The sequence below is a fragment of the Cuculus canorus genome, chromosome 1 (genome assembly GCF_017976375.1).
Source record: "Cuculus canorus isolate bCucCan1 chromosome 1, bCucCan1.pri, whole genome shotgun sequence".
In the NCBI taxonomy this organism is placed as follows: Eukaryota; Metazoa; Chordata; class Aves; order Cuculiformes; family Cuculidae; genus Cuculus; species Cuculus canorus.
The window spans coordinates 166,874,135-167,162,492 of record NC_071401.1 but is presented as its reverse complement, the minus strand read 5'-3'; the positions used below and the strand labels follow the sequence as shown (position 1 = coordinate 167,162,492).

General features: G+C 38.8%; 3 protein-coding genes and 4 long non-coding RNA genes across 25 annotated transcripts; 5 read left to right on the top strand and 2 right to left on the bottom strand.

Annotated features, from left to right (window-relative positions):
• Positions 1-9,809: 9,809 nt before the first annotated feature.
• On the bottom strand, positions 9,810-46,623 carry LOC128852024 (uncharacterized). Of its 2 annotated transcripts, XR_008449641.1 has the most exons (5): positions 46,403-46,623; positions 42,236-42,406; positions 26,174-26,233; positions 25,351-25,489; positions 9,810-11,401 (listed from the first exon to the last, which is right to left on the bottom strand). It is a non-coding gene; the product is annotated as an uncharacterized LOC128852024 (long non-coding RNA). The 2 variants fall into 2 exon arrangements; XR_008449642.1 differs by lacking the exons at positions 9,810-11,401; positions 25,351-25,489; positions 26,174-26,233 and adding an exon at positions 38,763-40,836.
• Positions 33,918-62,890, top strand: LOC128852025 (uncharacterized). The gene is made up of 3 exons (XR_008449643.1): positions 33,918-34,052; positions 50,454-50,516; positions 62,787-62,890. It is a non-coding gene; the product is annotated as an uncharacterized LOC128852025 (long non-coding RNA).
• Positions 62,891-70,160: 7,270 nt separating this feature from the next.
• On the top strand, positions 70,161-82,524 carry LOC128852023 (uncharacterized). Its single transcript, XR_008449640.1, has 3 exons — positions 70,161-70,252; positions 72,095-72,290; positions 72,416-82,524. It is a non-coding gene; the product is annotated as an uncharacterized LOC128852023 (long non-coding RNA).
• A 64,387-nt stretch (positions 82,525-146,911) lies between these two features.
• ATP2B1 (ATPase plasma membrane Ca2+ transporting 1) lies at positions 146,912-211,565 on the top strand. Of its 9 annotated transcripts, none has more exons than XM_054065243.1 (23): positions 147,146-147,256; positions 153,090-153,173; positions 173,996-174,406; positions 179,675-179,872; positions 180,712-180,966; positions 181,047-181,172; positions 181,533-181,676; positions 184,562-184,600; positions 185,663-185,824; positions 187,450-187,664; positions 188,762-189,004; positions 191,805-192,046; positions 194,728-194,965; positions 195,824-196,003; positions 196,085-196,172; positions 196,449-196,555; positions 198,642-198,833; positions 199,035-199,248; positions 199,365-199,576; positions 201,373-201,480; positions 204,055-204,237; positions 204,547-204,698; positions 208,776-208,932. In XM_054065243.1, the coding sequence occupies exons 3-23, from the start codon at positions 174,202-174,204 to the stop codon at positions 208,786-208,788; spliced, it is 3,516 nt and encodes a 1,171-aa protein (XP_053921218.1). In that variant the 5' UTR covers positions 147,146-147,256; positions 153,090-153,173; positions 173,996-174,201; the 3' UTR covers positions 208,789-208,932. The 9 variants fall into 9 exon arrangements, with proteins under 9 accessions (XP_053921203.1, XP_053921177.1, XP_053921218.1 ...); XM_054065178.1 differs by having other exon boundaries at positions 147,147-147,256; positions 204,547-204,633; positions 208,776-211,565; XM_054065192.1 differs by lacking the exon at positions 147,146-147,256 and adding an exon at positions 147,403-147,438 and having other exon boundaries at positions 204,547-204,633; positions 208,776-211,565.
• LOC128852021 (uncharacterized) lies at positions 192,070-222,623 on the bottom strand. Of its 6 annotated transcripts, none has more exons than XR_008449637.1 (7): positions 222,497-222,623; positions 220,297-220,393; positions 216,384-216,480; positions 216,044-216,145; positions 215,451-215,508; positions 212,524-212,610; positions 196,564-197,622 (listed from the first exon to the last, which is right to left on the bottom strand). It is a non-coding gene; the product is annotated as an uncharacterized LOC128852021 (long non-coding RNA). The 6 variants fall into 6 exon arrangements; XR_008449636.1 differs by lacking the exon at positions 196,564-197,622 and adding an exon at positions 211,864-212,061; XR_008449638.1 differs by lacking the exon at positions 196,564-197,622 and adding an exon at positions 192,070-193,180 and having other exon boundaries at positions 212,524-216,145.
• A 52-nt stretch (positions 222,624-222,675) lies between these two features.
• Positions 222,676-276,844, top strand: POC1B (POC1 centriolar protein B). Of its 5 annotated transcripts, none has more exons than XM_054065285.1 (13): positions 222,676-222,784; positions 222,861-222,945; positions 231,362-231,442; positions 231,537-231,708; positions 232,460-232,639; positions 233,909-234,016; positions 234,841-234,956; positions 235,294-235,427; positions 236,166-236,234; positions 240,396-240,548; positions 247,345-247,431; positions 273,494-273,676; positions 275,134-276,844. In XM_054065285.1, exons 1-13 carry the CDS (start codon positions 222,689-222,691, stop codon positions 275,140-275,142), a joined length of 1,473 nt encoding a protein of 490 aa, XP_053921260.1. In that variant the 5' UTR covers positions 222,676-222,688; the 3' UTR covers positions 275,143-276,844. The 5 variants fall into 5 exon arrangements, with proteins under 5 accessions (XP_053921260.1, XP_053921240.1, XP_053921263.1 ...); XM_054065265.1 differs by having other exon boundaries at positions 222,677-222,784; positions 274,751-276,840; XM_054065288.1 differs by lacking the exon at positions 240,396-240,548 and having other exon boundaries at positions 222,677-222,784; positions 274,751-276,843.
• On the top strand, positions 223,261-226,927 carry GALNT4 (polypeptide N-acetylgalactosaminyltransferase 4). Its single transcript, XM_009559941.2, has one exon. It carries the CDS (start codon positions 223,382-223,384, stop codon positions 225,131-225,133), a length of 1,752 nt encoding a protein of 583 aa, XP_009558236.1. The 5' UTR covers positions 223,261-223,381; the 3' UTR covers positions 225,134-226,927.
• Positions 276,845-288,358: the final 11,514 nt, after the last annotated feature.

Sequence of the window (288,358 nt, the reverse complement as noted above, 5' to 3'; positions counted from 1 at the left end):
CTAGGGAACTGGCTGATGTAGTTGCCAAGCCGCTCTCCATGATATTTGAAAACTCATGGCAGTCAGGTGAGTGAGGTGAAGTCCTCTCATGACTAGAAAAATGGAAATATGTGCGCCTGTGCAAACCTCATGAAGTTCCACAAGGTCAAGTGCAAGATCCTGCATGTGGGGCAACAACCCCAGTATCGATACAGGCTGAGGGATGAAAGGATTGAAAATAACCCTGCTGAGAAGGCCTCAGGGGTGCTAGTGGATAAAAAGCTGGACATGAGCGGCAATATGTTCTCACAGCCCAGAAGGTCAATTGTATTTTGAGCTGCATCAAAAGAAGCATGGTCAAGGGAGGTGATTCTGCCCTTCTACTCTGCCCTGGTGAGACACCCACCTGGACTACTGCATCCAGCTCAGGAGCTGTCAGCACAAGAAAGATGTGGACCTGTTGGAGCAGGCCCAGAGGAGGGCCACAAAAGTGAGCAGAAAGATGGAACACCTCTCCTATGAAGAAAGTCTGAGAGAGTTGAAGTTGTTCAGCTTGTAGCAGAGCAGGCTCCAGGAAGACCTTATTGTGGCCTTTCAGTAATTAAACGGGGACCTATGAGAATGATTGAGACAAACTTTATAGCAGAGCTTGTTGCAACAGGACAAGGGGTAATGGTTTTAAAGTAAAACAGGATAAATTTAGACGAGACATAAGAACACATTATTTACGATAAGGGTGGTAAAATATTGGGACAGGTTGCCCAGAGAGGTGATAGAATCCCCATTCCTGGAAACATTCAGAGTCAGGCTGGACAGGGCTAGGAGCAACCTGATCTAGTTGAAGTTTTCCTTACTCATCACAGGGGGGGTTGGACCAGCTGACATTTAAAGGTCCCTTCCAACCCAAACCATTCTATGATTCTATAATTCTATGATCTTGGAAGGAACATCAAGTTTCTATTTATTTCCCCTTTTTAGCCCTACTTAAAAGCTGATCTGATCTAGTCTGACACTTTCCTTCACCTGTAGGCTTTTAATCTCCTACATTAAACAACTTACTTATTCACTCCTGTTTTCCTGCAGTAGTCACCTCTCCTAAATTTGTTCTAGATTCAGCACAACAGGGCCTGTTAAAATTGAGGTATATGTAGGGTCATGTCCAGACAGCTGTCAAGCAAGACCCCCAGGTCCTTCTCCCCATGCACCTTTCCAGCCACTCTTTCCCTTCTTCAGTAGCACTGCACAGGGTTGTTGTGCCCCAAGTGCAGGACCCAGGATTTGGCCTTGTTAAACCTCATGCCATTGGTCTCAGCCCAGCAGTCCAGCCTGTTCAGATCCCTTTGCAGAGCCTCCCTACCCTCCAGCAGATCGACAATTCCACTCAGCTTAGTGTCATCTGCAAACCTACTAAGGATGCATTCGATTCCTTCATCCAGGTCACTGATAAAGACATTGAACCGGGCTGGACCCAGCACTGAGCTGTGGGGGACACCACTTGTAACTGGCCTCAAGCTGGAGTTAAATCCATTGACCACCACTCTCTGGGCCCGGCCATCCAACCAGTTTTCAACCCCGGAGAGTGTGCGCCTGTCCAGGCCAGAGGCTGACAGTTTCTGAAGCCGAATGCTGTGAGAAACTGTCAAAGGCTTTACTGAAGTCCAGGAAGACTACATTCACAGCCTTTCCCTCATCCAGTAGTCAAGTCACTTTGTCATAGAAGGCAATCAGGTTAGTTTGGAAGGACCTGCCTTTCCTGAACCTGTGTTGGCTGGGCCTGATCACCCAGTTATTTTGCATGTGCTGTATGATAGCACTCAAGATCACCTCTTCCACGACTCCCCAGCACTGAGGTCAGACTGACAGGCCTGTAGTTTCCTGGGTCAGCTGCCCAGGGAGGTGGGTGAGTCACCATCCCTGGAGATATTTAAAGGACAGATGGATGAGATGCTCAGGGGCATGGTTTAGTGATTGATAGGAATGGTTGGACTTGATGAGCTAGGAGGTCTCATCCAACCACGTGGTTCTGTGATTCTGTCTACGAATAAACAGCCTTATCAAAAGTAATCTTGCTGCATATAGAGATCTATACAGTAATACTACTTTGTACTAATGTTTTGCAATAGGATTTATGGTCCCAGTGAGAAAGGCATTCATGCTCTGGAAGACATAATTTTAAATGCTTCTTATTAGAGCTAACATTCTAAGGAGAGAATAGCACAAACAGTTTAATGACCCTTTAGATGGTGGGGACCTCAGATGATGCAGCATGGAACAGGTTCCTATCCATGTACAGCAATGCTGGGCAGACTCCACCCATAGGAGGGATTCCACCATTTCAGTTGTTTGAGCTATTACAGCATTTTCCTACAAGAAAAGAGCTCTACTCATTATTTTTGCAGTCAAAGAGAAATGATGCTCCCATGAAAACTTCTCATGGCACTGTTAGATAAAGGGGAGGCTACACAGGAAGCATAATCACTGGTACTGAGGGGGAGCTGAGTGCAATCTCCTTTGTTGCAGTGAGCTTGTGGAGTCTGTCCTGCAACTAAAGAGTTTGTGCACCATGACACAGGCACCTTAGTGCAGCACAGCACATATCAGAGCCTACTTAGGATAACTTACATTGAGCACTCACTCCTAGATATACAATGGTCTCCTAGTCAAGATCATTACACATACCTTTTGTCTCACCTTTTACCTGGGGATTTCAAAAGAGCAAGTTCATTTTCACAGTAAGCCATATATCTAGTTATATAACTATACAACACAGACAAATGGCATTCCAGAAATACACTGATAAAAAGCCACCTAAAAAAGACTGTGATGCTGCTAATTCCTTCCCATGTGCTCATTTACAAATATTTGGAGTATCGATAAGTCCTGGTTTCCACTGTTTGACCACTTAATCACCATTCAGGGGAAAAAAAAGTGATTTCACATTATTAAACTGTGCAATACCGGCTAACAAAAAAAAAAAAAAAAAAGAACAAAACAACAACTTATTAAGATTCTGAGAATAACTTCCTAAGTCAGAAAGAACTTAACTTTCTTCTTCCTGCACCAAAGGCAATAAAGTAAGGTAGGACTTAACAATTAGATAAGTACACAGTCTGTAATATCACATTTCACAAAGGAGTCACTTCTTCATAGGCTCCAAATTAATTACAATGCATAAACAGTTTGCTAGGGAACTAGAGAAAAAATCTACTTTTATAAGCAGAAGCAAAGCCATGCTCCTGGCGCTGACTCCAAACATGAGGCTGTAAAGGTCAGCTGAAAGTTTTGTATAACATTTGAACTAGACTAAATTGGTAGAGATGTTGAGATTAGTCAGAAAAGTAAGCACAGAAAGTACATAGCTGGTGTTGATGACACAAAGTTGACAGGGAAAAAAGAAGCCCACATCCTGGAAACAAATTGTGCCATTTGAGCAATGACACGATACTCATACACAGTGGGAAACCCATATACACAAGTGAGAAAATGTTCAGAAAGGATTTAATCTGAGCCATTAGAACCATAAGCAAACTTGAGTCAGCAGCAGGATTGCCCTGGGTAGTGCAGAAGTGAAATCATTCACACTGTCAAACAGTTCCTGCAATGTTTTGTTAAGAACAAAGACACCAAACGGAAAAGGCACACACACAGTACTTTCACAAAGTACTCACAAGGCCTGTCCATACTTGTGCAGCATCATGGACTGTTATCTGCCCCTTTTGAGGTTAAAAAAATGCATTTGAATTACAAGTAGCACTACATGAAACAGGCAGCAGTTAAAGAAAAACCCATTCTCTGTTCCCTGATGGATGAGTCAGTGCAGGTGATGCTGACAACCTAAAGAAAATACATGACTACATGACACCCTTGTGGTCCTTGGAGAAGCACTGCAAGGGTTTCAGTCAAGGAGTGCAAGAAGCATTTGCTACAAGCTGACAGAAAGATATTCAAGGGAACAAAATAAGAAATGATGCCAAGGGCCTTCCCAGAGGCAATGCAACTGCCAAAAAATGCTAAGAATAAGAACAACTAAAACATATTAATGCCTTTTTGATCAGAGATATGAATAATTCTCCCTTCTGTCCTCCCTTAGTATCTTTTTTGCAGAATGTCCCCAAGCTACAGCACATCATGCTTTCCTTCTTCACTCACACTCCTTGTTTTTTTTCATATTGACCTCACTTCTTTCATTTTGTCAGGTAGAGGTATTTTTTTGTCCTGAGCTGAGTTAATATACACAAGCCCTGATGTAAATAGGTTGGAGGCTGCCACAATGGAAGGCTTGCTGATGCCTGTCCATAGTCATGCTCTTACAGAAAGCAGGTAGATGTAGTCTGACTCAAACCCTTTTTCCAGCAACCCATGAACAAAGCACAGAACTGAATCATTCTTTGACTTTAAAGCAATTTTATTTTCCCATCCTCCCCAAACTCAAATTAAATAATAATAATTAAAAGAATAAAAACAAAAAAAAGTCTTGTTCAAAATTTTACAATTTTTGAACAATTACACTTGGATGGAAACCACATCTGGAACAGAGAAAAGTTTCTAAATGTTATCAGCCACTAAAAGCAACATATTAGAACATAAACATGATGTAACCTCAACACTGACCATAATAAGTTACTCTGGCACCTCGAAGAAGACGGCATCAAACTTTCACATTTTTAACTGCCTGTGCAGATATATATAAATTTCTGTCTCTTGTCCCACTCTCCCCAGAGTCTTGATTGCTCCGTAAGAATCTACTAGTTGCTGTGTATTAATATATAGATAGGCAAGTACTACAGCAATTCGTCCATCAGACACACACAGTGTGACGTATCTTGTGTAATTGTATTAGTCCGCAACCAACAGTCTCCCCTGAGACAGTGTGGGCACAGTGAGATTGTGGTACTGTGATGGCCAAAGCTGTGGCAGCATCTGGCAGAACCCTCTGCCCCATCGTTTTGGCAGTAGCTTCTTCTTCCTTCCCTCATCCCCTTGCTTTCTGCAGTCCTAGGAATAAAGAATATCTTCTTGGTCTATGAGGACAGCTGGCAAGGCAAAACCAACTGCAGGGAAGAAGAGAGAGACTGGCGGTACAAATCCATGTGTGTGCATCTGCACTGCTTGGAGCCACAGTTGAAAGGCAGCAGATCACAGGGAGCAGAGGGCACTGCAAGATTTATCCTGCCTTTTCGCTATTTTGTGCTACCCTTTCCCCTTTTGTCCCTGCAAAGCATGAATTCTTCAGCCAAAACTGAATCACAGCCTCCTCTGTGGTGAAATATGGACTCCGGGTAAATGTGTACAGCCGATACAAAATTGAAAAGGAATGTGAAGAACACATGACAGACTCAACAAGAGTTCTGGTAAACTGAGAGTATTTTCTCATGCCTATATGTTTTTCATTAACAATGATATCATTAGATTTATATCCATTTTTTGGACTTGTGAGATGAGAGAACTCAAAGGAACTTTTCCAATTCATATTCTGTCTTCTCAAGAGGAATGAGACTTTCACATGGTTGCTACCTTCTTTTTCTTCCAATACAGAATGAATCAGTAACAGCACTAAATTCAGTAAAAACACCTTTCAGAGGGCTGTTGAAGAGCACATTCAGCACTTGTGTGCTTTGGCTCCCAGGATAGTTTTGCCCTGACTCACTCATGTTCTGAGAACAAACCGGGGAGTTAAATTTATTATGCAATTCCTTTCTTCTTATAAAAGTAATTCTTAAAGGCTTTAATAACAAGCAGTTATGGATCATTTCCTCCTGAATAACTTGTTTTCTTTATCCTTGATAAACCTATTCTTTTTTTCACTGCACCAGCTGATTGTGCCTCCTGTTGTAATGAGTCACAGTAAAACCTTGTTAACCCAGCTACAGCCTGGCGCACTGTGTGATGTCGTGCAGAAGAGCTGAAGAAGCCCAGTTAATGTGCGGCAGTCTAATACGTCTGCACAGAAAATGTGTCAACCTGTTGTTTCCAGTGCCTTGAGGGAGGTGGCCTGTGTAGAGTTAGGAGGGTAGAGTAGACAGGGAAATCAAAAAAGTCCTTTTGGAAACTAAAAGTTAGACTTATTTCTAATATTCTTACACTTAAAGGAATTTTTAAATGTCCCTATCACCAAAATACAACTAAAATACCAGACATTTCAGACTTTCACTGTCAATGATAGGCACAGAAGCCAATCTTTTAAGCAGGCCTTCCATTCCTTTTTTCTGCATATACAGCTTCATCTCACATAGTATGTGAAGCAGAAATTTAAATCAAGTAAATTCTATTAAAGAAAGACCCCATTTGTTCAAAAGCTATAATTACCCTAATGTCAACTGGCTTTTTTGTCACTCAATACTCTAAATTTCAGTCTATTCAGTGTGTGTCTTGTACAGATTAAAGTGCTGTAACAAAGTTTGCTTACTGCAGATCTCAATCAGTAGAGAAAAGAGTGGCTTATTTACAAATAATTTGAGTTTTGAAGAAAGGAGATGTTACAAAGCCATGCATTTAACCTGCATCATTGATCAGGCTAGGATGCACATGCTCATAGTGTATTTTTTCAGCGATTCTTTTATTTTTTGTCATTTTATTGTTGATGTCAGTAAAGTATTAGAAGTAGGAATGCTGTTAGAAAACATTATAGAAGAACTTTCTGCTACTTCTCTGAAGAAGAAGGCTGCATTTTAGATACAGCTCAAAGTATAGGAAAAGGCAATATCAAGAATTTGTGCACTTTATTTGACTGTTCTCCACAGATAAGGAGACTTGTAACACTTTATAGGCCCAAGTGGAGCAGTTGATGGAACTTAGAGTGCAGCAAATAAAGTGAGTATTGCTAGCAGATGAAGCAAGGAGTCAAGGTGAAACTGAGTCCCCTTCTCTTTGCCATCCCAGGCATTTGTGATCCTGCTGGCTGCAGGTCTTGGTATGAAATGCTGGAAAGCACCTTGTCTGTCTTTCCTCCCCTCATTCCCTTTTAATAAAAGTCTTGCTGAAAGCTGCAAGAAACAAAGAGAGGCTCAGTTTCAGGGATGGGAGTTTTTTTGCATGTGAGCATGACAGATGGAAAATGTTTCCAAGTCTGCACAAGCGGTGGCCAAGAACCCTATATGTAAATGCACTTCGCCAGCTCAAGAGAAAAAAACACCTTAGCCTCCTGCTTAAGAACTGCCTTATTCCGTACCTTTCCAAGCACATGACATGTCTCTATTTTAACAATGTCTCAGGGCAAGCCCAGGTCTCACAATTCAATCAACACAGGTACACCTGAACCCCAGGAGTAGCTCACTGCAGGCTATGCCAGACTGCCATATCTGATTCCACACTTCCACCAGCCCAGGAGACACATTATAATATAATAAAGTCATAATTTCTTATTTCAATGTTCAGTACTTGCAACTTGGTAGCAGGATCAGGACCTGGATATACATACTCTTTTCCAAAGAGTCTGAAGCATTAGTTCCAGCGCCTCAGGTTTTATTATTAATCAAAAATGTAACCAAAGACACAGCTATCTTGATGATTTCTTGATAAGTTCAAAATTGCATTCACCACAAATCAGTCAAACCTCAGCCAGGATAAATAACTATTGCTTTGTTTAAAGCCACCTCATTATGCAGTGTCACAAAGAAAATGCACCGTGTTATCATAGTCTCATATGAGATTTTGATGTCTGAATTACTAAAGTGTGAGGTTATTCTTTCTCCAAGATATCTATCACAGAGTAATTAGTGGTTTTCTACTCATCTCCTAGTTGTCATCACAATAGCTAAGTGATCTTCTTCACTCTTCATTTGCTGTCTTCCCTCTCCACGCTCTTGGTTGGTGAAAGGGACCCTCTCTTCTCCTTTCATGTCCCAGATACAAAGATATAAAAGTATTGGACCGATTTCATCTCCAGCATCCCATTTTTTTTGCCTGGATTCAGAGTGAAGGTTTCGTGTCTTCTATCCCTTTTTCCTCCAGTTTTACCAGAAGGGAAAAAAAAATCATCTTAAATACACACTTTGACAAACAGTCCAGGCGTAGTCCATGGGCAGTCAAGGGCAAAGCCAAAATCAGCCCTTACTGGTTATGGGCACTAAATAATCAAACAAAAAGTTCTAGAAAAGTCCGAGATGCCTGGCTGGTCATTGTATGCTAAGGTAATTCTTTCATCTGACTCTGAAAAGGTCAGAAATCCAGTTTAAATTAGACGAATTTACTTCTCTTCACAAAACTATCCTTTAAGCGTTGTCTCTGGGATAGATGCATGGAAGCTGTATTAGCTATGTCTCATCTACATTGTTCTCTTGTGGCTCTTCTTCTCCAAATAATTGTATTGGCGCCCAGCAAATCCAAGAGAGCATGCACTGGAGGAGTTGGATGGAGCATGGGAAATTGTTATCCTACATCCAAATTCCCACCATAGCTCCAAGGGCAGACCAAGGAATAATATCAAAAAAACTACCATAGCTTACAGAAAGTGCAAGACATCCTGATAAGAGATGTCCATTTTGGTAATCAAATGGATCAGAAATCTACAGAGAAAAAGCTTCCCATGTGGCATATCTTCCAGAAAAAAAAACGCCTTTCAAATTTTTTTTGAAAATCAGGTTTTTTTCCTTGGTTTAGTAAGAAATCCTAATGGTGGAACATTTATTTTCAGCTGTTACATTACAGTATGTAGAAACCTAAGCATTGCCATTCCAGATGAAATCAAAGATATGTACAGCCTCAGATATTGTTCTGACAGTGGTCAACAGAAGGTATCGAGGGAAAAGTTTAAGAACAGATGGAACTTTCAGGGCTATATCTTAGCAATACTCTCCCAATTTTTAAGTTTGTAACTAGGGGCAATTTCCTGAACTGAACTTATGTCTTTGTATTTAATAGTCCTTCAAGTATTTTTACCACATGAAAGTATCTAGTTGCTTTTGAATTTTTTTAGCAGTTGATTGTTGAACCCAAAATTATATCAAAGCTGACCCAGGGTAAGTATTAAAACCCTGTTCATACACATGCAATTAAAAAAATATCAAAGAAAGCAATACATAACAGATTCTCCTATGAAATATGTACGTACAATGCAACTAAAATGCAAAAATAAGTATCAGAGATGCTATATCTTTCTTTGAGCTAAACCAGAACCAGTTCTCTACCTTTTCAGTTAAACGTTTACTAAGTGAACGCATTTTCTGAAGAACATGTTTTTCAGACAGTGTCTGCTCCTAGAAGTTATAGCATTTGATATTTATAATTGTTGGTAGGTAGTAGGAAGAATGGTATGCAGAGAGATCTTTCTTTATATTTATTTGTATAGAAAGCAACACCACTACTAAAGTTATTGAAATGCCATAAGTCAAAGGGTGAAAAGTGTTATACATGCAGGGAGAGGCAGACAGGACAGGTGATCAAAAAGTCACCAACAAAGTATTCCATTCCATATATGTCATACTCAGTGAAAAGCTAAGAGATCCTGCGGTTCCAGCTCTCTTCTTCTCTGTCCTAGGTGGACTCCATCTGTGATCCCACCTTCAATCTCAATTAATGCATTCCTGAATCCAGCTTCCACCTGCTGCTGAGTCCAGTCCAGGACTCTCCCAGTGACTGACCTGCGTTGTCACATTATCATCATCCAGGAAGTTCAATTTTTTTATTTTGTATGTATTTGAATATATTTTATCATTTTCTGTATAATTTTACTATCTTTTCTTTTTATTGTTATAGTTTCATAAAAGCTGGTTTTAGGGTTTTTTCCAGCCCATAATTCTCTCTCCCTCATTTTTTTCCCTTCTCCCTGGGAGGTGAACTAACACTAGAGTGTTCAGGGTTTAGCTGCTGGCCAGTGTCTAAATCTGGACATGCTGGAAGAGAAAATTATACAGGATAGCCAATTATAATTATCAGTATAATAGTTCCTTATGAAACCTTGGATACTACTGGCAGACCACATTCTTCAAAAGAGAGAATCAGTTGTAATATGCATTCGGACAAGAGATGTGTTTTTAATTACCAGGAGACAAAAGGACCTCGGTTTTAAATCTTGCCTGAAAAACAGCACACATAATTATGCTGAGATAATTATTCATTATGGACTCAGCAATTTGAAACCTACTGATTCACCCACATCATTTCATTGTAGTGCCCACATTTTCCTTTGAGATGCCAATCTACAGGCTTGATTTCAACTTCATTAAGGCAATGGGAATGTTTAAGGTAAGTTTTAAGGGGGATACAGCAAGTCTTTTATTTAATTCAGCTCAGGGTTTAGTCAGAAATATCTCAAAATAAGTAAGGATGAGAATTAAGCACGATTTCACTGGAAATACCCATATCCTTGTTCCATGGTACATGGTAAAAATGAGGTTCTAAGGTGCAAGAAGATCCACAGGGTATTTTTGATACTTCGGAAGATTTACTTGGTTCTGTGCAACTGATTTGCTTGTCCACATTCTCCGTCCTGTTTATTTTGAAAGATGTGTCAAGACCAAAGCCCCAGGGAACATGGCTGCAGATTTGGCAGTGATCCCCGGAATGGCCACTGTTGCACAAGGAAAGGAAAACAGCGACTGGCCAGGAAATTAGGATTGCTTTTATTAGCACTTTATTCTTCCCCAACCCACGTTGCAGGCCTTCTCATGAGCATTTAATTATGAATTCAAAAGCAGCTGGGGGAAGTGTTCGATTTTTTTTCTTTAACTCATATATAGGAAACAACCAGACACCTCAGGAAAGGTATTTATTATTGATATGAAACATTAGCAGAGTTTCACTCACATCAACAAAACACCAGATGTGTTATTTTTAGGTGAACAGTCTATAAGAACATTAGTACATAAGGTTACAATTCCCTTCCTGCAAGCATGTTTGGAATTTACCCTCAGCAAATGAAGTATCCATGGAAAACTTATCCTGAAAATTAGTAAGCAAACAGATTGCCAGACCCATTTTAAATTGGAATTGGTGCTACCAAGTTTAATTTTTTTGTACAATTGAGCAAGAAGTTCTCCAGGTTTCCTCTCAGCAGAACGAACAGGGAATGGCAAAACATAGTGGTTTTATTCATGCCTGAATGAAGATGTACACCAAAAGACATAAGGCCTAGATAACTATACACATTATCTCTACTCATGATCAATGTATAAATTAAAGTAATCTTCCTATAAGAGCCTGTATGAAATATTTATTTCTGTTTTATATGCACTCCTGTACATCTAAAAATGTTATTATTAACCCAGATTGTGTTTTAAATGCCAATGTTAAAAAAAAATCACAGTTTTCATTAGTTCACGCAGCTTTCATTAGTTCACGCAGATTTCATTAGGCATATTTTGCAAATGCAGTAGTAGACAAATATTTTTAAAGGCCAGGAATTATTTTCCTTCCCAGCTCACTGAAAGAAAACAGTGTTTTACTGACCTTGGAGAATATAACATTCAAGGAAATCTTGATGTCTCTGTTGAAGAAGAAACAAAAAACAAGATAATCCAGGAATTTAACTATATTACTAGATAAAGGAAGCAATGACTCACAGACAAATACTAGAAAAGCACAAACATCCCTATATAAATGCAAGTGAGCACTAAACTTAATTTATTGTATCTTAGCCACTTCATTCCCAAATTACATTTCCTTTTCTCTGAGATAAGATGAACTTTTTCTCTTATTCTCTAATGGTGACATTTGTCAATACACTTTGCCCTTGTGATTATTCACTTAAGAAGACAAAAACATTGGCATGTGACGGATCCAAAAAAATATAGCTTAGTGCAACAATTTAGAGACTAATATATTAAAAAATATAGACACTCTGCAAAGCATAATGCCCATTTATTTCTGTCATTATGATGGCAAATTAATTTTTACAGTATAATTTAATTGCCAGTTATTCACACACGCAACATATTTAGGCATAAGCTAAGGCACAGGTTGCAGTAGCCCCCAGGTGTCACTATCAGATTTAGCAAGCCTACCATCCCACATCCCTGCAGCATGGCTACACAGCTACGCAGCCCTTTGCAGTGTCAGGTGCTTCGACAGCCTTCGATTTGCACAAATGTGAAACGATGTCATACAAAATAGATTTCGTGTTTAGCAGGTGAATTTTGACAACTGAAAGTAGTAACTCTGGTAGATTTTTAGGATAAGATGGAGCTGGGGGTAAGGATGGCCTAGATAAACACCTCTATCTAGTTAGGTTCATTCTTCTAAATTGGTCTATGAAACACTGAAAGAATATTGTATGTCTGCACAGAAGAAAACAAGACATAAATTTAAAACTGATTAATCCTAATTATCAGCAAGTTCTCTAACACAGTTACATCCTTAGCAATTTTACTCTTGAAAGCACTTCTTGTCTTGATAGAAACAAGTACAATTGACAGGGATTTTTTTTCTTTCCTTTTTCTTTTATATATACTTTGCCTGAATTCCAAAGTCATTTAATTTATGAATGCTTAGGAAACATATATCCATTGGTTAAAACTTTATGAACTTATTTTATGTCTAAACTGTTTTACTAATACATTATGAACAGAGTCAAAGTATTATTAAATAGTAACTTTTTAAAAAGCAATTAACTTTGGCAATGCTTTGTTAGGAGTTTTGAAATTAAAACTTCCCCATCATCTAGTACAAACAGCTAGTTAAGTATTTTAAGTAACAAATCAATAATTTTTAAGGTAGTTGTCTTTATTAGTCCATAAATAGGAATCAGGCACAGGATTCATTTTGCTGACTTTACAGATCTTTCATGTCTCAACAAGTGTCCCTGGGCGCCTCTCTAAAGACAAAGGCACTTTTAGAATGATCCAGGCCCCATTGCCTGAAACAAGTCTTAAGAATTGTGTTCTAGAAATGCCTGATTCTCCCAATGAATATACAGAAAGCTGAGAGGAACCAGCACACCTGTAAGCATTGCTCTGTAGACACCTGAGCGAAGTGACCTCAGCATGAATCTCTTTCTACAGGCAGCATTGATCCAGAGAAAGCTGTGTACCCCCTGCATGACCATGTGTTTCTTATTCAAATTGAGACACTATGTCCCTGAGACAACAGAAATGCTACTGTTCTGCATGTTTCTACTCTCTCTTGTAGATAGCAGTGAGGAATTTCACCGAGGAATTTCACTTGGTATAGCATCAGAGAGATAGAGATCCACATTTCTGGCTTAATCTTGTTCTCAGTGAGATACTTCTGAATTGCAAATGGTGTAAAAATATCATGTAGCTTTCTCTCAGGAGAATCCCTAAAAAGGACCTTTATGGATGCAACTCCATGAGTGTGAGAGAGAACTATACTGGATGGCGGAAAAGTCGTAAACTCCAGTAATCCCCATATACTGAGAGAACGTAGAACTCTGTTCACATTTGCATTGAGATGGGAGCAGGGGGGCAAGAAAAAGAGGGTCATGGCAGTCTCCTGTTTAGTAAACTGTGAAGAAACACATGGCAGCAAAGAATCCAGCCCATTATTCATCCCTATAGACAAAGGATGTGTTCATACTTAATGCTGGTGAAAATAGGAAAGTGGTTTTCACATTGTCATTGCACATGAGAAAATTTACAAGGCTCTGAGATAAATGTGGAGACCTTTCTTGCCTACCATAGTAGCTAAAAATTCATAATTACACTTTAACCAAATATTTGGTCTTTCAATGTCTTGTTAATGTAAATGGACTACTTCATCTTCTTTGTTAGCCTTATCCCAGTTATTAGGGTTGCCTGCATTGTAGACTGCCAGCTTTTATTCAAGGATTTGCCAAAACTGATGGTTTTAACAGCACTCAACTACTTAACATACCAGCAAGAGATACACCAAAAACTTCAAACCACATTGGAAAGTATTTATTCTGACTTTAGATCCAATCTTTGCTAAACAACCTAAGTCTTCAAATAACTAGAGAGAAGGATATAATATTAAATTATATGGGAAAAATATCTGAAGCTATTAATTTACCCCTTTTCTGGACATATTCCAGCTGAATACAGAAAACCAAACTTCCCCAGTGGTTCAGGAAGAGGAAAAAAAAAAAAACCAAGCCCATAAGCAAACAAATCAATACATACAGCCTATTTTCCTTGCATAGTGCGTTGCACTTTGTAACAAGAGAGAGATATGTTTAGTACCCAGTAGGCATGTCAAATAGTTATCATAACCAGTTCATAAAGCCTTTGAGATTCAGAGTGCCTAGCTGTGCCCAGCTTGTTTTAAATTAGATTAGTCCAGCCTAATTTTCTATTCATGTTATGTACAGTTATTTGAGGTGGAAGACTATCAACCGAGGGCAGACAAACAAGACACAGAGCTTCGGTCCTCTTGAAGGGCGTATGTTATGTCCTTTCTCTACTGTGTGTCATTCCTACACCCAGCATATAAATATCGCTCCAAGTGACATTAGTGAATGTGTAAATGTGCAGTAAGTTTGGGGATATTAAAGCAGTCCCAACCTACCATCCTAGGGAAATCTGTACGTCTGTGACTAAGTGGATATTTATCATTTCCTGATCTTCATGCTGGCAGCCAGCCAGCAGAGTGTGTACACCGAAATTAGAATAGATTGGGAGGCAGGACTTTGTTCCAAATTGATCTGAATGACGATAGCAATTCTGAAAGCAGCTCCACTTTTTAAAGGTTCATTGTGTGTTTCTAAAAAGGAGGGGAGATAAACATTCAGGAAAATAACAGGAAGGAAATCTAAGGCCAGGATATATACTTTTTTATTATTGTTATTTGATTCTCTTAAAGTGCTGTTTTGTTATCATCAACATAAAAGCTAGAGCTTGTTAATGTCACATGTAAAAGTGCGTGGAGCAAGAATGAAGAATTTATACTCATCTATTTATTATTTAGTATTTTTTCCTACTGCAAGTGCAGTAAAAGACCAAAAGAAAAGATTTTATCAGTTGTATAAATTCCAGCAAGCAAAAAAAAAATATATTAATAAGATTAACCCATTTCTGTCAGCTCTTTACCTGTCAGTTTACTGCTGTATTTGTTCAGGTGAATATTTCCAGCAAGGATATTTTAGTAAATGTATGTGCTATTTCTTGTTGTTTGCAATTTTCCATAAAATTATTTGCGAAGTGATAAGTCAAAAACAATTAAGATGTCAAGCATCAGCACTAATTTCATTAGCTTACCAGAAGCACTAATAATTTCTTACGCTTTGAACTCTTGCCAGAAAGACAGAGCAAGCACACAGTTCACCAGGCATCACAGTATTCGGGGTGTAGCTGCTTAAAAACAAGACCTGATACAACGGAAAAAATACAACTCCTGAGATTACATGCTTTTAAATAATTACAGCAGGAACTGACCTTGTGGCACTTTTTTTTCATTCCTTATGACTCAGTGTAGAAAATGAGATAAAACTAACTGGAGTAATTCTGTTTTCACCAAGCATGAGAACTCTGGTGTATACAGTCCTCAATGTTATTTCCAAACTGTTGCTTTACGTTGCCTGGGTAATCACCAGCCCAGCTCCATGTTGTAAGAGATAGGATGGTAAGATGATGGCCCCTACTCTGCATACTGAATACACGGATTTACAGCTCAGATTTTACCACCAACAAAAATATAGTTAATTATATCTGAGCCATTTCCCAAGGAGATCTTGAGAACTAGATTGCCACCAATGACTAGCTGATTTGAACACATGCTTGGCAAAAGCAATATACTCAGTTCACGTAGTGACATCTTCGGCCATTCTTTGATATGATGCATGTTAAGTTATATCTTTCTTCAAACATAAGCAGTTCCTGTAGGTCTGGGTTCTTGTTTTAAAGTACATGTTAAACATTTTTAATGTATAACCTTCAGCCATGCAATTTCTATGCTGTCAGTGAAAAAGAAAAATTGGGTAAAGCTCTATTCTCTTTACATCAATAAAATTCCCGTTTGGTGCCAGAATAAGCAGCTATTTTCATGGCCCTTCGCCATCATCAGTGAGCACTGAATAATTTCTCAGTCAAAGGAATTGGGTGCATTCTTCCTTCTCCTTCAGAGCACCACAGAGCAAGGCTTCATGTTTAAAGCCACACAAGGCATCGTCTAAACATTTGGAACAATAACATCAGGACCTAAGCAATTCAAAGGAAATAGTTTCCTCAAAATTGGAATCCTCTTTAGCATGGACAGCTGTGTCTCAGTGGAGCACAGCTTCCCATCCCTCCTTGCAATGAACGCAAGTGTTCATTGCCTCTGATCTGGCTCCCCTTGCAGCTGCTCCACAGCAGATCTAGGAGCTCCAGAAGGATGTGATACAGCTCTGAGCTGTATTAGTGCCTGGCCTGACTTGTCCTGGTTTCCGGAAATGATCTGGCCAGTCTGAAAGAAACAGTGCAGCAGAGCAAAATATCCCCTTTCTCTGTTTTTTGCATGTCCATGCTAAGCTATAAATCTCAATGGAACTCTGACTTAGCTGAGATCCTCACAAGAGGAATTTCTTACAGTCCAGAAAAGAAGGTAAAATGATGCTAGGTAGACATCAGAGCCTCTTCTGAGAGCAGGTGGGGTTGTATACCATAAAAAAAAAATACCTCAAGAGAGCAGTGTACGAAACAGATGCTTCACACAGATTACTGTGGAGTCAAAGAAGGCAGAATCAAACTGCCTGGCATCTGACATAAGTCTAAAGCTTTACAGTGTTATAGTTAGGATGTTTTAAAATAGAGATTTGCAAACAGGGAAATAACTACACATCACTGAGTGCCAGCTAGGTTGTTACAACACTCGCTTCTTACAGATACAGTTTGCTGCATACTGCAAACGGAGTTCCTTTTCTTCTGTTCTATGACCTCGGACCATATTGACTTATTGTGTAACAACATGGAAAGAGAAACAGAGAAGAAAATAAGGATTTGGATAGCAAAATCTTCTCTCATGAGCCATTGAGCTCTCTTTCCAGCCAGATAGCTGAAAAGCATACATACGTTTTCAGCAATCCATCTCATTTGTTAAGAAATTCTTTGTAGGAATCTGATCAACATGAATAGTGCCAAAACATTCATTGCACTCAGGAAGGACTTAGTGGGCACAACATCACATTCCAAATGATGAATAACGAGTTATCGATAATGATGGGTGTATACCTCTCTCCCTTGTTTGTTAGCAAGACAATAGCATTAATCTTAGTATCTGCAAGTTTAAATTTCCCATTTACTCCGGATGAAGTTAATACGCAGAAGACAATGTACAACAGATAAGCCATGTACTACTGTTAAGTTGGAGCTGAACAACCATACCGCCACTACCTTCAGCCTAGCAGCCTTCTTGTATGGTCTGGTCTGGCTTCTTTCTGTTGTGTCTCAGGAAAAGAGCATCAAACATATATTTGGCTTTCTTGAAAGCAGCATTTGCTGGATTTCTCAGCCAATTTTTTAGAACTGGTATCTGAAGTTTTAGAAACTATGATTTTGTTGCAGATACCAGGAAGAAACCTTGGAGTGGAATACTTCGAAAGCACATTTTGTTTGTTGTCTGTTGCTTTCTGGGTGCTGAAAGAAGCAAGGATCATGTGGTGCCAATGTCTATCTAGTTCCTTTAATAACTTAAGAATCCACTGCTGATTTTCTACCATCTTTGGTGGATGGCAAAATATCCCCAATTTATTAAATTCCCAGAAAGTAAGTGAAGGCTGAGAAACTCAATGACAACCTCACTAAAGAAAAGGTTAAAATGAGAGCTCATATTTCATTTATCATCACAGAAACTAGCTATGAAATCAATTTTAACACGTAAATCCACAAGAAACCATGTTTGAGTAGTACTGGTTCTCACCAACTTAAGAGAATTATGTATTTTGAGGTACAAAAGAACATGTGTAGAAAAGGGAGGATTGTCTCACACAGATCCCCATAAGCTTTTCTGTTTGTTTGAATTAGTTGAACAGCAGAACAGAAACTGTGGTGTGTTATGTAGCTTCTGCATATATATCTTAAGTTGCTGCTCCAGATTGTCAGCAACAAAATATATAGCCAGCAGAAAAGCTGGTATAAAATGCAAAATAAAACATGGCAACCAATAAAACTTGGCAAACAATCCCTAGCAAATGTTCTAATGATCTCTTAAATAAATATTACCCCTTTTTTCAGAACTCAAACTGCCCATGGGCACACTGAAGTTTTCATTCAGCACTCAAAATTATACTAATTATCTTTTTTGAATTATCTGTGGCATGCAGTGGTTTCTTGTGAGTATTGAATATTCAAAGCTTAAACAGAACTCGTAGTTCTATTGCAGAGATGTGCAGACCCTTGGGTACCCTGTTCTTCTCCCTTGAGAATGATCTTACTGTAATCATCATCACAGTACCTATTGAGTGGATATATGTATTTCTTAAGAAATTTTAAGATTCTGAGGATTTTTTCTAGATGAAATATCTTTTTAATTTAAAAGTTGGTGATGAAAAGTCTCTCTCAACACTTGCTTGAAAGGAGCTGAATCTAAGAACTTTCATGAATATTGGTGGGAAGAAAATCCCACACAATGTGCAAGCACAATAAAACAGTAGAAACTGTCACTTTGATAATATATGAATATTTATGGACTTTTTTAAAGTAACTACATCACATGACATGTCTAAACAGCTCTTAAAGTGTTCTTTATCTATAAAGGTTTAATATAGGGAAACACAATTTATTCAGTCCGCTTATTTTATTCAATTCTAGATTCTTTTGATCGCTCTCTTATTCTCATTCCTTCTATAGCTTATGCTGCTCTCCTTGGCAGTGGATTCCCTCAAGTAATAACCCAGTATCCTTTGATGGAAAGGTACACAATGGCAGGAGACATAAAATCTGAACTGTTATGTGAAGATGTGTATTAGTGTTTCAATATAAAGTTTCCTTCTTTTGAAGTTCTAAGGAAACCACAATTTCCTTTCTCCTCTTGTAAGATCTATATTCACTTACAGTTAAATACATTTCCCATAACAATTATTTCCCAGGCCTCAAAAATAGTTAGGTGCAGTTCAAACAGCACCTTTGATCTACACAGATTTCCTCAAAAAATCTTTATCTTTCCACTCAGGTGATGAGGAATCCTACCAAGAAATCAGTTCAGACATCTAACTAAATGAGACCACTTAACACTCCCAGCAATACCATGTCAACATGCAAACGAAAAGTCCACATCGGCAATTTATTTGCACAGCACAGAACGCTATGCTTGGTTAGACCAGTAGAGAAGGTTGTTTTAAAATCATTAATTCACTTACAATACTGTGTATCAAATAAACCCTTGTTTACCATTCTGCATCAGATTGTACTCCAGAACAGTAGTGACTGCTCTTGGGAGCTAGCCATTTATCATGTTAAAAACAAGGACTTTTGAGGCCAACAGGCTGCAGTTGCTCTATATAAAAAGTAGCTGTATTTTTATGCCTTTGCTAAGTTTTGTGTCTAAGTGGCTCACCTCGTAAGCACTATGCTATGTAAACCGTACACAGAGTGAGTATTTATGCAAAACATCCCACTGACTTCAGTAACACTATTTGTGTATGCTCTCAAAAACGCAGTTGTAGTTCATACAGTGTAGCCCTCGGCATGTGTCTGAGACTGCACGGAGCAGAAAAAGTGATGGCCCTGCAATCTGCTGGCTGGAGCTTGTGGGAGAGACAAGCAGAGAGCAGTAAATTAGAACTGCAACTCAGACCTGCGCCATCATCACTTACAAGTACTTATAAATTGTTTATCCTCCCCCTTCATGCTGTAGCTATAGGCTTTCATGTTCCTACATCTGCTAAATATGACTGCTCTGCTTACTTACCTATCTCCCAGAAAGGTAGCAAGGCTCACTTACAGCTTACATCACATGCTAGAGCAGTAAAGCACCAGCTTTGTGCTGAGCGTTGTCATCTGTCTTAATTTTTATTTATTTCCTTTTGGCAGTATTTGATCAGGTTACAGGTATACGTGGGTTAAGAGTAACAGCTTATGTGACATGGCTGAGTTTTTCCTTCTCTGTGCATGTTAGTCTAACAAAAAAGATAGTGCAGGAGAGGTATAAGCCAGTATTAAATGGCTTGGTTTTCATTCACACGCCCCCTTTGGCTCCTCATCACAGCGTTCTCCTTTTGCTTGTCACAAGCCATCCCTTTCCAGAGGCAGCTATGCAGAACAAGGGCAAGTGAGAGCAGGGCCTTATCATTCACCAATAAACTGGTCAGCTGAAAAGACATGTACAGTTTTGTACACAAATGTAATGCTCCTCCAGTTTCAGACTCAGTCACTGCCACTGCAGTAAGTGGCAGTTACTGCTACCCAGGGTCATTGTGGTGTCCTCACCTCCAAGTGGAGGTATGTACTCAGATCAATCATGCATCAGCATAATTGCACCACCTGGTTAACAAGAACAAATGAAGGAAAAAGTAAATAAAAACTTGTACTTACAGATTCCTTTTCACCTAATGAGTAAACCATGCTTTGCTGTGGGTGTTATTCTTAATATCCCCATAGCAATCTGATTATCTGAGATGTAGGAGGGATTGGCTTGGTCAGTGCAGCTATAGGGTTCATGGCAGAACTGAGATTTACATATCTTTACCTCCAGCCCTCTGTTTTAACTGCTAGATGTTGTTGATGACTCAGTTCTTCGAGGTTATATGAAAACTTGTTCAGACACATCCATTTCCAAGCAATATCATGGAGATACCTGTTTTCTTTAAAATTGACTGAAATTGAAATTATGATAAACCATGATAAATTGCATTTAATATATTGCCAAGCTGATATATAGCTTCAAATTCAGTCTGCAAAGTCTCATCTTTTTAAGAACAGAAACTCCAGTCACTGAGAAAGAACTGAAAAGCTCCCACAGTCTCATAGGGAGTATTCACCTCTGGTGGGGATCTGTCTTAATGCACCAGAGAACAAGGGTCAACGTAGTCTGACAAGAAGCATGAGGGATTAGCAGAAGGAAAAAGCCTTCTAATAGCCTAGCGTATAAACATGATTATAAGGGAAATTCATAATTTTGCCTAGCAAATTTCAAGTAAACCAAGCAAGCTGCATTATTATTTTAATGACATTTTCTTTTACTACCAAGGACGCTGCGCCAGAAGCTCTCAGGCCTGCCTGCAGTCACATTACTATACTTGCAAAGCATACTGACCCTAAAGACAGTGCAATCTATTTCTGTCACAGATTAAGTGACCTCTGTGCTTTTTGTGTCTAGCTGTGGAGAAAGCTGCAGGTGGAGGAATGTTCATCCTTCGGTTAAGCTAAACCTTTGTTTACTGTGTTTGCATGAATAACTTATAGAGCCTTGGCATCATGAACAGCAGCGCTGACACAGTTGACATGACAGCACTATAGCTTGAATCCCGATCTGCCCTCCAAGGAGAAGATGGGATGTTTGCTCGTTTCACATTTCACCAAGTCGGGCTGTTCAACTATTTATAAGTTGAATAGAAATTTCCACTACTTCAGCTGACACACCTGCCTTTACCTAGCAACTGCTCTGAGGGAGCCAGCTGAGACAGAGGAGGCTTTGAGAAGTGCAGCCCGGCAGGGAGGCTGCTGCCATCAGCCCTGCCAGCCCTCTCTGTGTCGGCTCTGTCTTCTTGGCCAGACAGCCGCTCCTTCATCTCCCTTCAGCAAGAGCTATTTATACTCAGAATGCCCCAGGAGGGGAAGGGCCTGTCTGCGTAACCTTCCCTGGTTGCCAAGTGGTGCGAGAGCAACGTGGAGCTCTGAAGACACCTTGAGTTGCATGGGGCATGGTGTGAAGAGACTGTCCCACCGGTCGTGGAGTGACTACCATGGTGGCATGACATGACATTCCCGGTAGCATGATATTACCACCCAACTTTCTCCATCATGTCCTCACAGGCTGCCCATGCCATGTGGCCCCTGTAGGGTACCTAGTGGTCCCTGACAGTGAGGGGAGCCCATTCAGCGCCAGACATAGACCATTTTCACCCAGGTCCAGGCCCATGGGAATGCACCCACTACCACCTGGTCTTTCGCTGTTATTGAGGCTAACAAGAGAATATGGGGAACACCACTCAACCCAAGGCACTTGACCAGAACTTGGTTTCCTGTCAAATTGTGGCCACAGTCACTGAGATTTCACTTTATCTCACATATCTGTATGGTGTGTCTGGTAGCCTGTTGCCATCAGGCTACAAGTGACAGAAAGGATGGCATCCCATGGCATAGCCACATTTCTGTGCAGCATATCCAGGGGCCCCAACCATTACAGGCTGATCTTCCAAAGTCTTCTGGGAGGGGGAAATCACTTTAATAATTATTAAAATATAGATGATCTAACACAATCAGGGAATAACACATGAAAAATGACACTTTTCCTACTTTCATGCCATAATTGTAGAGAGGGTCTGACAGAAGTCTGCAGTAATGGACCTAGAGCCAGGAGACTTGCTTTTACTTTAAAACTGAATCTCATTCTAGTCAGGAATAAAATCCCATAGTCCTGACGGCTTCACACACACAAAAACCAAGGAATGGAAAGTCCTTACATGGGATGCTGCAGCACAATTTAAGGAAGGAGTTTACAAGGACATTGAACAGACAAAGAGGGGGTGGCAGTAAATAGAACATGTGCTAGCACAGATTCATCATGCATGCCGTTGCCAGGCTAAGCAAAAATAATAATAATAATTTAAAGAAAAGATATCCCAAATCAAATCTGTCTGCAATTACAAAATGTCCCTTCTGTGCCTGTTCTCAGCAGGAGACATGGAGTCACCATTCCCAGCAGTGCCCTAAGTCATTAAGGAGCGGAGGCTAGGGCATATGGGGGGTCAAGGCTCCCTCTCAGCATGGAAGAGGTCTCTTGAAAGGGGCTGTTTTCTTTATTCTGATGCCCTAAATGTTTGCCCATCAGTATCTGATGTTTTTGGAGAGGTAGGACTGTTACTAAATTGTTGTTTGCAATATCATATCCATGTGGCAGATTTAGAAAAAGGATACTTGGTACATAGTTTCAATGCTGAAGATGAAAAGACCATAATTGCAGTAGTATTGTGTATTGTGTTTATGAAGGAATGAGTTTACCAAACAGCATCCAGGGAAGAAGATAAAGCAGGGTAGGTTTTATGGTTAAAATTAGATTGACCTGAGTTCAAAATATGAATGTTAGGAAAAAAGTAAGTGTGGTTCGGAAAGGGAAGGGAAAGAGCATTTCCAAAAGACATGCTTCGGTTTCAAAATATCTTGTACTTTTCACAAAGAAACAGTCTGTGCCCAAAATATTCAGCATCTTTTTTCCCTTGTGCTTGCCACATGCTCTTAAGTGCAGAGCTGAGATCAGATGTGAGGGAGGCAGGGAAGAAGGTTCCCAGCAGCAGGTGAAGCTGAATCAACAGAGTCATCCTTTTGTATTTTACTAAGCTCGGCTGGGGACTGATGGTAATCTGCAGGCTATTTCTTCCATCCCTCTTCTCTCCCTTCCTTTCCATTCCTCATCCCTCCTCCCCAGCCCGAGCACTGCTGTTCAGCTTGGTAGCAAGCTGTTTGAGCTCTTAAAGCTGTTTGCTGGAGCGCTGGGTGCTCTCTTTAAAACTGAAAATCATTCTGCCATCATCCACTTTGCTTTAACACCCACCCACTTAGGAAATATGAAAGCTGTGTATCTCCTCAGAGGCTGCTAATGCTATTAATTCTCCTACCTTAACAGTCTATCCAACATGTGAGAGCAGGTTTTCTGCAGATTCCTGGGCTATAGCACATTCTGCTGCACTTCCCATGCACATTTCACTGTCTGTTTCTCATGGTTAAAAATAAAAAAGCCTAATTCAACACTGTCTGATTTCATTTTACATGACTGAAACACCTTTGTTTTTCACCTGCATAGCACAAGCCTCAATTCTATATCCTTATTGTGATTTTTACCCTTTTTCTTGGTGGGATAAACTACCCTCTCTAACCACAATCAGACCATTTCCCAAACTCAAGCAAGCTCATTGAAAGATATCCTGGCTCTCTCTAGCTTCCAATATAGACATGTCTGTGTGAGGGGCACAGCTACTGTTAACGGTACCCTCCAGCTGCCATGGGTCTCAAACAACTGCCTACCTAAGCACTGTTAATGTTTTACTTATCAAATGAAGATAATTGTTAGATGATCAGATGCTTTAATTTTCCACTAGCTTTTAACTCCTTACTACACTAGGAAATTAGTCTTAAGGTGCCCAATTTAGCTACTACCTAATATCATCAGCTGGAAATAAAGCAACACCTACCCTCCTTTTAGAATGTTTTCTCTCATAGCTTGATTTTTCCTTTTACAAGGCCCTGTTATCCCAAAGGGATGCAAAAAAGTATGTATTGAAGCTAATTTACAATCCAACAAGGATTTTGCACTGTTGAACCGTGGCTTCAAAAGAGGTCTTTTGAGAGAGCAAAAAATGAAACATCCAGTTTTTATTAAAGCAGTTTCAGCCATCCTAGCATCTATACAAGAGCTTTAGATAAGTTTAATCCCCTATACAGAGTAATACGAAAGGTCCAAAGGGGAGCTGGAAAGAGGATGCAAGCAAGGAACAGGAAGAGTCTGCTCTGTTGGTGGCATCCTGCTACTTAGGTGTGATGGGACCAGTGAAATCATGCTGTGCTTCAGCACAGGAAATCTCAGGCTGCTGGAGGTGTAAATGAGGTAGGTAGGCCTTTGCACTGCTTCAAAAAGGCCTCTAAATGGTTATATATAAACCCTGTTTAACCCTGTTTAACCTATACCTCTTCCCTCCCCATTCTCGATTTGCAGAAAAGAATATTTCCTGATAACCAGAGTATGGGGTCAATACTCTAATAATGCAGATACAAGGCAGTCAAGGGCTCCACCACATTTACTGTATAGAAAGAGATTAAAACATTGCAAGGATTTGATTGAGATATCTTTAACAGCTCTTACATTATAAATAACCTCAGTCCTAGAAAAATGGCACATCTGACAATAAGGCAGAAGAGACTACGTTGGGAGCCACATGTGTGCAGCTCATGACATAGCTAATGACTGCACTGAGGTGAGAAAGCTGAGCCGAATTTGGTTAGATGAACTGTCTTCATGATTAGTCTGATCTAGGGAGAGACCTGACAATATTGGTCAAAGTCGGTAAAACATAAAAATAGTAACTCAAACAATAAAATGACCAGACGAAACACAATAGCATGGGAATGGCTTAATCTTTCCAAAAGGTTTCGTTAATTCAAAAGGTAACTAAGACTCGAGGGTCCCTTGAGAGCCAACACTGTAATACTCCATTTCATTCCACACACTATGACTGAGACAAGATCTAAGGAGGTCATGAACAGCATAATAGCAAAGATCTTATTTTAAACCTCAGCCACTGGTGGAAATAAAACTCATTCTTCTTTTGATGAATGTTAAAAAGTAGGTTAGAGGTTTGTTTACAACGGGAGCTGGGTTTTTTGTTTGTTTTACCTGATTTCCAGTAGTACTGCCTTGCTCTGTGTTGCCATAGCACAGACAGTGTTTTTCTTCTGTGGTGACTTCCTTTTAGCAGCATTATTCAGTTCCAAGTAGCTTTATGAATAGGTTTGATGTGGTGGGTCTTCTTCTTCTACACATTAAAAAGGAAGAAGGTACTGAGTGTACAGGCATGGAAATTGTACCAGGCTGGGGAGGACCAGCATTACTCCATGAAGGTGCAGGGAACCAAAAGGAACATGGGTGGCTAACAAAGCAGCAAAAACCATTTCATTGTTTCTAACATGCCTAACATGCTGCAGCCTAACACCAAACAGTTTCATGGGAGGCCCATCACAAAAAAAAAAAAAGGGGTCTTAGAAGTAGGTATAAATGGTAAAGTAAATGAGAGTTAGGGCCTGTATTTTCTGACAGTCAGATCAGAGTCTTTTTTCTGTTTGTACAGCTAGCTGTGAGGTGTTCTTTTAAAGTTAATTAAGTAAGCGATGTGAAAATTAGGCTCAAAAAACAGTTTTTTGTAGCTACAGGTTTCAAAACCATCCAGAAAAATCACTGTGAGCTGAACTGCAGCATTTGGAATATCAGCTGAAGACAAACATGACTGCGAAAAGTGGATTGAGTTGCTTGCTCCATAGACTGAGACACATAGGCATGAAATTTGAGAAGCTAATGGCATGTCTATGCTAGCAGTAGGGTGATAGCCAAGCTGGATCTGAGGCAGCCATAGTGGCACCCAGCCCTGAAGCCATGGGGACTCCACAGCCACAAAAAATGTGGCAGCAACGTATCTTACAACAGAGCAGGAGAGCAACATTACCTGGAGGGGAATACTCACTACTCCTACTTCCCACCTTCTTGTGGTCTGTGCTTGAATCACCTGGAAGAAAGAGGGGCAGATTTAGACTAGATATAAGGAAGAATGTCTTCACCATGACAGTGGTGATGCACTGGAACAGGTTGCCCAATGAAGTTGCGGATGCCCCATCCCTGGAGGTGTTCAAGGCCAGGTTGCACAGCCTGATCTATTGGGATGTATCCTTGTCCATGGCAGCAGGGTTGGAATTAGATGATCTTTAACGTCTCTTCTAACCCAAACTATTCTATTATTCCATGATTCTATGATTCTATGAAGATGGTCTCGGAAGGATATTACCTGCCTTCAGGCCTAAGTTAGCTGCTACTAATTGTACCTTACAATGTGCACACTACCTCCAGTCTGCCCTACCTCATAGATCTCCTTGATCTATTAGAAGGTGTAGATAATTATCCCCTAGCTTGCACCATCCCTTTAATACCATTGGAGCTAGACTCACCTAGAATCACTAAATTAGAAAGGACCCACTGGATCATCGAGTCCAACCATTCCTAACAGTCCCTAAACCATGCCCCTCAGCACCTCATCCACCCGTCCCTTAAACACTTCCAGGGAAGGTGACTCAACCACCTCCCTGGGCAGCCTCTGCCACCCTTTCCATGAAAGATTTTTTCCTGATATCCAGCCTGAACCTCCCCCGGCACAGCTTGAGGCCATTCCCCCTTGTCCTGTCCCCTGTCACTTGGGAGAAGAGGCCAGCTCCTTCCTCTCCACAACCTCCTTTCAGGCAGTTGTACAGAGCAATGCGGTCTCCCCTCAGCCTCCTCTTCTCCAGGCCAAACAACCCCTGTTCCTTCAGCTGCTCCTCATAAGACTTGTTCTTCAGCCCCCTCACCAGCTTCGTTGCTCTTCTCTGGACACACTCCAGAGCCTCAACATCCTTCTTGTGTTGAGGGCCCCAGAACTGAACACAGTACTCAAGGTTTGGTCTCACCAGTGCTGAGTACAGAGGGAGAATAACCTCCCTGGACCTGCTGGTCACACTGTTTCTGATACAAGCCAAGATGCCATTGGCCTTCGTGGCCACCTGGGCACACTGCTGGCTCACGTTCAGTCGGCTGTCAACCAACACCCCTGGGTCCTTCTCTCCTGTGGACCTTTCCAGCCACTCTTCCCCTAGTCAGTAGCGCTGCACAGGGTTGTTGTGCCCCAAGTGCAGAACCCGGCATTTGGCCTTGTTAAACCTCATGTCATTGGCCTTAGCCCAGTGGTCCAGCCTGTTCAGATCCCTTTGCAGAGCCTCCCTACCCTCCAGCAGATCCACACTTCCTCCCAGCTTAGTGTCATCTGCAAACTTACTTAGGGTGCATTTGATCCCCTCATCCAGGTCACTGATAAAGACATTGAACAGGGCTGGACCCAGTACCGAGCCCTGAGGAACCCCACTTGTAACTGGCCTCCAGCTGGAGTTAACTCCATTTACCACCACTCTCTGGGCCCGGCCATCCAACCAGTTTTCAACCCTGGAGAGTGTTCGCCTGTCCAAGCCAGAGGCTGACAGTTTCTGAAGCAGAATGCTGTGAGAAACTGTGTCAAAGGCTTTACTGAAGTCCAAGAAGACTATACCCACAGCCTTTTGCTCATCTGGTAGTTGAGTCACTTTGTCATAGAAGGCAATCAGGTTAGTTTGGCAAGACCTGCCTTTCATGAACCTGTGTTGCCCAGGCCTGATCACCCAGTTCTCTTGCATGTGCTGTGAGATGGCACTCAAGATCACCTATTCCATGACTTTCCTCAGCACTGAGGTCAGATTGACAGGCCTGTCACAAATTCATTAAGGGCTGAACACAATGACCATGAAAGAATAAATAATCCCAAACATGCAGTTAGGTCTAAACGCACTTAAATGACTTTCCTGTCCAAGATGAAGTTTCTGCTTTGCTCTCAGGTCTGCATACTCACTGACGAGCATTGAGGAACCAAGACTAGGGCTGAGAAAAGACACTTTCAAATGTCATTATATGTCCTGAAACTTTGACAAATCAGAAATCCACGCAATTACAAGTTAAATATTTGATCACTGGCAGAAGAAAACCGACATCCTGGTAAACATCAATCTGTTGTAAAAACAATCCTTTCAGGTAAGCCTTCTTCGTGCTCCGAGCGCTTACTTAGTTTACTTAATAAGTGTTTTGGAGTGCCATGGACTCTCCTTGCACTGAGCTGGAGCCAGGCTGCCAAGACACAATGTTCAAAGTACTCATTTTTCTAAATTAAAAGACCTCTAATCATCATCATTGTTATCATTGTACTTAGTCTCTGCCTGCTCCACAAGGAGATCATTCCTATTTCCCTGTGGGATAGAGACTGGTTTTCTCTTCTTTCCTCCGGGGGTTGGACAAACAAACCCACCCAAATGATAGACTATTAAGTCCCCCAAGAAAGTCTATCACAATTTTATTATTTCTCTCCTGGAGAACATCCAGTGGTACTCCAGGTTATCCTCTCCTCACTCTGCCCTCTGTTACAAATATTTCAACAATTGTTTTGCCTCCGTGAATTTACCTGTAAATCTGTCCAAGGACAAAAGAATGGCAGCTATTTGAGCATAAAGGTAGTTTAGCTCTACACGGAAGGGCAAAAATGGAGATAGAAATGAGACCAGTGAAAGCACAGCAACTCTGTTTCCCTAATGAAGCAGAACTCTCACACTGAGCTGGGCTTACACACTGTAATCAAGTACACTTCTTGCAATGCTGAGGTTATGGAGAGACTTGCACAAAGCAAGGTAATTATCAACTGCCACAGCTCAGAAGGGCTCCATTCTCCACTTTGTTTTGCTCAGTTGTCAGTTTATAGTCAGGAAGAAAATGAAAAAAAAAAAAATCTGCCTTTTTTGAAGTGCTAGTCACAGGAAAAGCAGGAAAAAGAATTGCTCAGTTCATACCTAACCCCATCCCAAAAGAGTGGGTGAGAGGAGAGTTTGTTACAGTATTTGTCACCTTTGTGAAACAGGTTTTTGCAAGGATGAGCTAAGCCTAGCCCTCAATTCCATTTCTAAAGCATTTCTGAAGGCATTGTGGAAATGACTTCATAAGTGATCAATAGCACTTCAATAGTAACTTCAAGTGTTTTGAGAAGGATTTTCTCAGCACTGAAAGGCAGTGGAAGGTGGACAGTCTAAAGGAGAATTAAAAAGATGGGGAGATAAAGTGAAACAAAGTTAGGTAAAACCATGGACTCTCAGGAAGCTTTGGAAATTTCGAGGTTCATTTCACCATGATTTTATCTTGTTCTTTAGGAAATCTGTGTTTCCACTGAATTTAAGATTCCTTCCTTCCTTCCTTCCTTCCTTCCTTCCTTCCTTCCTTCCTTCCTTCCTTCCTTCCTTCCTTCCTTCCTTCCTTCCTTCCTTCCTTCCTTCTTTCCTTCCTTCCTTCCTTCTTTCCTTCCTTCCTTCCTTCCTTCCTTCCTTCCTTCCTTCCTTCCTTCCTTCCTTCCTTCCTTCCTTCCTTCCTTCCTTCCTCCCTCCCTCCCTCCCTCCCTCCCTCCCTCCCTCCCTCTTCAGAGAAGGAGCTGATATTCCTATCCACATAAAAGCCCTAACTTCCTTATAAGAAATCAACACTGGTACAGATTCAGGGGTGTAGTTCTGACAGCATTTAGGCAGTACTGATAATACAGAGTTGTTTTCTTCTATCCAAATGTGCAGAAAGTGCTCTGCGAATAGTTTGGAAAATACTGTAGGGCTGCAAGACCTGAGACAAAGTAGTGTAAACAACTTTGCAAGCACTGCATGCCATAAAATCTAGCCAGACAACACATAAAAGCAAAAAGAAATGTCATTGCGAAGCAACTCAGAAAACTGCACTAGGCAAGCTGGTCTAGAATGATGAGATATATTTGATTAAAAAAAAGCACCAGAAAGCTTGACCGAAAAGAATTTAACTTTTATTTAGGAGCATAATCAGATATGGAAGAAAGAAAATCACAAGGCAAATTATTCTCAAGATGTGACAGGTGGCAAAACAAAACGTTTGTTCCAAATCACACCAGCATACGATGTACACAAAAAAGCTTTTGAGCTGAACTGTTTCAAAAAATCAGATTGTGAAATCAAGCAAAAAGAGAAAAATGGTAGGATCTTGTAGGAGTATGAGGGAGAATTTTGGAGCCATGAAGTGACTGAGATTGGCAGAAAGGTCTGGGACTATCTGCTTCAACCCCTCTGCTCAAAGCGAGGTCAGGTGCAGCAGGTTGCTCAGGCCTGTGTCCAGTTACATTTTGAAAACCTTCAAGGCAGGAGACTCTACAACCCATCTGGGCAGATTGGTGCGGTGTTCAGTGACCCTTACAGTCAAAAGGTGGTTTTTTATGTTTAAAGTATCTGTGCCCATTACCTCTGTTCAGTTCATTAAAAGTTACTGAGAAGAGTCTCACTCTTCTTTATTCCCCTCTATCAGTTATTTATACACATTGATAAGATCCTCCTGAGCTTTGTCTGCTCCAAGAAGAAAATTCTCAGCTATCCCAGCTTTTCCTCATATGAAAGATGCTCCAATCCCCTAAACATTTATGGCCTTTCACTGCACTCAGTCCAGTATGTTCATGTATCCTTTGTACTAAAGAGCCCATAAACGGACCCGGCACTCAACTGTGTCTCACCAGGGTTGACTGGGGCAGAGCAGAGTCAATGTAGTGATTCAAAGGGAAGAAATCAATGGCAAAACATACTATATTTTGATATTGAGGGTAAACTAAAAATTATCTGACAGCAGAGTGCTACAAAAGCCAAATTTCCCCAAAGCTGCTGAACTTCGGTCATGCCTAAAGGATTCTAATGATACATCAATGAGACCAAGAGAAGAACAATTCAAGATCTTTGTGCTTGTACTTCAGGAACTTGACAAAAAATGAATACCTTCTGAAGTTTGTGAATGTGTTTGGCTCAAAAAACTGGTAAAAGAGCATGAAGTTATTACAAGGTACAAATTTCTTTCCTTCTATTCTGTTAAAAATTGTCCTTGAGCAGCTCTTTTAGGGCAAATTGCAAGCCAGAAGGTACATGTATATGCACGCATAGGAAAATATGTGAAAGCACACAAAAATGAAATTACATAAATCTGCATGAGTTTCTCAGTGACCTGCAAAGAATGCATAATTTCCCATGGTGAAAGCAATGCTGTCAATGCTTACTTCATCTTTGACAAGTCAGGGTGGGCAAGTAAGGCTTTCATTTGACCTAACCATGATATACTTAATGGTCAGGGAACTACTCTGGCAAACACCCTAGTGCATCTCTTCAAATTCATTCCCATCAGAAGATACATACAAGTTTTGACCCTAGAGTGTTGTGAGAAGTTAATAAAATATGTAATTGGCTCCATGTAGAAATTCAAATACCTCCATTTAAAAAGCAGTTGTTAGTCATGGTTCAAATGCTAAAGCATAAATTTTCACATCTGAAAACTGAGCAAAACTGAAAAGATTAGAGGAGAACTGAGGTCATTTACCTCAGGCCTTTTCTTTTAAGGTTCTGTATGGAGTTCTGCGATTACACTGAATTTTTATATTACACTCATTTCCCTATAATACATATAGTCACAGTCCCAGCCTTTGCCATATGTTCTTAGGACATCTGTGTGCTCCTGATCCACATCTCTCATGTGCTTTCACAGTAGCCTGATTCTACAGCTATTTCTTAGAAACTTCTTTTCCCCGGCAATTAATGTATCTCAGGTTTTGCCTTGAAAAAGAATGTTTCAATGTTTGGTTTTTTTAAAATGAGAAATCTAAATCACTTGTCAGGAATAGGAATTTAGTGATGAGTGGAGGAAACGAGCAGAGGTCCATGCACATAGGACACTTGAGGCTGGAGGAAGGAATCCTGCAGGGAAGAGTCTCACCCTGCTTTGGTTTACAAGTCAAATACAGTGCCAGATCTGAATCATAGACTTCTGTTGAAAATTTAACTTGTTTTCTGAATTGGGCAATGAATGTAACCAAATACATGCAACAATGCCTCAACACATTCCTGACCAAAAGCAGTACCAAGTCGCCAGCAATATTGATGACCCAACAGTTTAAGTGGCCTAAAAAAAAAATATCCTCAGATTGTGACCTATCCCAGCTGGGCAGGAAGCAGCAAGGCCATATCACCCTACATTTTCTTTGATCGTCTTGGAGGAATTTATTCTCTACATGTATGTATTCCTCAGGAAATATATTGGTATTTTATTTTTTATAGAAAACAATTTATGGCAGAAGTCCAACAATAGGAATTTAAATCTGAGTATCTGCCAAAGATTAGTTTGATAAACATTCAATCAATGGTTCCCACTAATGAGATCTGGTAATAAGAAAAATCAGACTTAGCATTGAGTGGGAAGAAGCCCAAACTAAAAAACTTTGCTTGAGGATCTGTGTCGGTGGAAGTGGGCTGAGAAGCAGCTAGCAGCAGCCCAAGAGAATGGCATAAAACAGCAAGAAAGTGGGAGACAAGGAGGCATGGGCACATTTCTTGGGAGCAGCAAGATACCCAAGAACTAGAAGAAAAAGGATAGAAAAACAGAAAGCATAGGAAGGAGAATAGAGGGAAAGGGTGAGGAGACAGAAGATTAAAGGAATTGGGGGCAGAGGGTACACAAAGGAAGAGGAAAAGCAGTGGCAATGAAACAGTGACACATTTTAGAGAGAAAAACACAGTAAATTTTAGCTAAAATATAACTCTCTTAAACTTCTCCTAAATCCCTAAATTGGGTGAAACGTGAAAGGTGAGCACACTGTTACTGTAATGAAGAATTGCAATAGTAGTGGTATTGAAGGTGAATACCAAGTCCGGCAAAAGTTAACAAGTGGTTATGAACGCTAGCTGAGGAATGTTTCCGAAACTGAAGGTAAATGCACTTAACATTTCTTCCTGATGAACCATTAATTCTATCCAATCAAGACCTCAAATAACTTGTTTCTTTCTTTTTATTATTGTATTTACTCATGGCAATGCATTATTTCCATCAATGTGTAGGTTATGATGTTGCAGCGTATGGAATTACAGCTTTGTGGGTTGGGAGAAGCAGTATTTTGCTATGATAATAATGCCTTTTCTGCATAACTAGCCACTGACCTTTGTTCTTCTCATCAGCAAATAGACCATCTTTGTAACAAAAGTAAAGCTGAGGGATTTGAAAATGTCAAAATAGCAGAGGAACAAAAAGCCCTTGGCCCATATAAATATTTACATTTGAAATATCCATTTGCTGAGCTGAATATTTCAGCTGTCCAGGGCAGCCTGAATCTCATTATGTAAGCTCCGCAGGTCTATTGGTGCTCTTGCTTTGAACACAGACAAGTGCATCACTTTTATTGTGTAATATGCACATTCCAAGTACCCAGCACACTCACAAAATAGGTTGTATTCCAGCAATGTCATGTCTTTACTATTGAATTTTTATGATAGTATACAGACTCCACAGCTGTGTAGCTTTCTAATGTTGAATACAGATCCCTCACAAGACAGCTGTCTTGGATTTTTATTTTCTTTTAACTGGGGGGGGGAAAGCCCTTCTAAAACCAGCCTCAGCAGCACGTTGCCTAGTGGAAAATCCATTTTAATTCACTAATTATTCTGATCTGGAGCTGCAGTGAGTAAAATACTGTCCAATCCTTTCAATTCAGGAAGATTAACGCATGCAGCCCTTCGTCTAGATCCAGCCAGCTCAGCCCCCCTTGAGCCAGTCTTCATCATGATCGACACATAAAGAAGAGTCTCTGTGTACAGACTTGGTCTTCTGTCCTGCCAGAGATCCTTCTGCCCCTGTGCCCTTGTGAGGCATCAGGTCTTTGGGATAAGACTAGAGAAGAAGAAAGAAGAAGGAATATGAAGGTATGTCTTCTCCCTTTTGACCTTGCCTTGCAAAGGAAATCCATGTAAAAGACAGTTTTTCTCACTTCCTTTCTGGGAATGTCAATGTAAGTGGACTGCAGGGACATCTGCCAGGTCAAAAGTCCTTGCAACCACAAGTCTATTTGATGTCTGCCTTCCAGGAGAAAGTCTGGGGGCAACAGGCTACAGGTGTGATGATGGGAGGAAAGGGTCTCCAGTGGAATAATCCTGGCCCACTACACAAGCATTGTCAACCTGCCCTTCCACTGGAGGCAGCCTGCCCCAGGAAGTAAACAGGAGAAACCCAGGAGAGGAATGCAGATACTTCTTTCTCCTTTACAGGTGTTTACTTAGAGATATAAACTGGTATTTTTCATGTAATACAGTGTGGCTTCTCTATAGTTCTTCCAACTTCAGTGTGTCTTTTGAGTTGAATACTCCTAACTGTATGCATATGTACTGTTCCAGCTTGTTGAAAGTGTTTTGTACAGGCTGACCTGTTACTTCTGTAGATCTCAATGTGCCAAATAAATAGCTGAGATGCTGCTGTGGGCCCTCTTTTTAGTACTTGCCTGTCTGTTTCCATACGCATATTAAATATCTTCACTGTTCTGCCTTCATGTCAGGAAAGGCCTTAAATGAGGCATTCCTGGCTTGAGTAACTCAGTTCTTCAAAAGTCCTGCACTTTCACTTATTTCTAACAGATTTTACTCAATTCTTCCTGAATATCCTGGTAAAAGTTGGAGTTAGAGAAGTTTCCCAGTCTTCAGATTTATTTTCCAGTTTGGTTTTATTTCATCTTATTTTCCATCATTTCTATGACAAATAAATTCTATTGCTCCTGTTAACAATTTATAAACCAACAAACAGCTGTAAAACCAAATCAAACCAAATTTTACTGAGTCTATAAATGATTAATTGGCAATTTATGTAAAAGTTGGCCAAAGAGTGATATTTCCGTCTTTTTCTAAAGTTCTTTCTAAACAATATTATCACTGAACATAACTTAAGGGAACTCTGCGATAACTGTCCTCAGAAAATCATGGCTACACCAATGTGCCAGAACATGGAGTACGTTTACAATGAAAGCACCATTCTGGTTGGGCACATGTAACTATTAATGCTTTGCAAATGTGCTTTGCCTGGGAGGTAATGGACTACAAATAACTGCCTGTAGTGCACTTTGTCCAGGTTCGGTGAAAACGCTCTCTTCCTTTAACTGGGCTGATTTTTTCACATTGCCACAGATTTTTTTGTCTCACCACAACCTAACTGAAAGGAAACACACTCTCAGATGGAAAAACACAGTGGCTATGATCAGAACTAAAAAGCAATCTACAACTTACCCTAGTTACCAATAGATGATATCCGTAGTAAGGTTTACCACTGTTTCTAAGTACTTTTCTATTAAGCCATTGCTTTATTATCAGTATTTAAAAGTATATAGTTATATAATGGAAAATCTTTCAAAACCAAAGTTCAAGCATACAAAGATGCCTTTATTGGGGCAATTAAGTTAGTTTTATTACCCGTACCAAATGTGTGGGGTGTGTGAGAGCTAAAGAAGACCTGGTAATAATAAAATTGTACAGGGGTATGTCGGCAAGTGTTATAGATCATTTTTTGCCAAATAAAGGGGGAAGTACCTAAGCACACATACACAACCATACACCAGTACACACAGAGCTACTTACACGCAATTTAACACAAAAGACAATTTTGCAATTAGAAGACTAATATTTACGCGTCTACAAGCAACTATTTCAAAGCTGTGTGTCATCTCTGTAAAACTTAACAGCTGCTTGCAGTTCACACCTTTGCAAAGCTGGAGCACAGAGTTGTGCACACCAGTTTACATGCAGTTCTACAGTCCCATGTGTGGAGGCTCATCACAGACCAAAGTGGAATTGCAGGTTCTTATGTGCATCATAGTCACAAGCATAGTTTCACAATGCAGAATCCACAGCTTTAACAGCTCATTGGCATTAACAGCCTGAATTATGTTGTTCTTGACCCCTCTCTCTGAGGGAGTGTTCAGGACACAGAATCACAGAATGTCCTGAGTTGAAAGGGACCCACAAGGATCATCAAGTCCAACTGTTATCCATGCATAAGGCCACTCCAACATTCACATCCTGTGTCTAAGGGCATTGTCCAAATCCTTCCTTGAATGTTGTCAGGCTTGGTGCCATGACTGCTTCCCTGGGAGCTGTTCCAGGGCTCCACCACCCACTAGGTGAAGAGTCTTTTCCCAATATCCAACTTAAACCTCTCCGGCTTATCTTCTTGCCATTCCACCAGGTCCTGTCATTCGTCACCAGAGAGATCAGCACAACGAACATTTTGTCTTATCCCCTCAGATGCTTTCTATAGGCACACTGCGACTTTCTCACATTGGTAGATCAGAGACTTGACACCTCCCAGCTTCCAGGTTGGGAAGCACAATGACTGTTGTGTCTTCCAGCCTTCCTGTTGGCCCACAGAAGGCTACAACAGCAGCATCTCAAAGTACGTGCTTCCTTACAAAGGAGGTAGTCATGGAAGAAAGCGGCCTTTTGAGATACCATCTGAGGGCTGTTACCTGCACAGTGTCCCTAGCAGGAAGCTAGATTCAAGACATCACTTACTTTGTTCCTTGCCCCCTGTCAAGGCACTGAAAGACATGTTCAAGCCAGCTACAAAAGGATATCCCCATGTATTGTACGAAAGCTTCTCCTCACAAGGACTGACCCAGCCACACTCTGATTAGCCTGAGAGATCTGGTGTCCCATGTGTACATGAAAAGCATCTAGGCACTTATTAAATATGCATTCCCCTTCCTACTAACATCGTTCCATCAATATTTTAATGCCATGTTGCCTTTTAGATTGTGTTCCTACTGTAACATGAGGTCTCTGCTGGGGCAGATGGACACCACAGAAATTGATGTGTTTATGGATGATGTTTGTTCCAGTATGAAGAGTTGTCATCAGTGGTGATTTTCTTCAGCAGATGTTTACAGTTATATCATCAGGAAATACCATCTCTATTCCCTTCTATCAATAAAGCCAATGAGGCAGCATGGAGGTGTACAAAGGAGGGCTGAACCTATTAAAGCAGTGAAAGATAATTATTTATGGCCAAAGAGTACTGACTTATGATCAAACTCATTAGATTAAAATTAACACAGTGCACATGCGCTGATTTTATTGGCACATACGAGGAGTAAATGCGATCATCAACTACTGTCAATTTCTGAAATTCAGGTCTGCATGATGTTTGTCTACAAAGTTCATTTCCTGTCTTTTACAGTCCCTTCCTCATTTTGTTTCATGTTTATCCTCTCCTCTGGTTATAGACTAATCATCACCAAGTCTCAGTCATTTTCTTGAAAAACAATAGCTGGCAGTTATTGCGCTAAATAGACCATTTTGCTATCGTTGCCACAATCCACAATGTTCTCAGTTACTGCACTTGATAGGCATCATTAAGATTTCCATGTTGTTAGTCACTTTCCTGATTTTCCATGTTTCTTCTGCTCAGGAAGCAGCTTTTCTTGGAAACACTCAAGCAGAATAAAACATGATTACAGCCAGCATTTTGGTGTGGCACCAAAGATCTGAATAGCACCAAAGATCTGAATAGCACCAAAGATCCAAATCCCACTTTTTATGTTTTTTAAGGTGATGACTCCAATCATAGAAGTGAAAGGGCATATTACGTCACTTGTGTTCACACTAAATCATTCCACAGAAGTCTACAGAACTAGTTGTGAGAGAAACATTGTTCAGCGTGAGTAATTTTCAGATAGTGCAGTCTAATAGTTTGTAGCACACTGTATTATCATGAGCTGGGAAGTATTAATAGGACATTAACCTTACATAGTACTGCCTATCTTAAATATTACGAGGTTAGTCTATGCGACTCACAAAAAAGATCAGCAAAGGTGTTGTGGCTGTCTGAAGTTTCTCAGACAATTTTAAACCTATGTTTGAGGGATGGATGTGTAGCCACCACACAGGAAAAGAGACCTTCCCATTTGCAGGGTGAAAGCTCTCTCCTTCCTGTTGCTGTCAAGAAAGCCTCTGGCATCCCTTGTGCAGAGCAAGAGAAAGCAGTATGCAAGGGCTGCAGGAAGTGAACATGTTTGCAGTGGCATCAACATTCAAGCAGAACCAACCACAGTCTGAGCACATGCTGGAAGCCCCATGCCCATTGCTTCATCCTGGCATCCATCTTCCAGCCTTGAAACAGAAGATTTGTCTAATCAACTGCAATCTAAACTACTTCAAGTACGCCAATCAGGCTGCCTTCCCTTTGGTACAGAGCACTAAGTAAAAGGAGTGTCGGTTCTCCCAGATAAAAATTTGGGGTCATAGGAAAGAAGATTCAAGTTCATATCACTTCATCAAACACCTCCTCTTCAAAAAATTCTACAGGTTTTTGAACGTCAGATCAGGAAAGGCAGATCTTGGATTAATTTATACTGTTTCGTCTCAAAGCTTTGCACACTGTAAACTGGACCTAGCATAGCAAATGCTAAGAGTTCAAATTAAAGTTAATTTGCAATCCTAACATGAGTAATCTTTTCCCCAGCCGTAAATTATCAACACTTTAGTTTGAGTCTTTTGGGGGATGCAGGCAGAATATTACAATTTGAAAAAAGAAATACCAGACAACTGAGGTTAATTCTTACCTCATATATTTTTAATATGAATTTACAGGTCTCAAGAGTGTCTTACAGAAATTGCAATTATATGGACAAAATTTTCATCTTTGCTGCAAGGGGTATGCCAAATGTTGCATTAGCATGCACCATAAAAAAAGTATATGCTTCCTATCCTCTTTTACCATTAATATTCAAAAGCTTATCATGTTGCTGTAATTTTTTTGTGCCCAGCTTTCTTAGGAGATGACATCTGAAGAAGAGTGAGGGAAAGTCCATGCCATAATTTTTTAATTGGGCAAGATTGTCAAAGAAAAAAAATTACTAAGATTCTCCAGAATGAGAGAGTAACACCATATCTTTCCCCTTTGAGGCACAGATTCCTCAGAAAGTGACATAGCTGTGAAACTGAAAGATCAGCATGGAAACGGTTCCTGGACACCTCCTGCGTATGCACATATATAGCACATGTTGGGCACATACTTAAGCATAGCAATATAAGCAGCAGAGTCACCATCAGCTGAACCAGTAATTTCAGAGAAGGTGAAATGCTTCTGCAGAGGGGCATTTTAAAGGAAATGTGCAGATTTTCTGTCGGCTTCTTCACTGAAAGAAGGGGCTCAACAGAACAGAGATATGTTTTGCATTTCATCAGAAAGAGAGGGGTGAGTGGTGTGGCCATGGAAAAATCATAATCCTACAGGCTGAGAAATATTCCCCCAGCTCATCACTGGTTAAGTTACTTTTTGATATAAATGTAAATCATCATCTTTTTGTTGAGGGGGAGGAAAGGGAGAACTTGCATTCAGATTCCTTCTTGAGAATCTGCCAGTGCATTTGCTGTTAGGAAATGACTAAAATAAACCTCTGCACATATGTCCTTAAAAACACTTTGACTGCATTCCCCTGTAATTATTAAGCTTCTTCAGAGTCTGTAAGCCAGTGAGAAAGGGATTAGAGGGGTTACTTTGTGCCTCTGTGCCCATAAAAATCCCTTGGCTACTGCAGCACACTGCTCGGAGAGTCCTGAAAGCTTTCATATAATCCCTGCCTCCCAGCCACTGCCGCTACTGCATTCCCTTTATTTAGACACATTCAAATTTCATGCTGTAATCCAAAAGCACTCCAACACAGAAATAAGATCCACATTATAAATCACATTTAAAAACTAACCTGTCAGTTATAGTGGAGCAGCAAGGCAACTACATGATAAAGCTTCCCTCAATTTTTTGCTGGAAGGAAAACCAGGAGATGTAAATTGGCAGTTAGCACCTGCTGACATTTCCTATTCTCCTGATAGTTCAGTACAGGGATCATTTTCTATACCTGTCCTTGGAGAAGAGGTCAAAATAGGACAGTGATCCTGAGCTGGTGTTGCATGTGAGTCTAAATACAGGATAGAAATAGTCAAAGAGAGATCTGCTCCCTGTCACTGTTCAGGGGACTTTCATGACAGAAGAGAACTTGTTATACTTAGTGGTGTTGTGCTGAAAATAAGTTATTGTATCATATGCAGCAGTAACACAGGACTGCAAGCTATCTTCTGGGTCACAGAGTCTGTGACCCAGACTAGTGCCAACACAATGTTGTATAACTCCTTTCACTAACTCATCTTTAAGAACCCTTATTTTCTTTAAGGCAGTATTTCCCCACAATAAATTCAGGGAGGAATTCTGGACTGTAGAAAGGCTTGAAAGAAGCACTGCTGCTAAACCAAACAACAGCTGTAAACATCCAAAGTGAGCAGTTTCCAGATCATGATGTTAAAGCAAAGAAATAACTGTCATATGCATTAAAGCAACACATGCAAGACAGAATTGAAAAATCTCTATTGTGGAGCCAACCAGCAACAAGTATTTCCTGGGTAAACAGGAACCTGGCACTATCTGGCAGAGATAAACTGTGAGGGCAAAACTGGGACTGAAGAAGCTTGAGAGGAAGTTGCTTGTCATGTGCTCCCATCTGTGAGTGGAGGGAAACCCAGCAGCTGTTAGGTTTGAAGCAGGCATAATGAGGAAGAGTGGTCATGGTCAGGGCAGCTTGGTAATCCAGCTTCAGCACGTGGCTTGCTCCCTCCCTGCCCCCTCATGTTTGCATGTATCCCTTGGCACGTCATATCGGTGGATCTTGGTCGCCATCTGTGAAGTGAAGATAATAACACCTCTTGTCTGCATGTCTATTTAGGGTGTAAATGCCTTCCAACAAAGACCATCTCTTATTTTGTTTACCAACAGCATGTAGTGCATGGGCTCAGTCTTGTATGCAGATCCTGGTCACTAATAATCATTATTTTAATAGCAATGATAAACATAGTAATTATCCAATATGAATCTAACAACAACAGTGAAGCTACTTTGGTTCTGTTTTTTTCAGGATTGTTATCCTAAGTGCATGAGGCTGCAGGAGTCAGAAACACACAACAGTTTTGCCTGTTGTAGAGGGAATGCTGGTGATCTCTGGCTGCACACAGGATGCACCTGAGAACACAGTGCCATTACCTACACGAGCAACAAATACATGAGCATTCAGACACTGACCACACCTGACTACTCAAAAGTATCATCTTCTATGCACTGTCTGCTTGCAGAGTGACCAGGAAATTTATTCCATGTGAAGATCTGCAAAACAGGAACTGAAATACTATTTTATGACAACCTCACAAGACAAATAAACAATGAACACACAGTACAAACAGAACAGACCACATGTTTTCCTGACTAATTCACTCACCTCTTTCACTTTAACAATAGTAAATGACCAGGAATATCAATTCTTCAACAGTCCAAATACAGGATTTAATAGATCCATGATGCACAGCAGAAGTTGAAACATTAGTTAAGAACTGCAGCCTGATACTGAAGTCCTCTGGGGTTTGAACAAACTCTGCTGACAGTGCTTGGCTAATTTTAAAAATTGCTTCAATTAATTTTTTAAGTAAGTGAGCTCCCAAAATGACATATTTCAAACATAAAATCTTAATATTCCTTTCTAGTGAAGTGTGTGCCATTGTTCATGGGGAAAGAGGAGGAAGCTCTGAGCTAATTTTTAAACCCTGGGGAATATCAACAGCCAGCCAGCTGCTAAGGCTTTTTGCTTGATCCCTTGCAAATTCTCTTCAGCTATTCATGGCCAAAATGTGTCATGTGTCAGTCTGAAATCATGTTGGAGGAAATGGTGGCAAGGGTCTCCTTTTCATGCTCCTGGCAGGCTTGTGTCAGAAGGGTATGAGGGATAACCATTGCTATTTATAGGTAATCCTGCTTTTGAAAGGTCACCCTTCATTGTATGTTTGTTTTGACCTGTGTCTATCAAAAAAAGTTCTTTTACAGCTCACCCTTAATGAATATTTTTCAAGCAAATAAAAATGAAATAAGTCATACAGTAAAGCAGAAGATAGCTTCTGTTTTACAGTTGACAGCCCAAGGAAGGCATAGCACTCACATTATCTCCTGTGATTTTAATTACAACATAAGCAAGTTTAATTTGTTCAGGCTTTTTCAACAACTTCACTATCTTTGTCCAGGAGCAGGCACTTACTTTACATGTTGTAGATGCTTGATAGTAGGTCATTTGGGCTCTGAATCAGTTCTCTTATCACGAGCTACTCACGTACAAGTATAGAGCCACTCATCAGCCCAAAAAACTGTAGCTTGCGGGGAGCCAGATAGCAGAACGTCACCTGCTTTGCATTTCTCAGCATTTCTGATTCTGAGAAAAAGAATAAAACAGCTCTGACATTATGAAACTAAGCTTTAACTCTTTCCATCTATTTGAGCAGTCATCCTGAGTTGAAAGCTGACTGCCTTCCCCACTTTCTACTGGGTTGCAAGCAAGAAAAGTAATGATAGCAGTAAGTACTAAAATGACAGAAGCACTGAATAAAAGAAAAAGAAAAGTGTATTTTTATGGAAAGTGGTGCACAGCACTACACCATCACAGTGACGCTTTCTGTATTTTAACACCATCAAAATTCAATTAATGGAGCCACAAGGACTGTCACTGTGGCAAGAGGTCAGTGCAGAGAAGAGAAAATATGGGAAGGGAGACAGACTCCTTCTGTGAAAGGAGTCCAGTGTCACCTGAAAAGAAATGGGCAGCCGATTTAAGAAGATATGACTTAGAAGCACAGGGATAATGTATAATATTTCTTTCCAAAAGCCTCTCTTATTCTGCTATCCTTCTTAAAAGACAGAGGTAAAAGTAATGAGTGAAGCCTCATCACACTTCTAAGAGTGGGTAGAAAAGGATGTGGGTTGGCTTTCCTCAGGATCGACAGTGCTGCCTTTTGCTGAGCTCTGTCATCATGTCAAGCAAAATGGAGCACACTACTGCAGCGAAGGCAAAATAGCTTCAGGTTATGTAGGGCTGTGCCAGAAGTTGTTCTCAGTGCCATTACTGTGTCTTTTCTCCCAATTAAATTTTGAATATAAATGGCAGGGTTTGTTCCATGGAAAATGGATAGACTGCAGAGGTGGGCAAGGGAATTGATGATCTCACCATGATGAAGGTAATTCTGTAACATGTACTGCAGTTCCTTTGTTCTTAGTTTTCATTAAATAGGGCCTGGCTTAGAGGCAATCTCTACATTTTCAAACTGTTTAAACAATTAAATCATTAATCAAAGCAACAACTGCATTGAAGAAAACAGAAAGTACTGAAGTTGTTCCTAAAAAAAATTGAAAGGATTACAGAGATCATGTTTGAACAGGAAAAACAGGACTACAGTTTTTGGACTATTTATGTAAATCTGTAGGTGAAAAAAAAACAGCCTGTAGGTGCCAGATTACTGGATGATGGGTTTTGCCGACCTCCACTAGATAAATTGGATTTTTCCAAAATTTCATTATGGATCCCCACATCCAAATCCCATTTTATTTCAGTAGGCCTGTGGATTTAGCTCAGTCACATTTGTGGTTTAAAGTGCTCTTCTAAATACTCTGTGGCTGGAATTTAAGTTTAGATAGGGTTCACCTCATCTAACTGCAGCCTTGCAAAATTCAAGCATCTAGACTGAGATTGTCATCTAGGTTACTTGAACAGACAGTGCAGAGAAAATTGTTCCTCTAGAAGCTTCATTTCATCTATTCTATACGCTTAATTTTTGATGATATGAATCATCCTTTGGAAATGCCTCTAACTCTCAACTAACTACAGAGGGTACATAGAGGGTCCTTTGAGAAGTCATTTGTTTGGCTGAAGTCTCATCTCCTGTAGCCGCTATTAAACCAATACACTCACATTAGGGTTGCCTTCATTTTGGATCCAAGAAGAGTGGGGAGGAAAGTGCTGTATGCCCAGTGTCTCCCATGGGTGAACTGACAAGTAGGTATGTGAAGGAAGGTGAGAAATGCTCCCACCTGCAAACTGTCTGTAGGAGTCCGGTCAGCAAGATGTGCTCTGCTGTACTTGCACCTTAACTTACCTCCCTGCAGGTGGGAGGCAGGAGGGAACAAGCTAGAACAAAGCTTCTGAACAAGATCTGAACAAAACATCTATCTAGTTTCCATTTTGTCTGAATTAGTCTTTATTTTAGATAGCTCATTATTGTGACAACCATTCATCAATGTTAAGGGAAGTGTACGGTTGGAGAGTGTGTCACAAAATGTACTATTACCTAATAAGAGCCCATGTGACTAACAAGGCCTTGCTCTTCCATGTACCAGAATAAGGTTGTTTAGGATCTTTTAAGATAATTTAAATGGGCAAATAAAGTCACTCAGTGGCACCTGATCAAGTTAACATAGACATAGTGAAACTTCTTCTCTCACTGATATCACCATCTGACTTATTCTGGAAGGCTTTTTTCCCGAGGTGTCAGGCATGACTTCAGGGATTAAGTCTTCATCTTTCCTTTCCCTATCACAGAATCACTTGGTTCGAAAAGACCTCTGAGATCGAGTCGAACCATACCTGTCCAGCACGAAACCATATCCCTGAGCACTTCATCTACCCATCTTTTAAATACCTCCAGGGATGGTGCCCCAACCACCTCCCCTGGCACCGTTCCAGTAGTTGATAACCCTCTCAGTGAAGAAATTTTTCCTGATGTCTAATCTGAACCTCCCCTGGTGCAGCTTGAGGCCATTTCCTCTTGTTCTCTCACCAGTCACTTGGGAGAAAAGATCAACACCCACCTCACTACAACCTCATTTCAGGTAGTTGTAGACAGTGATAAGTACTCCCCTCAACCTCCTTTTTCCAGGCTAAACAGGAGCAACTTGTAGACAAGGGAACCTTTCTGGGAATAACCTTCATCTTGTCCCCCAGGATGAGATTGTGTGACTAGCCAGAAAACTACCCTACATGTTTTGCCTGCATTTAATGGATCAATTGACGTCTTCTTCCATGGGAGTAATGGAATAGAATTAAAAAGGTGACATTTCAGACTCTTAGACAGTCCTTAGCAAATACTAAACTATTTTTGTATCTTTTTCCATTCAACCTTTTAATACCAATGAGATAGGAGACCCTTTCTGTTAATACTGCTTCCAATTTGTTAGCAGCAGCATCGCTTAGAATGAGGTTAGATGATTTAGGATTCTTGTCTGTCTTCATTTGATGGAAGAAATCTGCCTCAAAGACCTGTAAATGGTCATAGACTTTGAGCAGTTAAACTGCCCAACAGGGAGCCCTTCTCATCAAGAACACAGTTTTGGTTTCCTGGTGTGGTACAGCAAAGCCTGCTTTCACTTCAAAATGAAGTAAGTTTTTCCACTTTATCTAGCAAATGGAGAGGAGTATTTAACTGAGGAACAGCATAGTTTCTGGATAACACATAAATATTTCAAATGGTCCAGAAATTTCCATATGATTGTTCTTCTCAGCGGGCAGACAAAGCATCTGTTGCTCTTCTATTTCTGTCGTTTTAATCCAGAATCACCAATGCATTGTAGGTCTTGGCTTAAGTATCAAGCAAATACACTGATGGCTACCTAATTGCCAATGTACCTGTAAAAGCTCTCTGCTTGTTTTGTTAGTATTTTGCAGAAGATTTCTTGGCTTTTTTAATTCTATATTTATTTTAAGTCCTGAGATTCATCTGTTTTAAGACATTGCGCAACCTTCTGGTCAGAGGTATCATGAGCTGTCTCCCCTTCCCTTTATCCAGTGAATCAAATACAGTCTCAAACACCGAGTTTAGTTTCCAAATACATTCTTTGTAGCCAAGATGTGATTTGGTGTTTCCTGTTGAACAAAACGTCAACATTTCCCCACAACTTTGGCCTTTTCAGGCCCTGCCCCTGTGTAGGTGCCTAACATACCCGCTGTCATCACATGAGGGGATACACATGACATGATTTTAAACTCACTAAATTTGCCATATGTGTTATAACTGTGCCATGATACAGGGCTGGCTTTGCCTATCAATATTACCAACGGGTGGATAAATGCTGTTGGAAGACTACTTTTATAGAAACTGCAAGTCATTCTCATTCTGTCATAAAAAAGATTTCTGCTTAAGGAAAGGATTACACTACATTAAACCCCAGATCACTTTAATGTCATAAAACGAGCCTTAATCATTCACTCTGCTGTCCAGTCCGAAAACAAGCAAACAAAAAAGTCATCTCTGACTTCTCTGTAATCCCAACCATCTACTATTGATCTTTTAACAAGTGGCAGGACTGGTATGAGGGGGTGCAATGGATCTTTAGTAAAAACAAACAAACAAACAAACAAGCCCCCAAAATCTCTAATGTTTACCTGCTCTGTAAATGAAGGAGATTTATTTCATCTCACTTGATCTTCATCAGTGCTTCTCAGCATCCTCTCCCATGGAAATTTATACCTTTTGTTGGTTTTATATTATGTCTCAGAATGCCTTTAGAGTGCTGGAAATGTACTGGCAATTTTTTAAAGTCTCTACAGATCTTCTTGGAGTGTTTTTAGAAAATATGTTGGAGCTTGGGGGATGATTCACAGATTTCTAAGTGTTTTCTTTAATATGTAGCCTCATGCCTGTACAAGGCTGAACACTGCCCTTGATTCCTCCAATCTCTGCAGCCATACACAGCACAGAACAGAATTTTTATATCCTGCCTCTCTATAAACTATACTCTCCCCTTTTCTGTAGACCACTATGAAATGGAGGAAAGAGTAGAAAGTCCTTATATTTTGCACTGGCAAAAGGTACGAACATGCAGAAGCTAACTTATATCTGGGCCTTAAGATTTTGTGCAACAGCTATAATTAGAGCTCCCCAGAAGGCTTGATTTTAACACACATTGTAATTTTTTCTTAATTCCCCCACCAGGTTCCCTGCATAAAGCAGCTCTGTAATACTGTTGCACTGCTACAAAGCAGTAGCTACACTCTTCCTCTGCATGCTGTTGTTGCCAGCCACCAGCTAAATGTGAACCTCTTGTGTCATTCTTTGCTCTGTATGTTTGGAAGAGAGACAGAGTTCAAGTTTAAACTGACATTATTAAGAATGACAGATCTCGTTTTTAAACATCCATTTAATTGAGGATGCTATTTTTGTCCACCGCCCTACAGAACCAAGATTCCTCACTGCACCAAAGTGCAGTACTGCTAAAATTCAGCTCTCCTCATGGCATTGTGGCATGGCAAACCCAGTGTAATAAGTGGACTGTTCATAATACCCGTGTACATACATGCAGGTCACACCACCCTGCCACTCCACTTCTATCTCTTGTTCTATTGTACAGGTAAGGTGGTGAGGACTCTTCTCCACTGTCACTCTTGGAAGCACAGCTTATAAAGCATGCTTCAATGTCTGCTTAGTTAGGAAAGGACAGGCAGAACAGAGGGGTGATGTGACAAGCCCATGTACATTCACAAACAAAAAAATGCAGCTGATGGATCTAATTTAAGGCTTGCCAGAAATCTTTCTTTATTATTTTATTATTATTTATCTTTATTATTTATTATTTCTTTATAAGACCAACAAAAAGAGGTTCAGCTCACTAGTAAGTGGAATATTAATTGTATCAGGAATACAACCATTTTTAAAAGGCATGGCTGTTCAGAAGTTGCTATTTAAAGTCTGATCTGATGAACCACCTATAAGAAACTGGGAGACTGAACAAGTATCTAGCCAGATCAGACACAGTCATCCTGATCCTCCATTGTCTTACAGTTGTATTAACAATTGTTGTCCCCATTGGAAACATTTTAAAACCAGTGACTTAACAAAAAATTTTGGTACAGAGATTAAGCCTCAATGAACAGGAGTCATGACATCAAAGGTTACACATGCACACATTAGCTGAGGAAGGTAGACATTTATATTTGCTTGTCAATAGGGAGCCAAAGGTAGATTCATTCATCAAGCCTATTTCAGATTTTGGCTCTGGGAGGAGGTGAAGTGAACTCTAAAATTGCTTATGGCTTTCTACTGACTATAAAGAGAATCTAGTTACTGCCTGGCATGTAGCCTCAGCATTTGAGAAATGGGGAAATTCCATTGTGTGCTTCAAGGGGCAAATCTCCAAACGGTAATGTTTTTGATCAAAATGTATATTGGTTCACAAAGTTCTACAGAGTTAGGTAATACAGGGCATCAGAAAAAAAAAATAGATATATGTGCAGGCAGAATATGCAGAAAAAAAAAGAAATGTGAATAAACAGGAACATAATTATACCCGTGGAAAATATTTACTGTACACCACTGTATAATTGCCATTGACTTTGGGCATATAGTGTTGGGATGGTATAAAAGACACTATTAAGCTTCTATTGAAGTCCTTGCCAGCTCTTTCCCATAAAAAGATGAAAGAGTAAAAGCATCTATATTCTACAGAAATATAAATCCTTACTGGAAACAGAAATTAGTATCCCATTGATTTTTAATTATACTTAGTCATGCAAGTGCTTGACACCATGTCCGTATTGTCGAGGGAACTCAGCTGGGAGAACCCTGGAGAGGTTCCATATAAGTTGCTACATCTTCACAGAATGGCACATTGCTGCATGAGGTTACTGGTCAGGTTCCAAAACCCAGACTTGGGGTGTCCCTACACAGATTGCCACAGCAAGGAGTACACACGCCCCAACTTCCTTTAAAAACAAATTTTATGATTGCCAAGTCCCTGAGGCATTCTTTAAAACAATGACACTTGTCTTCACACAGCAAATCACATGGAAACAAAAATGAAATTTCACTCCTCAGCATGGATGCCTAAATGGTTTCAAGACTTTTTTTCCAAGTATGCTATGAAAGTCACATTGAATGAAAGAATTAGAAGCTGTCTTAACCTATGTGGTCTATTGTTGCCATCAAAGTAGAAATAGACTCACTCATTTCCTAACACAAACAGTGATAAAACAAGTTAAGTAGTTAATTGTTACTGTAGATAGATCTAATCACCAGAAGAAAGCTGAGTAAACTGCACATATTTATCAACATCTAAACAGTACAAATTTTGCCAGCAGAAAAGAATAAGTATTTGATAACTTGCCAGTAGATGTTACTTTTTGCTTAGGAAAGATAGTGTTGCTTTGGATGCTACAGTTAACTCATCTTATCTTTAAAATAATAAATTGCATGTGTAAATACAGATGTAATAATTCTGAAGCTTTATCAGTGAAGAACTTTAACTGAAAATGTTGGTTTGTTAAATTTATCATTGGCTAGTCTATGTTTCTGAACAATGCAAAATGGTCTGCGTGATATTACAGAAATATAGTTCCCAGTCTCTGGAGATCTGGTTGAAATTTTGCATGTAGTTTCAATCACAGCAATGACAAGAGACAAGCTAGAACAATATTCACTTGGTGCTGATAAAAAACTTATCGCGCAGAAGAACGATTCTGCAAAATATACGCAGGAAAAGTGGAATTCGCATGATCACTTGGCCTTCACCCCAGCAATACAACCTTTGTAACACAGCAGCAGCTGTGTCAAAGCCATTGCTGTGGTACAGTAGATCTATTGCTTTTGACTCCAACAGTATTCAGGATTGCAAAATACCAGTTTGCAGCAACATGCTTCTACTCAGGTATCTGTGTCTTGCCAGCTCTGTAAAAACAATATACACTAATCTACAGCAGGAAAGAAAAAAAATATTGCCAACATGACATGAAAGAGTATGAAACATTCATGAGACTTTTTTTTTCTTTCTAACCTGTTGCCTAATTTTACTAATGTTTACAAGCTTTGAACCTGACTTGTCATATAAGAGAAACATCATAGACTTAGTCCTTAGGTTGGGAAGCTTTTCTGCAATATTAGTTTGTTATCAGTTCAGTAGTTCATAGTAGTTAACTTTTGACTGAACTTCTTATAGCAAAGAATTAATTTAAAGAAATATTTCAGTAAGGACTAAAATACCACATCTTCTTTTTCTTTATTGTTACAATTACAAACACTGGCAGACATACCAGAATGCATCTGAAGGAAGGAAAATATTGTGTGTGTACAAAACTTCTTCGTTCTGTTTAGTCTTCAAAACTAAAGAAGGAAAATCAAAGGCAATGGAAGTGAGTGCAGCTGTTGTATTTATTTAGTCTCATGGGCAGTGCCATAATGACAGACACTCTTGTAGTGCAGTTTTTGCACAACATTTCATGTATCTCACTGAGTCTATCTTTTCCCTACAGTCTTTCTGGCACTCAGCAATTTTCAGAATCAGATCGTTACCCATTTTCACATTACGCATTCTAATATATCCTCTGTTATAATGCTCTGTTAACTCACTAGTAAATAAATTGAAGCATGGTCTGCTTCCTCTGTGGAGTAGATGATGTGTTAAGTGCCCTGTTCACATGAATGTATTCCTCTGTCTTTATGCAGGTGGATGAATTCATGAACTTTGATCCTTACACAGATGTCATTTGAAGCCTCCTACAGAAAATAGTAAGTTACAGAACTGTAGACTTAAAATCTTATATGTGGCCTAGGAAAATTCATAGGAGGTTTTCTTAAGATTTGTGAACTTAGGCTCTAGGTATGAAGACATCTGCAGCGGATCTGAATTTAACCAAGTTCACTCCTTACCTCCTTCAGCAATGAATTTCTTGATGACCTTACAAAATACTGAAAAAAATACTGAAAACGTAGATGGCTTAGCACTCTCAAACACCGGAATATCCTGTTTGATCTTAGTGATGATTATGCATAACACACTGGAGCAGACATTCAATGCCCTATACTAACATCCTACTGAAGTCACTACACAGTGCATGTAATTTACCTACATAAAGCTTACTTTTCTGACTGGGTACTACTGGACTAGAGTCTGGAACTATATTCACAGGTCTAGGGAGTTTTCTCTGTGAACTCTTGGGCAGCACTGTTGTTTTAGGAACTTCAAGCCTCCTTGTGTGGGGCTGGCAGCTGGTGCCTTCCTGGGAGCCCATCTGGACCTGTGAGGTCCACAGACTCTGTGATTCCATCCACTAGGGCACGCAGCAGTTCCCTCCCTATCATGAACTATTGATGGAGCAATCCAGAAGGAATGACCTCATCAAGAGGCTCCTCTCCTGTTTATTATGCACTTTCCTGCTGAATTTGCAGGTGGGACAGATAGTGGTTGCACAGGTGACAGATTCTACTCCACACTTGTGGTGGCACTGGTGCCAAATTCAACACCTCCAGTGGAAAGAAATTTTAAAAAGATGCCTGTGCTATCCACAGTACTGGGGGACATGTCTCAAATTACCACTTCTTACTGGTTTTTAGGAGTGATAACTTGGCTGTAAAAAGAGGCAAATAAAATAGAAATGCCTCTGCTGAAAACAGTGTGTTGATACCATCAATCTGGTAATTGGGAAATCTTGGGTTAGAATAAAGGGAAACTATGGAGTCCAAATCTATGCTTCTGAAGGTGTAATCTCAGAACAACGATTTCTATTTCTAGGAAACAAACAATAAATGACCTCATGTCAGCTTCTTTATGAAGTTAGGCACAAGCTTGGATGCAAAGAGTGCTCTGACTATGCTCTGAAAAAGTTTTTTTCTGCTATTTATAAGCAATAGTCCTACACTGAATATAAATGCATAGATAACTTCAAGGTCATCAATATTGTCTAAAATACAGTTTCTAGCTGAGTAGAGAATACTCTCTATCAGAGAGTGACAGAGATGGGAATCAAGTAGAGCTGAATTTCACCACAGAATCCCTCCTCCTTAGCTTGGCCCCTTTTTACGCCGTGGTGTTAACTTTAGACAGCAGACATGGGAGAAGAATATAATGTAGCTTGTCTTGTTTTTAATAGAGGGAATGATGAGGTTTATGTCACTGAGGAGGGTTTTTTTGAATTTTCCCATATTTTTTAATTTACAGGCTGTTGGACAGCAGGAATTCTGAGATTCTCTTGAATGAGATATACAGCAAGTATAATGATCTTCAAGAATTATGATTTTAGATGAGTTCTGAATAGTTTCACATTTTGAATGTTCTCAAGCTTGAGTAGAAGTAGTTTACTTTTCTTCTTCTTGCCTTCCATCCACATACTCTACAATTCTCTACACTCCCTCCCAAGATTCAAAAGTCTCCTCTAAACTCCCATTAGACTTGTTGAAAAATGCTTCTTCAATGTAATTAACTTAATTTAGAACTAAAGACAAGAGCTTACATCTTTGGAGAACTGATAATGCTGTTTGACTCACTACCATCAAACGTTGTTTTTTCCTATTAGACAATAATGGTCTCTCTAAGTGGAAGGAAAAATAAGTGTTATAAAGGGAGTTTGGAAAAGCAACTCTACAGGACAAAGAAAGGCTCCCCTTCCTCATGATACCAATGAGCAAAGCAGCTGCCACAATAGTTTTGCACCCAACAGGCTTGAACTACATAGGAAACCTCAGCACTTGTGGAATGTGATGTACCATACAACCCTTCGAATCTCTGACCAGTGTCAGCTTCTTGAGCTTAAAACTAAAGGCAGGTGTCAAACGGTCATAAGCATTCAGCCTACGTCAACAGAACTCTATAAATTTTACTTATCTGCCAAATACTTACTGTATAAATCGATGAGTTCTGTAGGTTTCTAAACAGCTTTCAACTTGCTTGCCCTCACACTAAACACAAGATAATGTATCTGACTGCGTAAAGGCTTTATTACCCAGACATAAAACTTTTTCCAAATTATTGTCTTTTATTTTCCAGGTTATAAAGTGTTCAAATGAGCAAATCTGATCTGATTTTACCTTATTCTATTGCTCCATGACTAATTTATTTTTATTGCTTTGTAAATGAACTCCATGGATATTTCACTCATAGTTCTGAGTGCATTTTTTATGAAAGTACTCTATAAAGTTTTGTTTGTGGAGCAATAATATTGAACATGTTAGGATAAGCTACAAAGCCCTAAATAGTCTTGGACCTTTTTTTTCTTTCCTTTATCTTTTAAGCCACTGAGTTCACCTGGAGCACTTCTGTTGTCAGTTCTAGTTTCAGTAATGGGTGGTAAAATATTTGCTGTGAAGAACATTTAGCTCCAGAACTTGTTTCACAGCTGGGGTCCTAGTCCTGCTAGCCCTTAGGGTACGAAGCAAAGCTTATCTGTTTACCTGTGCTTCTTCCTAAGAAAATCCATGGGACTTGTTATCTTAGCAGACTTAGTGAGGAAATTGGTTAGAATTGACGTTTCTAGAGGGCTTTTGTGCTCTCAGATCCTAATTAGCTTCAGGATTCTCTTTTCTCTAGCAGTTGTTGGTAATATGCTGTGAATTATTTATTAGGCTTTTTGTGAATGTAAATCCATCCAGATGCTTGGGCAGTGGGCACATGTTTTATAGATATGAATGTCAATCAATAAATAAATAGCTGTGAGTGTTTCTCCATAGAGGAGATTCAGAAAATGATCAGAAGAACAGAGGTGAAAAACAAAAAAGAGTTTTTTGACACTGGGAGCTTTTTTCAGCTGGTGTCAAAGCTTTTTTTTTCTTTCAATATCCTGACGGTATTTCCTAGTAAACTATTTTAGTGCTGTAAGAGGCAGGTGCCACAGTGCCGTTTGCAGAAGAACTTTAAAATGGATTGCATTTTGCAAAGTTATAGGGACGTATTGGTTACAAGGATACACTCAAAAGAAGTCCTCTTCATTCAAAATATTTTATCCTCAACATCCACGTACAAGGCCTGGAGCTTTATACAAAATATGTTATACTACAGACATAGCCTTCTTTTCTCTGTGCAAATGACCCATGAGCAGATATGGATACTTTTAGTTATCATTTACAGTTGTCCAACAAATATTCCCTGTGAATGCATTTCAGACTACAGGTGGTTGATGAACTATTCAACTATTTTTGACTCTATGCCTCTCTCAAGGCTCTGACTTGCATTCACTAAGCAAACAGCTGTGGTGGCTAAGACCTTAGTGCCTCTTCCCCATCCCAGCTGTTTGTTACTGCTCTTTGCCAGAAATTCTTGCTCCTGTTCCAGATACAGCAAAACTTGCTGCACCTCAGCTGTTCCGATTCATAATCTGACATCTTACTGCAAAACAACTTCTATTGCTATGTTAAGCTCATGTACAGGACTGCAAGCTGGAACAGCTGAAGTGCTGTAAAATGTTCTATTCTGCCAGCTCTGTAACTGGGAGCATCTCTTCCTGAAAGAAGTGCTTGTTTATCTAACAAGACCTTCCAGAGATTCCCCTGACCATGTATTGGCCACTGCCTTGCTTTTAGATGTCTAAAAACATTATAAACGAAGTTAAGAACTTCTGATGCATGTTGTAACAGCGACTATAGTGTCATCACTACAGCATTTGACAACTTTTGCCACCTACATCAGTGTTACATATTTGCTTAAAGAGTAGGAATTCTCCATTCTTCAAAGAAACAAAGAGTCAAAATTTATTGAGAGGCAAATATGTATGAACTCATGAAAATAAGATGAGGAAGAATAATCAGAGTGTGTAAAGCTGTTCTCGAACGGTTACCCATATCTATCTCAGGCTAAGTCAAAACATAAACTGCTTAAAACTGGCGGAAAACTGGAAAATTAAAAGAATACTGTGGAAATAGAAAGGATATAAATCCTAGCCAAGGTAAAGTGAAACAATGAATTTATTCATATCAAGTTTCTGAATATAAAATAATAAAGCAGACAGGAAAAAAAGAATCTTGGCACTTTTTATCCTTTCAGAGTGAGTGAAACATGTAAAAGGTGTTTGTGCAAAAATAACTACTCTGACTTCAGTGACTATTAGTCAGTAAATATTTCCAGGGATGTTCCCTTCAGGTTTGCTCTGTAACTACGTGTGTACAAGGGAAGGTCATACACAATACGTATCACTCTGTTCCCTTAACTAGATTGCACAAGAATACAGCAGCAAAGAATTTGATCGGATATGTATGTTTCCTTGGGAAGAAAACATCTTCTACTTCAGCTGAAGTCAATCTCTTATTATACTTTAAAAGGCGGAGAACACACAGACAGAAAATTCCCAGGATAGTGATCAGTTGTTCTTTATACATATGACAGCAAAATGCAGCAGTATGTTGAATTAACACTCGACAGACAAACAGGACAACCACTGAAACACAGACCAATTTGCACTGTTTTACAAACATAATGTGCTGTGAAGCAGACTAAAGCAGCTGTTACTTAGAATCAGACTGAAGAGAAATTCAAACGTTTTTATACTGTTAGACTTTTCTTCATTAATAGCTGCTTCAGACCTTTCGCCCTGAGGGAAAATACAGATGGATTTTGCAATACAAAATGCACAATATATTGGACTTCAATTATTGGAAATAACAAAGTTTTTAACGGGGAAACATTAATACCGATGATGCAGCTTAATAAGATTTTCATGAAAACAAATTACATTTTCTAGCAGGCTCACAGCTTGGGATATAGGCATATTGGGTATATAATTAGTCTAATTACAGGGAAAATTGAAAGAATTTGACTATAATTGCCCATTAGCTGGTTGTCCTGAACATGACAGCCACCATACCTATTTTTGCAACAGCAGGTTTTCAAAGGGCAGTACAATACTGGTGACTCTCCATTCTGCTCTATGGTTATTGATTATGCTTCCAGCTTCCAAGAATTAGTGCTTTCTTAATGTAGTCCTATCCTCTAGCACTCACTTCTTTTGATGTTCTGCCTTTTACTTTGACTAGAAGATCCAGAAAGAAACGGAAAGGGGTACCCAAACTCATTATTTGCCTTCAAGAGTTTTCCTATGTTGTGTTATTGCTGCACTTTATATTTACAACAACTTTCCATGCAAAAAGTCTGCAAAGCAAACGCTTTTATTTGTTCCTGGAGCAAGTTGGAGACTTTAAAGCAAGTTCTACAAAAGGGCATATTTTATCTTTTCTTAAACTTTCCTTTGGACCCTGAAATTACAAAATCACAGTGTGGTTGAGGTTGGCAGGGACCTCTGGAGAATATTCAGTCCAATGCCACAGCTAAAGCCGTTTTCTTAGGGCCACGACCAGTCAAGTTCTGAATATGACTAAGAATGGAGAATACACAATTTCTGTGGACAATCTCTTCTACTTTTTATTCAACCAACTCCACAGGAAAAATGTTGGGTTGTTTGTTTTTAATGCATATAACTACTCACAGTAAACACAGATTCATGAAAGCATATAGGATCTTATTATGCTTTTGTTTAATTTAGTAATCTTTCTATTGAGTTTCTGTTTTGTTTCTACGTATTTTATGGATTTAACCATTAGTCTTCTATTGTTACCCTCATCTACACCCCTCAGTGGATTCAATTTTATCAGGGAGTGTAGTAATAGGACAAGGGATAACAGTTTTAAACTGAAAGAAGAGACATTTAGATTAGATATTAGGAAGAAATTTCTTACTGTGAGGGTGGTGAGGCACTGGAACCTCACTGCCCAGAGAAGTTGTGGAAGCCCCATCCTGTAGGTGTAGAGGACAAGACTGGATGAGGCTATGAGCAACCCGATTTAGTGGAAAGTGTCCCTGCCCATGGCAGGGGAGTTGGAACTAGATGATCTTTAAGTTACCTTCCAACTTAAACCATGCATTATTTGATCGTATGATATGATTTCAGACATTCTTGCATTTTTTTCAGTAGGAGTGGGATTTTGTACTGGGGAAATAAAAGCTAAAGGAACTATTCTGTTTCTAAACTATCTACAAACAGAATTTGCCCACTCCTATCTAACAAAAAAAAGCCAAAATTTCTATCAAATTCTTAGTTTCAAAATATGATATTATTAATGGAAATACTAGCAAATACACCTGGCTACATTACATTAGGTATCTTCATGAGGTAGGTTGGGGAAAAATGTATATAATTAATGTGTTTCTGTAAGGAACTATATGATTTCCTGGTTAAGTTTTCCAGTCACTAGGACAATCCCATAAGGAAATTCTGGCCATAGCAACAACTTTGCTTAATGTGTAGCCCTTCAATCATGAAGCAATATCAGACAGTAAAATAAAATCTAATCAGTAGAAATGACAAAAATCCCATCTCAGTTATGCTAGACTTCCCTTGGAATAAAAGAATTTGGACTCTCAAACTCATTTTCTACCATGTAGCACATATCATTCAAAACAGCAGGAGGACAACAGGTTAGGACAGGCCACTGAAATCTTTTTATGAGTTCAGAAGTTGTGTCATCACTGCTGCTCTGTGTTTTGGAAGGAGGAGCTGGAGGTATGAATACTCTTGTACTTTCCTAGAGTCAAGATCCACCCTTGCCAATTCCATGTTGCTCAGAAGGGCTCTGAAGCTTAACGTCAATAAAAGGCTGAATCACCCTGATTACAATAATTTATTTATTTATTTATTTATTAAAAATCTGGAATAAGATTCAGCTCCCATCGAAGATTATAAGCATATCTTCATGGCCTTTTATGGAAGTACAAGATCTTAAATAAACTCTTGATGCAGTGAGCAGCTGTCTACAAAAATCATGGAACACATGGTATTATTAGACAGCTATATCTTGATGTTTCAGAATGTGTAGCATTCCCAGTGATCAGAGAGACAACTAAACTGACTCAAGAGATTCACTTTTATTTCCAAGACAGGGCTGTTGTAATGCAGTGGCGTGGATTTGTGTGCATATGTATGCCAAACCGGTGTTGGGTAAGTTTAGAGTCAACACATCTTAGGGCATGCAGAAGGTGACAAGACAAGGTAACACTTAATGTGTGCTGGGTAGCAGTCATCCAGAGACCCAAGAACTTTCCAAAAGAAAAACAAACATATGGAAAGTGTACATATTTATTCATCAAGCGCAGCCAGGGAAGCCAACTGGCAGCTCTACCTGCGTGTCTGCTCCCTGAGAGAATAACCACTTAGGCGTCTGCAGGAGCCTGGCAGACTTAAACACACCCTCTCTATAAACACTATTCACACAAGAAAGGAAAGGAAAGAGAGGAAAATTGAATGCAGCTTTCTCCACAGAGCTGTCCCTTTAACAGAGGGATGATACCTTTCTGCCTTCTCCCAAACTACTTCTCCCTGGAGCAGCTTTCCCAAATCAGTAACAGATTATGCCATCTGTCCTGGCTGGGAGGAACAAGATGAAAATCCCAGGGGAGCAAACATAGCCTGGAAGAAAGCAAAAGGGCTATATAAAAGCAGAAGAGATTGTGGTGAGCTCTGGTTTGAGGCATAAGCAAAAGGACAAGGCCACAAATGTTATTAAGGTGGGTACACACCCAAGGGAAAGAAGTCAAAATGCCCTCTTTGGTATCACTGCACAGTCATACAGCTGACTAGTACCCACAGGCCAGCTCCACTGGCGCTAATGCCTTTATCCTTCACAAAGCCTGCAAAATGCCTCCCCTGAGCATTTTCTTCTAAGTACCCTGGAGGCATTCAAAACAGTGTTGCTCAGAGACATTTTTGTGCTTTCTTCCTTTCACCTTCCACCTCCTAACCCCATCTTGGACCTTAAGAGCTGTACTACAGATATTCATTTAGTGGTTTGGTTTAGCAGTTCCAAACAGACAAGACATTTATACCTGAGCTTTTAGCCGCGGGACTCACTTGAAACTTGTTTACGCGTCCAGCACAATAGCTGAAGTCTGAATCCATTCTGCATGTGCTGTAAGAGGGTTCACAGCTACTGTGCTGTAGAAGGATGGTAGGAGAAAAGGTAATTACAGCCCGCACATACAGGTATGCTCAGGCCTTGCCAGGCTTCTGAAGGAGCCTTTTTCTTGGATATCTGTGCTCCTGCAGACGGGAATGGCTGAGGATTTATAGCAGTCCTTGCGAGAGGCAGGGGCTTGAGGAATTGGAGACAAAAGGGCAAATTCTTCTTTTGAACCCACTTGGTGGACTGAAGAGGAGAAATTAGCCATATGAAATAAAGCCAGGTACTGTGAGTCTTTCTCATAGGTAAATATTTCTTTAATCTTTTTTTTTTCTGAGGGTTTTTTTTTGGTATATCCAGCTGTGGCTTGTAGCAGAAAGGAATATCTCATAATGAGCTCTGTTATAAATGGCTCTGAAACACGGAGTGTGGAATGCCACTAAAAATATTTTGTCTGTGGCTTTTGCTAACGCTCAGCTCCTCAGGAAATACTTTCATTGTTTAATGCTGTCATTTTGTACATATCCAATATTTTCTTAATCTGTCACTGGGAATAGTTTATTTATAACAAGCTCATTTTCCAATTGCATGTTGTAAATATGTCTTAGCAGTCTTGCCAAAAATACTAACTATTCACTATAACTACTCAGTTATAGAGATTTAACTAGTTTATTAGCTTTTAAAAATACAAGAAGCATGTGTTAAATCCTCTCTTACTCCCCTTTTTTTCCACTGAAATAGTGGACACACAAGTTTGGGTCAGGAGTCACTTTGTTGATTAAACATGGTTCTAAAAATGAAGAACTGATTGTGTCACTAGATTTAGCACTGAGTTGGTCATTCACTTCTCTCCAGAAGTAACTCCAAGATGCAGTGAAACTTAAAGATACCTACTCCTTGTTTCCTCCTTACTCCTTAATAATTTGCCGCTAGCTTACAATAAAAGCAGCTTACGGCCACTATAACACAAGAAGTCCAGCTCTTTTTGCTGAGGAATTTTTGAGGAGAATCCAGTGCAGTCACTAGGGTGTCTCTTTTCCTCCCACAGAAGATACGAAGGGAGAGAAAAAGGCCCTCTGTTTCTTATGTCTCAGAGTTATTACGTAGATTGCCTAATGAATTTTATAGCTGGCAACTAGGTAAGGCTTATAAAATGTGTTTCATAAGCAGCACATCCCATAGCATGTATTCTGCAATGGGATCCTGTTTGTTCAGGGGAGCTTACTGAGCAAAATTAGCTCTCTTGAGAGTCTTGTACTCTTTAAATATTAAGTCTATATAAGCGTGTGCATACATGTGTGTGTCTCAGTAGAGAATAAAAACGAGGCTATGTGGAGTACAGAGAACTTGTTGAAACATTCATATGTCTGCCAGCAAGTTTGCTGACAGTTTGGGGTTTTTTTTTTAATATATTTACACAGCTGTAATACATATACTTTTATGGGAAACATTTTCCATCATTAGCTTTCCAACAGGTTAAGAAGGTTATTCATAGATATATCTACACACAATAAGCCAAATTCTGTTCTTAGCTGTGACGGTGTATATCCAAAGTCACTCCATTAAAATCAATTGCTTTTTCTTTTTTATTTTTTTTCTTTTAATTTGTACCTGGTAACAGAGAGGAATTTGTACTCTCTGTATTCCGAGATCCCAGCAAGACTGCTGACCTTCTGTACTCAAGTAGATAATCTGATGGTCATTTCTGTGTCATAGCTGTGGAAATGGCCTGCCAGCTTGTAGTGCATTCTGCAGTCATATGCTTCGTCTGATAAGATGATAGGAATCATTCTTTCTGAAAGCAATGTCCAAAGGCTGTCTCTAGGACTTTTTTCAATTCACCAGTGCTGCCTCTATCTCATCAGTGTCTACATTTATTCCTCCCAACTAAAACCCATATACACACTTTAGCTACACTTAGGGAAAATTGTCATTAAAAAGGCATTAAAATGTGGCTTGTGCTATAGGTCCAGAAATGATCTTGCCTCTGCCAGTGGAAATCTTTTGTAACTGCACTTTAGTCATTAGAAATTCCATATTTCTGCTGCCTTCATAGAGACTGGAATTTGTTCTTCTTCATCGGGTCACACTTTTTAACTAATATGGTTAGACAAGTTTTTAGAGCAAACATTTTTTTTTCAGCTATGTCAGGAGACTTTTAAGAGCTACCCTGTCACTTGTCTTAATGTGGCAGCTTTATGGCTGTAGGGATGCTGCCTCTCAGCAGCTCCTGCACTGTCATTTTAAACGGCAAGAATGTTGATGGATAAAAAGGAACTGGGAAGGACTAAGTCATGCTGAAGCTACAGGGCTTTCCACAGAGAGTAAATGGCACTGTTTTCAATTGCATTAAATTAATTATATGAGAGGGAGTAGTTAAAAGTCATCTGAGAAACTTGGGACACTCTCCTGTGGTGTATGACAAAATTAAGCAGGATATAAGGCCTCAGTTAAACTTGGATGCTGCTTAAACTGAATGCTATCTCTATCAAAGCAATTTTTTTTTTTTTTTTTTTGCAAAAGCTAGTTACAAAACAGTAAGTTCCCACACAATATGGCATTCCGTCTCATTGCAGGACAAGCTGCAAGACAAACACAGAAATCACTGAAGTGAAGTAGACTGGAAACTATCTTCTACAGGGGCCAAAACTTCATACATATTTCTAGTCTACCAGACAGAGCTAAGCCCTGACTTTCACATTTTAAGTCTCATAGCAACGCTGGAGTAAGCCCCAAATATGTTGCTAGATTTCCAATTTAATATGAGACTTCCTTTCAATAAACAGACATCAGCTGAAATACAGGGACATTTCCTATTTCTGCATTTTCTATATATTTTAGTAGGAGCCACTGGACTTGAAACTGAAATACAGGCTGTTCTTCAGCCTCCTGCACCCTCATCTTCCCAGTCCACCCCTTGCAGCTTTCAGCCACCCCCACCTGACATCAACAAGGGAACACAAGCAAGAGGACGAGTTCTGGGAACCAGAAAACTGTTGCTAGGTGCTCAGAGCAGTAATTGGGTGGCAGAAGCCAAGCAATGAATAGGAAAGAGGAGAGGGTCCAGGTGAAAACTGAGTCTTAGCGGTCTCATTGTCACTCATCCAGTGAGCTCTGGGTACTAGATTGCTCCCCACACTGTGCTGCATCTGCTGCCCAGAGGTCAGGCTACCTGCAAATCCCATCTGCCTTTGACGTCTGTTATAGCTTGTCTGCGCAAAACACCCTGCGCAGTGGTATTCCTGTGGCCTGGTTACACACTGATTTCTGTCATATACAAAGGAAGGGGGAGGATCTCTCAAGTAAAGGTTATTAGAGTCTGTGATTAGGTGCTAAGAAACCCAAACATAAACTCCCTCAAAAATAATAGTAACTGTGTGAGAAATTCTTCATTTCAAATGTTTGTATAGTGTAACCTTATATAATGTTACAGACTGCAGTCCTGAGTGTTGCAATCTTAGCCATACACCAGCATGTGTTTTTAAATGTAATGCATTTTGATGTCCTGTTTTCATTGGACTCACTACTGTAGGTCTCTGCAGGACATTCTGTTTACAAAAGAGATTACCAAAAATAAAAATTGCAAACCAAAGTGGTGTAAGTTACAGAAATGAGAGTAGGAATGCCTCACTCCGGAAGTTTTTGCCACAAGTCCAGATATAAACTAGGCCAAAGGGACTCAGTATAAATTAAGATATTTTTCCTATTACCTCAGTAAGACAGAGGCTCAACAGCTATCCTGACCTTATTTTACAAGCTATAAGCTGGAACTAGTTTAAATCTACTTTCATTGAATACGTAGTTCATGAAACAGCCGTATGGAGATGGAAGATTTTTGTCTTGAGTTCTTTACATTCTAGATGTCAAAAAAACCCCTCTTATAAAAGGCAGCTTTTGGAAACACAGCCCTTTTCCATGCCAACAAATGTGGACTGACCTTTGGCTTTTGCACTGACTTACAGTTAAATTAAATTATCAGTTGGGAGAACATTAATTTTGTCTCTCCCCCTCACTCTGTCTCATTCTTCCCTCCTCAACCCTCAAATTTCAAATTTATTATGCTACAAGTTTACAGTTACACATGTGCTGCTCTTCCATTTCTGTTTTCCTTTTTTCTCTGTTGAGTTACTTCTCCAAGCTTAAACCCTGCAGGGCCATGAAAGTGTTACATTTGGTCTCCAGGGCACTGCTGAACAATTACTGCTGCTCAACTTATTTCTCATCTGTGCTGTGAGTAACTTGGGCACCACTTGATAATGTCCTTAGTTTATATCATAGTAGTATATAGTAGTCCCGGGCAACATCAAGGTCCGTTTCGCCTAAATCATGGTATCATAGTATCATAGTATCATAGTATAGTTTGAGTTGGAAGGATCATCCAATTCCAACCCCCCTGCCACGGGCAGGGACATCCCACTGGATCAGGCTGCCCAAGGCCCCACCCAACCTGGCCTTGAACACCTCCAGGGATGGGGCAGCCACAGCTTTCCTGGGCAACCTGTGCCAGTGTCTCACCACTCTCATGGTGAAGAAATTCTTCCTAACATCCAGTCTAAATCTGCCCCTCTCCAGTTTATACCCGTTCCCCCTCATCCTATTCCCACAAGCCTTTATGAATACCCCCTTCCCAGCTTTCCTGTAGCCCCCTTCAGGTACTGGAAGGTCGCTATAAGATCTCCTCTGAGCCTTCTCTTCTCCAGGCTGAACAAGCCCAACTGTCTCAGCCTGTCCTTGTAGGGAAGGTGCTCCAGCCCTCTGATCATCTTTGTAGCCCTCCTCTGGACCTATTCCAACAGATCCAAATCCCATTAAACAAAACAGGTTGTAGCTATATCGCACAGCAGAGTGCAAGGAACGTAAAGACAATATAGCTTTGCCAATGTGCTATTTACCTGAATTAATTAGCTTTCTCAACAATTTTAGTGGTCAAACACTGTGTTGGTGTTACTGATTCTAGTTTTGGAGCATGTGTAGAGGTGATGAGGACTTCAAACTAGCATGCCACGGCACTCTGCATGTCAATAAAAACGCCCCCTGCCCCAGAACTACTTACAGCCTGAATAGGTAAGACAGACAGACGGTACATGGAGCACAGAAAGGAGAATATTTATGGCCACAGCCACAAGCCTGTTCCTAAGACCAAGATTATGCACTCAGCTTGACTACCCACCCATGCTGCCCAAGTAGCAGAGGCAGTCTTATGCACACAGTTGACTTGTGACAAGCTCACACCCTTAATTACTTTATGCAAATACTCATTACTGAAGTATTGTTCACATGAGCGCTCTTAGGAAACAAATATAAGGCTTTCCTTTTTCCAACGGCTCCTGACTAAAAGCATAATTTCAGGTGGCTTTTTGCATTAACAGGTCTAGGTTCCCTATGAGATCCACTAGAGTGCTGTGTTGCTGTAGAGCCTGAAGAAAAAATCTACTAGAGCAAGGGTTTACCACCCCAGACAGCTGATACGCTCTGTTTTATAGGTATAAATTCCTGCAGATAGGAGAATTATTTTGTCCTTGAGCCATAATGTATGCTGATGTGTTCTAGCTGGGGTCTACTATGCTCCTTGCTGATAGCTGCAAGACGACATGGTAAATGGATCCTGTTCTGGCTGAGAGTAGTGCAGCAGCAGGTGAGCATTATGATAATCTCAAAGTATTGAATAATCACCACTCTGTTATATTGTCTCACTGCTGAAAAATTAAACCTCCTCTTCAGATTAAGGAGCAAATTTTACTGCAGTCAAATCCTTTTGGTTTTGTGCTGCTCCAGGCAGGATTCTGTCCTGAACCCAGACCTACAGATATTTTCTTTAAAGACTGGGAATAATATAAACGTGTGAAGGCTGTACTTATTTTGGAAAAATTTGCTATTGAATGTAGATGTTCAGTTCATATTCAAGGAATGTGAACCACAGATAACTGAACCTAATGGCTGTCATCTATTATCCTGTTACAATTAGTACCACGTAACATGACCAACTACATCACTGGGATTTTTCACAATGACTGAAAAATCTTTTTGTAAGGGCTTAGCTAACAGTTATCCGTAAATATACACATATTAATTTAATGAAAAAGTAAAGATAATTTGAGAAAGCAAAATACTAATTTTCAGTGAAGAAAAGTGCTCAGCTTAGGTTATATGCAAGAGTATAAGAAGAAATAAGAGATGTTTACTGCAGTACACAGGTCACGAAAGCTGCTGGTACCCAGTTGAGCATCTGGAAGAATGGCCCACTGGGTGCAGTTAAAATGCAAAGAAGAAAATGAAAAAAAAGTGCAATCCTGCGTGGGCGAATAAGCAGTTTCTTTGAAGCTTGAATCTGAGACATATTTCAGAGCTCAACAGAAGCAAAAAATCAATTCTCAGATTACTCTTCTTTCTTGCTTTGGATGAACTTGAAAGGAGAGCTGACATCAGCATGTACAGACAGATCCACAACTGCTTCTGGGTCTTTTGCTTTTCCAGGGACAGGCAAAAACAACCAACACAGAGGAATAACTTGGCAAATGCAGCCAGGATACTACCTCCATTTTCTTACTCCTCTTACCTACATCAAGGGACTGACCCCTGCAAGACTATTACTGCTTTATAAAGATCCCAACTGATTAATTGTTCCCTGGCGAACATTAATTACAGATTCTAACAAGAACAGAGACAATGTGGCTCTGTTTCTGCCAGCAGCTCCAGGATCAGAGAAACACAGAGATAAGTTTCTCCACCCAAAAGACCTTCTCTCTTCACTTGACAAGTGGAGGAAGAAGGAGGAGGTAGAGCGGGTGCAAAAGGAAGAGCATTTCATTGTTTACTCCAGTAGAGCAAGGCCACTGGCTCACCATTCAAGCAAAACCTGGGTCTGATATCTCACAGTGTTAAACCGTGTGACCAGCTCTGCAGGTGAAGTCTGAGGTTCTCCTAAGGCTCTGTGGACCTCTGCATGCTGAGGACCTAGTCCAGCATGTTGCTTCACAAAGAGAAGTGGAAACCACTGGCGAAGGCATGGCACCATCTGCCCTTGGCCATGTGACACTAAGGGCAGGCTCCAGTTACAACACGTCCTATGGGACATATCTTCAGGAGCCACATCTACCCTTAGCACCAAAGTCCTTACACAAAATGTTTACGTACCTGAAGATCTTTGAAGATCACGGGGCAGCAATCTTGAATATGAAAAAAACATTCCCTGTAGAGGAAAGTTTTTTGTGGAAAGTTTATTTACAATTATTCTTGTTTAACTAAAAAGAATTGTATAGTATCATGTTTGATTTCCTAAGTGCTGCAGCCACATTAAGAAAAGAGATTTGCCCAGCGGCAGGGGATTCACAGGTTCTTTCCACTGCTTTGCTTTCTGCTTTGACCAACATCCAGACTAAATTCAACACTTGCAACCCTCTTCCTAGAGTAGTTATGAGGTAATGATCCAAATCTTTACTGCCCAGCAGCATTTTTTATACTTTTCTCTGACTACACTAGTCACATAAGATTGAAGGACACGATAATTTAGTAAATCTTTTAGAGTTTAAGTTTATAAAGGGTGGAATTTGATCTACTTTATTAATGCTCTGCAATCTGAATTAGATTTGAATTTTGTAAGTAGGGCTCACTAACAATAGAAATAAAATGCACCATGAGCGATATTTAGTTTATTAGTGTCTATTAGTTTCCACTTACAGAGGTAGATGAACTGTACAAAATAAGTGAAGAAAATGTCTGTTTATTTCTTTCACTCTCTATCCTTGTTCACATAAGTCATATTTAGGTACACATTGTCACAAAAAAAAAAAAAGAAAAAAGAGATTATTATCTTTATTCAAGCAAAGCTACAATAAATGGAAAGAAATTTAGTTTTTCTGAGTTAAATCAAATATCATTGATTTACATAGATCTATCATGTTTCAGGTAGCATCAGCTATGCAATTTATTAGTTTTTTAGGCATGGACTATGAACTCTATCTTTACTGCATAGGGAATAACAAGGACTCAATTGCAGCTGAAGTGTCCATTTTGTGTCTGAATGAAAATGTGTATTGATGTTTATGAACATGCAAGTGTTCCTGTGTATAACATATCCTGCTAGAAACTTCTCTGAGGCCTAGGCAGCTGCCCAACGTCCACAAACCTGTCATCATTTGCCCAGCCTTTCTCACTATGATCCAAAGGGAAATTTTCTTCCCAGGAAATAGAGCACTAATTACTTGCCCAGAAAGGAAATTAATGACTCAACAATTGTGACCAACAGGCTGCATTTTGAAGACAGCCAATCCTGAGAAATGTCATCTTTGTCAGGCTATAATTTTCATTCTCTCGTTGAAGGATTTTTGAGTTTAGGTTGAGGGGGGAATGTTAGTGGTGGAAACACGTGTAAAATGCTATGTGGCTGTAAAGCTGTATTACAGGGCAGCTCATTACCCTTTCTGGTGGTGTGAGTGTACTGCAACTGCTCATGCTGGGAGAGGCATGCATGTCCCAGGGGCATTACTCTGGCAACTGCAGTCCTAGCCCTGCCTCTGCCCCTTGTCAAAACCACGTCGGTACTAATTAGAAACCAGAGGTACAATTTCTATGCCATGGTATGTCAAAGCTTCCCTTTGAGAAATGTCCCTGCCAAGCAATACTGCAATGCTCTGATAATCCATTATTACGCGTAGTTTCTGGGCAGCATCAAGCAAGGAGCTACCTTTGGGTTTTGCTGTGTGTTACAATAGTGAAAATGTGAAGAGGAGAAAAGCTTAATTTCTAACAACCCCTCTGAAAGTAGAGAAAGCCAAAATGGCCGTTGCTCTCCATGTGTGACAGGTGAGTCATCAAAAATGAAGATATGTTTATTGCAGAGTTTTTACATCATACCAGATCAAATGGCCCATTGTTAAGGTTTTAGACACGGTCACAAGTCAGAGTATTCTTCTTCCACTTCTCATAAAAGTGAGGTAATTGTCCTGTCACAAATTTATTCCATACAGGCAAATTTCTGCCAAAGATATTTTGGTATTTGAACAGTACAGAAACCATTTTACTTCTAGTGTCAAATGAACCTGTGACCAGAGTCGCAATGGAGAGGAAGGTGTTTCCTTTTGTATGGCCTTTTCAGTCAAGAACAATTCACTACTGCATCTCTTTTTCTCAAGATCACCAACTGCCAAAAGCTGAAGGGAGAAAAACCACAATTCTCTAAGTTTGAGCAGTCTAGAAGGAAGATAATATAAAATCTAGCTGTGATAGATTGAGTTAAATCAATCCAAAGATAGGAGAAATTGCAAGGTTTTTTAGAGTAATGATAAATAGGCTCTAAGCATTTCTCTGCAATTATTTCGGTGAAGCCAGAATGGTGACCCAACCAAAGACTTTTATGACCACATCCAGCTTACTTGTGCATGGCAAAATTTCTCTAGCTCTGGTTACTATTGAGTGTATTATAGAAGAACCAGTAAATTAACTCAGTAGGGGGACTACAGAGAAGAGAGCAAGGAAGAATCAGAAACTGAACCAGAGACAATTACTGGTAGTTGTTCTTCAGAAATGCCTTAGAAGGCTTCTATAGAGTGAATGGTCACAGAGGAGGGCTTAGAAGCATCAACAAAAAAGTGCTTCCTAATAAGTTTCTGCTGTGTGAGAGGAAACAGAACTTTGCACATTCCTTTTAATTAAACAGGATGGCAACAAAGATAGGTCCACGGTGAGCTAGACTTTATTTTCCTGTTCGATATTATCCAGAAGACATTTCATGCCATGGAAAGATTGCCACTGATTTCAGTTCCAGTGGATGTTGTCCTTGGGACCCAACCAGAGGCTTCCCATTGCATCCCTCTTAATTTGCAGAGGAAGGCATAGCCTGACCTTTGCCTCCTCCACTACAGGTTTGACTTGCACTTAACAGCAGTGGCTCCCGGAGGTATAGCAGGGAAACAATATCATTTCTTAACCTCTGCTCATAGACATTAATATACTCCAATAATTATTTTCTGTGCAGGCTGAAAAGTATTCTAAGATAGAGATTTTGAAATCAGTATATCTTTCTGTATCTGTAACCATAATTTCCTATTTACAGCTCTGCCCAGAGATGTCAGAAAGTGAAGTACTTATATATTTAAGCTGAATGGTAATTCTGTTGAATTAAACATATATGTGAGTTCTTTAACTGGCTTACATTTATTTATGCACTAGACAGAGTACATAAACAAATAATACATATAAAGTATATCAAGAAATAACGGCAATAACTGAAATAATTTACTGTCAGGCTCAGAACTGTGCAAACTTAGAAATGCATGAGGAAAATAATTCCTGAGTTTGACCCATCTTTTACTGGGATTAAAATCCTAGTAAAACCCAGTCAGTGTTATAAAGCAAGAAACTTGGTGTCTAATTTAGGAAAAGATATCAGATGTGATGAAAACAGTTGGAGGGTAATGGTGTTTGGAAAGAAAGGGTAATTTGACATATGATTTAGAATTTTTTGTGCATGTTTATTTAATTTTTACATTTAAAGCTCACTCAAATAAGTAAGAGTGAACTCTATTAACTCTCTGCCCAACAATGCACTGAGGAGCTGCAGGGGCAGAGCAGTGCACACAAAGATCTGCATACATCATGAGAGGAGAACCTGTAGCGTGTACAGTGGGCACATCAGCATCAGAGGTTATTACAGAGCCAAAGGAGCAGCTACGTGCCTCACAACTGTGAGCTACAATGCATTCATATGGTGGGTCCTCACAGCTCCAAAGGGTATCCCATGTAAAACCCCGTTATTTAAATTCTCCAATAAATAGGGTTACTGAAGGATCTGTGAGCTGTTAAAAGGAAAGGACTGGGAATTCCTTATCACTTTGGAGGAAGGGGCTCTTTGTCCCCATACAGCTTTTTTCAAAGTATGAAGGCAGCCATACAAACCTCAGGTTTGATTTATACTTTGATGCCCAGGGATCGCAAGAGCTCCAGCTCAGTGTGAGGCTTTGTGTGTTATATTACTTACTGCATTACTTATTTGCGTGTCACAGTACTTATTAGCAGCATGCAAATTCTGCCTGCCTGCAACACTACTGCTTTATCCAGTGTGCATCCAGGATGAATCTGGCCTGAGGCAGAAGTGAATGCCAGAATCCTGCACTTCATTTTGCAGGTTTGCCCTCTCATTACCCCTTGTCATGTTGGAAGTGGTCTGCGCAGACTGATTTAAACCTTCTTTTATCATGTGACAAGAGACACGAAATCATAGAGATCAAAGAAACCATAAATCAAGTGCTTACTAAGATGCCTGCTGCATACGACCTACATTTCACCCATCTGTTACAAACCTGATTTATGGAAACACTGAAATTATAATACTTACTAGAAACCTAAACACTCCTAACCTGGTCTTATTTTGTCCAGTCACATCCTTTTTTTGATACCTATCTGTCTTCTTACTAACCCAAGGTACTTACACATAAGACGTAGAATGATAATGTTCCTAAGCTACAGCTGATTATCTTCTCTGATGTAAGAGATGAGAGACATAAAACAGCTTAGGATAAGGCAATGGTGGAGCAGCACGAAACGGGAGAAACTACAGGCTTCTCTGTGTGATTGCCAGCTAGGAGCCTTAGCAGGTCAGTAATCCAAATGATTATTTATGCAGAGCAGATTTGCATGGAACCACGCGTGTCTTTATGCTGATTTCAGTGTCAGATTCGTATGATGCCATCACATTAGTAAAAGGAGGGGAAGGAGCAAAAGTGCTACAGAAAAGGGCCTGGGAAATGCAGCTTTAATAAAATTCTGCTGCAGTATGCCATCTGTTCCAATGGGAAATCTATGTTGTCATAAATTTGAGTGTTGTGGCTAGAAAGACTAAGGGCACACAACCCAAACTTGTAGATACGATGTTGTGAAAACTACTGAATACAGCTGAGGCATTAATGTGACGAAGTTGGCTTTTCTCCTGCTTAGGAATACTTCTTCAGAATGCATTCCTCTCCTTTAATTAATTCATTACATAAACACTGTATGTGACAAGGTTTGTTACAAACAGCTACCACAAATATTGACAAAAATTGACCCACATTCCTTCTCTGTGAGTAATTACTGAGTACAATGATGCATTCTTTACTCCTTCTGCTGGGCAGAATTTTTGCAAAGGGAGGGATTTGAAGAAATCACCAAACCTTGTACTGTCTCTTGGGGGAAAGTCAAGAGGGAAGATGACAATAAACAGGACTAAAGTACCTGGGGAAAATCTGAATCTTTCCTGTCTGTATCTTTCAAGTCCTACTTGACTGAACAAGTGTTAACAAGATGAAATTATTTTTAATTATTTTTAAATTAAAATTCCTATTATCCACAAACCACATTCATGAGCAAAGACTCCTTAAAGGTAGTAAAAAGAAAACAAAAATTAGTTTCTTTCTTCTATGGAATGTCTAATATAATCTCTTTATTTCTATTTTTTATTATTCTCATGTGCACAAAGTACCTGCTAAATGTTGCTTAGAACCGAGTTAATCACATCAAAGACAGGTAAACATGCATGCTCTGTGACAGAGCTCTTTTGAAAGGGGTTTCTGTTTTTCTTCTGTCTCTAGCAATGCCTTGTCCAAAGTAACACAAACCAATTATAACACATATACCAATGGACTGTCAACTTAATATTTGCTTTCTGTAAATACTATTGATACACAATTCAGTCAAAGAAGTGCTGCGGAAAATTCTGATATCCTTGCAGGATCTTAGAAAAAGTAACCTATTTTTGCAGAACATCTACTGTTCAGAAAATGTTGTAGCCCACCTAGAAATGGAACAAGACCTAGTGCATACAGAGCAGCTACTTTTGACTGTGTTATGTATGCAGCGTCTCTCAAACTCCCTTTAAAAAAGGCCTTCCTTTCCATATGGCATCAGTTTTCGCAGTCTGCAGATCCACAGGTTGAAAAATCTTTTATTCAGCTATGTAGAGACCTTTTTTTTGCTTTGTATGCATTCACATATGTTTAATGGAGCAGTAAACAGTACAGATAAGCCTAGTAAAATTCAAGCTACATTGCTAAGCAGCAAGACGAATAAAAAATGTGCAGACCAATGGTAAGATCACAGCTTGATCATAGCTATGAAGATAAATTAGTGCATTATATGCAACTTTTAAACTACAGAAAACAGTATGCAAATGTGTATAAAAATCCACTAGTTCATTCATGTAGGACAGTTTCAGAATAAGGAATGTTGAATGGACCGCAAGTGCAAGCCAGTTTTTCTCATACTGGTGGTGGCACATTATTCACATTCCTTATGAAATAAATATCCTTTCTAGACAATCCTTATGACTAATACACAAGATAGCAGAGTACGGGGTTACTGATCAGAAGTGGTTGACTCTCGCACAGAGTGGTTCTATTGGATCAAATCTCTGGATGGCTTTGCTACTCAGTACCCACCACTTTTGCATTTATTTTTCCCAGGAATCCATTATCATCAGTTTTTACTTACAAGAATGCTTCTGGGACAAAGATGACCTCTCCATTAAGAAGTTCCAGGAACCAGTTACTTACAGAAATGTGGAAGCTGAAGACTGCATGTCCAGCTGGGCTGGAGCTTCTATGTACTGTGGAACTGGTATTTACCTGTGCCTCTGAATACTGAAACCTCCTTGTCAAGGTATGATGACTAAAAAAAGAAATGTCACTGTTGATGTCTATGAGAAGTAGATAAAGTATACATTGTTCAAACCACATATGTGATAAACTTTCTCTCCTTACACTCCCCACACCTTTTGCCATCAGGTAGAAGAATGAGAAGGACTCTGCGAGATGTGGCAGAATGGAGCACAAGGAAGCTCCAGTAGTATTCAGAGGAAGGAAGGTTGCTGCAGCAAGGAAATGCTGTGGAAAACTTTTTGTGCTGCTCCACCGCAATCACGATCTGAATTTACTGTCTCCTTTGAAATGCATTTGCAAACTGAACAACCTGCAACAGCCCCATGAAGTAGTTAAGACAGAGCAGATTGGAAATAGCCGCTGATTTTCTGCTGGAATCATGCTAGGATGATCTCACAATGAGCCGAAGGCTTTAGCAAGCACACGGTGAGCTACGACAGAGATGGTTCAAGCTTTTGCTTCACTCTACAGAACTCACGACCTCAAAGAAAAGGCTTGCCTTGCTGAAGCAAAGGGAAAGAACAGATCGACTTATCCAGATTCTCAGTACATATCAATTGTTGTAAAGAACACAGTGGAACCACAAATATATAGAATACCTGACAACACTGACCCAGATATTTCACTTAAATAGCTGAGGAAAATTTAAGAGATGCATAAAAATATCTTCTAGAAAGTTTACGATAGGTTTTCACTGTTAAAAGTAGACTTTTGCTATGAGTTAAGTAATCACAGTCATGCTATCCTGAAGTCTGAACACGGAGAGGATGATAGACACTGAGGAAACTGTGGTTTTATTTATCATTTGTATTGTGTGGGAGAGACAGAAACAACAAAAATAAAGAACTCTGACCTATTCCTTCAAAGAAATATAGGCACTTACCTCTCTGAGGCAGACTTTAGGCATTTGTTGAATGAACGGAGCCTTTTACCTGTCACCTTGACTTAGGTGTCAAAGACACGAAGTGTACTCAGGTGTCTAAACCTTTGTCCCTAATAGAAAAGCTGTCTGATATCTCATTTATTACAAGTCACTACATGGGAAGGCTAATTACTACCAGACACAAAGCTCTGCTTACTGTCTTATTAGTATTATATCACAGAGACTCTGAGAAAAAGGGATGAACATCAAGTTTGTTGAAAGTCATTGTGCCAGGCTGACATCATCCATTGAGGTGTCTTTTTGGTCTATACAGAAATTATCAAATACATGGTGCTTCAAAGTGATAATCGCTGCCTGAGAGTTAGTAGCTGTACTGTATTGCTAAGAGAAGAGTCCTTATTCCCAAAGAGCATCCCACTGCTGTGGGACTTTTTCATATTCTTATGCTGATGCTGGACTCTTTTCCTCTTACTTCAATTGAATCCATGGTCAGAGTTGAAAGTTTGTGCGTATTCCTTCTTAGTATCTTGTGCAGAATTTCGTCTACAATACCTACAGAGAAGGTCAAATGGAGATTCTTACATCTGACTCAGGGAGGACAGACTGACTCAGCTATGCAAACAAAAAAAAACCCACCTCTATTACGGGGTGAAGAGATTGACCTTTAGACATAGCAGCGATAGCAGAATGGAACAGTCATAAAGCTATTAACCAAAGGAGTTTGACAATCTCAAGTCACAATGAAAGAATTTATTTTAATCTTTCATTTTTGAAATTCATTGTTGCTGAAATAAAATTGGCTTATGTGGACAAGTTTTAGTTAGGGGTCTACACAAAATGAAAAATCCTACATTAGTCACAGAATAAGTCCAGAGCTGATCTGGGGTTGGTTTTCTCCCGGACTTTATTCTCTGACTATAAATATTAACAGTAAGTCTCGTAATTAAAGTTTTATAATCCTGGGCAGGGTGATAAGTTATTACAGGCTTGAAAACATGAATTTTCAGCTAAAATGGAAAAAAAAAACTCTACGCACAGCAACAAAAATGCCTCAGCAACTGCATAGCTGGACATTTAGAGTTAAATTTATAATTTTTTAGTTTTTTTCAGAGTATCAGTGCTACATGGTCTGGAGTTTGTTTGCAGTGCAGACACCTGAGTTGGTTCCACAACACTAAATGCACTGTGCAGTTTTGTCTGGAACCTGCTCCATAGAATTTGCTTAAGACCTAAAAACAGTATGAAAATGAACAACAAGCAAAGTCTGAAATTTTTAGTCATTGCACAGACCTTTACTAGGAAAGTCTTTTGCTGTGAGGAGTCTGCAATGCAAATAAACAAGATAGGAAATGACAGGCGGAGATAGCATTGAGGAAGTGATTTGACTAAAGTAACAATGGATGACTGCAGTATAGCATCTGGCTCCCCTTGCTTCATAAGTTCAAGTTGCAAGTGTTTTGCCCATTTTACAGACACATTATTTGTCCAAACTCAATTCTGGTATCTATTTTAAAAGTCATATCAAAACATGATGTTGTTATCATCCCAATGATCTTAAAACATCTTTAAATGGTTTACTTTTCAAGTCTTTTCACTTGCCCAGGGAGTAAACCCCGCTGTTTACAGACTCTTGTGTTCCAGACACCATTGGACTGTCTTTATTCACTCCACTGGTGAATGATTAGATGATCATTTGAAAGAGGCATGTATCCTGTCTCCTAGGAAAGCTGTGTTCTCAAAAGTTTGCCACTTGTTCATTTGAACATTATTTTATTTGCCAGAGTACCAGGGGGCATGGAAACACTGGAGCTTCCCACTGTAAAACGAGAAACTGTGGAGCTGGCATGTTGAGCTAAGAAAGCTTGTGTCTTCTTTCTACCAAGGAGCAGTGCAGGGTGCTTTCAGGAAATGTCCCAACACTCTCATCATGGACAGTTATTTTAGACTATTCCATTGTCTACCAGTCCTGAATCTCACTGTAATGGCAACTTGAAAGATCTGTGGTCTGCTACTTAATAGGACATTATCCGAGATGTTGATTTCTCTTTTTGCATTCTTAATACAAAATTGGTTTTCAGGAATAACAGATGCAGCAAACTTTTTACCTCCTGGGAGCCTGAAACATAAACTGCCGTTTTGCTGGCTGGCTTCTTGACAAAGATGAGACGCTGACTGCAAAGGACACGAGTGATATCTCAGCATCGTGAATTCTGATCACTGTCACCTCCCTCGTGCATGGTTACAATGCATCCTGGAAAGCCTCTGTCAATGAACAATCCAATAGGTCCAATGCAATGAGACTACTTCTGAATAACTGGCTCAAATCCAGGACAGAAATTTTTCATCCTGAACCTATATCCCCTTCTTAGCCTCTTGCCCCTTCTATGCCTTTAAGCTGCAAAATCCTTCTGAGGAACTTTTCCTAGAAAAAGAGTGTGCATTGCCCAACACATTCAGGCCTTGCTCCTGCTTAAGTCCTCAACAGAGCTCAACAGAGTATCCAGTACTATGAATATCATCCTAATTCAAGGAGAAGCATTAAATACTTGTTGGTTTGCTTTTCTGAGTATTCACAATCCTTAGGGAAAAATCTTAGAAAATATTGGTTTAAGAATATTTTTCCTAATGCTCAAGCTGGTTAAAGGTGCTGAAGAATATTATGGGCATGTCTAGATGAATGACAGCAGCACTACAGAATGAAGTACATTGTCAAAATCAGTGGAGACCACCAACGAAACACTTGAGGCTCTTAACTGTGAGGAATAAAAAGCTGGAGGCATGATATTGGAGGCAAGAAGGCTACTAAAGGCATCCTTGGGGATGATCTTTTGTATTCTCCTAGCAAATAAAAGAATTCCAGTGAGAGGAAACAAAAGACCTGAACAGCAGGAATATTTTGGGACTGGAGCCAGGGAAAAGAGTCAGTAACAAAGACTGGTAATTTTGCATGAATTGCTGTTTTGTGTTGTTGAGCACCAAGACACAGCTGGTGTACTGGTGAACCTGAGAATTTGTATTAACTGTATTGAAATGATAATGAAGTTTTTATTTTATGATTGCAGATGTTGGTGGATTATTGTTATTAAGCCTATTAGTGTAATAGTAAGAATATGAGTTCCTCTTTACTTACAGTCTTATTTGTTGTAGGTTTGTGAAATTAAATTTAGATAGTTATTAAATAATTTAAAATAACATAGAAGGTCAATTGAGGAAATAAAAGCCCAGAGACAAAGGTAAAGTAGTTTGACAGATTCAGACTCTTGAGAATTTGGAGTGAACTCAAAGCATTCTTCTGTTACACTCTGGACACGCTCTTAGTGGTTCTATATGGTGATACAAGTACAGCAGAAGAAATAGAGAGATCTGGGGTTGGTTTATGAACCATTGAAAGAACAATAGTCCATTTTACAAATTGGTTTCTCCCTTTGCCTCATCTGAAAAAAAAAAAAAAACCCAAACCATCAAATATCTAGTGACTTGGGATGTCTAGATTTCTGGCTGCCTAACGTGAAGCAACTCCAAGTTGCTCTGTTTTCAGAGAGGAGGCTCTGTGTTCAAGATTTCAGTGAACTAGTCTTTGAGTATCTCAGCTGAACATCCAACATAGTAACCTTAGCTGTAAATATTATCTTGCTATATGAGAGATGCATTTTTCAGTATAGTGACCAAGTTGTTTCTTTCTTTTAATAAGAAACTCATAAAATGCATGTGCTAGGTCACTTGACTTGTATATGATTTAAGTGTATATTAAATACATTAAGACAGTTCACTACTTTTACAAACTTGCAATCTTTGTGTTAGACAACAGTTAGGGATTTCCCCACAACAACCCTGTTGTTGCCCCTTCCCAAACTATCTTTTTTTTGAGGCAGTACTTACTGTGAAGTTGTGCTCACAAATGCGAAGCTCTAGTTTTTTAATATACCTCTCCAGGCTGTGGTATGCAGCCTTTGGCAGCTAACCAGCCAGCCAGTGACATGTGGTTGCTTTCCAGAAGAAAGGCATGCTGCAAATAGAAAGAGCGCTGCGCTCCCACACGGAAATCTTGCATGGGAGACCTCAAAGGTATTGAAAACAAGGAAAATCACAAAAGGATCACTCTGGCCCACTTGCTTGGCTGCAGGTATCTGGATATGGACTGTGGCTGATTCAGTGCCTGCTGATGCCCCTGAAGCATTAGCTAGGGCAAAACTTTTGGACAATGTGTAAGTGTTATGATGAGCCTTTCTCTCTGCTCATGTGTGTGATCAGCCAGCTCAGAGACAAAATCACAATTTTTCGTAGAGAGTACTAAGTTTTACACCTTTTCTCTGAGCTATGAGTTAAGCCTCTGCTTTCAAAAGGAGGAATGAACTGCTGGGTTTGAATAGCTTGGGAAAGAACTTTTAACTCTTGTCTATGTGTATACTTTGAGACATATAAACAAAACATCCACTGAAAGCCTAGTCCTTGGAAATCATAAAATAAATATTTTCCACTTCCTCTTAACTATAGCAATTCCACAGATGTTCTTTGCACACCACTCTCATGCAGAAAATTCATAACAATAAAACTCTAGAAAAACATCTGCTTAGAAACAAGATTGGCAATTTTTAATGTTCTCACTATGTTGTTAGCCATTCCTTCTTACTTTCATTCACTTTGCAACAAAAAAAGGTCATCCTAGAAAAAGCGAAAAAGGTCTTTGAGGGGTGATAGCTGTAAGGTACAGAAAAAGGCTGGTGAAATTATGGAACTTTTATGTGAATCTCTGTAGTAGCACAGCCATTTACATTATGAGAGACTGTATATGTGTGTGCACAGGTGTGTGCATTTATATGGAGATGCACACACAAACTTACAGCCATTCCTTAAGAAGTAACATCACAATTTTCCTTTTCAATGCAGTCAAAATAAAATAAACATCAATCTTCCAGTGCAGCCTAGGCAGTGACAGGGTAAGCTCCCACGTTATGCTGCCAACAAGCTTCCTGGGCTGAGAAGTCCGTTCCTTTCTTGCCCTCTTGGCTGAGCCTACCTGTAGACACGCCAACAAGCATTAAGAGTTATAGTGCTTTCTGTTATGACATCTAGCTCATCAGACTACTAAACCACCTGCTTGATTTTGAGCACGGGGAATATTTCCTTATTCAGGTACATTCACAATTCCTGTAGCTGAACAGGCATCAGATTAGTCAGAAAATTTAACAGGCAGCATTTACAATCTCATTTCACACAGACTACGAAATGATGACAGCAAGGAGTCACTGCTTTCCTGGCCTCTGTCTGAACTGCTGCTTTGGAGCCAAGAGGCAAAGTAACATTTTCTGTAAGTCCTGTGTTCTCTGATTTTTTTTTAATGAGTCCATTTTAATACCAAAAAATAATTGTCTTCAAAAAATGTGCACAACCTCCATTCTCCTGAAGTATATGACTGTCAAGAGGCAAGTCCGAAAAAGATTGTATCAATTCATTTTGTTCATATGACTCAGAACTGAGAGGCAGTGCAATGCTCAAAATTGTTTCACAGCCAACACGGTAGCTTAGAGTTCCCAGACTCGGCAGAAGGTAGAACTGACAAAAAATTGTGAGATGAACCGTAAGTGAAAATGAAGTGATTCTGTTCACTGCTTAAGGTGATTCTGTATTTGTATCAACAAAAGTCCTGTTGATTTAGCATGATTATGCTAATGCATAATTTAATTAATGGTAGCTTGGAGACAGTTTTGTGATTTCAGTGCATATCAGAGAATTGAAGTTAGGCCAACAGAATATTCAGATACCAAACAGTTCTGAAACATCCATCTATATTTGTTCATTTTGGATGTCCAGATAGACATTTTGGGAAGATATGATGAATACTTTCAGAAGCTGACCTTATGTGACTAGAAACATCATGTGTTTACCTTAATTTCAAGTCCTTGCAAAGGTTGTCTGTCGCCCTTTAAAATTATACTAATAAGCTTAAAAATTAAAATCCTATAAACAAATCAAAATAAAAGTATAAGACATAAGTATACCCCTATTTCACTATTCAGCAGTTTTGTTTATAGATGCTAGGACAAGAATGTGAATTTTGAGTAGCTAGAAATACACAGATATCTTCACAGATATATATTCACAGAGATATTTCTGCAAGGAGCTCAACCTGCCCGAATTTTGACTTGGGCACATGTCCAATAATAATTGAACAAAAGAAGGAACTGCACAAGAAACCACCTCTGAAAGCAGAACTTCCACAATTTCACACTGAGGCACATAAATCCAGAGACCACCCCTTAGTTATACCTGTACTGATAGTTCTGCTCTACCTTTATTGTTAGCAATTACTTCTCTTCTACCAAGGGCTTCTGTAAGGTTTTCTGAATGGTTGCTTCTGGCAGGGCTCAGTGCGTAATTAGCAGTATTATCTTCCATAACAAGGATGGTGTATATCAGACTGTGCATTATTAACTACTCTGCTCTAAGAAGACCTGCTGAAACTTTTCAGTTTGATATTAGAGCATTGTCTGATTTCTACTAATTACAATGGAATAATTTGTTTGACTAACACTGTAAGATGTAATTCTAGAAGTAGTAATTTTAGCAAACTGTATTTTCTGAACAAAGTACTTTGGGGATCATAAAGTATTAAGATATTTTACTATTTTTAATATGTAAATAAAATGAGTTAAGGGTATCATCCTGAATAGAAGTCAAAATGAAGCTTATTTTTGAAGGGATAAATACTGTATATTCAAACACATGCGTAAGAATGTTCTATATCTGATATCACTAACAAATATACAGAAGGAATATATATGTTAATTATTTTTTAAGATCCTTGACTCATAATCTTAAGCAAATACCTACCAGAAAATTAGTGAGCAACAATGTCAATAATTCCACAAGAATTGCGAAAGAAAGAGATTTTCAGGATAGTTTTATCCTAAGTTCGAATGAAAGAAATAAAACGTTGTTTTAAGAAATGAACCAGGCAAAACACATTTTACTATGGTTTTAAAGATATAGGGTTCCTCAGAACAGTGGCCAGCCAGACAAGATGTTCCAGCACCCTGAGATGCCAAGAAGGTCTGTATTGACCCTTCATCACTTTCTGAAAAGAAATTTCACACTGGTTATGAGTTACCCTCTTAGCAAAGGTTTTTCTCAAAAGAAATACATTTTATTGAAATTTTTCTATACTGATAAATTAGTATTTTCCAATATAAAAGCATTCCACTTACCTCTGAGCAGTTCAGCAATGTTTCTTACAAGCCATTCCACTACAGAGGCATAAAACCAGCCAAACAGGTGGCCACCACGTCAACATGGCACCAGACCGACATTCCTCAGGCTGAGCTTCAGCCAACAGCTTAGCTGAAGTCACTCTGATGTCTAATCTGAAAATCACATTTAGTTGGAAAAGTACAGAAAGTAATTTTATACCCAAATCTCAAGAACCTGACAATGCTCTTCAATTCATAATTCCCAAGTTTTTGTATAAACTTCTTCATATCATCTGTGCTTTGGGAAATTTTAATTTCATTACGGCTCTCCTATATGTTTTCTTATACAATTTGTATTTCCTCCAGAGATGACACCAACATAGAGCTACTGGATGTATGTGAATTTGTCTTGTTTTCTTTAAGCAGTTTCTGAAGGTTGAGTCTATTTTGTTGATAGCAGATTGAGCATGTGCAGATGTTCCCGTCTTACATGAGTAGCATTTTTGGAGTGTTAAGTCTAAATCCAGTTGTGTGAACGATGCAGAGAACTTGAAAGAAGTTGCAATTTTTAATTCACTGGTGGAGAATCGCTACTGACCTTGAGAGAACTGTAAGGAAAGTGAGTCCATGGGAAGTCATTTTTACTTATGCACCATGCGTGCTTCTGCTTACACTACTGCAGAATCCTGTGAGGAAGTCAACACGCACCAACATTTAATACACAATCTGTAAACTATTAACATTTAATTTAGGATTATTCAGTATAAATTCATTTTATATCAACAGTAATGAGTGCTTTTTTACAGATTGTGACAGTATTTGTTCTTAACATTACACTGACTGTAGGCTGATTGACAATTTCGAACTATATTCCAGTAGCCCAAAATAATGTACTCCCACTCTCAGCTTGTGCTTGAATATTCAAATCTGCAGCTGTAGGAGTAAAATAGAAGACAGAGAAGTGGGAAAAAAATTAAATCTCACTGAGATTCCAGGTGTCGGATGTTTGATATTGGCTCACCTCAATGAACACTCTTTCCTTAGATATTTGGACCCTATTATAGTCCCCACAGAAAAGTTTCAAATTTAACATGCTAGTCTTGCAAATTCTTGTTTAATAGCAATGCAAATAAAGTGGGCCAATGAACTACTAATGTTTCTTACCCATTTCAGCACTGTTGGATTAAATCCTGAACATGAATTTCAAAATTATTCTTATAAACACAAAAATTTTGATTCTTAAAATCAGACAACTCTTTGAGGTTGGTTTCTTCAGTATGAACCTTTAGACCAGAACTGTATCAGCAAGCTACTTTCTGGATATGCCTCTGTACATCCGAATGGCTGCAATCACAATGTTTAGGCCATGCTAGCTTGTTAATATTCGAAAGCTCTGTATGTATGCGCAAGATGAGTTTAAGGGTCTATTATCTCACTTGCATAAACAAACAACTGCTTGTGAAACAATTTAGCATCTGGCTTTACAGCAAGAATTAATTATTGATGTTTGTTATTATATTACTGCTATGGATAAAAAAGGAAAGCCCACTTCAAAATGAAGAGAGTTCATCGTAGCATCTTAACAGTCTTATACTGTTTTCTTAGCACAGAAGAATCTGTGATACTTAACCACTTCTGTTGTTTAAAATGAAGGCTATTCAGAATGAGAAAAGAAATGTTCTCCCATCCTCTATATCCAATCAAGGCTGATATCTGGATAAAGGGCTTAAAAGACTTAAATTTAGTAAGTCATGCATTCAGGGCACCAGTCAAAAGCTACAGCCTCTCGCACTGAAAATTAAGTAACAGACCTTTTTCACATATTCAGTCTGTTAGGCTTTGCAGAAGACTGCAGAAATAGTATCAATTGCCTTTAGAGATTCTGCAGTCTCCATTGTCTTGCAGCAAGTGTGGAACATTTGGGTCTTTCCAGTCCTTAGTTAATCTCCTCTCCAGGCAATAAATGCCACTCTGTAAAGAAAGGATAGGATTCAGGAAGTATAGTGAGGTTGCTATGGTTTGCTTTTCTGCATTGTTTTAATCATGTTACGGAGACTAGAAAGGCAATGTGAGCCCCATAAAAAATAATTTCCATCAATATATTTTTTCATTATCATAACGTATTGCACCTTTATGATTAATCCCTTCATTGCAAAGAAAAAATATTAAAGTGCTGACCTGAAACATACTCTTAAGATTTACTGCTTTCTTTGACATATCAGTATGTGAGTAGAATAAGAATTGTTCTGCATAATAAGAAAAATGATATTTTTATACTCACTTTCATCTTTCATTCTAGGTATAGGATGAGTGAATATCCAGTACATAGAGGACAAAAAAATTACAGGTTATATTGGTACATGAAGGCTGGCACAGACCACCACAATCAAGAGTTACTCCAGTTTACACTAACTAAAAATCAGTCCTACAACTGTGACTATCTGAATTACTGATATCTCTGGGCCAGTGGCAGAGCAGGAAACAAATAACACATGTAAAATGGACTGTTTCTTTTACTTTTTCTGACATATAGAAATCTAGTGAGTTAAAAAAAATATTTCAGAATACGGATTTTTTTAGTTATATTTCAGCGCATCTTTAATTAATTAAATGAAATTTGCAAACCAGGCTAGAATTACAACAGAATAAAACGGAAACTCAAAGGAACAGGGAGGTGGAAGAATGGTTGATGTGTTAACTGCTCCTCTGCAGCCATGATGACAGCCTAAAAACCAATTGAGTAGGAAGTGGCCACTGTTCAATGCCCTAGATAGGCCGATGTAGAATTTATGTAAATCAAAGACCTCTTTGCTTTATAATAAACAGTACTTTCTTGCTTCGCAGGTGTACTGTGATTTGGGTGACAGAATTATCAGTAGACTGGGTAGAAAAATGGGAGGACAGTCAGGTTGATTTTTGTCTGGAAGGAGCTGTGGAACCCAAGAGCCAATAAATGATGTTGCCACAGAAAATGCCAAACTGACAGAAAGTTAAGCATGAGTCACAACATGGCACGGAGTGTTTCATGTTTATAATCAAAAGGATGCATTCCAACCCCTGCAGACACACCAAGTGTAATTTTAAACCTTATTTCAAGCCCTGATCTCAGTGGCAGAAGAGGCAGCCACAAGCTCAATGAGGGCTTCAAAATCTGCCCCAGAAGAAGATAAATATGAAGGCAGCTAGCTTGAGCTGCCGTGATAATGATGTTGGCAGGTCACAAATTAGTCAGCATATAGCAAGGTCAGTTCTTTGACAAAAATGTTAAGATATCCACAGCATCTGAATAGGCCAATGTAGCTGTAAGGCAAATGCCTTTAGGCTACAAAACAGTCTGTCTCTCCTATAATAGTTCTGTATTTTACTTGGCTGAAGATTTTTCATAATGGTATGTAGAAGGAAGCTTCCAAAAGGTTAAAAAAAAGGTCAGCTTGGAGAACTAACCAATTAGGAAGGATTAAAGACTCACAACTGCAAATTCTTCCCAGTGTATACAAGGCAAAATTCAATAAGTTTACATCTTTGGGTCTTTATGAGTAACAGTTCCTAGGCATACGGGTTCTCACCTGTCTTTGCATTGTGCTGCCCTGTATATCAGTGTCCTCGGGATAAATGGTAGAACAATTACAAGACAAATGATCTACAAGTAGTCCATGGGTTGTACCAGGTACAAGAATCCAACGGAGAATTTGGATGCAGTAGGGTATTGCAATGCCTGGACTTCTGGATCTTCCAAACTCCACACCAGGTTTGGGCCAGTATGATTTGCAAAGAAAAACTGCTGAGGAATGTATGTTCTCCTAGACTGTTCAGATTATTCTGAAAAACCTCCATTCTTGTCTTCCCAAGGAAACCTCTGGAGTGATGAGCTATAGGAAGAGAGGATACATGCCTTGGGAATGATCACTTTACAAACAGGAAGATTGAAGAACCACAGAGGCTTACATATGTAACTTCAACAAACAGACTCCTAATCAATCCTCAAAGATAATCTAGACTTGTCAGTTTACTTTAATTCCTTGGTAGGAGTGTGTATCAGCTTTCTTGGAACTCGACGTGCCTTAGTTGGTCTGAAAATTAACTCTAAAGCACTCAGCTAACTTTTTTCCTGTTCTTAAAAAAATTTCAGTCATATATCTCCGGGAAATATGACCAGATGTCTTAAAATAAACACAATTCACCATTACTACACTGACAGGTTGAATTTTAACGAATTTGTTAATTCATTTCCATGAGTCTGGTGTGCTCAGAGAGAGTAAATCTCATCTCCATTTCGTAGAACAGGGGTCATCATCCAACCTGTGCTATGTCCCACATATAGTTAAATAAGATCACCACAGATCTTTCTTCTATAATTATAATGCAAGGTAACTATGGTAACGATAGTTGGCAAATCTTGTCTTTTAAATGGCTTCTGTTGCATAGGTTTTTATAACTTCTTCCCCCTCCCCCTTCCCACACACATGTTCTTCTTATTATAACAAGAAGATACAAAGAATTATTACAAGATATATGGATTCCTGACCTCAGCACTACAGAAGATCATTTCTTCATGGAGACTGGCAATTGCATTCAATGCAAAGTCAGTTTAGAATAGCTTCATACTTTATGTTCTCAAGACTCATATAATCAAAGATTCCTGCTCCCTTATACCTTTACTGTATCAATTCAGATTCTAGTTTTCTGCCAAATTCTAACACTTTTCTGAAGTATTACTGAGCTGAATCTGCTCCAAACAAGGTAAAAATCATTATATTTCATGCATGTTTGACACCTCCACCTTAGAATTAAAATGCATAGAAATTTCCTTGTTCATACTGTTTATAGTTATTGATACACTCTTTCTGAGCTAAGAATAATCTAAAGGAAGGCTACAGAATTTCTGTATATAATGTTATAGGTTACTCGTATTTTGACCTAAAACGAAGACTGGTAGAAAGCTTCTTAACTCAAAGGTTTATATCACCTGTGAGCTGCCTGGCAGCATCTCTTCTCTTGATGTCTTTTTTCCATTGGCTCACCTTTGATTTTTGGCAGATTCTGAACAACTTCTTCATTATAACACTGGTGATGTGATCATAGCATGTCTGGCACTGTTTGTTTTATTGAACAAAACAGTACTTTGTTTCTCCGACCAATTTGAGATGCATTGCAGTTTTCCATCCACCAAATCACTTCATTTTAATCGTGAATCAGATGTCAAACTATTTTTAAAAACTTGGTCTGCATGTTACTTGCAGCCAAAAGTACAAAAATTCAAGGGCAGATTTAAAGGGTTTTCTTTAGAAAAAGAAACATTGATCTTCTAATCATAATATATGTTATCTTATCAGTTATCAGTGCAATGTTATCAGTTCCTTGACTATTGAAGAGTAGGCTTTAAAAACAGATAAAAACAGAGCTAGTGTTTCAGTATGCAAAGAAAAAAAAATCAGGTTTGTGACTTGATCTGCTAAATTATCTCTATATTTATGGTTTTAAAATGGCCTAAATCAGAGTGATAAATTCCAGTTGGTTAAAAAAATGAAATCTATGGGCTAAATTCAGCTGATATATATCTATAGTAATTCAACTGTAAGCAGTGGTGTCCTTCCAGATTTACACCAGCTTAACTGAGATCACAATCAGCATCATTTATTAAACTGTAGAGGCTGTGTTCATCTCTCCCTATGTTTACTTAAGTCTCATTAGCTACTGAGTGGGAACTGCATGCCTAAAGGCCCACAATGCATAGCAGGCATAGGAGCAGGGAAGGCAAATGGATTTTCAAGGCTCAAGAACTGCAGTTTATTCCCCAGGAGAGACTGTTGTCCCTCTCTTATTCAATTATCTTATTTACAGAGCCATAGAAAAATATCAGTGACCATATACAGGGGGATTATGAAGCTACGATGATTATATCTGCATATTCATTCCATCCATCACATTAAAGTGTAGATAAAACTTTCTAGCTTACTTTGATAGGACACTGCTAGCAAATGGTTTAGCCTTTTGAGAGGAGGCAGGTCTCTTCTTCTACCTACACCTGTTTTATCTGGGCCTGCAGATATCTGTGTTCAGGTGTGTAAGAACAATGTCTTTTGTAAATGGGACAAGAAATATAATTTAGCAGCTGCTTGACAAGCTCCGTACTCTTGGGTCATGCTGCTATAATCACAGCTCTTAATAAAACAAATAGAAACCATTTGATATCTATACTAGATACAAATACAGCTACAGTAAAATGTAGCCTTCCTTCTATTCGGAGAGACACCAGGGAAATGTAAAATTAATGAGCCTACGTAGCTAAAGAAAGACTCCAATTTGTCATGAAAAATAGTGCGTAGCAAGTCAAGAGCTTCTTGCTTTACATTACACATACACAGAGACCTGAATTCCTATCTTTGTGATAGAGGTCTTTGAAACCGGAAAAAGATTCTCTCTGTACTTGATATATATGCACACATTTTATAATACACCTTAGCACTATATAATGGAGATATGGAAGCCTTATATACCAATTTTCTTCTTGATTCTGAGTTGTCAGTCTAAGATGAGTTAACAAATGATCCTCAGATGCTGTTACAGACGATAACTCAGCCTTGCTTTTCTTATTACACCAAAAAAAAGACCACCCTGTGCTGAAGATCTGGAAATATTGGGGATTAGATTTTTGTTTATCGGAAATTCATGCTTCACTGTAACAAAAATAACAACTTCATTCTTTATTTATTTATCACAAGCAATAGAAGAGTCTAGGGAACACACCTTTTCTTCCTTGTCTTAGATTACTTTCTCCTTCTTAGTACCGGCCACTCGAGCTGAGAAGACCTCTAGTCTATTTTATTCCAAGTAATAACTTGCATGACTACACTGAGGATTTAATATACATTCCTTATGCAGGAAAATTTCAGGCAGTCACAGAAGCCAAAATGAAGTCTTGCAGTTGTAAGGGCCTTAAGGTGTGTGTTTTAGTTTGCTTTTTCTACAAGCACCACAAAGCAAAGCCCCAACTTGCCCTTAAACCACTCATATTGATAAAAAATCTCAAAACAAAGAAATCTGTATATTCATAAAGATATTTTAACTCTTCTTGTCCTTCCTACTCCCATTACAAATGATGTTTGTGATGAGTTAAGGCCTCATGACAAGAAGTAGTAGAAGAGCCACTTTTTAAATTGTCTTCTAGTAAGACCCAGTGAGCAGAGGAGTCCTAGACAGATCAGATTAATTGGGCCAGCTCAAGATAGTATTAGGTCCATTCTAAGCCTTGAGCTAGCTGGAAAAAATGGATAGCTTTTTTTCTTCATATTTCAAATTGTGCAACAAGTATCATTCAGCTAATACGAGAGGCTGGCCTAACAAGAAAAGTAAAGGCTGTTTAAAATACGATGCCTGTGCTAAATGGTTTGTCAGAGAACAATCCTTTAGTAAAAGACATTCTTAGATTAAAAACCAGCATCGTGCTTAATCCAAAGTTCTTTTTAGACTTTTAAAAGCTGATATGATATGTAATAATAAGAAAGACTATGGCTCTCAGTGTGACATATAAAAATGTCAAAGCTGATATTTTAGTTTTGAAATAACAGCATGGTATCTTAGCATAAAGCTGGTGACTCATCCACATGCTAAATATTTGGAAAGTCCAGATGCTCTTGGGAAGTTTGTTTTTAATAATAAGAAAGATCTGTTTTTCTTTAAATTTTTTAGAAGTGGCAATAGGAATAATTCCCTTTCCTCCAGGTTCTGAATCTGTCTGAACCTGTCTCACCGAGTTGCTGAATATTTCCTGAGATATCCCAAGAACCTTCCACCATCACTTGAGCAGGAGCTGAAGACATGCTGAAATCTACTCCCATCTGGATTTTCTTTCATATTCACTTTGACTAGAATGACATGAGCAGCTGGATTGAAAGAAAACAACATAATTTTTTTGCCATCCTTCAGACAGTATGGCTGCTTAATATAAGGAGTCATAAAGTTAACATCATTCCCAAGGAATGGATCTTCTGGCGTTACCTGCAATACTCTCACTTCATTAATCAAATTGATGATTTACCACACATCTTTCATATTGCCAAAAATATAACTGGAATATTGCAGGACTCACCTGTTTTATGTTATACTTACACAAATCCTTGATTTGGTGGTTTGGTGGTCAATTAATATCAGAGAAGTACAGATGATGGATGGCAAGTAATAAGATAACCTTGTTCATCTCACTACTTACACTGCACTTCTTTTACATTATTTCAGCCTTATTAACTATAATGGCGATAGGAACATAACATAAAGTATTTTGGGTGCACAGACTCTATACAAGCAGGTAGGCACAGACTACTGGGCTGAGCTCCCGGCATTACACAACAGTTTGTGGCTTCCCTGAGTAATTCCTGTTCTGCTGCTGCTCTGTATACCATTATGTTATGTGGCTGGTGTGTGCCTGGCACTGCCAGGAAGTCAAATAAATTTGAAACTGAAACGTTTTCCTGTTGCGTTTATCACGAAAATTTTATTGCCTCTGTGGTAAACTATTTCTTAGATTACAAGAAACAGAAAATAATCCAGGAGGAGATATATTTTCAATAGAATAGAAGCAGGACACAAACTATCTAGATTAAGAAGATATACTGAGCAGTTATTCATGTGCATTTTTCTCTCACTCATAACTAAGCCTTGATTAACATTAACTTTTAAAATGGATGCTTTGTAACCATATTTCCAAGAAACATTTCAAATAGTATATCAAGATTTTACAGATATTTTATACTATTTTATTCTATACTTGGAGAAATAATGTACAGTACATGAAGAGTTTATACCAATCTGTATTGAAAAAAATGATACCCAAGTCTTTCAAACAACCTTTAGAATTTCTCAGATTACTAACAACTATTTTGATTAACATTTCAGGACTTAATTCAGCCACCTATTTATTAAGAAGTCAAGACAATATTTTTTAAACTTATAGTAGACAAATAAACCACGTTCAGAAGCTCACTACCACTCACCTTGTGTATTAATGAATTAGTCTTGGAAATTAATACAGACGAGATCACTGTTTTTATATAGTGCCATTTAACATCTTTGAATGCCAAAGAAGAAAATGAAACCTTATCTGCCAGAATACATTGTAAGTGATATCAGTATCTTTCCAGTACCCTTAGGATACAGTTAGAGGGAATTGTTTTCCCTGTTAAGTGTGAAACACAGTAAAGGTTAAATTGGTTAGTGGCTTGAGGTGACACATTTTTTAGACATTCTGGATGAGATCACCCCTGAAATTCTATTCTAGAGGTCAAAGTTCTTCGTTTTTCCTTACTGTAAACAGGCAGTGACCAACTGAAGCACAAGGAGAACAGGTTTATTAGACGTTTCACAACTATTTGGAAAATATTTATGGTTACACCTTAAGTGAGTGTGAATGTGGCTGAAGCCAGTGATCAAAAAGAGGTTTTGATAACGCAGAGTACGTTGTGAATGAATGCTCTGAAGGAAGTATGGCACTGACTGGAACATAAGTGATGGTTTGTGATTCCAGCAGAGGAACTGCAGTCATCATTTAGTCAATGACGTTTATTATTAACTGTGAAGAATGAGCTTTAGGCAGCAGAGTGGGAAATTACTGTGGGTGCAGTGGAAGTAAATGAAGATTTTTGTTCACTTAAGATAGGTTCCTACTCGTTTGAGATAGATATCGATTTTTATACTGAATAGAATAAATTACATTAAATCCACTCTGGTTTCCTATAAATAACGTAGCTGTTGTGCAGCCCTACTCCTTTCTTCTATCAACCATTTATTGCTCACAAACTACTATGCAAAATAAGATTGATACAAGAAGCACAGCAATTATTTAAGAGTGAAAAAAAAGGAAAAAAATCCTAACTGTTACTCTTAGCATAAGAAAACACAAAATGGTCTCTGCTTTGGTGACACTCTCAGCAATTTACCACAAAAGAAATTAGTTTTGGGAAGGTATTTTTGGTTTTTTGTACTTTTCCCATGCCATATGCTATTTACATCTAATCCACTCAAGTGCAATCCATGAGTCTTGAAGGGACTCTCCAGACTACTCTGAAGAGCAAAAGCAAATCAGCAAAGATGAAGTTACACACTTCCCTTGAGCTCTGTCCTTAGGAAGCATGAAAGTCAACTTGTGCCTGTGCCTTGTTCAGAATAATTTTCCTTTTATGCTCCATTGTACTCGGAACAATTTCAGTTATATTATGATGCATTTGCTCAAAGTCAAGGTGACATAAAACAGGAAGCTTGCTTCAAACAGATAAATCCTGTCCACTACAATGTCATATTAAAATTTTGGTCCTATTTAATTTGAAATGAACCATCTAAGAAGATATTAATCATTGGAGAACTGGTATCAGTGTCTAATATAATTCCAATGATTTTATGTTATAGCAGCTTTATTACAGAAAGCATTTTATCTGTAAAGTTGACACTCTCAGCTAAGCCTTGTATAAAAGTTTTTCTGTGTATGTTTTGAACAAGAAGTGTAAATTTATTTTGCAACAAAGGTGATGATAGCATTACAGATTCACAATGACTAAGCTGCCATGGTGGAAGATATCCTAGATTCATGCAAAAGCCACAGAAATGCAAAAATTACAAGGATAAGCTTTAATATTTTTCATTTATTCATCAGAAATTCAAAATGACCTTCCACTTTAGGTTTGTGCAAACAAGTACTGCACTGACAGGAGGCGTAGGTTTTGCCACAGAGTGCTATAAGTGTACACTCAAGCAGATGGTTTCTGTAAGCTGCACTCAAAATCATATAAGCTCTCCCACTGGCACATGATTCTCACAAAAGAACAAAGATGGATATTTACGCAAAACTTGGGAATTTCTTACGGCCTACAGTCTCAGAATTTCCAAGCCTTATCAAGTCTCAATCTATATACCAAACACATGATCAGAATAAAAATATATCAGATGTTTCTTAAGCACGTGGTTGACAGGCACCATATGGGAAATGGGCTCACCCATGTTCTCATTAGCTTCAATGGGCATTTTGTCCCTTGATTTCAAGTGCAACAGAAGGAGACTCTGCCTTGGCACGCATGAGGAGCACGGGCACAGCACATGTCCTTGGGACGCTTATTGATACCGCCTGGTGCTAGGAAACAGTGATCTGAAAGTGGTGTCAAAAGCAGGAGCCTGAGGTTTCTTAGTCACTGCAGCTGCTAGTGAAGAACCACGGAGCAGACACTGTCAGTAAGCCGTGTTAGCATTTGGCAGACCCATCACGTCTCGCACACCGTTCAAAATTCACAGCTGACTCCTGCCTAGCAACATGATCTGCTCTGCCCCATTTACTCAGCACAAAGCCAAGGTCTCCATCCCACTATGACACTCTGTCCTGCTACTGCTCAGCCTGATCTGTGGCTTGCTGGTGTCACAGAGCAGAAGGCTACAGCACTGTGCAACAGCCCAAAGATGTATTAACCAGAAAGGTACTCATACACAGGGTATAGACGCCAGAGTCACATCCCATGCCACGTAGCGTAGAGGCCAGGCGCACTACAAGTCACACAGCCCAGTCCCATGTTACCTCATGATTTATTTGATAAGAAATTTGAAAAGCCCAGCTCTCTCCTGAAACAGAAGTATGAAGGCTTGAAAAATTAGTGTCCACCTGTCTTTCGCCTACACGATATGTGAACAGGGACTTCAGTGAGAGAAAGGACAGAGAGTAAGAGGATCCCATCTTAACTCTAAACCACAGAAAGTCAAAACCTAAATAAAGACACCAGAAATACGTCCAAAAGTCTTTTAGGAAGTATTTTTTCATCTTTAGAATAACAGATCTGCTTCTCAGCCTAGCAAGCATGGCCTCCCTCATGCAAAGACATATAAAAGGGACACACTGCCCAGTTTGGCACACACCTGGACACCTGGACAGAGTGTCTGGCAAGTAGCTGTGTGGATGCCACCTTATCTGCAGCCAACCACAAAATACAGTCAAGGCTTTCCGTATTATTGAGGCAGAACCATTTTTTTCTCAGGATGCACCGGTGTGCCAGCAACCCTGGATGACAACACTTGAAATGTGCCTTGAAATGCCAGCTTTCGTTCCATCCATCAAAACAGTACGTACAAACAACTTCATGTTTGTTCAAGATGTTTAGCTGCAGTAAGCAGAACTTGCTCGGTTTGCCAGAAACTGCTCAAAGCAATGAAAGCAAATGTGACAAAATATGTTTGGCATGAAGAGCAAAGACAAGACTAGAGACTCTAACAGACCTACCTCTTTTTCTCAAAGTCATAGTAGAACATTTTGCCTTGTTTATGAATTCATTCAAGTATCAGAAATGTTCTTCCCTTCCAGGAATAACGCTGCTGAATGTATAGGTGTTGAGCACGTTCTTGCCTTCAGTTTGATTTCTCAGAGTTATTGCTCCAAATATGTGGGCTAGAAAAGAAAAATGGCCATTTGTATAAACACCTATTGCTTCCCTCCAGCTTTTAAAGAATAGACTGCTGAAAATACATTTGGCTTCCCTTTGCCTTGCACCTTGGATCCTTAATCATAAAGGAGACTTAGTATTTATGGGTTAGCTTCATGCAGGAAATATGTCTGTGCAACAGAGGTGGAATGGGATAGTGGAAAAGGAAACAATTTTATAGCATTTTAAGAGAACAGCATCAGCCATAGTGGTTCCCAGATACTTCCACTGGCAGGTTCATTTCCAGCTTCACCAGCCCAAGTTGTTAAAAGTCCCGTTTCTGCAGCTAAACTCCCCTCAGTTTTCTGACCTGCCCTTCTACTTTCCCTGTTTCTTGGTCTCATGCGATTGAGATACCCGGTGAGGGGACCTCTGGCCTACAGGCTGTTAAAGTTCTCCCGTATCTAAATGAGGTTAGCCAAGGCACATGGGCCAGGCAGGAACCACACCACTCTTCAACATTTTAAAAGATACTGAAGTATCCTACTGAGACCAAGACACAGCATACACAGCTTTTGCACACCTGCAGTCGTCTGTATGTTGTATGGCTTCAATCAGCAGAAAAGAGGCTTAAAGAAACCTCCTTGGTTTTGGGTCCCTTCTTAAGAATGTTGCTGTAGGTGCCACTGCATTCCACAGGAGGTGACCTCTACAACACAAGGAGATTCCTCAGGAGACTGACTGCAGTTAGTCTTGCCAGCACGTCCATTTTTCATTTACTTATACACTATCATTTTACCACATAGAAGCATATCTCATATATCACTGGCTTAAATAATTTTTTTTTTTTTTTTTTTACTATTCAGCATTAATGTAGAATGTACACCCTCCAAAGTCCCCATGGGTCTGGAAGAAAATCTTTTGCCGGATGGCAAACTCCACGGGTAGCAGACAAGCAGTTACAGTGCAAAGAAGGTTTTTGTAAGGCTGCCAGAAAAATAGCACTGAGGCTTCTTCCTGTGCATGTGCTTAGATTTGCTTCCCACAAGGCAGTACAAGTAGTGGTGGAGTGGGCTGGATTAAGAATGAGCAACAGTGAGTCACTAATCATTGTCAATTCACTGATAATCACCAGAGCACCACTCCACAGTGACAACCTGGCACTGCCATTGATGTCTTGCTGTTGATGAGGGGATCCTTCACAGGATTGCAGGCAGCTTTACTGCAAAATCAGGTAGCTGCATAGTAAGATTTGAAATAAAAAGAAAAAAGAAGAAAAAAAAGAAGACTGGTGTTTTTTCTAGCCAAATACAATTCGATCATAATGAGTTTACTTTGTGTGCCATTGCTAAGGGAAGGAACAGTCTGTAATGTGACACATGCTGTATCCACTACTTAACAGATCGAGATTTCTGATTAGACAGTCTTCACTTCTGATATTTTTTAGGGGGGGGAGTAGGGGGCGGAGGGAAGAGGTGTTCACTTTGGCTATAAAGAGCATGATAAACGTACCCCAATTAAGCACTTCTTAACTGCCCCACAAAAAATTAACCTCTCTCTTCAAACCAGTTTCCTGGGATACTAACCTTTATCCATTATGAATTTATCATAAACTCTAGTCTCTCTGATGTCATCTTCTAAATAGTGTCAGGCTGGGTCAATGCTTTAGTGAGAAACTTCCAAGAAAAATCTAAGAGCTGCAGTGACTCATTCTCTTCCCTCTGACTCAGTACTAAATTGCTCTCCCAAGATGCTCTCCTGGAGGTGTTATCTTTTGGATGAGACATAAAACTCAGATCTTGACAAAGTACAGGACTTTTTTTTTCAGCAAGGGGAGATGTATGTTGTTTTTTGCTGTACACCCCAGACCCCAAACAGATATTCACTCAGAAAGTGGCTGGAGTGGATAGAACACCATCACTCCCACTCCACTGTTGGAGGGTTTGTGGACAGAGGGATAGTGCAAAGGGTCCTTAACCTGCTTCAGCCAGATCCGGTTTTTAAAAAAATAGGAGTAAATGGATATTAGCTATCCCAGCTGACTTTGGCTGAGACAGATAAGGGTTGCATTCACAATTCCTCCCACCACGGTTGTTGAGGGCAGGATGACCCCCAACACTCTCGAGCACTGATAACAGTGCCAAACACAGACACAAGAGGGATGTGGAGAAGAATGCCTTTCTGCAATCTCCTGGCTGCATCGCAGAGAGGAGTTTCTAGTACTTTTTATTTCTCTGTGATAATATGTCACACCATTTATGTCATTTCTTTCCACAGGCAGACTGTGTGTGAGGATCAGCTAAACCATAGTAACTGAATAGATCTCACTTTTGCCTTCTCAGCCCATCTGCCTCTCTTCCTTAACATTTCTAATTTGCTCTTCACCTTTTCATCTACTAAACCCTCATAAAGTGTTTAGCTATAAGCTTAAGGCTTCCAGCCCAGATCACAGAACGTCAGTGAGCTGGAGTGCAGGAAAGCTTCCGTTTCATGTTCCCAGAACTTTTCCTTAAAAGAAAAACAAGCAACCTTTTCTCTTCCACCATCTCAGAGAAATTCAATAAACCTCCGAGTCTAAGAGTTATGGGGGGGAAAAAAACCCTCATAGTCATTTTAGAAGTCAACAGATATATTTAATTGTTGCTAATAGGCTGAAAAAAACTACCCTGAAAACAGAATGAGCTACCCAAGATGTGACAACAGCGGGTAATGATGACTTTTCAACTTCGGTTTTGCCAGATTAACCTTGCCGTTTGCCTCTCACTCAGTTCAAGCTCAGTACCTATGGGTGCTGCATTTCTGCAGCAAGTGATGAAGGCTGTGTATTGCAGGCGATGATTCATTCCCTAAATCTGCCCGCAGCTTTGAAATCTTTCATTAACTATGTGATATGCATTCAACAGATTAGCTAAATTATCTACATATTATGCAATTAATCAGCAGAGTGCAGGATACCCCATCTGACATTTAGTTAGGAGCACTTAGATACCTGCATTTCATGGTCTTTCACAGGCAACCCAAAATAAATATTAACTACTCCAATAAAATAACTTGCCTAATTAAAACAGCTCTGATAAAACTCTTAGAGCATCACATTACATCATTTTGATGTCAAACACAAGGCTAATGTGATGTAATGGAACACCACAGAACACTGTAGGTAGAAAATAATTAATTGTATCCATTGCAAAGCAATAAGAATATCTTCAGATAAATACAGCTATACTGTGTGGGTAGGCAAAGCCCTTTTCCAGCTCTGCGTTAAAGCAAGCTGCTAGCAGCTTCACTGGTCTCCAAGGAGCCTGGGGAAAAACTGTTTCTCTCATCTGTCTCCAGTTTTTCTAAGTACAATTTTTATGAATAATGGCCTTTTCGGTATGGGAAAAAAGGTTGGTTCAGAGTTAGTTCAGACTACTTCATTTTTGTTTAGTGAATCTCTTTTCTTTGAAAAAAATCTTTAAAATAAATTAATTGCAAAACAAAATTGCAAAAATCTTCAAACTAGAAAGGTAGTATATATAATTCTTTAAATATCGAAACAAATATTTTGGGCCTTTCTATCTCCCCTGAGACTATTCTGTGAATTCAACCCATCATTTAATTCCCACCAAAATTACTGTTCTGGGGTTTTTTTTATGTCACAGACACACACATAAACAGTAAGAATTCCTCTCCTGTGTTGGTTTTGTGTGGCCTATCTCGTCCTAAAAAAAAGAAAAAGAGATATAATCCTTAATGTTCATTATTATATTAGGTTCAGGCATCTTTGAGAGAGAGCGAGAACCATGGAGGATTTACTCTTCACAAGGAGCAAGAGGTAGTTAGGAATTAACTGTTCTCATAATCCTCAAATCATGTCCCACCTCCTGCGATTAGCTATCTAAATGACAGGAAGGCTTGTAAAGAGAATTAAGTTTGTGAAGGGAAGCAAATTCCTTCATAATATTTCATTCTCTTCATTAGTAAGGGAGGCAGACGCCTGCCTGTACTGGCTTGTACCAATTACCACTTATCACAGTCTTTCCAATAAGAGGCAAATAAAAACTGCAGCTGGACAGATGAATAAGCAGAGGATTTATCCCTGAGAACACCTTGTCTGGAAGCATATCTCTCTTTCTCCTCAGGCCAAAGCTAGCTTGTGTCCGAGACACCTGCAGAAATCAGCAGAGGAAGCAGAAAGGCCATGGGCTCGGATCATCACTTTCCCGTGTTGAAGGGTTAGAAAACAGCCTGCTTGCTGCAGCCAAGAGAGCGTGTGGTGCAGCAATGACAGCTGAAAGGAGTGAGAGAAGGACTTGGGGATCCTGGAGGATGAAAAGCTAGGCATGACCTGGTGACATGCACTCGCAGCCCAGAAGACAAATTGTATGCTGGGCTGTATCAAAAGAAGCATGGCCAGCAGGTCAAGGGAGATGATTCTCCAGCTCTAGTCTGCTCTGGATTGACTAGAGTCACTCTAAACTATTTGGAGTACTGTGTCCAGCTCTTGATCTCTTGGTGCAGGAAAGACATGGACCTATTGAAGCAGATCCAGTAGAAGGCCATGAAGACGATCAGGAGGCTGGAACTCCTCTCTTATGAAGAAGCACTGCAAGAGCCTAGAGAAGAGAAGGATCCAGGAAGACCTTATAGCAACCTTCCAGTACCTAAACATGGCCTACAAGAAACCTGGAGAGGGATTTTTGATAAGGGCATGTAGTGACAGGACAAAGGGTAAGGGCTTTAAACTAAAAGAAGGTAGATTTAGATTAGATGCAAGCAAAAAATATGAGGATGGCGAGGCACTGGCACAGGTTGCCCAGGGAAGTCATGGATGCCCTGTCTCTGGAAGTGTTCAAGGTCAGGTTGAATGTGGTTTTGTGCAACGTGGTCTAGTGGATGATGTTCCTGCACATGGCAAGGCAGTTGGAATTGGACAGTCTTTGAGGCCCCTTCCAATCCAAACCATTCTATGATTCTAGGAGATGGTGAGACCATTAAGCTCAGTCTTCTAGGTTTTCCATCTTTGCTTTGTTCCTTCATGTGCTGCAGACCCTGGTCTGACTGTCCTTCCTATTCACAGCAATTTTCAATTATGCCTCAAACTCAGAAGCCCGGACTCAGGTCTGATGCAAACCTGGGATGCACGGAAGGAGGAAAGGGTGCATGTTGCGTGAAGACTTTCAGAAGACACATTTTCTTCACTCCTTACAGACCCAACACTAAGAAAAGGACTCAGCTCACCAAATGCAAATATTTAAACGGTAAACATCCTGATCTGATCCTTTAGTCTAGATGACCTTTAGAGTCAAGAGAGAGAAACATGCACTTCCAGAGTGTAATTGATCTCATCTGAAAAGAAGTGGATAAAATAGGGCAGTTCTTTCCCTTGACTATAAAAGGAGTAGTGTGACATGCTCAAAGGAGATATCTACAGTGTGGGTGTTTACAGTTAAGTGAGATGTCTCATATCTCCATCTAATAAAGGAAGATAGCAGAATTACACTGATTTCAGTTGTAAAAATCATCCATACTTATATTCTCTTTCTATGTAAGTAACTACACTAGCATTTCTAAATCTTTCTATTATTATTATATTGCTCAGACTAAAGCTTTCCACGAACAGTTTGCAATGGGGAAAACCGCAGCGCAGTTGCTGGCATAAACAAGAAACTTTGCCATCAAACAACAAAAATCTTCTCTGGTGCCTCAACACCCATATAAAATCTGAACAAAATGTCTATATATGGAAATAGTGTCCCGTATAAAGACAGAAAAATGCATGCTAACAAGAAGGAAACAAAACAAAACACAAGAGAAAAATTAACTGCTTTGTCACCAGAAAGTTACTTTGCAAGTCTGCAGGATTATGGGGTTTAGGTGCTCCTTAATGTGATATGTTATTTTAAACATAGTTACTTTTAATTGCTTGGTATGTGTTTCTTTTATCATGTGTGTTATCAGTCCTGTAAAGGCACAACATGCTACATTAGAATAACTTTTTGTTCAGTTCATGATAATATTTTAGCTGTTAAACTGGTACATCTGGTAAGGAAAAGAAGTGGCTTGTAGACTGCAGAAGGCAATGAAATAGCAAGATTGTGCTGAAGCACTATTCACAGTGAGTATTCTGGTCTCTCCTAGCTTTGTTTGTACTGGTAGGAGCTAGGAAAGACAATCTCATTAAGAACAGGCACATCTTTACAATACTGCACTGAATTGAAATGCCTTTCTTATTATGGTAATGCATGAAGACAAACCAAGATTGGATTCCCATTATTTGCACAGTGCTTAGCTAAAAACAGTGTTCAGAATTTACAGTCCAAGTAGACAATACAAAGGAGAGGAAAAGTGTGCAGTATGTAAGCAGAGTTAGCAGCAGTGGCAAACATCAGGTGGATTTTCTTCTTTCTTTCTTTTTCTTTCTTTCTTTCTTTCTTTCTTTCTTTCTTTCTTTCTTTCTTTCTTTCTTCCTTCCTTCCTTCCTTCCTTCCTTCCTTCCTTCCTTCCTTCCTTTCTTTCTTTCTTTCTTTCTTTCTTTCTTCCTTCCTTCCTTCCTTTCTTTCTTTCTTTCTTTCTTTCTTTCTTTCTTTCTTTCTTCCTTCCTTCCTTCCTTCCTTCCTTCCTTCCTTCCTTCCTTCCTTCCTTCCTTCCTTCCTTAACAAAAAGAAAATATGTTCAACAACTGAAGAAAAGAAACCAAGGAGATCTGGCAGGTCAAGAAGGGAAAAGTGAGGTAAAGACTGTGAAGGTAATTGCAGGCATTCAGCACAGAGCACAGCAGGACAAGGTCTCAGCAGGTCTTCACTGTCCTTCAATTGCTCCTCTTCAATTGTTGATATCTATAGTTCTCTGCCTTCATATTTCCAACAGAGGCTTTAGTGGGAGGGGAAGGTTGGGAAGGCACCCCCTGGGACCCTGATGCCCCTGATGTTGATGTGAGGGTTGAACTTGAACTGGGTGACACTTTAACCCTTCCACATCTAATGTAGTAGCTGCTGCCTTAATTGCTTCTGAGCAGCTTCAGTAGGTTAAACATACGTTTAACCAGTTCAAGAGTACTTTAGCAAGCATAAATTAGCATAGCCTTACTGACATTAACAAGATGGGACTGATTTACAGTTACTGAGGAGCCTCAGCTTTGCATCCCAGTAGACAGTAGCAATCCTGAACCTTTCCATAGAAAAAGAAAGCTTCTCTGCGGTAACTCCTTTGGACAGCATTTGACAGGAAAGAATTGTTTTGAATGTTAACAGGTCTGATTTGCATTCAGAGCTGCAGGAAAGAGTGATTAAGCAAGCAGATATACTCATAAAGTATATTTTTGATCCTTTATGTTTTATTGGCCCACTTAGTATGAAAGATGTAGGTGATGGGGTTATAATGTCCTCGTTGTCATCCTGGTTCGAACTAACTAGAGTCCAACTTTTATCCAAGCACATATATCTCCTTTTTTTTTTCTAGTTTTTGCAAACACTTTAAGAATAATAGCAATTTCTTTCCCTCCAGTTACCCTCTCACCCTACTTTTAGTGTAGAGTTGCGGCATCTCCTCACCTGTATGTTTATTCCAACAGATAAGTTGTAATAACAGGACTATTACAAGGCAAAATTACTATTGCTACAATAAATGCAATGCTTCCAGACACATTTGATGGTGAGCCTCAAAGAGCAGCTCACCACCCATAAGTACAATATGAGTGGAGGTTGTACAAGCATTCCCATGCTAACATTCAACAACTGGCCAGCATGGACCATGCAGCAATGTCTCGGGAAGGAGGTGAATTCTATCAGACAAGGATTCCATTCTTGGCTTTTGCACAGGTATGAAGGTGTCTTAACTTGACATTACGATAAAAACAAAGGAAGGGTCTCTGGATTTAGGGGTAATACCACTAATTTATGGATTCCGCTAATGTTGGTCAAACAACATGTGACAGCAAATACTGTTCTTTGTTCCTTCACAGCAGAAAAAAAGCAAATATTCAGAGCAGTCTCATACAGATACTATATTGCATAAACAAGCATGGTAATTTGCTAAAAAAAGACACTTCATCCATTACTGTTGGTACCACACACAAAAACGTAACGCGTGGAGACACTAAGGATTAAAAACTCAAATATTCGAAGTGTCAGAAGGCAGAATAATGATCCCTGATAGCAAATAAAAGAGGAGAGAGAGGCTAGGGGAACACACAGCATGTCTTCTCCTGCACACACTGGGAGTCTGCCACTCAGGAGTGTGCAAGTCCCAGAGATAAGCTAAGATCTGCCAGCATTAGTATCTGTGTCATTGCTATTTATTTGACAGTGACAGCAGTTTCCTATCTCTCTGTAAATTAGCGGTTAGCATCTGAAAAACTATCGACCACTGAGCCTGAGTGTCTATACATATCTGTATGATACAGAAACAGGATTGTCATTGACAGACTGTGATTCATCTTTATTTATTCATGGGAGTCGCTGGGTTTCTATGCTTATGGAACACAGAGGTTAGGATTAAGGTTATGGTGACCACTATGTATGTCAGAGACCACCTCGCACCTCTGCACTGCCAGTTATCAGCTGTACCCTTAGTCATTTGGCACTTTTATCACAGCAGACATGAATTCCTCTCACTTTGTAGTCTGTTCAAGTTATCTAAGCGTGCTCAGTGCTACAGATGTACATGTGCCTCTCTGTCTCACATTGCTCCAGCCTTATCTCTGGTACTTGCAGACACATTCCATATGTGAGCACAGAACAGGTCAGAGCAGCCCCGCCAAGGAAGCACCAAATTCAGCGTTTCACACATACCTCAAGCACATCACTGCTTAGAGGTCTTGGCAGCCAGCTACTTCCATGTCAGTCACACATCACATATCTGCCGACGCTGCTGACACCTGCCATTCAGAAGTCCTCTTATCTCACTTGTGTGAGCTTGGCCAGTTGCTGCAGAGTCTTGGCCAAGGGTACTGCTTGAGAAAAGGCATTTTTGTTAATAGAAAATTCATGCAGGAAGAAACAAAATTCCTCTAGCAGGTCTTCATCACTAAATAGATTCTACACAAACACAACATTTCACAGCCTGGAACAAAAGAGATGCATAAGCATTTTGAGTTCTGGTCAGTGGCCTACAGCAATGTTGGAAATCTCAAACAGTTCACTGGAAGGCTTTGCAAAACACTCCCTTATTGATTTATCCTCAAAAAAGAATTTCCTTTCAATATATCCCATTATCCTTGCCACTTTTTCAGCCATGCTGGTCATTTTTTTATATATTTGTCTATACATATATTATACTTCTTGCTTCTTACTTCTAGAATAAATCATTCACGTATGCTTGCATTTCCTAAAGGACGTTTTTGCATATTTTAGGACACCTCTGCAACTAAGACTGCTGAACCATATAGAATTTATTGCCAGGGAGCTGCAATTGGTTGGTCTGTATTCACTCAACTGCATCTAGTATGCAATGTGTGTTTTCTTGCTTCAGTCATTGCATTATTTGAAATTTTTACAGCCCACATTAGTCAAATAAAACTACGCACCCATGGGGTTTGAAATTAGAGGGCGGACTTTTATTTAAGACTGCCATTACTTTTATCTAATTGGGATAAACAATGGAAACTTCTTATCTCTATATATCAGTGCTCTCAAAGCACAGTAGACTGATAACATTATACAGCCACAGAAAACTAGCAAGTAGCAGTAGGGGATGAGACTGACAGTTGATATAAGCCCACAACATTTTGCTTCTTTAGAGGAACCTTGACCACACAGTCCTGAGTGATGCACACTGAAGAATTGCTTTGCCCATCTGCTCATCACTTTTGGTTTTAGTGTTCATTAAGGTGAAAGTAGCTTTCAGTGACCCGAAACATTATAAGGAGAGTTCTCAGCTATCACTTTGCTAAGAACAAAGGGAACATACTTATCTTCTAGGCTATCACAGTTCAGTGTGATTACAGTCCAGACCATTCCATGACATTATCAACAATCATGCCTCTTAATCTAGTAGGCCTAAGTATTTTCCTTGTGAAATTATCTGCCCCAGTGAAGTGTCAATCTGTGGTTTTCCCTACTTGCCGCGTCTACCTTGCCTGACAGAGTAGCAGGTTTCCCTGTATTCCAGATAAGAAAGTAGGAAGCAGTTTCCCATGACCATCTTTACTATAGAAGAATTCTAGCACCACATGGTTAGACCTTGACAATTTTCTAGTACAAGTGCTTGATGCCTGTGCATGAAGTCCAGTGTATGAGCCAGGCTAAAATTTCAGAAAGGTGCCTAGACTACAATAAAATGTCTAAAACCTGCCTCAGTGCCAACTTTCGCTGTCGCAGGGAGCACTGTGTAGGATTGTCCTTTGGTCCCAGTAAGGACTAGGAAATAGCTTGCAGCCAAAGTCAAGTTTGATTTGTGTATCCATTTTAGAGCAGTACCAGTCAGTTTTGGGAACAAGCTGCATAGGACTGCAAATCTACAAAACTAGCAAATGTCACACAGCTCATGTAGGAAGAAAAGCATGGTTTAGAAAGGAACTTAGTCTGGATAAAGGCCAGCTGAGTTTGTAACCCTGCATATCCACCATCTTATCTTCTGACTTGATTACAAATGGATCAGTTATCTACAGTTTGTAGCTCCCCAACTGACTAACAGGGACTACAGTTTTGGTTTACAGACACTGAGGAAAAAGATAGATTAATCATCTTAGCTTTCAAAGCGTGTGTTTTATCAGAACTGTGGTTTGATTGACTGATTTCAACATTTTCATCACATGCACCTCATGAAAATAAGATTTCCAACATTTCCCTTCATGTCCTTAGATTTCTTCAGTAGGCTGCAGTTTCCTTTCATTCCATTAAAATTGTAGAAGATGCATAGGGGCTCTATAGGAAAGGGAAAGGGGCTTTTTATTATTGAGTGTAGTGATAGGACAAGGGATAACAGTTTTAAGATGAAAGAGAGGAGATTTAAATTAGATATTATGAAGAGAGTCTTTACTGTGAGGGTAGTGAGAGACTGGAATGGGTTGCTCAGAGAAGTCATGGATGCTCCGTCCCTGGAGGTGTTCAAGACCGGGTTGGATGAGGCTTTGAGCAACCTAGCCTAGTAGAAGATGTCCCTGTCTATGGCATGGAGGTTGGAACTGGATAATAATCTTTAAGGTCTCTTTCAACACAAAACATCCTATGATTTTACGAATCCATGATCCTATGTGTTTCTAAATCCAGTAGATGGCCTTGAAAATTTCAGACATCCACCATCGGCTATAAAGCTATGGGCAGCATAGAAGTACTGAGAGCATTGGTACGGCATTGGTCTCACCTTGAGGGGAGAAGTGAAGAGGACAAGTCAGTTTGTAGACCTTCAAGGGCAGCCTTCAGACTATGTCTTGCAAAAGCATACCAAATAATGTTACTTCATCTTCAGGTAACACAAGAAAATCCTGCTAAACTCTCAGTGAAGGTTAAATGACTCGGTTTTAGATATATTTTAGGTTTATATATGATGCAAGACCTTGGCAGGTAATGAATCCCTACTCATTTTGAATCAGCACAGGTGTTGAAATCCTGGAATGTCATCCCATAATTCTAATATTAAAGATATTGCATTCCATATCTATAGAAAAGGACAATCACACAGATCTCTTCTGTAAAATGCTTTGAGGACAACTTTACATAAGCATTCAGCATGTTTTTATTAACAGACAACTTGTATAACAGGTTATTGTGTTAAACAAAAGAAACAAGATATTCTTTTCATTCAACCACTGAAAAGCTTGACAAACCATATTTTATTAGTATGACTATGACAAATCCATGATTGCTTTAGTGATATCAGCCTTCTCAAAAAATACAAGATGACTTAAATCATCTTATCATTTTGTCATACTTTTCCAACTAAAGCATTACTGGCTTGATCAAGGGTTCTAACGCAGCTGAGACCTTCAGCCTTGATTTAATCTGTCTCCTTGCTGTCATTGAATGCAAACACGTAAATCTTATTAGGCTTACAGTGATTTCCTTCAATCCTGAATATAATAAAGCAGGTTGGTTTCTTCCAGTGTGCCAAAAACTGTAAAGTTCCAAAAGCTAAATAGCTTTCTATTAAGTAAAGAGAAAATCAGTATGAAGGAGTATTAAAGTACATTTTACAGCTTCAAAACTGGAACTTGAGGGATTATTTGTGAAACCCTGAACCCATTATGAAGTTCACAATTCGTTTAAGATTAGCTTGTAGTCCAAGCTGTACAATTGTTGTCCCATTCGGAGAACAGACAGATGTTATGTAGCCATTTGTGGTGCAGGAAATAGAAGACATTATGCATTCATAGATCCTGATTCAGTCCAGTCCAATGTGGAGAGGGTTTTCCTTTAGCTCTTGGCCCGTACTATCCATGTCCACATAAATTAGGAGGACTTGTAGAGATGCAAGAGTATGCTGGCTCTGCTGGGGCTGAAAATTTCTGTGGAAAATCAAAGCAAACATTCCTCCAAGCACAGCAGTGAGGAGATAGGGAAATTACCTTACTGTTTCCCACTGTAATCTCGGCATGTACCTGTGACCACTATGCCAGGTGACAAAAGAGACTGATGCCTTTCTACTGCTTGATTTACTACTGTCAAAGATTCTGACTTTCAACTGGAATTAACTAGAATTACAGGTAAATTTACCTAATCTAGCTTCCTGAACAAACAACAGATTATACAACAACACAGGTTAAAGTCAACCTAAAAATCCTTACAATTAAATATTATTTAATCATTCAATCCTCAGGCACAACTTCATAAGCCCAACTGAAATCAGATGAAGTTACATGTGTGCCCAGAGGAGGGTGGGATCCTTAGCTAAACACTGTTTTATCTTCCAGAAGAGCAGGCATACTGACAGCCACAAGGAACAAATCCTTCAAAGTTCATGACCTTAGGAAAAATGCCCTAATCTTATAGCTTTACAATTAAAAATTCTGACCAATTTGAATGGACGCTTTAGTTGAAGTTTTATCGAACCTGACATACTATATCCTATGCAGTTTTCTTTATCATGAGCTAGTGAAGCCACAGTGGATCTAAGCGAATGAATCCTATGACGTTTAGTCATATTGGAAGAACCCTGTTGGACTTGCAATCAATTAGCTGCTTGTACTGCCACAAGCCATACACTACATTCTTCAGACATTCACATGTAAATCTCTGATAAGCTACCTGTCTATCCTTTTGCAAGAAGAGCTACAGAAGACACAGGACAAATATAGGAGATGGGGTACAGTTTGCAAAGACAGACCAGAACCTGTCCAACATTAAAGCTAACTGAGAAACAAATAAGTCTGCATTCTCACAGATGGAAACCCAGCTAGTAGAAAATAAGAAGTCAAGAGAAATGAATGTAGAGGGGCAGATCGAGCCTCAACTTTTGAATTCTTCCTATCAAATTTATCTCAGAAGGCATTTTCATTAGCAAACATAAGTGAAAATAGTCCTGCTTTTAACAAAGCACTGCATAAAAATCCCTATAGTCCTAAGTAAGAAGGCAGATTTGGAAGTGATAGAAGCTTGAATTCAATGAAGACTGCATAAGGCAGATTTAAAATGTCTGCATATATTACATTGGAACACGATTTATGGAACATGGTAGACACTTAAATATGTATAAAAGTATGGTTCTATCGTTAAACTGGGGGTATCTTCTGATGATTGCTGAAGTTACAGTTATTTTTAATTTCATTTTCAGTGATGGGAAGGAGCACGCGCACCAGAAACTATATACAAGTGTTGGTAGGATCTGTTGAAAAATGTTTATCTGAAAAAATCAAGGGAATTTTTTAAATGTCAAAATATTTTTACAATTTTCATTTTGAAAAGGCTAAAATCTTTGCTTTCTGTGCTCTAAAAATAAATAAAAAAATAATGATCGATTAAAATAAGAAAGGAAGCGTTAAAATTCTTAAATAGCCCACAATCAAATTATATTTTTATATATTATATTTTTATTCCAGATTAAGCATTTTTTTTACTAACATGAAAATAAAGCAGCAAGAGATTTCCTTTTTGATTTCTTCAGAAATCTTCTCTTTAATGCAAAATTTGGTTTTATTTGAACAGGGCTATTTTTTTCAACGTTGGAGGTTCAACAACTATGCTTATTCATGACAGTAAGTCATATCATAACATAGGAATTACAAGACAACAACAATTAGTAGTAAAGTCAATATCTTTGAGAGTCTAAAGATTTAAGGAACTATATATTCTGCTCTCTCTTTTCAACTCAGTGTTTTCAATGGACTATGCAGATTTGTTTATTGTTTTGTTTACAGTTTTGTAACATAAATGGGAATTAAGTAGCTTAGGTAGTTCTTCAGACTCTTATCCTTTTTAAAATATATATGTATTAGTTTTCATGATGTGCTAAGCCCACTACAATCATCCAGAAATAGTAGAATGCTATTCCAAGATGCTAATAATCTAACAGACAAGAAGACACTGAGAAGGAAGGCAGAAAACCACATCTTTAAAAGGAAATTTAGTGGACATATTAAAAGTGAAAATACATGTAAGTTGCACTGAGTGAAGTCTTTTTCACTTTACACATGCATGTCTCAACAACCAGCATCTGTAAACAGGTATCACTGAATACACGGGAGACATCAAAGAACTCATGATGATACACAGGCAAAACTGTCCTCAAGTTAAAGCAAAGAAAATGAGAAACATCTCACTTATTTTTCTGCTGTGAAGGTTATGTGAGTTCCTAAGTTAGACAGTCACAGTCTCAGGTCCACACCTGCTCTGACACAGTACAGTTTGACAGACTGAGGGAAAACGGAGTAGCCAATGACTTAAATGGGAGATGTGATTTGGAACATAAGCAGATACGATGCCTCAGTGATTCACAGTTTATACTATACGCACATACACACACTCCCCATGCAAGTCTAAGGCCAGACCCAATGGCAGCAGCCATGTACACACCATCAGTCACTGCACCATTTATCCCCAAAGCATTTGACAAACTGTGTCCATCAGATCTGTGTGGGTAGTCCATGTGGAGGAGGTTCTTTTTCTTCCTAGTTACTGATATGGCAACAGTTAGTTACATTTTTGTTGCGTTCAGAAAATGATAGAAATTCTTTGGCTAGCTCACAAACAGGCAAAAAAAAAAAATGTGACAAATGTGAAAAGTGTTTTTTATCAGATCATTTTTAATTGGATAATAGCCTACTGCATTATGGCAGGGAACTACGTTTTTCTTCCCAAATGAGTTTAACTACTTCTTGAACAGCGTCGACCCTGCAGTAGAAAAAGAACAGTCAATAGTGCGCTGTCTTTAGAGCTCCCATTTGATAGAGGAGGTTTACTTCATATAGTTTCATTCTAAGATTTATGAAAAAAAGAAAATTAGATAACTGTTCCCCACTGAACTTCGTCACTTCTTGGAAACGATGGAAAATATCCAAGCAAAGTCAAAACTGAGCTTCAGTTTCCTCCCCTCTTAAAGCAGTGGTGATGAACTGGGGCAGATCCAGGAGTTCTAATGCTTGGAAAGGCTGAGCATGTTTTGTAGGCCAGCAGTAACATAAAAATCTTCACAAAAATCATAGAATATATATAGCTTAGTCATAAGGTCTCAGAAAGTTGTTGTGTATCTTGTTTTCTGCAGATTCCATGTTTCTTACAGATCTTTCCTCAAGCAGTCTTTCAACCATCCCAGTCTGTGACAATGAATTGGAACATATGACTGTCATTAACTGTGATGGAACTGAAGCAAAGCATCCACAGACTCCATGGAGCATTGGGTTCAGGTATGAATGCTACCACTGAGAATCAGCTACACTGATAACTGCCCAGTCATGCACTGATATCCACAGTGCTGTAAACTGTGAAACTTATGTGAGGCTTCCTTCCCTTGCCCAAGAGTGAGCTGGGTTTATCTACTTCCATCTTACAACACTTTGGGAAAGCTGACTGTTTTCCAGTGATTACATCCCGAATCTTGAGACATATCTAAGATGCATGAGCATGTATGTGTGTGGAAGACATTTAGTCTTAGTCTCACAAGCTGTTCTCGAAGTCCTTTCTTAAGAGCATGTTCTATCTCCAAGGAACTATCTTGCTCTCTGATTCATTCTGCTAAACACATGTTGGCTAATCAAACTGTTAACTTTTACAACATGATTAAGGAAGCAGTTCCTTGTTATTTACACCTAATAGCAATCTTTTTAGACCACACCGTAAAGTCTACCCTCAGAATGAATCAGGAAAGAACAAGGAAAATACCACTTACCTTCTGCAATGAAAAATCTTGTTCTAAAACAAGCTGTTTATAGTGTAATACTTCTTTTTAATTATATGGTTTCCAGAAACAAAGACAGATTTATTTTCTTCTTCAATAACATACAGCACTCCACCTCACTGGGTATATTCCAGGCTTACTGATACTGTTCCTAGTATCACTTTTGTGCTGAGAAAGATATTTTTTATATGTTATTTCCAAGACACAATGGTGCTAATCTGCTACCATCACACTGAGAATCATAAACAATAACATAATTACTGGAATTCCCATTTTTTTCTGGCTAATCTTCCTAAAATATGTGAGATGGATGTATTATTTTTAGACCTACATTCTTCAGCATAACTAGTTTCTCAAAACGTCGGAGACTAAAACTCAAGTGAAAAATAATCCCAAATATCTAGGAATCAGGCAGTGAAGTCTAGATAGGAGCAGCCACAGGAAGAGCAGAATTAAAAGCTATGTTTAGATAAGCCTTTGTTTCTTAGAGAACACTTGATCATCTCTATTTATAATAATAATGTAACTGGCCATCTGCAACGTTCTTCAGGCATGGCTTACATAGAATTTATTGAGTGGATTGTTGTTAACAGAAGATGGCAGAGAAGGTGGTTGTGAAGATCTTGTAGTGAAATAACGATGCTATTCAGTGAGTGGAGAGGAAATCAAAGAGAGATGATCCCTCAGGTATGAATTTTCAGATTGTTAGAAACTTGACTACACATGCTGATGTGCATATAATTTAATGGAATAGGAAAAAGCAATTAGACACAAGGGCACTAATCATGCAGAAGGATGTCCTTTTGGGAACATAAAGTGTTGGTGAGGTCTTTACATCCTTTTCACCTAGAAAAACTGTCTCCAGTGCTCACGGACTTTAGTTACAGACATGAGTGATTCAAAAACAATGTTTTCTGAAGTGTAACTCAGTCAAAGGAAAATCTAAACCAGCTTTACATGTGTTACATTGCTTAAAAAGGTACTCTGAGGAGCTCTACACCTGATAAAGGCATAGATGTTTGAAAACAGATTAAAAGACAAGACAGATAACTGTAACTGATACATGTGAATTCATAAAATAATATTTCCTTATTCCAATTGAAACTCTTCACTGATTGTTCTTTTCTAGATCTGATTGGGAAATCATTTTTTTCCATGGGAAATTAGTTCCTACTTCAAAGCAGAATAAAAAATTGGAGTATCAAATAAGTAGAACAAAAAAACTAAAAGAAGTTTCAAAATAAAATTGCCAAAGTGAAAAAATACCACACCTGTTATTGGAGCAAAAGTTTCTCGGTAACTTGATCCATTTCTTTCTTTTTTATTTTTTGTAATTCATATCAGTATTTGGAACTGAAAACTATCTTGATTTCAAACTGTCACCTTGAAATGTGGGGAGCTTTGTTTTAACTACCTCAATTGTAAAATAAAAAATATGCATTGAAATTGACATTTATCCACAAAAAGTTCTTATTTCAACAAAACCACATTTTCCAAGAGGAAAATTTTTCATGTAAAAATATTTCAACCTGCTTTAGTTACTTGCCAGGAAATACGAAGCTGTCTATAACTAGCATCTTACTAAAATTTTTTCCAACATGAAAGTTGTTATAATTTCACAGTTGAAACTTTTAAAATGTTCTGTTGATGAAGAAAATTTGGCCATGAAACAGAACAGTGCTGTTCATAGCACTAAGGCACAGAATTCAGTTAGCACACTTCATGGCTATCACATGTTCAATTACAGTGGCAAATTCTAAGCATGGGTCAAGCACAAATAAACCCAAGAGTTTAAATTTCTGCTTATTTAAACATTCTAGATGTAGAAGTTTTCCATTTACTTCACCTCAGCCAACTAAGTTCAGTAGGGTGGAATAATTAATCCCCTCAAGTGTTCTGCAAATATTGCAGTCTAGATATAGCTTTACCTCTTTGTGAATGTTGATATAGTTTCTAACAAAGATATAAGAACAAAATTATTTAAATCAACTTGACAGATTAGATTCAACACTAAGTTTTACCAAATATCACATTAAAAGATTGTAAAAAAAAAAGCAGAAACAAAATAGCACACTTTAGAAATACTTGTTACTACAACATACAATGCTGCATGAACAAGATTGCTAGACAGTCCTACTTGCAATCATTTTCTGAGCACTTATTCTAATCAAGAAGAAACTGGTACTTTGAGGTAGCTCAGTGTTCTGATATCCACACTGAGAGAAGTTTTACAGATTTTAGTTTGCCGTGAAGTGATAAAGGTCAACTCTCAAAAAAAAAAAGCTCTGTCTAAGGATCTGAAATGAATCACCTCAAAACTATAAAAGGTATCATTCTTCCATTTTTTAAGTCTTGTTGCTTTAATACTTGAGCTCCATATAGTTGACTGACCAATAATGGTACAAAAGACTTAATTTTTAAAAATAAGTTAATACTGTAAATTGTAATTTCTGAATTAAACATCCCAGTAATTACTTAGGTACACCGAAATGCATTAGCCTCTTTTGTATCAAGGTTTATAATTCCACCACTACACAGAAGCATATGAATATCTTCATTCACACATACACACATTTATAAACAATACTGCTAGTATGAATTCCAAATCCAGAACATGTGACACTAGTACAGGAAATAAATACGTATTTCAAAACTGAGCTCTGACATTTCTGGATAAAAGCTTAAGTGTCTTTACATTAAAACAAGATTTGCCTTTATGCCATATTTTATGTTAACATACAGAGTTAAACAAGGGGATTTCTCATAGTCCTGTAACGTTTCTTGCAGTCAGAGCATAATTATATGGGTAAGCCAATCATATCCTCAGAACAATATGTCTGATGAAGTGAGGGCCTGTCTTTTGAGACTCATTAAAAGAAGAATCCTATGCAGGATAAGATATGAGGAATACTTTTTGTCTCTAACATACTGATTTCTCACTTCGAACCAATTCTTCCCACGCAGAATTCTCTCTCTCCTGTGAAGTCATTAGACTAAGCTTTACAATACGAACAGAGGAAGGGGTGATTTTTGTTTGACAGCAATAATAAGCACAGACCTATAGTTTAAATTATGTGCAGAAAACCATAGAAATGGAGACATGACACAACATTAGTCTAGGTGATTTCAAGGTCAGTTAGTACCAAAAGCATTTGATTTCTGCTTTCATAAAGTTAAGAACCTCACCAGGAAAAGGCTGGAGTAAGGCATACTAGGGGAACGTGGATTGCTTTCTCAAATGGTCTAGAAATACTTAGAGATTTAGAAGAGTCCAGACTGGATATTCATTGGCACTAGAGTTGGGGCAAGTTATAGATACAGGTAAAAGGGTAAGTTGTTCACAGTTATAGAGTCAGGGACAGCAAATGGTTATCCAAGTCCAAGAAAGCCAGGTCTGCAACTGCTGCTGAAAGGAAAGAGTCAGAGTACACCAGTCAGTTGTGGCTGCAGCCATGAATGGGTGGGAGAATCAGCAGTTAGGAGGAGGCTTAGGGGCATAAATTCCAGGCAGAACCACACTTTTTAACACTCCTTGCTTAAAAAAGGTACATTGACTTCTGCATCTTGCCTTCACATGGAAGAGCTGTCCAGGTTTATGTCTTCCCAGGAGACACAACTTGGGGTTTTGCGCATTTCTGAAGAACTTTGAGCTATCTGTGATCATGGTTTGCACAAGTATGGACATTTAAATCTCTTTTTTTTGTCTTTCGCAATCTGGGACCACCATTGGATTAACACTTGTAGAATAATTCGGGTTGCCCAAGGTTCCATAGGCTTTTGTCTACAGCAGACCCAGCAAGATCACTCTGCCAGTCCAGAATCAGATGAGCCCAATAGGCTGTGTCTCAGCTTTCCTTGTGACCCAAATCTCAAATTAAAATAGTTCTCTTAAGCATAATCATGGGAACAAGTGCTGTAAAAGCTGTCTGCTCCTCATTTAACATTGTGTGGCTGTAAGGGAAAGGAACTAGGAGTCTCCAATAACAGGGTTTTAGTTGTACTAAGAGCAGATTCCTCATTGCCTTGCACAGCTTAAAAACCTTAGCGGGGCAGGACATGAGGCCAGCGACTTGACCCTTGAGCAAGCTGGAATATCATATAATTACTGTTCTGTCTAAGTCCGCTGTTTCTTTCCTCCCAGCTGTTTCACAATTTTGGCTGACTAAGGATCTACTTCAAGATTTAACTTATTTAAAAAATATTGTGCTATACCTTACACAGAAGTTGATCAACTCACTTTGACTAACTCACGTTTATATTGTCAACTTGCAGGTCCCGAGCTACCACCTATCTGCCAACCAGTCTTTTTTTTAGGGGATATAAATTAGTTTTCAATTATTAAATAATGACTTTTTATAACAAAAATATTTAATAATGGTATTAATAATGGTAAAAAATAAATCTTTAAATTGCTCAAACTTTGTCAGCTCTGAGAAGCTAACTGAATAGGCAAAGATAGAGTTTACCCACAACAGACAAGAATCCAAATGAATGTCTATTCCAAAAATGCAAATAAATCCAAAACATTTAGAAAAACACTTGGAAATTAACAACTCAGAAAACTAAAACTGAATTAAATCTGTATCCTGTCCTAAAAAAATTATTTCAAGCATCTTTTTAAGTTTTTAAATGTTCTATCTAATAAAAATAGATAATAAAGAGAAATAAAAAAAAAGAATAACATCACTTAAGATTATTACTGAGCCATACAGCATCCAAACTCAGTGCATTGTAACCTTGATGAATTAAGATAAAAAGTATATTCTCTAACAACAATAGCAAAGAATCTAATAACATACATGTAGTTCAGGTTTCATCACTAGTTCATCTTGATGATTAATTAAGCACGCATAGATCCTAGGTTTCGAATTCATCTGAGGAGCACAGAATTACCAAATATCTTTAGGAAGCCATTGCATCCATTCATGAACTCAGGTTGAGGCATAAGAAGACAGACAATTAATATTTTGGACCCAGTCAGGTTTAATGAACACTGGATGCAAGTCTTTTTGCAAGCCCTAGGTAAAACCATCAGTAACAAGAAGGGCAGGATCTTATGGAAGTTAGCACACAGCGCTTGAAGGAATCTGCTTCTGCTATCATCTATAACTTGCCTCCTGCTGTTATTGGCTACTTGTAGCCTCAAAATACTTTAGAACCTCTTATCTTTTTCAGTAGCTGGCAATTGAATGCCTTTCACAAGCGTTAAAAAGAGAACAGTAGGATTGAACACTACTTCCTTAAGCCACAGCAATGTGATCTAATCTGATCTGAACTGGGTGGCATCTGCTCTTATCCATGTTCTCCAAAGGTGAAATATAGGATATTGTGCCTAGAGTACCCAGATCAGCGATTACTCAATTGTGTTAGTGACAGTACTGCCAACCATGAACATGAAAAGTTTATGCATTGCTTCTCTCTCCAAAAATCGTGGGTTTTCATTTTTTAATTATATATTTGAAGGCTTTTATCTCTCAATTTCTGAGTCTTCAGGGTGAAACTGTGCCTTGTTTTCAAGTTCCTCTTTGAAAAGTGAAGGTTAGAAAGATGTTTCCTTTCTGTTTTAAGAAAAGTTGAAAGCCATTGGCTTTCAAGAATTACACTTCTAAGAAAAAACAGCCCATTTCACTCAGATCCATGATGAAATATTTACACTCACCATTGCCTTTATAGTAATTAGTGTCTGATGTCTCTTCTCTCTTATTCTTTAGTTTCACCACCCCATGAGGTGAGATATAGCTAGGAATAAGATTAACATCGCTCTCTGCCCCCACATTTCTCCAGAGTATAATTAGAAGGTATGGAGACTAGCAACAGCACCTCAGTCAGTTAGATGTATAATGACTGATATTTCTGATCTCCACTAGGCTACAGAACTTTTTCCAAACTGTTCCTCTTTGAACTATGGCACGTGTTCCACAACAGTAAAAAGAAAAAACAAACCCAAACATCACCACCACGCCTAACTGCATTATATTTAAGTGCTTCTCATGAAGAATCCACCTTGGTAAATGATTCTGATATCTAGCTATAGTTTCTGAAAAAAAAAACCCTAAACAAACACGATACTTAATTCAAGATTGAACACATTTTACTTCAAATGCAAACAATGTGTCTGCTGAAGATGTGTCCTTTCATCCATTCTCAGTTTTCAGTACTTTTCTCAAGTTCTGGACACATGAAACAGACACTATTCCAGCAGAAGTTGCTTTCACAAGCACAAAAGTAATAGAGACTACATGCTCATAGGTTTCATTTCTACAGTCAAGAGCTACACCAGTGCTTTTAGCTACACTGTCACATTGGGGGTTATCTTCAATGTATATAATCCCATGTAAACAAAGAATCCTCCTCCAGGATATCAAAGTAATCTCCAGGATAATTCTAATAATTTGTCCCACTTCCATGGTCTTTAAACGCAATATGATTCTGTTACACGTTATCTTTAACTGGAATTTCTAGGTAATTTGTCAGTAACAAACACAATAGTAGTCCTCCTGTTGTGAAAAAGTGTATATACACAAAAAAAAAGCTTCTAAATTGCAAGATTTACTTTGTCCTGACAGTTGTTTGCATGACTGGTTAATCTAATCAAGCAGTAAGCACGTGAAATGGTAACTTTGAACTTATTTTGCACTGAAAGCATGTTCAAAAGGACATGGTGAATTTCTTTTGCATAACTCTCCATAATGACTTTATTCAGTTTTGAGACAGAAGCCATGAGGTGTTGTAACAAATGCAGTTGTATTACAATTCTCTTCAATTTGGGCAGCAGCCATTCTTCAAACTGGAAAAGAAAAGAAATATCACATCTGGTATTTTGTATGTTGAATGACATGACAAATACTAGTAGAGCACCTCTACTACAGTGTAAAAACTTATGTTTAAACCAGCATTAACCTACTACCTAGTTTAGATGCCAGTAGTCACCTCAAGTGAGGGACATGGAGGTTAATATGGGCCTCTTGATAGGTTAATCTGACTGTTTCGAGCTCTGTGCTTCCATGACAGATTTCAAAAGAACAGGAACAAATACCTGATGAGGCAAATTGAAGAAAAGCTATTCTGTATATAGGACAACATAATAGAAGGTGTTAAGGATCAGTTGTAATGAGAAAAAGAAGAAACTCAGCTACAAACTAGGGTTTACTTAATCTCAGCAGGCCAGCCATTTGGGAGGAGGATTATCTCCAGATTCAAAACAGAATAGAAGTGGTCAACATGTTATCAAGAGTCAGTATGCTATAAACATCTGTTATCTCCCTGATGAAAGTGAAATGGACAGGAATAGTTGCCAGGTAATCAGCCCCTGACACAAGGACAGATGAAAGAGAAAATTACTAATCCAATACTACAACAGGTAAATTACAAGACTAAGTAGGACTAAGGAAAGGTAAGCCAGTCAGAGGGACCTTGACAGGCTTGAGAGGTGGGCCTCTGAGAACCTCATGAAGTTCAACAAGGCCAAGTGTGAGGTCCTGCAGTTATGCCAGGGTAATCCCAAGCACAAATACAGAACGGGCAGAAAATGGATTGAGAGTAACCCTGAAGAGAAGGGCTTGGGTGCACTGGTGGATAAGAAGCTCAACATGAGCTGGCAATGTGTGCTTGCAGCCCAGAAAACCAACCGTATCCTGGGCTGCACCAAAATAAGTGTGACCAGCAGGTTGAGAGAGGTGATTCTCCCCCTCTACTCCACTCCCATAAGACCTCATTTGGAGTACTGCCTTCAGTTCTGGAGTCCTCAGCACAGGAAGGACATGGATCTGTTAGTGTGAGTCCAGAAGAGAGCCATGAAGATGATTAGAGGTTAGGATTACCTTCCACACAAGGACACACTGAGAGAGTTTTGTTTAGCCTAGAGAGAACGCGGCTCCGGTGAGACCTTATAGCAGCCTTCTAGTACTTAAAGGGGGCCTACAGGAAAGATGGGGAGGGGCTCTGTATCAGAGAGTGCAGGGATAGGACAAGGGATAACAGTTTTAAGCTCAAAGAGGGGAGATTTAGATTAGACATTAGGAAGATTTTTTTTTTTACTGTGAGGGTGATGAGGCACTGACATAGGTTGCCCAGAGAAGTCGTGGATGCTCCGTCTCTGGAGGTGTTCAATACCAGGTTGGATGAGTCTTTTAGCAACCTGACCTAGTGCAAGGTGTACCTGCCCATGGCAGGGGGTTTAGAACTAGATAATCTTTAAGGTTTCTTCCAATCCAAACCAGTATATGACTCTATGACATTAACCAGTTAATTCAAAGCTCCAGAGAACACTTGGAGTATTGCTGGAGCTCCAGTGAAGAGACAGGTCTTTCATATCATGGGAGATGACTCACTTAAACAAAACTGCACTTCTGTTTTGTTGCATTCTTTTACATAGAGCTTTCAGAGGGTGTGAGGTGAAGAAACAATTTTTTTCAGTGAGTTTTGAAACTGAACAGAGGTTAGTATGTATGAACCCAAAGTCCTCTATGTACACCCACATCTAAGGAATATCAGCTAATTAATTTAAAGCCCTATCTTCATTGAAATATAGATCCCATGTGTCTCTAATAACCAGACATCTACTTAACAACAAAAACTCTACACAGGTAGAACAATCTTATCTATGAGTTTGTACATACATAGAATGAGAAACCAATTGTGTTTGGAGTGCATTACTATTGTAATATTAGTCATAAATAAATGCTGTTCTCAACCAGAGCTAGGATAAATTGCAAACAACGTTTTGATGATAGGGCTATCACAAATAAGAGTACATGAATGATTATCACAACAAGCCTGTCCTTCTCTAAAACAGAACATGGTTTGATTAGAAGGGAAATTTCTATTGCAGCATCAGTCTATGTATTATTTTAAAAAGGAATTAAAGCTTTTTCTATTAAAACAACAGATTTAGTTAAAGGTATATTTTTCAGTGGGTATTTTGAGCACAAGTGTTCGTATTATAGAATAAGAGAATTCACAACTTATGAGTCTTCACAGCTAAACTTAAAATAGACTGGGGCCCAAGAGATCTGAGCTAACTCCTTCTGCCACAGATTCATCGTGCAACATTGAGCACTTAACGTCACTCTTACCTGTTTAGTGATTTAAGTAGCATATAAATATAGATGTTTGATCAGAGAGAAATTTTCTCCAAGAAAAAATCTGTAAGTACAAGTTGGTAGGCCTGGATTTTTTTTCTGAGAAAAAGGTTGCATCCATAACATCTGTACACCTTATGCAGTCTGTTGCCAGAGTGACCTGTGATTGAAGTTATCACATACAATGGTCAGGATGGTTTTCAGATATCTCTGGAAGCTGAGAGTCATGTGGGACATGTACAAACTGTATTTACAATCCTCATTTCATGTCCATGCCCTGCGCAGTCCAGATGGACCTAGGAATCGCAGGCACATCAGGATTCAAGAAAGTAAAAAAGTGCTTATTAACCTGTGTTAGAAAACATTTCAGACTCTGTAACCAGGCTAAACACTTCCAGGGATGTGTTTTGATGAGAAGCCTGTTCTGCTGCCTTCACTTCAATAACTACTATGAATTATAGCACCATTAAACACACTACTGATCTGAAACCACTAGCTAAATTATGGGTAGTACTAAAGCTTGTGTTTGTCCTTGGGAAACACTAGACTCCATCACTCCATCATTTCAGAGTGCAAAATGTTGCCTGGGTGGAATCAGTTTTTTTCTTATCTGATCCAGCTCTTTCACTGCTGTTCAGAACAAACAGTTGTTATATTTTCTCTTGTTTGGAAGGATCTGATATAGATGGTATTTGAATCAGTTTCTGCCGTTGCCATAAAAGAAGGATTTTACTTCAAGCAAATGAAAACAAAGCAAAATTGAACATCTTCCATGCATTCTTTGATTCCAGAATAGCACTTTTCACCGCGTGTTTCTTTATTCAAAAATTACTGTACAAATTAGTCTAATTCTGTTGTTATGAACAGCAACTCCAGACAAATAAAGAAAAAAACAACCTCAAATGCTCATGTTTGGTAAAAAGAACAGTAACTTTGATGCTTTCTCTCTTACCTTATCCTTATTTATATTGTCCTATTGTTTTTGACACAGTTATATTTTAAAATATAAGAAACATTAAATGCTTACGAAGAGATCTCAAACACCATTTAATGTACCTGGCATCAGGCAAAACATGGAAACGTGGCATGTGACTATTGTTCCCTTCCTCAAGGAGGAAAACTAGACAAGGCAAAGCCATTCTACAGGGTACCAGCTTTTGGCCTTCTATTTTTACCTGTTTCCCAAACCAAAACAAAATTCAGGAACTTCAACACATACATATAGTATGTAAGCTCTCAGCGCGTGCTTATGTAAGAAGTCTGATAAAAAAATCTTCTCTGTACACGCAGTAAGTCTACCATATCATCCTTCCTGTACCCTCCAGAAATTCCCGAGAGATTGAGATCTAGTTTGGAAGGAAGAGGTTTTCCAAACTTAAATTTAATAGAAAAACAAAGGTTTTTTTCATTTCATGTCTTGACGTTTTAGGTTCACAATCACAGCCTTAGCACAAATACTAGTGGAAGAGTCTTCCATTTTTCTTTTATCTAAACAGAGCTGAATTTAAAATTCAAGATAGTAAATATGTTCATCCATGTAGAATCATAGAAACACAAAATCCCTTTTAATTCTATTTAAAAGGGATCTCAGGAAGTCTATAGTCCAAACTCTCACTCAAAAGAGATCAAACCAAGTTACTCAAAGCCTCTAAGGATGAAGACTGTACAACCTCTGGGCAACCATTGCTTAACTTTCTTAAAGGTGAAAAACTATTTAGAGCATCCACTGCGTGACTGTCCTCATGGTAAAAAAAAAATATTTATCGGGTAGGAAACACTCCTGTTTAAATTTATCCCCAGTGTTTCTTGTCTGCTCACCTTGCACTACTATGAAGAACCTGGCTCTATCTTCTTGATGTTTTGTAGGTACTGGGGGGCATGGTGAGGGTGGAGGGCAACTATTAGGTTTCCCTTAAACCCTTCTCTTCTCCAGGCTGAACCAGCCTTAGTCCATCCTCACACAAGAGGTTCTCAAGCCCCAACCAGTTTGGTGGCTCTGTGCTGCACTTGCTGGATTCACTGATGTCTTTCCTGTATTGGAAAGCAATATCTAGATAAGATTTCATGAGTAAAGACACACAATCAGTTCCATTAATCTACTGCCTGTAGTCCTGTTAATACAACTCAGGATGCTGCTGGCCTTCCTTGCAGCCAGAGCACTGCTGGTTTACGCTCAACCCTTGATAGTTTGAAGTTGCTACATACTTTTTCATCTGTCAGCCTGATACATCTTCTCACATATGCCAGAATGTATGCATATGAAAACAAATACGTATGTATAAGTTTAAAGGCACAGGTTTCCATCTTTCTGGTACTTCCAATATTGTCTCTTTCATTGCCTCAGCATTAATAGTGCCGGTTGAGGTCCATGGGATTACACAAAGACAACAGGAAACAGTTTCTGCTTGCATACCTTAACTAGCTGATATAAACCAGGGTGGAGCTAGTAAATATAATCAGCTGTTCTTAGACATGGAAGAGAATGATAACTGAAACAGCAACATAATTTCACTGTTCCATTGGCAGGAATTATCAGCCAAGTTAGAAGGAAGTAAAACAAACATGATTTGATCAAACCAAACCTCCCACTATGGTTACAGTTTCAGTTGGAGAATGTTTTTTTTTAGCTTTCACTGTTCATCATTTAATGTCTATTCACTCACTGTCAACCCAGTCCACTGATAACCCACCACAATATTTCTTTGTTCCTTGAGACTCATTCTTGACACGTGAGTGATCAGATTCCCTTTTAGCATAATTCCAAAGAAATCAGCTACTAATTGGGCTTGAGAAGTTTATGTTCATATGTTTAAGGGCTGTAGACACATCTGAATAGTTCAAGATGCTGACCGCAGGAAGAAAAAACTCAAAAACCAAAAAAACAGTAATGGGAATTACATCTTTGTCTGAAACTCTAGTGCTCAAGCCTGTCTAGTCTACAGACAATACTGTTGATGTTAACAGCAAAAATAAACAAGGAAGTAAAGACAAGAATAAGAGGAAGAGAATGTTGGGTAAGAATGAGACAAGTATTGAACTATTGTGTTTATACATAGGTCTTGTGGTGTGGACATAAACAGTGTGAGCTTACTTTACCAGCATTATGTAGTCTGCAGTCTCCCTTCCAGATATCTCCTGTCTACCAAACGTTTTTCCTGTATTTAATAGTGCAGATTCTATGGACATTATACCTGCACACTTAGATATAGCCAAGTGAGATTCAGTTTACAAGGTTTCCTAAGCTATGTCCATTTGCTGATAAAAGTATAAGTAATAGCTGGATTGTCTTTGAAAATACTATTTTTAAAAACCGAAGAAGTCTTATGCCATTTATTTGTTAGAAAGAAAATATATACTTTTAATGAAATTTAATGTGTAATGTCTATTAAAGGCATAGATTTTTCAGGAAAAAAAATGCATTTACAATATAACCACTGCTGGACCCGATGCTTGCCGTGGACTACAACCACAGGACATGTGAAGATTTTTGTGTAGTATTATTATACCTATGGGTTTGAAAGTCCATACTCAGCTATTTGGCAGCCTATCTTCAATCTCTAGACTTTTGTTGCTAATCTGCTTTAATGGCTTCAGAAGACCTAAGAACCGCAGGACAATACTTTCAGGAGCAAATTACGTGTCATCTCAGTCACAGTGGTGCTAAATGTACAGATGATGATGAAATATCAAGTATCCTTAATGTAGCAAGCACCCGATTTTAATTCCATCATCTAATACATCATTTTGTCATTAGTCCATCTTTTACAAGTCATTTTTGCAGTATACATGTTGATAATTTGTAGAATTAATGTAATAATCTGAAAATGTTGTAGGATTTGGGATTTTTTTTCCATCAGCCTGCTTGTATTTTTTTTCAAGAGTTTTAGGAGCAGTACAGACTCCTGCAAGAAGATACTCCTTTTCAAATGACACTTTCTATATAAATCGTTCTATTTCTATTTCAGTCAATGAGTTTTGTACCAGTTTGCATGATATAACACCCTGCTGCAAGGAATGCCCTTTTTGAATGGCCTGAGAGAGGTCTTACTCTTCACTGTGCTCGTCCCTAGTAAGAGTGAGAGGATAGCAGAGTGCCATGTTATCACTGTTTCTTTACAGACAGGTCGGACAGATGCCTTCATCCCAAGTCTGGTAGTTGTATGACTGAAGATGTCACGACAACTGGGTGACAAGTCAGCGTTTTCCCTGTTAGCAAGCAAATTTTGAGGACCTAGTGAGGCTTTGCGCAGCCTAAACCCCCACAAATCAAAGCCAGTGTGGAAGTAAAGTTCTGCTAGATAGGCTTAGTACTTACACACTCAGATCACTTTTACTCAGCCTTCTGAGAACAACTAACAAAGTTATCGGTGACTGCAATGGGGCTTAAGAAAAATCTGTGAATGCTATTAGGATTTCCATAACAGTGTCTGTGACATTTTGTCCTGTTGCCTCACTTGCATTTCAGCTCCTACCGCATCTGTTTCTAAATCAACGTGACATTGTTTGAAGGATTACTATATCATCTGTTTCCAGGAAACTTTCTGAATTTTACATTACTTTTTACTCTTGCAATATACCAAGAAGGGAGCTGAAGCTGAGTAGCCTCTTCCCCTCACAGGATATTATCTTAACCACCAAACTGCCTGATAGGGACTTTTTCCATAAAACTTAGGTTCTTTAATAATTTGAGGACCATGTTCAGGTCATTTGGGTCTAGATCTATTTTACTTTTTTTAATTTTTTCCTGTTTTAAAGATTGCGTGCTTTAGAGACCTAAGCCTACACTGCATTTCAAGAGTCAAGCTTCCACTTCTGGTTATTACTCTCTGTGCTCATTTTGTTGAAGGTACTTACTTTATTTTCAGGTTGTAAAATTCTTGTAAGTGGAAGCAGCGGTATCACGCATACTGCAATGCTCCGCACATACAAACCAGGTTAGCCTAAAATGCATGTACAGTATAAAGACATGGTAACTTTTCCTTGTGATTAAGCTCCAAGATGCAATATTTAGGGACAGTTCTCCAGTTTATGTTCTGCAACTGGTATTGTAAGACATCTGCCATCCTCTTTCCCCCCTCAGAATTGCAGAACCGGATCCTATTAATCCTTCAATGAAATTACAGTGACATGCAAATATTTTCCTCATCATTAGCAGATAGAACTTTACTTGTTACTAGATACTTTTCCTTTTCTTTTTAGATCAAATTCAGCAATCAAAACACTGATTGTTGTTTAAGTCTTTGTAGATCTACACAACAGCTTATGGGACTGCACCTAGAAACAACTTCACAAAATATTTGGAGATGACAATATTGTAAATCTATTCACCTTATCAGATATATGCTTGCAGCCTGTAAACAGGCAATCAAATGTTGTCGGTTTCTAACCACAAGTCCTCCTTCATGTTTTTAGCTTTTTTTAGAAGACAGGAAAGGTGTGGTCAAAAAAGCATTTTGCAGAAAAGAGTTCACGCATCTGCAAAACTAATTCTCAGTCAATGCATGTTTTCTCTATTTTCTCTAGCACCAGTGCTCAAGGCTAAAGAAACCATTAAAGCCCTTGGATTATTAGTAACTTGATTTATTTTTGCGTACAAGCACACAGTGTGATCTTATTTTCATCGTGTTCGTTATATAGATGTACTCCGCTCCCGCTCCCCTCCACCGTTCTGTCCTGGAGAGGCTACGACCCGTGGACTTTATGTCTGATGGCAGACATCACAGATCTCATTACAGTCAAGAAATTATACTAGCTTAAGTATGACTTATTGTATACTGCTGTAGACAAAGCCATATTGAACATCAAGAGGCCACTCAAACCCACAATTCTGTATTAGATCAAGTCTCATTTATATCTTCATAGCTTTTATGACACGTAAATCATGCCAGAAAAGAGGAATGTTCCTCCCAAGTATAGATCAGACAAAGCTTATGCCAGTCAAATGTACTGGCTATAAATATATTTTTCATAATCTCTTGATTCTGACACTTCTTTCTGACCTCTCTTTTTTTGGTTTAAACCAAATTATATAATCCCTTCAACAATGCACACAGAAATAAAAATTCCTGTTGCCATCACAATACATGGCTTAGGATCCATTTCTGAGAGAGGGGAAATATGCAAATAATTGTTAAGATTACACAGGAAAATGTGTCCTTTCTACAACGATTGAATGGTTCTCTGCTGCATTTGTTTTTACAAAACCTATCTTTATTTTATTTGGCAATATGAAGCAGTGTATTGTCCAGCTTAATCACACAGTTTTGTATTGTTGAAGCATAGTGGTCTAGCTGCTTTCTGTATTGATTTCCATATCTTGCTGCTGTCACAGTGGCACAATACACATACAGAAAAGTGCATATTTTAAACACTACACATGACCCCCCAAAAAATAGTCAGCTTTTTCCACTCAGCTGAAAAGAAACTAGAACCACATCAATAGTGAAACTCTCTTTTCAGGCTGATTCTTGTCATTGCATAGATATAAATGCTGCTGTCTGACATTTCAGGAAAGCATGAGAAGAAGAAAAGCTGAGCTGCTGAGTCTGCATGTTACATGCAGTCAGAGAGGATTAGCTCACCATGAGACATTCAACTTAAGAAACAGATGCAAGACATCTCCTAGAAGTGTTATACAAAATGCAAAAAGGAAAAAAAAAAAAAAAGGGAAAACCAAGACCTAATTAATGAACCAGAGCCAAAGGCTACTACGCAAACAAACCAAGCACAAATAGATGACAGACAAGCTAGATCTGTCAGTTCGGTGCATGATACCCGAGCTCTCGCCCTGCCTTTCCCAGTCCCCATCTCAGACACACACCACTGGTGGTCTTCAGGATGTTAGCTGTATTAGTTATTTAGTCCGGTGGAAACACTGACTTGACAATAAACTCTCTCTTTGTTTGGATGACCAGGTTTCTATGCCTCTTGTGAAGGTTAATTCATTTATTGCCCATTTTTCCTGGCACTGAAGATCTACTTTTCGCTCAGTCTATCCTCTTCCTTTCACTCTTTTTCTCAAACCTGCTGACCAATACTATCAGTATTCAAAGTTCGGGCTCCTGTTAGCAGCAATTAACAGATGTGGTGCTGGTGATGAGTCCTAAGGCACAATCTGGACATCAGGGCAGGAGGAACTCCCTGACAACAGGGCATTGTGGCACACCTCCTAGCATAGCAGCTGGCACAGTTCAGCCCTAACAGTGGCAAGTACAGTCATTTACCTCTGACCTGAACTTGCAGCAGTGTGCAATTTCAGAAACCATTTTACAACTCCTCATTACATCTTCAGTTGTTACGTGTGGGCATAAAAGATACAATGGAAAATCTTACTCATGGAAAATTATGAAATAATTACCTCCTTCCATACCCAGTCATTACTATGATAAAAAATGAGCTAGTGATAGTAACTCACCTTTACACTTTGTTTAAGACATTAATATATCATATACCTTCTTTCCTTTTAAAACAGTGTTTATGACTTTCTTGTGATTCACTGTGAACCTATGGCAGTTTACATTAGAATAGCTCTACTGACTTCAGGGATGTTTTTCTAGTATGCATCATTGCTTAGATTTATTTTCTTTAAATTATGTTGATGCCTACCTGTTTTTTGCAGCTAGACATAAGCAGATTATTGCGTGGACTCTGCTTGCAAAACAAATATATTTACAGTGATAATCTAGGCCATCAGTTTTAATCCAACTAATTTCTGCATGAAGTCCATAACTTCTGATTGAACTAAAGTATGTCTATGAAAGAGAAAATCAGTCTGTAAGAGTTGAACAGAGAATCTGCTGTCTCCTTCGAAAATTATTCTAACAGTCTATCAGGCTTGCTTAATGTGCTCTCTATCTTGGATACGCTATTTTCTGCCCTGTTCGGTTAGTTTATTTTACATTTGTTCTGAGGGTCATCAACACCAGCATGAGGAGGAATACCAGTGGACTCAGTCCAGCAAAGTGTGGAAGGCTGACGATAGCCTCAGCAACCAGAATGCCATCTGAAAGGAGGATGGCAGGGAGGCTGTGGCTCTATAATATGGATGTTTCTCGCTCGCTCTATACTGCATCAGATTCAACAAGTTTCCTTTTAGCAAGTGGATAATATCTGCCAGGATGTGTCACAGATAAGAGGTGGTTATATATGATACAACAGTAACATAGAACAGGCATCTCTGATGCTGCAGGTGACACTAGGGAAGCCAAAATTACTGTACGCAATGAATGGAAGCAAGAAGAGCTCTGAGCAGGTGACTGCGAGAAGATGCAAGACAGTTACCCTGTGCCTATGCTTTATAACAGGCTTTTTGGTGTCATCTTACATTAACTTTGTGGTAGGTATTTGTGATACAGCTCCATGCTTTCACTCACTCTGTGTGCAAACAGGAACAGTTAAATCTAGGCTTAGATGTAGCACCATGCAAACTTTATCACCATGCCACATCCACAACCTCCTGAACTGCTGATTTTGCAGATATTCTGAACTTTCCATTCCTATGAACTCACAGAGTACTGATATTACGAACAAGTGAAAAAAATGCTGATTTAATTCTCTATCTTGTGATTTTTATTAGAAGAGATATGGGGAAGTAAGATGGAGGCAGCCCTTCCCCTTTCCACTGTGGCCCAAGTGAAATCTGCTTCCAGTCATGTTACAAGGGACTTGTCACTTGTGTGGTTGTGCAATCCCTGCACATCCATCCACAAGGCAGCAACAGTCTACAGCAGTCTTATGTTACTTGACCTCTTGTAATGACCTCAAGGAAGGATCTGACCTTGATTTGGGAACCTAAACACACAAGCAGAGCCTTGCTTATCTTCACAACATCTTAAAATTTTCCTCCTAAACAGCTCTAACTTATTTCTTCTCAGACTTCCGTCTGCTTCTCCCTAAACACTGAGACAAATACAAAAGAAAAGAATAATCTAGTGAAAACAGGAAAATCAAACTAAATGACTATACACATGAGCAATTTTTTTCATTTAAATCACCAGAATATGTTTCAGTAGAAAGCAAATACAATAAAAACAATTAGGACGAGATGGCAGATTAAATATATTTCAAATGTTGATGTCCTTAAAATTTACAGTTCATACCTTAGTGCATTGACCAAACCTAACGACATTTATGCAGAATATTTATGACTGGTTTAATTGAAAGCATTATCTAAGATGACTGGAGTAAAAAACGTGGTATCACAAAACCCCATGGCTTTTAAGCATCATTCACAATATCTGATTTTATCCATACTGGTGAATACGCACTGATAAATTCTTATCACACATCAATAAGTAAAGTTGTTACGAACTCCCGACTTCAACACTATCGGCAAAAATCCCACCTTGTTTAAAACCTAGAGGAAGCAACATGCAGTGTAAACAAAGATGATGTCTGAGTATCAATATTTAATGAAAATGTAAAACCTGCCAAGTCAAGTCTCAGATCAATGCATTTTTTTCCAGCTAAAAAGGAGTTGCTTCAGGTGCTGAGTACCAAGTTTCAGATCTCAGTCTTGTCCATTTTGGTTTCATGAACAGATGGGAAAAGATGTTTTTAACTTCTCTTCCACTATCAGAATAAGGAAAAGAGGGAGCAGAATTGATACTGCCCACTGACTTTAAACACAAATCTGTTAAAGTTAGTATTTAGTACCCAACTTATTCGAAAAGGAAAGAAAAGAAGAGAAGCCACTAAAAAGTCAGATAACTGAAGAGATGGAGATTCTCAGGGGGAGGGGAATAAATAAAAAGTCTACTAGAACTGGAAAACTTCAAGTGCCCTTTTGTGTCCCTACACTCAGCTTTGGTTTCTTTCTTCATTTCTTTTATCTTTCTGCCTCTTTCAACTTTTACATTCTTTAATGGTGCTTTCTATGTTTAGAATCTTCCCACTCATTGTCAGCCAAGCATCTTTTTATGCTTTCAAGTCCTATTTAAAACCCACTACCTCACTCCACCTTTACTAAGCTACCCAGTTTTTGTTCATTGTCTTCCTCTTCCTGAAGTTTTTTCATGTTCTGTATTGTCTGAAGCTGACCTTTGGAAGATCTTTATGCTTGGACCCATGTTTAATTTCCTTTTTTTAAATTTTTTTTTCACAAAGCATAGAATAACACAACAGTTATTCCGGCTTCAGCTTTCTCGGTTACTTGGGAATTTCTTCTGCTTCTCTCATCACCGTCCTGAGATATGCTGCTATGTCAATAAGGGAGGAAGGGAAGTCAGCTGGTGCACATTTTTGACAGGTACAATATTTGATCATCCAGACCAGATAGGGACCTTTTTTCCTCACTTCTTCGCCATTGTTTTCAAACAAGTCTGGTGTGGCATGGGCATATTGACAGCAGCTACCCTGCAGTCTTACCGAAGCCTTTATGCAGGCTGTAAAAGAGATGCTCTTCACTCCTTCCACACCCTTGTCTGTCTTCTACAACCATGTAAGTGAGAGCAATATTTGCTTCTTTTCCATCTTCCTTCCTCCTACACAGATTAAGTATTTTTACAACACAGCTGAGATAATACCTACAATATGTAGCCAGAAATAAAATACTGCTTTTCTATCCCACAAAGCATGCTTAGAACTTGTCTGTTTTCAATCATACCACTAAATCTAGTCAGAACATATAAAAAAAACATAGAATAAGTGAAACACTGACACCATATATGGTGGTGGGAATTTAGCAACAAATAAAACAAAAAAAAAAAGAGAAAATAAAAGACAACTCCACAGTACTTGAACTTGACAGTGACAAATAATTTCTGTGTAGACTAAATTACCATTTTTAGTAATGTTATCCTAAAACTTGAAAGAATAATGCTAGATGAAACTAACAGAAGGTCTCCCCAAGAATCTCACTTAACAAGCAAAGATGAAGTTAAATCAAGCCTTTAAAGTTTACACTCTGATAAGTCTGCGGCAAAATACAGTTGGAAATACATAAAAATAACTTAAAGAAAACTAAAGATTAAAATAACATTGATAAATAAATGAACATTAAAAATATGAAATACTCAGTAAAGGCAAGACAAAACCAAAGCAAACATATCAAAGCAGATAGTTGAGGTGTCACCAAAACAGCCATGGGCCTCTATCAAGTTTTCTGTCCTTATTACCCTAAGTTCAGATACATTTTTATATCATGTTAGGCACATTAAAAGGCATTGTGAAGTTTCCCAGCTGTGCTTTATATCAACCTTTTTCCACTTTCTGACTCTCAAAAAGATGTTTTCTATCTGGCAGTACAATGCATATTGAAAAGCATATGTGATTTATGATGCAAGGCACCGCGTGTGAGCATTCACAAGATCAGAATATGATTTATGTCACAGAAGTTAAGAATTTGACCCAATGAACAAAGATAAAAGTTTTAACAGAGTCATCCACAGTTTAACATTGTGAAAATATGTTCTGACCCAACTGAAATCAAAAGGACAATATTAATGTGGTCTGGTTCATTATCTAGCTTAAGGTTAGGAAGAAAAGTTCATTGGCTGGCTTTTAACTGAAAAAAATAAAGTTATATCTATTCAGTTTTTGTTCTGACATAATGGAAAATCTGTGTTACGTTATTGATGACGATGGTAGTATTTCTCAAAGAACAGCATCCTTCCTCAACCAAAGTTACGAGGAGGTTTTCCCCAAGGCCCACCACATGAAAACTTCTGTGTTCCTCCAGAACATCCTGTACTTATTACTACCATCCCAGCTCTTAGGGAATAGCTAAATGGTGTTATTACACCTCCAGACTGCAAAATCCACTTGCAGACCATGTTCAACCAGGTGTAGCAGAGTGAGTGTTCTGCACTCTGAAAGCAGACTTTGATAAAAAACGAGTTATAACGCTCTAAACAATGGCAATACCTAAAATCTTGGCTAATTTCTCCCCTACTATCAGTAAAGTTGGAAGCCATAACATAAACAGAACACAGCCAGCCTCTATCATTTTAAATAGTGTTGACTAGGCCTACTCTAAATAGATAACCATGTTGAAAATGCTGGCAGTTTTGTTTACCCCAAGGCTCTAAATGCTGCCAGCACCTGAGGAGCAAAACAACTGTTAGCAGTACTGGGACAGGTTTGTAGCATTTTCCTGTGACAATGAGAATTAGATCTCTAGAAACGTTTGACCCATTCCCTCAAGCAACATCTGCTCCCAAGTTGAAGAAGAGTTAATACAGCCTTCAGTCCTTTCGTTTAGATTAGACAGCATCTTCTCTCAGCTTTGTTTTGGTTTTGAATGAAACAACTGACAACCTGTTTATATCAGCAGCATGGAAACAACCAAACTATCCCAAATAGTAGCTATACACTACAATACTTAAAAAAATAAAAAAACCCCAAACCCACAAACAAAAAAAATTTTAAAAAACCCAAAACAAACAAAAAAAAACCCAAAAAAACAAACCAAACAAAAATATTTTCCTCCCCTCATTATAAGAACAGAAGAAAGTCAGTTCCACTTCTGGGAAACATAGGATGAGAAAAGCCTCACACCATTTCTGAGAATAACGAATGAGTTGAAGAATTGAAGCAGGCCCAGTGCACGAAGGTCTCCTTATCAGCCTGGGGGGAGTCTCACAACAGATGTTCAAGAACCCATCAGAGCTGCTGGCAACCCTGGATGTTGCCTCCTTCGCCTAGGTGAAAACTTTGTTTCCACACAATTACATTTCTTTCTCATCTTTTGCCAGAAAAAAATGGAAGAGCCCAACCAGTTGATTCGCAGACTTCCACCAGTAAGTGGCAGGTTGAAGCAGGAGACCAGACACATGTGCCCCATCTACCAGGCCAGAGACTTAGCCATCAGGTTAGCAGTTAAAGGAGGTTCTTTTAGCATGACAGTCAGGGTTTGGGTCAGGTTTTCTCTAGCTAGTGGTCTCTGAATATACGCAGTGGGTTAGCTGAATATCCATACTTTGGAAGCTAATGCCCGATTTGTGCATTTCAATGATTCTCAGCCCTGTAAGTTTGTCAGAGCTTCTGAGCACCCTCAGGTCAGACCTAGATCCATTTGGGAAACTCTCCTGGTGGAAACAGACTCATCTCAACGTAGATATGAGGTGATGCCAAATTTGAAGTTCCATATTTTGGAATTAATTACCTACATTTGCAGCCTATAAATAGTACTTCTGCATACATTCACTTTCTAAACTCCACAGGAACAGGGCTAGACTCTGGAGATGATGTGTCTATCTTCCAGGATCAAGCTAAATTCTGCTAGAGTAAACCTAAGGGGATAAGCAATGTAAATGGCTACTAGGTTTTGGCTGGAGGTTCATATCAAGGTCAAATGAACTATCAGTGAAGCGACACACATATACAGATACATGTTTTTCTGGATGCAATCTCAGGTAATGCAAAGAAAGTGATCTACTTAAAATAATGATTGCATAAGATGCTCATTACTAGAAGATCATTTCACCTCTGTCACAGTACGTGTATGTCTTATAAGGTAATGTAACAGTTCTAAAATAGAAACTTTCCAAGTTATAGTCTACATATTCTGCATAAGCTGTTACCAGTATATTCAACAGATAGCAAAGAAAAATGCTTATTAACAGTCATCTTAAATCAACAGTGTAAGACACCCACTGCCAGTGGAGCCAAGAGCACAAATAAATAGAGGTTGAAAACCTTTCACACAGGTGACTGCTCTGGATCACAGGCAGGAGGGTATGTTCAATCTGACATTCCAAAATCCACTTAAAAGGAATTCCGACTGCAGTTGCTGAAGCTCAGGGTATTTATTAAATCCACTGTGCAGAGAGGACTGTCTACTCAAAGCAAATATTTTTAAGCATGATCTCTAATGAGATTGCCACAAAATACCTAAGGACAAAGAAATTAAACAGCCACTCAATCAATACAGAGGTGCCTAATAAAAATATGTTCACAAAATAAAATCTGCATATTAAAACAAGTTTTAGAAGCAATGTGCTCTTCCAGCAAAGGCCGCTAGTAGACTAAAGACACTTTCAACAGTCAAGGTGGATGGGCGGTGATCGTATCCATTTTGTCAGTCACAAAGCCCTGTGCAGAATAACCAAAAACGCTTCAAGCTGTCCTTACCTAACCTAGAAATTCCATTTAAGCCAGGTTTCATTTTCTTTGCACTTCTGTACTAGCCCTATACAGTGATCTCAGCTGTTGTGTTCTTTCTGACTCAAAGTTGTAAACAAGAAGTATGCTATCCGGTTCAAATCTGTTCTTTCAGTCAAACCTGCACTTCGCAGTTCTGTCTCAACTTTCTTCTTCAGAATCCAAATTGTAGGCTTTTGCTTTCCCACTAGTACATAAATATGTCACATATATCTAACTCTAAGTTGCAGTGATCTAAAAGTAAAAAAGTCCTACTACATAGATGGATAAAACATTGAAGAAAAATACTGACCATTAATATTCATTTTATCAATGTGACAAAGCTATCACTATTTTTCATTGTATGTCCATTTTACAATTCACGCTATTTTATTAAAATTAGATTTGCTTTACCATCACATGACTGGAGGATACTATATGTAGTCTTGGTGTGTTGGCTCTCACCACCTAGAAGCTTTGCTCACATTTAAATGTTTACATATTTAAATTAAGATAGTTTTCCTAACTTTCTGTAAGTGATTTCTTAGGGCATTTAAGCTGCCAACATAATTCTTGGGAGTAGTTCAGAAACAGATATAGAAGAGCAAGTCCTTGGCAGAAAAGATACCCCAAGTACATAACATTTACTGTTTATCATCATAACACCTAATAAAGCACCCAGTTATGAACAATCTCATAAAACTGTAAGGACATTCAGTTACTGACTCACATGTGGAGAACTTCACCATTTGGAGGGAATCCAAGTGCTAGTCTTCAGTTCGAGAATATAGACCAACTATCTAATATTTCTTCTAAGAGCCAAACCCACAACCTAGCTCTGTCTACACAGGATCTAATCCCAACTACCACCATAAGATAGACACACATTTTCTCAGAAAAGAAATACATGACAATTATGAGCAACTACACTTCTGCATGACCTTTTCAAGCATACAGTTCTGCTTACTCAAAGGTGAAAACAAAGATAATTAGAGGCTGCTTTATAAGTAGCAGATCTAAATACAGGACTTCTAAGCCCATTCCTCTTCAAAGCCCTAAGGGCCCAGCAGTCAGTAAGAAGACAGGAATATTTCCTCTTCGTTCAAACTGCTCTTGCAGACAACTTCTCTTTAGGTAGGCTGTCAAAAATGAAAAAATGTATGTATTTACTTTAGTTCCTTCTGTTCTAAACCTTCTAGTCTGTCTGGCTGTCAGACAAGACCCAAGAGGTGACCTAAAAGCCCTGCTGAACAAATCTGTTGACCAAGTGATCCGTACAGTTTTACCTCATTTCATAGAAACTAACTCCTTCCTAAGATGTTTCAGTTAGCTAAACAAACAGTCCTATGCAGATAATTCCACTGAAATTTAGTTCACCAGAAGAGTTAAACACCATGGCGAAAAAAAAGTATGACCATTCAACCATTGCAGACAAAAGAGAGTGCAGTCTGCAGCCGGCTGGTATATAACTTATAACATCAACCTCTACAAGTCAACTATATATAGCTGAATACACAAATCATCATGTGCTTATGTATTTGTACTTGAAAACTAAATGCAGAAAAAAACCCTAAGAAGGACATACATGACTGTTGGGGATACTAACATAAAACTGAGATCCCAAAGGGAATTTCATAAGCCTGATGACAGAGTAAGCAGCAGCATATATGGTACAGTAACAGCTCTCACAAAAGAGCACTGCTTCTCCAATTTCATCGCTCTATTGTACCTTGTAGAGGAACTGCCAATCAACCTTTCTTTCTTTAAAAACTGTAGGAAAGGTAAAAGAAGACACAGCTTCCTTGCAGTACCAAAGAATGTGCAGATCCAAGCTGCTTGCTCTTTTCCCAGAGAATTGATCTTAGTATTGCCATGAACAAGCAACAAGGCAGAAGAATTCGTAAAGTGACAAGCAACTGAGCACACAACGTAGCCCACTTTATTTTGTAATCCCTATATCTAGATGAATAGTAATTCATAGTTTCAGAATAGGCTATAAAAAACAGATTGGCAAAAGCAGAGGTATCCTATTCAAGAATTTGGGATTCAGAACTTGGAGGACGCCATACCATCCTCCAGAAAAAAACGCAATAGTTTGCCTGCCATGCTATCAATTAAAAAAAGTCTACTTTGTATAAGGATATTTGTGAAGTTATTCTTAGCATATTGTGGTGAGAAATATTTTTCATTGTCACTGAATTGTTGTTTCCATGGAAATTTTCTCACTAAACTCCTGTTTTATTTGCCCTTACACAGAAGAACAATTCTTTTAATGTCTAGTTATACAGTCACTATCAATTCAGAAATCTCACTGAATAATGGTTCTATGGACAGGAAAGGAGAGAAGGAAGAAAAGAAGGTAAGAGGGGAGGAAGGATGGGAGGGAAGGGAGAAGAGCAGGAAAAGAAAAAGAAAGGGAAGGAGGGAGGCCTTCTGCTTCTAAATACAAATTATTAAGCTATAACACCCTTCTCTTCAAGTTGAAACAAAATAAAACACCACAGATGTGACTATAACTAAGCAGTCGTTTTTGTTCTAAAGCCATAGAATAATTCCAACTGGAGAATAATCCAGTTGGAATTTTAAAAAGTGAGTAAGAAAGCAGTGACTGGAAGAGAACACTGAACTAAGTATGCAATGAGACACTGAGATTCAAAAAAATGCATAAGTTAATAATGAAGCCTTGAAGACAGAAAGATCACAGAACTTGTATAAGGTGTATCAAGTAGACCTTTACATAAAGGCTTGAACCCTTTCTTCAATCTAGTTTTGTCTACTGAGGCTATAAAATCCTACAGGTTGACAGGTTCCTAAGACTATGGGTTTCGAGTACCTGCTACACCTTGAAGTGCTGTAAAGGACGATGGTACTAGCGTGGTTCAATAGCTTCCGCAGAGGGTTAGGATTCATTTGTCATACTCCTTCCAAAACCTGGGAGAAAAAACCTCCTTATGACAGCCAGAATTATGCAGTAAGCATCCTAAACGCTGATGTGCACTGGCCTAAAGGATGGAATGAGTATGTCTCTTTCTGGCTTTGCAGATCTGCATGGAAGTTTCATGCCTATAGGATAAAGTCTGTTCCGTCATATGTACTGGTCAGGTAGACTGTGTCTTGTGAAACTGAAATGCTGTGGCAAAGGTGAAAACTTTTGACCGCTAATATTTTTAAGGCCTTAAAGTGCAGGAATGTCACCCAGAGAAAACAACTACATCAGGCCAGGGACACACAAGCTGCTAGAACATATATTTCTACATTTCACTAGCTGCGAATTCTTAACTTTCTGTGCTAAAGTGCTTCTCTAATTCAGATGTGCTCTCCATATTTCTTCTTTTCACCTTAGACCACTCATCATCACACAAGACTCTTAATTTAAAAAGTGACCTAAAAGGGTTTCCAACAAGACCTATTAGAACTTTGGCTATTCAGAAAAATGTCTGAGGACATATGGAATTTTTTTTCACGTTAGTAAGGAAATAAAACAAGAAATTAAATGAGCTGAAGACAATATATCATAAAACAAGTAACTTGAGAAGTGCTATTTAAATCAGAAGTAGTATTTCACAGGCAAATAGTAACTGTCAGACTGCAAGTAACAAAAGTACTGAAGTCTCATGAGTGAGACTTCTCCTCTATTTTCTTCCCTGTTTTACATACATGATGAAAAGTGACAGGGACATTTTTTTGTATGGAAATTATAAAGTGTGCTGATTACTTAAGCATGTAATAATGAGGTTATGAATTCCCAACATATTGACAGAAATTTAGGTGTCTAAAAAAACATTGCAGATTAATTTTCCCTTCAGCTTCTTCTTTCATTTATTTTTTTCGTATGATAAGTGAACATATGGAGATTAATTTAAGTGTGGGAGTGACAGTGTGGATGTCTAATTAATTGCCCTAGAAAATAAAAAATGTTTCTGCCTTACTCATAGAGGCCATTTGGCTGAAGTGCTGCCTTTCGTTCTCAAAATCTGGATATAATATGGAGTATTTGATGTAAAAACTGAACAAAAGGCAGAAAAACTTAGTTAAGAATCTGATGCAGCCATTAGCTAGGATTTCAGGCTGGTAAGGATTTTCAGAGCAGGTAAGCTGCGCTGTCACGTTTGTGTGTTGCTTACTGCCTGTCAGTCACTGAAGAACTACAAATAAGAATAGGTACTAGTAAAAGAGTCACAAATCTATAAATAACAAAATAGTATGGTCAAATAGACATACAGATGAGTTTTTCTTCTCTTTCAGCAGCAGACATTTCCAGAACAGATAAGGCTGAAGCAAAATGTGGTTTGTTTCTCTCATACGTCTCAGATAGATGCTGTATTTACATTTCTAAGACTTTAGTCTCCATCTATTAATTCTGGCCTTATTTTTCCCTACCAAGAATTTCCCAATAGCATAAGCAATCTGGTGGATAATTTTTAGAAAAGCACTTGCTGAAAGCACGTCAGTGCTACTTTTCCTATACTGTGGGATTTTGTCTGAAGCTGTGCTAATGGACGCTCTCATCACTCCATGTGTGAGTCTCCTCTTCCAAGGAGAATCCATTCAAACGGCTTAGGTGAGAGAAAGGTGTTTCAGGGATAAAGCAGCAGGAGAGTGCCTTTGAAAAATACACCCAATATATGTGGTGGTCTCTGTCACATGTAAAAATTCAGTTGTTCCACAGCACTTCAGACCACTATACAAATGTCGCTTGATAACAGATTCCATGAACAGACACAGCGCTATAGACAGAACTCGTGCATGACTACATAACTTGGCAGTGAGAAACTAAGGAACTTAGTAGTAAAAGAACACATATCTTATAAGATAAGTCAGGTATGATCCATCAAAAACAGAAACTTGAGTTCTTCTCTCTTAAAGTCTTTCATTGCAATCCTGCAGAGATATAGCCTTCACAGGTTTATACTGGCTGTAAAAGGCAATTTATATCTGGTTCAAGTCTTCAGAGGCAATACTATTTTTTTCTTCTGTGTTTTCTGTTTCCAAAGGACACCATACAATGAATCAAAATAGAACTTTCCAAGCCCTACATCAAACATCCAGAGTTCAGGAGTACACTGAAGTGTGTCTTAAAAGGGAAATTAAATAACAGGATAAAAGCGTGTGATGAAAAGGCAAACAGTTTAACCTAAGAATTGGCATAAAATCAGTGGAAAGAAAAAGAAATAGTGGATATATCATGGAAATCTTTTGTATGGGTAAAGCAAATTGTTTAATTGTAAGGTAATACTATCATTAAATAGGGAGTAGTAATTATATCAAACTCTATTCATAAAAATACACCCCTGTTATTATCTTGTAAAATGAAATTTAATGACTGAACAATATATGAAACTTAAAGTGTACAAAAGGATAACAAATATCTCTTTGTAGATTAGATTTTATCTTTAAAAATAATTATTGTAAACTTTGTTAAGGAAGTCAGAATCTTAAAACTAAGAGAATTTAGAGAAAAAAATATTTAATACACTGTTGATAAACATTTTCCTTCACTACATCATCTGTTTCTCAAAGCAATATTAAACCCATTGCTGTGATGCATATTAACTATGGAGGAAAACAAATATCAAAGAAGTCAAGAACAAAACGTGGATACCTTTCCCCAGGCTGTTCTTTAGACTGTTAGCTTGACGCTGTCATGCTCTTTCTGGGTTAAAAACTACTTTATTTGTTTACTTACTATACTAGCACTTTAGTTTACTCACTATCTAGCATTTAGTGAATCAGGTTTTTTAAAAGCTGTTTCACTGATAGTCCATTAGAAGGCTGTTCCCTTTTTAATGACAATTAAAAGTCAGCATATTGTCTTATCAATTTACATGAACATTATTTTAGCTTATCTGAACCTCATCAACCCTTGATATATCTTCCACAGTTTACAAAAATATCACCTTTTCCTCCTTCTTGCATTTGATTTTGGTAATAAGAAACTTTTCTTTCTTCAGGGAAACATGACCATATTTTAAACATATTTTTTGACTTCGCAATCAGATAAATCATAATTGATGCATGGAATATATCATAGTATAGGAACATTATAGAAGAAAAATATGAAAACACCAAATACCAAAAATTATTTCTCCAAAGATATTTAATGTATAGCAAAATATAGTGACTATTCTGTAATTGTTTGTATTAATTAAACAGATCCTCCAATTCTCAGCTAAATGTACAGAATTTAGACATAACAATAGGGAAAAGAAAAACAACATAAAACCAATAAAATAGGAATACATTCCAATGTGTGGAACACTTCAAAGGAGAAAACAGTAATGTTATAGTAAGCTATTAAAAAAATCTACCCCTCAAGCTCAAACCAAACATTTTTTGAGGGAAGGCAAAAGATTGTCTGTGTTCTTACCTGTCTCACTATTATGACAACAATCAGAAACCCCACACACCAAAAATACTGCAGGTAGTACATGTTGTAGCTTCATCTCTGAATTTCCTGGCATTATGTGTTTAAGAGAGGTATTTTATCTTAGATTTACTTGTCTGCCAATTTAATGTTTCAATTAGTTTAATGTTAGTTTTTATCTAACTTAAAAAAGAGGAAAAGATCAGGGGACAAACACCTCGTTTGTACAACATACTGTACTTCCTGGCTTTGGAGGTTTTAATTATCTCTTTCTGGTTTCACTTCTTATGGCTAACATCCATTGTTTGCCACAAGAGTTCTGGTTCCTTTTAAAAAAAAATAACAAAATTTTTTACGGTTCCCATATAAAACCAACAGTTCTCCTAACATTTTTCTAAAATGCATATTTTTGCATGTCTTCTGAGGAAAACAAAAACGGATGTGGATATACATGAGGAAAAGGTCACTAATAAAGAAAAGAACAATTTCTCTTAGTTAACAAACTGCCAACAGAATTTATGCACATTTTACTTTTAGTTTATAATTTAAAAAAGTTCATTATTTTTGCTAAACGTAATACTGGTTTAGAATTTTAGCTGACATATTTAGATCATAGTTTCCTTCTAAATCAAGTGATTTTTATGTATATTTTACATTTATTTTTTTAATTTATAAACACCAACACTATGTATTTAAGGAAAATTTTTGACACTTTTTTGAGGGCTAACATTTCCCTGTACTTCAGCAGAGCACCACGGACTTCCACAGAACCACACAAAGGTGGGAGGCAAACAAACATACAGCGATTATTAAGATCAAAGCTTAAGTCTCAGTGTCACTCAAGTCTTAGCGACATTTTCAAAATAAGCTGTGATAGCGCTGACAATCTGACACTGTATCTCAAATTTTATTCTTAAGAAACCCCAGTATGGGACTCACAATCACTTTCATAGCATGGCTGGTTGGTCTAGCAAGAAAGTATAGTCTCAGGGGATTTTACTCTGAACTGAGTCCATCAATCAGAACCGCAAACCATAAACTCAGTGGAATTCAATCCAAGAGCCATGTTTTGCAAGCCTTCTGTGTGCCCATATCCCTTTCCTCATACATAGCTCCACTGGACTTAGATGTACCTCACTCATGTCGTTACTTAAGATCATTTAATTTACTTCATTGAGATTATTCACCTCGATTCAAGTTTCCGCACTTTAATTACTAAATGTTGTGAGCAAAAGTTGCATGAATTAAACAAATTGTGATCATTAAAAATCACTGGCAATGTATAGTTTTGAAACTTGATTCTCCTAGTGTATTTTTCTACTTTTGGCTTCTTGGTATGTATTTTTCAGTTCAGTGGCAACTTAATAGTAATGGCTCTTAGATTAAGAAAGTCCAGAAAATCATGCAGTCTGAAAGAAAAGTTCACATACGTACCCACTGTTAGCCTTCTAAGAGTTAAACATTTAAATTTAAACTACTCACCCTTGTTTGCCTCCAGAACTGAAGGAGATATACAGACAACTGCAGAATTACCCCAAATATTTAACTTACAATGACATATATTGCCTTCTGGAGACTGCAGTTTCTCAGTATTGACTATAAAAGGAGACTAGGGTCACTAGTATAGCTCTAGATGTGTCCCTTTTAGATGCCTATGAGGACAAATGAGTCCCATCAGGAGGAGGAACACCACACACCAATAGCACAAACTGCAAATTCATCATCTGATGCATTAATTCCACTCCATGCTCTTGGTTTTGTTTTGGCGTGACTTGTTTGTCAGGAAGTGTGGGAAAGGTGTTACTTGGGGAAAAGCATTAAACTGGATTACAATTGAAAGAGAGAATACATAAAGGGAAAGAGGCAAAAGGAGTCATACACAGGAACAAAAGGAGAAGAGTGTGGTTCAGTACAATGCAGAGCTGTGCAACTCTGAAAGAAAGATCTCTACGAGACCCCAAATGCCTACCTTAACTGCTTCTGAAACCGCACTATGATGTGACTGAATCCTTGTTTGCTCCACCTCTGCATTTTCCCTATGTATAGTAGAAAAGTATGAAGACGTGGGTCATCTTCACTACAAAATATAAGTCTCCCCGCTTTGTATTTTTAGTCCAGAACAGATGATAGGGAGAGGGGATTCTGGAAGAGCTTGATTGGAACTTCCCACACTTTGGTGCCTTTACAAGTGCTTCTCCAGTGACGTACTCCTGCAGAGACTGATTTGTTAACAGTAAGCAAATATACCTTACAATTTCAAAACCTGCACAAATGTGCAAAGACGGTGCTTCTCAGATAATTTGGACCTGTGGACTGTCATCAGTCCTTAACGTTTTTAAAGGCTGTTAAATACACTGTCAAGAACATCTCATAAACTTCCTCCTAACCATGGACCAGCAGTGGGCCCTTTCTGATATGCTGGTGGACTATTCTGGGTGAAAGGCTGGCCGTTTGTAAGCCATTGATGAGGCTTGGGGGCTTGAATGTGAAAGGCACTGAGAACTGGCTGAAACAGTATAAAAGACCTAATTGTTTTTAACATCAAGCAGAGTGAAATGCAGAAGATAATAAAATTTAATTTTTATTTTAAATCGAATATGAAATAAACCTAAAGCCTTTTATGGGGATTCATTTTAAAATCCCTTTTAGTAATTCAAGATATTTTTATTAACATAGGTGTCAGTTTTAGTAATCCTTAGGCGTGTGGAGCTCTCACTGAATCCAGTCAGAACTGAAGATAACAAAACTGTCAGTGTTTGGATTGCTGTCATGAACAAAATATTTTTATATCTTTTAATCCTCTTCTGTCCTAAACCAAACTGCCTTTACTGCTGCTGCATAACATGTAGCCTGAAAATAACCTACAGCAGTCCTATTACTAAATGTGCCCAGAACTTGATATAATTAAACTGGTGGTTCAATGCAAGGCTGCCATGTCATCCAATTGACAAAAGGGAACTTAGGCAGAGGAAAATCCTATTGATCTTTTCATAATAGGAACAGAGTTGATGTCACAAGGACTTAGTTAATTTTCCTCATTTTTATGAGCTAGTAAGCAACATTCTAAATTATTTTTAAAAGTTTGTTCCTGCTCACCTTAATATTTATAGTTGTAGCATTACTTGATAAGAGAGACAGTGCCCTAGTCAACACTTTCTTCTTTTCACTGCCCAGAATCTACAGCTAAGTAGTGTAAACATACTTGATTTTACATATACGCAAGTATAAACATTTTATATAATACCGTTATTATAATTTATACTACTGTGAAGAGTGATTTATTTTAAGGCTTTGAAATTTTATAACCGCACATTTTCATAGATATCCAAATTTTGATCTTGATAGTCTTCAAATCTGGTATTCATAATCTGGAAACGATTATTCGTGCATAAGGCTTGCAAGGCTGAGCCCAGAGTTTTAAGTTATGTATCTGAAATAGGTCATTATTAGTATTTTTTAAATGCAGTTTTAAGCAGGTGGGATATTTTTCTTAGTATCTGAAAAACAGATTATTTAGATTGTTTAGAGCTGTATCTGATCAACAAAGAAGAATAATTTATTCAAGTGTATTTTGGTCATTGTTTACAATTTGAATGCTTAATTCTTGATTAAAGCAGTGGGAATAAGATAGTGAATTTTTTCTGATACTCCTCCTTGAATGAAATGCAGAATGGGAGCTATTAGCTCTAATGACTCTTAAATGTTTCAAAACCGTCTTGAACAATCGCCAAGAGGCAGAAATGTTAATGTTTGCTGAAGGAACCTAAGACTTAACTGAATTATCTATTTTCTTATCCAAAGGACTTTGAAGTAGCATTGCTGAGAGACAATTCATCGTTCTCTTCAAGACAATTACCCAGCACTGAGGAGAGGAGGGGCTACATTTACTTTATGTAAAACTAATTTTTGTGAGTCAGGAGTGTGACTCAGGCTGGTCAGTGATGTTGCTGTTAGCCTCAGACAGAGATAGATTGGTTATCTGTGTTGCTTCTTATCTTGGGGAGGGGAGGAAAAATAAACAAAACCCTTGTCACTTGATCACAGAAGAACGGATCACAACATTACAATTTATGAACCAGATATTCAGTCAGCATGAATTGGAACGGGCCCATAAAAACAGTGAAATCAATGAAGCTTCACAAACTAACATCAGCCGATGAAAGGCTTTCAAAGACCACAACTTCACCAGACAAGTCCGGCACAGAAGCCTTAAAGTGCAACACATCTAAAATTACCCATGATAGCATAAGTCAGATGAACTAATACTTTCTACTTCAATGCAGAATTGTACATATCATGAATTCCCCCCAAAGCACATTTGTACACGGGTAATTGTAATGGATACTCCCACATTTTGAGCCTTGCATCATAATAAAACTGCCCGACCAATACATATCCGTATCAACAACAGGCAGGGAGAGATGAAGGCTAATAGCAGCTTCAGGGAGATGGGCAACAGCAGTGTTACTTGTAATGAACCCTTCTTGCAAACTGGAAAAAAATGCTTTTAGGACTGCTTTACTTGAGACTTTGGCCATCGTTTAGGAATTCAACAATGAAGCGGCAGGGATCTAGCCAGGAGGGAGAATTGGGGAAGCGTTATGTAGGAAAAGCCACTGCAGTGGATGTAGCTGCATGCTTGCTCTATGCATGTTTGATCTCTACCGGTTTGCTATTTGCAGAGTAAGAGCACACAGTCATTCATCATTCATTTCTCTCTTTCAAAGAGACAGCCATGGTTATACTGTCTCATCACATCCATACTTGTTTTTATTCATTTAAGTTTAATGATTAAAAGCTTTCCAAGCATATTTTTTCCTGCTCTTTACAGCAGTGTAAAGTATGGTTACCCTACTCTGCTCTCTTTTTTTTTTTTTTTTTCTGATGTCTCATGCCTGATCAAAGTCCTTTAATCGGTCAGGTTCTCCAACAATTTCGGGATTTTATGCTTTTTTTTTTTTTTTTCCTTTGTATGCACACATCATGCCTTTTTTTCCTTAAATACCTTTTTACTCTTTCATCTGGTCTGGGTTTGTAATGCTGATGTTTTATTACAGCACCTGAAAAGAACATGTAACGAAGAAACAGTTAACATACAAAGTCCAGCGTAATTTTTTCTGATATATTTTAAACATAATATAAATCAAAAGGTGATTTGTGCAAGAACTGTTGCTTCTCACATTCCTTTGTTCATGTCTTTTTTACCTTCCACCCTTCTGATCTTGCAGTACAGCAGGAGAAGAATAAAAAAATAGAAGAAAATAAATGTTGTGAGGGAAATGGAATAGAGAAAAAAAAATCAAGTGTTTTAAATTATCGTATGCATTAGCAACAGTAAACACATTATGCACAAATCCTGAGCTCCTGAACAGTCAAGAGAAAGAATTTTGAGCTGATAAAAATGCAAATGTTTACAGATAGGCCTCTTTCCTCAGGGAAGGGTGGACGATTTCAGGATGAATTGAGTGATCTTGTTTTGTTTCACAAGGTCATTGCTAGGGTGGTGGGTGGATGATTTTCTCATTGTTACACCTACGAGATAAACAAGAGGTCAATTGTTTGCTTATCTAGATGGCTGTCTGGTCTTTTAGGCAACAGATTGACCTGTTAACATGCAGGACATTGGAACCATCACAAGAACCAGACTCCATGGCCCAGCAGGAAACAGGGCAGGGCATGAGGAACAGGAATCTTCTCCAGGGTGGTCTCAGCAGTATGGTCAAACAGCAGTCGTGGGCTGAGAAAGCCGAATGGGAGATGCAGCTGCTATGGAAAACGTTTGGCTCTGCAAGCCCGGTGGAAGCCTTAGGAAGGGGTGTACCCACACACAAATACTCTCCCAACCTCTCATGTTTGGTAATTTTTTATTTTTTTTTTAAGAGGATCAGCACTAGCAGGACAATCAGGCAATCAGTTTCAAAACGAAATGAAGTTTAGATTATGCGCAAACTAGGAAAAGTCTGCTTTCTACTTTCTTTACTCACATCAAGCCCATCACATGATTTTTACAAAAGGCCCTTATTTCATTCGGGGTGGGGAGCTTTTTGCTCAGACCTCGGCAGCCTTAATCGTTTTGTACCAAATATTGTCATGATCGAAATTCTCCAATTCACATGCTTTATGCTAAAAGTCTCATAGTATGTGGATGGGATTCAGGCAACCCACTTACATTCTCTGTGACACATTTTCTGCCTCCGTTAAAATGTATGTATGATATTTCTGTTGTTAGACTGTTGGTCATGGAATGACTTGAGCTATTGTCACTGATTTGTCAAGTCTGGCCTTCCCAGATTGTCTGCAAACCATGCTGAATTTTCCTGAAATGGTAATGTTTCTTCAAGAGTAAAATGAAAGATCTTCAGAAATATTTCTTTGTGCATCTTGGTTTTGCTTGCTTTATAAGGACTGGTGACCTACACCACATGGAATGTTTTCTGTTAGTTAGTTACGTGTCCTAACCTTTAGGAACAGAAGGAGTGCCTGTTGTCTCACAAAAACCATGAAGAGTGTTGTAGCTCAAGGATGAATTTGGAAAACATTTTGAAATCCTTAGGTAGGAGATTCTGTAGAGCTGGTTGCTATTTCTTCTTACTTTCAGTCAATGTGTTGCATGTTTTAATGTTATCCGCGTGTATCAGTGCAAGAGGAACATTAAATAATAACTGGTTTTGTGCCTGGAAAAATGTATCCATGTAAAATGTATTGGAGAATTCTACCATAGCAGTACCTCAAAAAATCAGCGTTGATATGACTCCCTCCCACCTTTCCTTCCTTCCTGCCAAGAAAATAGGATATTATTCCCATTTAATAAACAAAGAGCTGAAGCACAACCTACCTACCTTCCCTCACGACAATAGGAAGCAGGTACAGACATGTACCCAGACTGCAGTGCGTTAAACACATCATCTCCTTCTTAGCTGTACCAAAGCTAATTTTGTCTGCCTGAGAGCTAGGAGGTACGACAGAACTGTGCAGAAAGCATCTGCCAGTCTTACAAAGCTGTATCGAGAAATACAATTTCCAAGCGCCTGGGGAAGCCTCACTGAGCTACAGGAATCAGTGCAGAGGAGGGTGCTGAACTGCAGGCAGATTATGAGAGAATTTGTTTTATACGTGCTTAGATAGTTTTATATCGTCCTTCTTGGAAGAAATGCAAAACCAAAAAAAAATCTCAATAGAACAGTCTGCAGCATCGCTCCGTATTTTGATTTTTCAATTGACCTCTAGATGTGGAGAGGCAAGGTAGTATTTTTAGCAACATCCAAAATGGGCAGGAGCCAATTACTGCTCACAGTCTCTTTTGATTGCCTCTCTCCAACAAGGAGAAAAATGTAACAGGCATTCAGGTAAGAAAGAATGAGACAATGAACCTTAGGCGAGCCATGATAATAACGTAGTTAAGATGATTTATTTATTTGCCAGTCCTTTTGGGCTGTTTTCTGCTGACTTCATCCTGTTGCTTTAACCCTCTAGGCTCTGCATCACCTCGGCTCCGCAACAGTAGTGACACACGAGCTTCTTCATGTCTTTTGCGGCAGTGGCTCTGGCAGCAGAGGGATTTGAAGGATAACAAAGGAGAAGCAGGGGATTTATTGCAGGCTGAAGGAACCCGGCAGCCTGTGGCACAGCTGGCCAGTCCTTGCAGAGAGATGCCCAGCAAAGGGGCGGGTAGGATGTCAAAAGGAGGTTTGAGAAAATAGAACATGGTTATATGGTTATGTATGTTTTATGGATGGTGATTTTTCATTTCGGGTGTGGGGTGATCTGCGTTGGCAGAGAACTGCAATCAGGGTCTTTTATTTCCGGTTTCATTCCCAGCCCTATTATTTACTTTCCCGCACAACTCATTCGGGGTTCATAACCCCGCTTATTTTTCTTTCTCCAACCGAACACTGGAGACAGAGACGCTGAACACCTATGCCCCACCACCCCCGGGCTCCTCTTCCCCAGCCACACGCTTGCCCCTGACCCCCGCGATAGGGGACCGGGCTGAGCCTGGGATTCGAACCCGCGGCCCTAGAGCAGCCAGGGCGGGACCGCGCCTCGCGCGCGCCCGCGGACCGTTAGGGCGGCCCCTCCCCCCGGTGAAAGGGGTGGGGGGGCAACGGGCGCGCGCCCCCGGCCCGGCGGAAGGGACACACACACATACGCGCCAGTGGCAAAGTCACCGAGCCCCCCCTCCCCCGCCCGCCCCCAAGAGCCCGCCGGGCTCCATCAAACGCCGCGGCCCCGCCCGCCGACGTCATGGAAACAAGCGCGTCAGCCTCACCTTCCTCCCGCCAGTGGCCGACGCGCGCGGCCCCGCCCCCTGGCGGGCGCCCTGCCTATGGCAGCCCCGCCTCCCGCTCCCCCCATTGAAGGCGCCACACGTCGCCGCCCCCCCCTTTCCCCTGCCGTGCGAGGGGCCCCGTCACGTGACCGGCGCTCCGGGGGCGGCGAGGGGAGCGGCGGCGGCTGCGGCACCGGGAGGGGAGGGGGCGGTGAGAGAAAGCGAGAGAGTGACTGACTGAGTGAGTGACCGCCGAGGAGGGGGGGAAAGGAGGAGGAGGAGGGAGGGCGGATCGCTGCGCCCCGCCCCGCCCTGCCCGGCGGCGCGCGGCTCCTGTAGCGGTTGCTTTGCGGCGCCGGGGCTCGGTGCGTGCGGGGGGAAAAAGGAGGCGGGACGGCCCCACCGGGGGGAGAGCCGCGGCGGCAGCAGCAGCGCCCGCCGGGACGGCGAATAGTGGGTTCCTAACCGGTGAGGCGACGGGGGCGGGGCGGGCACCCCCGCTCTCCTCCTCCTTCCTCCGGTGCCCCCTCCCTCCCTGATTCGATCGCCGCTCCCCCCACCCCCCCTCAACCTCTTTCCGCCGCGGGAGCAGGGCGGGGGCGGCCGCGGGCAGGCGGCTTCACGGGCGCCTCGTCCCGGCCCCCAGCGAGGTAAGCGCGGCGGATCGCCTGCCCTGCCGGTGGGGCAGCGGCGGCAGGTGCAAAGCGTCTCTCCGCTCCCGGGTGCCGCGGATCCCCGGTTTTATCCCCGGTTCTCGCCCGGTTTCCCCCGCAGGTACCGCAGCGAGCACCTGGGCGCCGCCGTGCGAGCCGGGACGCGGCGTGACCTTGAGGGCAGCGGCTGCGGGGCTGGAGCCTCGGCGACACCGGGCAGGGCCGGCACGCCGCACACGCCGCGGATTAAGGTGTTGCTCGGCCCCCGCCGGGTTAAGTAGCCAGGATTAGCCCGGTAAGGCTGCACGACACCCACAGCCCCGCCGCCTCTCGCAGCCTCCTTCCTCCCCCGGGGCGGTGTTCGTGGCCGCAGCCGGGTCGCACGCCGCTGCTGGTTTGATTTATCGATGCCTGGCCGCGCTGCTGATCGACCGGCGAGGGTGGGGAAGGGATGCGGCGGCCGCTCGGGAGCCGGGAGCAGCGGCGCGGGTGAGCGTGGAGCCCGCCCGGCGGTGGGAAGCGCCTCTAACAGCGGCGGCGTCATCCTCGCCCCGGCGGTGCGGGTAACCTTTGGATGCGGCACCACGTGAGTTTAGGAGCGCCCGGGGATGGCTGGCTGGCCGCTGCCCGGCGCGGGAGAGAGCCCGCGGTGGGGCTCGGGCTCTCCGCCCAGTCCCTCGGGCTGTCGGAAAAGACCGAGGTCGGAAGGGTTTAGGATTTCGGGAGGACGGTCTCATGGGAAGCTGATGGATAAGACGTGCTCGGGTGGTCTTCAGGAGTGTTTCTTTTAGCGCGACGTGCGGCGGTGCGAGTGGTGGTTGCCGGAGGGGTGGGGGTATCAGCCTGGCCGGGAGAAGCGGATGGAGATCGGGAGCTGTGGGTGAGTCAGTCCCAGGTTTTCAACCTGAGGGACAACAGCGTTGCACAGCGTTAATAGAGGTTTACGCAGTCCTATGCGTGTTCCGCACTTAACAGAAAACGTCTAAGTGGGGTTTTTTTCCCGTTTCACTTTTTAAAATGTGTGAGAAAGAAAAAGGGAAAGAAAGATACACAGTAACATCTCGGGGGATTTTTTTCCTTCTCATTTTAGGATCCGTATTACAGAAATCCTTAGATATCTCTTACAGCATTCTTAAATTTGTAACTTGGAGTGCTGAGGTTGTCTTCTCAAGGTCTGTTTAAAAGGAGCTGGCGTTAATACCTTATTCCTTATCTTAAACTGTCATTTTGAGCATGTGTTTGCACTGGTGTCTGGCTTCGCAGCGTTTGAGGGGTGACTAGCTACAGGTTAATATTCAGATTCTGTCCCTTAACGTGTACCTTCTTGGAAGTGAAGTCCCAAGCCAGCTGTACCTGTGAAACGTATCTTGCATCATTAGCGACTGGCAGTCTTTGCTTGCTGAGGGTGAGAAGCAGAGCTTGTCTTTGGAAAACGCCTGCCTGTTCAAAAGATTTTACATCTTTAAAACACACATAAGTCCTAATGAACTTAAGTTTAAATAGTGTTTTTAGATGCTTGAGAAGATGTTGGCTAGATAACTTGCCCACTTTTTGGTTCATCATACAGTGTATTCAGAAGGTGATAACTGTAACTCTAGCCTGTGCCTTTTCTTTTTTTTTTTTTTTCTTCATGTTTGTTCGAGCTTTTCAAGGATTTGCTCCAAACACCACAGGTTGTGAATTCCAATAGAAGTAAACTTGTGTATCTTTAAACCATTGGCTCTTTTGGCAGGAATAGCCTCCAATGTACTCGGACTTTAATACTTATGGCATAATGAATGGAAACTCTCGGTGTCAGTGGAAAAAGTGGTCACTGAATTCAGTGAGGGGAAAAAAAACTCGTACACTTCAACGTGAAATTTTCAGTCTAGAACAGCATTGTTGGGTCGTTTGGTGTATTGCTGCTTTTTCTGTTCGTTATGGTAACCCACCCAGGTTGGGTTTTCTGAAGAAAAAGGAGATGCTGTGCTGTGTACAGACACTTGCAGGATTTCCTGTCGATGTTATTATCTTGGTGGTAAATTGCAACATAACTACAGTTCATTCCAAGTAAAATGCTACTTATGATGTAGATAACTAAAATGATACAAGTCAAAACTAATTTTAAAGGGAATTGTGGCTGTACTCTGTATGCACACATACAGTGACTCACTATTGCATATTAAGCAGATGTGCTTGGGAACTTAAGGCAGAAAACAGACTAGTGTCACATTAACATTGGGTAAATTGTGTTGGCTTCTTACAAAGTTGCTTTACGTACAGGTAATGGTATAAGAAAAGGATTCCCATTTGTGTAATATATAATCGGCTAATAATCTGCAAGTGATCCTGCCAATTAAAATGCTCTGCAATCTAACGATAGAATCTCATTTGGAAGGTGACTCTTTCATGGATTGCAATATGGAGAACTTCTTTCGGCTTTTAAAATTGAGAACCTCTAAACCTGTTGTGGAAGCTTAACAGGAAGCTGAGAGGCATATAAATGTCATGCAGCTCACAGTCGAAAAGGTCTAATAATTACTTTTTTTTTTTTACTGTTTTGAGTTTATTCAGAAAAAAGTAGTATAATAAACTGGAGACAGTCATAAGATGAAGATATTAAGAAGGAAGAAACGTAGGTTGGATCTGCTTAACTGCCCTCAAAAACAGATAGTGGAAGAATTATCTTTGCAAGCATTTAAGATTTTAGAGCTGGGACCTCAGTATTAACCGACAAATTCAAAATGGGCTTGGCAAAGAAATCAATAACATGCCATAGGAAGCAAGTCTCCCTTAACATAAGGGTGGACAAGATAACCTGAAGTATCTTCTAACTCAAATTTCTTCCATTAAGGTAGACTAAATATTAATGGCACTGAGCATTCTTTACCACTGAAATGTGACCTCAGTGATGTCTTTCAGTGTTTAAAGTGTTCATTTTAATACATATTCTCTTCTAGTTTTAAGGGAAAATAGTGCAATAAGAATGTACATTTTGCTCAGAGTTGAAATCGGGTTTCAGTTAGCAGAATTTAATCTAATGCAGAGTAATGAACAGCTATGATTAGCGCAGGGCATTTAAATGTAAATATTTTTTCAGAAATAAGGAAGATGTCTTGAATCTACAGCGGATTTGGTTGTAGAAAAGTATGCTTAGTTTCCTCCAAAATCAATAAAATTGCAATAATATTCTTAAATTTGTACTCTTTGGTATTCTCAACTTGTCTTGAAATGAACAATAATAATAATAAAACTTGTTAAAAGCTGCTGCTCGTGAGATAATGATCTTTGTAGAGTATTTTAATTAAAAATTAGATAAAATCTAGGAGTTGCAGTATTGTGTCTTAAAAGCTAAGATTAGCTCTGCCTGATGGTTTGCTATAATGTGTGCAACAGTCTCAGGTAGGCTTTTTTTTATTCAAACCTGTTGAATTTTCATTTGAAAGTAACTTTTTTTTGCTCTTCACCAAGTTAACTGATTGAAGGACAAAGGAGGCCAGAGGACAGGAGGTGATGCTGTTGCCTGTTTGAAAAAGAAAGCTGAACCTTTGACTTATGTAGAAGATAGGAATTTCTCACAAGCATTAAGAATTACTAATCTAACTCAAAATGGCTTGTCTTTATATTTGGATTTCTTCACTTCTAAATAACTGTCACTAATGTTATTTTCCCCCTGGATTTGGCTTCAAATTATTAAAAAGACCAAGCTCAACTAGTAAAAAAAAATTATGGAGGGATTTCTTTAGTGAAGGTCCCCAAATGGTTATGTCCGCATATGAAAACTAAAAATGTCTTCAGCATCTCTGTAACGGGGCAGTTGCATACAGAAGGTGGAAGCAATGATAATAAGCACTATAGAAGGACGGTTTCTGGGAGGTGATGTGCAGTGAAATCGACAGATAAAATGTTCCACTAGCTCATCTAGGGACAGTTGCAACTTTTCACACCAAATGCAGTTTTAACAAAAGTACATGGCATTGTCCAGTTAGTCTTTTCTTTCTAAATTATCAGGCTTTCAAATATGGTTTATAAAAATAAGTTTCTAGTTTTTATGACAGGTTTCAATTGATATGAACAGTAAATTTGAGGGATTTGCCTCTTCAGGCAATTCATATTCCAGTAAACATTATGAAAGTGATTTCTGCTGCCACTTAAATCTTATTCTAACTGACAGATGACAGCAGGAGGTATTATTAGTTTAATTTTGGTGAATTGCAAAGTAGGCATCATAGAAGGCATGAGGCTTTCTCAGTTGGTATTTCAAAGGTCTGGTGGGAGAAGAAATGTAAAGAAAATGTAGGAGGCGTTTTTAAAAAAGAGGGAAAGAAAAAAAAAAAGGCAGAAGTAGCTCTGAAAAGAAACCCAAATTCTTTTTGTCCAGAAAGAGATAAGATGTAACATGCTGTTATAAGACAGACAAATAACATCTGCCTTGCCATTGGAACGGAATGGACTGAGGAAGAGGGTATACCCTTCCCTTTACTGATTTTTTGTTACTGTATTATGCAGTTAAGGAGTGCATGGACACATTTCGAGGTTGACAGTTGATAAGCTTTGATGCTGCCTGCTAAACCTGTCTGGTTTTGCCCCTTAAAATGTGACTGGTCTCAGCCCTAGGGGTAGTGTTGGCTTATTGCTGGCAGTTTTCTGATAGTGCTTTGGAGGAGAGAGCTGGGGAAGTCTCTGCAATGGCCTCCTGCTTCTGGTGAACTTTAGTGGTCTGACTGTTTCTGGTTTTAATATTGCTTACGAGCTGGGTGTCACCTTAATTCTCAGTGAGCCCAGGAAACACTGTGTTCTTAAAACACATTTCTGCAGAGGCTATCACTTGTAATCTGCTACCCTTACTTGTGCCCTTATATTCACAGAAAGATAAGGTGGCAGCAGGGAATACAACACTGTTGGGTTCTGACCACTTGGTATACAGTGTCTGGTCTACAAAGAGGAGGCCTGGTATGTACCATACTCTGCATAGTCAACAGGGACAAATCCATCTCGAGGCATAACAGATGATTCAGCCACTCTTGCCTTACGCAGCTATCTAACTTCCTGGGACTCAACCCAAGGTTCACAGTGATGTGCTCTTTTTCTTGCCTTACGTCTTCATTGAAGCTCAAACTTTGGTATTCATTTTAGGATTTTAAATCTGAGATCATCCTAATCACCTTTATAATAGATGCACCAGTGGAAGAAAAGTCAAGTGCTCTTTTCATGGAAGTGTTACAGATCTGCCCTTACACAGAGATCACATTTTACATTTGTTACTTGACAAGTGACTGGTGGCTTGTCCACGTGGTTCTTCAGGATTGCTTCTGTGTCTATGCAAATACAGGGATGTGTTGCTTGTGTGTACATTGCTTTCCTGAACTACTGCATTGCTAATGAAGTCAATACACCTTTGGTCTTACGTGATAAGGTTTCTGAAAAAAGCATATATAGTGCTGTATGATGGAATAAACTTCATCTGCAAATCTGTTGAAAATGTCTTTGAATTTAAAACAAATCAAAACCAACCAATAACTCTTTATGGGGAAAGGAAGAAGAGACATTAGCTGTGTATGATGGAGTTTTTCCACTGTAGAGAGAAATGGCCGAAGTGCTGTGCTCTTTGTTGACAGAAGGAGCGTAGCCATTAGCAGTAAAGAAGTCTTGTGTCTTTTTTTTTTTAGGACTACTTCTCAGCATATTATATAAAGCTAAGAGGATGGCCGCCATCACTTTCTAAAAGTTTGGAAAACATTTCATCTTCTGTGGTAGGTGTTTCACGAGATGGGAGTCTTTTAAGTGCTGATCAAAAGTCTTGCTAGTCACTTGTGTTAATAGAAGATGTTTGATTGCTTCTGTTTTTAATATTCTGAAGTTATGGCACACTTTTATCATGTCCTTCTGAAGCTGCTGTGTTGATCAGCGTCATCCAAGAGACTCTGAAGATGGCGAGACAGGCTTCATTTATACTTGCTTCTTTGGCTTGTCATCAGGAGTGGAAATTTCATGGGATGGTTAAAGAGGCCTGATAGCTACTTTCATGTCCACCTTTTCCTGTGCTGCTCAACAACTCTCCCCTCCTTTGACTTGCTGCATCAGTAGATGATGTGTTACACAATCCTCCTGCAGACTGGGCTCTCCAAGGCAAGAGGCAAGGCTTGCATGAGGGAAGCAGCAAGTGTCGTCTCATCAGTGGTGTGGGAATGTTCCTTCTTGCAGGGTTGCCACGTGAAACCATTGCCTAGAGTGTATTATCATTTTCTTGTAGAAGAGCTTGAAGTTATTGTTCTGACAGTAGATTGGAGAATAGTTTGAATGCCAGCACTCACCTAATGGCTTTCCAGAAAAGATTATTTGGATCAATACATAAAGAACTTTGTGCTAAGTGAAATATTAAAGAAAATTTTAGCATGTTAGCTGTGTGTCAGGGTGGTTTCTGATACCACAGTGGAAGAAATGAAAACTGGTTTTTGTATTGTGCATCCAGAGTTGCTTTCCAAAGTTTTTACTGAGGTGAAACTGAGATAGTAAGAAATGAATGGGTAGAAGGGACGGGTATGTTTAGCCCTTACTGAGAAAGGGTGCTATTTTTTAACCTCTCCTGGATATTTAGATATAGTACAGACTAAAGGAGGGGTTTATGCATATTGGACAGAAGTTTTTTCACTTCCATATAGGTGCTACTGCTTTCACTGTTAATTATTGCACTTTAAATTGCTGCACATCCCTTGGGTCTGCCAATTTTTCTTCACTCTGGAATGAAGCTAGTGCAAAGCTTCATGAAGCCTGTGAAATACAGTGCAAATCAATACTTAAATTGGAGCAGTGTCTACCAGCCTTACTCCAGTGAAGTTGTGTGAAACATAGATAGATTTAAACTGGCTGACAGGATCTGTGCCAGACAGCATTCAAATGTACATAGTTGAGAAGCTGCAGAATGACAGCTGGGGAGGGTCAGGCAGGTGCACTAGCACAACTGATTTACTTCTGCTTTACTAACAACTAAAATCACTTTGGCTTGTGTTCTGATCAATGCAGTTAATAGTGACAGTGATTTTCACATTCTACAATGAACTTTATTTGTGTGGTGAAATGTCAACATCTTCACTAAGTCTCATTTCATGTTTTGGTAATAGGTGGATCTGGCTGTGGTGATGGCAGATGTAGAGATTTTTTTTTCTATACATCTGGAGATGTATTTCTAAAGTGAGTTGAAAAAGATTTTGTAATAAAGCACTAAATTATTCAGGACTTTAGAAAAGCATGGTCTCTTGCCTTTTTCATTTTTGTTTTTTCGTGTTAGTTGGTTTCTATTAGTGGAGGAATTCATAGTGGAATTATCCTTCAGATGGAGATGGCTGCTCCTAGTGCATACTAGGTTACAGGAAACTTTTTAAAGAGCTTTAGTACAAACACACACTCCTAAAAAGTGAAAGACCAGTGTATAAAACAGTAATACATATTAAGGATGTCATCTGCTTGTGACTGAACAATTCACATGTGGCTTTCTTTTTTCCTTGTTGAGCCTGACAGTGCTGGACACTGCAGCAGCGTCTCACACTGCCTTATCTAAAACCACTCTGAAGAGGTTTTCTTGATTATGCAAACTCTGACACTCTAAAGCGGTGGTATGAACTTAAGCTGCCTCAAAGAATAAGAAATCAGTTTAGCAGATGGAGGAATGCAGAAGGTGAATGCTTGAGGGGAGGTGAATGCTTGCTTGGTATTTTCTGGGAAGATACTGTAATAACATTTTGAACTACTCGCTCAAAAACGGAAATGCTGAATTTGCATAGGTTCGAAGCTTTGTTTCCATCCTATTGTCAAATCCAAAGCTAGAGAGATGAATATGGTGAATAAAGCTGTATATGTAGCCAGAGGCAAAATGCTTTGAACTGGACAAAGTAAATACATGCTACTTTGAGGGAGTGATCTTAAAACAGACCTGTTTCAAGCTCCTCATGGGAGTTGCCAAAGGCCCCTCTTGAGTATCAGTGAGCTGGCGAAATAAAAGTGCTGCTGCAAAGCTTTCTTCTTCTTTGCAACAGTTGATGGTAGTTTCCAGTGCTGGGTTGTGGTGTTAGAGCTGTTAGCTCATCTATATTCCTGGGGATGAGGGTGAACAGGAAAGCTGGGACTGCCTTGGCTGCCTGGCACCCTATAGTGGGGCTGGAGGAGGAGGTCTGTAGGAAAGGTCTTGGCCACCCTGCCCGACAGGGGAGCCTCAGTCAGCAACAAGGTCCTTCCTGTGCTGGGAAGGGCTGCATCAGCAAGAGCATGGGCAGTGGGTTATTGCTCTCCATTGTGCTTGCGAATCCACAATCTAAAATGGTGTTCTGCACCTTTCCTGGCAGAGGAGCTGGTAAAGAGTAACTCAGCTGATTTCAGATAGTCCTGTGATGTGTGGGGAGAGGTTGAGTGAGGTGGCTTTGCTTGACCTGGAAGAGGGATAAAGGGGGAGCCTGCTGATGGGTTTTAGTGGGACCTCACAGGGAAGGTTCAACCTGGCTCTGGCTCTTTTTCCTAGGAATAATGTGGAGGTGAGGAGAGCTTCCATAATTTACTTCATGTGGTGTGGACTGTGCTGTGCTGGAAGGCGGCAATACCTGTCACCCCTCTGACCACCAGTATTACCTCTGTCTTCCTTGTCACCCGTTCTCATCTAGGGCTGTCCCCTGATGTTAAAGTCAAGTGAGCATTGGTGCTGGCACCGTCCAGGGAGCGGGACTCTACCTTATGGCAGTAGCGTAGGCTTGGATATTCCTAAACTAACTGTGAAACCACATCCTTCCTGTTGCATGTGCCTGTTCTGACATGGTAGTGCGGCTGCTTGATGTGAGAATTCAGCCCAGCCAACTGTACTTTAACAGAACAATCCTAGCGACTTCCATATGTGTCTTAAAAAAATGAAAGGAGTTACACTGGGCCTCTTCTGTTGAAGAGACACAAGCACGTCTAAGATGAGATTCATGTGATTATTTTAGATCATGTTCTAGCTGGCTAAATTTAGTCTTTCAGCAGAGAAGTTGTGATTTTTTCCTTTGCCTATTTAAAGGAAAAAAAAACCAACCAAGCCTGTAGTGCCTACCTTAGATACAGGTGTTACCATTTGGTCAGGTGAATCTCGAATGCTATGGGAGGAATGTAAACTTTTAACCTGTGGAATGCGAACAGGCTTAAGAACTTCAGATCAAACCTCCAGGTGGTGAGATGAGAAGGGGATGGTGAAGAGTGCAACTTCAGTACTGCTTTCAAAAACTCTTGCCATCTGCTGCATGCTGTCTGTTAGTAATTATTGAAGTACTGAATCTTGGGGAGTGATTAATACTGGAATCTGTAGTTGCTCAGCTGTGTACTAAATGTCTTCAGCATTTCAGGTGAAAAACTGAGATAACGGCAAACCTCTGCAGATCCCTTAAAGGCAGCTGTAGTAAAATCGTAAAATTCTGTTGAATTTGCTGTAAAAAATTATTTGAGAGCAAAAGTTCTCCAAACATACTCATGTTTGAGGTTTTTTTCGATGCTTCCCCTCATCCTGCTACTCCATGTAAATGGATCACATTTTAAACTGCTGGTTAGAAGCCTAATGTCAGTCTCTTAAATGTAAAGGATATTGTAAACATAATTATTGGGACCTTAGAAAGGGTCCAGTTGCAAGATGAGTTAGAATCGTGGTGTTGTAGTCTACTAATAAATTGCTATGTGAACTTTTGGTATCCACCTTGCTTATACCACCTGTTTATGGTATATGGCTTTGTAGTCATAAATAGAGTCATGTCTTTTGAGAAATGCATCTTTCCTGTAAGTATGGCTTCACGTTTGCTTGGTTCAAGCAGATAGTTGAAGGCAGGTTCAGTGTAGTTCTATGATCTCTTTTGAGTTGGCATTGGTACTGGGTTATCTGTGACGAGTCTAGTTAGATGAAGTCTTCGCGAAAAACGTAATTTTTCCTTTCTGGGTCAGCTTCTCATGTGTTTGCTGAAACTTCGCTATTGTCACAAAGAGATAGCAATAACTTGGGGAAGGGCAGGGTGATCAGAGTGGTTGGGATGCCTTCTGATACTTGGGCATCACTGTGTTTGTGATGGAAGAGGTAGGGCTTTTCCTGCTGTGTTTGCCCTATATAAAGCATACTGAGCAGCCTGGCCAGAGTCTTGGGAACTAACCAGGCACAGCAGGCAAGCAGGGAACGCTGTGCGGGAGCCCTGGATTTCAACAGCGAAATTGAAATGGTCTTGTCCCATGCAAGGGGAGAAATTTTAGTCAGCTGTACAATATAGAACCATAGTTCTGCAAGATGGGAATCAGTTTGGCCCACTTTGAGTTGGTCATATAGTGAATCTACGATGTGAAAATGAAGCTGAGAAGTGAGGGCTGCTTGCCTGTAGGAAGTAGGGAGCAGAAGTAACCATCTAACTTGCTGAAGGGTGGTTCTTATGTTTTCAAAACTTGAAACAAGTGAGGGCTAAATACCATAGCTACAGGCTTGGGTAGGTATTAACCACAGTCTAGTGATTCAAGCTGTCAGAGCTTTTTAAAGCTCATGTGAAGTTTAAGATGATGGAAATTTATCACTTGTTTGGGAGGAGGAAAGTGCTCTGCTATTCTATTAGAGGAAATTTTGAGACTAAGGAGCTCATTGCATTTGTGTGAGCTTTTCATCTATGAACTTTTAAATAGTGAAACTTAGAAGTAGCCACCTAGTAAAATAATTTGATAAATGCTTAAGGTTGGCAAGAATTTTGTATTAGCTTAGACTCTTACGGACAAATTGGGAAATACTGACTATTTAAAAGTAAAAGAACCTTGTAAAAATTTTGCAGTCTAAACAGGTAAGGAGTGTCTGTTTGTGGAGTTTTTGGCAGAAAGGTATGTTGTCTCGTGGTGGCCTGGAGCCTAGTGTGCACCTCCAGGAGATGTCAAAAAGCTATCAATCTGTCTGCTTAAAGCCTGGTTTTTTTCAGACTGTTTCCACAGCCGCCACTGTGTCAACACTATTCAGTCATAATTGTCAACTCCCAAGCAGACTGATCAATGGAAATGCTAAATAAAGCAGCAGAGCTCTTGCCTCAGAGGATGTGTGAAACCAGATTTGCCAGTAGGTGCATGCCTCTGTGAACGCCAGCAGAAAGGTTAGCTGTTTACTACCTTCCAGTCCAACACTGTGCTGTACCCTTCTGGTCCCTTTGCTGGTCTTGAAGTCTTTTGAGTTTCTCAGCTTTTCTTCCAGGTGAAGCTGCTTTTTAAGACATTAACAACCAAAAGTATTTAGGTTTTCTGAAACTGAGAGACAGCAGAATCCATAAGAATAAAAACTGTTGACTAGTTCCAACTGTAGCTATAATGTTTTTTTGGGGGGCATGTAAAGCATCAGGCTTATGGTACTTGTTAGTACTGTTAAAGTTGATCCTGTCAATGTTGTCAGGTATGAGACTTTGCGCTGTGACTGCTGGTTGGGGATCAGAAACAAAATACTGACTCTGCTGGCCATTGACATACATGTCTCTGAAAACCTGAGGAAGTTCTTGGCATGCTTTAAACACACCGCATTAGGTTTGCAGGCAAGCTCTTTTAGTGCTTTCTTACAAGGTGAGTATCTTTTCCACAGCTGATAAGTAAAATGATGTCTGTACTCCCTCTGCTGGCTCTACAAAAATTGCTTTCACGAGCTTAAATAGTTGAGTAGCACCTTCTACAAATATGCCTGTGTGAAATTCTGAGTTAAGAACAGTTTAATAAATGGAAGAGGGATTTTCCTGATAAATGGGTCAACAAATAGTTACTGAAAGCTAATCAGGTGTCTCAGATGCTATCTCCTGCTATAGAGGTAAACACTGGTGTTACATATACATTTGTAACTGTAGTCTGGTCTGTTTTGGTGTATCAACGATTGGAGGGGGCTATCCAAATTAAGATACCAAATACTTGTGCATCTAGTCATTCATTTGAGCTGTATTTTAATAGGTATTGTGTGCTATATGTATACAAAGAAAGATAATGTCTGGAGGCCTCCCATAAGGGAAGAGAACTTGTAGCCTTCCATAAATTATAGTGCTCTGTACATTTATTTGCTCATTCTGAGCCTAGTGGTCTCTTCCTATGAGAAGAGATCTTGGATATAAAAAAAATCGGGCATCTTTACAAGCCACTGCAGTTCATTCTGATACTGTTACTCTGTTATACTACCATGCTAGTTATTTTTGCTTTTGGGAATTTAGGGATGGTTTAACAGTTTTTGAGGACTTGGAGAATAACCTACCCTGCTCTACTGGTCAGTAACTGATCTGAAGCTGGGTAAGTGAAATAGCAAGCCAAATGGTCCTTTTAGCATTTTCTAGTTCAGGATGTCTCTCAACAAGAACCTCTGAGCCTTGTGGTCTGGAGAGCCTGGTTTCTGGTTGCTAAATCTGAGGACATTTTCAAGCTTTTCATGCCTGCGAGGTGCATTTCCTGGAAAGTACAGTCTTTTGTCTAGACATTTGTTTGTATAATTCATGGCTGTCTAGTACTTCAGGATGGTAAGACTATTGTGCAAGCCCAATTTAAGAATTCAGTGCAGCCAAACAGTCTGATTCCTCCTCTTAGATTTCTCCTCGGCTGTCTGCCGATGTCTTTAGGCATTGCTATACTGAGAAGGGACTGCTTGGCTGTATAAAACCAGGCAGTTGCCCAGGTGTTAACGCAAAGGTTAGACTAAGTCTTCCTCAAACAGTGAGTGTGTTCCTCCTACCAAATATCCTACGCTTCCAGTTTTCCCCTTTGGTCTTGCTGTTGTAAATTAAGTCATAATATTTATCCAATGTTGTATTTTAATAATAGTTGACAACTAACCCAAACTTGTGGACTTGCATGTGCAACACAAGCCATAAAATACAGCTTAGCAATGCCTGCCTTGAACTTTAATCTTGCCAAGCAAGAACAGCTGTAGCTTCTCAGGGAACAGGGAAATATTTCAATTTTCTAGCACAGCCTAGCATATTTTAGAAACATCGACGTTAAGGAGTCAGAGATTCCTAATCTTAAAGTAGCTTAAAATAGCTTGGTTTAGGTTTTCTTTGAGCAATTTTCCTGTGAGGTGGTAGTTTAAATGCTTGAAAATATTTGCTCAGTGAAGAATACTTTTTGACAGCTAATGGCTTATTTTAATAATTACTCAGTAACAAGGTAATGTTTTAGTAAGTGCCTAGTTTTTAAGTTTTAAGGAAGAAAGCTGTCTCAAAAGTTGTTGAGTCTTAATTATGTGCATACAGCATTATGCCTCAAACTAGATTGTGGTTTTGACAGACAGCTGTGTAACTGCCTAAAATTGTTTGTTCCTTCATGCTTAGATTCTAGATTCTGACAGTATACTGTTTGATCATGTTGCAGAGTTCTTTTAATTAGATAACTGTTCTAAACTGTATTCAAATACCAACAAATTAAAATATTCCACTACCTCTCTTAGGGAAAAAAAAAATCAAACACCACCTCCCAAGTTATATACTGTTTTGGTTAGAGGGAAAGATTTCAATAGTAGTGGATGCATGTGCAAAAATGTGACTCCTGTAGCAGGACTGTAGTACACCAAGAATAAACTTGCTATTAATCCTCTAGAGAAAGCTACTAGCTTCTGGTATCAAGTCTACAAGTGCAAAATACAGAACTACACATAAATGCTCAGTGTAAATGCATGCTTGTTCTGAAAGTGAACTGGAAGCACTGTTTATAAACTGTGCTGCTATACCTGTGAATGTTAAAAGTAAGAAGGATATTCGGGATTCTTTTAGTATAAATTTGTGTCTACTATAAAGCACCTCTTTCCTCCAGAACAGAAGGAAACAGAAAACAATGTCATAAAATATTGGAAGTAGAATGAAACTAAGAATTTAACTAAACATAGTTTAGAGACTAACTGGTGTAACTTGGCTGTCCGCCTGCTTGACACAATGTACAGACTTTAATATGCACATACATTATTAATTTGGCACATTAAAGTTAACTTTGAAATACGGTGTATGATTGTTTTTCAGTGTGAGGACTCTTCGATAAGAAGTTTCACTTCTTCCTAATCAATGTTTTGTAGCTTGCTTAGAGAGAACTTAGGGAGTCTGAAAGTGTGAAAAACAAGTCTGCTACATGTTAATAGCAGCCTTCATACTTGCACCAATTTTTTTCTAAGTCTTTTCTATCTCAGGTAGGCTTTCTGTAAACACTACAGAGGTAATCCTTAATTATAAATGTTTTCAGGTGACGTCTTCCTGTACTGTCCTTAAACTAGTTGAAATAAGTCATTCTTAATAGGACTGAAATTATAAGCAGGTTTTTGGAGAACAGTCCTAGCACAGCTTCTTCCTAGTATTTTCCATTCTCTTCTCCATTAGGAAAGGAGACAGACTGCTACATGTCCTTCAAGCTAAGGAGCCTATTAAAGGTGCTGAGAAACTAGGTGATGGTATCCTGGGAGGAGGACGGGGATACAGAACCTGCTTAGGAAACTTGGTGGAGCACTAGCAGGCAGAAGGGGAAAGTTCTATGCATCTTCCGAAATTACCTCAAGAAAGATGGAATCCCTAACCATGGGAGTTCTAGTAACTTTTTTTGTTTTGTGGTGTTGTGTTACTCTTATTTCATTGTATTCTGATGTTCTTCTCAGTCACTTCCATCCAATGAGGAAACAGTCACATTTCCCCACGTATTGGTAATCTTAGGCTGGCTAGAGGAAACACTCAGCTTCACCTTTCTCGTACAGGAGGGGAAACTTGTGAGTTGCAAGGGCTGGATTGAAAATGTAATTGGCTTCTGATGTATCAGGGCTGATCTGTGAGCTCCTGCTTGGCTTCATGGGGAAAGAAACTCGCACTGAGTGGAGGTGAGCTATAGTCAAAAGTGTAATTGCAATGGCCCTTTGAAGAAGCTCATTGAAAAACATTAGCTGGACATACAAGTCTTGGTTCTTTAAAGAGATTGCCTTCAGCAGTGGCCAGTTGGAATTAGTCTAACATACACAAATTCAAGTTTAGTATGCTGCTTGATGTTTGCTTGAGTGGAGGAGCTAATGTTGTCCTTGCCAATTCCCTTTCTTCAGAGATACTGTATGCTATTGCTAAAAACAACCTGATTGCAGAAGTTGCAGAATGTTATTACACACCGCTGTAAAATAAACACTTTTGGGAAGTAGCTTTATGTAGAAGGAACAAAACAAGTCTGACTTAGCTGGATCAGAATCACATGGGTAGACTCTTGGCCCTGAGGGTCAGCTCCAGCTGAACTACAGTCAGTAGGCTCCCGATTCAGTTGCTGTCTTTTGGAAGAGGTAATATTACACTTACTGAACTAGCTACTAGGAATTACTGCTGAGGATTCAGAGCTGCCTTAGCAGGAGACTGACACCTCAGTATGTATGTCAAGGGTAGTTATGTTCTAGGCTCCTGAGTGCCTGCTGGTTTACCCTGTTATTTCTGATTGTCTTGTGCTTCAATTGGGCAGGAGAGAGAGGGAGACAAATAAGCTATCCTCAGCACTGAATTGCTCCAGCTGGTTGCTATGAAGCTTTTCAAGGCATGGCTTTTCCCTGCCTAGAGGAGTAAGCATTGTGTCGAAGCTAAGTAGACACCTAGTTCACTTCCTAATTTGAATGCTTATTGTTTAGACTGGAAGCACAACAATCTATGAATTGCACTAGCATCCACTGATACTAGTGAAGAGTTAAGACCTTTGGTTTACAGGATTTCCTTTACTTGGTGGAATAAAACTTATAAATATAATCATGGAGCATGGCTCCATTTGCATTCTTCAGTCACTTTTTTTCTAATGAATTAATCATGCAGCTGTTGTCTTTGTGTTCTCGGAAACCTAGAGTGTTATGCGCAGTACAGATCTTCAAAGCTGAAGAGTTTAGAAGTGATTTTGGAGTTCTTAATTGCACATAGCCAGCTATTCTGGCATCTTGTGGAAAAACAGTGGTAGCTTGTTTAAACAGTAGAAACCCTGATATTTAAATATTTGTGCTTTATTTTGCAGCTGTGGCAAAAAGAAATGCTTTTAGGGTGGCTGCTTTCTGCACCAGGCTGCTGTGAGTAGCCCACTCTTAAGACTGCAGAGAAGTGAAATGCAGAGCTACCTTCACAGCTAGTGGGAGGGTGGAGGGCTTTGGGAACAGGCATGGTGCTTTCTGTCTCCTTGGAATCTGGAGTAGTACGTCACATTGCTGTCAGAAAAATTGTTCTTAAAGATTATGGAAGTGTGGGGAAGAAAGCAATAGCAGTGGAAAAAGAATTAGTAAAGGAAGGGTGCTAAAATGGGTTGGGGATGCCTTGTGTCCCATGAGAGAGAGATGGACTTAGAGCAGGACCCAAAATGAAATGCTGTCTGTTAGTGGGTGAAGTGCTGTGAAAGAAGTGTAAAAAAGCACACAAAAAGTTACTGTTCTTAGCCCTGGGTTGCCTGTTTGGGTGTTGTAACAGCAGGCTTTCACATAGGCTATTACTTCATTAACTCAGTTGCCAGTTAACGTCGGTGGCTTTTCCCAATGCAAAAGGACGAGGGTGGCAAGAGTAAGTTGCGGTCTTGTTGGTGTCATTAAATGAGAGCCACTTCAGGACTTCTGCAGGTGGAAGTCCTATGCATCTTGACACTGTACCACAACCATTCGGTTGCCTGAGGCTGCAACTTGCTGCTTGGATTGTTAGACTTACGACGTGCTATGATAGGAACCTTGGCTTTATGCATCTTGTCTACTAACAGTGCTCACACGCTTCCTGTCTGTTAAACAAAATTGCAAGAGAAGAACTTATGACCTTGTATTGAATGGCAGATCAGGGATTGCCTTCTAAATTGTACTGATTGCACAGCTATTCAGCATCATTCTATGGGCATGTACCAGTAGCTATATGTATTTCAGTAATACTTGAATGTGTGCAGAAAGGCCCAAACCAGCAATCAACCCTGCATAAATGAAGAAGTTATTCAAAAGGAGTAGCTAAAAGAGCAGGGCAGTGCGGGAAGAATGAGAACGTAGCCTTTAAGTGAGTGACCGGCTTCGGAAACATCAAAAAATATAATCATGAGGAAGGCCCAGTTTTGAAACTGGAGATGTGCCTGAAGGATAAAGAAGTATGTACCTTCAATAAAGAGTAAAACATATCAGATAATACCTTGAGGCTCAACTTAATGAGGATTCTTGTAGTGTACCAGAAAGAAGAGGCCCACTAGAATGTATTAGTGAGCTAAGCTCTCCAAATAAAAATTTTGATAAAGAGCTAAAGAGACAATCGGTATAATCACAATGGAGAAGTTTTCAAGAGAAACCTGTGTTTCTTGCAAAACCATACAATGGATTCTTAAATTCACATACTGAGATTAAAAAAACAAACAAAATCAAGACTCCCTGAACCTCCTCTTGTTGCTACCAGCATGAGTAGCAAACTTATAGAATCATAGTCACTAGGTTGGAAAAGACCTCTTGGATCACAGAGTCCAACCATTCCTGTCAACCACTAAAATATGTCCCTGAGCACCTCATGTTACAGGTCTTTTAAATACCTCCAGGGACGGTGATTCAACCACCTCCCTGGGCAGCCTCTGCCAGTGCCCAGTAACCCTTTCTGTGAAAATTTTTTTTCTGATGTCCAACCTGAACCTCCCCTGGTGGAGCTTGAGGCCATTCCCCCTTGTTCTGTCCTGCAATAGTTCTGAAAGCTGCTTGAGAATAGAGTAGTTATGATATCTGAATTAAAAGAAACTTTGTCTCCCTAGGAATGGAAAATGGCAAGTATAATTTCAGATTTTGAAAGAGGTTTTCTTAGAACAACTCTTCAGCCACTTTACCTGATGTATTTCTGGTAGGCAGGGACAGATACGACATGCAAGGGAAACTAGCTCTCAAATTTTTTCAAGGTATAAGCCTTTAGGGTTCGAGGATAAGAATAAATTGTGGTTTTATTTCCAGAAGGCTTTTGAAACCTGTGACAATGAAGGCTTTTAAACTGATCTGTTACAGGACAAGTGGAAAGCTTCTTGAAAGTTGGCTGTGAGAAGGCATAACAAATCTAGAACATAGCATCACAGTATGTGGCATTGAGATGGGCGAGCAGGTGGGGGTTTGTTTAATTTTTTTATGTTCAAACCATTGCTTGACAGGAATAATGATTTTGGGGATCATATATGGATGATTTACCACATTAATATTACTATTTATGTATTCAGTGGGCTTATAGAATATTTCATAGTACAGTTTCTAAAGTCTCTTAACTTGCCCTACTAAGTTAATTTTACTGCTGTAATAGAAAGGAGTCAGTCGTATGCAGAGTGACTTTATGGAAGTAATTATTCTTTATGTCATAATGCATAAATATTTCCTAGACGAATTTTAAATTTCTCCTAAGGTTTCCTGAGTACAAAAAGAATTGGCTAGGAATGGACTTTTGCCCTTTGGCTGAAGGGTCATAGCTCTAAAGAGCTTTTTGAACCACTTTGATACCACGAAGCATGGTTGCAGTTAAAAGCATACTGCTCTGCTATATTAATATGAAAGAATACTTTCTGGAAGAAAAAGGGAGGACTTTTTCAAAACAGGATGGGATGGTAAATGTCTGGTTCTAGCTGAAGTGCTATATGCAATTTAACTTGAGCATATTCTAATTTCAGTGGGTGTAACATGTTTTGAAACAAAGTTTCTGATGTTAAGAACTGAAATAGGCTTGGCACTTCAGAACATAAAATTCACTTAATGCTGCTTTCTACTGATGTGGGAAGGAAAGAAAATCGTTGCTCAAACTGGCTAAAGCAATTTCAGTGGTATGCATGTATGGCATTGTGGGAATTGAAAGGTGGAAGTAAAAGCAGAAGGTAACGGTTGAAATATGTGTTTATCTGGAAAGGTGTTTGTCACAGTTTAGCCCCCACCCAGCCAAACTCGCCAGCTAAAGCTGTGCATTTGAGCCTCTAAAATCCCATGTACACTGCACCCATAGGGAAAGGGGAGAGGAAAATGAGAGGAAAAAGACTTAGGGGGTGGAAACTAGGACTGCAGCTTTAATGAGATGTTAATGACAACAATGAAAATAATTAAAAAGTAATAAAATATATATAAATACGTGAAATTGCGTCCTAACTCCTTGATGACTATAAGTCATCACAAATGCTGCAGAGCAGACACAAGGCAATGGGTCCACAGCTAGGAGGGAGCTGCACTTAGGAACTGGGTACAGGAATGCACAGATCTGGGATCAGGAGCAACCAGAGGAGGACCTCACTGGACATTTGCCATTGCAGAAGAGAGCAAGACCCTCTGATCTCTCAATTTATACCAAGTGTGATGTGTATGGGACGGAATACTGGTCAATTAGTCATCTGCCCTATTTGCCTTGCCTCGCCTCTCCTCACTGGTGTGGCCCTTTTCTGCCAGCTTGAGGATGGCCTTGGTTAAGTATAAGCATTGGCCTTTTTGCATACCAGTGCCCTGTGTTATCGCATTAGAGAAGAACACTGTCTCAAAAACATGCAGTTTTCAGAAAATGGAGTTACTTCCAGCAAGTGAATTAGTCATAAAACCAACTCTAATTTATCTCAAATTACAGCAGTATTGGAAGCAGGCTTAAGGAAAAGCAGCAAAAAATTTAGACTGTGATAAAAATGTTAAAAGATTTCTCAGGATAAGTTATATATCTATCGGAATAACTGTTATGAGGGAATCTGCTGTTGTTTTGTTCCGAGTTGTAACTGTTGTCGGAACTGGCCAGCTGGATGAATTGCTTAAAGGCAGGCACTAAGCTTTGAATGCAACAGGTGACTGAAATTGAGGACTTCAATTCCAGCTCTGCTGGATGGAATTTGGTACCATCTCACTTTCACTTTACTTGAAACTTAGCTTTATATGATGATATCATATGCCTTATTTAAAACATGCTGTCAGTTTTTGTGACTAGAATGCATCTTGTAATTTGAGAATGCAAGTAAACTCTGTTGTAGTTTTATAATGCATAATAATAAGTAGAATGCCATGCTGCCGTCTCTTTTTTTTTTTTTGAAGAAGTTCAGCTTTTTGAATTGTATGTATTTGTGCCAAAATGTTTTTGATGAATATTGATGAGAAAAGTGTGGCAAGTTGTTCCTTATTTATGTGAATATTTGTCAATGGATAACTTTACTGCGCAAAAAATATATATAACTACTTTTGTGGTTAAAGTTAATATGACAAACATGTTTAAGGTGTAATAATACTAAATAAACATTTTTAACCTGAGGTGTGCAGAATTAACAGACTCAGTTATTTAGTACTCAGTGACACTGAAATAAAGGAAAATATTGATGGGTATTGGGGAACCAATTTTTTTCTTGCATTTTAAACTCCAGTAGGTTGAGCTTTGTGATATCCTGAGTTTCCCTTCAGCCATCAGCTGCCTTAGTCCAAAGTTTTGGCAGCTCCACTCATATCAAATTATCTGACACACACAGTAAATGCGTCTTAGGTACTTGAACACGTTGGAAACAATGCCAAATGGGACAGTGACATATCGAGACATGAAAACTCTTTTCCCTGGGATTATAGTCTTAACTTGGAATTATCTGGTATTATAAGCAGTGTGGTCAAGTTTAGCCTTTTTGTTTTAGTTTCTGATACTGTTGCAGAACAAAGAGTAGATAGGCTTAGTAAAGGGAAGTATGAGAAGGAAGCCTCCGGGCCTGCAAGTGAAGGGGAAAGCTGATTGTTGATCAGAGCCGTGGACTATAGGAGACACTTCAAGACATTGCTCTTCTAGTGCATACCTGGAATGAGTAACTCCTGCTTCCAGAAGTATGTTTTAAGTAGTCAGAAACTCAACTCTTTCACATTGTTTTGTCTTGAAGTGTTTGACTTCTTGTGGACAACTTAGCGTTGTAATGTGAAATAGAAGAATATGAAAGTCTTAGTATTTTAAATACATGGAACACTTGATGCTTACTGTAATGATGATCACATTGGTTTTTATTCTCTAGGGCTTTCTGATATGTCTCAAAGTCTGATGTTCCTTTTGAAAGTGTTCTTAGGTTTTTCTGAAGCCCTGCTTGTTCGATCAGTTTCTTGTATCTTATTTAGTTCTATCATATTCAGGTTAAAATACCTTAAATTCAAGAAGCTGATGATTAGTTTAGGCTTTTGATAAAATCATTTTTCTACACAGACTGTTCTATACAGCACGTTCCAATCTTGTTTCTTAATCCAGCTGTCACTTCAGTCAGAGTTGAGTTTCTTTGTATTGTGGAAAGACCATGGCTTGGAAAAGGCAGGGTAGTACAGGCCTGCAGGATTAGTTGATGGCAATTGAAGACAATGTCTGCTTGCTTGTGTTCTTCTTGCTGTCTTGACTCACCTTCAAGACTGTTAAAATTTTCCTTTGCACTCTCAGAATAAGAGGGAAATGGTGCAGGAATCCTTTGCCTGAACATTGCTACTTTGTACTAATGAATTGATTTCAGACTATGGAATTTGTTAGCCATCATTTCGATAAGAAATAACTGCAAGTCTTAAAGAAACCACCATTGGATGAAACCACTGTTACAGAAGTGTCAATCACAGTTTAATTTGTTTGTAACACAGGAGTTGTGATAAGGGGAGCTTGTCTTTACGACACTGTTGGGCACATTTAAAGCTGCAGGTGATGTGTTAAAAACCTTCTGTGGTGCGAGTGTCCTCCTTGATTGTGCCCTCTGCCTCTTGGGCGTTCATTCTACTTGTAATTGTCTCTTCATAAGCCAGACTCTCAGAGATGCTTGCACTAAAACTGCAGCATGCCACTGAAATGACTTAACTCCTAGTTGTTCAGATAGGCCCATCTTAACATATGAGTTAGTGACCTGCAAATGCATGCTGTTCTGTGTGAACTTTTTGTTTTACTAGCATTCATTCATATTTGTTGTGAAACAGCTGGTAGCCTTTCAAGTAGGTACGAGGATGTGGCTGTTAAAGTAAGAAAATTGACCTTCCAGAGCAGAAGACCTTAGACTTTTTTCTGTGTGATTTCCAGGTTGCTTTCTCAGGTACAGTTACTTTCCATTTTAATAATGTTACAGGCAATCATCATATACACACCCCCACCCGAAAAATATAATGTGATGACTTGAAGCTGTGGAACATACTGTGGTTTCAAATTAAAGTATGCAAAAGCATATTATATTTTTTTCAGTCTATTAGGTTGTTTGTTTGAAACAGATTAAAATGGCATCACAACTGGAGACATATGGGGACAGTTTTTATCACTGCAGCCTCTTGGTACGTAGATCTGTCCAGTCTTCATTGAACTAATTAGATTAAACAAAGGCTTTCCTGAGATAATCACTTTGCAAGCCTTTTCCTATATTACAGCAACTAGCTTTAGTGTGTTGAAGGTCAAATGCTAGTACCAGCTAATGCTTAATATCTGAATGCATAGTGTTCAAGCAGATGTGTAAATTAAGTTGAGTGACATAGAATATATAATTGTTGGAATTTTGACTCTTGAGCTATGAGTTTGCTTAAGTGTTTCAAGATTTAATATTCTTAATTTTAAAATGCATTTCCTGTAGGTTGGTGAAGCAAGTATTAAGTGTGAATTCAATAATAGTAAAGGCTTGGATAGAGGTCTAAGGTATGCTAGGTCCTGTGCATTTGGGCATTAGTAATTATGCTGCTCTTGAACTCTGCTGTTCACATTTGATTGTCAATGTGTGACCACTGCAAACTATCACGTCAAGGTAGCCTTAATTTTAATGAATGCAGAACACAGATTATACTTTCTTCTAAACAACGGGAATTACTAATTACTGATTTTCACCTTTGAAGGACTATTTTTTGAGTCCTTTTTGAAGCATACTTAAAAGTTCTGGGCTGCCTCAATAGTAGATGCTTTTTAGGACAAGGAATTAATATAGGCTTGTATTTCAAGTCTTGTAACAAGAACACTTCAAGAAACCTGTAACAGCTTCTTCTAGCCTGGTCAACACAGTGTGTTCTGGTGATGCTAAATAGAGTTGTAATATGTAGTCTGTTCATGCTTTAGTAAACATCTATCTCTATGTGTGGACTTTCATTTTGAGCTTGTCCTTTTCCTAGCCAACTATAGAGGCTCATGAGATTGTTGAATATCTACACTGGTGAAATAATCTAATCTTTGTTTTGTGAGTTATAGGCTTGAACTATTGTCTTTCATTACAAAGCACACCCACTTAGCAATTAATTTTAATTTGATTTGGGTAAATTTTTTAAGGTATAGCACTCCTCATAGGTAGCCACAATAACATGGTGTGTCAGTGAAATTATGAGGGTCATAGAGCAGCAGGGTCCTTTCAGAGAGATTTGCACAAGTACCTGAATCCTGCCTGTTGAGAGTATGTGCTGCTACCATGAGGTGCCTCTGCAGTACTGGGTTTTTAGTAACTTGAGTGTGGCAGATAGGTTTAGATTTGCTCCTAGTGTGCCTAATGAAAGAAAGACTTCTCTTTACCTTGTGTGAGCCTTATTTAAGCTGGGCACTAGCATAACTTCAACTGCATTAAAATTTCAACAGGCTGGAACTTCAGCAATGGTATATGGGTGACTTCATTTGAAAGGTGTTTCTCAAATCTAAAATTTCAGATATTAGCAGATTGGAATTTGAAGTGATTTCCTTTTAGCTTTAGTGCTTCAGAGCTCATACTACTCATTGTATCTCAAATGACTGCTGCAGGAATTGTGTTGAGAACTGAAACATTGGTCAAAGCAAAGTACTCCATTAGTTGAATAAATAAAGATCTATGTAGTTCAAAAATATACTCTCTTTTATGATACTTGGGATTTCACTGGTTGTAGTTGCATTATACATCACCGCTTTGTTACAAAAGTAGACAAAAGTTGGAACTTCCTGTGACAGGAAATGATTCAGTGTTGCAAGGTTTGACATTAGAACTGCATTAAGGATGTTTCTTAAAGAAATTTGTAGTAAGACTTTTCTGTAGGAATCAGCGAAGAAATGATGTTATGGTAAGTCCATTCCGTACCTGTGCAGTAAAAAAAAAAAAAAAAATAAGCTGAGAGGGTTTTGTACTGTCCACTGCTGAAATGCCTGGTAAAAATGGACTCCTGAAGCAGATTCTTTTTCAAATTGGTGTAATTGGTAATATTTAACCAAGTTTTTATGGTGTAGAGCAAAACTGCTCTTGATTAATATTCAGAATTTGAAGAGTCTCCACACTGTTCCTCTCAATTTTCCGCAGCTATTTCTGCCAAATAGTTTGTAACACTACTAGAGCTGATCTGTAAAGTCACGCTACTTATTGAACTTGTCTGTGAGCACTGAGTCTCTTGGTGTGTTTGGATACCATTGAGATACTTCAGAACATCTGAGAACCCTTTTCAGTTTAGAGTGTTAATAATATTTAATCACTGGACTGTTTTATGTCTTAACAAAGATGGGTCTAGATGCATAGAGATGATGGATCTAGATGCATAGAGATAATAGAACCAGAGTATAATGCACAGTGTGAACAATGATTAAGCAATTGCTATTGCTTTCAAGATTGCTTGCATGTGAAAGCAACTCTTGCCCTGGCCTGATATTGTCTCAAAGCTTTTCAATGCCAAGTGAGCAGTGACGAGAACGGTAAGTTTTCCTGACCTTGTGGTTGTACTTGAATTTGGGTGTATTTGGGCCTCAAGGGCAGGGCTCCTGCTAGAGGCTTGAACAGAGCTTTTCTTAATTAAAATTGAATCAAGTTTGATGTAATTAGTTGTAGGGCATTCTGCTTAGTCTATTTTTGTCAAATTAGCTGCAGCATCTTCTCCATAGCTATACAAACTCATTTGCCTGATCTGCTTCTTGTTATACTATCATAGCTGATGATGCTTATGGTCAGATGCCAATTGCTCAATCCTCCTAGGGTACTAGTTGGCCGACAGCGCCCAGCTTTGGGTCTTAGGTAAAGATGTGGTGTGGCTTGAAAGAGCACTCTTTTGTAGATTATTTGTATGAGATTCTTCACTTAGAGGATACTCTATTATACACAAAACTGCATCCTAGCATGCAGATTAATGCCATCATCCTGGACTCTTCAACTGTTGTAACAGGAAACAGTGAAGATTTAATGAATATTTAAATTAGGTACATGATCTGATTGATGTTATATAGGATGTTGAAGGTTTTTAAATATGAATATTGATTACTTTGTGCTTTTTGTCAGTCTCCAGAAAACAGCTGTAGACAGTGCTTTTGTTAGAATCTCCTAGTAATAGTAAGAGAAGAGTTGTATATCTGCTAGAGATGGAACTGTCACCTCTGGTATGGTGACATCACTCCAAAGTCTTTCACCATCAGAGGTCGTCTTTAGTGTAAATGCAGTACTGCGACATGATGCATAAAATGGTAGATTGATTCATTATAGCTGAAGCTGATTGTTCCCAGAGCAGAGAACTGAGATGTTCCTGGAACCTTACATTTCTGGTGCTTATACATGGGCTTCAGCAGAGACATGGTGGTTCAGCCCAACAGTCCTCTAACCTGGCAGGCCAATAGCCAGAAATCTTTTATTTACTCTTTGACTCTGCCTTCATAAAGCAATGCAGTCAGGTGCAACTGTATGCCTTTGCTAGGCATATGACATCTGAGGGTCTTGTTGACCTGGAAGCATCCAAGAGCCTGGTGGTCATAATGGGGGGATATATTGTTGGTTGGGCTCACCGTGCCCTGTTAAGTTGATGAAGCTGGCTTACACAATCAGACTTCTGTATACTTCACGCAGCAGATCTTTATATAGTTGTGAAGTGTTTGTGTGTTCACTATACTGTTGTATAGATACATGTGTGCATCCAAGATGTGTCAGCCAAGTGGGAATTAAATATAGAGGTGCGGGTTAAAAATCCTGTGGGTGGATGTTAATTTCTTAGCTACAATGCTCTGATAATGAGACAGAAAAGCTGTTCTTAGTTTTCTTATCCCTTCTGCAGGAAGGTGTTATTGCGCAGTTTTCCCCTCTATTCGAAGAATTAATTGCAGATACTGTGGGGGGCTTGACCTAGGATAAAATGGGCTGGAGAGGGGCTAAAACTATTTGGACAGGATAATGTATTAAGATGTAACTCAGCATGAAGATATATTCACATTACAAAAGTTCTTTGTGTGTGGTCTAACAGTGTTGAAACCACTTTCCTTGAGGTTTTCACAAATGAGTTCATGGGAACACACGAAAACTTGCTTATCCCAAACTCTGAGGTGAAAGCTTCAGTGAAAAGTTGGGATTTTTAACTTGAGCACATTCTTACCCCATGTGACATCAATCCAAACTCCATTTCCTTGGAAACTTATTTACTTACGTGAGTTTTTAAAGGTTTCTTCTTGATGGTGAACCATATAATATATCAAGTAAAATACAAGACTTAAAACAGCTGTTGTCTTTGAATGATTTAAGAAAGTATAGTAATGCAAGGTTATTTTGGGATGGGGACCGTTCATTTTATGCCTTGACACTCTTGCCAGCTGAATACTAACTTAAAATATTATAGGAAATATGAAGAAATTGTTCTTTAACAGAAATTTGTTCTGTAACCTCAATATGAAGAGTAGGATAGTCTTACAGTGTAAGTATAGCTGTTATGTAACTGAATGTATATTTATTCTTTTCCTAGACTGTACATGCCATTTGGCTTGAATAGAACACGCCATGGGACAACCTCAAAGATATCTCTCCAGACGGGGTCTCTTACTTGGGTGATGTGTCTACTCTCCTGACTGTCTTCATACCCAAAGGATTTATTTTTCTTCTGGAAATATTTTAAGTTGAAATCTTGAAGTTCCTTGCTGGAAACTGTCTACGCTAAAGACTGCACGCATCATGGGTGATATGGCAAACAACTCGGTTGCATATAGTGGTGTAAAAAATGCTGTAAAAGAAGCTAATCATGGAGATTTTGGAGTTACTCTTGCAGAGCTCCGTTCTCTTATGGAACTTAGAGCTACAGATGCACTGCATAAAATACAGGAATGCTATGGAGATGTACATGGCATCTGTACAAAATTGAAAACTTCACCAAATGAAGGTAAGTCAATTTTAACACTATTATTGAGGAAACTCCGCTTATGAAAAACCTTAGTCAAGCAAACTTCCTTTTTCTTAATTTAACTAAGTCTATAAAAGTATTTCCATTACCATAATAAAATATTGCTTCTTCTTTAAGGTAGAGGTGTTCAATGGTAATAAATAAGTAAGCAAGAGATTTTTTCAATTAGTCTAACTGCATGTGAGCTGTTCAATTGTTGGTGAAGTTGCACTTTAGAATAGAGTTTGTAGATGTAGGCATCCACGTATGAAACAGCAACACAACATAGCAAATTTACTATGGAAGTGTAAGTTTTGTGGAAAGCTCACATGACCTGTAATTCACAATGCAGATCAGGCTGTCATAGAACACAAGGTTTTAATAGTCTTAACACAGGGATTATTAGTGCTTCTGTGTTGCTACCTATTTCTTGTTTTCCCTAATGCAACAATTTTTTGAAACTGATGATGTGTTTTCTATTCATAGTACATTGGATTCTTAATTTTTTAATTAAATTGAATTCTTAGTTTTAATATATAGCATATTTCCTTAGATTTCGTTTGATGTGTACAAAAGAAACATACCACTTCAGTCACTAAGAGGTACTGTCACTACTAGTAGAAGGTTTTCAAAGTGATCACACAATCTCGTTCTTTAGAAATAAGCATCTTTAAAGTAGTCTTTGCTATGTTGGACTTGTGGCTATCTGATGCTTTTGCTCTTAATTATGACTCCAAGGTAAACAGTACAAATGCAAAGAAGGAAATAAATACATCAGCTCTCCTTTCTGAGAGCTTTCTAGGAGTTTTCCTTAAGATCTGGTCATTCTTGCTACTTTGTTCCAATGCAAATAAAAGCTGTAAGCTTTAATTTGTGCAAGAAAAATGTAAGTCATATTGTGTATGACATCTAAACTGTTGTATCCTGTACAAATGTTTTTATTATTTTTATCTAATATAAACTAAATGTGAAGTCCTGCTGTTGGTATTGGCTGAGAAGTATCAAATTCAAGATTTTGGCAAATTGTCATGTCTCAGCGTTTAAGCATTTGCATAGCTTTTAACCAATATGGTATCATGTTGGTGGCAGTGAAGTACCTGCTGTCTTTATCCTGGAGAGCTTTTGCTTTTTGTTCTTCAGAAATGCTATGGAAAAGTTTGTCTCCTTGGATCAAGAAAAGCTGCCTAATCATAGAATCACAGAATGGTTTGGGTTGGAAGGGACCTTAAAGGTCATCTAGTTCCAACTCCTGCTGTTGCCAGAGACACCTCCCACTAGATCAAGCTGCCCAAGGCCCCGTCCAACCTGGCCTTGAACACTTTCAGAGATGGGGCATCCACAACTTCTCTGGGCAACCTGTGCCAGTGTTTCACTCATAGTGAAGAATTTGTTCCTAATGTCTAGTCTAAATCTTCCCCTCTCCAATTTATAGCCATTCCCCCTCATTCTGTCACTATACGCCCTTGTAAAAAGTCCCTGCCCAGCTTTCCTGTAGGCCCCCTTCAGGTACTAGAAGGCCACTATAAGGTCTTCTTGGAGCCTTCTCTTCTTCCGGTTGAACACCCTCAACTCTTTCAACCTGTCCCCATAGCAGAGGTGCTCCAGACCTCTGATCATCTTTGTAGCCCTTCTCTGGACCTGTTCCAACAGTTCCATATCCTTCTTATGTTGACAATTGCAAAACTGGACACAGTACTCCAGTTAAGGGGGATTTATATGTCATATACTCCAGGTGAGGAGATGTAATGTCATAAGATATCTCTGGGTACACCTGCATTTAGCATGTGATCGCTTTTGAAGGGAGACTCTTCAGACTCCTGTAATTATTTCAGTACATGAACTGGGTTCTTACCAAACTGGAAGTAGCCAGCTCTCATGCCTGACCTGCCAGTGAGTGGGATTAGACTTGTTTTAGGTTGAAGAAGGAATATGTAAAGTGTACAAACTTCTGTTCCTCAGCATCAAAGCGGTTGTAAAGTTTAGCGCATGTGAGTACAAGCAGTGTATCACATCTTAGGAGGAACAGTCTCTTGTTGACCTGTTGCATAGTATTGCAAGGCAGTTTCCTTACTCAGTGAAAACGGCTGTAGTTTCCTACAATCCAGAACTGAACTGAGAGTTGAATCCTGTTTTACAGTAATCTGCAAAATTTAAGGCCTATTATTACTGCAAGCTAGATGGGGGTACAATTGTAGATGGCCATGATGTGCTAAGCATCAAATAGCTCGTATACTGCAGGATTCACTTTATGTCCCCTAATGCAACAACCAAGTTAACACATGGAAATGAATAGTCAATGTAGTAAAACTAAAAAGGGTTAGATGCCCTTTCCTGCAGATCAGTTCTGCTGTGCTATGGACTCTGTGATCAAAGCCTTTCCCTTTCAAAAGGATTTGACATCTAGATGTACTCTCCTGCAATCTGTTAAATACAATCGCTAGCTTCATTAAAGGGTGCCATTTTCATTTGAAGTGTGAGAGCAGCTCATAAACAGAACGAGACCTCAACAGTTGAACGTGATAATTAGCTTGGAAAAGGTTAAATAAGATGAGTTAGAGTAGTGTCCTCTGCAAAGGTGTTGTTTTGGCTTCAAATCTCTCTTATGAACCTTTCAAGAACCAGCTTTCTGTCAGGTAAGCTGCTATAAATTTTTCAAGAGGTGGTACTGGAGAGCTCTTGTAGAAGTCGGACTAGGTCTCTTTTGTCAAATACAAATTCTGAGTATAGAAATGGGGACATTTCTAGTGTAGAAAACCTAGCCAAGATCAGTGCATGAAACTGCTATGTGTTACACTAGTTATAGCTACGTAAAGTCTCAAATGTACAGCTGCACACCCCTATGACACTTGTTCCCATTCAGATGCTTTCATTATGATGTGAAATGCTGATTTTTGTCATGACCAGTGGCTTCACAGGTAGTTCCAAAATGCTGCACAGTGGTTGAGTTCAACTTGTATAATTTCATGCTTTGAAGTTCTTGACAATGTAAGGCAATGTCTTGTTTTCAGATGAAATGTGGATCAGACCAACCTGATTTGAAATGAGAAACGGGAACTGTCCTTTATCAATATTACTAAAAAATGACACTGAGCAGGCTTTAGTGCTTAGTATTTAATGGTTTTTGTGTACTTTACATGTGTACAAATGTATAAAAACATGAATAAATGAATGGTTGATGTTATCTGCAGTTGCAGAAGTCCTTCCTATATTCTGGAGTGATGGATCACCATCTATCTCCACAGATAATAATTTTGATTGTCTATAACTTCTAACAAATTGTATTAGAAATCTAGATATGAAGCTTTAACTAGTTCCTTCTCTAATACTTTTCAAACTTGACCCCCAGTAACATAAATTACCCTAGTTAAGATACATAATGAACAATATAATGGAAGTAGTTTTGACCTCAGGGCTGTAAATCGTGAACTATAAAATTGCCAGCCTTGTGGTAAATGTAGCAAGTTCATTAATGGTGCAAGGTGTATTATGGGGAACACTAAAAATAAAGATGCTTTTTGTCTTTGCTAGGCTTATTTACTAATCTTCACTAAGTGGTTCTAATAGCAGCTTGACTTTATGTAGACTTGTTTGAAAGGTTTTTTATTCTTCAAAGACCATTGCTGTATACTTCTGATGTTCTGCATTTTGGTACCCCGGGGAGGAGAAGAATGACATGATGTAAATAATTTTCCAAACTCTGTCATGCTAAAAGGAAGAAACAAATTATGTCTGTTACAAAATAGTAATGTGGTACAGCCTTTTGGAATGGTAAGGCTGTCCTGAGTTGCTTTAGATGCTCTCTTATGGCTTTGTTTTCAAAATGGTCTTGCAGTGCTATTTGAGTTGAGAGTGAAAGCAAGCGTTTCAAAGTTTAAGCTTCAACAAATGTAGTGTTTTGCTAACCAGTAAAATTGCTCCTTTTTATTAAACCTCCAAAGCCATAAACTCAAGATGAATCTAAAAGTCTTAGAATAAATCTATGTTTAATTTGCTTCACTTTTGAACAGACCTCCATGTAATATTTTGCTTTTCGTTTTAAGTGATTCCGTAGCAGTTGTTAGCATTTAAAACTGAGCTTTGTGGTTCAGTAGTCTTAAAGTCCTTTGAAATGTCACGTCTGGATTCTAGGAAATGTTTTTTAGAGGTGTGAGATATCTGTTTTATTATGAAAGCCAGCTGCTGTACTAGCTATCGATTACCTGGAGTGTTTGCAATCCCTTTATCATTAAGGAGTTGGTGTAACTACTAAAAAGCACTGCTACCAAGACGACTGTTGTTGTTAAGCAGGTGCTAGTCACAGCCTTGGGGCAGTATGGTTTAAGTATTTGCTCTGTTTGTCACTGGACATTTTGCCCTTTTGCCTTGAAAAACAAGCTGGCAGCTTAAATTCGGAACGGTGGGTTAGGCAGCTGGAGACTGTTGAAGGAGTAAAGCAGTGTCGTCTATTGAACACCACTCACTTTTATCTGTCTAAGGGTGTCCCTTAGGTGTGGTACAAGAGCTCAGACAGAGAAGAGGACTCTTAAAAGAAATCTGCCACATAAGAAAAGACAGATGAAAAGCTGAGGTGACAGACCCTGCACAGTGCTAAATATGGGCTCTTTCTGTGTTAGACGAGGTAGAAAGTGAAGCCTCAGAAGAGCAAACAGCTGCTGTCTAGGCAGAAGCAGCGTCTTTAAGTGTCTCGCTCTCGCCACATGATGCCTGGAGAGCTTTACCAGCTTTTTATAGTCTTGTATATAATAATAAATGATACACAAATATAATATTTATAGTGTTTTATATTGATAATTATATTAAATATTTCATTATAAATGTTACGTTAATTGTAGGATCCTAGGATATACAGAATCCCTACAGTGGGAACCAGAGCTGGCTTCACAGGCTGTGGTCTTGCTAAAGCTGCATGGTGCTACTCAGTCTCAATAGTAGTAACTCTACTAATGATCTTGTCTTGCAAACGTGTTTACTTTGTACGAAGGTATGTCTGTTACTATTACTTTGTTGCTATGTCATATTAAGTGCAAGTAGGTAGACCATCAGCTTATTTTATATTGGCAAAGTGTCAATAATAAAACATAGTTGTTTTTCAGTAGTGACTCTGATTTAAGGATAATACTCACGTATTTGTATTGGAGATATGGCTTTTCAGTATTGTTGCAAAAATGTGGAGTGGGACTTGACTCCATGGATTGGAAACCTCAATCGCATCTAATGTAAGGGTGAAATGCAAATAAATGTCACTAACTTTGTCTTATTATTAAATAGGTTTAAGTGGAAATCCAGCAGATATAGAAAGGAGAGAAGCAGTTTTTGGGAAGAACTTTATACCTCCTAAAAAGCCAAAAACATTTCTTCAGTTAGTATGGGAAGCACTACAGGACGTTACACTAATTATATTAGAAATTGCAGCCGTAGTATCCTTGGGCCTTTCTTTTTACCAGCCTCCAGGAGGAAATGAATCACGTAAGTAAACTTCTAAAAATGTAGGTATCTACCTGTAGTACACTGCTGACTTTCCTGGTCTAGCATGTTTATGCTGTAAATCTGATAGGAGACAGTAAGTCAGTGGAAAAGTAGCTTATTGTTATTGAAAGAACACTACTAAAACTCTAGAAAACCTTAGAAAGCCAGTGTGAGATTTCTTGAGTCATGATTCTGACCAAAATAATGTCTGACGTAAAGCTCAAGCAGCAGAAAAAAGGACTTGCCTTAGATCCATTCATGATTTTGTGGATAGGGGGATGTTCAAATATTTAAGCAATTCTTAATTTGTGGCCATGTGCATTCTTTGGGGAATTAGCAAGTCTTAAATTTTCCTTGATTTGCAATATGACACTGGCAAGTTCTTCCAATATAAGAAATAAATCTACATTTATGCTTCTAAATGAAAGATGAAGAGATCTGGCCTTCATTGAACTGAATTTTTTTGCAATGATATCTAGCTTGTTAAGATAAAGGTAAAGTGGGAAATGTTGAGAAAGCAGAAGATGGCTAACAAATTGTCTAGTCTGGCATTCTTACGCCATCATTTAACAAGATAATAAGCACAGGTAACTTTTCTCTATCAACTGCTCTTATGTTCAGAAAAGCAGGGATGTACTTTCTAGGTGGTTTAACTTCCTTCAGCTGCTCTAGCTTTCAGGTTTATTAGCTTCTTTATGTGTTGCTGAAAATAAATTGCCAAGAGGAAAGTATGTAAAATATTTAGCAACTATTAGTAGTTTCTTCTGCTTGGCAAAACTTTTATTGTAGGAATAATTATCTATGTGAACTTTCTTAAATCTAAAACCTGTTTTCTACAGTATGTGGATCAGTAAATGTTGGTGAAGAAGAGGAGGAATCTGAAGCAGGTTGGATTGAAGGAGCTGCAATCCTCCTATCTGTAGTTTGTGTGGTATTAGTAACAGCTTTCAATGACTGGAGTAAGGAGAAACAATTTCGGGGATTGCAGAGCCGTATTGAACAAGAACAGAAATTCACAGTCATCAGAGGTGGCCAAGTCATCCAGATACCAGTAGCTGACATAATTGTTGGAGATATTGCACAAGTGAAATATGGTAAACATATTCTTAAAATTTGAACTTTCTTTTATTTTAAAAAAGGAACTGCAGTCAACATACCCAGTGATCTCTCCTAGGTGATCTTTTGCCAGCTGATGGTGTACTCATTCAAGGAAATGACCTCAAAATTGATGAAAGCTCACTGACTGGAGAATCTGATCATGTTAAGAAATCTCTGGACAGAGATCCTATGCTGCTGTCAGGTGTGTAACATTTCACAATTCTTGAAGTACATTTCTAGTGGTTAACTGGGTATTTTTGAGGTTAAAATCTGGCAAACTAGATTATATCTAGACTGACTCCAAAAGTGTCCAAAACCAGTTCAACTAGTACAAAACTGTCAAAGTGAGCAGACTCTTAGTTTTAAGAGTATAAGTATCAACATTTTGTGTAGTTGTTTATGGCTTTATTTTCTAGATAGTTTTGGCAATTAAAGCTCTAGGGAAACACAATGCTACATGTACACATCTTATTATTCTGTCAGTGTGAAGTTAACTCATTTTCTTTGTGCTCTGCCATGTAACTGCTCAAGTCTCAGTGAAAAATCTGATTCAATCTTCCAGGTACACATGTGATGGAAGGCTCTGGAAGGATGGTAGTTACTGCTGTGGGCGTGAACTCTCAGACTGGAATCATCTTTACCTTACTTGGGGCTGGAGGAGATGAAGAGGAAAAGGAGAAGGAAAAAGAGAAGAAGGACAAGAAAAGTAGGCATAATAATCTTGACTCCTGGAGAGGAAGGAGTGAACTGCTGAATGTTACTGGATGAAAATATGTTCTATTCATCTGGAGGCAGAAATCTTTTCTTAAGCTCTATTGTACTTTCAGTAGGTTTCGCAGAAAAAAACCCTTCAGGTCTATTGGCCTGAGAGTACACCACTACTACCGATTCCTGTCATGTGGATTTGTAGTTAAACTATAGTTCTCATTGATCAATTAGAGGTTAGAAAGTTTACAACTCCTAACCAGCCATGCCATGTATAATTTGTGTAATTTCAAACTACTTTCATGTCTAATAGCAAATACTTGTTATGGCAAACAGGTTACTGCTGATAACTCAGCCTAATGAGTATCTAGTTCTGCTTTTGACAGATGGAAGATGTCCTGCATAGGGAGTTCTTCTGTGACACTTGAAGGCGAAAAGCCTGTATCGTTGATACTCCTGCATTTGTGGATTTCTTAAACGTATATATGACTGACTTTGATAAATGTAAGCAGATTCGTCTGCCACTCCTTTTCTTCCAGAGCTGAAACTTTGAATGCTCAGATATACATAAAGCAAATCCTTAGCAACAATTTTCTTAAGCTTTCTTTTTGGAGGGATGAGGGTCTTGTAACCTGAAACATTTTAGAGCCCTTCTGTAAAATATCTTCTTTATTTTGAAGGACTTCCTCAGTAGCTGGAATTATAAGGTCACTTATCTAAGCTGTAGCCGTTATCCTAAGAATCAAAGCTTAGAAATGTTAACCCATAATGGTTTGATACTAGCTCTCTCAATGTATGTTCACAACTGAACTTCACCACAGCAAAAACTTTTGTAGAAACTGTGGTGAGGTCTACTGGATGAGACTGAGTCTGAGATTTCTTGACAGAAAGATATACTGCTTTATCAGTAATGGGAGGCCATACAGAAAATGTGCTTAGGAATCTCTGTGGCCTTCAAGCTAAGGAGGCAATTGTTGAAATGTATGCTTTGTGCAGGAATTGGGACTGAACTGTGCTTTTTGTCTTCTTGTCCTAATCTACAAATACTTTATAATTCTGAGACTTTTTGAAATTTAAAGTATTAAGTTTCTTCAGAAGTAATTTATAAGAATTGTTACAAGAAGAATTGAAAGTTCAAAATTAGTTGCAAGCTCAAGGATGTCATTGAAGAGTAAAAGTTGACATACAACGCTTCCAGGGATTAGTGTGGAACAGTTTCCATCCTTTGCTCTTTCTGTTAAGGAGGAAGAAGAAGAAGGAAGTAAGCAACAGTACCAGCTGCTACAGGACATATGGAGAATATTACAGCTTTTACTAATACTCTGCTAGTGTATATTATTCCATAAGCAGAAGCCTTTTTAACAAGTAGTTTTATGATGTATCATAGGGCCTGAACTCTTGTGGGGTTTTTTTTGTCTCCCAAGATAGCCAACTTCCTCTCTCTCAGGTTGGGTGCCCAGTAAGATTCTCCTTGGTAAAACAGGTTGAACTAAATTAGCTGCCCTATGAATGTTAAGGAGATTAAAGTGGCTATTTTTAGTTGGCTGTGTATGGCTAGGTTTAGAGTCAAAGCAAACATATGTGCAAGAGTTAGAAGTGACTCAAGTGTAGAGCTTCGCTCTTGTAAAAAGAAAGGGAGAACTAGGAAAGAATGATACTAAATTAGGAAGCAGTGATGAAGACTTCTTGAAAAGTCTGAAGTGGCATCTTCCGGAGATGGTGAACTTGACGTTTTTGTTTTTCCCCTCGTCGGCTGTTTTGAGTATGCCTAGGAGGAAATATTATGTATACAAATCAGACTATGTCTACAGTAGTATAGTGAAGGTATTGAATGTCATGCCAGGCAGGCTGCCTGATAAGTTGATTTTCTTCTACCTGAGTACTCGCATACATTTTATTCTTCATAACCTAAGGCTGAAGACTAAATGAATTACTAGTGAGACTGAAAGATTCTGGGTTTTGTTCTAGATTTCTCAGTTTTGTGCTTTCATTTCAGGTTATTGCAAATAATAACTATAACCGTTGCTTGCTCTGCTTAGGAGAAAAGTTTGTCACTTGCCAAGGTAGTATCTAAACCTTTTTACCTGAAAACTCAAGGAAAGAAAGGTAGTGTGCCCCCCTTGCACCAATAAGCTACCTATGATGTATTGGTTACCTTTAGTGTTTCACTTATTAATTTATTTCACTGTTCTTTATGATCTCTTGTTGAATTCCATTTCTGAACAGAGGTAGGAACAATATTTTATTATGAACTTGAACTCTAAGCTTAGTGGTGTAATATTGGTATGTTGCCAACAGATTATGTTCATGCTTGCGTAAATAGGGTTAGCATAGATCCAGTAATCCAGGGCTCTACCTCTATTTAGCTTTGGTATGGATTTACAAATATTTTATACTATAGTAGCTTCTGCAGTATTGTACAAAACCACCAATTCTGGAAATGAGATCTCACAATTCATTGTTGTAGTAGTCAGATACAATTGCAAAGTGTTGTAAGAATAGAGAGTAAGACTGAGGCCATCAGAATCACGTTAGTCGCAAATTTCTTTCCTAGAAAAATGATTCGGCAAGCCTTTTAAAATCTCCACACAAGTAATAAGTGTGTGTATCAGTATTCTGTGAAAACTTAACTGTGATAGCATAACACTACACTAGTCTTAACTGGGAAAACTGAAGTCCAAAGAACTGATGTGAGTGTTTCTCTGAGTTACTTACACTTTTAAAGCCTCAGTTGTGTTAGCTCTCTGCCTCTAGATTGTTCTACACTTTTTTAAAAAATGCACTTCCGTGTTTAAATCGCATGGTAGGTATGGGTATTATATAGAAATGTAAACACTGAAATGAACACAGCCAGTTTAAAACACAACTTGTTCCCCTTTCTGACAGGTAAAAAGCAAGATGGAGCTGTTGAAAACCGTAACAAAGGTAAATACAGGTTCTCTGATCCTTTCTTGAAGTCCTTATTTTCTGAGAGTGTATGTAATGAATAAGTACTTTCGTCTGAAAATGCACGTTGACTATTTAGATGCAAAGCTACAGATGGCATAAGTATATCTGCACAAAACAAATGCTTAAATTAACTTGGTCATTTCAACATAGATACTATGAAAGTAAACTTTGCCAATGATTTTCAAGCTATCTTGTTTGACTGAGTTAACTTTAGCTGATTGCCTCATGCCCACCCAGCTGCTCTCTCACTCCCCTTCCTCAGTGGGACAGGACAGGAAATAGGATGAAGAACATGTGGATTAAGATAAGATTGGGAGATCACTTAGTATACTATTATCTTCACGGGCAAAACAGGCTCGACTCAAACAAGATTAATTTTTTGCTGATTCAAAAGTACTATGCAGGGAACGCGACCAGCTAAAAAGGCTTTTGCACACATATGCAATATATCCCCCTCCTTGGAGTCATGACTTGGTTCATGACTCCTCTACTTCCTCCCTCTGAGGAGCACAGGTAGATGGAGTATGAGTTTATTTTATCAGTTCATAATGCTGCTCCTTCCTCCTTATGCTCTTGCCCTGCTCCATCATGGGGGCCCTGCCATGGGGCACAGCCCTTCATGAACTTCTCCAATGTGGGCGCTTTCCACAGGGTACAGGCCTTCAGGAACAAGCTGCACAAGTATGGGTCTTCCAACAGGCCACAGCTCCTGTCCAGTGCCCGCTCCAGCATAGACCTTCCACAGGCTGCAGCTTCCTTTAGGGCATATCTGCCTATGCAGGCTGCAGTATGAATATCTGCTCCCCTGTGGGATGCAGGTGTTCAACCTACCCCACCATGGTCTTATTCACAGGCTGCAGCTTCCCTGCTGCTAGCACTTGGGTACATACACCCAAAACACTTGTCAAAACAGTCATCTGTAGTGTTCCATCTCTGGATAGAAGATACTACACAGTACTGGTGTTTAGTGGAGCCTGATGTTAAGCTTTAAATATCATTGATTTGGGGGACTAAACTTTATTTAATCTTAACTTCTAGCTAAAGCTCAGGATGGTGCAGCGATGGAAATGCAGCCATTGAAGAGTGAGGATGGTGGGGATGGAGATGAGAAAGACAAGAAGAGAGCAAATTTGCCGAAGAAAGAGAAATCCGTTCTTCAAGGCAAACTTACAAAGCTTGCAGTTCAGATTGGCAAAGCAGGTATGATGAATCAGTACCCTCCTTATGTTGATGTCACATGTTTAAATAAAGTTGGAACATAAGTAGTTTGAGGGGATAATTTAAATGATCAAACCAGTCATGGCTAACTATTTTAAATGCAAAATTCCAGTGCATGCAAAGTATGCCATTGAGCCTGAGTGTGCTAGTCACTTCTCACTGTCATATAGATGGCTTTTGTTTTTCCTTGATTTGAAGGTATTCAGGCTTTAGTGTGTCAGCTTCTGGAAGAGAAAGTTCGAACTTCATAACATCAGACAGTTGTAGAAAAGATTTTTTTTAGAGAAGATCTGGCATTTAGTGGTGTACCTAGTGAAATAAAAATTGAGTGAAAAGTCTGGAAAATGTGGTAGGGTCAACCAGGTTATCTCTGGTACTTTCAGAAGCTTAGGAATTATCACTTACCATATTACTTGCTGACATGTTATGTTTTTATTGACTTTCTGCTATCTTTTAGCTTCTGTTACTCCTCTATCAGCAAATGTTCAGCCATCTTGTCAAAATATTTGGTAAACTGTTGCTTCTTGAAAGTAGACTGAAACAAAATGAAGTTCAGTGGAAATTTTAGGCTATACTATACAGCATGTAGAGGTTTAATTCACTTATTTCAGGATTTATCATAGTATGTGTAGAGTTGTTGAAAGATTTAGGCTAGAAGGAACCTCTAGAAGTCTTGAGCCCACCTGACAGCTCACAAAAGGGCTGACTTCACCATCTATGTCATAAGACAGTCATGGGAGGACAGAGCAAATAAATTTGTAACTTTAGCACTCTAGTTATGTATAGCAGCGTTAATATTTCAGAGGAAGTGTAGAAACAGATGTTGAATAAACCTTCCATAGTTTGTTTAGTGTAAAATACTTTCCTTATCAAACAATTTTTTCACATTTTTCATAAGCGAGAGGTCTTTTTTGCCCCATTATGCACCTTTTGACCCATAGTAATTGCCCACGGACCCTTAATGCTCCTCTTCACACATGCTTTTTTTTTTTTTTTGGGCCTACTGTTTGGGATGGTGCACAGATTGAAGCATTTTTCTATAAAGAGCTGACACTAGTGACTTTTCCTTTATTCCAGGCAGGTCCATTTCCTTTCACAGTTTTCCTATAGTGTCTGAAGTATACTGGTCAGTTTGCTAATAGCAGTTCTGATTTGTCATCTCAGTTCATTGAACACTGTGCTTACCTGCCGTATGTAATACCACCTTCAGTAGGAGGCAGGGTACATATTGTCAGCAGTGTTTGCTATCAAATAAGTAAGCAATAGAGTTGTTGAATGCCTGCTGGAGTATTTCAGTTTTTATCCTGCTTATTCAATTGACTTTACATATTGGTCTCCCCTTGTTGTAATGAGAACTACACTTTTCAATTAAATGAGAAGGAAAATAAATTTTGGAAGTTGCTAGGAGAAAGGTATGAGGAAATACTTGCATTGGAAGTTAGAATACCTTTGAGAAGCTGCCTCAGTGTTTCCCAACCTGCCTATTTTTAGAGTCTTAACTATAAACTAACTTTTATAAAGCCAGAAGTATTTGCACTTATCCACAGTCTGTATTGCCAAATATTTGAGATAACTTCTGAATACTGTTTATTCTTTTTTTTAACAAGGTTTGTTGATGTCTGCAATCACAGTCATTATCCTTGTATTATATTTTGTAATTGATACCTTCTGGATTCAGAAGAGACCTTGGCTTGCTGAATGTACCCCAATTTATATTCAGTATTTTGTGAAGTTCTTTATTATTGGAGTTACAGTCTTGGTGGTGGCAGTACCAGAAGGTCTTCCTCTCGCAGTCACTATATCTCTGGCTTACTCTGTTAAGGTGAGTGGATAGATGGTGAGCAGATTTTAAAGGTAGATGGGTGTATTCATCAGCTGCAAAATCACATTTGATACATGCTGCATCACATATATGTAACAGTGGGGAGAAACTTTTCTTGTTTCCCTGAACTGCGCAAGAAATGTGACTGTATTTTTCTTAACCCCCGAATGCACACTAATCATGAGCAGTGACAGCCTGCTGTCACCAGGTAAAGATGAATGAGTTTAGTTCATAATGTTGTAGCATTTGCTCATAATAAATAGACCTGTGTGTTTGTAAATAACGAACTCTTCTGTGCACCTGAGCTTTTACCTAATTGACGTGTTAAGTACTTAGAACAAAATTCCAGTTTGATTTTTCCTTGAGGACTGAATACTGTAGAACATATAGCTTCGTATTTATTATACAGCACGTATTTTAAATCATGCTCTTTGTTCTTTTAATTTTCTCATTGCTTCAGGATGCTAGGACTGGTTATTGATATGAAAATCTAATTATAAAGACAATGGCTGTTTAGGCTGTGTTCTAAAGCGTAACTTACAGTACTAACTAGTACTGGCTTTAGTATTGTATCATTTGAAATTACTCTGCCTCTTCAAGGTTAAAATACTATCCAGACCTTTTAGGTAAAGAATTTAAAATGATGTTTGACCTAAGAAAATTGTGTAGTCTTCACTGCCTTAGCTGAAATGTTAGGCTCCTAAACTGTATTTGATTTTACATCTGATTCTAGCATCTTTGAAATGCGTATCATCTGATGTTTGGATAAGTCTGTAACGTAGCTTACTTTATCTTTCTTGTAAGCAGGAAGACTTTTTTTTCAAATCTGGTAAAGCTGAGTCTTTATTTCTCTTTCTAAATATCGTCATATACTGTTTGCTTCCTATCAGTAGTCAATGTGACATGCAGATACAGGAGACTAAAACTGTTTATGAACCTTGTTCAAAATGAAGTTTATTCTGACATAATAGACTTAAAAGAATGCTTACAGGATGTGGCAGCTACAAGTTCATCCTGTAAGATGCCAGGTAACTTGAAGGCTGTCTTGTGAAGCTGCTGTGTAACACTGGATACCCTAAATTCTTTTGTTTTCTTAGAAAATGATGAAAGATAATAATTTGGTGAGACATCTGGATGCATGTGAAACAATGGGCAATGCAACAGCTATTTGCTCAGATAAAACGGGAACGTTGACTATGAACAGAATGACAGTTGTCCAAGCCTACATCAATGAAAAACATTATAAAAAAATTCCAGAACCAGAAGCTATTCCAGAGAAAACTATGGCTTACCTTGTGACAGGAATTTCTGTTAATTGTGCTTATACTTCCAAAATACTGGTAAGTGGATTTCTTCATTCTAATCAAGATAACTAAACAACTTCCTCAAAAGGTGCAAATTATCTGGTGGATAGGAAGTTAAGTGTAAATGTGTGGAAAATGCAGGGTAAAGTGTTTTATACCTGCTGTGCATTGCTGAAGCCTTTGAGACTAAACTTCAAAAATAGCTTATTTCAGTTTGATTTGATAATTTAGGTTTAAATTGATAATTTAGGTCTAAATTGATAATTTAGATAACTTTCTTAAGTTCACAGTTGTGTCTGAATTTGCTTTTATAACGGGGCTGTTTACCTTACTTCAGGAGCATCTTGGCTGTATTTGAGTGCTACTTCAAAGTAAACATTTATGAGTAGCGCATTAGCTAGAATGTAATAAAAAAATTCAAAACGAGGATTTTGATAGATTTTTACTCCAGATACTGCTGTAGGAGTTTGTAGGCTTTAGAATGTAAGATTTTTGCTCATAACTTGTTTGAGAGTTTCAGATTGTTTTGAAATAGAAAGAATAATGAACTGATACACATAAGCAATGGACTATTTAGCACTTGTGTACATTGTTTTCTGCAACTCCAAACATGGCTTCTTTGCTGTAGTTATTCCAACGTGTTGCATAATTTCTGTTCTTCAAGACAATAAAAATAAGAATAAGGATTTTGCTTTAAAAAATAAATAAATTAACACTTTAATATTTGGTAGAATCCTGCACTATTAATGCTTTGTACAGGAACAGCAGTAAATCCTAAGTCCAATAGATATTTTTCAGCCAGTAAGGATGGTAAATAACTCTGCAAGAACTTTCTCAGTACTTGAGCAGCCTGTCCACACCACTAGCACTGATTTTCTGAAGCACGACTGAAATACTGCTAATGAGTTACAGCATGTGAGGAGTTTCAGTGTTCTCTAAAGACCTTTTTCTACAAAGACAAAAAAAAGGTAGCTGTTTATAAACTGACCAGGTCCCTTACTACCAGAATTTCAATCAAATTACATCCAATGTAGTCAGAGTTAGTTAGTCTGTTTAATTGAATCAGAGAGCTGAAAGTTGAAATCCTCTGGTCTAACCCCACGGCTTAAAGCAGGGTCAACCAGAGCAAGTTGCTCGGAACTATGTCCAGTCAGGTTTTAAGAATCTTGAAGAATGGAGGCTCTGCAACCTCTGGGCAACCTGGTCAAGTGTAAAAAAGAGTAAAAAGGTGGATTTTTTTTTTAGAATTGTAAATCACAGAATCATTAAGGTTGACGAAGACCTCTAGGATCAAGTCCAACTATCAGCCCAACACCACTATGCCTACTAAACCATGTCCTGAAGTGCCATGTCTACATGTCTTTTACATACCTTCAGGGATGGTTGAGTCCACCACTTCCCTGGGAAGCCTGTTCTAATGCATGAGCACTCTTTCAGTAAAGAAATGTTTCCTAATATCCAGTCTAAACTTAAAGCGAGGCCACTTCCTCTCCTGTTATTGGTAGTCACTTAGGAGAAAAGGCCAATATCCACCTCTACAGCCTCCTTTCAGGTAGCTGTAGAGAGCTGTAATGTCTTTTCCAGACTAAACAATCTCAGTTCCCTCAACCGCTCCTCATAACTTGTTCGTCAGACCCTTCACCAGCTTTGTTGCTCTTCTCTGGACATGCTCCAGCAACAATTAGGAGCTGAAGAGTTGCAGTCTGTACTCCTTGACTGTTTGTACCCTCACTGGGTACCACTAAGAAGTCTGGCTTGGTGGTCTTTACCATTGTTCCAGCTGCCTGCCCCGTTCGGGCATTTAATACATACTGATAAGTTTCTTCCCTAGAGCCTTCTTTTGTCCAGGCTGCACAGTCACAGCTCTCTCGCCCTCTCCTCATATGTCTGGTGCTCCAGTCCCTTTATCATTATTGTGGCCTGTGACTGGACTTTCTCCTGTTCGTCCATATCTCTTGTACTGGGGAGCCTAGAACCGCACATTGTAGCAAATATTTTGAAAGTGTTGGTGTTCAATACAGTCAAATCCAAGGTCTTGCAGCTCTGAACGATAAAAATGTATCCCCCACTTAAAATAGTTCTGTTTCAGCTCTAGTTGCTTGAGGCACCTCAGGCTAAGTGCGTGCTTCTGCCTATTTTGCTACAAACTACACTGCAATGTTGTGGCTCCCTAAGCTCAGAAATATCTTGAATACCCTTATAGCACTAGTATATGCATATTCCGCATTGCTGAGATAAGAAACTTGCTCTGGTATTAAAGGGTTGGAAACCTGTTTCTGAACTCTTTCCAGTTAATTAGGCCATGGCCTGGAAAACAGTACTTGTAGTAAGACTTAAGAAGCTTAAAGACTTAGTTTGTTCAGTAGAAGGCTAACAGGCGATGTGATCGTAGCTCAAGTCATTGAGGAAGAGTTATTACAGGAGAAGATACTTTAACAGAAATGATGCCATTTAGCTTGCTTAAATCAGTTTAAGTAAATTTATCTATGCTTCATGGGCAAGAGCTACACTCCGTTGATCAGATGGATACATCAAGCAATGCAAGATGCCTATTAGAAAGGTCATATTGAGATTTGATACAAACTTAATGGGTGATTTTTGAGCTTGAGAAAGGAACTGAAAGATCCTAACCAGGTACAAAAGTTGTTAGCTTGTTGAAAAGCAAGCAGTATGATTTTTGGCTCATGATTCAGAAATCTATATAGGAGTCATTGTGAAAATGAAACTTCCCTATCCCAGAACTAAGTTCAGCCTTAGCTTCCTTGTTTTCTAAATGCTGTACTTCAGTGGTTCGTTAAGTTAACGTGCTAATCAGTGAATGTTCTTGTTCTTGCAGCCTCCTGAAAAAGAAGGTGGCCTACCACGTCATGTTGGGAATAAAACTGAATGTGCCTTGCTGGGATTGCTCTTGGATTTAAAACGTGATTATCAGGACGTAAGAAATGAGATTCCAGAAGAGGATTTGTACAAAGTGTACACCTTCAACTCTGTTAGAAAATCTATGAGCACCGTGTTGAAAAACTCTGATGGCAGTTTCCGGATATTCAGTAAAGGTGCCTCTGAGATAGTTCTTAAAAAGTAAGAACAGCTAATATTGTAATTCAGCATTTAAATTTGGCTAAATGATGTGGTAGGTGAGGAGACTGAAGTGCTAAACATTGTGTTATGGTCTTCAAAATATTTCTGTTGTCCTATTCACAAACAAATGCAGCAGTCCTGTACCCCTGGGTTGCAGCAGGCTTTTTAGCTTGTCTCCCTCAGTTGTTTGACTTTCTACAGTAAGATGGGCAATAAGCTTTTCAGTTATTTTAATTCTCATGCCCCAGCTCTGCTGATCATGATTGATTTGAACTTGTGAGCTCTGCTCTGATACAGAAAAGCATCTATGAATTTATCTATTCTCTAATTAAACTATTTTAGGTGTGGTTGGTCAAAATGCTTACCCATCTTCCAGTAAAGTCCCATCAACTGATACACCCAAATTCTAGGAAGGATGTGTGCCTTTGAAACGTGATTACTTTTAGCTTCAAAAACCCGTGCAAGTTGGTGTCCAAGTTGACCATTTTAACAGAAGATTGAACTTGGCCAGCAGAGAAACTTGAGGAGTTTTAATGTGACAAAGCAAATTGCTTCCTTATCCACCTGTCCATCTATAGAGGATTTATTAGAATGAGATTAGATGATTAGTGAGAGATTAGTCACTACTGGGACAAACCTTTGGGTATGAAGGCAGCTGTGGTAACTCCTAAATAGGTGAAGAGAGAAGTCAAGCATGTATGTATCGAGAACAGCAACTGTAGCCAGTCTGGTTTTTGTTCTGTCAGACTAATTCCAGTATGAGTAGGGCATAGATTTTGTTCATTGTTTCAATTTACCTTTTTGCTTGCTACTAGCCTCCCCAATCCTTATCTAGGAAAAGACTGATGCACTAAAGAAAAAAAGATTAAACCTTCCTCCTGAGCTTAGTGCTGACAACAAAATGTCACGCTTTAAAGGACTCTTGTTCTTTTTGATATGAATGTTAGATTTAGATGTGAATTTTTTCATAGGTAGATTTTAAGCCAAGTCTCATCAGTGAATAATTATGCCTCTATTTTTATTACTTCTGCCTTCAGAAGTATTATGTGCCTTATTATCTTATTGAGCAATTAATCTGTAGAAGTTAGCAGAACTCATTCAGCTGAGACTCATGTGGTCCACTTGGCTTCATACCTGAGAAAAGAAAATAAATAATGAGGTCATTTGGCAAAAAATGAAAAAACATAGACTGATTTGGATACTATTGGAGTAGTTGTAATTCCAAAACTATTATCAAAGTATGGCCTGACCAGAAGTCTGACCATCATAATCCACTTTCTTTGCCCACTACCTATGCAGTGCCAGAAATTAATCTCAGAGCTTATAACCTAGTTTGTCAATCGTGCTGCTCATCCTTTATTTTAACATGTAGTACTACTCTGGAGCACTGAAAGCTTAAATATTAATATCTATAAGACACAAATGAGTTACTAATAAATGTGGAAGAAATGCAGCAAACTTTTCAGCAGAGTAGTTTTATTCTTCTTTCCTTACCATCAGGTCAAATACGTGAAGTGAGTTTCAATGAAATGTTTACATAAAACTTATTGGCTTCCAGGTAGTCATCTTGGAATACTTTGAATTCGGATTGCAGGTGGCAGAAGCTATCCTTAGTGTTTGCAGACATGTGAACAGAAAGCCAAAATCAGGGAATTCAGAAAGACTTCAGATTTAATTTGTTATGAATAGTATAAAGCTTTAAGCTTCATTTTCATTTTCTGGCTGAGGTGGAACCTTTTTTGTGTGTTGCACTTGAGAATTCCTTAAACTCTTGGACTAAACACTTACATGCAGTAGTAGTCATCTTAGCACATCTGCCAGGTCTGAGCTTATTATTTTTAAAGAAGTAATAAATTTTTATCCTTTTTTCAGTGCCGCATTAGTACTGATTTATAAAACACATGCTTATGGTGTTGCTTTATGGTAGAACTTTGCTGAGGATGCAGACAAACAAGACTAAATTTGTTGTTTAAAATATTTGGTAGTGTTATATATTCATGGCATCAGTATTGGTAAAGTATATGTGCTGTCTGTAAATGCAGCAGCATCTTTGGCATGAGGAAACATAACTTAAAAAGAGCATGTATTGAAATACTGGAGTACTTAGTGTTGATTCTAGTCTCTTCTACAAACATTTAATCAGATAGAAATGTTTGGGGTTTTTTTAAGTTGATGCTTCACATTAATAGCATTATGCCGGGTGCTCTTTGAATTCTCTGCAGTTAGATTTGACAGGAGCTTGAGGCAAAATTTACTGCTCTTAAGGATAGCAGTACAAGAGTTCGATTTTAGTGCTGTAAGTTTAGTACTTAAAGCTGTTTAAGCACCACATGCATGTTCTGGAAGCATACTGTTTTTCTGAGACTTGCTCTTCTGCAGTTGTTAACAAAATGAGATAATTTTATTGAACTTGAAACTAGATTGACTGACTCAACCAGGGTAGACACCAGTCTGTTTACATACAATAAAGGTAACTAATGTTTGTGTCCTAAATTCATTGGGCATTATTTTCATCTTGGGATGACTGTCTCAGGTAACTTTCTACAACTAGTATGTTTTACAATTGGAAAGAGATTAAGTGCCTATGGAGATTACTTTAGAGATGCTGCTACTGGCTTTTTTGTGTGTGAGTCTAGTGAAAACAAAGCTTGTGGGATAACTCTTTACACTGCCCGTTTCAGGTGCTTCAAGATACTGAGTGCTAATGGAGAACCAAAGGTATTTAGACCTAGGGATCGCGATGATATCGTGAAAACTGTAATTGAGCCAATGGCTTCCGAAGGGCTGAGAACCATCTGCCTGGCATTCAGAGACTTCCCAGCAGGGGAACCTGAGCCAGAATGGGACAACGAAAATGATATCGTTACTGGTCTGACATGCATTGCGGTTGTTGGGATTGAAGATCCTGTGAGACCTGAGGTAGGGTCACTGGCTAAACTGCAGTGATTTCTCTATAACAGATCTTGATTCATGTTGCTCTTCATCTTGCAGGGAGTACAAGAAACTGAATTTTTATTGTATGCTTTAAGTATGGTTGATAAATGAAAATCTAATTTCTTGGTGGGAAAGTTAATGGAGCTACAAAAGCAGGTTTAAACTTCTTAATGTCACTTATGCTGTGTTACTGAAGCTCTGTACAAACTAATGACTTAAGGCGCTTAGTGTGCAGAGTCTTAGTAGATGGAAGAATTTGTCATTTTTTTTACCACTTGGACTATTGGGAGTATTGTTTAGGTTAATATTAGCCGTTTTGTTGCCAGCTTCTCATGACGAATGATGGGGAAGAGGGTTTGTCACCTGAGAACTGACTTAAGGAGTTTGGCTTGTGGTTGAGGTCTAAAGAGAGCAGTATTTCTCAGTGGCGAAAGCTTTTGTGCCACGTGTAGGTGGAACTTGTGTCTGATCTGTATTAGCATCACTTTGTGCTGAAATTTGTAGAGGAGGTAATGGAATGTGAGCTGTAGTTTGTTTTACATAATAATAAATGAAAAATCAATATTCTATACTTTTGAATACCACAGCCTAATGTCATGAGGATTTTTGTGCTATGTTTTAATACTGCAGTATTTGAAAAATGAAGGGAGGTGGATGTAGGAGATTGGGAGAAAGGCAGGGGACACAGTATGGCAAAACCCTTTGCCAGAATTGCCATTTGTGTCATTTTCAGGAAAAGAATTATGGTAAGCTACATGCCTTTCACTCACATGTCGAGATTTATTCAACTGATGTACAGTCTCTGACCCTGTGTTTTTCGCATTTTTTTTTTTTTGCTAACAGGTACCTGATGCAATAAAAAAATGTCAACGTGCAGGCATAACTGTACGTATGGTCACTGGTGATAACATTAACACTGCTCGTGCTATTGCGTTAAAATGTGGTATTCTGAATCCTGGTGAAGACTTCCTGTGTTTAGAGGGCAAAGACTTTAACAGAAGAATACGTAATGAAAAAGGAGAGGTAAGCATACTGACCATGAAAGTAGATCAGCCGTTATTTAAGTCTCCTAAGTGTAAAATATAACCAATGTTCTTTTTGCAGATAGAGCAAGAGCGAATAGATAAAATTTGGCCAAAGCTTCGTGTTCTTGCAAGATCTTCTCCCACAGACAAACACACTCTAGTAAAAGGTAAGGAAAAGCAATCTGAGCTTCTAAGTAAGGGTAGATTTTTACTTTTTTTAAATGCTTTTAGAAAAAAAACAGGGACTGAGCAGTGGGAAATGCTTGAGGCATTTGCCAAGTGACTTTTTTTTTTCTGTTTTAGGAATGAAGTCAACTCGAATGATCTATTGTGACTTTTTTTTTTTTGATAACTAAGGAAGGCAAGAGTGAGCTGCCCTCTCAGGTTATCTGGGCTATGTTGTTGATTTTGAACTATAAAACACAATTCTCATTTTATTTTAGGTATAATTGACAGCACTGTCTTTGACCAGAGGCAAGTTGTAGCAGTAACTGGTGATGGTACAAATGATGGTCCAGCTCTGAAGAAGGCAGATGTTGGATTTGCTATGGTATTTTTTTCTCTTTACTATTTTGGAGACTGATTTGGATAAAATAGCTTATCAAATCACTTCAAAGAATGTTGCTTGTTTCGTGAACCTAATATACAATCAAGTTAATGGTGTCAACATCTTTCACACTTATACTAATTACTTCTTCCTCCTTCCTCCATGGTCCAACCTAACCATATTTTAAAACCAAGTTTTATTTGATGGTAATGAAATTTGTGGTGTTTACCACTGAATAAAACAAACTGTAGATCCCCATCACTTAAAATCAAAACCATTTTTATGCATCACTTAAAATCAAAACCATTCTTATGCAAAGGCTTGTTGTGGAATATAGGAACAGAATTAATGATACTGAAGATCTCAGAAATGAGATCTGTTAAATATATGGCAAGAATGACTCTAGGTGGTAAATAGCATACTATGTTGACTTTCAGTAAAGCTTATACACAATATGGAATGAGTTTATTCATTTGTTTTTCATTAAAAGATGCATAGGAATAGGGAGACTATAATGAGACTGATGGTCGATGTATAAAATGTCTGTGGAAGCTATACTAAGAGATCCCTCCTTTACAACTGAAGTAAGAGCATTTTATGACAATCTAGGATCTTAATCTGTCTGGATGTTTCCTTGGATTATTTGCCTTTCTTAATTTAAATTCTCAAACAACCTTCCAGATGGTATCCAAACTCAGTCTTTGACAGAAGTAATGAAAATTTACTGCTGGGAGTAGAACTTCATAGCCTAGATTTATTTAACTTGTGTTAAGCACTAATTTATTGCAGGCTTGCAATTAAACCAGAGTTTTCTTTGAGTGATAGTAGTAGATAGGTTCATGCCTTAAGTATGTAGCTGCAGCTTTTTTCTGTCTCTTTCGTAATACTGCAAGATAGATTCTTCAATCTTCTTCCTGCCTCAAGATTCCTTCTCAGCCTTAGTCTGAAAAAGTGGAGTTTTGGTGCTAGTAGGTCACTTTAGGTTTTAAAAACTCATTATTAAGCATTTGAAGGAACAAAGATGACCACACCTTCCTACACCACGTTGCAGATGCACTGACTCAGATAACCTTGAAAGAAAAAAAAAAAAAGAGAAGATGAAGAGCTTTCATGTAATAAGCTTTCCAATAAGCTTTTTTAAAAGTATAACTTGAAAATTTGGCAGCTACACATGAAATGCTCTTTGGACTGTAACAGTCTTTTAATAAGTATCTGTTTGCTGCTGCTGTGTGGCTTTTGTAGTTGGCACTGTCAGAGAAATTTTTATTTTCATCTTCCAGAACTTAAAGATTTCCTGCACTTACTGCCTATATCCATCTGTGTAAGAAACTGATTTTTCTCTTTATCTAAATAGCACTTGAAATATAACACCTACTATGTGATACTTAAAGTTTTAAGGTATACAGATAGCTCTGCAGGTGACTCATTTTCTTGGCAAAAGAATGTATCAAAAATAAGGATCATTACATTTGCAATTGAGTTAGTGTTTCTGAAATGCCAACAGCAAAATAAATACCCTTGAAGTAGGTATGAGACAGAACTCAGCTTAACTATGTGGATACTTCCAAGTGCTTAAACCTTAAAGTCATATTGCATTGCAGTGTTGTATGCAATGGCATTGCATATTCTACTGTTTAATGCCAATGCTCTTCTGCAAAAGGTTTTTGGTAATGTGTATTATTCTGCGTTGTGAACACATGCATTACCCTACTGCTGGAATCCATAATAGCAAACTCATTAGGACATAAACTAAACTGTAGTACTGCACCATCTGGTGGCCTTGAAGTTGAACAGGGTTCAGTAACATTTCTTTGGGAGAAATTACACAGTGTCTTTGTCACTTTAAGGATTTTTTATTATTAAGGTCTTTCTTTCAAAGACAACATTACCTGTTTTTCATTTACATTTTCACGTGCTTGAGTAGAACTTGCAAGCAGGACTTGATTCAGTAAAACTTTCAGTACTTACATTAAAATGGTCCTTTAGACAGGGTGCATCAAAGTGAATGCTGACCAAGTTTGTATTAATAGCGTTTATTACATGTCAGTGCATCCTGTTATATTTCATATTGTTTTTCTTTTTCTACCAGGGTATTGCTGGAACAGATGTAGCTAAAGAAGCTTCTGATATTATCCTTACAGACGACAACTTCACAAGTATTGTTAAAGCAGTTATGTGGGGTCGAAACGTGTATGATAGCATCTCCAAATTTCTTCAGTTCCAGCTTACTGTCAATGTAGTAGCAGTAATTGTTGCTTTTACAGGAGCATGCATAACACAAGTACGTACTGCTGGTAGTCTGTTTCAGCTAATAAAGGTTGAAAATGTCAGGATTAGTTAACTTTGAATACAAAACTTTCAGTTAAATACTAGTCCAAAGAACGTAGTGCTCTTCAGAATATGCTAATGTTGTATAGTAAATGTGTTTAATAGCAGCAATTTGATCACTTTTGTTGGAGGGTTTATGTATCTATCTTTGTAGGATTCTCCGCTTAAAGCTGTGCAGATGCTGTGGGTAAATCTCATAATGGACACATTAGCTTCTCTTGCCTTGGCAACAGAACCCCCCACTGAAGCTCTTCTGTTGCGAAAGCCTTATGGTAGAAACAAACCTTTAATTTCTCGTACAATGATGAAGAACATTTTGGGTCATGCATTCTACCAACTCGTAGTGGTCTTCACACTCCTGTTTGCTGGTAAGAATACTGAGGCCTTAACAAAGTTATTCTAAAGGTTAGCTTAAAACTATTTTTTTTGTAGTGTATGTGTAAAGACACCAATTAAGCTGCTGATAAATGCCTTTTATACACAGGTGAGAAAATTTTTGATATCGATAGTGGAAGAAATGCACCTCTTCATGCTCCTCCTTCAGAGCACTATACTATTGTATTTAATACATTTGTGATGATGCAGCTCTTTAACGAAATTAATGCTCGAAAAATTCATGGTGAAAGAAACGTTTTCGAAGGAATCTTTAACAACGCTATCTTCTGTTCTATTGTTCTGGGGACATTTATTGTGCAGGTAAGTATCTTCTTTGGGGTTGTGAGTGGAAATGCACTTAGTACATTGATGTACTTGCTTACCTTGGAAATGCTAATCAACTAGTGCCAGGCATTTAGTTTCTGCGATGTGAAAGGTGCAGTGTTGAACATGCTGTGAGTCACTTGGAAGTGCTGCTTGACAGGGTTTTCAGGTAAGACCTCTTTGAAATTGGCAAAATTGGAATGTAGTAGTACTTGTATTTACCTTTTGAATTTTCTAGTCCTTCAATTTGGTCTTAGTGTTCTAATTTCTTGACAAAATATGAAAAAGTTCCTCATAGATAGTATCTGTGTGCATCTGAACAAAAGCCCATTTAAATAGTTATAGAAGGGTTACAACTTCTCATATATTACTAATGAGATTAGGACATGAATAAGCTTTAGGTAGTTAAATATTGGTTCTCATCTTCTGATACAGAAATCTGTTATCTATACAAATGTTGCTGGTTTAGGTGTTATTTTGATGTGGAAAACACTTGATGTTTAGGGACCTTCTGTTGGTGCATCTAGGCAGATTTTGTAAAAGCTAGTTAAGTCCGTATCTGCTAACAAATGAAATTAAATTGTCTCAAATTGATTAATTTAACACACTGGTGTTGAGAAATACCAAGTCAGAAGTGAGTCTGAAGAGAATAGTTTACAAGAAATAGTTTGTCCTCCTAAATGACCTTAACTTTGAACTCGTCAGAAAAAGTAATAAGCATGCTGCCATTTTTCAGATCTCATTTTGATTTAAATTATTTTGGACTTCAGATATAACCCACCCCTTAAGTTTCTCCTTAAACTTGGGATTCCATGAAGTTGACCAAATTCATAGTGATCAAAGCAATGCAAATGTACTACTTTATGTAAAGTTAGTTTATCTATTCTCCCACGTTTAGGTTTTTTAGATGCCATGTCTTCAGAAGCTCTTGTTTTTACAATTGCATATGCAGCAGACTGACTGTTATTGTGCAACAAAGTCAAATATGTAGAAATGACTCCTGACTGTAACTGCTTTCCCTTTATAACCCTGGAGGAATGAGTGTCTTCCCAACTAAGTGACTTCTGGGTTGTCATCTCAGTGTTTTATTCTGTGTTAATAAAAAGATACTCTTGGGATTTTCAGCTAAGTGTCCCACTTAATGGTCAATACTTTCTCCTTTTCATTCCTGCTCTGCTGCTGTAATCCTTGATTCTACAGGGCAGACTTTCACACGTGTAATTCCTTGCTCATCATTAGGGCCTTTTGTAGTAGGTAAGTCAATAGGAGCTAATTCAATTTAGTTTTTTTTAATTTTCGTTCTCTGACCCCTCACCCCAAGATATAAAGTCCAACATTTAACATTGATGAGATACATAGTAACATTCTGTTGAAGTATTTCTGAAATGTTTCATGTCTTGTGGATATATGATTTTTGTTAATAGAAGTTTATTGATAAACTTGATTATGAGAAAGGTGTTCATATGATAAATCACTGTACATTTCTAGCATCAAATACATACTGTAATTGTAAAATGAAGGAGAGGAGCTGCAAGCACAAAGAAGCAGTCAAAAGGTGTTTATGATTTTGCAGAGTAACTAAACAAGTAGTTCTTGAAATACTGAAAAGCAAAAGAAAAGATGGATAAGGTTTGGAAACTTGCTCGAAATGCTGAGACAGTGGAAGTGCATGATTAATGAGATGGGAAATACTATGTTTTAATGCAGAGTTGTCTGTAGGGATCCTGAGCATTAGCAAACTTTATAGTAACAGGTCACTTATATTTGTTGTTTAATGATGTTGCTCTTTACAGATAATTATTGTGCAGTTTGGTGGGAAGCCTTTCAGTTGCTCAGAACTCTCAATTGAACAGTGGCTGTGGTCCATTTTCCTGGGCATGGGAACACTACTCTGGGGCCAGGTAAACTAGTTTTTTCAAAATGCTAAATCACAGAATCATAGAATTAGTAGGTTGGAAAAGACCACTAGGATTATCGAGTCCAACCATTCCTATCAACCTCTAAACCATTTCCATGAGCACCTCATCTACCTATCTTTTAAATACCTCCAAGGATGGTGACTCAACCACCTCCCTGGGCAGCCTGTTCCAGTGCCCAATGACCCTTTCCATGAAACAATTTTTCATGATGTCCAGCATGAACCTCCCCTGGCGGAGCTTGAGGCCATTCACCCTTGTCCTGTCCTCTGTCACTTGGGAGAAGAGGCCAGCTCCCTCCTCTCCACAACCTCCTTTCAGGTAGTTGTAGAAAGCAATAAGGTCTCCCCTCAGCCTCCTCAAGGCTAAACAACCCCAGTTCCCTCAGCTGCTCCTCATAAGACTTGTTCTCCAGCCCCTTCACCAGTTTCATTGCTCTTCTCTGGACACACTCCAGAACCTCAACATCCTTCTTGTAGCGAGGGTCCCAGAACTGAACACAGTATTCGAGGTGCAGTCTCACCAGTGCCGAGTACAGAGGGAGAATAACTTCCCTGGACCTGCTGGTCATGCCATTTCTGATACAAGCCAAGATGCCATTGGCCTTCTTGGCCACCTGGGCACACTGCTGGCTCATGTTCAATTCTCTGTCAATCAAAACCCCCAGGTCCTTTCCCTCCAGACAGCTTTCTGGCCAGACTTTTCCTAGTCTGTAGCGCTGTATTAGAATATTATACATGGAAAATACAAATGCAGTATCTTCAGCATTCAGATCTTTTGAGTGGGTTATATGAATATATGGAGAGTAACAGTAAATAATGATTAAAATTTACTACTAAGTCCTTAGTTGGATATTCGTTACTCTGTCTTGGTCAATTAGTTATATTTCTTATTGAGATGCTATAATTGGTTTATGTTTAGTAACTTTAAGCTAGAAGCAGCTGTAGTTACCTTTTAAAAATGAAATATCTTTATCCAGATAAGTACTGGAACAAGCTCTGTAAGAATACAGAAGCAAGGAACATGTTAAAATTGAAATAGATTTAATGTAGTGTTGAATGGTTTCCTTGAAAAAAATCAGAATTGTTAAACTTAATAGTATGGTTTTGATTTGAAAACTTCCTGGAGTAGCAAGAAATGCAGCAAAACTCAAATCAACTTTTTCTTTAGTCTTCATTTGCATAATAAAGAACTAATTGGAAAGTTATCCAGACTATTAAGCTACTGCATTATGATTTTGACTTGTATTTTTATTACTACTGCATGCACAACAGTGCTTGTAAGCAGCAAGCTTATTTACATGAAACTTTAGAGCTACGGAGTTTTCCATTATTTAATGACATAGTTGTCTAAACTTTTCATACCCCACGGAGAGTTTTCCATTACAGTTTCTTTCCTTCCATTTTGTAAAGGACACATCAGGTTTCAGTATAAAGTTGGTAGGGGGACTTCTAGTTGTAAGTACATACGTAGTCACATATTCTGAAAAAGGGTATAAGCGTTTTAATAAGGTGTTCTGGAAAATGTAATGGTTTTAAAAAATCAAATAAGAGTCACTCTGAGGTTTAAAAGTAGCCTAGAAGAGGATCAAGATGGCTTGAAATACCTTTGACCCAAGCGCCTTGCAAGGGCAAAGCTTCCCTGCTGCAGTTCATGCTGCTTTAGCATCTCATTAAAGTAAAAGAGCTTGTGACTTTCTTGAGAGCAGTGGAAACAGAAGTGTGATCTGGGAGCATTCATAGTAGCAATTTCAGCATGAAGGCATGTTTATCTTGCTTTTGGAGCAGTCTTTTTCCTCTGCAGCTGCTGAAATGGTCGTCTAGGTTTGTGATGATCAAGGAAAGCAGTCTTGGAACTGGTCTGGATCTGCTAGATGGGACGTATCAAAAGATGACTCCCCTTAACTACATAGTTCATCAGAATAGCCCTGAAGGTGGGGATGCAAAGGAAAGCTGGAACAGCTATACATAGCTCTTGTTTAATTTAAGATAGATGACTTGGAGCACACCAAATGGCAAAGTAGCAGTTTGGGGATAAGGGTTTTGGGAAACATCATTCGCCTTGCAAATGGATCGATACCTTCTAGGTCATGAAAGAACTCTGTTCTCTATTTCTGAATTAACTGTTGCAACCTTAATTAAATGATGTAGTTCAGGTAACACATCATGTTTGTCAAACTGATGGAGCTCTGAAAGCTCTAGATATAAGCATAATCTACAGAATTAGTGGCTTTTGTAGCTTCAGTACTGCTCCTTCCTGCCTGGTCAAGTAATGTTGATGGAATTTTTTGTCTCTAGCAAGGATGTTTTGTTTTCTAGGTTTGTAGTCCAAACTTAACTTCACACCTCAGTGGAGGTGGTAAGGATATTCACAGCTTTGCAGCTATTCAGCTGGACTAGTCTCTCTACATTAATGCGCTCATCCTATTTACATAATTTGTTTTCTCAACTTTGCTAATTATGGATATTATGTTAAGGCTTAAGTCTGGTATTACGTTTGTTTTTTTAATGAAAAAAAAATAAAAGAATAATTCTGATTCATATTTTCATTCACCGTTAGTTGATTTCAACAATTCCAACCAGCCGTCTGAAATTCCTTAAAGAAGCTGGTCATGGAACACAAAAGGAGGAGATTCCTGAAGAAGAACTAGCAGAAGATGTAGAGGAGATTGATCATGCCGAGAGAGAATTACGTCGTGGTCAGATCTTGTGGTTTAGGGGCCTAAACAGGATACAAACTCAGGTATGGTCTTGAAAAAGGTAGGACACAGTGGGTGTTAATGAGGGAGATCTCTTCTTCTCCAGTCCTTTGACTAAGGTGGCAGTTCTAACTAGTCTGGCTGAGACAGCCAAAGGGGGTATGGATGGATGTGTAATCCCTCAGGGTCTTCTGTTTTCTTCAGCTCTAAATGCATCTCTTGCCTGTTTATCTGCTCTATTTTAAAAAGTGCCTTTTTTCTTTACTTTTTGTATGTTGTAGATGGGATGGTCCTTTCTCTTGTTCTCTCTCTCTCTTGCTGAGCCAGCTGTCACAATCTCTGATTCCTTGCAGATGGATGTAGTGAATGCTTTCCAGAGTGGAAGTACCATTCAGGGGGCTCTAAGGCGGCAACCCTCCATCGCCAGCCAGCACCATGATGTAACAAATATTTCTACCCCTACACATGTAGTGTTTTCCTCTACTACTGCTTCTACTACTGTGGGGTGTGAGTGTGTGTTCCTAAAGTGCATGAAATTAACATTTCCTAATTCACATACCTAACGTTTCTCATTTTCTCCTTAGTACTTTAAATCATCGTTAAGGCTTTTATAGAGCTCTCCCACAAAGTGGAGTCCTCAAGACTTTTTTTTTTCTTAGAGGGCTGAGAACAGGTGGAACAGTTTCAACAAAAGACTTTGATATGAAAGTTGTGAGCCTGCACATCCTGTGCCTTCATCCATTCGTGTACAGGGGGATGTTTAAGATAAAATGGGAAAACTGTTGTAAATTTTCGAGTATATGCCTCTTAGGGTGACGTACAGTTAATTCACTTATTCATTTTTCAATCATGGTCCCAGGGCAACAAAAATAGATGTCTTACACTGCAGCACAAATGATACTTAAAGTAAACAAGCTGATGGAAAAGCAAGTGGTGTGTTAAACATATGAACGTAGTTAGAACGTGGAGCACTAAATGCATTTTCTTTGTAGCCTGTAAGAACCTTCTAAAATCTCTACTTCTGTTGGACCTTTTTTTACTGAATAACATGACTTTCTCAACATCAGGATTCAGGTGGCGAAACAAGGCTTCTAAACTGTGTACAAGTCAGAAGAAACATTTAGTTAGCCAATATAAAAAAGAAAAAAAAGGTTTAAGCTCAATGGTGAAACTTTCATTCAAATCTGAAGGCTTTTTTTTCCCTCTCTAGGTTCTTCTGGCAGCAGTTCATAAGCCATCAGTGAAAGTAAAGTTCTTGTCTCACCTTAATTCCACCCTCTTTATACTGTATTCTAAGTGGCATTTCAGTTTCAGCCTTCCTCTCCGTAAAGGTTAGAGGTTTAATTACTCGCGTGTGTAGGATTAAACTATGGAGTCTGAAGATGAATAACAGTTGTAGTTGAATACTCATAGCTAATATCTATTGTTGAACGAGTTTTACACCTTAATTTAATTTATTGTTCAATTTATTTCTATAATTTCCTTGAGAAAGTTGTTAAAATGTTTTTTAAAATAACTCTCAGAGGGCTTCTTTCCCCTCTCCTGCTTTTTAAACTTTCAGATTACCAGATGGATGAAGACCTTTAATTTCAGGAGCTGTTTTAAATGAAATGTTCTCTTCTGATAATTCCTCCCAACCCCCACCCCGGCTTTTCCAGAATTCCTGTGTAATCTTGCACAAGCATTTACCTTTGTACTTGTACTCCATTGGCGAGATGGGCATTTCCCTACTTTGCAGTAGTATTGAGAAGCTCAGCTCACAAATTTACATGCCTCAAGAAGACAAAATGAAAAGTAAATTGAACAGTAAAGGTGCATAGGATTGCATCTCCTAGTTAAAATGCTAATTAGTAACCTGTATCCCTAACTACACTCAAGAACTTTAATTAGACATTCAGAATTCTCTAGGGAGCCACTTCATGCCATGCTGCCATTTGAGCAGAATCTAACGTAGCACTGCAGCATCTCATTGCATCAGATGACCAACGTAGATACAGAGCTGCAATAGCAGAAAAATAGTTTACATCCTCACCAGGTAGTACAGCTTTCTGTAACACCCTCCAGGAAAACAACTTTAAATAACTAATATGTATTAATGGGAAACAGATGTGTTATTTCATTGTGTCTAAGTTTTGGAGCTGTATGTTGGAAAACAGTTCCACTGTTCCTATGAAGGGAGGTTACAACTCCTACATAGCCATCTGGCTAGGAGAATTTGGAGTGCTTACTGCATTCCTTGCTATTCTGATACTAATATAAGGAAGGCCTGATGGCAGTAGAAATTAAATATAACAGATTGTCTTGTTTGCTTAGGCAATTTATTTGTAGTTGTCTCTCTTAACCAATTATTGTGAGTAGTCAAAAACAAAGCTTTCAAAACACTAGATTTTGTCTTTTTAACCTAAAACACTGGTAATCTGATTTCTTTCTTCATGGCTAGACTCTTTGAGTGTCCTGGGTTCATGGGAGTGTCCAGACCACTTGTTTAGTACGCATTCTGCATGGGAATCTAGCCTTTACTATGGTTATATTCCTATGATAATTACAGCTGTTGTTAAGCCAATTTTTTTTCCATTACTGCTTGTGTTCTAACTTACCATCTGTATGCAATGAAAAACCCATCCCACAAGGCAGTCATATGTCATTTTGCTGCATAAATCAGTGGTACAGAGGGATGCAATGTGCCAGATAAAGGCATTACAAACTTTGAGGCTGGCATTGTCATCACTGGTTTTCTTGGTAAGTGCCAAGGCAGTTTATGCAGCTTGCTGGGCTTGTTTAAAGCTCCTGCAACACGCCAGCTCCTTTACAGCGTGCTCACTTTTTCCATCTGTTGAGCAATGAAGTACTAGTTGCTGTTGTAATCTTTTACTTCTCAAGCACTGAATTCACGCTGTTCCATGTCCTTTTATTGGTAGTTACATCCTCCCCCTTGCGTGCATGGCTGCCCAAGGTTTCCATGGTTAATAGGACTCAGCTGTGTACTTGTAGTATGAAAATGTGAACTTGATAGCTTTCCTGTAAAATACTACAAGTGCTCTGAGAGAGTGGGTGGGAACAATGTTACTCCTAGGGTCAAAGGATGCACTGGGGATCTAAGATTTATCCTGTGCTATTTATTCTGTGTTAACAAATTTGACAACACTTGTTTTTGAGGAATGCTTCCCTGTGTTTACCAGGGGTGGAGGGGTGTCTGGCGTATTGTAGCTGTTTTGAAGTTAGTGCTCTTGATCTACTTATCTTCCAGCTTCATTCCTTCAGCTAGAAGTCGATTTTTTACTAGCAAGGAACTCTGCAGAAGCACTAGTGGTGACTTAATTCTCAACTTGAAACAAGTTATCTTGAATGTCCTAAAAAATACCTTTAAGTTGGACTTACTGTTTGTAACAGTAAGTTCTTGTTACAGAGTTGCTTTGCCATTGAAACTGCTTTGCCAAGACTTACTCAGGTTACTTAAAGTAGAGATGTTGAGAATTGAATAGGATGCCAACATAAGGGGAAACTATCTTGATGAAAGTGTTGGACAGAAGGGTTACTGACTTCTGCCTTGCCTTTTGTTTTACCTCTTCAAGAATGACTCTTGAATTCCTGTAGTTTGGTCAGGGAAATGGGGGGCGGGGGATGGGGAGGGAGCATGGGAGAAGATGGGGATACAAGTCAACCTGGACATGGTGTGATTTGTGAAATGAAGCTGTACTCTATTCTAATTTCTTTCTGAAATGTTTATTAATTTTGTAATCTTAGCTTTCTGATTTGAAAAATGTTAGTTAAGCAATGAAAGCAATTGAAATAATGCTCAGCCTGGGTGGGAATTTTGTCCATGAATTCAATGGAAATTGAAGACTCAAGCAAAGGCTGATAACACGCTTTTCTCATACTTTGTGCTACTTGAATAGTCTCTTCAAAGTTACAACCTGTTGTGGCTACTCAATTGTACAATGTAGTATTCGGTTTCCTAGTTCAGTTCTTAAGTTTCCAAAGCACTATTCAGTAAGGAGCTTTCCCTAGTGTGGTAAATGGGTATATACTCGAATATTTACAGCTGTTAGTGGTTTCCTTTTTTGCATGACTCTTCGTAAATGTCTGGTCATTGTGACATTGGCTTACACTTGCTTGGCTTTTTCATAGTCAGTTGACATACTATTTCCCAGCATGAGAATTAGTAGCCCTCTGGTCCTCTAACTTATTTTCAGCCTTTCCCCTCCTTTCACCCCTCCCACATTCCACAAGTATTGAATGAAGCACTCATTGAGATTTATTTAATTTATGAATAAGTAATTGTTGGCCTCACTTCTGAAAAATTCTTACCCCTTGTTAAATAATAGAATAATTCCAGTGCCATGTCTGAGTTTTTAGGCCCTTCAACTTTTTGCAGTTCTTTTACAATTTTTATTCCTACTGTGTAGACTGGCAGTGCTTTACTGAAATGCTCTTCATTTTTTACAGTTTATTGCAAGTTCCACTGCATCACATACAAATTCGATTCACTCATGTCTAGCTGTTTGTGGATTCAAACTCATAATAACCATGCCATTGCTAATAAATCTGCAGCATTTTAACGACCTTTTTTCTTCGTTTACAGATCCGAGTGGTGAATGCATTTCGTAGCTCCTTGTATGAGGGGCTAGAGAAACCTGAGACACGAAGTTCAATTCACAATTTTATGACGCATCCTGAGTTTAGAATAGAAGACTCCGAGCCTCATATTCCCCTTATTGATGATACTGATGCTGAAGACGATGCTCCAACAAAACGCAACTCTACTCCCCCACCCTCTCCCAATAAAAATAACAATGCGGTTGACAGTGGAATTCACCTTACAACAGACATGAACAAGTCTGCTACCTCTTCATCCCCAGGGAGCCCGCTACATAGTTTGGAAACATCACTCTGATTGTAAGCTGAATGTTAACACACTAGCTGCATTGTAAAGAAATCGAAACTGGGTCTCTTCACACATTATGATGGACAAGATGACATTCTTGTCTTGGACTTCAACAGAAGACACACTTGTACGAATGTAGATTTATTTTTTTAAAAAAAGCTTTCTGCCAGACTGGAGGGTGCTTTTCTGGGGGTGGGAGTAATAATGAACTCTGACAGATAAACAGTAACTCCAGCATAAGTGACCTGTGGATCATCTGTTGTACTTAAAAATGGTCCTGAAGTGTGTTAGCAGAGCTTTAGTTTATAATGATCCTCTTCTGAAGGGAAAGCTGGGAAGGGCAAGGAGGCCCTGGATCATTGAATTGATACTTTAATTTCTGCTGTTGGCTGTTAATAATTTGGATTATTTATGTTTATAAATGATACAGATCTGTTTACAAGGTTTGTAGATACTTTTTTTGTTCCTGTTCATAGATGGGAAGCTTCCTTATAAATGATGCAGAGAAAAAAAAATAGTCCTTCAAATACTTCTGTATTTTCAGGAAAAGGGTGTTTCTATTGAAACTGTACTAAATTTTGCCTGCAATTTACCTTGTTAAATATTGTAGATAAATTGCTAATACTAATAGCCAAATAGATAACACTAATGCTTTGTAAAAACATGAGCAGTGGTGTTCTAATGAAGTTATGGCCTCTGTCCTAATTAGTTTCTTAAATACATTTACTACTTAATGGTTTTGAAACAACTGTTTAATTTTTAAAAATTTTGAGAAACTTACTGAATAACTTTTGTTCAGAACTTAGTAGGATTGTTTAATGCAGGACATCAATACGTGATGGAACTTGCTTGAAATATTTCTGTTATGGGCAAAATGGATTAAATCAAAATACATCAGAATTTTAGTCCTTTGTTTTTGTCTAAACATGTTAGTTTAGTGCTGTCTTGGTGAACTGTGAGTGGAACTGTGATTTTTTTCTAATCTATAGAATCCTTCATGCAGCATGAGGGCTGTTGGCATTTTGAAAGGTTGTTAGTGGGTAGCATACATGTTCTCCTTTTTGTTTTTGAAACTTGTTTGTAAACATGAATAAATCTGCCCTTTTGTTAAAATAAAATTGCAGCAATGGTTTCTTACAGATTTTTTTTTTCTCAGCTCCTTCACTGGAAACACTGAAAAGTGCTCTTTTCTATTACTGGTTATCTTGAAACTGCAATTTCAAGATGGTAACAGCCCCATTCAAAATAATACTTTAGGTAAATAGAATAACGGTGGCTGCCTCCAGAATGAGCGTAACATAAGATACTCAAAAGTCTTCAATTGAGCCAAAAGGATGCTCCTTGGGAATGAATAGGTCTGCCTGAAATTCCAAGTCTTACTGTGAGTACTGTGTAATAAATGTATCCCTGACCACTTACGTGAGGGGAAACCTAAGAACTGACATATACCATGGGTGAAAATACTTTTTTTTTTTTTAATTGATATCTTGTGCACTAAAACTGACCTGCCCGTGATTGATTGAAGTAGTTAATAGTCTGCCTCAAGTGTATTGTTTAAACAGCAAAGGATAATGGAACAGTACTTGATCTGGTACTTCCCCATGTTTTCTAGGTCCACGACTGCTTAGAAGAGCAACGGAAGAGATGAGTCATAAACTTGTTTTCTTTTTCCAGCTCTGGTGTGTTTTAGTACAGTGAATGATTTTTTATTTATTTATTTATTTATTTTGCCAAATAGTCCAGAATTTTGGAAGATTTTTAAAGGGATCCCTTCAAAGGAATGCAGGAATTATGTTGGTAATGTAGGAGAAGATAACACTAGAGCAAACTGTAGAAATGAGTAGTTCAGGAAGCTCGAGCATATCTTTTCCTTGTGGTGGGACACATGCATGCTTGGGCTTGTCCTTTAGTGTCTAATGTTCAATCTGTAGCACTGCATCCCACTGTCAACCACTCCCAAATTCAGTCTTTTCTATTGTACTTAAGTAAATACACTGAATTCTAGGCAAGCGGAGTTTGCACTTGACACTTTGTACAGTAATTTCTCTCATGTTTCTAGCGCTTCCTTTGTGTCATAGTTCTTACATAGAATGCCTGGTAGGGGAACTGGTTTTTATGTAAACTTTTCTCCCTACTACAGAAGTCAGATAAATATTGGCTTAAAATGAGGAGAGTTTCTTTACCTATGAAGTACACTGCCATGTGAAAAAGTATCCTCATTTAACTTCATTAACACATCATAATTTGACTTCATTTGAAAACAGAATCATTTCTCCCACTCTTCTACCTGTGATCATGACTGTGTGTTATCTTTTTTGAAATAAAGTCTACACTTAAATCTTTTGGGGATAGTGGGAGGGAGAATGTAGGCTTTGTACATCGATGGTCCCTCTTGATTCTGTTAACATCAGTGTGCTGTTCTTACAGGAAAATTCCTTACAGAAATAAGGAAAAATTGTTTAAGAGGGGGGTATGCTTTCTTTGTGATCTCAAGAAATCGTAACATGTTGCCTAGATTATGAAATGGTTATCACTAAGCTCATGAGGCCTTCATTGCCTTTTTGGTTGTAAGGTTTACTTGTCTTCTTGTAACTGAAATAAATAAAAGCGCTGTTCATCTCAGTCTGTATGGGGACTGAAATTCTTGAACGTCAGTACAGTACTGATTTAAACCTGAAATGCATGCCAGTTCTATAAAATAGCTTTTGCCACAACTTTAAGCTTATTCCCTTTCAAGAGGTCATGGTGTACGTGGTATGATGGTCAAGAAATAGTAACTTTCAACATAAAAGCTGTACTAGACTGGCTATTGTGTTAAGTAGCTTAAAATTCAGTCTCCTGGGTAGGATGTCTGCTATAATTTTGTACAAGGCCAATATTAGGCCACTTGATCTTGCCTTTGAGGGAAGGGTGGAAATTGTAATGTAGAGGACTCATTTTTTCTGTATTGGTCTTGACAATCTTGGCTGCATCATGGAATAGTCTGGAGAGAATAATAGAAACATGCTTTAATGCCAAACCAATGGGTAAATGCAGGGGTTTGTAATAAGTGTAAAAAAAGGAAAAAAAAAAAAAAAAAGAACTAATACTCTTGGAGGCTTTCTTAGAAATAACAGAAGGTTTTCCCAGTGTGTTTGGAAGTAAGCAAATAAAGTAGTGTCCATGGAGGGTTAACTCGTGTATGATTGACTGTATTGGGAAGTCATTCCAAAGGCCTGCTAAGTTAACCTTCTACTGCCAGCAGTGTCAGTCTCTGCAGAGCCCTAGAAGAATCTAGATCCTTTTCAGCCTTTTATAAATTAAAGTGGAATGTCTTAATGTCTGTACTGCTTTATCTCATGCAAATACAAGGTTCTAAAGAGCTCCTCCTTTTTTCCACCTCCAACCTCTCCCCAAGCAGTGCATATCTTCTCATCGTACAGATGTCAAGCCCTCAGTGAAATACCTTAACTTTGTTGGATGAGCTTGGCCAGCATGGAGGGTCCAGCTCCGACGTATCTTCAGACTGAACTGGGCCTGCTTATTCCAGGCTCTGTAATGAGAAACTCTGGGCCAGAATCAAGAGCCTTAGAGCTGTCCCTGCTTATCTTCTACCCTGGACTGTATATAGAACTACGTAGCCACCTTCTTGAAGAGACTGCAGCATCCACCAAGGAGATATGGCTTGGTGTGTAAACCAAAAACCACCTACAGGTACTACTTGTACATTTTGTTCAAAGTGAGGTGTAGGATGAGGATTTGCTTAAAAACCTGTGGGATGGGTTTGAACTCCTAAAAGAATAAAGTATGAAAAACGATAGCTCACTAGCCAGAGGCAACACCATTCTGGTTGCAAAGCATAAAGACAGAATTGGTGCTTACATTGCAAATCTGACAAAGCCGGGAGCATTCCTCAGTAGGGAAATAAATTGGATATGGATCTTACGCCTTCATAGTAAGTCAGTAGCATTAATAGATTATATATAAATGGAGAAGAGATTGAGATAGTTTATGTCCAAAACATCAGCAGCTGAAAGGAAGCAAGCAGGTTTCTCCTGCACTTTATGGAGCAGGCAGAGGACTTTATTCTGCATCCACATAAAACCGTATGGCTGCTTCAGATCTTGTTAGTGTGTGTATTCCTTTAAAAGATAGATAAGGATGCCTAGCATTGCAGAAGATGGGCAGCAGCTTGCTTTGGCCATATCTGATCTTCAAGATTTTATTAATTCCTCTGTAACTCCTTACTACTGTTACGTGCACTGATATCTATAAAACTGTGAGGCTGAACAGCATTCCTTGGCTTGCACCTACCAGAAGACAGTGGGAAATCAAGCTTGGAAAAATGACTAGCAAGGAGATTTCTGGCCATTTGCAGGTTTTTGTTGATGGAAGTGTACATTCTAGAATACCTGGCATCTCAGATTCTGGTGTAGTGACAAGCATCAATCCTACTATGAAGCAACAGCTGCTCAGGGACAAAGTGAATACTAGTTTTTCCTGCTTAAAAGCTCTGAATCTCTTGTAGGGAATCGGAGCATTCTGTTCAAATGCTTCTAAACTTGGTGTGAATAGCCTTCTAAAAGTTCTGATCTAAGGTACTACAATAAAAAAGGAACATATTTTAGGAGAGAACATGCAAAAGTATCAATTAAGAACATTCAGATCTTTCTTATAGGACCTGTCAAAGAGTACATGGATCGGGCATAGATTACATGAAACAGGGAGTGGTTGGAATTGATATTTTGGTAAGAAACTATAGGATTCACTTTCTGACAACACTACTTCTAAAGATGGGGAAGGTATGTCTTTACTCAGTTGCCATGTATTCATTATTAATATTCTGATCAGTGTAACAGTCTAATTCATTGAGGGCCATCATCCAAAAAAGCACTCTGTTGAACTAGTGTTTTTCAAATTAAAAAATACTCTGGAAAAGGTACTTTCTGTTCTACTTTAATTTCAAAAGAAAAGTTGAATAATTCCTAGCTTTCCTTTTATTAAATCAACTAGGTTCTGCTCTAATAAATCTAGCAGTATTACAAACGTGACCTTAAAGCTTTGTGTCTTTCCCCCTACTAGTCTGCCAAGGACTATTGTAGGGAACAGCAAAGGACAGATGGATTAAGAGGTACTATTGTGGATTTGTCTCCTTTTTTATCCTTCTACCCTGATCTTCTGCCTTCTACTTCAAGATCTCACCCACTATCAGTAAACAGACTGGAAAACTGCAATGTGGCCGTTGATGTTTCAGTGAAGGACCCTTAATGCGCTCCTTCTACTTCTTAATTGGTGTGAAGGCTTGAGAAATTAAGTTTTAAACTAAGAATGAACAGTAAATAAACAAGAATGAGTAGTAGAGAATGAACACTTAACACCAAATGTTTCTCCCAGGTAGTTAATAAAAAACGCTTGCCTAGCTGAGCCCTTGATGTTTGTTCATACCTCTGTGCCTGCTTATATGAAAGCACCTTGGTTTATAAACAAGGTTCTGGCTCTACACACAGCGGGACTTGGACTATGCTTGCTCACATACAGGAGCTGAGAATTAGGATAACGCTTCTAAGCCTTGGACAGGAACCTTCAAAATCATTATGCCTTACAGTAGACTTCTGTCAAGTATATTTTGAAGATCTAGTTCTAGCAAAAAGTATTAAGGGCAGGGCTCTGAAAATATACATAAAAGGCTTATGAGGACTTAAGAGGGAAAGTACACGCAAAAGAAATGTAAGGTAGCTAATAAAGCATCTACTTATTTGAACAAGAATAGTGATCCTGATCTGCAGACACCTGTACATGGAGGAGTGATCAATCCACAACAATATTAACATTGGCAGGTGCGGGCCTTGGCTGCAGGTAGCAAACACCTCCTTAATAGACTCTCTTCTTCCCCCTCCCCTCAAAGCCAAGCAATAAGCTCTTCAGTTGCGTAGAAGTCTAATTTGTCACAATTGTGCATGTCAAATAGGTAGAATCAAAGAAGGGAGCCAGACCCCTCAGTGGTGCCCTCTGACAGTAGAAGAGACAATAAGTGCAAGTTACAACGTGAAATTCTACCTGAATGCAAGAAAACACTTTTATTTACTGTGCTAGTGGTGGTCAAATGCTGGATAAGGTTACCCAGAGAGGTTTGGTAGTCTTCATTCTTGGAGATACTCAAAATCCAACTAGACACAGCCCTCAGCAACCTGCTGTAGCTGACCTGTGTTGTGCAGGGGGTTGGACTAGATAATCTACAGAGGTCCCTGCCAACCTCAGCCGTTCTGTGATCCTGTAATTCTTGAGCAGGGAATATAGTTCTATAGGGCATTCCCGTTAGCCTTGTGGGTGTTGTTTGTATACATACATGAAATTCAACAAAGAAATTAATTACAGCCCGCTTATAACACTTACTGTGATAGTAGAGCTTGGATCTCTTCTGCTGTAGTAAACCTTGTTGAATGACAACTAACTGGGAAAGTAAAAAATTAATGTCTTAAAATGACATTAACTTTAGCTATGTCCTGTAGACATGATGGTCCTTCTGGAATCCTGATGTACTAAATAAGCAGCTAAGCAATTCTAGTGATAGTTCTTTTGGGCTTTGAAACTTCAAAATGAAACTCATACTATTGTTTTTCTAAAGGGGGAAAAAAGCTGTCTTGAAACTACATTACTTTTCAAAGGTAGTTCTTTACATACGTCTTGTTAAAATATCTCTCCTCTATGTGTTGCTGTAGATAATGGCACTGAAATAAGTGTTAACAGCGCTGAAAACGGTTAAGCATAAGAATCTCTACCTTGCTTGTATTAATTTAAAATGCTATAACCTTCAGGCTTTAAGTTACTTCATGCAAGGTGAGATCCTATCTTTGCTGTCCTGTTGGGTATCCCAGAGGACTTCTTGCAAGAAAAAGACTCCAGTTGTGTAAAATGTCACCAGTGCTTTTATCATTTTTGGAAAGATGGGGCCATTAGGTGCAGAAGAAAAGGAAAAGCATACATACATTGAAGAAAACCGGCAGCTCCCAATCCTCTGTAGAAGCATCTTTTAGTAAACAGAAGAATGTGTTTTTTCTCTTCTTTCTTCTAGCAGGTCTTTCTCATATCTTACAAGTTTAAAATAGAATAAAAAGAATTAAGTTCATCCTACAGTCAATGTAAGTAATATGAATCTTGGTGCAACTAATGTTACTTCAGTGTTTTAAAAGCATTCTTTAGTGAGCTAAACTTAAATTAATATCTAATCTTGACGTTCTTAGTGGTGATGTTTCTAAATTTCAGTGACGGTCAGGGATTAAGTTAGTCGTCATGAATGAAAAGCTACTTTTAGGAAGCTTCACATACCTTGGGGCTGTTTGTTTTTTTTAACTTCCAGTGAATCTCAGTAGAGGCCGGTGCAGCTTAAGATGGACTTGAGCTTTTCTCAAGTTAGGAGAGAAACCTGCAGGAGAAAGACCACAGAGCTTAGTTGTTGCTGTTCAGTGCTGAACTGTGTGGATGTTGTGTGGCTTCTAATTCTTCCTCTTTCTCCTCGGAGCTTATCCCATCACATTGCAAAGCAGTTCTGCAGACAGCTGTCTGGGAAGATATTCTGAGCTGTGAAGATGAATACTGGGTTAAATCAGTATTCAGATGTTCAAAATAAAAGCTTATTCAGTTATTCTTTTGTGGAGATGGAAGACTATTCAGCAGAAAAGAACTCTGGTGAAAATTCACAGCCTTTTTGTCTTTGCAGACATTAAAGGAATGCTTCTTCATTAAATAATCTGAATGAAATTTCATGAAAATCTGCTGCTTTGAGTAGGAGTTTTCATTAGCTGACTTCCCAAGGCCTCTTCCAACCTGAATAATCCTATGATTCTATTTTTAAACTGTCTTCAACGGGTATCTGTTTAACTTTGCTTATGCCTTCTAATATTTGTGTTTTGTACTACAAGCCAGACATGCTTAGCCACTTCAAAGTAACTTTGCTGTAATTCATAGCAAAGCCCACAGATTTTAACATGATCTCCAGAAAGCTCTGCTTAGGCCTGTGGAAAGCAGCTGGTCCTCAAGGAAGAAGAGGATTTTTCCCTCTGTTATTCGGCTCTTTCAAATCTTTCAGGTGTTTAAAGGACAAAAATTGTAGCTATTTCTAAGGAAAATTAAAAGCTGATTTATTTGCAGATTTGTGTGGTTTCGCTGCCCTGCTCCCTACTTAAGACTCTCTGGCAAGAACCTGCTCCCCATTCTCAAAGTAGCTGTGGCTTTTTTCTGGTATGAAGTGTTTAAGATCAGTTTCTGAAAAATAAAGTTCTGTTGCAGGCATATAAAGTGAATGAAATCTATATTATTGTTTGAACTGATAGAGAATAATGAGCACTGAAAAAATATTTTCAATTATAGAAGCCTGTAATTTAAATGTAATTGAGAAGGTGACTTTTCTCCTTACTTTAGTTCATAGAGTGGTGATGTCACAGGCTTTTATCTAAGTGAGCAAAGTATCAGTGACGTTAAATTAAATGCAATATCAGTTCTGCTGTTATGTACAACTGCTCGCTCTTCTGCCTTGAGTTGCAGAAATACTTTGTTACATTCAGAGAACTTACTGTTATATCAGATTTGGAGTCCTCTCTACTAGTTCTCAGATAATTGCATAATAAACTTTAAATGTTTATGTCGGAAGCCTGGCATTACAAAACTGCCATTCTGGTCTTAAAAAGGGTATAATAGGAAAAAGCTTCTGTCAATATTCCCTGTATAAGCTATATAGTAAAACCAGCTGGCTGGCTGACCAAACATTAATGTGAGATAATTCAAATAGAAATTTGACATTTTAACTATTGAAAAAATAGCTGGGTCTCTGCAAAACTTTTTTGTTATAACACATTGCTTTTGAAACTAAACCAGATTTAAAATAAGTATGTTTAGAAAATGTGGGGGAGTGCCTATCCCACTAAATCTTAATATATTGCTTTCCAACTCTCTACTTTAAAGGTGTAGAAATAACTTGTATTTTCTTCTGCAGGGCGAGTATATTGCAGCATGTTTCATTTCAAATGTACTTTTTCAATAAAAAGTGAACTGATCTCTACAGCAAAAGGTTACTACTGCTATTTTTAAAAAACTTGGGACAGCAGAGGTTCCCAGACATTCTGTAGATATGTCACTACTTGAATATAATTATTACAGCTTTAAATCTTACTTTATTGTTTTCAAAAGGTTCACAAACAGTGCAATTTTGAATATCGACTAAATAATCAGTTGTTAGACTGATATCAATCAACACGATCAACGGTTCATATGTTTGAATGGAGAAGTGAGCAGAAATTTCCATGCTGTATTCTCCTCAATTCATGTTTGAACAATGGACTTAGCTGAAAACTCATTAGTTTTGTGAAGTTACTTAGCAGATCAATGCTATGTTACTTTTGATGTGCAGCCTACTAGGTTCAGACAGAAGTAAAGCAGAGAGGCTGAACTCCCTTCTCCCCTTTTATCACTAGATGAGGAGTGTGAGCTGATAAAATACTATTTGAGAATACTACTTCATTTAGCTTTCTTTGTTACTGTCCCTGAAGGCAATTAACACAACCAAGAGTCCCGTTCAGTGTTTGTTACTGGCAACAAGGCAAGCATTACTTTTATTGATCATTCATTAAAACATTAAAACATTTAAAAAAAAAAAGAGAGAGAGAGAGAGAGAGAGAAAGATGTTCTTTAGATTTGGAATTGTGTGGTGTATCCAGCCAGGTAGTGATGCCACTGCTCTAAACCACTGTAATGGGATTATCCCAGAAAATTCTATAGACAAAAAAATCTCATTATCAGAAAACAATCACTGGCTGCAAACATTCTCATATTCAAATAGTGCATATACATCATAGACACTATGAGTTATAATCTGACATTGAAGGTAACACTGAGAGAGGTTTAAATCCAGCGCACTTTGTGCTCCAGCTGTCTATTACTACATGAGTATTTTTACTGTGCTGTTTGGTTACTTAGGGAGAAGCACTAAAGGATTTAATCCCTGAGGCCATTAGAAAGATGTATTTGTGTTGATTTTGGCTGGGGTGGAGTGAATTTTTAGAAGCTAGTATGGGGCTATGTTTCGGATTTGTGCTAAAAATGGTGTGGATTATATAGAGACGTTTTCTTTAACAGATGAGCAGTACTTACACTCAAAGTCTTTTCTGCTTCTCACATCGTTCCACCAGGCTGGGAGTACACAAGAATTTGGGAATTTCTTGAATTTTCCCTCAATTTATCGCATACATATCCTGTTACTTTAAACACATTGCAAAACTTAGTTTTGACACACTCACAGGTCACTTAGGAAATTTTAATTCCTCTTAGATTAAATTGATTTGATCCTTAAGGCTAGGGAAATAAAACAATAGAGCTGTTTTTGTACAGGGTCTAAGAACCCAAAATGAATTCACTCAAACTCAAGCTTTCCCACTAAAAAAATGTAAGGGTCATCTTCAACAGGTCTTCTATAAAGCAAAAATATTTTTGAGAGCTTCCTCGAGTGACTTTCTTCAAATAAAGTATTCTATAATTACAAAATATATTTTCCTGCTGTCCCTCAAGTATATAGCATCACAGAATGGTTTGAGTTAGAAGGGACCTTTAAAGATTACCTAGTGCAAGATGACCTAGTACAACCTCTCTGCTTTCACTAGATCAGGCTGCTCAAAGCCCCATCCAGCCTCACCTTGAAGACTCCCAGGGTCATCCACAGCTTCTCTGGCAACTACTGTCTCACCACCCTCATCATAAAAAAATTCTTCCTTATGTATAATCTAAATCTACCTTCTTTCATTTTAAAACCATTGTCCCTTGTCTTGCCACGTCAGGCCTTGACAAAAAGTCCCCCTTCACCTTTCTTACAAGCCTATTTTATACACTGAAAGGCTGCAATAAGGTCTGCCCAGAGCCTATACCACTCAGCTTGGTGTCATCTGCAGACTTGCTGAAGGTGCACTCAATCTCACTGTCTCTGTCATTAATGAAGATATTAAATAGCAGCTGCGAAGAAGTCAAAAGGAAGAAGAATCAGTATGATGAGGAAATGTCATTTAGCTCAATGTGTAAATAAAATAACATGTACTTCTGTCTGCTGGGTTTTAAGGAGCTTCCGGAATCATATCTGAATATGAGAACATAAAGTACTAGAAATACCATTATATACATTTACAGCAGCACAGAGGGTAATGTCTCACATTCAAAAGAAAAGGAAAGGAAGAGAGAACATAGAATAACTTAAACTCACTCCAAGCTTCGTACTAAAATCACTTCCCAGAGGGATAGAGTCTAAATGTAGTTTGGCTGTCTTCCTGCTGAGAGGCATCACTGATACTTGATAAACCCTAGGAGAAAGAGGATAGTTGGAAAAACAATTGATAAACAGCTGGAGGACTTCAACAGTGGTGAAAAGGCCAAGTAAATTTAACTAGTTAACTCGCCCTTTCTGCAATGTGGTAGAATGTGGGACATTCAACTCTTACCATTACTACGTTTTTTTAATGCTACATTTTTACTTTGTGATAAATAATACTTTGAACTAACAATGTGCACTCATGGCCAAGAAGGCCAATGGTGTCCTGGGGTGCATTAAAAAGAACATGGACTGCAGGTCGAGGGAGGTTATCCTCCCCCTCTGCTCTAGTGAGGATGCAGCTGGAGCGTTGTGTCCAGCTCTGTGCTGGGGAGGATCTGTGATGCGAGGATCTTATCAGTGTTTATAAATATCTCAAGGGCAGGTGTCAAGAAGATGGGGCCAGGTTTTTTTTCAGTGGTGTCCAGTGACAGGACAAGAAGCAACAAGAAGCAACAAGGTCCAAGATGAAGTCAAAGTGTTATGACCTGACATTATTTTTTTTAAAAGCTTCTTTTACATTCTGAAGCTGTAAAAGCAAATCATCCATCTGCATAACAACAATATAAGGAATTGCTGGAAGATTTTCATGAAAACCTGACATACTTGCTCTGACAATCCCTCCTTTTAATTTTTTTTATTCCAGCACAAGAAGGACATGGATCTGTTAGAGCAAATCCAGAAGAGAGACATCAAGATGATCAGAAGGCTGGAGCACCTCTCATATGAGGACAGGTTGAGAGAGTTTGGGTTGTTTAGCCTAGAGAAGGCTCCAGGGAGACCTTCTAGCAGCCTTCCAGTATTTGAAGAGGGCCTACGGGAAAGCTGGAGAGGGGCTCTTTATCAGGGAGTGCAGGAATCGTTTGAAGGATAACCATTTTAAGCTGAAAAGGGGGAGATTTAGATTAGGTATTCGGAAGGAATTTCCTTACTGTGAGGGTGGTGAGACAATGGAACAGATTGCCCAGGGAAGTAGTGGATGCCCCATCTCTGGAGGTGTTCAAGGCCAGGTTGGATGGGGCCTTGGGCAGCCTGATCTAGTGGGACGTGTCGCCACCCATGGCAGGGGGGCTGGAACTGGATCTCTTTGATGTCACTTTCAACCCAAACTGTTCTATGATTCTATAATCTATGACATTTTTTTTTTCCCCCCAAGAAAGGGAACTTCTAAACTATATAAGGGTGACATTCCTAAAGAATTCCATTTCACTTTGCAGCAAGGAATTCTTTTGTGGACCTACAAATTATGAACCATTTATGAGACTTTAAAAAGCAGCCAGTCTGACTCTAAACGTGCATTGGATCGTTAAACACACTTGGTTTGAAACTGTCCCATAACTGACAGACCTTACATGCTGGCCTAATTACTGACCTGATTCAGTAGATGCCAGGGAATAACGTCAGTGGAAACTCTGCAAGATGCAGACTGAATGTAAAGAAAGAAAAGGGCCATTGCAGTGCAAGTTACTTCTTCACAAACACAGAATCATAGAATAGTTTGGGTTGGAAGGAACCTTAAAGATCATCCAGTTCCAACCCCCTGCCCTGGGCAGGGACATCCCACTAGATCGGGCTGCCCAAGGCCCCATCCAACCTGGCCTTGAACACCTCCAGGGATGGGGCATCCACAACCTCCCTGGGCAACCTGTGCCAGCACCTCACGACTCTCATGGTGAAGAAATTCCTCCTTATGTGTAGTCTAAATCTGCCCCTCTCCAGTTTATATCTATTTCCCCTGGTCCTATGACCAGATGCCTTTATGAATAGTCCCCCCCCAGCTTTCTTGTAGCCTCTTCAGGTACTGGAAGATCGCTTTAAGTTCTCCTCAGAGCTTTCTACTCTCAAGGCTGAACAAGCCCAACTCTCTCAGCCTGTCCTCGTATGGGAGGTGCTCCAGCCCTCCGATCATCTTTGTAGTCCTCCTCTGGACCCGTTCCAACAGCTCCACATCCTTCTTATGCTGAGGATTCCAGAACTGGACACAGTACTCCAGGTGAGATCTCACAAGAGAGGAATAGAGGGGCAGAATCACCTCCCTCGCCTAGCTGGCCACGCTTCTTTTGTACTCCCAAACCTTTCTCTCTCAGTCACTTACTAACGATGCTAATTGACGCCGCTCTCCTTCCAGCACCGTGTGGATGAGGGTGCTCCTTCCTCTGCCTCAGCCCGAGCCCCGCGCACACCGGCCAGGCCCCCCCTGCCCGGCCGAGCGCCTACACCATCGATCGGCGGCCCCGCCCAGCGCGTGGCGCTCGGCCAATGGGCGGCTGGGAAGACACGCTGGCCGATGACCTCGGCGCTCGTCCGGCAGCGCCTGCAGCGCGCGGGGTTTGAGCGGCCGGAGTTGCCGGGAGCGCCCGGGCCGGCCATGGCCTCGGCGCGGGTAAGGGCTGGGCCGGGGGGCGCGGGGCGGGCGGGACCTGGCCAAGGCCTCACCCCGCTCCCCCTCTCCCCGCCAGGAGGACCCCGTGCTCATCCGGCCCCTGCGCGGACACCGGGCGGCGGTGACGGGCGTCGCCTTCCACGAGGACGCCACGGGGCTGGGTGAGTGCGGGGCGGCCTCTCGGGCTGCGGGCGGGGCGGCTCCTGCCCTCCTCGCCGGGGCCGAGAGCAGCTCCGGGTCTGGGAGCGGCTCCTTCCCTCCCCGCCGGGGCTGGCTCCGGGGCGGGGGCGGGGCCGGCTCCCGCGCCGGCCGAGCAGTCTCTGCCCCTTCCTTAAGCGACAACTTTTCGAGCAAACCACAAGGCGGGAGGAGGGGTTTTTGTCCCGCGGCGAAAGAAGAGGAGGAGGAAGTAATCGAGGGGAGCGCTGCCTTGTGCCTCCCCTCCAGCTCCCGTTGGGGTTTCGCGGAGCTGCTCCCGCCGTCCCCGTTGGGGGTTCACGGAGCTGCTCCCTCCGTCCCTGTTGGAGCTTCAGGGAGCTGCTCCCTCTGTCCCCGTTGGGGGTTCACGGAGCTGCTCCAAGCTCTGGGTCGCCTGCGATGAGGATCCGCCTGGCGAGAAGGTGGACGTGGGTCCGCAAAAGCTGCGTTGTTCTCGGCTTCCTGACGGTCGCTTACTTGGTGGTGGAGCTGTCGGTTTCTTCCCTGGGTGCCTCCCTCGCCGGGGAGAGCAGCACCAAAGGGAAGCGGGAGAGGCGCTTTTCTGACGGGGCAGAAGATGCTGTGGATTTGGCTCGTCCGGTTTATGACAAATCGCCGCCTGATCCCAGCGCCCCAGGAGAATGGGGTAAGCCCTTTCGCCCGCAGCTGAGCCCTGAGGAAAAGAAACAGGAAGAAGAACTGATTGAGAAGTACGCAATTAATATTTTCTTGAGTGATAAAATCTCTCTCCACCGGCACATTGAAGATAATCGACTGAGAGGCTGTAAAACTAAAACTTATAACTACAGAAGACTGCCCACAACATCTGTTATAATTGCTTTTTACAATGAAGCTTGGTCAACATTGCTGCGGACGATACACAGTGTACTTGAAACATCACCTTCAGTGCTTCTAAAAGAAATTATACTGGTGGATGACTTGAGTGATAAAGTTTATTTGAAGGCTGAACTTGAAAAATACATAAGCAGTCTGCAAAGAATTCGTTTAATAAGAACCAACAAACGAGAAGGATTAGTTCGTGCGCGCTTAATTGGTGCTACCTTTGCTACTGGTGATGTCCTCACATTTCTAGACTGCCACTGCGAATGTGTCTCCGGCTGGCTGGAACCACTGCTGGAGAGGATTGCTGAGAATGAGACTGTTATTGTTTGTCCTGTCATTGACACTATTGACTGGAACACATTTGAATACTACATGCAAACAACAGAGCCCATGATTGGGGGGTTTGACTGGAGGCTGACATTCCAGTGGCACTCAGTGCCAAAACATGAACGTCTCAGACGCAAATCTGAAACTGACCCAATCAGATCCCCAACTATGGCTGGTGGCTTGTTTGCTGTCAGCAAGAAGTATTTTGAGTACCTGGGTACCTACGATACAGGAATGGATGTTTGGGGAGGGGAGAATTTAGAATTATCATTTAGGGTTTGGCAATGTGGAGGCATGTTGGAAATTCATCCGTGCTCCCATGTAGGCCATGTGTTTCCAAAGCGTGCACCCTATGCTAGACCAAATTTCCTTCAGAACACGGCTCGTGCTGCTGAAGTGTGGATGGATGAGTACAAAGAGCACTTTTACAACAGAAATCCTTCAGCAAGAAAAGAAAACTATGGAGATATTTCTGAAAGAAAGATACTAAGAGAGCGTTTGAAATGCAAGAGTTTTAAGTGGTATTTAAAAAACATATTTGCTGAGTTGCATGTACCAGAAGATCGTCCAGGCTGGCATGGTGCTATCCGCAGTGCAGGAATAACTTCAGAATGCCTCGACTACGTCTTACCAGAACATAATCCTACTGGGTCTCACTTATCTCTCTTTGGATGTCATGGCCAGGGAGGCAATCAATTTTTTGAATACACATCGAATAAGGAGATTAGATTTAACTCTGTTACTGAGCTATGTGCTGAAGTCCCTCAGAATGAAGACTTCATAGGTATGAGGAGCTGCCCCAAAGATGGATCTCCTATTCCAGAAATTATTGTATGGCATTTCAAAGAAGATGGGACTATTTATCATCCTCATTCAGGAAAGTGCCTTACTGCTTATCGTACAACTGAGGGACGTGCTGATGTGGAAATGAGAACTTGTAATGTTGCAGATAAAAATCAGATTTGGAAATTTGAGAAATAATCACAGCTGGTCTAAAATGGACTGTGGTCTCCAACGTTTCTACACGTGTGAGCGACATTTGATTGTATGCATTGGAATGCCTTCTGGCGCTCTGTAGCAGTGTAGAAACTATATCTGCTGTGGTGAACTGTATGGAAAGCAAAAGTAAATACTGAGGTTTAATTTTTCAAATGTTGAGTACAGATCTAATGCCTTTTATTTTTGTAAAGTTTTGATTCATTAGTTTCTTACTTTGGTCTGTCTTGGTTATGGTAAAACAGGCTCTTGAGGGGACTGAGGAGAGATTTTTTTCTTTAATAAAAAGTGTACACATTAAACGTGCAGGATAATGTTACGTGAAAGTAAAGAATCCTCAGTTACAGAAGTAAAAGTTAAAGTTCTTGTAGTGGAATTAACTGACCAATGTTGCAGATACGTTATAGCAAGTGCATCTAACACACAGAGTAGTACTACAGTAGCATGTACTTGGATTGTTATGGATGTGGAAAGTTGAATCTTGAACCTTGTAATGTCCTGCAGTTTTCTGGGAATTAACACACTCTTAAGAGTTTCAAGGTGGCAACTAGGTCTATACTACGTTAAAGAAACAGACGATTCTGTAGTAAATGGGCTTTGGCACTGTTTCATAGTCTTGTGCCTCTTCTGGAAATCTTCCTCATTGGGATGAGTCAGTTGATCACGTGTTTAGAGAGGAGTATGGTGGCAATGGAACTAGGGACATGCTGACAGTATAGGAATAAATAGGGATGGCTGCAGTAAGAATTCTGTTTCAAAGTAATGGAGAAAGCAAGCAAGCACAGAATTGCATTACCTACTACTCTGTCTTAGGTATATGATATTTATATTACCTTTGTGTAAGCTTTTCCATATTGGCCCTTTCATCCTAGGGACACAGCTTATGTGACTACACGGTGTATCCATTTTTTTATTTGGTCCATCAGCATGGTAAGGGAAGGAGAGACAGAGGGAAAACTTGGGCTGTTTTATTTTGCATCATGTGTTTTTTGCGACAGCTGGCACACATCAGCCATGGGTTGAGTTTTGAAGTACTGCAGCGTGCTCTGTCTTTTTATAGTCACGACAGTACCATGGGAGACATCGGATAGAGTTGGGAAGGTGGAGGTCTTGAAGTAGAGTTGAAAAGGTGAATGGCAGTTTGGAGGAAACTTAAGATTTGTTGGTTAGATAGTTCATGAAACAACTTAATTACAGAAAACATTCTATCCTATTATGCAGTTTTGGGGCTTATTGATTCTTGTGTTACTAATCAGTTTTGAGGGAGATTCTAGACCGTAGATGTGATAGATATTTTTCGTACTTGGAAAAAAAATGTTGTGTTAATATCTGGTTTTAGGTTTATATGATTTAAGTTCAAAACTTAACTTTTCAGGCATTTCAGTTTTTTTTGATTACTTTCATTGAAGTGATAAATGTTCTTCAGTAGCTACAGTGTAGTAATTCTTGACATGGGGCAGGTAGGCAATAACTTGAGCTCATGAGCAATAAAAGTCTGGATACTTGAGGAATGTAGTAAGTGTGCATTTGTTACAGGTGTTGCTAGGTAGAAGGGTTAAAAGGGAACAGATGAGACCTGAAATAAGTGAAGATTTGCCAAAAATAAAGCAAGAATAAATTAAGACTTATTCTTGAATCTTGGAGTTTTTAAAGGGCTGAGAGGTTTGGGTGAAAGCAATCTAAGATAGGAGGGGATCATTGAATCGTGCTAAAATTGCTTGCCACTGTGTGGCATGGGTTGTTTTAAGTCTTTAACTTGTTTGAGGAAGCTACTTGCAATTTGGGTTTTTGGTTTTTTTTTTTTTTTTCTTCTTTCCCCTCCCCTAGGCTGCCTTTTTTCCTTTTTTTTTTTTTTTTTTTTTTTTCAAGAAGAAAGGGAGCTTTCTAACTATATAAGGGAGGCATTCCTAAAGGATTCCATTTCACTCTTCAGCAAGAAATTCTTTTGTGGACCTACAAGTTATGAACCGTTTATAGGATTTTAAAAGGCAGCCAGTCATTGCACTGGGACAATAAATATTATGAAGTATGTGCTTTCGTGAAAAGCTTCATGTAGACTGTTATGTTCAATAGAAATGACGGGGGAAAAAACCCTAGGTTCTTCTACATGGCAGAGCATAAGTTGTATGTGCAATGCCCATTTCCTCAACTGAAAGTATTTAAATGGTATGAATATAGATTATGCAACTTTTATACAGTTAACTTTTTTTAGGACTTGGCAAAACCAACATTTCATATAAAGATCTACTTTCATGTTGAAACTGACATTTAAAGTGTTCCTTACCTATTTAAGCAATAAGTCTAAGTGACTCTGCCTCTTAAAGTTTGAAAAGCAGTTCTCTCTGAATGTATCTGAACCATTCCTCCCTCTCCCCACAACTTCCTGTTCTATTTTTGTGGTTATTTAAAAAATAAAAGGAGAAAAAAAAAGCAAAAGTAAATAACCTGCTCCTAAAATAAATAAATGAAAATTAATTTGTTCCCGATGGGAACGAAAGAGGTTGGGAGGGGGTCAGGGAGGGGCTAGAGAAGGAGAGTGATAGAGGGAAGAAAAGAAAACCTTTAAACTGAGTTGCAGCAATTCTACAGAAATGCTCAAATCCATTTGTTTTCAGTGTCTACATATTTCTATAAAATCTGAAATGCTGAAAGATTTTCTATTCTGTTAGAATTTGCAAGTTTGGGGAACACTTGTATATACATTAAACTACTGATTTTAAATGACTTAAAATAAATTGAATGTAAACTTAAAACTGAGTAAGTGTAGGAGGGCTTTGGGGTTTCTTTGAAAAAAATAAAATCCAGAATGATCATTCAATATTGATTAGTGTGCTGACTCCTTTCAATTCTCTTCCACTTTTGTTAGTCCATATAGTAAAAACCATGATGAACTTGAACTTCATGGCAGCTATTAAAAGTGCCTCATAACATCCACTGTACTTGGGGTCGTAGATCAGCTCGTTTGACAGATATTTAATTAACATTTCTTTTCCTCCAAGATGGAAATCTTCAGAATCACTGTTAAGTGTGTTTGCCTTCTGATGCTGTACCTTATCCCATTGAGATTTGCAGGGTTCCTTTCAAGTGTATGGGTTTTAGTGGTGGTGTTGTTTGAATATTCACACACAGGTATCATCCGCACAGCCCTGTACTCCATCTGGTCTGCACTACTTGCACTGAGAGAGTTAATTATGTCGGAGAAGCTTCACTATTTGGTGGGAGAAAAGGGTGACTAAGAGGTACATATAGCTGATAAAACCTGCCTGAGTATATCTATTCTGATCTGTTGTACGACTTGTAGCCACTACTGTGTATTTTGGGAAATGAGAGTGTAATAGTAATTCTGTGTTGCAGCAACTCATCTTCATACATACACGTGTACATATGAAAATGTATTGCATCAATATTCACAATTTATAAATTGAACTTGGTTTTATTGCAAATACCATGAAATACTTGTAGCATAAGTGAAGGTCAGAGATCTGTTTAGAGAACTGCAGCAAAACCATGTGTAAACTTAGCCTTTGCGTAAGGCCAGGTGTTTATTCTTTGGTGTTTAATTCTGTTATGACTCAGCAGCAGAAAAGTAATACTTAAGAGATTTGTCAGCTATACTTGGGTGTGTACAGAGAGCACTGACTTTTTCTTTTTAAAAAAGGCACTGAGGTTATAAACTGGACTAAGTTGTATGTTTGAGTCAGCGCAGTCTGAGTTTTAGCTTCTTTCGAGTTATATTTTGTAGTTGATCAAATATTTTCATTACTACAGCAAAGACAAATATTGTCTTTCACTTCTAAAAATGGTTCTGGTTATGTCATGTTTTCTTGGAGGAGCTTGTGCAACAGACTTGTTTGTGGTAGGGCCCATCCTAAAAAATTCTCTGAGCTTTCTGTGTTTCTTTTCTTTCAGTTCAGTTTACTTTAAATTAGCTTTGGAGATCTGTTGTGGATCACTTACTGATGGTCTGTAGAGTGCTGGAATACTAGCGAGGGCTGATAGAACGTAACAACTGGGTCTGGTCTGCATTGCTGTAGGCCCCCATGTTTAATCTGTCCTGGAAGGTCCTTGCTCCCTTCATTTTGAACATGTAAATGCATAAACAACGTGAACTTCAGGGGAGAAAAATGCATTGAAAGGATAGAGAAGCAATAGTTAATATACTGTACTTGAGTAAATTTGAGAAGCATTGTTATAAAGTAGGCAAAATCACTTAAAATTGAATGAAAAGATAAGTTTGTTTGATAATAGTAATTTATGTAGTGGGCTTTCAGTGTATAAAACTGGTTTTAAGTTGAGTATTGATAATGGAAGTTATTGCTGACAACACTGTAATGCTGTAGATCCTTTGGTTTAGTGCCTGTGGTTAGCCAAGATCAAATATTTACTGTTACACTGAAATGCATAGGCGTTGGCCATATGCACGAAAGTTGATTTCAGCCTGCTTGAATTTGGAATAGCCTGGCTTGGCTGAGCCTTGTTAATGATAAAGTGACCTGGTTTCCTTGGCAGGATAGGAACCAAAGTTGAACGTGGATGGGAAATTTTGGCTTAGAGTTTCTTTTTCTGGGTTTGTGCCTCCATGCTGTTCAGATATAGAGTCACATCAGCCTGTGTGCCTCAGGAAAATAATTTTGCAGTGGGTCTGTCAGTTACTCACCCTTTCATATGCAGGTCCTGAACCTCTCCTCTCCTTTGTCCCTGGTGTGAGTGTCATGGTGATGAGCAGGTGACTGGCTTCAAGAGAGAGACCTGCCTCAGAATGGAGAGACGAACTGTTGTCTGAACGTACACAACAGAGTCCAGAGAGAGAGCAAGGAAGATGCCTGTGGATGTTGCAGGGAAAGGACAATGTCAGGTTACTGCTTGTGTCTCATTAACCTTGGGATAATCCATCTGTCAGAGAGCAAGCTATGAGGAACTAAGCTTTGAATTTGTTGTATTGTCATCTTTTAAAATACTTCCTTTACGAGAACTGAAAGCAGAGCAGGTTGGTAAGACATAGCCTTTGTGCTGTTCATAAGGTACTGCAGGTACTTGGTATTATGTGCATTATTAATTTTAGAAACATCAATCTTATCCATTCTGTTTCCAACATGATGCCTTCACAGTCTATTTTAGCTTACAATTCACCTTTTCCTTTCTGTTTTATGCTGCTTTAGGTGCCGTTCTTCTGAATCAAAGGGAAAAAAGAAATCATTCAAGTACAATTAGACTGCTGTAAAATAGAGTTCTGAAAATTTGAAGGGGAGGGAAAAATCCTGTACTTCTGTGTCAAATTTAAGTCTATTGATTTGGGCATAGGGATAATCTGATCCCACATCTTTTACCAGAAATTGCTATTTTGGGAGTAAAAATAATATCTCTGTGACAAATCCCTAAGGGGAGTTTAGTGTTTTCTTTGAGGTTTGCTTTGCTACATGTGCTAATGAACAGACTCTATTCTTTTGTGCTATGTTGGTGCCTGAAATGGGTTGAGAAGAGATGAGCTGTGCTTTTCATGTCCTCTTCAACTTCCCTGTTCTTCCTCTCTTTCTGTACTAGGGATAGGAATTTCATAATTGAGGGTAGGAGTGGAATCCTTTGGTTTTATGTCCTGCATGCTAGCACTTAGCAGAGATGATGTTAATAGGGATGTAGGAATATCATGCTTGTCAGTTTAATTCAATTGCTCCTTGCTTTTGTTGCTTAAAGTTTCCTGAAAATGATCAAGCTCTGGTAAAAGCTGTGTCTGCCTTCTCAAACATGGTTAGTGTAATCTACCTGTAAAGTGACTGCAAAAAAATAATTGTGCTCTTTTTTGTTATCAGACTGACAACTTCACATTGTGTTTTGAACTAGACAAATGTTAGTATAAATAAAGGTACTTAAATAGGATAATAGAATTGTCATATTTGGATATTGACTGTATATCTGAAGTGTTAGAGAAGGTATCATGAGTTTAATTTAGCTTGTCTTTTCAGAATTAAACACTTGATGCTTAAAACAAATTTTATCTTGGAGATCAAAGTGAATCACTGGAAAATGAATGTCTCAGTATTTGGAAATGCCCAATCTGGGTTCATACTTAATGACATGTGTGTGGTGTTTGGCTTTGTATTTTTTTTGTTCTATATCTTTAAAGTACTTGTAAGCCAGTTATGCTTAATATGTGGGAGAGCTACCTGTGAAGAGTTATCCTTTACTCATCCCAGTCTTCTGATGTCCTTCCAAAAGCCAAAACGTTGGTGTTGCTGGCTTCTGCTCAGGCCAAGTCTCCATTAAAACCCAATAACTGCTCCCTACTCCTAATATCCAGTAAGTTCACTGGTGAATCCAAATCCATAGTCATTAACTCTGCTTCTTTTACTAACAGTGAAGAGACTCGCAGTATCTTTGTATTTCTTTCCAGCTACATCTTCTTTGGATACGTTTCTTATGATGTGGAAGCTGAAGACACGATGCAGAGCTTACAAATTTGTAGGCCATGCAGAAGCAGTGACCAGTGTACAGTTCTCACCAGTTGGGCAGCTACTTGCTTCAGCTTCTCAAGACTGGACTGTCAGACTGTGGATTCCTTGCATGTGAGTATAACTGGTTGATGCTGGCTGTGTTTCACTAGTGTGCAATGTGAATATCTGAGTCTTTACCCAGCGGAAGTTTCTGTTTCCTCTCCACTTCCCTGGGCTTTGACGGAAACAGAGGTTGAGGAGCACAAACAGCACAGTTCTTTACTGTGTTACTTTGTTCTTTACTGAGTATTCAGTGGTTTCCAAAGAATAATATAACAACTGAGAGATTTCATGTGTGTAGGACTCTGGTTGGTAGTATTTCTCTGGCTTAAATAATATTTCTCTTTTAATAAGGATTGTGCGACTGCATGCACTTCATTTTGGAGAAGCAAGTGACAAAGGAAACAAAAAATAACAGTTTTGGGGAAAAATAATTTGAATTAGTTTGTCTTTTTAGACTGTTCTCAACCAGTAGTGATTACAAGCTATTCAGAATGTTCTTAGAAGGACTTTTAACTTCTAAGCATTTTGTAGATTACTGTGTCAAAAATATAATAAATTATCTTTCAAGTACTGTATGGAGGCTAATGCTGCTAGTTAATTGTACTGTTTTCCAAAATGATCATATTAAATACAATTGCTTTAAAGTCTGTTATTCTAATATTAAATATACAAATAAGACAAGAAGTATTGGCAACACTAACATGTAGCCTGTATGTGTTGCTTTTTCATTTGGATAAGATTCCACATATTTTAACTTTGAGTTTTATGGGATTTGAAGCTCTTTCAGTTGAGTATGATTTTCTTCTGTCTTTTTTCACAGTCATGGAGAGTCATCAGTACTGAAAGGTCATACAGCATCTGTTCGTAGTGTGAGCTTCTCGCATGACGGCCACTTTCTAGTTTCAGCATCCAATGATAAATCAGTAAAAATATGGAGTGTTCGCCGTCAGTGCCTTTATTTTTCCCTCTTCGAACATACTCATTGGGTTCGCTGTGCAAAGTAAGCATTGTTTTTATTCTTGTTGTAAAGAAATAGAAATCTTAACAAAGGGATTTTATTTCCCAGGACAGAACTAAGAGCAGAAAAATCTGTGAATCATAAGTGATAATCTATTGCTGATAATGAAGTTTTATTGAATCAGTCACGCACACAGAGGTTTTGTCTCCTAGATGAAGAGAGCTTGCTCGGTGTTAATATGTGTATACATATCAAATCTGTTGCTGGATGTCAATTCTTTAACTTTAAAGGACAAGTAGGATCTCCTGTATATTTTCAATTGGTATCCTGTCTGTTTCCCCAGTACTGTGTGGTTTTGTGCTGTACTAACTTATTCCACAGCATTCACTTGTTTCTAGATTTATTATGCGTGGTAGGGGTTTTCTCAATTATTCTTGGAACAGTAGTGGCATAAAAGAATGGTCATGAGTCAAAATGAGTTAAGCTTACGTAATTGGACAAGTTAAAAGAAAAGGTCTTTGTACTGCAAGTTAAGATTTGTACCCTATTTAAAGGCAGGATACCTTCTCAGAGACAAGAAGAGATTGTTCTTTGCTGTGTTTCTTTTTTTTCCTTGACATATTAATGGAAAATCTGCAGCTCAAAGGCCTGATTTAAACCTCTTGAGAAAGAAACTGAACACTGGTGATGTGCAGAGCCCTACGAAGTTCCAAGTTTTGATCACTGAGAAGTAAAGCTCTAGGAAATCCGATGTGGAAGCTCTTGAACAGCGTTCTAATATCCTTGTGCAGTTTCTCAGTATCAGAAATAATAAGAATTAGTGAAATTACAGATACATCAGTTTTCCTGTTTAAAAACCTAGTCTGCTGGTCTAGTAATAATCATAAATGTTTTACTGACAGTTTGTAAGTCTGGAGAGAACTCACAGGAGAATATATATCTAGGTTATAATTGAACACAAGGTTCCACTGTGTCCTCTTTGTCCTTTTGCCTATGGTTTTCTATAATAATCTCTTTGGTATCTGAAATGACAGCCTTAGGCTGCCGTTAGCTCCCCCCCTCCCTCCCTCTTCTTATGGCTCCATTTTCAATTGTAGTCGATGGTGAAATGGGAGTGGGGAAAGCAGGACGAGAAGCTTTTCTGTTCAGTTTTATTACTTCATGAGAAACATGAGGAATTCAAATGTTCTTTGAATGTTATACATTTTAATTCCGAACATACTTTCCTTGGTTCTAGTGTTTTGCTACTTATGTCTCTAATGCTAACCTAGATAATATTAGTTTAGTAATGCATACACTTGCATGTTCCAGATTTTCACCTGATGGAAGGTTAATAGCATCTTGCAGTGAGGATAAATCCGTTAAGATCTGGGATACACGAAATAAAACTTGTATTGATAGCTTCTTAGATTACGGAGGGTAAGTGTTACTACAAAAAAAAATGAAATGTAAATGTATAATTTTAATGAGAATAAACTAATGTTTTGTGGCTTGAATATGTATTATGTCTCAAAATAGTTCAAGCTTCTTCTGCCACCCGTGTGAACTAAAATAATTCATTTTGCGTTTTTCTAAAGAGGTTAACTGGCTGTGCTTATCCAGCTGTTTTCCTACAGTCAAGAAATAAGCCAGAGAGCAGTCAGATTGTTCTTGGATTTTTGAATGTTTTCATATTTTTCCTCCATTTCGGTAATGCTATGGATATTTGATACTTCGACAAGAAGAGATGTTTTAGAATTCTCTACTTGTTGATGAAAGCATTATTCTTTGAGCATCAGTGACCTGCCTTATTCAGGTTTAGAAAATACTTGTTTTTACTTATCTGCTGTTTTCTTAAACAACTTGGAGTCAGAGTTTTAATTAGCAAAGGCAATGGAATATTAATCTTGTATATGTGCTTTGCTAATTTCATGGCTTTCACCCCTATCCTTTTTCTAAGCTAAAAGGTTGTTACAACTAGATGTTCTGTTCCTAGAACAAATTATTTTACTTGCTACTTACAAACTCTTTACAGCACTTCCTTGTAGGAACTTTCTACCCCAACAAAAAGTGTGAAGGTTTGAGTCAGGACCACTATACTATCTTTTTAACAAAAGTCAAATTATGCAGTCTGATTTATAATGCAGATCTTGTTTTCTCATGCTTATTTCAATATTGAAATATCTTATTCGAGTTTCCGTATGTGTGTATTCTGCACAAATTTGGCAACTCATAATCAATCTACTTTCATTAATTATACTTAGATTTGCAAATTTTGTGGATTTCAACCCAAGTGGCACGTGTATAGCTTCTGCAAGTTCCAATCGTACAGTGAAACTGTGGGATATCCGAATGAACAAGCTACTGCAGCATTACAATGGTAAAGACAATGTAGTTTGTTATATTTTGCAATTAAATCTAGTTTATTTAGATAATATGGTTTCAATCCTTACTGAGGAAAGTGGACAAACAGATCTTGTTGTCATTTTGTGAGTAATCTTTTTGTAGTAAACCCACACTGAATCCTGATTATTCCTTTGCCGTGCTGCCTTTAATTTTTAGAACAGAAGTAAGCAAGTACTTTGGAGAGTCTACTATGTCCCCAACACTTTGGTTGCTTTTCCCTTAAGTGAAGTTCTTTGGAAGCAGAGAAGGATGAAGAAATAAAGTGTATGTTTACTCTTCATGGTCTTTGAATATGGTCTTTTGTAAATTAGTTCACAGAGCAGGAGTGAATTGTGTATCGTTCCATCCCTCTGGTAACTATCTCATCACTGCTTCTACTGATGGTACACTTAAGATTTTGGACATCTTAGAAGGAAGACTTATTTACACTCTTCATGGACACAAGGTATACGTAATCTACTTAAATGGACATCTTAATAGGTTCTTCAATATCTTTTCAAAGGGAACATAATATTTATGACATTGTGTCTTGTATCTTTCAATTTGGAGACAAACTTTAGTGGACAGCAAAGTGTTGTATTAATACACTTTGTCATAAGTGCATAAGGAAATGCATCAATTTTACCTAAGGCTGTGCAGTTAATTTGTCAATATTGTATGCATGCTTAATGTTATGTAATAGATCATGTTTTGAATTAATTAAAAGTTATCTCTGTTGACTGTCAAAATAAATTGTTTGGCATGTTAGTCTTTGTCTACTGAAAAACAGTGTTCTCTAAGGAGAGGAAGGTTTATGGAGGATCATTTCTATGAAGAATGGCAGATATCTTCTCTTCCTCCTAATGCAAAGCAAATCCTACTTTTGATAATGAATCGCTCAAGTGCATTGTCTTGAGTAATGTAATATGTGTTCAATAACTTCTTATTGCAGAGTTAAAGCATAAAATATAAGGAGAATGTCACTGTTTTCCTAGCGTTGATAGCAGTAATTGCAGTGCAGCATCTTACAAAGATATGCAATATTAACTCTTCAATTAAGTCATCTTTGTAAAATTTTTGTTATTGTTCCTCATTTTATTGAAAAATGTGTTAGATAACTGCGTAAGTATTTTTCTATTTGCATTAAAATACCATGATTGCAGTAACAGCGTAATTTCACTGTATGCTAACTTTTTTCTTTCAGGGATCTGTGCTGTCTGTCGCTTTTTCAAAAGGTGGTGAAAAATTTGCCTCAGGTGGAGCAGATGCTCAGGTTTGTGGTATCGTCTCTTTAAATTAAATATTTTAATGTTTGTTACAGCGGATGGGAGTTAAATATAGTATGTGCCAGTAGCATGCTAATTACAGTATGCTGACATGCATTCTGTCTAGTAGTGTGTTACATAGACTTTGTTCAGCCTAACATTAAATTTGAGGAGAAAAATGTTTTTAAAGTATGTACTTGTTTTTTGTCTTAACTGCTATCAATTGGGTGTTAGAATGAGGAGAAGACCACAACACTAGCCACTTCTGTTTTACATATTGCAATATAAGGATGATATTTAGACAGAAAAAATTGAATTGTTGAAAATCAATGTCAACAAAGTAATTGCATTTCAACTAATATTAATGCATACATGTTCTATTAGATTTTAATTTCTTTTAAAGTGACTGCTCTGTAGTTGTAAGAATTAAGTTGTGCTGCTGCAAATTTTGTACAAGGAAGTTGTGTGAGCATTTAAAACAAAAAGTTATTTAAAATTAAAATAAAACAGTGAATCATAAAATTAATATTCATCTGGTGTGATAAATCTCACAATTACAAAAATATTATCAAGCCTGGAATAATGGCTATCATTTTTTTACATTCCCCCAAAAGAAAGAACTTCTGTAGCCCAAGGCTTAGGATTTCAGTCTGAAATGTTCCTTGATATTAGCAGTCTTTTTAATTTTTTCTTGTTATAAATAACTAAAAGTCCAAGGTAGACAAAGAAAGACATGCTGAAGAAATAAAGATCTTTTTATTTTACCATAAACCATGCTTTATATTCTATTTTGTGGAGTTTGAAGTGTTTCAGTAAGTAACACAGGCAGTCTTGGAAAACTGTAAGTACTTTTCAATTAAAAACGTCAGCATCATTAGAAAGAAGAGAGTGTTTCTGGTTTTTAATTGATGCTTCAGGTAACACACTTTCTAGAATGACTTGAAAGCACTTAAAGAAAAAAAATAAAATTGCTTTCTATCACAAGATGTTAATAATGAGCAGTGCCAAGACTTGCGGTTATTGGAAAAGTGAAAATATTAGCAAACTTCCAGTACTAATCTTGGAAGCAACCATCCCCCAACCCTGGGCAAACACCACCCCTTTTATTTACTGTACAGAAAGGCATGTTTTTTTCTGTTGAAGTTTTTCCCTTTCTTGTGAATGTTTTGGTGGGAGAGGACTACTTCTTTCCATGTAACTTTTACTGTTGTAAGTTTTAAAATGTGCAGTGCTAACCATTGTGTGGTAACTGCCTATCTATATAGCCTTATCTATATTAAACGTAAGAACTTTATTCCTCAGTACATCCATTTTCTCTTGGTGTATACACACACACGCTCCACAAACATCCTTTTTTCCTGTCCACAACCCTCTTCCAGGTCTGCCAGGAGAATAGTTGTGGGACCTCTTCTCAAGTTACTGTGATAAAATTAAGTTGGTTTACTTCATTTGTAAACTTCTACTGTAGAATTGGCAATGTCAAGCTGATGAGCAAAGGCTGGCAGTAAAAAGTCATATTCTATCCCTAGTGCAGTATCCAAAAAATGCTGCCTGTCTACAGCCTGAGAAGGAGGCAGCTGTTTCGTTGTTAAGTTTACCACAGACTACTGCTCTATATGCATATTATTCCAAGACTATTACATTTTCAAACAACAGCTAAAATCTGGTTTCCCTTCAAAGAAGGAAAAACCGGTATCTCTGCTTGTAGTTTCAAATTTCTTTCTGGTTGGTGCAGAGCCAGCTGAAAGCTTTGTGGAGCACATTAAGTATTTGAAATGAGCACTGGATGATTATTCTGTTCCTGTTTGCTTCTTTGTCAATGAAATAAACCCAAGCATGCAGAGTACTGAAGTTTGTGGTTTTCACACTTCTTGGCTATATGTGCACATGACAAACTATTTCATTTACCTGCTTCCATGGAAGACACAAACCCTCTGAAGTGAAAGAGGAAATTTATACCTATTCCTTTGGAAAGTAGTAGCCTGTACTGTTAATTCAGTTATTACCATACAGACGAGACAACTCATCGTATCTGGTGACTGCTGTTACATAAAGGGAGATACTTCCTTATGGAACAACTATTCTTCTAGGGTTGTGCGTAGTTGCTTTTACACTGTTTGCATCGCAGTTGAAATACTCAAGGCATATACGATATTTCCATGCTGGTTTTACTCCTACTAATTCTGTTATCTGTAAAGATGAAGCTGCAGTGGTATAGCCTTTTACTTTAGAGCAAAATGAAATTTATTTAGACCTCAAGCAGCTCAAATGCTCACCACTGATGAAAGGTCCTACTTCTGCTGCCTCCTGCCTATACCCTTGTATACACTTAATTCTAAACCATTTTAAATTGTTAAACCAGCAGAAAATTAGCCTGAAAAATGGGGAAAAGCCACATAAAAAGTGTGAATATCTTTATGCTGGATTGGGTGATGGAGGTAGTGGAACTACACAGCTGAGAAGAGGAGAGGAAGAATCATAGAATCGTAGAATAGTTAGGGTTGGAAGGGACATTAAAGATCGTCTAGTTCCACCCCCCTTGCCATGGGCAGGGAGATCCTGCTAAATCAGGCTGCTCAAGGCCCCATCCAACCTGGCCTTGAACACCTCCAGGGATGGGGCAGCTACAACCTCTCTGGGCAACCTGTTCTAGTATCGCACCACTCTCATGGTGCAGAAATTCTTCCTAATGTCCAGTCTAAATCTGCCCCTCTCCAGTTTATACCCATTCCCTCTGGTCCTATCACCACAAGCCTTTATGAATAGCCCCTCTCCAGCTTTCCTGTAGGCCCCTTTCAGGTCCTGGAAGGTCGCTCTAAGATCTCCTCTCGGCCTTCTCTTCTCCAGGCTAAACAAGCCAAACTCTCTCAGCCTGTCCTCGTAGGGAAGGAGCTCCAGCCCTCCGATCATCTTTGTAGCCCTCCTCTGGACCCGTTCCAACAGCCAGAAAATCACCGCTTTAAATCACCGGAAGGGCCCCTCTCTTGCAGCACTGTGAGCTGCTGTGAATCAACTAATTTGCCACCTAACTGTCCTGCAAGTGCCAGCATCTGTGACAGGTTTATATAGTTTGTACTGAGATCCATATATACCACTTCACTGTTGCCAATGTCTGATTTAGTTTAGTTCCATCTTTATTGGTGCACTGTGTCTCCTGGTGCATATCTAGAGTCTTCCCCTCATTAGAATCGTGAAAGATGCTGAACTTGAAATGAACGTTTAACAATGCAACTACTTAAATAGATTAAAATTATGATTTAGTCTGACTAAACAAATCTGATTTGTGCTGCTAATGTATAGATTAATTTATGAAAAATAATTTTTAATTGTTGTCAGAATATTTTGGGACACACAGGCAAGTAATTTTAAGTCAAATCGTGGTCCATCTTTGTTTCCTCCAATGCTAAGAATAAGCTTTGGACTTTTGGAAACTACCATCTTCCAAGTGTCATGAACGTCATTTTTTATTTTCTTTTTTCCCTTATCTCTTGAAGTGACAAAGATGACACAAATCATATAAACTTGTATTAAATTTAATTAAATTACTTGCATATGAAATTGGTTTGTCACACAAGAGAGCAACATTGTATGTTATGATTTAGTTTCCTAATCTATCTATAAGGCTGGACTACCTTCTTCTATCTTACCCTCTGCATTTGGCCATGATGTGACTGTTATTTTTTTTTTCTACCTTGAATGTATTTAGACAAGGTTCAAAAAATGGATTCCTCTTGCTGAAACACTGGAAGCAGGTGCTTTAGAGCTCTACGGAACTCTGTCATTTTTCTTATACAATCAAACTTTCTCATTTGACCTGCAAGCCTTTTTAGAGGAAAGAAATTTGATAGTATATGACCCCTTGATTTGGCAGAAAAATAACTTAGTACAGTCTGGTGGGACAGAAGTGGCTTTGTTTTATGATTATTGAGACATCTTTTAGACATCTTTTTTTCTTTTTTTTTTATAGTAGATTGAAGCACAGCTATTAGTCTTGAAGTACAAGATACTCTGGGAAAGTGCCTGTGTTGCTGTAGAGATCAGACTGAGTGATGACATTGGGCTCATTCTGATGTTGTCATCTGTTAGTAATAACAGATTTCACTGAATAGTTATGTTTTGGGCACTGAATAGGCTTTAAGTAGTTACTAACGTATGATGGCTTCTTACAGGTATTACTATGGAAAACCAATTTTGATTCATTTGATTACAAAGAAGTTCTTAAACACCATATGAGAAGAAGACATATTGATGATCCTCCTCATCTTCTTGATATTTACCCCAGGTCACCTCATCTCCACTGTGAAAAACTTGAGTCAGTTGAGGTGCGTGCAATGAGTACTCTGTTAGAGGAAACTAGAAGATTTTGTAAATGCTATCAGACTAGTATTTATAGTTAAAAGTGTTCTATGTATACCAGAGAACTTCTATTATGTGCTTTGGAAGCAACCATAACTTATGAATCCACTTTAAGGTCACTAGGCTAGCTGAGGCTGTCTGATCTATCCTGGTGAATTCCTTTCATGCTTCTTGTATAAATCTGTACTCTACACCTACCTTAAACAAAACATAGGTTATAGTCTGGTTTCTGAACTAACTTAAGTTGCAACTGTTGCAGAAGGTATCTGAATCTTCATTGAGCTTTAGGATACTACTCAAAATATATCATAAGCAGAACATATATGTTATTACTGAAAGTCAAATACTTGATTGTAGTAGTCCCTCTTTCCAAGACTTCTAGGTGTTGTGAGAAGATCTTCATATCCATCTAAAAGTTTAGAAAGTCTTTCTAGGCTAGTAGTGTGTTTTATGTCACTGTAGTCTGATTTCTTGATAGTTTCATTCTTCAGCTACTTTACTGTCAAAGTAGGGAACCAAAATGAAATGACAAATATTCTGTGTCAGTACTTGGAAAATCCCATTTGTCACATTGTCTGAAACCTATGCTGAATAGATAAACAGCATTGCCTTCAACAAGACCACTGTTTATGCTAGAACCCCAGGGATATATTTGGGACTGTCTGTGGTAGATCTGGCTGTTTTCTAAATGGTGATTACCTATACTTTTATCTCTTCTTTGATGTTCTCCAGGTGCTTCTAGTGTCTAAGAACTTTATCTGATATAAATCTACGAACTTTTGGTTGCTGTCATATACTAAGAGTATTGTGGATGTTCACAATTACCTGTTTTTATTCATATGAAATGTAAATAGTGCATTTGTTTCCGGCTCAGACTTTTAAAACATTGAGATTTGAGGATATTGGCTTTGTGTATGTGCTTGTGTATGTAATATGAATATATGCAATACTGGTATTATAAAGATTGAAGCTATTTTAGCAGAGGAGGGGAACCGTGATAGAATCCTTCACTGAGTATTCTTATGTGTTTGATTCTGTTTTCAAGTTGATGTGAAGCTTTCTGATGCTTAGCGTTTTGATCAGAAGAAGAATGGGACAACAATATGACAAGCTTCATAAGCAAATTTCTTTGCCTGACTGTCATATTCATTGTAAGCTCAATGAATGAAGTTGTTTACTGATAGCAGCCTTCAGCATAGGTGGTCAGTGCTGGAACAAACTCAACCACAGCATTTGTCAGCAGGTTTAAACCACTTTTGCTGCGTTAACAGTTTGCTTCAAGAACCTTTCAAATTGCACTCAGTTATATCATGTGCTAAACACACACATTACCTTGTAAGGTACTGCAGGTATAGCAAGGTTCAGTTCCTTTCTTTTCAGGTCAACTTTTCCAAACCTTTGCTGCTTAGATACCTGGCAAAGATAAGAATGTTCTCTAAAGCAATTTTCCAGATTCTTTTTTTCCCATCCCCTCTCCCAGGTACCTGAGCAGCTCTGAAAAAGCTAAACTAAGGCAAGGAAGCACCTCATTACCAATATTGAAAGGGCACATAAAGAAGATTTGATAGTTGAATGTCAAAAAATTATTTATTAGTTAGATTTAACAGGTTTCTCCTAACCTCTGCATTTCTTCATGGCTGTAACATTTATAGCAGCTCATAGGTTTCTGGGTTAGCTGCTCCATAATAGTGAAGGGGCTTTATGGTTTTGTCATTTGTCATAGTAAAGTTTTGGACTCTTGTGGTATATTTTCTGGCCTAATTTCAGGATTTTAAGGATAAGGTTGCTGTGTTTAGTTTTCTATTAACATCACATTATCTGTAGAATATCTTGCTCTCAAATAAAGATGAAATATATTCTTTGAGTTGGAACAGCATCTGCTAGTTTCAACAAAACTGATGTTACCATAGTGTACTAATTTGTAAATTATATAATATAATTGTTAAAATATCTTTTGCAGATTGTTTTCAGAATTAATGTAATAATATAATAGTTTAAACAGTGTTAAAAGTGAAGTTATAATGTTTTGTTGCTCCATATGTCTTTTCTTTTTTTGTTACTGCCCCTCCTGTCTCAACAAAAATTATGGGTTTCTTGTTGTGGTGAGGAAGAGTGGACCTCCGTCTGGACAGAGACATCGTTCATTTGGACAAAACTAGCGTCAGGTTACTACCATCAGTAACATGCTTTAGTGGCACTAACTATGCCTGAAGCTTTTCAGTGTTCCATCTTTTTAATTATATTCCTCCTGTAGCTGAAAAAAAGCAGCATTTCTATCCCTACTGTGCTATGCAGTACCCTGGAGGGGAAAAAAAATTAAAAAATTTTGTCCCTATTCAGTTAAAACTAACATACTTTTTTTTTTTTTCTTTTTTAGCATTCCAACCTCTTTCTGAGCAACAGGCAATAGAGAGAATTTTAGCACTAGGCAGTTCCACTGCCACACCACCCTCATCTTTCTATGGTTCATGTTTTTGATCTACCAGGGAAAGGAGGAATTGTATCACGGCTATGTCTGAGGGAACTTTTGGAGGTCATCTAGTCTTATTTGCCAATGGCACATCAAGTCAACCATGGCTTTATCTAGTTAGAGAGCCTTGGAGAGGAATGGAGATTCCCCAGTCTGGATTATCTGTTCCACTGCAGGGCAGCAATTCTAATTATGCAGTTTATCCTAATATGTGATCCACACCTTCAGACAAAATGCAGAACTGCTTGCTTTGTGTTTGCTTTCTTTTTCATGAGTAACAGGGCAAGATGACTAATCTTAACCGAACTGAAGTAACAGTATTTTAAGAGACTTAGTAACAAATGAGAGAGTTACAGGCAGGCACGCAGGCATCTTAAAAATATATAGATGAACACATAGAGTTTGCTACAAACCCTAGGCTATGTCATCTAGACACTTGAGATGCGTTATAATGCATTGCCCCAAGTTCTGTTGAGCTGGTTAAGTTTAGTGCCCTCTATAGCAGGAATGAAGATGGATTGCCTTGGGATAAAATTCAAAGTGGTAGAAAACAAGGTTCAATAGATATATAGGTAGAACCCGAGGGAAGTAATTCTGCCATGCTTTTTCTTTAATTCCCAATGTCTCGTGCCTCTCCGTGTTTCTTGTGGCTTTTGGGTGGCTGTTGCTTTTCTATCCCTGTTTTTTCTCAATGTGGCAAGGCCCATGCTCTTCCACAGCTTGGTTCTGGAAAGACAGTACGCATGACAAGGAGCTGGCTTTGGTCAGAATTTATTCAGCTGGATTCAGAGAGACCCTTGTGTTTTCACACATCACCAGCTGGAAATTCTATTTTGAACAAAACTGTTTACACAAGGTCATTAGGAATTGCAGGTATCATCTGGTATTTTGTGTTCAGGACAGCGACTGAAACATGGAGATTGAGGGTACTTTCACTGTTTCTCAGAACTTCTCCTTACTCACTCTTAAAAGCTATACAAAGAGCCAGTAATTTTCAAAGTACCTTCTGTAGGTTTTGTTACCCCCTGACTACTTTTAGAAGCATATTTCATTTTTACAAGCAATTTCTTTGTTGTATCTCCCCTTCTTCAGACTATCAGTAGCTGAATTTTAAGTGTTGAATTTCATGTTATTGCCTTCAAATCTTTGCAATTATTCTCCAACTGTTCTGATCAGTGTGCCTGCTTTTTTTCCATTGACCACAGAGGTAATCTTGGGTGACCAGGTCAAGTACAGGTATCTGGAAGTATGTCTAAATTTAGTTGTGATAAATCCTAGTCCTTGTCTCTGAGATAAGGAGCTTTTGGGATATTTGAAAATAGTATGTTTAATCAGTCTTGCCATTTTAGTGCCATATACAAAAATAAAAGCATTTCATTTGGTGACAGCTGTATTTCTGAATTTCCTACATTTGTATGCACTTAATCTTTCATATTGTAGAGACTTCTTTAAAGTGGGTGGATGATATAAATAGCAATTTCCTTTGAAAACATAACATTGAAGTTTGGACATACTGAGATGTGTAGAGTTCATATCTTGAACAGGAAAAGGTACTGTTGATTTAGGTTCTTCGCTGAAAATACAAAATCCCTTTAGGTGGAGGAAATCCCAGTAGACGCTAGGTGGCAGTAGAAATAAGAACATATGGCTTGCTTGGCTTGAGGTCTTCAGTCTAGCAAAACCCCACAGTTTTAATCAAATTGAAAGCTAAATTTCGTCTTGATAGGTTTGGAGAGACGATTACGCAGGTAGCTACATCACTTTACTAGCATATACTTTGTGTGAGTCATTTAAAACTTCCTCTTTTAATTTTGTTAGGTTTGGGTTTTTTTTTTGATGTAACACTAATATCTTATGAAATGTATTAGAAAAATAAAGTGAAGGGGGGTGTGGTTTCTGAGATTGGATATACGTCACTAAAATCAACATCTGTAAGGTCATAATCATTTGCTTAAAGCATATGGTTGAGAATTGCGTACTTAGTTGAGCCTGTTTCCCATGTTCCTCCTTTAGTTCTCTATCCTAAGCAACGATTCTAGTTCCTGTTTCTAACTTTCTTTAAATAATATACCTTGGTTTTGTTCTGCTTCAGTCTTTAGAAATCTCTAGTTCTTTATATGAAAGATTTTGTAGAAACCTTCCTTCAAATATGTTTTTTGGATCAAAATGTGCTAATTGTACCATCATATTGGAAGAAGATAATGTAAATACTTCTGTAGTAGTTTATCAGATAAAGGAAAGCTTTGTAAGAAAGTTTTTGAAAGCCTTTAATACAAGACAGTTCTCTGCCTTGCTTTTTGAAGTTTAGTGGGTTTTCTTTCTTGTTTTTTGAAGTTAATTTTTTTCCAAGTGTGTTTGAGACTATTTGACAGCTAACTACATCACCTTGTCATGAAAAGCAATTTGAAACTTTTACACTTAGCTTCATTCCATTACCTTATTTATTTTTAGTGCAATATTCAGCACAAATATTTGCAAGAAGAATGTAGCTATAGCCTAATAATATGATTGACACTAGAATAATATATTAATTATATTTATTTCAGGACTGACTGAATGTCAGGTGCAACTGACCTTGGTTATACTGGGCACTAAAAAAATGTTCTAGCTCCTTAAGGACAGTACCTGGTTTTCATTTAATCTAAATAGATAAGGTATGTACAGAGGGGAAAAAAAGTGAAATTTGAAGTTCCTCTCTTCCTTGCCTTCTGTCATAAAGTCATAAACAGAACTATATGCAGAGGACACTTTCATTAATCTGGTTTCTGTACAGGAGAAACTGAAGAAGTCTAGTTTAAACTCTAGAACTTTCAGATAAATGGGATAAACTGTGATTGTGGTTCTCCTTTTCCCCTTCCTTTGTTCTAAGTCCATTTGATAAAACTGGAATAAAGCTAAGACTTGATCCTAATATCTACAAATTGAGGAAGAATTCTAGTTTATCAGCTTGGCTGTGTAGCAGGACAGGTTTTCCTAATTGTTTGTGGGTAGCTCATTCTCAATCAATACACCTATAATCTGAATTTTAAAACAAGACACCTATATAAAGAGCTCGTGGATGAAGAATGGTTTCTTGAAGCTGAATCCAAGAAGGAGCTACGCACTTCTAGTCAGAAAAGTGAACTAGGTTAAAAACAGAGTTAAGATTTCCCCTTAAGGCTTGTCATGTCTGATTTGAGTGCTGTAAAATGTTAGGGTCACTTTCAGCTTGAATAATCAGATAACATCTGTATTTAAATGGTTTTTTTTTTTACCTTCTGCCTTGCTTGTAAAGTTTGTTCATCTTCCTTGTGTGTGTTTCTCCCCCCCGCTCCCCCAATGCTTTTGCGCACCTTTACTGAGGATGATTATACTTCTATTAGTTTTAACCTAAATTTCTACATATAAGCTATGGAAATGTAAATGAACTGAACAGAAAGGCTTCAGATAGTACAAAATGCTATTGCATTCCTACCCTGGCTGATAGTTCCAGCTTTAAGAGCTCGTTCTTGTTGCTTAACAAATGAATCTCTGACCTAAAGTCTTCAATTCAATGTATGTACTCTAGCACCAGGGAATTTTGCTTGTGGAAATAGCACTTAAGCTCTTAGTGAGTGAGCAGCTCTGGTTAAGCCAGAGTTTTGACAGGCTTCAGCTGAAATGCTAGGCTCTTTATCCTTGAAAAAGCAAAATAAATTGGCCCTTGTATCTAATAAACTTCCAACAGCTAAAATATAGCTCTGTCACTAGACAAGTGTTAGTTCTGGGTTTTTTCTTTATTGTTTTCCTTTCTAAAGTAAGATGGTTGGAATTAGAGCTGTTGGACTACTGATAAAAAGTGGGAGATGAGACTTCGTTCCTCTTTACTATGCCATGTTTCTTGGTAATTTGAAAGTCATCTAGGCTTGTGAACTTCATAAATTCTTTAAGTAGTAAGAATCGTACTCACATACATTACACTGAGGGCAAACATCTGTGATACAAAGAGATAGCTCAAACCAAATGGTAGCGACACTTATAAGCTGTGGTATAAGACTGTGAGTGTGAATGTGCCCGAAGTAAACCACAACAGGGAGAGGACCGTTGTAGCATAGAAACCTGAGTTCTGCATAATTAATATATAGAAAATTCCGTGTTTCACACAGTTGGAGGGTAACATCCTACCTTTATTTTTACCACTTTTAGAGCTTTTTTTCAGTGCTTTGTGAATAGTGGTGCCTTAATGTAGCAAGTCATCCTCTTGGGTTTTTTCAGTCATATTTCCCTTTCTCTGTTTGTGCTGAAATAATACTATTATAATTCATTTTCAACAGATCAACCCTACCTTTGATGTGGCCGATACACGAACACATGACCCACCTGTCATAGAGATTAATTCCTCTTTATCTTTCAATACTCAGGTAAGTTGCCTTAGGCTGTGGAGGGGTAAGAAAACAAAAAAAGATAAGGCATAGATTAAACATGTTAGCAGAATTGTGCTCTTTTTGTCTGTATGAATTAAAAATACACTTTTAACAACTGTCAGTCGTTCAGAGCTCAATATGCCAATTTCTCAACCTTCACAGTTCCCAAGGCTAACCAGAAGATGGTGTAATAGTGAAGCTTTCACATCGTACTAGTAATTTTAAACATAGCAGAAAATCTAATTATAATGCAAACCCATGCTAATTGTATCTAAATATTCCTGTTAAAATTTATGGCTTATTCTCAAACACTTTTTCTGTAACTCTGTCTTTATCTAATGGGAAACCTAAAGAATATCTGCCTTTGATGAAATTCCAAGAGTGATGTTTTAATTTTCTCCTTTTAAGGCATCTAGTAGTTCTTTAGGAGAGGAAAAAAAAGTAACACGTTTTAAGGCAGAATCATAGGATTGGAGCCTTTTTAGTGTTAGCTGTTCATATGACATGGTATGGCATGTGGGAGGAAAGGAAGGCAATGTTTTAATGGTAGTTTCGTAGGAGGAGAAATATGCTCTCCTGGTATGAAATCTAAAAGACATACTGTTCTAGAATTAGGTTCAAATGAGAATTTCTTTTTGCTCTGAATCTGTTCCTCTGGACGCATAAATTGTATCTTAAGCAATTTTACTTATGATAACAAGAGTTTATGGCTGAAGGATTAATACATATGAATAGGCAGCAGGTATGGTTTCTGCTGTGTCAGTAATCACTATGGGTTTTTTTTCCTGTTGCCTTGATCTCGTGTTCACTGTTGATTCTCACCTTTCTGTTCCTCAATAATCACCATCTGCATTTCTTTTCTATCTAGCAACTTTTCTGTATCCTTGGTACACAGAGTACAGCCTTGAGGACAACTGCTCTATCCAACACCCCAGTATTGACACAAATCCAGAAACCATTTGCATGTTTTCTGCCACTATTATCCCTCCTTCCCCATTACAAGCAACACTTGACTTTGGTAACCTATCTGGTTGTTCCTACTTTCTAATTTCAATTCATCTTTTAGTGTCATCATTCTCTTCAGTGTCTGTCTGCTGCTGTTGTCTGTGGAATAATTGTCCATTTCTTAATTGAGCGAGCCAGCCATCCAGTCTCTGTGTCATGTTTTCCAGATGATTCTGGATCTCAGTGACTTGGACCTTTTAATCTGAAGCTGGCTCAGTTTCCCTAATATATAGGAGCCATTTCTATAGAGGCTTCAAGTGTTCCTCATAAAACAAAAAGTCAAAGGACTCTGTTTCTGCATTATTTCTGTATTTTTTTAATCCTTTTCTAACCTGAGATTACCAGCCTCTTGTCTAATTCACCCTCTCCCCATCCCTCCTCTGGATTCCAACCACCCCCAGTTGCTCTTTTTCTACTAGTTATCAAAGACAATATCACTGTATGCTCTTATTCTTTTTTTTCTTGTCAAGACCTGTCTTAAAGCTGCTTGTGGTGTTTTGGTACTACTTCTGCTGGAAGAATACTGTTCACATGACTGAAAACCTTTGATCAGGTTGCCAGGTTACTTTACAAATGTCCTTTCTTCACCTACTTATTATTATATCTATTACATATTTAATATAGCAGTAAGATCTCCCCCTATCCTTCCATCTTAGGGCTGAATAAACCTGGTTCTGTGCCTTTCCTTGTATATCATGTGTTCCAGCCCCCTCACCATCTTGCTCACCCTCTGCTGGACTTGCTCCAGGATGTCAATGTCTGTCTTGTATTGAGAAGCCTAAGACAGGATGCAGAACTCCAGATAATTAAGGTGCAGCTAAGTATCACCATCATCTATTCCTGACAACCGCCTGCCTGGAGAAGATCTGAAAAACAAATATTTAAAAATTTAACAGTCTTGATTCTTTTTGGTGAATTTAAAATATCTCTCTAGATATTTTCTTAGCAATTCATTTGTATATTGATCTTCGTCTGTATGAGAAAATACTGATGTTCTTTTCCTCCTACTCCTCCTCTTCTTTTCAAGAAATTTTAATTTGTTGCCTCATCAAAGCCAACAATCCATAACAACTTCCTCACTTAAAATTCCTCCTTATGTGCATTTTAAAAATTTGCTTACTTTTATTTTTTTGCTTCAAAGATATGCAGGTATGAATGTTCTCTTAGGATTTTGCTGGAAAACACTTAAGTTATTAAACTTGGAGCTCTAAACACCTTAACTTTCCAGCTTGTGTTTTAACTTAATGGTAAAAACCCATTTTCATCTAAGTGTCACACTGATGCAACTTCCTTTGTAAACATAGTGAAGGCAATGTGGTCATTGTGTTGGTGGAAAACTTCAGTGTAATTTTCACTATGGAGTTCTTTTGGACTATAATTACAAAAGCATTAAGAATTCCTATCTGTATTATTATTGTCAGGAAAATAGCTTTGAATTTGCTTATTCATCTATTCAGTTCTCCTGTGTGTTACTGAAACCAGTATAAACCTAAGCTATATATGCTAAACTGTTTTTGTGCAATGCCCTGACTTTTGCAATGGTAAGAACCTTCATATGTTGTAGTTATTAAAAATGAGGCGAGTTCTAGTCTTTTACACTCTGAAAATATTCAGTGAATTTGGGTCAAAGTTTGGTGGCTGCAGGTGGTGTTTCTTCCTCCTTTCTATCTCACTGGAAACACTGAAAGCGCTACTACCTCTCTTCCACCCCTTCTTCTCCCTGTTTGTTTTCTGAACTACTGAAGAGGAAAAATTGGATGTTTTATTTCGCTTTAGGACTATTTCCTCGTGTTTCATTCTCCGATTTTACTTTTAGTTTTGAGAGAGATTGGGTTTTATTCAAATCTGGAAGGCAATACATTGGTAACCTCCAGCCCTTGATAAGCTGTTGGGAACAAGGGAAAGTTGATGGTTTCTCAGTAGTTTTTACTGACAGCAGCAGGAAATCACTGTAGAGGCTCACTAATGTTCCATCCCTTGACCTTGTTCATGTAAACAGGATTTGGAGGAAGCAAAGCAACATACTGTAATCTGGAATTTGGAATGTCTGCTCTGGCCGGGAGATGTTTGCTGTTCTTTCTCTTCCAGTCCTAGTTAACACTACAAACAAGACATGTTTATTGTTCATTTACAGTAGGATTTCTACGAAGTTAAAACTGTATTGATTATTGGAAGGGAAAGATGAATAATCCTTATGTTTGGAGCAAAAGGAACATACTAAGTGTTAAAATAAAAAATGACCAGATAACCTTCTCCTTTCCCCCCAACTTCTAAAATATGTGAAAGCAAATTAGGAGCATGTGCAACTTTTATTCCTCAAAGTAAGACATTGTTAGTTTATCTGCACTGCATTTGTAGTGAGTGTCTTCATGCAAAATTCAGAAGTATCTGTACTTTTAATTTATCCTATACAAATTGTTTTCCCATTGCTTCCCCAGTAGGCATTTCAGGCTTTAGGTATTTTTGACAAAATTTTTTCTGCCTTTTTTTTTTTTTCTTTGAGCACAACCAAAAAAAACCTACCACCCAACCTAAAAAGCATCCTACATGTTTTGCAAAGACAGCAGTTATGATGCAAAATTTGCTTCTACTCTTCTATCTCTGTGTACACGAAGGCTTACACAACTATACTTCCTCACAGGAACTTAATTTGAAAAGATCTTAGAGTAATGTCTTTCTTGCATGGCTTAACACAACTCCAGAATCCAGCAGAAGACGGCAACAAAAGAAATTCTATCTTAAAAGCTAAAACCACTGCATATTTTCCTTGCCACGCAACTTTAAATTTATTCTGATTTACACCCTTTCCTGGCTCCAGCCTTACATGGAAATAAACACCAATTGTTTTCAGCGAGGTTAAAGGGAGGGGAAAAGGAAGAAAGGAAAGAATAGGAATTTTATACATAGATATCTCCTCTGGGGCCCAAGCCCAATTCAAAAAGGAACAGCTAATAGAGCAAAACTGATGCGGTACTTCACGGTGCACAGTAGTTGTGTATACTGCTTCATTTGAAAGCACAACAGCTTTCTGTATTTTGTGGATATCAAGTATTCTTGGGACGTTGGAGTTCCAGCCTTCCATTTAAACTGTGAGCTTTGCATTATATTCTTACATTTTTCACTTCCAAAGAAAAGTTCTGGCACTATAGACAGGAAGTCTGGAATTATTGTCCTCTGAGAAAGACAAAAATGTCCTGCATGTGTTCCTTGTCCAAAACTTGCTTGCTAGTTAGACTGAGCTCTACACTAAAGAGCGATACCACTAGTTAAAGATCTTTGATAAAATTGACAGTTCCCAGCTTCTCCCATCAACTTACCTTCCTTGCTCCCAGATAGAGATGTAGGAAAGGCTGCTCTCTGAATAACTATGGATGTTTTTCATATCATAGAATTGTTTGTTTTGGAAGGGACTTTAAAGTTCATCTAATTCCAACCTTCCTGCCATGGGCAAGTTGCTTAAAGCTTCATCTGACCTGGCCTTGAACATCTCCAGGGATGGGGCATCCATGACTTCTCTGGACAACCTGTTCCAGTGCCATTCTTCTAATACTAGGAAATGCATATTTGAATGAACTGCCAACTCCATGATCCAAACTCCTCATCACAAACATGGAATAAAATTAGGGAATAATGTGAAGAGATCCTGTTTCTCCAGAGTTTTGAGGTAAAACTGTCTGCATCTTTTCCCATACACAAGCATACCAAAAGCTCTCAAATAGGCTCTGAATCTCTAATGCTAAATCTTACAAGAACACAGAATAAATGCAGTAGATAAACTCAGAAGTGTTCAGTGTGGTAGAACAAAAATAAGAATTTGTAAATTCTGCTCTTGTCTTTGCAAATGAATCCCTCTCTCTGTCCAATCTTTCTTAGACAAGCAATTTTTAGTGTCATTGTGGTTTACAGCACACTCCAGACAGAGCTTTTTACTCTCTGTACACTATGCAGGTACAATTTGTGGGGCTGGGAGAAGAATATAGACTGCCTTCTCCCCACAGTTCTGCAGCTAAACATGTTCAGTTGCTCTCAGGGAAGGAAAGTCTCCTATCCCTTCCGAAGTCTACATCTAATCCATCTGGAGCAATTGTGAGGCAGCAAAGATAGTCTTTCCTCTTACTCAGCTAGGGACCTTCCAAAAAAGGTATGGTATATATAAACAAAAGAGCTCATCTTCTGTCACAAGTGCCAAAAGGACGAAGTGTTTGGCATAGTGAACAGTGAGTTTCTGAACTTGTATTTTGAGCCTCTGTGGAGGCTCAGGGAAAAAAAAGATTTGTGTACTTAATCCCAAAAGCAATATGCTTTGATACCACTAGCATCAAATAAACATTAAAGATCAAATACATGAAGGTGAACTCAACGTTTGTAATAAAAGAAGAATATGATCCAAATGGCCCTTGTGTTTTGCAGTGATGCTATTCTAACTCAGCGTGTAACTGCTGGTTTACTAGGAGAGAACAGGAAATGTGGTGTGCTGCTACATAATTAGGTAATAATACATGTCTTGATGTTCCTTAATAGGCTTCATTATATTCTGTAAGTGAACTGGAGCTTGAGAGAAAGTCAAGTTCTCATTGGAGACAGAATTCTGAATTTGAGCACTAGAAAGTGCAAGAATATAATAGTCTCTATACTATTTTTAGCCTGCTTTCCTGAGGAAATGTACCTTATGAGATTGTAATGTTTATTTGTCTCTGTCCCAGCTACATAATTTTTGAATCCAGTAGTTGGAGGGTTGTTGGTTTTTTTTGTTTTTTTAAACCAGATTTAGAAATAATCATTTGGTAGAATAAGGAAACATATTAGTGCTGCTGCTGACTAAAAGGCCAGTGGGATGTGACACTGAATGCGCTGATGGTGGACTACCACAGGCTTGCTACTGGTGACCTGCCCTGTAAGTGTCACAGCAGATATGGAGGGAGCTTGAGTTACTGTAGGACAGGAAGCACAGGAAATGGATGGAAAAGGAAAAAAAAAAAAAAATCTACATTACCGCCTCCTCCAGCCATGTAAAATATTAAGCTTCAATATTTAATTTCTGTACAAGGCAGTTTAATTATGTTGTCTTTGCCCGTAGTGACACTATTAAGAGATGCTATTGCTGGACTATTGGTACTGTTTTGTAAGATAACTGGCTTGATGTAGATGACTTTTAGAAGTAGCAATATTTTCCTTTTGTATAGGGCCTTACTCATGGCAGCAGTGCAATACTTCAGGAATGCTTTTCAAGCTGATCCATGTATCTATATTGTTCCTTTAGCAAATCAGCACATTTCTGGGAACTAGAGGAATGGAAGTTCCAGGTATTATTTCTGTTTCAACTTCCTGAGATACTGTATGTGTATGCTCTGACCTTGTCTGCCCAAGCAGTGTTTTCCCCGGCTTCGGCTGGGAATCTAAGCTGTATTCACAGTTCTCACAGCTGATTCTGCGGCATGCAGAAAATGCCCGACAGCTATCAGCCCACACATCCAATAACAACTGGTTCCTTCCTCTTCCTGGGGAAGAGTAACATCCTCTGAGAAGAAGTGTCCCCTGAGGAATGCAGGAACAGCAGCAAGCCTTTCACACAGGAAATTACTACTATAGCACTTGTAGAAAAGTGTTTCTGTCACTTGGATTGTCAGTCTGTAATGAGCTTCCTGCTGACCTAGATGATGATTTACTAGGGATCTAAATGCCATTTGTGAGTCATTTAGCTTAATGGAAGTTAATGAAGTTAGCATTCAGTAGCTGAGTTACTCTGTAAGCACCTGTTTTATTTTTTTTTCATGCAGTAGCACAAGTTAAGTTTTGAACTTCTTAGAAGTGACTCTAATAATTCTGAGACTGCACATTTTGTGGGACTGAGAAACAAGGGAATGCTTAGATTCATTCATATTGCGTGACTCAGAAGGTTGAAAGATTTTATTTTTGTTTATCTTAAGTTATATAATAAAGCTGAGCTACAGATCAACCATATTAGAAAACAAGATGCTAAAGCTAAAATACTGCCCTTGAATTACCTTCTGTTCTTAAATACTACAGAAGTCTAAGTTTAGCACAGCATGCTTGCAACTGTGTGGTAGAACCTTGAATATAAAATGAAATATATATATATATAAAGCAACTATGTTATTTAGAATGATTAATGCAAGTATGTTACAAAAGCAAACACTTTAACACTTATAATCTTTACTTATTTTTCCGAAATCTCGGTGCTAGTTCAAGTGCTAGCAATTTGATTTATCACTTGGATTACAGTGATACCTAAACCCATAGGGTGCTTTCTGCCTAAAAGCTTGTTTGAATGTTATCCAAATATCAGTTGTTCTAATGCAATACATCTCTCCTTGCAAACCTTGCTGCGCTACTTTCCAGTTTGCTGTAAGAGATGTAATTACGTGCTTCATGCGAGCTAACGGAGATATTGAGTCAGGTACAAAAATTATATAGGTTGCTTCAAATGAGACTGAGACACTGAAACTTTTCAAATACTGTTCAGCACCAAGGGCAAAAATGTTCCTTCGTCAGATAGATGTTTGATATAGAAAATCTCTGAAAGCATCTTGGCTTGTATCTTCTATCAAAATAGTTTTGGGGTCAGAAATTAGATGGGACAATGCTAAAGGATGATTTTACAGTCATTTTAACTTCACGGCTGGCGTTTTTCTGGTTAATTCCATCCAAGTAAATTCCCTGATCTGCTCAGCTATCCAAATAATAATACCAGCACAAAGGAAACAATTTATAAATTATTTGGTGGTTAAGTAGGAGATTAGTGCTGTCTGTAACCTAACTGAGCTTGACCAATGTCTGTGGAGCCGTGCATCCAATGTGATTGTGCTGTGACATATACATGTGTTACAAGCATGACACATCTGAACATTATCTTTCTTAAGATGCAATGGAAAAACACAAGCGAAGGAGATGGTAGTAATGGCTTCCATTTGTTCAGGCAGTAAGTGTGTTGGATCCAGTTATATTTTCAGCCTAAGAAGATTCAGCTTGCTTTCTTCTGTCTGCATGGCTATAACCTAAGCAGCAGGTAATGGAGACAGAAGCTGTTTGGAGGCTGCTCCATTCTTTGTCCTTGAATTTGAAGTGTTTTAAAGTATGAGCTGAAAGTATATAGCATCAGTGGAAAGCAAGTGAGAAGCAGTCAGTGATAGTGGTTAGTGTATCCTGCTGGAGGAGAAACACTGTCTTCCATTGCCATTATGTGTTTTGCAATAAATAGTACCAGAGAGTGAGGAAAGGAGAGAGTAGGAACTGTGTGACTGACACCATAAGTGAAGATGTATGGTATTGCTGTTCTGCAAAGCTGTACCTGTTTGGTTTGGGGTTTTTTTATTCCCTCACCGTATTGTGCTCTGGTTGTACCAGCTCGGGTTGGTGCTAGGGAGGGCAGGATAGATAGATAGATGCTGTCTTCTGGCATGTTCTAACTGCATGGAGATTGTACTTCCTGAATGCTGAGATGTCTGTTCCTCACCGCACATCAGATACCTGAAGCACAGGCATTGCAATGAGACTTTGAGTTGACTAATGCAGTACTTGTATTGTAGAGGAAGACCTCTTTCTTGACTTAGAGATTTAAGAGAATTTATTGCTTTATCCTTAACGTGTTCTAAGATAAACCAGTATAAAATATTTCTCACTGAAAAGATTACTCTTCCAAGCCATGATTTATTCTTATAGGTGTTTCCTCATTTCTTACACAACTCTTAGGACAGGATTTCTGTGTCCATACTTTTAATTTTTGCCAGTGTAGAGTAACAGTACAATACTACCTTTTGCTCAGTACTTTCAGCTAGTTATATAACTACATGTAAGAAGTTAATGTAATTCATCCAATAAATTTATCACACAAAACTCTTATAATTTTGCTCAGTTATATATTATGTCATTGTAATACTTTGTAACACTTCTGTTTTTTTATCATGTATTACTCTATGATGTTTTCATTTCTGATACTTTCCAGTGTACGTTGCTTTTTGACAGCTCAGTAATGAAGTCAGATTGCCAAGTAACCCTGATCATTTTAATAGTTTCCAGTATGTCTTTATATCACCTGTAAACTTGATCTTCCATATCAAGTTTATGGACATGGGACTGAAACATGACCAGATTTAAGTGGAATCACTAAACCCAGCATAATTCTGTAGTAACCTTTTGATTTAATTGTATTTTAAGATAGCCTAGTTAGATAATTGACTTCATACTAAAACCTAAATCTAAAATATGTTAATTAAATTTGTAGCATGCATATTATGGATTTGAAAAAAACAACTAAACAGTTCTCAAGCTGACTGTGACCTGTGACCCCACAGTTATCCTGTTTATCCTTTTCTAACTACTGATGGAATGTCAGCTTCCTCACTCCCTTGGTATTTCTCCATTATTCCAGGATATATAAAAAAATCAACATCACTACTTTACTTGTCAATTTATTTCAAAATCATTGAGTTCAAACTATATAAACCAGAATTTAAAATATTTTCATACAGTGTAAATTGTTTAACAGACTTCTTTGCTGCAGTTGGAATAGAAAGTGTTTTGCCAGAAATACAATTACAGCATTAATTATCTTCCAAGATGGAAGATAAATATACTTCATTAACCACTTTAAAAACTTTCTGCGTCACTCTAACACCTCTAGCTAATAAATATGCTATTGCTAGGACTTCTTTTGTTCCTGATATTGGTAAAGTACCAGTAATCCTTGAGTGACAGAAATAATGTAGCCTAGCTTCCTACAATTCTGTTTCACAGGTGACCATGTTATATTTGAAGCTTTTTCCCTTGCTTTGAGATAATTATAAGTTCTCTTTCTCTTGTATGCATTTTCTGGTCTCAAAGTGTAAACTTATGCTAGATCCTTTTTCCCAGTGGGACTTCTTACTGATTTCTCTCCCTTAGTTGCCAATCTATTCTCAGGAAACTTGTATGAAATCTCTTCCTACATCAGACCCTCTTAAATCTGCAACAAGTTCAAAACGTAAAAGTGAAGTGTGGGGACAAGCAGACAGAAGTGATAGTCTCAGCATTGTTTCCATAGGAAAGTGGGTTAAAATGCCCTTTTTATTGCTCCTAATTCTAATGGCTATAGAGTTTTTGCTGTGTGCATCAGTTATCCTGATCAGCTGTGTTTCATCACTTCTAATTTATGGTCATTTGTATTGTTCTGCCTTTTACAGCTGTAAAAAGCAACAGAATATTTTATCTGTGAAGGCTTTAAATCCCCAGCAGGAACTTGGCATTTAGGACTGGAATGCCAGCTGTTGATACAGGATTTATAGTGCCAGCTGCTTTTGGTTTTATTGTCATTTTAACATCAAGTATAGAGTGTGGCACACAGTAGGCATATGCCTTCTTCCATATCTCACTGAGTGTGGCATCTCCACGTCTTGACTTGACCACTACCTGTCATAACTGATACTGTACAATTGATTACATGTTGTTTAGCTCCTCTAAGCAGCTGCAAGCACGCAGTCAGCTTTAATCAAATGACATTAATGAAGGGGACATAACAGTATAATATTCTGGTTTATATGCCTTTTAGCATAGTTATGTTTATATTTCTTACCTATACTCCAGTGGATAGTATTTAGTGCGGTTTTTAATTAATTCTATTTAGTGATTTAAATATTATTTATTTCTTTATATATATATTTCTTTCAATTCAGTTATATCCCTAATCCACCTCTAACCCATACAACTAAACTACTTAGACAAACGTACTTTACTTTCAGAGAGAGCAGCACGTGGCTGTAAGCACAAGGGAACGCAAACGCATTTCAGAATCTGAGCTGCTGTTGTTATTAAGTGTACCTTATATGCCGGTGTTAGGTGCTTAACTTGGATGATCTCTAGAAAATGTCTGTGTTAATGTTGTCCATTATTATTATTAGAAATTATTTTCCTTAAGAGTAGGGACATAGATGACAGGGAGCACCAGCGATGCTGTGTGTTTTCATTAGAGTGTGGGAAAAACATTCTTTTGTACCTTGTGTGAGCACACAGTTCCATGTATTTTTGCTATCACCAGGCTGCTGCTGTTTATAATGATACCAAAGTAATCTCCCTTTTGGAAGTCTTAAAAGATTGAAGTATTCATACAGGAAAGGGAGGTTTTTATTAGAAAAGAAAAGTTGCCAAGAGTCTGCGACTTAGTCATCATTACAAAGCGAGAGGGATTTAACTTGAATCCATGGTAATTCTTAATACTTCTGTTCTGTTGCTCAGTAAAGCATCAGACTAATGCCAAAAAAATGGCAAGCAGGAACAGAATAAAAGCTACATGCAATACTTTATTGCAGTATAGTGACATGAGCAAGTTCTACACTTATGCTCAGAGGACATTTACTGTGGCTTTCAGTTCTATATGTGGAACATATTGATGCTCCTGTTTAGGCTGCCAGCATGATTAGTTACATTAAAAGGATGTTCCTTTAGACCAAAATGAAACGCCTGAGAATGTAGGTTTTGTTTTGGGTCAGGACTTTGATACAGATTCGTACAAGGATATACTGAGTCGTGTAGATCTGTATGATAACAATTGACCTTGAATACTGTATTAGACTGTGACAGTTCTGATCTGGATGTCACTAATACAAATATAATTCCAAGATATACTTTGTACACTAGAGCAATAGGAAGGTGAGCAAGTTAAACAATAACTTAGTACGTATAATTGTGTTGTCCTATTTTTTCCCATTTTTGAACATGTAGAGAATACTAATGGTAATCAATGTTTTACATTTAGCTGTTCAAAACAAACAAAAACCCCACCTGCTAGGAATGTAGCAGCAAACATAATTAAAAACAGAATGTGTGCAGAAGAATTGCATGGGTGTTCAACAAATTAATTTAAACCTGACTGGAAGTATGAATAAAATAATACACTGGGACCAGTGGAAAATAAGATTTATCTTCAAATGGTAAACTCTATTTAGCATTTTCCGTTTATTTTAAGAATATATATAGATGTGCAATTTTAAAGCTTAGCATGTTGTATGAGACACAGCTGTAGTTTATTTCTGCTCTAAAGTGATAAGAATTTGTGAGGTATTTTAGATATGTGTGTGTATGCATATATGGAATATATTCATATATAAATGCATATGCATACAAATATAATTTTAAAAAATATAAATATGTATATATAAGAAGTCTATGTAGCCTTATATATACGTCTACTTATATTCTAAGGAGATATTACTTGGTGTATGTATTTTATTGCCCTGGGTGATGTTATAAATCATAAATTACCTTACTATTTTCTACTTGTATACATTAAATGAGGAAAGATGTGCCAATTCACAGTGAGCCTGTTCTTCAGAATCTCTTCTATGCCAAAGTTGCTACACCTTGCTGAATGAAGGAATAAGCATCAGTCTTCTTTCTTGTGAGTTGTGTATCTGCTTATAGTACCTCAGCTTTTCTGGTCACATAAGTATCACTACAGAGAATGGAAACTGTGGGTGAAGTTTTCTCTTTTATCAAGAAAGAGTAATAAGGAGTGAGATTGATGGGATTTGGAACACAATGTTGTGAATTGTTACGGACACTAGATGAAGTTGCTTCACTTTTACTGTTTGCCAGCTGCCTTTCTGCACCTTGGTGGCTATGGGATCCTATAAAAAAGGCTAAGCAGAGTTTCCACAAGCTATTGGCATAGTAACGCTTTGCTGCTGAGTGAGACAGGAGTTTATAATAGTGGTTTGGATTTGGGTTTTTTTCTCCTTCTCCTTTTGGGTTAGTAGAGAGGAAAAGCTGACTGCGAAGTAGTGTCACCTCACTAGTAATATGAATCAGGATCTTAATCCATACAACGTTCCCACACAAAGAACTGAGAGAATGGGGAGAGCAGTTTGAAAAGTCATTATATTCCTTCTCTACCCTTCTCATTGCCTCAGGGTTCTGTATTGTGGCTTTTTCCCCAGCATCATTTGCAGAAGTGGAGAACAAATGCCTAAATTTTAACTATTTCTGTTATTTTCAAAGTAGTTTGTCCATATTTATTTGAGCTCAATGATGGTGATGGTACGGTTGAGTGTCTATGGGTAAAAATCAGTGCAATATCTTGAGCACTGTCACACAGCACACACAAGACAACCAGGTGATCAGGCCCAGTCATCATGAGTCTATGAAAGACATGTCCTGACAAACTGACTTGATCTCTTTCTGTGACAACGTACCTACTTAGTGGATGAGTGAAAGGCTGTGGATGTTGGGTACCTGGACTACAGTAAAGCCTTTGACACCATTTCTCACAGTATGCCGCTTGAGAAACAGGCTGCCATTGGTCTGGCAATACCCTCTGCTACGTAAAAAACTAGCTGGATGGCTGGGTCCAAAGAGTGGCGGTAAATGGAGTTAAATCCAGTTGGAGGCCGATCACAAGCGGGGTTCCCCAGGACTCAGTGCTGGGTCCAGTTCTGTTCAATGTCTTTATCAGTGATCTGGATGAGGGGATTGAATGTACCCTTAGTAAGTTTGTGGATGACACTAAGCTGGGCAGAAGTGTCGATCTGCTGGAGGGTCCAGAGGTTCTACAGAGGGATCTGAGCAGGCTGGATCAGTGGGCTGATATCAGTGGTATGAGGTTCAAGGCCAAGTGCTGAGTCCTGCACTTGGGACACAACAACCCCGTGCAGCACCGCAGGCTTGGGAAGAGTGGCTGGAAAGCTGCCTGGCAGAGAAGGACTTGGGGGTGTTGGTTGACAGCTGACTGAACATGAGCCAGCAGTGTGCCCAGCTGGCCAAGAAGGCCAACACCATCTTGGCCTGTATCAGAAACAGTGTGGCCAGAAGGACTAGGGAAATTATTCTGCCCTTGTACTCAGCATTTGTGAGGCTGCACCTCAAATACTGTGTTCAGTTCTGGGCCCCTTGCTACAAGAAAGACATAGAGGTGCTGGAACGTGTCCGGAGAAGGGCAACGAAGCTGGTGAAGGGTCTGGAGAACAAGTCTTACGAGGATTGGCTGAGGGAACTGGGGATGTTTAGCCTGGAAAAAAGGAGGCTAAGGGGAGACCTTATCACTGTCTACAACTGCCTGAAAGGAGATTGTAGCAAGGTGGGTGTTGGTCTCTTTTCCCAAGTCACAGGCGATAGGATGAGAGGAAATGGCCTCAATTTGTATCAGGGGAGGTTCAGATTGGACATCAGGAAAAATTTCTTCACCACAAGGGTTATCTGACACTGGAACAGACTGACCAAGGAGGAGGTGGTTGAGTCCCCATCTCTGGAGGTATTTAAAAGACCAGTAGATGAAATACTAGGGGGTATGGTTTAGTAGTGGACATGTACAGTTGAGCTCAATGATCTGAAAGTCTTTTCCAACCAAATAATTCTATGATTTTAATAAAAGTCAATGGGATTGTGGATGTGACCACTGTGATAGCAGAAGTGGGAAGGTTTTATGCATTTACTTGGCTAGAACACAGTCTGCATAAAAGTTTTGCACATATTTATGCTTTTAAAAATAGAAAAGAAATAATCATAAAAGAAATGTACCATAGGAGGTGTCAGTTCTAAAATAAGAGACTGCTCAATAACAATGGTATAGGTGCAAACTCCTTCTTGTACCTGAGGACTGGATTCAGTGCTCAATACCTCTTCTAGTAGTATGTCACTGTGAAATTTTAGAATTAGAAATATTTTTGGAATTATAACTCACTGACCCAGCCACCATTCCTATCCTTCCCCCTGCCTCGACCACAAAATTCAGTCAGAATGGTGTTGCCATTTATCCCATGCTGACAGTCATCTCAAATGGTTTGCTATTTTTTGTGACTTGAGATAGAAAGAAATTGGCTAAAATACAAATACCAAGTGTCAAATAGGGAGAAGGTAAATCTTTAGAGCCTGGTAGCTAACGAATTGCTTGAGCAACAAAACCCACTCACTCAGCACAGTATTATATTTTTAAATTGAATTCTGATTTTAATGAACTGGCAGAACTGCAGAACATATTCTTAAATCAGTAAGATGTTTATTTCGGTTTCCTCAAAGTTCCAGCTGTCACAGTCCAACAGTGGGAGAAAATTGTGAAGCTTTTAAAAATAAAGCTATTATTGGCAACCTTAATGCTTTAACTGTAATTTTTATCATTTGAATTCCTTTTTTAATACAGCCAAGCAGAACCTACCTACCTACCAGTCTTATGTGACAACATATTTAGCATTTTAATTGCTACTGAACAATGTGTGTATTTTGAAATTTGTAATAGAACACTAATTAAAATAAATGATTTTTCAAGAGTATAACAGGCATGTCAGACCACTCCAAAGTTAACATTTATTGGTTGTGAGGAGCAGCTGAGAGAACTGAGGTTGTTTAGCCTTGAGAAGAGGAGGCTGAGGGGAGACTTTATTGCTCTCTACAACTACCTGAAAGGAGGTTGTAGAGAGAAGGGTGCTGGCCTCTTCTCCCAAGTGACAGGGGACAGGACAAGGGGGAATGGCCTCAAGCTGTGCCAGGGGAGGTTCAGACTGGATATCAGGAAACAATTTTTGACAGAAAGGGTCATCGGGCACTGGCAGAGGCTGCCCAGGGAGGGGGTTGAGTCACCATCCCTGGAGGTATTTAAAAGATGGGTAGACGAGGTAATCCGGATGTGGTTTAGTGGCAGATAAGAATGGTTGGACTCGATGATCCAAGAGGTCTTTTCCACCTAGTGATTCTACGATTCTATGATATTTGTTTGCAATTCTCAAGTTTCTCAGTTTCTGCAGTTCCTTGATTTGATTCTTATCACAGTAAACTGTAAAACTCGACTGATATAAGTACAAAGTCATACTGGTGCTGCTAAAGCAATTTTTGAATATCCTACCTGTCAACTAAGCTCAGCATCATGGCACGTTGTTTTTACCTGGACAAACTGGACATCTTGTCCAAACCCTCAGTGTCTTGCTAATGCTAAGCACTGAAATAGCTCAGTGTAGACTTTTGCTTCTTCCTCTAGACATTAACTGAAATCTAACAACACCGCATAAATATAACTTTTCAAAAGATTGGTTTTGTGCCTATAGGACTTTCCTGTGACACTATTTTTTTAAAGCATTTGATGTCCTTAGTAAACCTTTCTTTGTCATCTATTATAGGTGTAACATTTTATTAACAAAAGCCTTGATCAAATACTGAGGAACAGTATTCCCCTATTACATACTAAAATATGTTTTTTCTGACTATAGTCAGGGGATTTCAGTTTCCAACTGTGAAATAATGGACTTTTTTTTTTTTTTTTTTTTTTTTTTTTGCTATTAGTAGCATCTGGCTCTTTGGCAAAGTCTTCAAGCAATTGTGCTGGCTCTGTTGAATTTAACTTTGGACTCTGTTATGCTGTGTTGCTAGCTTAGTTTCTAATGTTTTTTACTACTTGATATTTTCTTGTAATTAATTTGATTTGGAGGACAGTTTGTTACTGGGTCTTAAAACCCAGTGGGATTGTCAGTAGGCACTTGGTCAAATGGTATTTCCTCCTGTTGTTACCTCTGCTCTTGAAGGGAAGTCAAAGGTGGCAGATCTCAGCTAAGGAGAGATGTCTCTGTGAATCTTTCTGTGCGGACACCCTGCATCTCCTGACATTCCCTAATGGCCAACAAGCTGGGCTTGTCTATGCAACAAAATTTTGTTGACATGAGTTATGTTGGTATAAAGTACCAAATAAAATTCATACTGTAGCCCTCACATTGTTACCCTGACAAAAAATATTGGTACAGGTGCAGCTGTGCCAACAGAAAGGAGCTTCTGTTTGCTTTGCCTTTGAAAGACAGTTGTGTGTAGACACATATATGAATATATACTTACATATGGCAAAAAGACCTTATGTGCTCCTTCTACAGCAGAGGGCTCTGCTCCTGCAGCATGTGTGTGCGCACATGAAAGGAGGCTCTGCAGCGTACACAGCTTTACACTGATTCTCCTGTGCAGCAGCCTCTCGCTCTTGTGAAGAACCAGACCCCTGCTCTGTGGAGAATGGAGCACAGGAACTGCAGCTCTTCTCGCCTTTCTGCAGGGTTTAGGAGGAGGTTACTCATGCCCTTCAGTCCTTAACCTTGTCTTGGCAGAGTCTGTCTTTTCAGGATTCTGTCTTCAGTAATTTTCTGTTCATTCTTATTGAGAGGTGGAATTTATGATAGAAATGTATTCTTTTAATTCTTCTCATTTAAATAAAGTGTAACTTATCAAGATTAGTTTTGCCTCAGCAGGTTAAGTATGAGACACTTATCTAAGGGAATTTGATTACAAATTGAAAAGAAAGTATTTTGGTTTTCAGAATTAAACTTAAAAAAAATGGCTTTGGTTTAGTTTCTCTAGGAGTAAAAGACTTCAAGAATGAGAAATTTCTTGTAGTTTGTCGAACCATCTCTTTTCATTGTAAATTCATTTTGAATGACACCAATGACTACACTAGGTGACTTTGCCAGCCATTTGAATGAGACAGATGAAGTGCTAGCACTTGCATATATTTTAAGACTCTACACAATAAATCATGCTGTTACCAGCTATTGTTTCTTTGTAAAGCTCAGACTTATTTAGCTAGCTATCGGTCTAAAGCAGAGACTTTCACTCCGTTTCTTAAGTGGGGGAAGAGGACAGATTAAAGTCATAAGCAGTCAATCCAAAAGCATGGCCAACATCTCTGAGTAGATGTATTCCTGGTGAGGATGCTGTGCTGCCATGCACACTCGGAGATAACCCTGCCTTCTTCCCTCCCTGTATTTAATGCTCCATTCATCTAATGCCCTCTGTCACCATCTACAATCTGCCACTTGGTGTACAGGGAATTTGCTGTCATGCTGGAAAAATCCTAGCGTTTTTTATGTCTGCTTTTATTTGTCAGCGTTTGTAGTATCAAATATAGCAGAATATTCTATTTATAGTATTTGAAATAAGTCTTTTTCCATATAGGGTTATTCATTTGCTCACATTATTTCATTTCTAGTATCTATTTAACTATGTTTCCAGTTTCTGTTACAAGTATTCTTCCTTCCCTCCTTCAACTTTTCACTGTCCTAGTATGGATAAGAAGTTCAAGCAGAGTATGTAATATAATTTTTATTGGAATTCCATATGGGTAAAAAGAAGTCATCGCTTGAAACTTTAACATTGATTTTAGTTAGAAGAGGTTCCCATGAATGTGCACACAAGCAGTCCCAAGTAATTTGCCCAAATTAAAATCAGCTACTATATTTTGTAACTCAGTAGTGGGAATGTTCCTATGGTCTCACATTATCTGTCCTCAGCTTTACAAAGCTTTCTGCTGAAGATAGATTGAACATCACTTATTATTTTCTCTTACCTTTATTCTAGAGGGTACATATAGTTGTTTTTAGTGAATGTGGTGCAAGTATTTCTATAAAGTGTTTGAATATGGTCTTCCACATATATGTTATATATAGAATTGACTTCCTGGCAGGGAATGTCTCACCTTTTGAAATCGAATCTTTAATGATTTTGGTCTAGTTTGTGTAAGATGCGTGTGACAATTAATTAATTAATTAATTATTGCAGTATTGCTTGCTTTATGGGGGAAATCCTCAGTTTTCTCTAAATCCTTAACATATAGACTTAATTAGAACCTGTTTGATGGGGCTGGTTGTTTTTTTTGACTCCTTTACAACCTGCATAGCTACTGTGTCTATGTTCTGTATTTCATTTTAAGGATTAAGTTTAGCTAAATCCAGCGGAAACAAAACGTAACTATTAAGATTCTGTGGATCCCTTTACTGAATCAGAATCTATGCAGGGAACTATTGAAGTTAGAAATGAACATCAAATGCAAACTCAAAAAATATTAATTTCCAAGTTTTAAGTAAAGCTTAGGTTTTCCTGATGGTCAAATAGTTTAGAAAAATATTTCAGAAATATTATTTCTAACTGTATGCACACAAATATTTGTGGACTATTTATTGGGGAAATATTTTTTTTTATTTCTTGGAGAAAACAAGGCTTATTTTTTATTCTTTTTTTGTGTTCTCTTGATGAGAATGGAATATGGAGAAAGTTTTTTGTTGTATTCTAGCTTCTGTACCTATGGAATTATGAAATAGCACATGGATGTGCACTGTTTTACAGTGTTTTCTCAGAACTTAAACAGCAATGGTAACTAAAACTTTGGAGGAAAAAGCTGACATGATGAAACCACATATCTAGTTTCATTGTGTGTGTAAAAGAACACTTGTATAGTATGATTTCTTTACATAAAACTCTCTATTCAGGATATCTTGAATGTGCTTGTGAACAGAGAAGTTTATTATTTCATGCCATCACAGCAATGCAAAATTTAACATATCTGTAATCCTGATAGAAGTAAATACATCTGATTAATCAGACCATAGCTGTAAGTGCTTCAGGATTTCAGTTAATTTCGTACTGATAGTTTTAAGAAAACTATTTAGCAACTAGTTTTCATTGTACCGTACTAGCCTCCTGACCTCTACAAACTCAGCTAGCTTAAGGCTGATTTTGTCACTTTTCAGACAAAGAAAGTGATATTGCATTTGGGGTGAAAACGCCTTTTTTGCCAAGGAATACAGCCTGATAAGCTGGCTTGGTTTGTTAGCTGTGAGTTTGTATCCTGATACTAGGTCCTAAACTGATGGTTCGCTACCTTCACTAATTCTGCCTGTGCTGAAGAGGAGATTGAATATTTCCTTGTCAGATTGGATGAGGTGCACTTACATTAAGCATGTGCAATTTTTATTTTTAGCTTGGACATTCCTTTAAGAGCTACAGAAGACTAGATGCATAATAAGCCATGAAAGACTTTCAGTTAAATGAGAAATTCTGGTTTATGAGTTGTTCTGATAGAGGTCTGCTAAAGCTAGAATTTCTTGGTAGAACTTCGCTTTAGATGCGCTGTTATCTGTACTTTACTGCTCGAATGCAAAACTGCCTTTAAAGCTTGCCAATAAATTTTGCCAGAACTACCTCATCAGATAGCAAGGGGCAGAAATCTGCAGTTTGGAAGGTTTTTGCTGTGCTCATTCATGTGTGCGAGAGGAAATGAAGAATGCTGTCATCAGCTGAAACTACAAGGAAGTTTTCTACAGTAGAAACTGATAAAACAGATTGTTATTTAGCATATTCAGTATTAGCCTAATAGAGATCACTTATTGGATGAATAAAATCAAAGTAATAGAAGCAAACTGTGAATGATTATGGCGTACAAAAAAATGGAGAAAAAATATCTCCTGAATGGTTCAATTTAGTATATCCACAATGAACAATTTTAGTTGCAGGGAAGCTCACAAGATGGAAGAAAAAGCAGTGATCTTGATAGTTCTGTTACTTCTGAGAAACTTCCCATGACTTCAAAAAACCAAAAAGCACAGGAAATCAGAGTCTGGTGAGATGGGAGACTACACTGTTATGCCTTTGCTCTTCGGTCTGTTTGAGCTTAATGCCCTACTTATGAGTAATTGTTTGTAGTTGTTTTAATCGCAGTATCAGAAATGTTTTAGTATTAGTAGACAAATGTACCATGTGTTCAAAATTTAAAGGATTATTTTTAAAAGCAGACCATGCCAATTTTTGTGATTCATTAGGAAGCTTACCAATGTCATGTTTTCATATAAGCCCATCTTAATTATAACATCTTTAAAATATTCATTTGGAAGCTGTGGTCTATATTTTCCGAATTGAAAGTGCTTAGAAGATTGAAGACTAATGATTTTCAGTTGAGTGACAGATACTTGTATTTTTTCATGTTTTTTTTTCCCTGAGGGATTTTTTTCCTCTATAAATAAAACTGCTTGGGCATCTTTATGTCAGGCATCTTTATATATGGATGCATTTTACTCAGATTCTATTCTTATACATCATGAAGCAATGGGAGACTGGGATGCAGTGCTTGTTTCCATCTGATCTGTGAATGTTTCATGGGAAAACATTTTGGAACAGGCAGAGGTGATAAGGTTGCGTGTGAGGATTTTTCACAAATTAAGTACCACCCACAGAGTTTTGGCTATTTTGCTCGATAGAAAACAAAGATAAGCAATTATGGTTTGCTGTTTGTGACATCATTTATAAGCTAAATTTAATTTTCTGCTGAACATCCACTTGGTAATGTCATGGTCATAACTTCCTATTGATTAATTAAATCTATTCCTTCTCCTCCTTAGTTGTAACTCTCATGAAGTTGCCCAAATGTGAGTCCATTTTCTTACTAATGGGCTGTGAATGGAAACACTGTACACATTTTAATTTTCTTTTTAGATTTGCTTGGAAGTAACAATTTAAAATTGATTGCCTTATTCAAATTTATTCTTTCAAAATAAGCTATAGCTCTGAAGTCTTTCAGAATAGTTTTAGTTTTTTGAATTATGAGGCATTTTTACTACATTGCTGGCAACATACAGAATTATTGTTTAGTAGTATTTAAAGTACTTTAGAAAAGGGCTAATTTGGAGGAAAGGGAACATCTAGTTCTTTAAATACTATGTAAAACATGCTATTAGATAGAAAGAGTTTCTTTAAAAAGAACTTTTTTATGAAAGATTGTGCTGAATGAAAGTGGTGGATGTGAATTGATCGGTATCTGAAAGTAAAGGAAATCTACTGAGACTAGCATCCCTCCTTTATAACAAGGGTTTGGTGTTTGAGTGCTGCATTAGACTTAAGAAGTTTTGGACCTTTCACTGAACTGGAGGAGCCTGTAAGTTTCGACATTAGGAAAGATCAAAGTGTAAAGCAGGTATCTCAAGGATATAGCAGCATACTTCATGTCTGACAACATTTAAAAATCTCTACAAATTTCCAGAGTGTGGTAAAAATAACAACCATTTTGGCACAACTTAGCTAAGTTGAAAATTAGAAAGTATCTCATATAGTTTCTTTCCTACTAATTTTGAAAGCTCAATTATTTGCTTATCTGTATTTCAGATTTGACAAACATCAAGGCTACTGCCTTATTTGTATAAGCACTTTTGTGTCGCTGTGTCCCTATACATCTTTGAGTATATAGCAGAAGAATCTCAATTTCCTGCTTAACCCAGTAAACTACAAGAAGACTTCCGTTACTCTGACTTGGCAATATTGGTGCAATTTACTGAGCTACAAAGCATTTTTCATAGCTTATTTGTCTGATAAATTCAATTTTGGATCAATTTTACTATAACAAAAATATCTGGTGAGATATTTAATAGTTTAGCATTTGCTCTGTTTACCTGAATTGACAGCATTCCTCCTTGGGTTGGAAGAATCTGTCTAGGTAGGCTTTAATGGCAAAATTTCTAATCACTTTGTGTGAGCTTAACCCAATATTTTTACTTTATTTGCAGTCTGAAGTACAGCAGGCTTGGTTGAAAAGAAACTGAGAAACAGCAGCTTCAGAGTAGAACTCGATTTAGAAAAACTTGTCTATGCTTAGTACCCTCAGATTGTTTTCCTCTCCTGCTCTGTTAATTAAATTAATTTTAAATCCTTATACATCAAATCACAGGCAGCAAATTTTGAATTTGAGTGTCATTGAATGCTAACTCTGATATTTTTGTTATTTTTAAGTACTTGAGATTTAATATGTTATGCATAGGACACTGAACTTGCAAAGCAGTATGCTTTTAAGCAAAGTCAGAGAGTATCAGTTGAAGTTTATGGTTACATCTGTTTTGACTGTGTTATTCAATTATTATACCTGTATAATTCAAATGGCAAGAAAATGAATATACTTCTCAAAACATTAGTACAAGTAGCTTTGTTGACATTAGACAAACTATGCTAGGTTTATTTCCAATGAGTTTATTGTTCGTGGTGTCTGGAAAGACACGGGTTCCAGCCTGGGTCTTTGTCCCGTTTCTGGAATTCACATTCTTATTTCTCTTTGGACCTAAGGAACACTCCTAAGCCACAATCCTGGCTGAGATTTGGAAGCTTCTGGGCGAGCAGTCAAGATTTACAGACAGAATTTAAGGTTTCTGTAATCTCACTATCTTTCTGTGGAAATGTCATTAAAAAGTCTATTCTAACAGATTCTCCTGTTATAGTTAAATACAAGGATATTCTTCATAGTATGATTGGTTGTAGGGCAGGATTCTTTAATGTATGGCAATATTTTTATTTTAACATTTAAACGCCAAGCCAAATTGAGCTTAATCTTTTCCCTGTTAATCAGCATTTGAGACTATCTCCATCTTGTGATTTAGTGACCATGCCAAAAAGTTTCTATTAATCCTGTTTCCCAAGGACCTCGAATATAACTTGGTGAGTCAGAACACGGTGAATCCGAGCTCTTCCAGGAGTGAATTAATGGTATCTCCTGTAACAAAATCTGCAAAGGGAAGATATGGACAGTCTTAAGATGCAATAATCCTATATACTTCATGCTCATCTAAAAGCACGTGGGATATACTGTGAAGCAGAGTATTTGGACATATTCAGAAGTCTTTCTTTTGAGGACTTCTGACGCTTTAAAGCAAAGTAGAGTTAAATGGGAAATTCACTTTCTGCCTACCTTGTCCAAAAATAAAACCATTTGTATTTTATTTCATTTTGTGCTAACAAGTGACTCCTTCACAATATACAATTCTTTGTAATCATTTGAAGTTTATATCACAAGATTTTTTTTCATGTTGAGAAGAAATTGAAACTCATGGTACTGCAGAGAAAGAAGTAGTTAGGAGTGGGGAAGTTCTGGGTTTGAATTCTTTCTCCTATGGAGTTTTTATTTATTTTGTCCCATTATATAAAAAAATATAAAGACTCTCATGAGAACAGGAGTTACCTGTTCCTAGCTGTTTATCCTAACCACTGAACTAAAGCTGCTTTCTGTTGACCAATGGCAAAACTCAAAACAGCACAGCTGGAGAGAATACATTTCCTTCCACAGTTTCATGCCTTTAAAAGGCAATAGCCTGTCTGACAAAGCATTGTGCTACGAGCTGTAAGTTTAAATAGCTTTAGACTGGGAAGGCCAGTTCTCTGTAGTCCAATGCTAATGTTGTAACCATTAGGACGCCCTGCAGAACAGCTACGGATGCTTAATGTTTGAAAACAGTAGTCCGATGTCTAGCACGCTTCTGGTTTTTGACATATTCCAGTATCAATACAAATCACTGGTGGATTTCGGTGTTAGTTGCATCAGACCATTATCACTTGACATGCTTAGTTTGTTTGCATAAATCAGTCATTAGGCACAGAAATCAGGCTGAAAGGGAACATATTGCTAAATACCATGGTACTATCAAACCTTGAGAAGGATTCCGTGTGGTTTTGTAGCATTTTAAGTTAAGGTCTGAGGTACATGCAAGGATATCTCTCCCTATCCCTATCAACCTCATGCTTTACTCTTGGTGAGTTCTTGCCTGGGGGCTTAGAACTGTCCTTGCAGAACTTAACTGCTCAATGGAGCTTTTAACCCTGACAGGATGGTGAGACTTTACTTGCCCTCCTCTTCCCAAGATACACTAACCTACCACAGTCCCTGCTTTCAGCCATCCCCCTCCCTAGACCCACAGTCTTCTACTAACTCCGTGTTTGTTGTAGCCTTTTTAGTTTGGTCTTGTGCTTTGCTAGTAAGAAGAAACCCTCTTCCAGATAGGTTTGGGCACAACTTCTCTCATTGGTGCAAACAGTGTAACTCCAGCACTTCAGGAAGAAAAGATTTAGAAGTATCAGCAAGTCCAGAGAAGAGAACGTGTTACTTAGTTAAAACTGTGCAGAACAGCACTGAAGACACAGGAATAGTGTTGTGGATAATGTAGCAGTATAAATTCATAATAATATTGATATGATTTGGTATTACCTATGTTTAATATCATGACATTATTGTAGTAGTACTACTTCATCTATCACCGTGATCCTTCCTGATTCAAAAGGCAGGGTCAACTACACGTAAATCGTTCTTGACAGAAACTCATCAACATGCCTAGGTAATCTTATAAAGGTTTGCCACTAATTCTGCCTAGCAATTTATATTCTACAAGATTATTTTATAGACCTAGGAGATTTTTTTTTAATGCCGACAATGATTTTAAGACTCTTTTGAAAATCTATTTGGTTTTATAACATAAATATATTTTGAGTACAACGTAAATATCGTCTACTTCAAATATATCAGGTAAGACTAAAATTTCCCCTTTCCATAGCTAATAGATGTTTTTATCGGCTGATGATAAATTTTGGAGACACAGTTAAATTGTAATAATTTAAAAGTTTTGTGGATATTGGAAATATAATTAAAGATAGCAAAACTTGACTACCTCAGTTTAGTTTAGTGTAAAAATAAACTAAAATAATCTGATGTTTTCAAAGACATCTCAAAGCCATTATAAATCGGGTGAAGTTGTTGTGAAGGGCCTTCTAATGAATTAGTGATAATTTAACCTTTTGTGACTGAAAAGTGCTATCAAGAACTTCAAGGCATAAACAAAACCAGAAGTGATTGGGCAAATCATGCTCTCTCACCATGAAGTAATGTTTATACATTGAAGTTTTATCTCTTAAGTTCGGGTTGTGTGGGTCTTCTCTGTTGTTCCTTCCTCTCATTTTCTGAAGAAACCAGTTTTTCAAAAGGTAATGCCACTGAGTAAACAACTAAAAACTACTTTATTATTATTATTATTATTATTATTATTATTATTATTATTATGAACTAATGTTAATTTATACTAAACAAAGGTGTCATATGTTAGAAAGAACCCTTGTGATCATCTAGTCACATATGGATTTTTCATCCATATGACTGCTGTGAATGAATTCCTTTGTGAACTAGAGTTATCCTTTTTGAAAAAAAACTCCAGTAAGCAATAGTATTTATTCGAGCTTTAATTCAAATGCTAGTAATACAGCATGTAGTTCCTCAATCATACATAGCCGAAACATTTACCTAAAGACTCCTGAGCTTCTTCTTATTGCCTCATCCATCACAGCTGAAATTCTCTCTTGGGTCAGACTGAATTTGACCTGGTACAAGAAGCAAACCTAAAGGCCCTTGTGTGTGTGCATGTATGTGTTCATACATAAAAATATTAAAAGCCAGATCTTCCTGCCTGTCTTCTTGTATGGTTCCAATTAAATGAAAACAAAGGCAACTGAATCTTCAAATGATGTTTCTGTGTTCAAGGATGATGTCAGCAGTGAAGATCTGCAGTATTCCTCTGCTTCAGTCTTGGCAACAAGTTCAAAAAGGAAGTCTGAGAATGAGAGCGAATCAGCTGTGCACAATGTGGACAAGCAAACAGGCATCTCGCCCTCACTGGGTAGTGCTTTGGAGCAAATTGTGGAACAGCTGGATGTTTTAACTCTAGTGAGTATGCAATAACAGGTAACACTTGCAGTGAGCAATGCTAATGCTGTCATTGGACAGAAAAATACAGGAATCATGTTCATAAATCAAAATGTTCAAGTCAGTTAACTATGTGCTTTGTTTTTTCCCTTTCAGCAAATATTGATCACATGTATTGTATTTGCTAAAGTGAAAACTTCCTGCTACATTAGCATAAAGATTATTGTATTTTTAACTCTGGAGGAAAAGCGTCACTGTTTTTCAGTAGTGAGATGTAGCATGGATTTACCAGGATCCAGTTATTTAGCAGACATTGTTAGATCCCAGCTTGAACAGTCATGCATTAGCAGGAGATGAACAAAGTAAATTGGCAATGTACCATTAAATCCCTTTTCAAACGTAGTGTTCAAGGTGTTGGCTTAGGGTAGAAATCTACATGGTGCTTGCAAACGCTCAATCCTTCTTTTTAGTAATCCGGATATAGCAAATCTGTGTTCCAAGATGCTACTCCATAGTCTGTAATATATTAACAATAAACCAAATCAAAGGAGAGTGGCTAAGGTTTTATTCTATGTTCTTTTGCAATATATATGTTAACTCAAGAAATAAGTTTTGGGAAGTACGGAGTCAAGTCATCGATCAGCTGAAAATTATTCAGGTAGCAAGTTGGATTAAAAAGAAACTTCCACCCTGTGTCCAGAAATCCACCTTTTTTGGTGAAGGTGATCTTAGAAGTTTCTTTTAGGCTTTTGGAAGATACCACTTGGGGTCACCAGTGACGGCTGTTTCTCTATTGAAATATGGATGCAAGTTTTGGATAGTATTTCAGAGTAATTTATATATGCATATATGTATTTCTTTCTCTCGGAGAAAATATTTTGTGGAAACCATTTTAAACCTTTAGACGATATCCATAGACACAAACCTATTATTTTAAAATACAGTTATAAATAGTGGAATAGCTAAGGAAAAAACATCTTAGGATGTTTTTTCTTCTTGAGTTAAAATGATTTTTCATGTTACTATGTTGCATGCTTTCATAATACTGTGTGAGTAATATAAAAGCAAGTTGAAATTACTGTCCTCTTCATGCAGACTATTTCAATCCTGGAACAACGTCTGACTTTGACTGAAGATAAATTGAAAGAATGCTTAGAAAATCAGCAAAAATTGTTACTTCAGGGAAGACAGGAAGAATAGAAGATGAAAATGAACTGTATTGATGAATGTTTCATATATTCACAAGAAAAATAATAAATGTTACTTTATTGGATTTTGCTATAAGGAGAAAAAAAATCCTCCATTTCTAATAAGTCAATGTAATAAAAACTGAAGAAAAAAATAGACAACACATTTGAAACATTGGTAGCAAAGAGATGTTGTGGTTATATATTTAATAAAGTGTAGTCCAGCTGAAACTTATATTTTCTAAAATTGTTCTCATTGAATACTACAGAATTCTTATTTCAACCTCACAGAGTCTTTAAATATGACCAAGAAACAAACTACACATTTTCAGATGAATAGTAAGTATTATGGAAGCGCACTGTGCAGGTTTTTTAACTCAGGTAAGGACTATGAAAATAATACTCTTTGTACTAGGCAACAATACTCAAGCACCTTAATTAAATAAGACCTAATTAGGCCTAACTCCAAAAATGCCAGAAGGTTTCTTTTTCCCTTACATGCTCTCAAATACCTTACCGAAAAGTATCAACAGTTACTCTGTATCTTCTAAACATATTAATGATGATTGCAAATAGATGCAGTGCAAACACTTTTAGTTACCAATAGGAAAATGAAGTAACTTAAGCTTTGAAACTATAATTTCATCTGTATGAATTTGTCTGCCAGACTGATGCAGTTGAACACTTCTGCTTATGTCATCCCATCAAAATTAATTTTTCATATTTAGAAAACTAAAAATCGGCTTCATACTTCTGAAGAATGTATTTGAACCAAACACAAAATTATGTGAAATCTATAATATAGATGCAAAAGAGTCTCATCCTCCAAAGGCTTCCACTGGTGCTTGAGTTTTATGTGCTGTGAATGTCTCCCATTAGTTTTATGTGTTATGAATGGAGCCATAAGTCAGGGAAGGCTTTGCAATGTATGATGATTTTGGTTTTATTTTTAATTAAAATGCAATTTTTAGAAAGGTGATTGCAGGTCTTTTTTAATAGAAAACATCTATACTTTTTTATGTCTACCCGTTATTTTTTTTGTAATGGCAATTGCAGAACATTGTAAATCCATAATCAAAGCTAGGTAGTCATCCATTTCTGCAACATTTTGTATCTTGAAAAATAGGACACTTGAAATGGGGGGAGCATTTTAATCCAATTCTGCAATTGTCTGTATATAGATAAAGCCCATTTCCCAGGCTGAACCTCATTAACATCAAAAGACTTCAGCTTAAGTGCAGAAGCTCACTGTGCAAATACTATTGTGGTTTAAGCCAAAGCAATGAGCAGTCAATTTTTCTTTTAGAACTTTTCATTTTCTCTCATAGTAATCGCCTTCAGACAACCAGACATCACCTCGCCTGGTAAGCTCCAAATTCTAGCAACAGCACTACTTATTTTCAGCTCAGTCTTGAATAGCTCTGTTTATCACAAAGCAGTGGCTCAAAAAAATTTTAGATGCAACTCTTGCTATGCAACATCCTTGCCATGAATTTTTTGTGAAAGTATAGTCTTTTATATTCCAATATATACAGCCTGACCTTTGATTATGCAATTGTTTATAAGGCCATATAACACATAGTTATGTAAATACTGTCTTTTAGGTCAGATGTACTTTGCTTAAGGCATTTGCAAATACTCTTCTGGTCTTTGCCTCTTCTTGGCTCCATTCGAAGACACAAAACCATGTACCTAATAAATACTTGTTTCTCGTTTGCCGTGAATGGACTATAGATATAGGTTTTAAATCTGTAGATTTTTTTTTGTTAAGCTTGTCAGGATTATTTATCAACAAACAAGATTTGGACTTTTTTTTTTTATTTACTTCTGTATTTTTTAATAAAATCTCTGCTGAAATGTTCCTGTTTGCCTTATATCCTGTCACTAATTCTTGTAAATCTATGAGGGGGTCTGTTGATATTGAAATTCGATTTGCATGGCACTTGGGATATCTGTACAGTTACAAATAGTTGTTTGCGAGCAGGATGGGGGTATTTTCCTCAAGCTGTGACAGCTCTCCTAAAACACAACCAAGACCAGCTAACACAATGTTTCTTTTAAAGAAACTTGATGTGAACTAGTTATTCTCTTGATCTATATATTTTCAAATAAAGCTATGGAATGGTAGAACATCCTTTAAAAGCACTTGAAGAGTCTGCTTAAACTTTCAGAAGCGTTTACTCTAGGGTTTGCGCTCTGGTAAATAAGTGGTGACTTGACTAATTTGAATTATCTTATACAGCTAGAAGAAAATGACTGCTGTTTAGCCATAGTTGTGCTTCTACATCATGTGAAAAAATAATTGCACAGGTCTTAAAGAGTTTGAGAAGTATACCTGCATTGCAGACTGAAATGAAGTACTGAAGATCCATCCTTGTTCAAAACTGGCTAAAACACACACCTCATGCAGTCCAGCTTTCCTCAAGTGAAGTTATCCCTCTGATGGTAAATGTAAATAGGCCATCCTGTTGGAGAAAGACTGCTTCCAGCATCCAAGGCAGCTACTGCAAAAACAACTCAATTGCTTATTAAAAAAAAATAACACCAGTGTCTGAATGACATCCAGTAGATCCCCAAGGTTTGTGAGGCAGAGAGAAAAGGTGGCAGCAGGAATAACCTCTCCTGGTGGCATGCCACTGGGAGAGTGTCACTGGAGGAACCCAACTTCAAGTTCCTGAAGTGTCAAAGCATTATGCAGCATCTCAGCAATTCATCGTGCGCACTACCGCAGGCATTTTGAAACAAAAATGCTATTCCAAATGGAAAGAAATGCTGTTAGTAACTACTGTGTCTTAAATCTTACTTCACAGACTCATAGAAACATTTTGGTTGGAAAAGACCCTTCAGATCATAGAGTCCAGCAGTAAACCTAACACTGCCGAGTCCACCCCCTAAACCACGACCCTAAGCATCACGTTTACACAGTTTCTAAATACCTTCAGGGATGTTGACTCCACCACTTCCCTGGGCAGCCTCTTCCACTGCTTGACAACCATTCTGGTGAAGAATTTTTTTCTAATATCCACTCTTTTTTCCTAATATCCAGTCTAAACCTCCCCTGGCTCAACTCAAGGCCATTTCCTCCTATCCTACAATTTGCTGCTTGGGAAAAGAAACCAACGCCCACCTTGCTACAACCTCTTTTCGGGTAGTTGTAGAGGCCAAGCAATAAGGTCTCCCCTGAGGCTCCTTTTCTCCAGATTAAACAACCTCCGTCCTTAAGCACCTTTTTCAAAGTTTAGATGTTAATTTTGATGGAATTCTTATCATGAGCATTACATAAAGCATGATGTTGAGGCAATAAGAATATTTTTCTCAGTTTTTCATTTTCTATGTCAATGAAACGCTTCCCTTGGGACTGCGTTCAGAGGTTCCTAATTATTACCATGGCAGCAGACACCAAATGGCTTAATGTTGCAACATTGGACCGTAATGCAGTTCACTTTTTCTTTTGATCTGAACATCTAGGTTTTCAAATACCAGGACAAAACCACTGAGGCATTGATTGTGCCAATAACCCATTGTGTTTTACGGACCAACCTGACACCTGTTCCCTTTTTTTTCTTTTTTGTTTTTGGGAGGTTGTTCAATTTGGGGGGTTTTTTTGTCTTTTTTTTAAAAAAAACAAAACCAAAACCACATCACTGCATTCTCAAAAAAAATCTTCAGTATTTGCTTTTTTGCTACTGCAGACACGTTTTTTATAAACTTATGGGTTTGGAAAACCAATTCCTGGAGCCAAATGTATCTGAACACCTTTCCTCATCTTTGGGCAATTGTTGTTTCTTGCCTTTTCATTTGTAAGATAATTCATTGTTTCATTATCATCATCTTTATGGCAAGAAATTTAAACTGTAAATATTCTGATTAAACTAATCTTGTAGATGGAGCAATTGTAGTAGAATAGGTTCTTCTTGACATTTTAGGATGGTCTGAACAGATCCCCTATAGCATGAGGGATTTGAGAAATACAAATTCCTGCCTTTACTTATGTATGTTTATTTAAATAAATATGGTGTACTATTTTTAGGGTAAAGAGGGGTTTTTTTGCTTCCTAAAGGTCTTATTACAGCATTGTTGAATAATATTCATTGCCCTATCACAGCACAAAACCACTCTTGACCTTTCTACTGAGCAAGGGTAGCTGGGATCTGAATACATTTCCAAGGACATAGCTTTATGTAACCTGTTTACCTTGTAAGACTTGCAAAAAACCAGAAATTCTGTACTCTTTGCCCCAAACAATTAATGAATATGTATGTTCACACTGGATCCAGGAACAGTATGTTTTTGTCAGAGTGCCCCCTCAGGGACTTTTGCACGCTTCGGATGCATAATACAATTGAAGCCATTTCTTTGTGAGAAAATAGGTTAATGACTTGCCAAAAGGCAGATGTTAATTGGAAAAAGTGCATACAAGTGCTTTTCTTTACAATGTATATGGGTTGGATTTGTTATGACTTGCATCCAAGAACAGGTGCAATTTCAATTGACTCAGCTAACAGGATATGCTGAGTGCACTCCTCACCTATTTTACCATAAATTTTAAATCCAGCAGAAAAAAAGCCTGTCTAAACTAGTCAGTGAGTGATAAGCGGCATTTCTTAGCTGTTACAGAGCGTATTTATAACATAGTATTGTACTTAGACCTAAATGTCTTAATAATGTAAAAGTAAGGCCTTTTTTTATCAGTGTGGAAGCATTTTACTAGTGAGCACTTAGGAATCTTATAGAAGGTAAAATATATCTTCCTTTCCAAAATATTTCTTTTGTAAGAGAATCAGCAGTTCTAGACAAGGTAGTACCGGTGCGTTTGTAAATGAAACTTAAAGCAGAAAACCTGCTTATTTTTGCTAGCACATTTCCTGACATGAAGCCACACAATCTGACTAAGCTCTTCATCTTGCCTCCCTTCGTTTCCCTGTCTTCAGAAGTAAAAATTAATAAAGCAAGTGGGAAAAAAACCAAACAACTGAGTGTGTCAGGGTCAGAAAAGCTGCTGTTTCAGAGTTTAATACTTTAATTCCAAGGGTCTCTGGGAATTTCTAGGCTACTCATATGAGTCCACTGGAACAGGGCTTCCTGTTTGGATCCACGTGCCTAACCTAAACTCGTCCTTCAAAAGTCACTCTCTCACACAAGAATCGCTGAGTGCAAGATTTAGCTGTCTGGGAAGCAGTGATCATGTCAACCAGTGCAGGAGCATCTAGTTCAAGAATCTTCCGGAAGCTTTGGCATTAAGGGGTGTACTGAGTCTGCTGCCATCTGGATTCACACCATTTTCACACACTTGTAGCAGGGACTCGGGCATCAGAGGGCTCAGTGCATTTGCAGAGGCAGGAGTGGGCTGAGAAGAAATGCTGAGGGCCTCAATGCCATCTAAATACAGGATTCTTCGACTCAGAGCAGTACTTAGGTTTGTAAACCTGTTTATGTCCTATGGCCTTACAGACCTGGATAAAAACAGAGGAATCCAACTTCTCTTCAAAGCTGCTAAAAAGAATTGCTAAATTGCCAGAAGAGAAGAATAGACAACTACTAGCTATCTTCTTCATCCTTTTGTGCTTTGTGTTGTAATGAAATAGTACTTCTGTCTAAAGATTTTTCCTCCTCCTAATCTCCAGAAGAAATCCCTGCTCCTTTTAGAGAGATAAAACCTGACGACGAGAAAGTAGCAGGAACTGCAAGTCTTTGTGCTAGAGGGTGTCACTAAAGCCTTTTCTCACCACAGTGGTAGAAACCAAAGGCTTACAGCGCTTATTCCAACACCTGTATCAAATGTCAATTCTCTCATAAGAGTCAGAAGATTTATACAATTCATAAGCAAAGTGTGTTTGCAACAGTCTGCTCTTTATTGAGACGATGAACAGGTGTTACAGAGACAGAAGTGTGGGAAGGTCAAAGCAATAAAATCCTTTCTCTGAATTCTGAGAAAGATTCCGGTGAGCCATGTGCAAAGGGTCCTCCTGCTGCTTCATGCTACCTTCATCTCACGCATCTCAAAAAGAAACATTTAAGTTGTAATATACTTGGGAGGTGAGAAGGACAGAACACTCCCGGCAGCAATTCTTCCTCATGAGAGGACTTGTCTATCATTTTTAAATCATTCTTTTCATTAATATTTTCACCCTATGATACATGCTGGAAGCACCAGGATGTTTGGTAAAGCCTAAAAAGAGCATCTTGAAGGAGAAACGATACAATTGCTGATGGTTTTTGACTAAATTCAAGTTCTGCACCAATTACTGGGAGTATTTTGTTAAAATTAAGTGATGCTTTACCTGCAAAACTATGTTGCAGGCAAAAGCAGAGCTTAGTTCTTAAACTGTAAAACTTGAAAATTTCTGTACTTCACAGACCAGCTTTCACTTGTAAGAAAATTTTATAAGAGTAATACGATGCCTTTAAGTTTTCAGTTAAGCAGTGAGTGCAATCAGGCAAAGCACCGTAGATTATAATACTTAATTGTATGTAACCGTACTGAATGGTTTCGGTCTGTGATGATGGCTCTCTACAGCTTCATTGCTGAAACACTGTGAGCTTTTGTGCAGCTTCTGCAATCTATTCAGTATAGACCTAGCCTATAAATAGCCACATTATTGAAAGACTGTGAGAGGTTCATTAGAGAAGTTGTGACAGCCTCATTCGAGCCAGGCTTGATACAGTACCTCTCCGAGTTACCCAAGAGTTTCAGCGTGTGGGTAACGCTAAGCACGAAGCTGGGCTTTTGGCCATGCAGCAGACTAGATGACCCTCCAGTCATCCCCTCAATCCCTCTGGCTGTGGATTCTCATTATTACACCGCACTTCGTGCTGGCTCTCGGCACAGGGATTTCTTTCCAAATGAAAGAACAGCAAGTGGGAGCTCATGGTCAGGGCTATCTTGTCCCAGCCCAGAGCCAGGATGCAGCCAGGGCGTATGCCAGGGGCCAGGGCCACAGGACATCCTGCCCAATGCGCCTACCTGCCAGCGCAGACGCAGCCAGGGAGATTAGTCATCTTAAAATCACACACAGGCATAAGTACTTTGCTGACTCAATAGGAAGCCGCTGGCTGAAATCAGTGGGACTTCTCACATGATTGAATTTACATGCTGAAAATGTCTTAATCTTGTGCATCGTGTTCACATAACTGGGAGACAAAGAAAGAAAATTTGAATAGCAGCTGATGGCTGTTTTCTTTCAAAGGTAGATGGAAAAAAAACCCACTGCCATTATAACTTCTGGTAAGTTTAAATGGGTACTTTGCTATTTAATTCATAGCTATCTGAATGACAGCCTCCCATCTCCACCTCTGTTCCTCACGTAAAAGAAAAGTATGCAGGTCTAAGTCCTCAGTTCATATGTAGATCTTATTCTGTTGCCTTTTGGGTACTCCTTTGGAAGAGATGCTAGGATGACAGAAGTTTCCAGATTCATTCAAAACGAGGAAAGAAGAAATATCCCTCATTTTGTCTTTTTTTTTTTTTCATTTATAAAGAAAAATGCTCTCAGCAATTCAGTAATTCCAAGTCCCGTGTGTTTTCCACATTTCTCTCTTTTCTCTAAATGATCATTAGTCATGTCAAAGTCAGAGAGTTACGCACTCATTACATAATCTGAGTATTGGGAGGGAATTTTCCATATTTTTTTTGTGTAATGGGTTTGGGAGGAACAGGGAGGAATACAAAACTAACAATCTGTAAGATTTGAAATATGTTGATCAGACTGACAAAATGATGGCTACAATAAAATCGCTCTAACCTCACCCAGCATCTCACTGTTACTTTTACATTTGTGTACACTGCAGAGTAACGAAGCTGAGTCTTCAACACTCATTGTGAAAAAACAGGCTGAAATCAGAGAATCATAGAATCAATCATAGAATCATAGAATCATAGAATTATTTGGGTTGGAAGGGACCTTAAAGATCATCCAGTTCCAACCTCCTGCCATGGGCAGGGACATGTCCGAAATCTCATTTTTATGATTTGCCCCATATAAGGAGTCACTTACAAAACTATATATAATATAGCCTTTAATGTTAGCTATGACACACCCAGAATCCTTTTTTTGTCGTTGTTGTTATTTAAGGAATGATTATACTATAAGAAATATTGGCTGGGAGGTTTCCAACGGCACAGGTTTTTATCAGTGAATGCTGATTTGTCGTAAGCAAAATGTTTCGCAGAAGCATCTCTGTTTGGATGAACTTCCGATGAAACACAGGCAGGTTTCCATCACAAGCCTGCCTGATTTCCTGCCAGCTTGCCTGGCGGCTCTCCAGGCTCCATGGCTCCGGGATGGCTCTGGACTGAACCTGTGATTCTTCCTGATGACTTTCTTTGATTTTTTTTTTTTTTTAATTATCAGGAAGAAGTTTTGGGAAAAAAATACATTGGATTTGCCTGGCTTCCAAGTTAAGTGTTTTGATAATAAGGACCTTGCCCAGCCTAGATCCTTTTGTTACATGGCAGCCCCAGAGCAGCTTTCCTCTTTTCCAAACAAACTGCTCAGGTTAAACTGCCCTGGAAGTGAAATATTTTTTGTACCACATTAAGCTTCATTTCTGAGCATTTTCAGGAGACCTCCTGGTGCCAATATTTTCTCCTCTATTTTCTAAAATGCCTAATTGCCTTGTGGTTTCTCTGTACTAGCAGTGCCCTTCAGCACTGTCTGCTTCACTCGCTTCTCCCAGGCTTGTTTTCTGGTACAGAGGCTGCATCAACCTCTCTAATGTTTTCTTGGCATTTCTGGCTGCTGGAATTGTGGATGTCAGGTGGTTTCTTAGGACCTTAGGCATAGAGACACACACTCTGTAAAGCCACCTTGGTGGCAGCTGCTTGTGCTTTGACTGCTGCTGCTCCCTGGTTTATCTGCTCCATCTTCCCTTGGAGACAGAGATATTTCTCTGCACTTCAGTCTGAATCACCTAGGGGAGTGCCAGTTGTTTCATTTTTTCTCTTTTATGTGGGGTTATCTGAGGGCAGGACTTTGTGCAGGCGTGTGCCTGAGATCCTGAGGGCTCAATAAGGTGAAGAAAGCTGCGGGAGGCAGATAACTTCTCTTTCACCTCAGGGCTCACGCTGCAGGCAGTCAACTTTATCTGACTTCGTACTTCAGACTCTCAGTCTCTAAAATCTATATGTTTTTTTTTCCTTCAGCTCATGAGTTTCATCAGGATGTTAAATGTGTCTCTGTACTTGGGTTAACTTGGCCTTGAAAGGCATCTGACTGAGAAGAAGCATTTGGCCAACATCAAGAAGATCTGGTGCTTTAAACTCTGGAGTTGATTTGATGTTGGTGATACCAAACAACAGAATCCATCTGTAAGCATCATTTTAATATTCTCTCTAGGCATTAGAGTATCTTGTTCCTTCCAGAACTCAGTTATAGTCATACTTTCTCAATCAGGAAACCCATTACATCTGAAAGTAGATTGTCCAAGAGGCTAGTGCAGCCAACAGCATCAGCCTGTATTGCTGTTATAGCATGGCCAGGAGCTATAGAAAGAAAGGGATGTGCCTCGGTGTATTTTTCTGTGCAATGCTGTAAGTTCTGGCACACTCTAAAACCTCCAAGTGGAAGAATAGGCTTTAAATTTTAAGGGTGTGAGAAGTAGCAGTTCCTTTTCAGAAGCTGAAAGTACACAGAGAAAGAGATAAGGAGACAACAAATATGAACCTCATTCTGCTTAAGTACAGCCTCTAATAACTAGGATGAATGGTCTTCTCAAACTTACTCACAATCTCTGCCTCCTTCTGCACTAATGCTTTGTCCTGCCTATATTGTCCATCCTACTGTTGACCATCATTTCTTTGCTTATCTCTTCCTCTCTGTGTTTTCACCCTCTCTTCTCTCCCATCCTTTTCCTCTGACAAAATATTTTGCAGCCTTCAATTAGTGCCTTTGGCTGAAGTCTTGTTGGGTATATCAGGAAGTTTTCTGGATCACTCATGGGTGGAGTTTCCCCAAAACATCAATTTGGTATTAATGTTTTATAAACAATGGGCCTGCCAAACCTTGAACACCGTGAGGCAACCTCAAACTGTTGTGCCGGATACAGTGGGACAGAGACTAAATTGGCGTGGAGAATGAGATTAGGGTAAGGACACAGAAGACCTGAGAACTGCAGACCAGATGGGGATCATATGAGGCACCGAGGAGTCTGAAGCAGGACCGAGGACATTGGTAGTGCTGGGAGAAGTCAAGCTTGGGGGAACAGGGTGAAATGACCCTGGTCCGTTTGACCCTGTTTCCTACCAGTTTTCAGAGCAGCTTCTTGTTCAATTAAACATCTATCAAGCCACTTGTTTGGGATCTTTCCCAAGTGCGCACTTTCCCTGTGGCACAAGTGACCACAGAAGATAACACCCTGCTACTGCCGTTGGTTGCTCCAACTGTTCAAGAGGCAAAGGTTGATATAGTGGACCTAAAAGCTTAAAGAAAATGCACACAGGGAAAATTATCTGGAACTGTATGTTAAAATAATTTTACGAAGGCAGCTCTTGAGGGTTGAATTTTATCTCTGCATCTGTATCATCAGCCTGGCAGCTGTACTCTGTGTAGGAAGCAGTGGGATGGAGATGTGAAAAGGCTGGCAAAGAGGGGGATGTAAAACCCAAAACCTGGAGACTGCAAAGTTATAAGCAAGGGTTTTGAATCCTCGGCTGAGATCTGTGAGATGCTGCAAGGGAGAAAGCAATAGAGTTTGATGCAAGAGACAGTGAAATGCAGCTCCATGATTATAAATCCAGTCAATAGCTTTTATGTCAATAGGAAGATGAAAAGGAGAGGAAAGAGCCTTTAGAGGGAAATAATTAGTTTTGCATTAGAACTGTGAAAAGTAGAAACATGAGAAACTGCAGATGAGCTTGCTTGCTACACTAAGAAAAGGGTTCTGCTATCTATCTAACTTTGGTTTTATGAACTGTAGACCATGTTTATTTGTTGCTTTTCCCATTCAATTTTGTATTGGTGAGTGCATCCTTTTGTATTTTTTAAAAATCAATTTGATGCTTCCAGATTGATTTGCCACACTAACATCTCCCTCTCCCAATCTGTCCAGCCTCTAAAGAACAACCCATGCTGTCTCCCTCTCATACACTCATGACCCTATTGACTCCACAGCATTTTCCAGATTCCTAAGTACCCTGCAACACTTCTCCCCTGCTCCCTTCTTGCTGGTGGCACTGGCTAGGTACCACCTTGGCTGCAGTGCCTGCTGCTCCACGCTTGAAGGCAGGAGGTCCTACTTGCCTGCTAGGCACTTCCCTGTGTGTATTCCTCAAGTACAAGAAGCTCCATGCCTGGAAAAGGTGGCAAGCTAAGCACAGCATCATCAGGGAGCCTAAAAATTTTGATTTCCTACAAAGTCCACCACTTCCCCTGAGAACGCTTTACCTCAAGCCGTGCCTGCTGCTTCCCAGTTTGCTTTCTCGCAGAGTTCTTTGCACGGTTTGCAGCACCTGGCTGTATGGTGAGGGGAGACAGGGCTTGCTCTGGAGTGTACGGTGAGGGTTTGGAGCAGCAGTCTCAGGTAGATGGAGGGGCAAAGAGAAAGGAAACCTGCTCAGTGAACTAGAAACTCCCACACTCTGTTGTCAAACACGCTTGTTCAATGGTGTGGAAAAGGGAAGCTGAGAAGAAGAGAAATGAATTCGAATGCATTTTAATTGGGATTATGGGCATATGGTGTGGTGCCATTTGTTTTCCTCTTCCTGCTCTGCATTGGAGTTCTAATACCTTCACACATTTGCCTTTATTTGTCATGTCAAAAGGGGAGACAGCAAGCAGCTTTTTTCTCCCCGCTCTTTGGGGCCATGCTAACAGCTCTCGCTTCACCCTGAACTTTGCCAAAGGAACAATCATGATTTTCAGAAAAAGTGCAGCCAGATTGCAAAAGCAGATTAAGCAGCTCTGATTTATTTTTATCAAACTTTTCAGCTGCTCCTTGTAGGACCTTTGCTGTTTTCCAGCAGCAGAAAGGGACAGATTCAAAGGGAGAGAGGGGGCATATTGTCCACAGTACCACAGGCACATCATTCACCAGCAGCTGGATAGTTAGGTTTTATTGTTATGATAGTATATTTAGTGTTTTGTAAAAAGCTACTTAGGGAGCCATTTCCCTTGTTGTACAGCAGTTTGTTAGCTGTTAGAGTCAGACATAAGCCTTTAATTATGCCTAGCATACCCGTAAAAGCAATTTCAGTTCTCTCCCCTGCCTCATGCAGCATCTTGGGATGCTACACATTTGGATGTCAGCAAGCTATTGTTTAACGTGGTTTTAAATCATTATAGAAATATTCTGTAGCATCGATTGGGAAAGCCTTCTCCCCTCTGCCCTGTTCATTTCTCACAGTTGCTTTCAGAACCAGGGCCAATAATCACAGAAATTCTTTTTAGAGATTAAGCAGAGAGTAACGTCATCTTCATACACTGTGCAAGCTAATAACAGGTGAAGGTGTAGCTCAGCAGCATTGAGGAGGAATGTAAAGCTTAAGATTAAGCATCTTTCCCAGCCTTTATGTAAGCATCTATCCATTCATTTTCCAAAACTGTATATGACACAGTAGAGGACCTACACAGTAGAGGACTTAGAAGCTAACATCCACTTGAAATAAAATGTCTTCAGTGCAGCTGAAGCCAATCTAAATCTCCTCCTGCTTTCCCTGACACAAACCCTCTGTGACAGACTTCAGTTAGCTCAGTGCCACAGCATCCCAGTCTGACTCTAACTCTAAGCCTGTAGCTCCTGATCAAAAGTAGAGACTTCTATTTTTTTTTTCTGAAAAATATATATATTTATTTTATGGCTTAAGACTTGCAGAAGAAGTATAAAACTTTCCCTAATGTTATTCAGTATATCCTATACTTGATGTTCCTTCTGTCCCAGAGTTTCTGTTTCAAGTAATGATGAAAAAAAAAGCTTGTATTAAATTTACATCAAAGGAAAGTTGGGGGAGCAGAAACATGAATAACAAACACATGAATAATGTGATTCTGAACAAAGAAAGCTGTGCCATCAATGCTGGTATAGGCCGCATGGGAACACATGTATGTCATTGCAGCATATTGCTAACACATGTGGTGGATATACAGATGTGTTCTGGGGGTTGCTGAGATCCCTGTTTGAAGGTAAATTTCATAGAATCTGGTTTGCAGGTACTGTGGCAATAACTGTACTTGACATCTTTACAGAGTGGTTACCACAATTGTTTTATATGTTATCCTGCATGTGTCCAGGTACAAGGTGTACCAAAGGGGGAATATAAAGACTATGTAAATAATCAGTGTAAAGAGTCACTGAAAAAAATATCACAGAATAACATTCTGAAAGTAGCTCATACACAACATTAAAATGAATGAATATTAAAAAAAAACATTAAATTGTGATGAATTTCACCCACCCAGATCTCAGACCTCCAAAGCAGTCCAGCAGTTTCTCTTCTTCAGCAGCTTGCAAAATATTACCAGTTCTTCCAGTGAAAAACAAAGCACAGCCAAAGGGCCACAGCTCTGCGTGGAAGTGAGGATGC

Excerpts from the sequence above, each read along its gene's own strand:
- ATP2B1 (XM_054065228.1), top strand. The coding sequence starts at position 174,202 with ATGGGTGATATGGCAAACAACTCGGTTGCATATAGTGGTGTAAAAAAT. Across the intron at positions 181,173-181,532 it reads AGATCCTATGCTGCTGTCAG|GTACACATGTGATGGAAGGC; the intron begins GTGTGTAACATT and ends TCAATCTTCCAG. Across the intron at positions 189,005-191,804 it reads CTTATACTTCCAAAATACTG|CCTCCTGAAAAAGAAGGTGG; the intron begins GTAAGTGGATTT and ends TTGTTCTTGCAG.
- POC1B (XM_054065265.1), top strand. The coding sequence starts at position 222,689 with ATGACCTCGGCGCTCGTCCGGCAGCGCCTGCAGCGCGCGGGGTTTGAG. Across the intron at positions 234,017-234,840 it reads AGCTTCTTAGATTACGGAGG|ATTTGCAAATTTTGTGGATT; the intron begins GTAAGTGTTACT and ends AATTATACTTAG. Across the intron at positions 235,428-236,165 it reads ACACTCTTCATGGACACAAG|GGATCTGTGCTGTCTGTCGC; the intron begins GTATACGTAATC and ends TTTTTCTTTCAG.
- GALNT4 (XM_009559941.2), top strand. The coding sequence starts at position 223,382 with ATGAGGATCCGCCTGGCGAGAAGGTGGACGTGGGTCCGCAAAAGCTGC.